The 230,948-nt window shown below is 39.0% G+C and overlaps 2 protein-coding genes across 13 annotated transcripts; one reads left to right on the forward strand and one right to left on the reverse strand.

Moving 5' to 3' along the window:
- The first annotated feature begins 29,778 nt into the window (after nt 1-29,778).
- Nucleotides 29,779-158,139, forward strand: BANK1 (B cell scaffold protein with ankyrin repeats 1). 5 transcript variants are annotated; one of them, XM_082052092.1, is made up of 17 exons: nt 29,779-29,863; nt 44,620-45,018; nt 50,786-50,851; nt 62,130-62,278; nt 62,708-62,846; nt 64,806-64,948; nt 71,619-71,739; nt 81,050-81,246; nt 133,114-133,210; nt 134,295-134,597; nt 137,293-137,574; nt 146,812-146,880; nt 148,533-148,723; nt 149,997-150,060; nt 152,075-152,145; nt 155,016-155,065; nt 157,579-158,139. In XM_082052092.1, exons 2-16 carry the CDS (start codon nt 44,625-44,627, stop codon nt 155,058-155,060), a joined length of 2,331 nt encoding a protein of 776 aa, XP_081908218.1. In that variant the 5' UTR covers nt 29,779-29,863; nt 44,620-44,624; the 3' UTR covers nt 155,061-155,065; nt 157,579-158,139. The 5 variants fall into 5 exon arrangements, with proteins under 5 accessions (XP_081908218.1, XP_081908217.1, XP_081908221.1 ...); XM_082052091.1 differs by lacking the exon at nt 29,779-29,863 and adding an exon at nt 29,909-30,021; XM_082052094.1 differs by lacking the exon at nt 29,779-29,863 and adding an exon at nt 29,935-30,008.
- SLC39A8 (solute carrier family 39 member 8) lies at nt 151,790-217,818 on the reverse strand. 8 transcript variants are annotated; one of them, XR_014184006.1, is made up of 13 exons: nt 217,409-217,818; nt 210,329-210,497; nt 205,839-206,008; nt 205,186-205,308; nt 203,851-204,018; nt 197,464-197,671; nt 196,773-196,957; nt 159,480-159,625; nt 155,648-155,726; nt 154,166-154,258; nt 153,899-153,987; nt 153,593-153,804; nt 151,790-152,344 (listed from the first exon to the last, which is right to left on the reverse strand). XR_014184006.1 is itself a non-coding variant. In XM_082052100.1 (8 exons), exons 1-8 carry the CDS (start codon nt 217,592-217,594, stop codon nt 193,968-193,970), a joined length of 1,356 nt encoding a protein of 451 aa, XP_081908226.1. In that variant the 5' UTR covers nt 217,595-217,805; the 3' UTR covers nt 192,678-193,967. The 8 variants fall into 8 exon arrangements, 1 of the variants encoding a protein (XP_081908226.1); XR_014184002.1 differs by lacking the exon at nt 155,648-155,726 and having other exon boundaries at nt 153,593-153,741; XR_014184003.1 differs by lacking the exon at nt 155,648-155,726.
- Between the last annotated feature and the right edge of the window lie 13,130 nt (nt 217,819-230,948).

Below are 230,948 nucleotides of genomic sequence, written 5' to 3' on the forward strand. Positions count from 1 at the left end.
ATGGAATTACAAAGCTTAGTCTAGGAAAGAACTCAGGAGGTTAGTAAGTCCATCTATCTGCCCTGAGGCAGGATCAGCTGCATCTCTGCCAAGGTTTGTTTAACTGCTCTTAAAAAACATTCAGTGACCAGGGCTCTAAAACCTCTAGGCAGTCTATTTCTGTGACTAATTGATCCTTATCTTTAGGAAGATTATTTTTTTCTCCCGATGTCTAGCTTAAACCTTCTTTACTATAATTTAAACCTGTTACTTTTGTCTTATCCACCATCAGAATTATTTTCCTTCTTTTGCAGCAAGTTACTAAGCATTTGAAGAATGTCGGTGAATCTCCACTCTTCTCCCTTCAAGTCTAAGCAATATGTTAACAGTTTAGGTGTGCAAAACCATGCTTCAGAAATTACTTAGCTTGCGTGGTATGTCGCACAAATCCCTTGACAAAGGGAGTGCTCAGACCTACAAAGCCATTGTTAATATCAGACATTGTACTTCTAGGAACAGGACTGTTGCAGTTGCCAACTTCCACCAACAGTCTTTTCAGTAGTCGTTTCATTAACAGCTTCAGCTAGAACACAATGTTTTTGTATTTAAAAGTCAGCCAGCTCAGCTGTTTACCACTGATACGCAACAGGGACAAATGGCCAAGTGCCAAAAGGACTATTTAAATGTGAGATTATGGTCATAAGATCTACTTAAGCAACAAAGTTTTACAAAAAACATCGAGAGACTCCTAACCACCACTTTGTGGAAGCCCTTCAAGAAATCTGCATATTGAAGAATTTTAAGAAACATGAAGAGCTTGTGGGGGTAGCAAGTTCAGAACCAGGCTTCCCTGTATTCAGAAGGGCTGGAGAATAAGAAAACTGAAACGCATTAAATACTTTCTACATAATGACAAAAGAGATTTATTCTCATGGATTTTCCAATGAACAATCTTGAAGTTCTTACCCAGAATTTACATTCAGCCTGTCTCAAAATTTCAATGAGATCTCTACAGAAAGAATAATTTTCATGTACAACTTCTGCTTGCATGCGTGAAACGTACCTCATGTCAGAAGGACACAAACTTTTAAGAGGAAAGTATGGTCCAATGTGAAACAGTAACTAGAGGCAGTGATAACCAGAAGGCTGCCTGCTAACTCAGCAGAGTTGTGCTCCTCTGTGGTTTCTATGAGTAAGGATCCATGCCCTCTTGACCTCCAGGGACAACTGTTCTTTCAAGAAGAGAATTCTGAATAATAAGAAATGTATCCAAGTAGAAGTGAAGGGAGGGTTGCAAGAGTGAAATGATTCATTACCATGACTGAAGAAGAAGAATAAGCCATTCATATGCAAGGTCATCTGTTGTTCTATGCCATCGTGCTAATGAATCACCGTTTGTTTATACACTGGGAGTAGTACCTTACCAGTACAGGGACGGACAGAGACTATTTGCAGCAGGAATTATGCCAGTAATTTTAGTGAAAACTTTTAATTCCAAAACACATGGCTGAAGAAAGGGCTGTATTCATACCCAAACCTGCAGAGACTTCCCAACTTCTTCGGGCTGTGTGAGATTTAAACGTATTTGTCTTAGTGCCAGACCTGTGGCCATCTGATCTGAAGCAGAATCTGACAGTGCAGACACTGATGTGTTATGAACTGCCAAAAGTACAAACTAGGGAGCACAATGTTTGTGCTGCTTCTACAGCTAGAGTGTTCATTAGTGGTTTTGAGCAGAAGAGAAACAGAAAGGCTGTGACAGGGAATAACTTTACTGGCAATATGACTAATTTATACTTTAATTTTCCACCTAAAGGCCTTAAGAAATAAGTTACCTCAACTATGAGCCATTTATTCCAATAACTCTTTATTTGGATATTTAGGAATTTTTCAGTAGGTTCAAATGTTGCCAAAGAATCTGAACAGAGAGGATTTCTTTGCTTAAATTCCCAAGAGGTGATAACTTGATTTGACTAGACCAGTTTTTTCTCTGAAGAGGATCATTTTCTGAGTTGCTTTGTGGATAAGAAAACCTAAAGGTCATATGAAATCCTGTTATTTGACTAAATAAGGGTTGAATTCCAGATTTAAAGCCCAAGTGATAAAACTCAATAAAGTTTAGGAATAGTTTTCTGATAAAACCTATTTTTCTTCCCTTGAGAATTCCTCAGGGCCAAATTCCAAGGTCTGAATGTGGTTCTTTGAGCTGAGCCATTCCTGAGAATCACTGTGGTTATCGAGATGCAACCTGCCTTGGCTGAGCTGTTTGCAATGTTCAATCATAATCATCACAGCCCAGATTTTGTCAGGCTTCCTCTACTGAGAACCCTTGCATTAAATGCCCGGTTGCATTGGAACTACATAATTAAATGTTACGGAAGTTCTTCCCTAACAGTAAAGGTGGCAGAATCCCAACCTTTGCTTTTTGAATCCATTTTCAATCATGGTCAGTGTATCTGGGAACTGCTTGCCTAAAAGGATCCAACGGCATCCTTTTGAGGCTTCCTGAGATTCTCAGGTTCTTGCAGCATTTAAAGACCAAAAAAATGTATGATTTAAATACATTTTTTAAGGTTTAGCAGGAAAAGTCTTCTTTACTACCCTGATATACAAAGTACAAAGTAATCCCAATCCCAGACATAAATTGTAGAAAGTGTAAATGTTGGAAAGACTAATAATTACAAATTTACAGGAGAATTTTAATTAATGGCATTGCAAAATGCTATTTTTTTTCCCCAATCTGTCACAGGAGCCCACTACATGGATGCTTATCCTACCATTATCTGAAAGACTATAAAAGAGAACCAGCAGGAGACTGGACTCATTAATGGACTTTCATGTACTTTTCCTTATTTACTGTGTAAGTACCATGTGAGAACAGGAGCTGAGGGGAGACCTGATCGCTGTCTGAACTGCCTGAAAGGAGGTTGGAGCGTGGAGGGGTTGGTCTCTTCTCCCAAGTAGCAAGTGATGGGACAAGAGGAAATGGCCTCAAGTTGTGCCAGGGGAGATTTAGATTGGATATTAGGAAAAAATTCTTCATGGGAACAGTTTTCAGGCATTGGAACAGGCTGCCCAGGGCAGTGGTGGAGTCACCATCCCTGGAGGGGTTTAAAAGGCGTTTAGACGAGGTTCTTAGGGACATGGGTTAGTGCTGGAGTTTGGTTGGGTTATGGTTGGACTTGATGATCCTGAGGGTCTCTTTTCTATGATTCTATGGATAAGGAGTATATGCAGAGTACAGCTTGTATTTTTAACAAGTGTTCTGAAACCTGCAGGGGGTCACTTATATGCTTCATGCAGCACAACCATGGGCCTCCCACTGTGTTTTGCTTCCTGACATGCAGAAGTAACGCAAGATTCAATGATACATTCCTTCAGACCTCTACTGATTCTCAGAGAGAAAAAAAATACACCAGGAAACCACTTCTGTACACATTCTTATAACTCGGTGACTGAATTTTCATACCCTGAAGACTGAACAACACAGACAGTACTGCAATACTTCAACTTTCAATGCCAGATCTATGAAAGACCTATAGAAAATATTGTACCCAGCTAAAGGCACAAAAGAGCCAACAAACAACAACCAAAAATGGCACACAGGACTGAACACCCAGCGAAAGTTTCAGATGTACCAAGACATCCATAAAAATACAGTTCTCGTTATCAAGACAAAAAAAAAGAAAGAGTGTGGTTTAGGAAAGTGTAGGAATAGAGACTATGAGGGAGTTAAAACAGATGAAAAATGTTTTAATATTACCTTCAGGAGATAAACTGAACAGAATTTTTAATAGTTTCACAGTAGGCAAATGGTTAAATTATTACTATTAGACCTTTTCTCTACTTGTAAATTTATTCAAGGACAACAACAACATTTTCATTCATTTTTTCCCCTAAAACTGTAGGGGAAGTTATTTGGTATGCACTTCACATATAAATAGAAGACAAGTAATTGTGCTTGTTGCTTAAGGTTTTAATGCTTAAATACATTAACCACTTAATGTTTTTATAAACCTACTCATGCTAAACTTTAAACATTCACCGAAGTTTAAACACCTGCTTTACTTTATTATAGCTGTGAACTAATATCTTTTATAAATAGCTCAAGGAAGGTTTGCTTTCCTCTTCCTTTGTTTGTTTGTTGCCCTGTTAGACAGCCTATCCTGTAAGATGACTGCAAAAATCAATTCAGAAACCCACTGTAATATCTTCATCTTCTGATTCATGGAAAGTTGGGGAAGAAAACAGAAAAGACAGAATAACACAAATTACTTTATCTGGATAAAAACTATCTGAGTTGTTGATAAAGATTTGGAACAACCTGGCTAAACTCTATGGGCTTAAATATGTCAGCTCTGCATAACACTGTTAGAAAATCTAGGAGGAAGAACAAGTTCTACTCAAACATTAATACTCTACAGGCAGAAGGAATCTTCCCCTCTTGGCAGAAATTCCAAGGGACTATTCAAAACCTCAAATATTTAGTCTTCTGCTGCTTTCCAGGATCTACTTAATCATAAATATAGTTTATTTATGATTTAGTAGATCTATCTAAGTTCTATCATCAGCATGGCTTGGGCTAGCCACAAAAAATATGCCCTAATTGATGTCTTGAATACTAGAAGATACCTCTAACTCTTGTAACTGTGGTTGAACTTTATCTTTTCACATGAGCTACTCACCATACTGCATATTTTACACACAGTAAAGCAGTTCAGTAAATAAGTCAATCAAATGAGGTAATAAAAAAAGTAAAGAATGAGAAAAATATGGGGACTGTCTTCTCCCGAATCTCTGAATATAAGCTGGTGGAAGAGGCCGGATTTCTTTTGGGGTAGAACACTTCCAATGAGAAAGTTATAAAATTAAGTCTATACTAATAAATTAAGCAGTGCCAAAGTATGTTTTCAAGCTTGGCACTCACTCATCTCTATGGATGAATGACTAAAACTGTCCCTGGCATGGATTTGTCCTGTACCAGCCTGTGCTTTTCTAAGCATTTCCAGGGATGTTTAAGGTGTTAACATATCCCCAAGGCCACTTCCAGAAGCAATTCAGGCCAAATGCCAAATATAGACATGGCCTATACAAAGGCACACACACCAGGGTACTTAATGGCTCTCTTCAGATGACAGGCACAAGCAGTAAAGCATGTAGAAAGATTAGGGCATCAGCACAAACACAAAATGGCCATCCCATCATATATTGGGGCATAGGCAGCTATTAGGACATGTATGCAAGTTTTATGAAGGCCTGTGCCAGTATCCACTAACAAAACTCTGCCATTAAGTGCCTTAGAGTAACGCACGTCTGAAAGTCACTGAACTGCAAGATAATAATGCTTAGTAGGCCAGTGAAGCATAAATACATGCGTTGTCAAAATAGTTTATTTTAAATGGGACAAATAAATTCGCAGTTCTTACAAAGAACTCACCTACTGATTTGGAGAAAAAGATCTATTCAAATGTAACTTCATTTAAAAGGTTTATCTTGAATGTCAGTGTATTACAGAGTAGTTCTATTAAAGAGCTACATTTGTCATTTTTCCCCCTACTAGGCATGTTGATCAGTTTCTTGATGTGATATTAGTTGCATTTAACCTGAAAGGAGATGGATTCAGCCATACATACATGACTAACTCTGTTGAAACATCAACAACAGAACAGAAAATCTACCATCGAGATTTTAACTGGACTACACAACAAACAAAGGCCATGCTTTGAGTTTCAGAACCCAAAAATGTTAATAATCACATTAAGTCAATAACAAATAACAAACAGGAAGTCAAAGGATGACACTATGAATGTGTGCTTAATAAAAAGAGAAAAAATAATATCCACAATACCCTCTATTACAATGTAGCCCGTACTGTAAAGGTTTTCAGAGACACAGCTGTCTATTCCAAGTAAATCAAGTGGCATTTAAGCAACCTGAACTTCATATAATCAGAGCCCTGAACAATCCACAAATTAACAGATGTTAATTTTACTCCTTGGTACAGACCTACACTTGGGAATTAGACCTTGGTCTTGACAAAGCCTTCGATTTGCTCTAACACAACGGCGACTATGAGCTGGAGTTAACTGGACTCTGATACCTTAAAGATTGAAAGGACATCTCTGACTTCACTGACTGACAGAATACAATTCAAAGCGGTTTTCTATGGTGGCAAACTGAATTTGTTCCAATTCAGATCAAATTAGGTGCACTCTTCCCCTTTTCAGTGATGAACTAGAACATTTTCCCTAGGAATTCCTTTTCCTCTCTCTTTATTGCAGCTCATTGTTACAAGAAGGTTGTTACAGAGGCCAAACAATTGTCCTGAAGGCAGTACAGAAGGCTGTCATATCTTCTGCAGAAAATGCCCTGATCCACACATCCCTGCATCACTCTGTCATGTCCTTCATGTCATGGCTAGAGGCAGCTTGGGACACCCTGCACACAGAGTCAGGTTTTGGTTTGGTTGGTTTGTTTTGAAAAGATCAATAGTAAGATTTTAGATTTCTCTGTCTTCAGGTATACTGGAAACTGGAACCCCAAGCCTACATGCCAGGCCATCTACTCAATGATAAATAATCTATCTTCTGGATGTGGCATGAGCTACTGAGGTTCCTTAGTTTAACTGCTATGATAGTATAATCATATAACTAGAAATTAACACGGCAGCCTAGGAATTAAAAATATATTGATTGGAACTAAGTTTAAAAGAACTAGCTTAACATATTGAGGATAGTTTTATTTGCTATTACTAATAGGTCCATACCAACTCTGTGTATCCAAAGTCAGAACCTTTGAAAACACATGCCCCCATCTGCATTGGTGAGGCCACACCTGGAGTATTGTGTTCAGTTCTGGGCCCCTCAGTTCAGGAAAGACATTGAAGTGCTGGAGCAGGTCCAGAGAAGAGCAACATGACTGGGGAAGGGACTTGAACATAAGACCTATGGGAAGAGGCTGAGGGAGCTGGGCTTGTTTAGTCTGGAGAAGAGGAGGCTTAGAGCTGAGCTCAGCACTCTCTAGAACTACCTGAAGGGCAGTTCTAGCCAGGTGGGGATTGGTCTCTTCTCCCAGGCAGTCAGCAATAGGACAAGGGGCCATGGGCTTCAACTCTGCCAGGGGAAATTGAGGCTGGAGATTAGAAAGCAATTCTTTGCAGAGAGAGTGGTCAGGATTGGAATGGCTGCCCAGGGAGGTGCTGGACTCACCGGCCCTGGGGGTTTTTAAACTGAGATTGGACATGGCACTTAGTGCCATGATCTAGTCAATGGACTGGAGTTGGACCAAGGGTTGGACTCGATGATCTCTGAGGTCTTTTCCAACCCAGTCGATTCTGTGATTCTGTGATTCTGTGACTAGTAAAGCAGCGTAACAGACCTGTGATCTGTTTGCAAGAGCCCTCAGTCAGTTTACAATTACAGTGTGTAGTTTGTTTCATTCTAGTTTAACACTTTAATCAAGAAATACTCCAAAACTTTAAAGTCAGAGATGAAAGGAAATGGAAAATGGGTCCTCCCAGATCACACACTCTGGCTCAAGCAGTCAGCTCACGTCAGCCTGAGCTCAGCTGCAATCACCGCTTCCAACAGGACAGTTGGGTTTGCCTCCTGAACTCACACAGCTGCTAACGCGAACAGGACCCACACTGCAGATCACTAGTCTAGCTATCTGCTTCCTACCAGTGATATCATTTGGTTACATGCTGTAAAACACACAAACAAGAGAACAACCCAAAAGCTTTTTCTGGAGGCACAGTTGCTGGGGAAACCATCTTCTCTCTTTATTCAGCACTTCAAAAACCCTTTAGCTCCAATAAAACAAACAAACAAACCATGGTCAATTTGCCTAGAAGTGTGCATAGCATCAATGCTATTTTTTGTCTTGCACCTCCAAGGAAACTGCCTTTATTTAAAGGTTGTACTGGTTGTTACACCTATTTTCTATCTGTCATTGCATCCCCACACTTACGTTTGTTTTAGCCATTACAACAGAAAAGCCTGTGTACCTGTAAAAGCAGGTGGAGTGAGTGAGGAAGTAGAAACAGCAGAAGGAACTCAACAGATGAAAATGGAAACAGCCTCCCTAAGAAACCTCTTACAGCCTGATCACCCCTGTCCTAGGGGGCTGCTTTTTCCTATTGGTCTCAGTGATTCTGGAGATATTTTCATTTAAGAAACACTAACCTTTCCCGTAGCATCAGCCAGTCTCAGTTGCTTTAAATTGCAGAGAACAAAATAGGTCAGGTTCAAGCCTGCAAGAAACCGTCAAACCTTTGAAAATTTTTCAGAAGTCGGCATCTGTAAGGCTATTTGGCCCAACTGAACCCTCTGCAAGATCACAGCTCTGCTTTGCGTCTCCTTACTTCGTGAGCTTAACTGTGTCTTCATACGAATCTAAATTTTATTCACATATTACAAAAGAATTGGATATTTATTTGAAATTATTTCTGAGTCTTTAGCACTGCAGGAGCACTACTGTGTTTATTTACAATGGCTATTGTTACAAGGTTCTTGAAAGACACAGAAAAAAAATGTTCCTCATAGTGCAGATTTTTAGAAACCTCTGTCAGTGAACATCACAACCTCAGAACAGGATGTATTTATAATCTTATAGTAGTAAATGAAGCCTTTTATAAACATGCTTAAGAATTCTTGTCCTGATTTTGCATACTGCAATTATTACTCAGCTTAAATGCACGTGAATTTCTCCATTAATTTTAACATCAATACTTCTTTGTAATTGTAAGCAGCTGGGTAATTATTTCATGCCCTCCCCTAAACTTATCTTTTGGAAAAAAAAATCACACCAAAATGTCATCCCAAATACAGGCATGAAGAACAAGAGGAGCAGAAGCTGAAATAATAACAGACTGGAGCTACCCACTACTTGTTTTAACTACAAATCATTATACAGAACAACCATCAGTTACACAATTTGAGATGAAGTCAGTTTTTCCTGATATATAAAATAGACATAAATGACCAAAATGTATGATGAGTTTCTTAATTAAAACAGTGGCAGAATTCCAGGAGGACTACTTTATGAAGTTTATTATAATACAAGTTGTTTTGCAGCCTAATAATGAATGGTGAATTACCATATGATTTTACCAGTTTGCAGAAAGGATGCCTTTTAATTTTTCCCTTTTAACAACAGAATATGAAAAAGTTCTTCCTAGTTCAATTTAGTCTTACTTCACTTCTTTCCTCTCTTTTTGTGAAACATAACCAAGATTTAAAGTTATATACAAGGAACTATTCCTTTCTCGTCCTGGAAGGATGATATTATGTGTTGCATGCTAGTCTCTCTAACATTATGCAAGAGTTTGTCTGTAGGATTACTGCCGTGCATGGAAAGAACACAGCAACAAGACCTAATGGGCTGCCTGTTACCCAGTTGTCTCTACATTTTGCATGTGCTGCAGTGAGGCCTCAGGGCCTTCAGCCATTCAGGAGCTGCCCAGCTGTGCAAAAAACAAAGCACATTTAGCATGTCTGGAGCAAATTAATATTGCAAATCTCATTGTGACAAACAGAACAAGAAGACAAGGGAGCCAAGGCGTAGCCAGGCTGCAATTTAAATTACCTTCACAAACCTGGAAATGCAACTACTAATTCTGACCAAAGAATTATCCTGAATGACTAACTAATGAACACGATTATTCTTCTATGATCTGGATGCTCCACAGTGCTTCTGCCTATCTCAGAGGCTGGTCTTTGTATAAGTGCTTTGGAAAAGGTAGGAACAGCTTCATGTCAGCCATAAGGAGTGCAGACTCCAATTCCATGTCTCCCTGAGGCAAGGGGAGGTCCTCTTCCATACTTCATCTAGCAGGGAAATGGCAACTCTCCATAACCTTTTGTACAATGCACCTTCCAGTTTGAATCATCACCTCCTCAACACAGCTTGACACAAAACCCTTTGCCAAGGCCTGGGTTACTGAGAGAAAAACCACTTAAGCCTTCCAAAAACTTGAGCTAATGAAAACATCTCACTCCTTACTCTAAAATGTTTCCATTGTGAGCCCAAGAGAAGATCCCATAGTCAATCCCACCGCAGCCAAACAGGAGATAAGAGGCTGCCATTGCAAAACAACACAGCTATTCAGGCTTACAAACCCCTTTCTACATGTTGAGGCCACAGCATTACTAGCTGGCAATATTCCCCCTTACTGCTTCCAGATTGATGAGGGGGTTGAGCATACTCAGGAAGGCATCCCTTTTACACTAAGGCTTCTTTTTCTTGCTAGCTGATGCTGCTGGCTCTTGCATAAGCTGTGAGTAGCCTTACAAATTTATACATTAACCTGAATTGTTGTCAGATATTTGGTTTTATTTCTTCATTAGAAAACTGGTTTATACCATTTCAGAAACTCTGTTTTGTCCTTACCTTCTTTTTTCCTCTGGAGCATAGTAGCTGCTCCCTGTGTGATTATTCCCTTTATGCAATTTATTTGGCTTGCAAGGTGAGCTCAGTCCACAGACTACCCCTTGCAGGCTAACATACCTTTAGTATTTTGTCTAAAAGCTACACAACACCACCATTTTACCTTGTTTTGTTTTTCTCTCCCAAGCTAAGGTTCCTCTAAGTGTTTTCTTAATCCTTTTAAGTCCTCTTGCTCAATCACTTGTGCCAATCAAGTGATCTAATTGCTGACAGAACGAAGTGGCCTCCAGGATAGCTTACCAAATGCTGATCTTGTACATATACTACAACTTCTAACTGGGAGCCAAGATATCTGCTGACAGGTGGTAACTCCTCCAGGATCTGCTCTTCTGTGACCTGCTGAGTTGTTTTCCTGGCTTATTCATTTATTTCCTAAAGAAGAAATAGGATCCTTCATAACTTTTGCTTGTTAAGCATGGCTCATGTGCTCTCTGTGGCTTTGGCCAGGAACCATGTGGTTGGAGCATTTATATAAAGTAAAAAGGTTGTGATTCTAGTGAGAAATCCACGACCCATCAACTGTGATTTATTGGTCCCTACAATGACCTAAAAATATGCTGAACGGTTATATTATTTCACTCAGTGGTTAGCATTTGAAAACAACAATTTTTCAAGTGATGCAAGAATGCCTTCTCATCAGTGCAGTAGGGAAAAAGACTTTCAATAATGATTATTAACTCCTGTAAGATGTGCACTGTCAGGCTATTATGATGAGTCCTGACAAAGTAGTATTGTCTGCCTGATTCTTCTGCTCAGATTTTTAGGCTTTTATTGACATTGCTGCAAATCCATTGCTTAAAACAATACACTCTTAGGCTACATCATTCATAAAATCAAGCTGCCTACTGTGGGCATGGGGCTGTCATAATCAGCAAGCTTGTATATTATATTCCTTTGCAATTACCTGTCCCTGCTGCCATGTTAAAGTGTTTTCCAGCAGTATGCAATGCCTCTTTCAGGATGGAATGAGAGGGTAAACATCACAGAAAGATGAAGGACAAAAAGGGTTATGTACCAAATTAATGAGATACAGTGATGTCAGTGCCAAACACTCTCTTCTATTAATTTGCCAAAGCCCGTCCTCACCGCATGGTACATACTTCTTCAGCCTTCTCTCCCACCTTTGTCTCATCGTGTGTTGGAAATTAGTGGTTGTCTCCTACATTCTTGAACATACCTACGATGCTTGTCAGATGTCCTTCTGACCTAAGAGTGCCCTGACCACGGTGCCATCGACAGCTCCTGGCACTTGTGCAGTCAACTGCTTTCTGCATGGTGCCAAATCTTCTCAATACAGAGAGAGGAGATCCTGCAGCAGTAACAGGCCCAGTCCCTGCTCAGAGGACCAAATCTGCAGTTTTCTATTAAACATTCATTAAACAATACATAATTCTGGGTAGAGGGACTAGAGTCCAGGTCTACCCCTCCTTTCCCTATAGTAAACAGTGCTCTACCTATTAGGCAGCACCTTTTCCTTCCTGTCATGCAATGTTAATTCAGGGAAGGATGAAGTCCTGCATATAGTAGAGGGTGGAGCAAGCAAGCAGTAAAACCTTTCTCATCCCTCTTCTTATATCCCAACCCCTCAGGTTATATATCCCCAGGAAAATAACCTTTCACAATGTAGCATAAAACACAAAATGTGATGGTCTAATAAAAACATATTAACTTTCACTTTTTTGTGCTCTTCTGTTAATAAAGTCCATACAAAAAATGTGCTCATCTATTTCAGCTCCAGTACAGCTGTGAAATTCAGGCAGTAATGGGAGTGCTCGGTCTTCTGGCTCTCCATGGCATAACATGGACTTTTCAAAAGATCAAAGCAATTAAAGAAGAAATGAGTGTATGAAATGATCTTCAAACTGTCTCAGTTCTCCTGCTGTTCCTGATGTGTTTGATGTGACTTCCCCTGCTTTATTCTTTCTACATCTCTGTTCACATAGTGAAGAGCTATGGCCACACACAGGGTTTCCTTAAGAAAGGTTCCTACATAATATAGATGAGTTTTCCTTCTGTATAAACTGTATACGGGTTTTGTAATCTCCACTGAGAATTACTTTTATATTAGATTATCAAAGAAGGCATGCTCACTCTACCTGGTCTCTGTTTTGAATTCGATTTGAGTTGCATGAGTAAAGTGAGTTACTGCACCTGGCTGAGATGGAGCTGACAGCATTCACTCTCATAAACCGTACAAATTAGATACAATCCTTCACAGAGGTCTCTTTCTTTCTATGAGCATCCGCAAGAGACACTGAAATTTACTGGAAATGTTCACTTCTTAATTGATTAGGATCTGTGGACCATATTCAGATTCCTATAATTTGGCTCTGGCAAACTAGCTCATTTTTCTATGAAATGAGATTTTGTGGACCTAGGAGCTACAAACAGAACTCCAGGTGGTCCCTAGCTGAATAGTTTTCTGGAGTTCACAGCCGGTTTCTTTGAAGCTTTTGAATAGTGCAGTAAATATATTAGACTTTACTTTTCCCAACAGACTTTCAAATGCCAAGAGATCTGTTATTGTGGAAATATAAATCTCACTGAGGGACCTTGGGATCTATCCAGAAGCTTCTGAAATTGCTGGAAGCCACCTGAATGACTTTGACAAGCAGATCAGACTGTATGCAGGTACATGACCATGTTGATGAATGTCACAGAGTTGTTGAATTGCCACACAGAGTTGTTGCCTCCTTTGTTTTAAGCAAAAAAGATCAAAGGTTTTTCCTTAATTTTTGACACAGCTGGACACACTGGAGCCTTATTAGCTTCACAGAGTTATCTTTTTCAAAGTAATCAGAGAACCAACGTGCTTGGAAACAAAAATTCCTCAGCCAAAACATTACAGAAACACTACAGTATTTACAGACTCAAAGAAAATGTTATATATATTCTGACAGGGGTTTTTTTTTTTTCTTAGAATTTCTTTTAAAGGATGTTTCAGAAAATCTCATGATTGCTCAGTCTGATTTACAGTCAGTTCTTAACTCAGTTTGATTAACCATAATCAGAATTTTGGCATCATTTCGCCAGTGAACTCCCTGAAGTTTTATCAGTGTACACCAAAGCAAAATGTGCTTTCAGATCACTCATGTGATAGAAGGTAACAAAGTAAGAGTTGTATGGCCTATACTAGATAATTGTGAAAAGAGGCAATTGGTGCCTTTTTTTTTTTTTGCCTTTTGCTTTTCTAGATGAAAAGAGAGAAGAAGGAAAGACGATTATAACTGCAAAAAATAGCCAAATCATCCTCACACTTACAAAAGTGTCGGGAAGCAGCATGCAGGGCAGTGTTAACTTGTAGGCTCAGGGCTGCTGATCCTGCGTGGCAGGTAACCAGTGGGGTGAATTCCATCTACAACTAGAAAATATCTTTCACTAGGTTAAATCACTATCCTTGGACCTTGGACTCCTGGCATTATTTTGGAATAACATATACTTCTTGCTGTTAAGACTGAATTTCTTTCTATTACAATTGCCAATACAGCAGTTATAGTTAATAAGACAGTATCCATTGATACAATCCAATATGCTACAGGGTCTGAAAAATTGTTGACTTTTATCCTTCTACATACAAAGAGTGAAAACAAATTACAGTAAGAAAAAATAACCTATTTTATAATTCTAAAAACATGAAGGGAGGTGATCTTTCATCTTTTGTGTTCTGAATATCAGTTACGGAAGAGCATGGCTACCACTCATGTCAGGAGACACTGGATCAGCCTAAAAAAATAGCCAAAGCGGCTCATAGTTCACATTCAGCCTTTGAACTCTGCTTCTAAATCTGACATAACGCAAGAGACAAATAACAAAATATTAGAAGATGCCTTGTAGAAATGAAAGTATTACAGATGCCCTGAAATTTTTATCCTGGTAAATGGTCAATACTGCCATGCTCTGCTTTACAGAGAACATCTCATCTGTACAGCAAACTGTGAACAAGTGAGGGGACATCCTGGTTCCCAGTGATAGCCCAACGCACGCAGGAAAGAAGATGAAGGTTTGCATGTGGTCCACACAGCTGCTGTGCAGAGGAAAGGACAAAAGCCCAAATCTGCTCAGATGAAGTCTAAATCACAGAATCACAGAGTGGTTGGGGTTGGAAGGGACCTCTGGAGATCATCCAGTCCAACCCACCTGCTAGAGCAGGTTCACCAGAGCAGGTCACACAGGAAGGTGTCCAGGTGGGTTTGAATGTCTCCAGAGGAGACTCCACAACCTCTCTGGGCAGCCTGGTCCAGGGCTCTGGCACCTCAAAGTAAAGAAGTTTCTCCTCATATTCAGACAGAACCTCCCGTGCTTCAGCCTGTGCCTGTTGCCCCTCACCACTGAAAAGAGTCTGGTCCAGCCTCTTGATACCCACCCTGGAGATATTTATAGACATTGATGAGATCCCCTCTCAGCTTCTCTTCTCTGGGCTGAATGTCTAAGCTCACCAAACTTCCCAGGAAATGTAAAACCAGTGAAAACAGCATCTGGAAAGATGGAAATGTGAAACAGTGGCAAGATGGTTGTTCCTTTTCAGCCCTGCTATCAGGGCCTGATGATAAAGTCTGCCAAAATGAACTTTCCTGATCTTGCAGTCTTTGCAAGGAAAAATCCATGCTTGGTTTGCTGGTTAACAACTAAGATATCAAAATATTTTTAAATTAAATAGGACTCTTCTCTTGGAAGACTGTTAAAATTTCACTTTAAATTTATATTTTCATATTTATGTATGTTTATATTTAACACTTTAATTAACTATATTTCTCTTTTTATAAAAGTTTAGATTTTTAATGATTACCCACATAAATAAAAAGTCAAATAGAAGAACTAACCTCTCTATCAAATCTCTACATCCTTTCTCCCTATTACTAAAGATACTTCTATAATAAACTGGCCACTGGTAATTGGCCACCAGAGGGAGCCTGCACAACTTCAAAAACTGCAAAAGCTTGACAAAAGGAAAAATGGCTGTTATTTATAGAGAGGCCGAGCAGGGTAAGTGGAGTCTTTACCAGCTTCCACAGAAACGTTTCAAACAGAACCTGGGCTTCATGGGACATTTCTTGCTGCTTCGACGTGGAAAAGATAGGAAGCTACTCAAAAGGAATGAAGGCATTGAAAAAAATCAGACTAATCACACAAGGAAGAAGACAATAAACGGATAATTGTTCAGCTTCATATAAGATGAGTAAAATAAGAATAAAGTATAACATTAATTCCATCATATTCCTGTTTCTGTTCTGTCTGTGTGAGGCCTAATCTGCCTACACTGGAAGTCATTTCAGAAAAGGAATTCTCTCATTTTGTATTGGCACAACTATGGACAATATGGGTATAGTGAATAAGAAACAAAGCAACAGATTCTCTGTACTTGTACCCCTCCAAATATTTGATACTGCTTCACCAAATTTCTTTATGAGTGAGAAAAACTACTTCTGATTATTCTAAAAATAAGAATACTGATCACGTCTTGAGAATAAATTCACAACTTTCACCATCCACTGGTCATATTTCCTTCTCTGAAGATTGCTGTCCTTTTGGATACTTGATATTTATAGTCATAGCATTCTAAATGCATTCAGTGATTTCTTCTCAAGCAACCCTGTGAAATGCCAAGTTGACTTCTATGAAAGTGGTAAGATTTATGGAACACTCTTTTAGAACAAATTAGAAATTTCCTGTGATGACTTCATTGGAAAAAGATGAAAGAAACATATCTCTAATAATATTGATGCTGTTCTGATGGTAACTGTGTATTTTCCTGAAGGAAGTGGGAATGAAGAAACATCAAAAGGGAAATGGGGAAAGGCAACAAGAAGTGAAGGATGGAAGGGGAACAAAGGCAAATGGCAGCGGTTTCACCCTAGATCATCAAACTGACCAGAAACTACATGTAGTGGTAAAAGAGAAAATAAAATGGACAATGTGTATGTGAGATGTCTGAGTCTTGAATTCAACCTCTTACACAACATCCACCAGTAAAACCATCAGTGGCTTGTGACACATCACCGGAGAGGCCTGCTGGCTTCTTGGATTACAACTTCAGTGCCAATAGGACTATTGTTGCTGACTGCAACTGATGCAATATGAATAGATGGCCACATCCTCCCTGCTTGTGACAGAGGACAATTAAGCTCCTTAGAGGTCTACATCCAGGCTATGATTTCTGCTCAATCCTGTACCTGTTGGATGTGTGGCAGAAGTCAAAAGACGTATCTCTTGGACCTGACAACTAGTGGGAATGAAAGTATTGGGGTATCCTACAGCCAGGGGTCTTCACTCACACCCTTGTCTCCAGCTACTAGTAAGCTACCATAAAATTGTGCATACTTACACTATTTTTAAAGTCCTCAAGCCATTTATATATCTTTCCTTATACACTATGCACTATAAATGTCTCGGGTAATTGGAAAAATTGCCACAGGTCATAAAAAACTGAAAGGTTTGGTTTCCCATTTCTACACTTTCTTCAGAAATAACTGCTATGATTGGGCCACTTTGCCAGTTCTGAGTTTCAATCTCTTGGGTAACTATGATTTAAAGTATATTTCTTCCATTTCTTAACACCTATAACAGCACAGATTGGCATAAGGAGCAGTACAGGGAGCTAAGAAGCTTCTATTTAAAAAAAGGCCCTATATTACTTCATGCTAACTACAGGACATCCCTTGTGCAGTGACCAGACCAGCCTCAGTTTAATTGCTTCTGCAACTTTGCCAATTTGCTGTGTTACTGGAAAAACTCATAGTATGATATTTGATATTTTTCTTTTACAGGTCAAGTACCGCAGTTGGTGGACTCCATGAGAATTTCAGTTTTCATATCTAAAGAAAGTGAAGCTTGTGCACAGCGCAGTTCTGGCTTACCTCTAAGAGCATCCGGGGTTAGAAAGTAATTAGAAAGAATCAAACAGCTCTTGTACATTTTACGCTTCATGTAATTCTTTGGGGCCAGACACCTGCAGTGGGTTTCCCCTCTGCCTGTTTGATTTTCTGATGATTTTCAGTTTCAGTTATTGGAGGTTGGTGATGCAGGACTGATACGGCACTGACAGCCACACGGACCACGGTTTGTCCAAAGCAATCCAGGGTTTGAAGCCTCAGAGGGCTGACAAACACCACACAGAGGAATGCTCAGACTTTTGCCTTTTGACTCTTCTGATGGACATTTCAAGTGGGTAAGTTACAAATGGAGGAAAAGCACTCAAAAACTTTCTGGAAAAAAAAAATAATACAGGCATAGGCTTTGCACTGAGCATTTTAGTTGTTGCATTGGAAGACCTTGTACTGTTCAGATCAAACGAAAGATCTGACTCAAGAGAAGTCAGTGGTATCTTCAGATCTTCCTTTCCTAATCCAAGTAACAAAAGTACTCAGAAGGCAGTAAAGGAGGTATTTTAAGGGCCCTAAATCACCTGAGTACAAGACTGTGCACTTGGCATCTGATATCATGGTGACTTTACAATGGTGCTCACCTCTCTTCACACAGGTGCTTCTTTGCACATTTAGTATGTTTTACAGGGTTCTTCTGCTCTCTCCCCTGCACTAAGAGACTGCAACATGGTGTTACAATGTCTCACATAACATACAGCAAAAGTTACGTTCTGTATTCACCTGCCTTGCTACAGCCATGTAACCCACTTAAATTAAAAGCAGCATTTTTCAAATTTAAAAAAAAACAGCGAGAAGTTAATTTTAAAACTTAGTAACTTGGAGCTTCAATTTAATATTCTTTGTTACCTGCAGTGTTGAAATAAACCAATTGTCTCCCGAGGCCTGCTGTAGTTTCTCATTACAAATTGTACCAGTAGCTCGGGACTCAGGTTGGAGTTTAACTCTAAGTTAGAGAGATCAGCTCTTAAAATCTAAACCTCTCAGACCACTTGTGACCTAAGCATTTCAATGTGCTGCTATGTTTTGACATCAAATTGTGTTTGCATGTATTTTTACTATTTATCAAGAATATCCAACCAAGATGCAATGTTTCACTGATAGGAACATCTGCTGGGTTCCATTACAACCTACTGATAATGTGAACATGCTTGTTGTATTTTAAAAATATAGGAGTTTTCCCCTACAGTTTAATTGGAAAGTGGAGAGAATACAGTCTGCAATGAATAAGGAGGTAACTCAGCAAAGGAGATGTATGTGTGTGCTTCATAAAGATATCACTTCTCTTTCCAATTATAAGGTGGCAGCTTTGGATGTGGGAAGGAGTGCTATGTGTATTCATTTAAAAATATGGCCAATATTTATAGCATTCATGTATTCTCATTTTTAGATCTCTACTTAAACATAATCATCTACCATATTCGTAATTCTAAATGCTTAACCCAAAATTGTTTTCCTCTCCAAATTTTAGACACAAACAGGAGACACATAAAATCAGTACATGTAACCAAAAATCCTGTGTGTGTACGTACACCACATCTATGAAGTATCCACAAGTATACATAAATCAAAGCTAGAGCCAGGTGTTTATGACCAAAATTAGAATGATGGTGCACACTGTCATTGTCATAAACACCTGGCTCTAGCTTTGAGGATTTCAAATATACAACATTGCATACAGTTGCTGCGCATCATGTCTCATCTTCCCTATTCTGCAAAAACATGATGAGCAAAAGGGCTCAGAGGAACAATTGTTTGTTTTCTACACCATAAAAGTCAGCAACTGTCTGCCTTCACTTTGTAGCTTTCACGGCATTACTTGCTTGGTGTCCAATAATCCCTGTGAGCTATGATGCTGGAGTTTCACATCTCTGAGCCACTTTCACACAGCCCACACACCATTCGGCATCCTGCTGCCACAATAGTTATTTCCAAAAAACCTGTTTTGAAACAGTATATTTAAAAGGCAAGCCCCACAGAACTGCACTGTACTAACAGAGAGCACAGCACAATTTATTCTGAAGCATGGGAACATGATGGGAAAGTCAGCATTGTCTGTATCTTTTGATTTTGCATCAGCACATGCATCATAAAACTCTGCGCAAGAGACTGTAAATTGCATAAACTGTTCACTTACAGGATACTGAACTATGTGGGTGACAGATATGGCTCCACTACAAGACTCTTACTTGCAAAAATACACATATACATTCCTGCATACATAAACTGATGAAACAAGGTATGATGTATTATTGGTAAGGGAGAAAAGCTAACTTCTATCCTCCCTGGAGCTCGGAGAAGCACGAAAAAAAGGTACTGTAATTCTGTATTTGACTTCTTGTACATCCAGTTCAGAACATTGCCCCTGCTGGTAGTCAGCATTAGAATTTTGAAATAAAGCTGATACCTTCCATCATCTATATCTGTTGACCTAAACACAATATCCCAGATTCAATCTCACTTCCAAAGCTTTTATTTGTATGTATTGTAACTTTGGATGTGTTTCCATCAGTCTTCAGGTCTGCACAGCTTTTGACCTTGATACAACCCTGCTTATGTACAAACTGCAAGAGAAGTATTTAATGCAAGTCACTTTTGGTGAGTGACTCAGTGGTGTACTTCTGAATCATGGTGCCTGTCAGGGTTACTTGCAGGTTATGAGGAGAACGGCCTCTGGCAAAGTGGGCTTCCCAGAGCCTGAAATAGAAAAAGGTCAGTGGTTTCCTGTCCTGTACAATACCACATCCTTTTTCACTTTGGCATAGCACATACCATGCCCCTCTGCCCCGAGCTGTTCAAAGGCTGCAATGCACCACAACACTCGGGGTAAGCCAACACTGGTTGGCCATGATCTACCAGTTCTTATAAAAGGCGTGGGAAGGAGTGAGCAGCAAAGAAGGCAACACAGAGGGGAGGGGAGTAGTGAGGAATGGAGATAACTATTGTGCTTGGTCTGTGGAGGCCTTGGAAATCATGCTTTTTTTGCATAATTAGGGCACTCCTGTTGTCAACCACTGCAAAGCAGCCAAACACGTGGGTACATTGCGAGTCAAAGTTAAAAGTCAATTGAAGTAGCATTACAGGGTGATTACATTGCTCTGACTGTGCTGATTGCATGGGCAGTCCTCCATTTGAAAAACCACAACTGCAACTGCTGAATCAGCTCCTTTTCTAAGGAAAATGAAGCCAAGCAACCTATAAATCCTAGCAGCTACCCCACTACAATCCAATAGATTCATCCCCCCCCCTCCAAACCCTCCCTTCCATTTTCATTTAGTCTGCAATGAAAAGCAGGGAGATTATTCATCAGAAAATAACTCATTCAAATATTCACTTGAGGGCTGTTTGGTGGCTGGACTCCAATTCATACACAAGATGCCTGCCTCTAATGAGGAGCTCTGTGAGGCAGCTACCTCCGAGCACAAGAGTGCTACATGATGAGAGAAAAATTGTTTGGACTATCAGCAGATAACATCCATTTTACCTTCTCATCACTAAAAGAAAATCAATGGTTGTTACTCTTACTGCCTGAGATGAGTTTCCCGGTGTGAAATCCTTAAAGACATCAATTTTTATTTTAATTTATGACGTATGCATTTTGGAGAGTTGAGTCTTACTGTGCTAATTCCCCCAGAGTCTTTGGGAACTTTGCTTAAGGAAGCTGTGACAAGATCCAGTTTGTGAGACAATACACACCTCCGACCTGTTTAGGTTTTGAAGGAGGTCCACTCCTCAAAGAATGATTCCTCTTTTTCCAGTGCAGGAGCTATAGGATGTGTGAAGCTCTCAATCTAGCCTGTTCTTTGCAGCTTGCATTTTCTTTCGTTTCTGTTGTCTGCCTTTCCCATGAGATTTATAGCTCTTGTGTGTAAAGGTCGCAGCATGAACAATTCTGCCAGCAAAACCAAAAAACTACAAAAACATGTATTACCGTAGAAGTTACAACTGATTCATAGGATGTAAACAAACATGCAACCACCTGTAGGTCTCCATGTAAAACCAGTAAAAAAAAAAAAAAAAAAGTTAAATGCAGAATCAGGCAGACATACTCTGATTCTGATTCCTGTTAAATTTGTGATTGTAGACATGTGCCAGATATTAGTTTTTATTGCATTTTGCCTTACACAACAAATTCAGGGCTATTTGTCATTTAGAGCACATGTTCCTTAGATTACAAGAAATAAGTAATGGACATTCCCTGAGTACATTCTTCAATATGAATCTACAGTCACTAACCAACATCTCAGCCGTCTATGACTGGCTGTTTCCACTATAACACAGAAGGAATTGCTGCTGACTCTGGCTTGGTCAGGTTGTATCTCTTTGATTTGACTCGAAGGCAAGTGCAAGGCTGACGTGGTGCCCAGGTGAAAATGAGTTTGACACCCCTGCTTTAGAAGCTCAGCTATTAAGAATAGCAGGTAATTCTGATAGATTCATCATTTGCCCTCTGAATCTGCAGGTGAGAAAATCTAATCACCCATCAAACAATATTAAAATCTGTTGTAAAGAGAGGGGTTGGGAAGAGGAAGCAAGGGACAGAAAGAGAAATCTCCTAGAGCATGCTGTGCCATGTGGGAAATTATATAATCCAGGCAAAGCATGATACAAGTATTTATTCATTTGTGTGTGTGTGAGAGAAGGAAAATATAACATCAGCTTCATTCTTGTTCACGCCTCCTCTTCATAAAGCAAAAAATCTGCTGTCCACTGTAATAGGAGAAGTTTCTAGGCATTTTGTGTACTGAAATGCTACCCATAAACAACAAAAAGGCAGCATTTTATTGCATTCTGCCTGGGTTATATAGTCTCCAACACTATAATATGTTCTCCAGTGACCTAGATATCAGGGTGTAACTTGGATATAGATGAAAAACTTCAGTTTTTAATTAATAATACATAGTGCAGAATCTGAAAGGCTATCTATAATTTATGTATCAGTGTCTCAAAAGCAATCATCCATACATTATATATTCAGACAGAAAATTATCTTGCTTTTATTTTCCAATAAAAACTATATTAAGATGTTACTATGTACCCTCCAAAATGGTTCAGTGCTATCCAGAGCATCATAACTCTCAGAAATGTCAGGTTCCACCAGGTTCTGTTTGTTACAAGAGGCTGAATGTGCAACAGCATTACTGACCGAGCATCTCTCCCTCTCTCCTGATGGGCTTTTAAAAATGATCAGGCCACTTCTTGGATATGGGCTAATTTACCCATAGAGGAACAGATACTGTGAGAAAAAGAAATTTATAAAAAGGGAAGGAAATGATTTAACAATAAGGGGTTTCCAAACTGGACGTAAAAAAACCTGATTGTGGTAATATGCCACAAGAGTCCTATAAAATAGAGGAAGAAAAAAGTAATTTTTGAAATATAAGTTAATGAAAAGCTATTGCTTTTGTAGCATGTTTAATATTAGCAGTCCTTCTCATAACGCTGTCCTGTTTTCCAAGCACCCACCTACTTATGAGCACTTTAAAAAGTAAAAATCAAAAAACGCATACTGTGTATGCTGAACATGCAACTCTTAACAGTTGCTTTCAATGCTATATTTGCCCTCATGTCTATCAGGCCGCAAAGCCTAAAAAATCTGTATTTTCTTCACTTCTCTATCAAGCTGCAAGACCTAAAATAGTGATACCAGGCTACATAGTGAAAAAAAAAAAATTTAAAAAGTCAGTGCCTCTTACACCTCAGTCTCTTTTATGCCACTTTCATGCATAAAACAAAGTAGACAAGATGCCAGGAAGATCAGTCAAGCCCTCCCTCCTGCCTCAGGTGCCGGGGAGGTAATTTCCACATTCTCCACTCCTAAAAAACTGTTCGCCTCTTTTTTCCTGAAGTACTGAAATAATCCAGCTTCAACAGAGATTTAGTGCACAGAGATAATAAATATTTTCCAATCACATGAGGGCAAGGAGATAATAAAACTAATTAATCCTTGTGATGCATCTGGATGTATGGTGGCTTGTATGTGGTGAGATAGTGAGGTAGAAGATCAGAATTCACAAGACAGCTTTCTCTGTCTCTACCTAGTAAACACAAAACCAGTTCGTGTAGTACGTACAACTAAAGTTATCTCTCAGAATTGAATCTAGGGATGGAAGGGCTTTTGAGAGACATTATTATGAGTAGACTGAGGTGTTATCAAATAGAACATTAAACTTGGCTAGTCTAAAATCATAGCATATTTTTCCTTCACAATTTGTAGCTCAATAACTAGGATTACCAACTAGCTCTTGGCAGATATTTTGAAGATTACAGTAATTACACTTCAATGAATTTCTTTATAATCATCTGTTTCTTGTATAATACAATTTTAGAATATTACAGTGTATGAATTAGCAGATAGTTACCACAGAACTCTGAAATACAGCAATCCAAACCCACCTCTATTTGAATTTTGAAATATTATTTCTTAATCTTGCAAACTGTCCACTGTAGTGGTGAACTGTTTCTATTTTTTTTAAATCTCTGCTGCTAATCTTTTGTTTCTGTTCTATAAATTTTCATCACTAAGTATTTTAAATAACCTCATATGTTTTTCTTCATAGGACTCTAATGACAGTTTTTGCATGATGACTTAGGCTACGAAGTTTTTTTTCTCTGATATTAAATTAGTAAGAGGAAAAAAGACACTGAGAAAAAAAAACCAAACACATCTATTTCAACCATTCCAAAAAAAGCTTTAAAAAAGCTCTGTGAAACCTAAAGCTGAGGCAAAGAGGAAAAGGAGCTGTATCTTTATAAGTCAGTAACTGCAGGCAAATAGCAATGTAATGTATGCTGAAATTGCTTCTGCAACAGGAACTGTTAGATTTTCTCATTAGCTGAAAAGTAAAATATTGGCAAATTAGACAGTAATTTTAGCAAAAAAACCTCTTAGGTCACATGGTCTATTTCTTCTGTTCTGACAGGACTATGCTGTTCATTTTGAAGTGTTTTGTACAACCTGGTTTTGAGTAACTCCAATTAAGAAGTGAATAAGATCATTCCAGTGAAAGGTTCTTTATAATTCACTTGCCACCTGACAAGTTGCCTTTGAAAACTACCACAAAGTACTTAAACTTCATGCTATTAGAAAATGTTCCTTAATAGACATGCTGTTGGTTTCTTCATACTGCTTGTGTCATATTTGTTACTTGAAGAATAATTATTTCAATCTGGATTAAATTAATTCTATGGTCAGTGGTCAAATGGATAAGCCTTACTAAATTAAGAGGGGGAGGCTGTAAATCAACTATTAACAAACCATTACAGTATAATAATTACATTCTGCAAAATTACAAATAGTTCTCAACAAATCAGATATCAGGGCTGCATAATGCTACATGGCTACTGAGAAGAAAATTATGTCACAATAGTCTCTCAGGCACATATGATCAATAAGAAGCGAGTGCAGACTATTGGCTGAGAAATGCACATTACCTTTGCTCTTGTTTCGTTATTGGAAATATCTCTTTGCAATCCTAAATCATGAAGTCAAAAGCCTCATTGGCTTTAAATATCCTCATGTTGCTACAATCCTGTTAAATTGTCTTCAACTAGTCCTTCCCTGCTTGCAACACATGCATTTGCTATTTTTCAAAAATGCAATTAAAGTGTCCCCTATCTCTACTTTCCAGACCATTCTCAACAAGGAATTTTAAAGAGGAGCCAAGCATTACTGCTGTGTGGTTCAGGCAGTCGCTGCTTTGCTAGACACACTGGCAGATATTTCACTAATTTGAAAAGAATATATAATATGATACAAAGGAAGAATGAAGCATAGAAAAGTGTGTCCATGGACTATGAGGAGAGTGGAGAGGGAAAAAGTTTAACTTGCATCAGCCAAGAATACAACCCAAAGACAATGAGTAATCTAGGACTGAAAAAATCAGTATGTTGGCATCCAGTGATGTTTTCAGTGGAACTGAAGAAACACAGTATTCTGCTATTGGGGGTTTGAACTGACTTGAACAACCAGTTATTGTCTTTCTGGTCATTCCTTTCTTTGTGGGTTGCATATGGCAAGACAAACCAGCAGTTCATTTATAACCAAACTCTACTTATAATCCATGAGTTACTCTATTGTCTATTCAATGGGATTTGAGTCCAAATCAATCCAGTCTAAGTTTTTCTAAGAACATCCTTTTGGGTGCTGCATCAAGTGATTTACTAGTGGTGTGGTTCTTCAACACAAATTTTCAAATAAATGTATAAAACAACCGTGATGGTAGGCATTAAGCATCATATTTATCAACAATTACTGTAAGACATAGACAAGACACATGAGGTATCACCTTTCTAAGTATGTAAGAGTAGCCTGCTATATAGCATTATATTGTGACATTGGCTTTCTGATGCTGTAAACAGTATTTGAACTGGTTTCTAATCACAATATGATTAATTCATTTTGTTACCACTGAAGGCTTAAATGTCACCCAATTCGTTATGCAAAATCTTGAGAATTAATGTGACCTTAAAGCACAGTAACAGGCAATTCTACATGAAATTATATTCCATAGATGGGAGGGGGGAAATTCATTCCTGCTCTCTGGTTTACCTGTAAAGAGACCTTATTTTTAAATCCATACAGATGTATAATGTATCTGAAGTTTCTTCAAAACTATATAAAACTCTGTTGTGACCACAAAGAATGCTATGGGAGGAAATAGTTGTGGGCTTTTTTTTAATGTAAGAATGAAATTAAAGAATGACACAAATAATTTTTATGACATGCTGGCAATACTTTTATGTTCCAGGCCACCTTTTTTATATTCTCTTTTATTTCATCTCTGTCATTAACCAATTGAAACATAATGGTACTAGAGAAAGAAGCTATTAGATTTGTCTCACTGGACCCATTTTTTCCTTCACTGGCAGTGTTACTGTGTACAGTAACATTTTCTGTTGGACTCATGTTCCCTTCTAGATCTGCTTTATTACTATTTTAGTGGGTGTGAATTTAAGTAACAAAAGGAAGGCCAGAAGCACTACTTTCTTGCTTCCCTGAAAGCTAACATACAAACTGAGTAACACTTTTAATTCTTTGATATCTCTCCATAAGGCTTAACCAATTTTTGGAAATATATCTTGTACTTAGTTTCTCCTTTTTTCCCACTAGGCAAGAGGAGGGGACACTCAGCTAAATCCATGTTAATCCCTATAGGAACATGCAATAATGAAACAAAGTACTGGTTCACATGGGCAGATAAACTAACATGACCACAGCATGAATCTAAAAAAAACCCCACGTATATGCAAACCCCTGCTAAAACACAAAAACAAACAGCATCATCTGAAATGCAATACTCCCAACTGCTTGTACTAGTGATTATTGCAATATTAGCTCTTTTGTAGAATAACCTAGCAATATTATCAGTGGATTTAACAATGAAAGCTGCAAGTAAAATTAAGAGTTAATAATTAACTGTGAATAAATATTTCAAGACCACTTCAAGCTCTTTAACAGACAAAAAGTTGTTCAAACCTTAGCAGACCTGTAGGAAACAATCAGCTTGAACACAACACTGACATCATTCCCAAAACACATTTTTCATGTTTTAACATGGATTTTTTGTTTGTTTTTCCTCTAGTATAGCACAGCTTCATGACAAGCACTGAGGCTGCTTAATAATTTAACTAGTTTTTCCTTGCCTAGAAATGGTGAGTGTTCTTACACCTCCAGCATGAATTACAAATTCCTTGATTTTATTATATATATAAAGTGCCATCATTGAGAGGTGGAAGAATGGAGGAAACATAATTTTTCTGCTGAGTCTGTAGAGAAGACCTTGACATGAAAAACTTCACAGCAAACTTAAGTTTGTCAGCAAGAGTCTTTGTTGGAAATGGCATTGGCAGTGACATGTAGTCATATGCAGACATTGCACCTCACCAGTGAAAACCTTCATGACTGGGCTGGTAGAGGAAGAAGTATAAATTGATGGCAATAATCCTGCAGTTAGAAAAATCAGTTGTTTTTTTCTTAGAAATAAGGCTGCTGGCTGTAGGCCTTGCTATGTCTAATCCTGTCTGGAGTTGCAAATAGTAAGAAACCAGTGCCATGCTCACCGTTACCCCCAGTGTTCTCATCATCCTGGACAAACCAGTATCACTGTCTGTTGTTTGGCTTAAAATACAAGTAGAACAAATCTTATTCTTCCTTTTAGGACACATTTCCACAGTGCTGGCTCACTTTCCTCTCAAAATGTAAATAACTGGCCTATCACATTCCCATTTTGTCCCTCATCCTAGCACCCAGGAAAAACTCCTAATATTGTTTTGTTTTTACTGGAATGACAGAGTTCCAAGTTCCATTTTAGTTATTTTTATATTTAAATACATTTATACTTCATGATCTTTTTTTCTTTTTATGAATTCTTATTTCTAAAGTGAAGATCATCACAGTTCTAACTGCTACATCATCCCAACCTCATCCAACCTCATTATCTAACCCATCTTTTAGAAGCAGCAGTCATTATTGCCTGGGCAAAATAGTTAGATACAATATTTCCAAATGTTTTATCTCTGACATATTGCTTCCTCTATTATAATAATCCCCTTCCTGTTCATCTTGCTCATGACTCAGTACTACTGACACTCTAATGCTGCGATCCCCGTGTCCAAAAGTACAGTATTAGAATGAGGTAATGCCCAGATACCTGTCATTCAATGAACGAAATCTGAAGGGTAAAACGAGCAGAAAAGAACAAGGGGAGTTATTCCAGGCTCTTCCCGATGCACATGTAGACTGACATGCTTGGATCTAGCCTGGATTTTCCCTGTGTATATGTATCAAAAGCACAAAAAAACATCCAAAACACATACCAAATGAAAACCAAGTATCTACCTGTGTACTGACAGAAACAGGAACAGCTCACGATGGTTCCATTTTTCATGTACTTCAGTTGGACACAGTCCCTGCAGCGTGCAAGGGCTTTACAGAAGCAGTTCTTTGACTGAAGTCCAGCCTCCCGCAGATTTGTGGTTTGTGGTTGATTGCAAACTGTGAAGGTTTTGTCATGCTGTCTATAAAGACTGCCTCTGTGTGGCTTTTCCTTTAATACCGCTTGAATTCACTTTGCAACCTTTCCTTCGGTTCAGGCAGAGCTGAGCATTTGTCTCCTCCAGTTTGGACACCCACACTCCTGAAATTGATACTTAGCAACTTCACCTTTGAGATTCTTAAAACCTTTGACGAATTTCACTAGAATCAGCTGCAAAGCATTGAAGTTCTGGAAGGGAAGAGGAACACAGAAGTTCAAATGAGTGAGAAGCATACAACCACACGTGAAGTGCAGTCAGAGAAGCTTTACTCCCTTTCGAAACCAACTTAACGCTTTTTTTTCTTCCAGAAGGTACATCCAGTTTTCCTGTAATCCTATTTTAAGGGGTAACTCCAGCTTCTTGTGGGTCTGGCCTTTATTCTGAACTTGCAAGATGTTACCGTGACCAATGCCTCCTGATGAGCCAGTAGTTTAATGTGGTTAGGAGGATACATAAAATGAGGGATAAGGTGAGTATGAATGTGATTATGTTAATTGCTCTTCTCTGGGGTTACACCAGATTTTAAGGATTGTAAGTTGATTGTAATTAATATGCTAGAAGAGCAGGATCCTCATCAATAGATAGTTACATAGAGGAATAATCAGACGACGTCTACAAAACGTTGGTATTAGGCTGCTGCTTCGAATCCAAAATGGTGGTTTGATGTAAAGTGGAATGTAATTAGTCGCAGGAGACAGGCTGATACGAAGGAGGATCCAATGATTACATGGAAGCCACGGAATCCTGTAGCGACGAAAAAGGTTGAGCCATATACGCCATCTGCGATGGAAAATGGTGTTTCATAGTATTACACAGAAGCACAGAATGTCAGGGATTGGAAGGGACCTGGAAAGCTCATCCAGTGCAATCCCTCCATGGAGCAGGAACACCCAGATGAGGTTACACAGGAAGGTGTCCAGGCGGGTTGGAATGTCTGCACAGAAGGAGACTCCACAACCTCCCTGGGCAGCCTGGGCCAGGCTCTGCCACCCTCACCCCAAACAAGTTTCTTCTCAAATTTAAGTGGAACCTCTTGTGTTTCAGTTTGAACCCATTACCCCTTGTCCTACCGTTGGTTGTCACAGAGAAGAGCCTGGCTCCATCCTCCTGACACTCACCCTTTATATATTTGTAAACAAGCTCAAGTGCCCCAGCTCCCTCAGCCTTTCCTCACACGGGAGATGCTCCACTCCCTTCATCATCTTCGTTGCTATTCTATAGCTTGAAGCACTGTGTAGTAGAACCCTAATAAAACAGTCAAAGTGCGTGGATTGCTTGTTTTTGGTTACCTTCTGTAACGCTGTGGTGTGCTCATGTGATGGTAACACCTGAGGCGAGCAGGATGGGGGTATACGGCACCGCGGGAACGGGCGGCGAAACCCCACGGCCGGAAGGAACCGGGAGCGGCCCCACGCTTCCGGACCGGCGGCGGCGACTTCACCAGACGGGACAGCGCCGTCTGTCCCCAGGGAGAGAGCGAGCGAGCGGACGCGGCGGCGGCGGCGCCATCGTGCGCCCGGCAGGTCTGTGAGGGGCGGCGCGGGTGTGAGGGCGGGCGCGCGCGGCGGCCGTTGGAAGTGGCCGTTGGTGCGAAGAGCCGCGGCCGCCATGTTGCAGCCGGAGGGCAAGCGGAGTCCTTTCCCTTGACGGGGGTAACGCCGTACGCGGGTAGGCGTCGTGGGTGAGGAGAGTTGTTTTTTTTTTTAGGGCTTTGCTGCCGGAACGGTTTTTGTGGCGGTTTTTCTGAAGGGCTGCCCGCGGGTACCCGAGGGGCTGTTGGATGGAGGCGCTGCTGTGTGTGGGGGTTCCTGTGGAGAAATGGGATGCGCTGCTTTTGCCTTTGTCTCCCTAGGTAGTCCTCCAAGTGTTATGAAGAGTGGAGAAACCTATATGAGGTATTCTCTGCTTATTGGGTGCATGCCCTGTTAGCATTGCTAGTCCAAAAAACTTTTTTTTTTCCTTTTGATATTTCAACTCATGTTACAGTTTTGCACTTTTCATGACAAATCATGCCAGAGCTTTTATTGAGGTGACTGCTCGTAGCACCTCAGGACAGCTTTAGATAACTTCTCGTCAGTTGCAAGTAGGTTCGATTCATCTGTTATTGTCTTGAAGTGCATAATGCAATTTTTCTGAAGAGAGGGAAGTCTGGCACCAAAAGGTTAAGAAATGAAGGAATAAAAGTTTCATGAGTAATGTTAATTTGGCCTACATGTATACCCACTCTGGGATAGTCTTAATTGGCTAATTATACCTGTGTTATTAATTAAAAAGTGATCATCCTTTTTCAGTCTCAGTGTTCAGTATGGCATCTAGTCTTATTTTACACTGTACAGAAAAACACTGCTAGACTTTACACAGAAATATTCATTTCCTGATTTATGTTTTCATTGGTGTTTGTCACATTATCTGTGTGCCTCAAAACTGTTAGTGTATATTTTGTTACTCCACTGGTAGTAATGTAGTGTATTTTCATGCCCTATATTGTTGGAGAAAATTGATGAGAAGGTAAGATGACTTACAAAGGTCTCATGTAAGTGAGACGCAGTCCTGAATCTGGACCAGAAACGCTTCACTCCTGGTCCCTGTGTTCATTCTTCCCAGTTATGTTTCCTTATTCACTGAAATACTGTGTATTTACTGCTCCCAGTTTCTTCATGTACATTTGCAAAGCTGAGGAACACTTAAGTCAAACCAGTGACTACAAAGCTGATCGCTCAATAAAGGAGAATTGGAAGATGTGCAGCCAGATGCCAGAGGTTTGACTTGCTTGCAGCAGGGTGCTCAACTTTATCTTTGCAAGTCTTCTATTAGTCAGGACAGTTACTTATTTCCTCATTTTATGAATGAGGAATTGAGAAGGAGATAACTGAAGGCCTGACTCTGCAAAGGTGGCTCAATACTTTAGTTTACTGTTCTGGCTCACCATTTTAAATGACTACTTAAGATGTCAAGACAGGTTGGGTTTTTTTTTTCAGAATACCTAAAGTTTAATATCACTTTATAACATCAAAGTAACCATATCATATATTAATTATAAAATGCAGCATTCTAATGGCATTAGCATTGTAAGCCACCTCTACCTACTACTGTCATTATACAGATGGAAACACTAGAGAAGAAAGGCAAAGTGACTCTCCTAGATGTTGTGTAATAAGTTAGTTGTAGATAAAATATCAAAACTCAAGACTGCTTTGCTTTCAACCCAAGGCTTGTTGCAGAATGGATATAGTTATTTTACTAGTATCTAGCCTTTGACAGACAGGATTTTCTATCTGGACTGGACTTGCATTATTGCAAGCTTCTTTAAAGAAAAAAGTAGTGTGCATGGCATGTTTAATAGCATTACAAAATGTGCATGTACTGTCTCAGTTACTGTGCAAGCAGATATTCCTAGGCGTGAACAGTCAGTTGTATTCTGATAATTAGATGTTTGCTTACTGATCATTGTATCTAAACAACAGTATACAATTGTGCATGACCTGGGGACATCTTTAAAGTTTGGCTTTGGTGAATAAAGGCAGTCAAATCTTGAGTGCCCATGTGAATTGCTAGAGTAATTGCTGAGCAAATACCTAAGAGCACCAAAGAGGGATGGCCAGTTTCCCAGTTGCTTTCAGCTAGTTCCACATATGTGGTATTGAGAATTGGCAGGGAAACAAGTAAGTGTAGGTTCAGCAAGCAGTAATTATGCTGACCTTCTACTCTGTCATCATTTATCGCTGTTATTGTTTCATATATTTCTCTGCACAAGCCTCATCCACCTGGAACATCCATGAATAGACCCGTCTATTGCAGTTTTACCACAGCACCAAACCTTTATTTCCACAGTGAAAATAGGTCTGTTTTCTCCTGATGGGACACTTACGAGGTATTGAAGTTGCTTTGGGTGGATTGCCCAAGGCCTAGTCTAGCTCTAATCTGAAAACTGGGATACTTGATGGGAGGGACAGCGTTGTTACTTGTCAGTACTCTGAAGGAAAACCTGGCCTAGACGAACTTCTTTATGCAAATTCCACTAGACATGCTGCACCTTGTAGAGAAAAAACATCTGTAATGCATGATCCTTGATGACATCTGTCCTCACTTGAAATGGGAGGCACTGACGGATAACTTGTTAATGGCTGTGCTGCGTTTGAGTTATCACACCTCTCTGCAGTCATGAACATAAATACCATCACTGAGATCTTCCACTGTGTGCTCTTTATTTACATGATGGACCTTTCTGTGCCTCCAAATGTTCCTGGGACAGTTTACATGACAGATGTTCTGTGAGGGAATCTAGACAGTGAATATACACAAATAATACTTGATTTTTGTTTTTTCTCAAGAATTAGGGATCACTTGAACTCACTTTTAGGGACAAAATAGGTCTCATACCATGATTTCTTTCAAAATCTAAGGGGTCTAGTGGTGGAGTTTTGAAGTAGGTTCAGCAATAACATAATATGAATAATATTACCACTAATAATATATTAGTAATTTGAGTATCAAAGAAGCCCATACTGCAGAAGCTGCTGTCATCTTACAATCTAATTATTCTGAAAATAAGTTCCTATTTTTTATTATTAATGCAACATTTTTATATTTCTGCAGCGGGAAACAAAAGTATAATACTCAGATATCTTAAAGCTGAAATCTATCTCCTTAATGGAGATCTTCACCATGGATAAAGAAGTTATTCTGATGTGTACTCCAGATGCAACATTTCCATGCAAGTCTGCTGACTAGAAACTAGAATTTTATATTTTTAAAAAAACATTCTATGAGGAAAAAGAAAAATTGAATCCATTAAGCTTTGAAACTCAGGTACCTTATAATTAACATAAAACTCTAATTTGTCTTCAGAAGTGTTGGGTTGTTGATTCAGATTCAAAAGTTGATCCTGAGACAATGCTTTCCTTATGCTAATCCTCTCTGGTCTCCCTTCTCTTGCAAGCAGTGATTACCGAGGTTTGCATATAAGCAACTGACCACCCACATTTGGAAAATTGAATCACTGATTGCATGGTAAAGGTGAAAGAAAGCATAATGATCTCAGTTTCTGAAAAGAATAATGTTTGTGTCCAGGCACTTGAGAACTGCGGTGTCACTGTTTTCTTGATTGTATATCTCTCGAAGCTGGTCTTTGATCATTTGGTTAGCTTATATACTCCTTTATAAGGTAGATAATAAAGAATGTTTTGACTCCTCTAATAAGCATAAGTGCCAGAATGTGAACAGCAGCAGTAGCTTGTGGTATAGTTCTATCCTTCTGGGAGGTCCAGTCATTTCTGGCTATCATTGAAAAAGTAAAGTTGCACTGACTTTTTGTATAAATTGAGACTATTACAACATGAGCCGTGATAAACAGCTAGGTTTTATTAAATGTAAACAAAAGTAGTAATAGGTTCAGAAGAGTATTTTATATATCTAGGAAATTTGAAACTGTTGTGAAGATAAGAAGAGAACCATGAATACCAAGATTTAAAGTTTAAACTGGGATCTATTTTATGTGATAATATTCATTATTTAGTGTTCATTGGCTCCCTGCATAGTAAGAAAGCAAGACTTTGTATTAAGCCACAGAATTTAATTTATGCTATCATGGGCCTGACAGTTAAAGCATACTGGTCTCAAGCAGTCCCATCATTACTTTGTTTTTCAATCTTTCTATGAATCTTTGTGCAATTAAGTAAGTTAAGGCTTACACATTTGACACTGATACGGTTCAAGCAGAGGTGTAGCGGAGTTTGGAAAGCAACCTTTTACTTTCCGATCACATGCTTAACAACGGTAAGTGACTTGAAACTTTATACAGGTACTTATAAATAGCTACAGTTTGTGGCTGTGGTTCACTGCTTGTAAGCTTAGGGGCGAGAAGCAGTCATTTTTAGTGTAGGACCATTTGTCAACTCAAGACTCTTAATTATTGCAAAATATTAAACACTATTAAAGACAAACTTAGTACAATTCAATTTAGCAGTATCTGGAAATTACTTTTATGATAAATGAGAATTAACATATCTATAGGAAATACAGTTACTGTCTGAGTATAGCCTACTTGGAATATCAGCATTCAGTGATCCTCAGTTACTACTTTTATCAGAGAACAGTGCTTTACTAGTATACCGCCTAAGCACTGATTCGGAGCATTCAAACCTTGAGGTACACAGTAATGTATGCTGCGATTAGAAAAGGAAAGCAAACTTCCTTCTTCCTTTTTGATCTTGAAGATAATGTACTTCAAAAATGTAAGTAAATGACAGATGTTAAAAAAGATGCCAAGACTTTTCAAAAGCATGTAGTGCCAAGTAGTTCCCGTTATTTTTAGGAAATGAGCTTTTGTGGAAATTTGGGACAGACAGTTCACGGATAGATGTTTGGAAATGTCCACATGTTTTTTAAGAGCCTGTTTGTTTACCTTCCTTGAAATACTTGGAATTTCTTTTCAAAATGCTTTGGAATTGCTGTAAAAATATAAGGCCAATTCCCCAGCTAGTGTGTGTCAGAATAGCTCTACTTAGCCAAGGATGCCTTGTTGCTGAGCACAATCAGAAGGAATTTTGCCAGTGTTTCAAACTTTTTGAGGTTTTCATACTTGTATTCTGCTTTTGTAACACCATAATCTTATCATCAAAACTTCCACATCTGTTTCTCCCCTTATCAATTCTCTTCACTGTTCAAGATTCACCATTTTAGAGGAAGCCAAATATAATTTGGCCTTGAATGCATGAAACAGAGTCTGTAATGATTGAATTGGAGAAAAGATACTTTCTGTGAAAGTTTAAGGCAGATCCTAGGTTTATAAGTTTGGAAACAGAAGATTTTTCTCCTTACAGGGTACATACAGGACAGTTTCATTTTAATTTTTCTTGACAGTTTTCTACAAGAGTTTTAGAACAGCTCTGTTTCATTGGCAAACTTGCAGCCTGTATTTCAACACTGAAATTTATAGAATTCATTAGTATGGCAATCCATATTCCTGTATTTTAGCTTGCAAGTAGGTAGTGTATACCATAAATTTTGTACTCCCACATGCTGTTAAGTATATGCTGTTTATTATAGATAACATAGAGTAATCATTATTATTCATTTTGTATACAACCTCTTATTTAAAACATGCCTTTAATTATATCATAAAAAGACAACCATCTTTTGAAGCTGTGACAGCTCATCCATTGGATTTAGTGTGTTTTGGAGACTTGTTTGAAAAGCTAGTCCTTTTTATCAGAAATCAAGGGTTGAACGTTGACCATATTCAAATATTATAAAAGTCAGTTATACTATTTTGTTTATTGCACCACAATTGCATCACAGATGAACGCTGTGAAATTTAAATTGCCAAACTGTACATAACTCTCCAGAAAACAGTTTGTTTTGTTTAGTACACTGAAAAGAGCAAAGGTTTCACACTTACTTAGGAAAAAAAAAAAGCTTGCCTGAGACAATCCAGTACTTGATAAATGGTAGTTAAGGATTTAAGTCCTTATTGAAGCAGTAGGAGTCTTGAGAGGAGTGTTTCCAAACTTGAATTCCTTTCTTTTTATGGGTTTATGTTTCTTACTGGAAGATCAGATTAATGAGAAGTTTCACAAGAGATTTAAGCAACTGTCATTTTTTGAAAATGACTCTTGATTATACTGTTTTCTTCCTAGGTTTTTCCATTCTTAGTATATTGTTAAAGTCTTTTCACTGAATTTTAATGTCATAATAAGCACTTAGTTTAGTAAGTGTTTCATTTTGTCCTAACTAGCCAATGCAGGTACCTATGAGTACATTAAGTACCACAGGACCATGTGGCCCTGCAGTCTGTACCAGCTATGAATTCAGCGGAAGTGGCTATGCTCAAAAGCGTTGCTTGAGGAGCCTGCTTTAGTACAAGTGTACAAGACCAAGTTGGAGCTTAGCTGCATGATCACGGTACTATGGTTTAGTGTTGAGTGGCTGTGGTCAAGTCAGTGAGTGCTCTCAGGACTTAGTTTCCCAAATGCTGTAAGGCTGCTTCCACACTGGGAAATAGCGCTCCCTGCAGAAGGGGATTTGTAGAGGCCAGCAGTAGGTGCTAACGACCTGATAGCCATGCAGGGTACATTGAAGGGAGCTTTTTTTGAACTTACTCTAGTCTATCCTATGGCATTAGCAGGTGGCACACAATAGGTGTGATTCTGAAACCTTTCTATGAGGGCTGTCCACTAGAGGAGGTCCCCAAATTGATACCTAGGTAACTCTCCAATTTAGTCCTGGTAATAATTTGAGAATTTTGCAGGGGGGGAAAGATAAGTGCATGTGTTTAAGTTATACTGAAGAGATAGGCTTGCTGGAAGAATGTCTTTTGGATCTCATGTAAGCTTTAACAGTCTTTGGACATTGCAGTTGATTTTGCAGTCCTGTGGGTGAGTTATGCAAGGGCAGACTTGCACTTGTGACTAACTTGATTTCTTTCTGTCTGATGGGCAGAAGTAAAAGTAGGTTGTTATATAGCTAGTGTCTAGAATCTTTGTCTTAAGGCAGTAGAGAGGAAGCTGAGGTGGGTTTAGTATAGAGAAGTCAGCTGTCTACTAAGGTTGTTGCTGAATGTTTTACTTAGCTTGGTTTCTAACTCACTGTTAGCTCTGTCATTGCTCGTTTTATGAAACTACACATTTATGTAATGATTTTTCTACTTCATTTACTTCCTTCTGCCTGCATCATTAACATGAATGCTGTTGAAAAGGTTAACACAAAAATATAAAGCGTCCAACAATTATTAGAGGTTTGTCTTGGGTTTTTGTTGTTGTTGTTATTGTTTGGGGCTTTTTGTGACTGTAACTTATTTGTCAGAAAGGGACAAAATAAATGAGCTGAAACCAGAGAATACTTTATTCTAGAGCCTTGTAGCTTAGACATGTTACATATCAAATAGAAGCTGCTTCTTATACTTCCTTTAATGTCTGGATGAATGCTCAGGTAAATGAGATACATAAAAATTTATTTTAAAACAGTCTGTAAAAGCAGAAGGTAAAACCATTTGATTTATGGGCTATCAGGAGTCCTCCCTGGATACTCTGCTGACTTGTGGCAAAGGAAACATAGTTGTTTTAGAAACCTAAAGAAGTATGGGTAAGACACTGGAGCAGGTTGCCCAGAGAAGCTGGGGTTCCCCGTTGTTGGAAGTGCTCTAAGTCAGGTTGGATAAGACTTTGAGCAGCCTGCTCTAGTGAAAGATGTCCCTGCCCATGGCAGAGGGTTGGACTAGGTCCTTTAAAGGTCCTTTCCAGCACAAACTGTTCTGTGATTCTATGACTGCTCTAGGACAGTTTTACCTGACAGATTTCATGTGTCAGTGATAATCTGTAGTTTAGGAACTGTTGGGATGTTGTCCATGGTTAATTTGATGTATTTGACCATGTTGCAAATGCAGGAAACACAGAAATCTCTCTGAGCAGAAATTGCAGTAAGTGGTGATAGTTACTGAAAAACATTGTCGTATAATGATGATTGTCTGATGATGTGTCTGCTAAGTCCCTGGTGTATAAATTACACTACCTAACGTGTAAGATATTTTCCTTGTGTTTGATAGAGCAGTGCTGCTGTGTGACCTTCCTGGATCACAGCAGTTAGAACCACAGCAACTTGCCCAAAAAGTTATTGTTTGCAAGATCAGTGCTTTCTGTTTGGTTGTATACACACAATTTTCTGAGGTATATTCTTTTGTGATAGAAGCAAATGTGCTGGATTTCATGAGACTGTTTCCCCTAGCGCTAATAAATATCTGCAGAGCATGTTTTCTATGTTTCTTATTTCAAAGGAATTAGAGATGAGAATTCATGAGAAACTGATGTAAAAATGAATGAAAGGTGGCAGAGAAAATAGCAAGAGAAAGTGGAAGAAAAAGCAAACAAGTTGAATATAAACAAGCAGTTTGAATGTGAACATAAATCAAAAAATCCGTGGGATAAATCAGGATGGGCATATCTAGAGAGATCCTGATAAGAGAAACACTGGCAGTGAAAAACAAAAAAAAGCAACAAAACCCCCACTTTGGTCTACCATAAGAGTGAAATTTTGAAACTGGAATTTTTAAAAGTCTTTCATGTTTATAGAACTGTAGTTATAGTGATAGTATAAGGAAAGCTTCAGGTGGTTGTTGCTTCTAGTAGAAATAGCATCAATTAATACAAACTTGATACAGCTTTTCAGGTTTTTGTGTGACCTTAAAGACTTGTTCCACAGCAGTCATAAAAAAGTAATGTATTACTTCAGCTCTTTATGCTGTCAGTATGGTATATTTTTCTCTTCATGATTTATTCTTGTCTAAAGCATTTCTGAATTACCTGACTATATTCTGCTAAAATTTACCAAAGGTGCGATTTGCTCTCAAGGAAGTGAGTGTAATGACACAAAATTTTGCCTCATTGCGGTGATTGTAATGCAGGAGGTGTACCTTGAAGTAGAGAATTGAGTTCTGACCTTTATACCCCATGTTTGTGTTTAGTCATGCTCATTAGAAGTGAGAGCACCTGTCCATCAGTAGGTATTCAGCTGTGGATGGATGAGGCCTCCACAGGGGAAGATACTGTGATAATCATTACACTTCTGTATGTATTCACAGGACAGATCAGAGAGGCCTAAACCAGGGAATAAGGCCACATCACTCTTCAGAAGAAACAGCTTTTTGGGCATAATGTTGGCTTTGTCAGGTTTGATAGTCAGGTATCTTTCTAGTCTACCTGGGTCAGGTCCATGCTGTGGAAAGGTACCCCACAAACTCATTTGGCTCTCTGTTCCTGTTGGCATTGTAGAGAAGGTCAATGGGATTTCTTCACAGAGAAAGCCTAGAAGATTAAGCCTAAACTCATCCCATTTGGAGGAAAATCATTCCCCTCCATAGAACTTAATTTTGCCCCCTCCAGACCTCACTGAGCTTAGTGGGAATAATGATGAGGACAGTAGGCTTGATTTTATACAGATAGAGCAAGTACTTGTTTTCACACACAATGTAGCAATTAGTAACAGAAGGTACATAAACAATGAAAATGTTCTTATTACGTGCTAGTTAAATAGGCATTTGAGAACAGTAGTGCAGCAGCTCTGGTGGCTGATATAGTGATGGCAGGAATGTCCCATGCTTTAGGATAATTGCTTTAATTGAAACAGGTGTGCCACAGTGCTGCAGCAATTTAGCTACTTTGTGATCTCACTCTGAAGTTTACAAGCAGGCTTTTATAATTTTCATTCCATTAGTGGAACATCTCTGAGAAGCAACATAACTGACTTGAAAACATTTTCCGTTATCTGCAAGTAGTTCTAAAGTGCTTTTTGCTGTCCTTCCCATTTTGCTTGCTTCAGGGGATTTGCCTTGCAGAATTCCAGCAACCAAGATCTAGAGATGCATTTTGAGATACATTTACTGGATGTATAACAGGTACACTGACTGGGAAAATCGATGCCTTGTGGATGCGTGGGGGGCAGTTTATTATGCTAAGGCCACTGACTAGTGTTGAATTAAATGTTCTCATTCTGTTTTCAAATGTTAAATTGCAGGGTTTTTTTGAAGTGCTGGTGAAACTTTTTTCGTAGTTCCTTATTATATAATTTTAAGTGATCAGGGCAAGCAATATGAAGAGGTGAATGGCTGAATCTTTGTGAAAAGGTTACAAAGGGGCCAAGAGATTAAAGGTCTTTTGTTTCTGAAATCTCATTTGAACTAGTATGTGTGCTTGCCATTCTCATCCTACATACAGCCCAAATGGAAATGATTCTTCTTGATATTAGAAGGAAGGTTTTGCAAATCTCCAAGCAAAGATGGGAGTCTAGGTCTTTCACATTGCCTTATGTTTCTCATTCTCCATTTTTAATCATTGCATTATGACCCTTAACTATCCTGATAGTTTTATCCTACAAGGTAAGAAGAATATGGGGGAAAGGGAAAGTAGAGATGTCTCAGAAGGAAAACAGACATTTTTCAAACCGTAGTGGTTTTGAAAACCATGGACTTAAGACTCTTTAGATCAGGGGTGTCAAGCTCATTCTCACCAGGGGCCACATCAGCCTCGCAGTTGTCTTTAAAGCGCTGAATGTAATTTTAGGTCTGTATAAATGTTTAGTTCTCATACGATTCAGCAGGACTTTTCAGAGAACGCTTCCGATGGCGTGTTTCCTGAGATGTTCTTTTTTGCGCAACTACATGCCAGTAACTAGATAATAGTTCTACTTGTCAGAAGAACCCTTTCAGGTTATGGATGACTGCATAAATTCTCTCACTGTCTCTCATTGCTGAACTAATAATACATTTTATTTCTAACTTTGAGTCAGTTTCCAAGTAGGAGTAGTTGAAGCATGGCTTAATTTTGTCAGGATATGATAGTTTCTATTACATTAACTTTCAAGGGAACAAAATTCATCTCAATGTGGATTATATTCCAAGTGCAGTAACTTCAAATAAATATTCAGTGGGAGATGAAAATAATGAAGGGGAAAAAACTCTAGTTGGTAAGTTAAGCATTGTTACTGTGTATTCAATACTAGGTAGTGTTGCATTAAACTTCAGATTTTGTTGTTTGAAGTTAAAGGGATTCTGTTTTGAAAGCAGATATTTGGGTGAGCTTTAAGTAGTCTGCACGCAAGCATCTGCATCTTAGTAAAATTTCTGAAGACAAAAGCATTGTGTAACAGGAAAAATGCTAAGGCACATGGAGTAGATTTAGAAAGGGGACTTCATGACTATTCCTGGGGTAAACTGTGACTCTACATTTAAAGTCAGGTTAGCATTTAAAAATAGTGATATTTCACCTTTTAATACGATGTTGGGCAAGTAATATGTAGATGTTGTATTCCTGCTTAATATCAAAGTTAACTCTCAGTCTGAAAGACAGATAAATCAATGGCAGAATAAAAAATCAAGCATATAATTCAAAAAAAACCCACATTTGGTTTCCCACAGGTAGCTTGATAGCACTAGCTGCTTTCTTCAAACCAATAAACAAACATTGCACCAAACTGCAGCATGAAATACCTTGCTCTGACAAGTCTCTCCTCAACAGCATGACTCTTCCCTCTGAATATAGATAGAAAAGAGAAATTAAATATGGCAGCCATATTAAATTAAAGTTTTATGAGATGTATGTTGCAGAGCCTTTCTTCCATCAACTGTGGTGTTAGATGTATTTCACTCCCTTATACAAATAAAGCTTTCTTTCTCATATATAAAAATAAATATAGTTAAAAAGAAATGCAGTCAAGCCTTCAGGAAACATCTTCGAACTCCTTTTGCATTCATGCTTATCTAAGGCCAAAGCTGCAAACTTAGGTGCAGATAAACGGCAAAGAAATAGAATTACTTCATCTTCTTCTATCATTTAGATGCAGCTTCCTCACTTCTATCTTTAGAATTTCTTGAGTAATCAAGCCTTGTACTGTCCATTTGCACAGGGCTGAACTTTATACCTTATGCATATTTTTATTATCATTATTATGTAACGTCAGTTCTGTAAGAATATTTCTGCTGAAGAGCTTACTCCTCCTTGCCCAGCACACAGAGAGCTCTTCAACTGTACCTGAACGGTTGGGTCCAGCAGACCTTTCCTGCTCTGGGATACAGGAACACCTTTGGGGAGCTTCCAGCCTGCACAGGAATGAGGTGCAGTTGTGCACCATTCATCACCAGTGCTCTCCTTCTACTTGGAGAGAAAGCTTAGACTCTTGGTCAAGTGGGTGCTGTGGAAGACACCAGCAGATCAGTCTTCTGCACATTTAGGACACCAATATTCTGTGAAGCTGAGGCCTGGGGTGGGGGTGAATTACCTTTTCAATTTAAACATGCTTTTTTTTTATCCGTCCCTGCAATTCCACTTGGCTATGTCCTTACCCAAATCCATCATAGTAGAAGGAAATGCAGCTGAGCATGAATTTAAAATGAGACCTTTTAAGGTAAAGACTGAATGTGAACTTTCTGTGCATATCTGAGGTAATCTCGAATGAGATTATTTTATTCTTCCCACACACTGTATCAATGGAGAGTTCACAAAAGTGCAGAAAGAATGGTAGTAGTTCTACAGAACCTCTCTGATAGTGGGGAGAGTAAAAATCCCAGTTTACAAACTGTAATGAAGGCAAGGCTAAGAGTTGCTTCATGAGAGTCTGAAGACGTTAGGGGGACAGACTGAGGGCAGATACTTCTTTGAGTTTGCAGAAGTAGATAAAACTATATTCTGTGACTGGAAGTTGAAACTAAGCAAATTCAAAGTGTAAAGAGTGAATTCTTAAATCTTCTTCATAGACTAAGCATCCTCTTCAAATCCATATTTTTAAGGACCACTACAGTGCTTTTAGCAAATAGGGACTGAAAAGAAAAGGTGCTTGGTGATTCTGTTTCTTGTGATAGGAAATGGTGTGGCCAGTCTGAAAAAGCTTCTGGCCTTACAGCTCTGTTAATGTAATATCTTCTTTTGAAACTGTGCAGCAAGTGCTTTTTTTCTACTACTTTTTATTTACACAAGTTATGGAAAATCCTATGAGATTGTGAAAACAAAAAACATTGCAGCATTGCATCAAGTAGGTTTCTTGTCTTAGTGTCATATATATAACTTTGCTCTGAGTTAAACTGGAAATATGCTACTGTTTATTTTTACAATTAAACCAGCATTTCAGCAGAAACTGGCATTTTTCAGAATGCTTTTACCATGGAAAATGTAGCAGTCACCTTTCCAAATACCTTTTGAAAAATTTTACCCTGCTCTAATGTATTAGTCGGGGTCAGTCATCTTGAAGTATCATCACCCACTACCATATTGAACTTGGTCCTGTGTGATTTCATATGACAGAAAACTTTTTGAAAGTATGAGTATTCACATTTATTTGAAAGATGGTAGCTATCCCCCAAGCAGCTATAGACATATAATGAACTCAAGAGACAAAGCTATTGTGTCCCTAGTCTACAAGTTTCAGCCAGCCTTCAGCAGGATAAATATTTCCTGAGTAAAGAATGAATGAACAAAATTTAGAAATAATTTCTTCTAAAAAGAAGGAGACTCCAGTAATTAAAGCACTAATGCTGGACATCTAGGTTCAGTTTCTTCTTTTGTACAAGAATTTATGTGGGATCCTTGATAAGTTTGTTCTCTTCAGCTACATCTGTACTGTGCTTTCAATGGTGCATCCCACTTTCCAGAGCCGTTGTGTGCCCAATAAACATTTTAACTCTGTGTATGCCCACCATTTCCACATCTCTTGATATTCACAAAGAAGCGACTTACTGACCTGCACTGCAGACAGGTGCCAGGCAGGTTACCTGACCCACTGGGAACATGGGAGACACACTGAAGTTCAATGGAGGTGAAGTTCAGCAGCTGTTTCTGTTCTTGAGTCTGTTACTGGTGCTTCACTGCACTGTGATTGTGAACTATTGCAGGGGTATTAAGCTACCCTGTTATTTTAGTGTATATTGTATCAGTCAGCAAATCAGGTTTTTTCTGGCTACACAGAATGATTGAGGTTGGAAGGGGCATCTGGAGGCCGCCTCGTACAACTGCCCTGCTCAAGCTGGGCCACCCAAGAGCCGGTGCCTGTCCTAGCACCTTTTGAGTAGCTCCAAAGAGGGAGATTCCACAGCCTTCCTGGGCAACCTGTGCCAGTGCTCACAGTAAAAAATATGTTTCCTGATGCTCAGAGGGTGCCTCCTGTGTTTCAGCTTGTGCCTGTTGCCTCTATTTCATACTGTTGTCCTAGTAACACTATCAATGACTATTAGTCTTACTAGCATCACATTTTATGTCTTAAATAGAAAGCAGAACTAAAAAAAAAAAAAAAAGTAGTTTTAGATTTGTCAGGTTCGTAAGTAATTCTGTTAGAGTAAGGACAGTAAGAAATGATCAGTAATGACTGTCCTAATACCATGCTGCCAAAATATCTTAAAGGTACCAGTCCTGTTTCTAATGAAGTCAGATCATGTCTGGTGTTCAAATATATGGTTTTTATTTCTGCCTTGAAAAGTTAACTGTAGCATTTTTAATAGTATCACCTATTTGTCAAGTATCTAGGAGTGAGCAGAATGTGTGGATGCACTCTGGTGTCTACACTGCCATTTCAGTATTCACTCTGAAATACTAGTTGAAGCTATTCTAAACATATAATATTCTGAGCTATTTTAACAGCATTTCTGTGGATGATCTTTCTGCCTTGGTTATTTCAAGGTGATGACCTGTCTTGTTTCTTCAGAAGCTCAAGTTTTTAAACGGGGAGAAACTATCTGTTTTCTTATATTTATAATGGATTAAAAATGTATTTGAAATTATTTGTTTGTTTGTTTTCTTCTCTCTAGAAAATATGAAGGATATTCTTGTGATATATGAACAAGATGCAGAAGAGTGGGCTCTGTATTTAAAATCTCTTTTTGGACACATTGTGAATGAAGGAGGAATCTTGCTCTACAATCTAGAGACTTCATCTTTCAAGCACCAGGAGCTATTGTCTTTACCCTGTTATAAATGTAAACTCCTGATACTATCATGTGGACTTCTTAACTGCCTGAATCGAAAAAGAAGTTATTTTCTAGAGAAAGTTCTAAAACCTCCAGATGATGTGGTGATTCTACTTTGTGGGGTGGAGAACTCAGATATCCTTTATGAGATACTGACCTTAGATGGAGGCAGCAAGGAGATTTCTACTGAGCAGGAACCGGAAGAATATCTCTCTGTTGTTACTGGAATTATTCAACCAGGTAATCTAAAACTGAAAACTTTGTATGATTACTAAATAGTTCTCTTAGCTGTATTGATGTAATTTGGAAGATTTTTTTTTTTTTTAAGTCATAGTTCAGATTTTCTGGATAAATTCTCTCTTCAGCTTTGTCTAACAGTTTTTGTTGGGTAGTGCATTTTTCATTGAAGTGTGATGAAACTGTTGTACTCTTAATCCAGCTTCATTTTCACAAGGAAGCAGCTTTGTAAAGTCTAAAAGCTGCCTGTGGCACCTGTGAACCTACCATCACCATTTCACAGTAAGATTGAAGAGCTGACAACACTTTTTTCTCTTTCTCAAACTCTACAAGGCTATGGGTTTATGCTTCATCTCTTTCAAAATGCCTTAATGTGGCAGTGTATAGGGTGTAGATAAATCTGACAGAGAGAAAAATAATTACTGAGAAAGACCCAGTTTCATGGATGGTGTCGCTTTCCGTGTGACATGCGAAAGCTCTAAGAGAAGAAGTTCCCTTCCCCTTTTACCAACCCATGTAATGAAGCTGTACTGGAAGGACTAAAGCTATGTGGTTTGTATGTGTTTGCACGTCCATGAAAACTCCAAATAAGCATTAATGTAAAAATTAGCACTTCTGGAATGCAAGAAAAGCCTGTGTCCTGAGGGTGAGAGGTGCTGAAATGGCAAAGTTTGTGCACAGGGTTTAGTTTAACACAAAGTTTAACCTCTCCAGGCTGCACAAATGAAAGTGAGAAATAGCTTTAGAAAGACAGATGAGTGGACCACTTTGGCAAGATGATGTAATTGTGCACAGGTTTCTGGTAGATGGCTGTGTGTTTTCCTTTGAGATTATGTTTACTACTGCTTCTTTGTAGTATCTAGGTCTTTTACGTCCTCTCAGCTCTTCCTATTTTGTTATGATTTTGTCTTTTAAGCAGAACATTGTGCTTCTGTCTCTGTTACCTGCAAAGTGCCTAATAACAGCACAGGAGGTTGTGGTTGAGAGAGACATCCTCCAGTTCAGGAGTTTTACTTGGAGATTAACTGGTTTTAGATGCAGATGAACAACCAGGAATATGCTTTTGAACACAGGGATAGAGAGGTGCCAGCTGAGTCAGAGTGACCTAGCTGGTGCATGTCCTTGCCTCCTTGGGCCTGAGGAGATCAGCAGAAGCATAGTATAAGGCTTTCAAACCTGCCTAGAACGTGTCTACACACAATTTGGCTGTATCACATCAGTGCTTTCAAAACAAAATTTAGACAGTTCCTTCCAAAACATCTCCTGTTCTAACATTTCTTGCAGATGGGCATTTATTAACCTTTTACTCAGTATATTTACTTTTTTTTTAGCATCTCTCAGACTTTAAGTTTTGGGCCTAATTACAGTTGCCTGGTTTGCTTTTAGGAGATAATGTTTGCAATTTCTGACTATGTCTGATATTTAGCTTCAGATTGAAGTTCCTTGGCAGCTTTTTAGTGGAAGGAAAACAGTGGGTCTATACTATGCATGTCTGTGTGAGTATATATGTATAAATGTATATATGTAGGAAGGAACTGAGCCCAGAGACAGTCAGTTGACACATGCACAGGAAATTGCAATGTTTTTTCAAAGATAAACAGTTTCCTAGAAGACAGATGAAGATTCTTTGCTTAGGTCTATGCATTCATAAAAATATTTATTATATGTACCTTTGGGATTTTACTTACATAGTAATGTCAAGTGACTTAATAGCTCAAATGATCTTTTCTTTGGCAGAGGTCAATATCAGCAACTTCAGAGACAAGTGCAAAGCTGAATTAATGAATAGTTTTTGAAGGCCTCAGTCTCAGTGCGTACATCTTTACCAGGGCTGCATAGACTGTGGCTGGGATCAAACAAGTTGAATTGACTGAACTAGATCCAGGACTGCGATTAGTGTTGCTGCCTGGTGCTTCACAGTGTAAACCCCCTCCGTACACACAGCTGAGAACTGCTCTGGCTCTGTTTTTTTCTGTACTGGTGCACCCTGGCCGTCAGCTGGGCCAGCTCACATCAGTGCTTCCTAGGAGAACTCTGCATTGCTTTCTGTTGCACACTGCAAGTATTCCAAGTGGGAGATTTTTCTGTCACCTGGGTGTTGATTTAAGCTCTGAGGAATGAAGATGTGTGTATCTTATCATTATTTACCTTTGCTTAAAGATAATGGTCACTGCTTGCAGTGTCTGTATTTATGATACTCATTTGTAGAATCCTATTAAGCTCTTCGCATTTGTGGTATCTGTGGCAGGGATTTTGACAGATTACTCATCTGGGAGAAAGATTTTTTAAAAATTATTATTTTTAAATTTATTTATTTTTTAACCCTAGTATTTAAAATGGCTTGCTAAGAGGTTATTGAGTATACTTGGATTATTTTTCCTTTGCAGCAATTTTTTTATGCCTTTCTTCAGGACTATGTATTCAGAAGATTTCCCATCTCTTTGTGTGGATAATCACCTGTCTCTTTTAATTGTTTTCAGTGCCTGTCTCTTGTCCATTAGTCTTCTGGTTTTGGAGGTAGAGATGAAAACACTTCTGTGTGTTTTCCTAATGCTTTTCCATTCCTTTTTTTCCCTGAGCTGTTCATTGCTGTTAACTTGTTCCTCCATGCATTTGTACCTTCTTGTCTCTGAACTAGGCTAGTACTAACGAGAGCTGTATCCTACAGTATGGACCTCATTTCCATTTTGCCCTGCCAATGAGTCTTTGAACAGCTCTGCAGGGACTGCTGCTAAGATTAGCAGATTGATAAATGTTACAGAGGTGTTCTGTTTCTCCATCTCCGCACAGAGTGATTGCTGGGTTGCCAGTGCAATGATGAGGATTTGTAACAGGGATGACTGTCAACAAAAAGCTGTGGTTAGTGTCATTAACTCATTTCATGTGGTACATGATCCTATTTCAAACCAGAAGAGAAACTGAAGTGGCAGCCTGGACGTGGCAACCATAGACATGATGTTGAGACTGCCATCCCCTGCTGCTTAAACTGTTTAAGTTCATTGTTATTTCTTCTCTTATTTTTGCAAAATCCAGAGGAGCCTTTATTCATTATAAATCAGATTTCTTAGCAGCTCATGTTTTGATCTGTCTAGCCAGTCACGGTGACCTGTACCCTTGGATTCTGAAGTATGCAGCATGTATGTGATTTTTTTAATCTTATTTTTGACACTAATTGGATGAAAACTGCTTACACCTTGAAAAGTGAATGCACTGACATCTTAAAATGAATGGTTTTTAGCAGCATTTAGGACAAGCTCATAAAAAGTTTTATTAATAATAGAAGTCAAATGATTAGAACATAAGTACTACTGCAACAGCATGTACTAATTTAAATTAATGTACTGCGATTTTACTGTTGTTTATTTAGGTTATAATTTTTTATTTTGAAAATGAATTAATGGATTTATATTATCATCATTAGTCTGCTGTTTCAAGGTTGCAAGTGGACACCATCCAAATCTATGTCTTGTTTATGGCACAACAGTCATCAGTCAGTATTTAGTTGCAGTTGTGAGGCTATTTCTATAGCTTACAAATAAGCTTAAGATTTCCAGCAAGTATTTTGCAGCTAGAGCTGTACGTCTTCAGGAAATGCATTCTTTGAATATTTTTTGGCACACAAGTGTTGTTATAACAAAATTGCTATTTGCAATTTCACCATGATGTATTTCTGTGAAGTTAGTGTCAGCTTCTTGGAAAGAGATAAAAGAAGGGTCTTGTTTTCCAGATTAAAAAATTGTAACACCTATCCCTGAAAAAATTAATTGTAGCATTTACTTAAGTTCATACTGAAAAACAAACAAACAAACCCCCAAAACTAACCAATATTAGGATAGAAAAGAACAACTTTTTTAATAGAATCAGATTTTGCTCTGGGTAGGGTTTCTCTGTAGTTATTTAAATGGCTATGAGGACAGAACTTGGTCCAGAGAATGTTATTATAGTTATGAAGTTAGGTGTTCAAAAGCCAAGAAGTTACAGGTACAAAGTAGCCTCTTAAACTTTAGTTAGAACCCTTGTTCATGGCATTGATTGCCTTTCATTATATAAGTGCATTCTTCCCTCTCTCCACCTCCCCTGGCAAGAAGCTGCCCTCATTAGTACACAGGATAAATAGTACTCAGTTAATTAGCACTTATATGATACTTTGTTTTGTGTTTGAGTTTGCGGTTGCATTAGTTATGTATCGAATGTCATTCAGATCCTGTTGAGAAAACAGAATTTCCTAACAAGCCAGATTAGGGTCAAGCATTTCTTCCACTTCTGATACCACTTTAAGATATTACTTTTCATAACACTTACCAGTATACAGTATTTTTCATGTCCATATTCAAATTCCCTTTAATTTCAGATGTGTTTGTGTCTGCTTGGAGGTCTGCAGGTCAGCTGTAAGGTCTTTCATGGAAAGTGCTGTACAAAACTAATGAGCACTTCTGAAAAGCATGTTTGAAAAGCCTTCTAGGCTTTTGCCTCAAAACTTCAGTATGGGAACCTGAAATTACTTAAATTCTCTAGAGCAGCAATCAGCTAATATCTCTCACTGGAATCCTCTCCTCATTAACTGGGCTCTAGTAAGAGGAATAACTGAATCAGAATACGGTCAACAACACCTTAAGTACAAAACCACAAGCCAGTGCCAGCGTAGGTCTAACCACTGTCCGCAGTACAGATCATTTTAAAAGAAATAAGTCAACAATATACCACAACAAAGGAGAGAGACTACTTTTGAGTGTTTGGTTTACGCAACCTTAATAAAGTCATTGTAAAGCAGTCACTTTCCCAGGCTCCTCATCCTAGCCTTGGTGTCTTTACCCAGTGACTCTTCAGTCTTGATCCCTTGTAATAATACTGGTTGTTACCTTCTGGAGCACCCAGTGATATGTGTAGATGCTATACAACAGCGTTTGTGTTGAGTTAGCTGTATCTCTCTTATGTCAATGTTACCTCAGATGTGGAAAAACAAGTGTTAACTTGATCCAGCATAAAGCAAGCATGGCATAGACAGATACTGCATAATATGGCAGAAAGTCTCCTGGTAGTTATTAAGCCATCGAAATCATTTCAGTGAAGTGGAACTGTCAGAGTTTTTTAATATTTGACCAGTACTTTACAGAATGTGACCATTGTTTGTTTCATTTGTTTTTTACCCAGTACTGGGAACTCTGTAATCAGATTTATTGTATTCTCAAACACAGCCCCTCACAGTTGTCTCCTATGTCTGTGTCCATTTTCCGTTTCTCACTTTCCTGCACATGATTCTGTTATCTTTCCTTTTACCCAACTCCTGTCCCATTTTTTGCTATATTGACTTTCAGGGAAACTTCTCTTCTTCCTTAAGCCCGCATTTCCTACCTGCTATAGCAAATTGAAAAGATCAGTCAAAGGGATGTTTACTTTAAGGGGATAACTACAATTCCATTTAAAGATCTCTCTAGACTTGTTCCACTCCACTCCCCGTTGGATTTCTTTTTCTCTCTGCAAAACTGTAGCTTTTAAATAGCTTTATCTTACATCTAAAATAACATACAGAATTTAGTCTAAAAAAGAGGAAGTGAAAATCAGTGCCATGGTATCATTTTTTTTGTTTGTTTGTTTGTGCCTTTTTTTTTTTTTAGCTTGATTTTTTTGGTGCTAATATCTTCCTTGGAGCAAACTAAGCATTCTGTGAAACAATCAACTAGGATAGCAATGATCACTGTCATCAGAAATGATGACCATTTTAAAGATATTTCCAAGTAGATACCATTAAAGAATTATTCTTTTTTCCTAGATAAGCAACAGAGTGAAAATCCTGGAGACTCTTTGTCTTACATCTATGAAGCAGTTCTTGCAGATGGTGAGTTGCATTTACTCAAATAAAGCCAGTGCTCTTCAGAAAATTAGATTTGTTTTCTTACATCTTGTCAGACATGGAATGCAATAAACTAACCGTACCATAGCATGCAGTTGTGTAGAGGAACGTGCCTTATTCTCAAACCTCTATTCACACCTCTCTACCCACACATTCTGGTGACGAGTATGAAAAGGGAAGGGATTCAATAGGGACATTCTTTTTCCTTTCATTTCAGAGCAGAGAAAAAAAGAAGACATGGAGAGCTTTCCTTTTCTGTTCCCAGGATGAGGAGTTTTGCTTGTAGTAAAGAGCGAGCTGATTTGAAATTTCAGATAGATCAGTCCTACTTGCACTATGTTTGTGGCATCATTCATTGGCAGCCAGTGATTGGGAGAAGCCCTGCATCCTGACTTCAGTGCGTGTTGACACTGGCCATTCTGGTTTATTTATTTTTGTGAAAGCCCCTAATATTAATAGGGAAAACAGACTGACAAAATCTCCACTTGCATTTACTAAAGAGCTACATAACGTGTTTCCTGTCCCCAGTTCTTCCTTAAACACCTTTATTTCTGGGTTGACACATTTGTGAAGTGTTTGGCTTAACAGCACCAGCATGCTGACTGAGGGAAAAGGATGAGTAAGTTATTCTGGAATTCCTGGCACAGACGTTTTCTGCTGCTGGACTCTGAGGTTACTGGCTCGGTGGGTCTATTTTGCTGGCAAGGTGTAAGGGCAGAATGATGCTGCAAGCTCACTGGCTCTTCCTTACTAGCACAAATTCAATATACATGTCAGTGATGTATGGAGTTTAGCGTTTTAGCTTCTTCAGTTAATTTCAAGACACGAGCATCAGCCAGTGTGTTTTTAAACACTCCAGTCATTCCCATTTTCCATGTGTTGGTTCACAGAGCTGAACAATCTTGGCGCATGTGGATTTCATTCCTTTCAGATAAGTGCACTCAGAGAGCTCACTAGGTGCAATTCGGACACTAAAAGGTGTGCATTCTACAGGTCCAGACCAGAGTTAGTTGGAAATATGCCCCTTTGAAATATGTATAGTGTAGAAGGGAGTATTTAGTGCCAACCATTTCTCTCTATTAAATCTTCTCCTATTAGTCCCTCTTCCTTTCCAATAGAGACTGTTTGTGACTCTTGACATCTTGGATGTACTGCTGTGATCTCAAGCAGAAAGCTGCTGCAAAGCTGCCCTACAGACCTATTGCCAAGGTTCCTAGGGATGTCTCTTTTGGTCCTGTGTTGAATGTGCTGTGGATCAGTGCATTGAAGAAGTTTATTGGTATAAAGAAGGCTTTTTTGTAGTTACTTGTTCATCATCCAGGTGTTCAATAAGCTGGTATCACTGTTACTCTAATTCATTATCATGATGTCCAAAAAATGAGATAGCAAATAGAAAACAGGGAAAATGGAGAATCTCAAGAAAACAAAAGACTGAGATGTTCTGCCAAGCTACTCCCAAGAAATAAAGAATTTTTACTAGAACCCTATAAATTCACAAAACAACAGCATTTTATAAAGTCTTAAGCAGAGACTGGCATGCCAAAAGCTGAAGTTTGTTTTGAGTATACAGATACCGTACAAAAAAAAGGATAGGCTGAGAGAAGATGGAATTCAGACTTGAACTGGAATGAGAGTTGAACAGATCAGAAGTATAAAGCTTAATGAGAAATCTAAAGCAACAAGACTGGAAAGAGAGTGACTGGATGACAGGACATATTAAAAACAAACCGAAACAAACTATATCCAATAAAGCAAAGATAGATGGGGAATGAGCAAGAGCCAACAATCAATAAGAAGTGATTGACTAAAGTGAATTGTGCAAGGCCTTGAGGGTAAAGGTCAGATAGTACATTGGAAAATGGAAAAACAATATGATCACTGAAATCCTTTGGGGAAATATGAGATACAAACAGATGTGAAAGCAATTGATTAGCTAGTGAGTGATGGAAAAGATCCAGTTGTGGAATGCTAATCACCATGATACGAATGTATGAGGACTCATTCCTGTAGGTGATAACTGAACAAATCAGCTCTTTGGCCACTTACAAATGTTATGTGTTTATTTCTGGTTTCTATATAAGAAAATTAGACTGTTTGGGTTTTTTTAATTATTACTAGAAAACTCTATTTTGAGAAATTCCCTGTGGTTCTTAAGGAAATTTTTCTGCTCTCAAAGAATCATTATTTATAGTTTGTACTACAGTTGGAAAAGTGAAGCAATATTACTAGGAACTGAGTATAGAACCTTGTAACCACATAGATAAAATGTGAATGCCTTATTGTGGAACTGGTGTTCATTATTTTACCTGCAAAATAGAGCAAACCTCAGATTTAGATACCAATTAGGTAATTTTCAGCTTTAGAAAAGGCCATTCTCCTTCTGTGGAACAGCTTTGTCTTTTTTAACATTTTCTATTAAGGCTTGTATCCTAGCATTCATTTACTGAACCAATTAGGGATGGACAAGCGGAGCACAAGAAGGTGATTTTAAAGTGAAAGAGCTGTCTGCCTATTCAAACAGCAGACATCTGTTGGTACTGCCCAAGAGTCTCATCAACTAACATATATGTGCATACTGTGTTTCCAGTATCCTTTACCTAATGAAATTCGAGAAAGGCCAGCACTTTAAAAAAAATAGTAGGTGGCATCCCTTCTTCAGATAAAGAGCTATTGGGGCACCTCTGCTATTCTTTCCTATAATGCTATCTGAAATCCTGTTTTAGTAAAGTATGCCTATTCAGGGGGCTAGGGTTTAGATTCAATGACAGTGCCTTAAAAGGTAAAGACTTAAGATGACTTTCAAATCCATAACCCTAACAGAAGAAAAATAACCAGAAGTTAGAAAACAAGCATGTTTTTCAGATGTCCCTAAAAATATCACTCCTGATGGTGTTCCTGAGAGAGCCGTATACCCTTTTAGCTCACTTTAAGGGTCAATAGATTTTAGCTATTTCAAACCAAAGGTGGGAGTAAATTGCAAAGCAGCCTGTCCCCCAGTGAGTCAGTCTTGCTGACAACTCACTTTTTTTCCCCTTCTTTAATAACAAATGTGCCTGGTATGAGTCTTTCTGCTGACAGTAGCTGTGGCAGCGTGGCACGGGGAGACATGTGGTCTCTTAGATAGACAAGTTCCATGTAATTTGGAGCTGTGCAGATCAAGAACAGCATCATAAATTTTGTCCAGGCATTGATAAGAGCGCCGTGCAGGTATTGGAGCTCTGCTGTCATACTCAGACTGATACGCTATTTGGCAAATGAGCTGCTGCAGTGCAAGCTAGCTTCTGTTACCAGATTGATTTAAGAGATGCTATAACATGGAGTATAGTGTCTTATGTCAGTAAACATTTGGATACTATTAATGATATGTATCCTGTACTTGCAGTGGCGTGAAGGCTGAGAATGCCACCTGTCAGTATCTGTCCCCCCAGCCTCTCCCAGTGCAGTTAAGGTCTTTTCAGTTACATTAAACTTCATTTCATGACCTTCCAACCGTGTCATTTTTTGAACTTTGCAAAGAATATTCTTCCTCAAGAGAATAGCTTCAAACATAGTCAAGAGGGAAAAGTTTGGCTACTTACTAGTAGTTCCTTGAGGGTCATATCTGTAAAAACATAAACTCTATTCAGCCTGAAATTTGAGCTTTTGGCCTGCCTGCCAGTTGTGCTTCTCCAAGGTACAACTTGATTCTAAAATACTCCCCTCTAGCTGTGTCACTTCTTTGTCCAAGCAGAGCATACAATTTGTACCAGGCCAGTTATAAGAGACTTGAATTGTAGTTTGGAGACAGTAGAGACACCAGGCAGCTGCAGCTAGCCCCTCTGGAATAATAAGGAAGTTCCAGGACCGTTTGATCAGGCAAACAAGTTTTGGAGGTCTGCTCACAACCCTGGATGCCCCTGCTGTCAGTCTTTTTGTCTTCAGCAGTAATTTGAGTCAGCAGCAGGAGGATAACCTGTCTCTGTAATAGCGCATCTCAGATTTTATGCAGTGTTTGGTGCTGTATAATCCTTCACTGAAAGAGAAGTGAGATATGTGTTTGCTAATACCACAGAGAAATGGAACAAAAATGCCAAAGTGTTCTTGCTGTAGTAGAACTGCTGTAACTCTGAAGTGAATAGATGGACTCTAATCAAACATTGGGCTTTAATAACTGAGAACTGTTGCTGCATACAAAGGGCCAGACTTCAGTTTGCTTCTCCCTGGAGAAGAGGCAGGATGAAAGTTTGCAGAATGTAGAAACTGGAAATACCAGCCTTGGACTCCATCAGCAGTCTGCTCAGCACCTAAATGACCTCAGGCAAGTAGTTATTATTTCCAAACTAATTGGTGTGCCTAATAGTTTAGAAACTCTTTGGGACAGTCCTACTATGTGTTTAAGGCTCAGCAGAGTGCTCATGATATTAGTGCTGCTACTGCAGCTGAAAATTATATAGTAAAAGATAAATTTATTCCCAAAAAGCTTCTAATCTAAATGCGTGCATCCTAACCGAAGCACTGATTGCTGAGGTTAAGTCAAATCATGCTTTCCAGCCACAGACCAGGTAGGAACTAGTTGTCATAGCCATACATCCTCTGAATATACAATTAAAATCAGAAGAAGGTAATATATGTATATGTGTAAAGAAATGCCTACAGTCTCATGCAAATTATTTCTTAAATATTATTGATGGTAAATTGTGGGGGTTTTGCAGTTCTGGGGTTATTTGAAGGCAGGATTTTTTATTTTTACTGTGAGATCCAATATGGCTATACATAATAAGACTTCTGCATTGTGTTTAGATGCTTTTATGGTGACTCCATTAGGCTACAGTTATATCAGATTGGTAAATTGTTGTGTATAAAAACATACCTGATAATATGAGAACAAGTGAGAATGCACCTTTCTAGTCAGATCAGTCTTTGCCTACACATATGTAGTAATGCATAAAACAATAGATGTGGGGGTGTTGCAGGGATTCCTCTGTTACAGGAGAGAAATAGATGTGAATGAACCTTGCAATACCATCTGTTGCTAAAACGACAGAATCACCAACTCCATATATTCAGAAAAGAAAAAAACTGTTCTTTATAGACTTAAAAGAACTGTCAATTTGATGCTTATTTGCAAGAAAAATTGCTCACCATAAATGAAGTAATGGAAACATTTTGGAGACATGGGCAAAATAGGCCAACTCACAGAAAGCTACTGGTTTTGACAGAACAACTCAGCCATGCAGGAGAAACTGGGACTCTGAATGTTTTGGAGAAAAACAAAGATAACTGTCAATGTAGTGGCAAAAGATAGATGATTCAGCATAGAGAGAGATTATTTATAGCTTCTTCAATAAGGAATATGTTTCTCTTGGTCTGGAATTTATGCATGATCGAAAAAAAGAAAGGGAAAAAAAGTCAGATGTTTATATGTATGTATGTATTTAATTTTCTGTGATTTTTTTTTTTTTTTTTTTTTTTTTTTAGAAACCTTTCCATCCTAAGCCCTGTCTCACCATCATTAAACAAACAAACAAACCTTTTCAGCAGAGCAGAGAAGGGAATTTGCTTTGAAATCCGATCTTAGAAAGGGTTTATGGTAAAAATGAATAAATGCCGTGTTGGTGCTGAGTAAAACAGGCTCATTGACTGAAGCCCAGTGTGGTGGACGTTTTCTGCCTCCATGTTTCTCACAACCTTTCTCAGGTCATTTATAGAGCAACTTGTGCAGTTAGAGGCTGCCTTTCAATCTCACTCTGCTGCACTTCTCTGCTGAGTTCATACAGCATGTACAAGTACCTATACTTTAAGGGGAATAAGTCATAAATATCTATGTTAAACTTGTGGTGGAAGGGAAGAAGAATATGATGTGCCTGAGTGTTTTTTCCTCATTTTTCCACAGTGCAGAAGGTTACTTTGTGGGTGCTTATTGGTTGTTTTGTGGTTTTTGATTGTTGTTGGTTTGTTTGTTTTCCTGTATGGCTCTACTTTCATCCACATTTCTGCAGAGTACTCACACATGTGTTTGAGTTTAAGCTTTTGAATTGCAAGGAAGTTGCTTATACACAAGCACCTTTTTAATTTTACCTTGTAGAAGCCAGTAGGACCAGCTCTGCCTTTACCGCATGTTGTGCTGAAGAGTGGTCCTGATGTTTTACATGGGATGACTCCTGCTCTTAAATGATATGCTGAATTTAACCTAAGTGCTCTTCCCTTTAAGCCTCTTTATTTTAATCTTTGACACTAGAACACCTTGTCTTTTCTTTCATAGTAAGTTGGCCACATGTACTTAATAACTTTTCCTTTCTTTGTCATCTGCCTAACCCGATTTGCCCATATTTATCATGCTCTTACATGTTGTGTGATCTAGGGGTAAATGAGGACCTTTATTGTAATATAGTTCCAGTTTTCCAGCTAGCATTGCTTTAGCAAGACTCGAGGGAGAACTGAAATTTGTAAAGCTAGCAGGCATTTTGTTTTGTTAAAACCAACTAAATTTTGGCTGTGAAATTCATTCCATGGGTGGCCTTAGAAAACACAAAAATCTTTCATGAGTTTATGTTTTCTGCTATTTTTAATACCCCAAATCTGTCACATACATTGTTGACTCAAAATATGTAGCAAGTACCAAGTAATCAAAGTCAGGCAATTTATAATCCTCATGTAGACCGCAATAGGGATAGCTAAAGAGTTTATTTGAAAAGTTGGAATTTGGGGGGAGTGGGGTTGAATGTGGCATGAAAATTGTTCAGAAGCCATGGTGAGGAATTAATTGTTGAATCCACAAGAGACTAGAGAGGCTTAATTAAAATTTCTCAGTTTATGTGAAGGAATGCAATTTTGAAGTCATTTCATGAATTCAGTTTAAAATGTTAAATCAAAAGCAATAATGCATTCCAAAAGATTTTTGTGTAAAATATACCAAATTGATGTATTGAAGTTATATGAATTAATAGAGAACATTAAAGTAAAATTGAAAACATCAGCACTGTGCCCAATTAAGAGAATAACTCTTACAGTAAACGTGTATAATATTTTATTATTTAAATATGAACTTAAATTTAAGATCAGTCCTTTCAATGTGACCATCAGTAATAGATATTTGACAGAAGTAAGCCAACAAAAGTAACCTGATGGAAATGGAGCATTAGCCTCTACAATAGACAATAATTCCCGGTAGGACTGGCCTGAATACTCAAGGGAAGATTATAATAGATTTTCTTTTCTTTTTTGCTTCTAGCTCATACTGCTGTCTAAGCATCATTAGATATACTTAATAATGTCTTATACTTCGATCCTACAAGAAAGGGTCTGGTTCTATTCATCCATTATTTTAATTGTTACTGCTACATTTTAAGAACCTCATGGATGGGGCACCGTTATATAAAATATTTGAAGAACACATTCACCAAGAAACAAATACCCTTTAATAAATCGCCTCTCTTAGATATTCCAGCATTATAATGATGTTCCTTTCATTTATTTAATTTTATTTTAAGCTAATCTTCACTTACAGTTGAAAAGTCTTGTTAAATGATTATTTTTCTGAAAGCCTGAGCAATTGGTGGAGCTCCCTAGCCATTGCTTTCAGGTTAAAAGCAAGACTATAAAGAGGATTCACAGTGAAGATGTCCAAAATGTAAGTGTTCAAAAGACCTGTACGTCAGGGAACACCTTCTGCCTACATTTAATTAATATTGTCTAGACATTGCTCCATTTGTGTTACTAGAATATTACTGCTGTAGTATTAACCCCTTGTAAGTTACATTGGTTTAGTTAATGCCACCAAACCAAGGCTTGCTTAATCTCTGGTATATTGCTTGTTCAGCATTTACAAGTAATACTTCATGTGGTGGTTTCCTATTCCACATTTTAGGACAAGACAGTGTGCAACTGCCCTTGGAATCTGAGTGCTGGAGATGGTAGCTCTGGAGTTTGGTTATTAACTATACAGTAGTGATAATATAGATCCCTGTTATTTTTGGACTACTGTATATGGCTTTCATTGATTGTCAGGTAGACCTGACATTTAGTGAAAGACGTCTTGCTTGATGATTTTTAGCTAATAAATTGCTAACCACTTTCATAGTCAGCAGGGGAATCCCTCACTTTCTTACATCAAAGATGTGGATACTGAAGAGCCACATTTCTTAATAATTTATCTAAAGTCTGGGGCTGTGCAATCCCAATACTGACAGGGTTGGAGTCCTGATACTGTAGTTATATGTCGCTAGGCATAATAAAAACATTAAACTAAAATAAATGTGGCAGGAAAACATTATCCTAGTTTAAATCAACTTGTTAGCACTAGCATTGACCTTCTCAGTAGATGAATTATTTTATGGACATTAAGAGGTGGAAGTGACTACTGTCATCTTCAATAAGTAGAATGAATGCAGACTATAGAAGTAAAGCTGTCATGAACTTTACGTAGATCAGAATGTATCCACACGATTCTTGAAGAATGATCACTGATGGAAAGCTGACATCTGAGAACACAATGCCTGCCAGATTTGTTATTCACTCCTTAGATTTTGTCCATCGTATAGTGGAATGTTTCTTGTCTTTGCAGGATTCTTTTGCCTAAAGTGACAGAAAAAAAAAATCAGAAGCATGCACCTCATATGAGTTGTCTTCTGGAGCAAATTCTGTGTGTTTAAGATTTATGAGTGACTTAAAATATGAACACATTCCCAAAGTACATGCTGTGGGCATACAGTATCTTGTTCTCCTCAGCAAGGGCTCAGGCCTTCCTATTTCTGAAGGGTGGTGCTAAGTAAAGTCTAGTCTTCACTGTGATAATCAGAGAGATTTATGTCCTTTTTGAGCTGGATTAGTTAAACTACATGAAACTGGGGGTGGATTCTCATTCAGAATCAAAATAGCCTTGGTTCAGTGTAGTCTGTTTAACTTTCAAAATAAATTAAAGCAAATGGAATTAAAACTACTTCAGTAAAGTATGTCTACACATAAGTTTAGTGTATTTTACCAATCTACACTTAAATTCAGAGTTAGTTTGCCTTAAAGGCATGAGAATATAAGCAGGAAGAGGCTGGGGAAATTTAAAAGCTGGTGATGACCACTGAACTCGCCCACCTTAGAAGTTCAAGAACCTTTAGGTTCCTCAACAAAACATGGACAAATGAGACTTTTTTTTTTTCTTTCTTCTTGAGATCTCTCTAACAATCAAAGCGCATCTCCAGGGGAAAATAAAGATAAAACCTATATTAGACATAGCATACCCCAGTTTTTCTACTACATTCCCAGGCGTAACTCCACTTACGGGCACATTTATTACAGAAGTAGTTTACTAAAATCTGTGCCTTCTTGAGCAAGGCAAATTTGGTAAGGAAAGGGAACATTCTGTATCAGACAAACTGGTACGTATGGGGGAAATAAAGGCAAGCCAGAAGTGGGAAACTAGTTGTAAATTACTAATACTGATGCTGAATGCAAAGAATTCTGTGCCTCTTAGGAGCATTATGTGGTTTGTGTACCTCGTCACTTGGGTGTTTTTGGAAAAAACCCAAAATGGCTGTGTTACTAGTTTGGGCAAAGCCAAATTGCTTCTGTTCTGTCTTCTGCCCATCACTAATTTATACTAATATTCTACATCCACTTAAGAGGAAAAGATGTGCCTGAAAAGTTATTTGTGTCCTTGAATGTAATTGACTGTGAGTGTTCCATAATTTACAGTAACACAAGATGCTGTTGATGTCTCTCTGGATATTTTCTCACCAGCCAGTCAAGATTTTTTTAACTCTGAGCTGCTTGGAATGATATCATTAATCTAACTAGGTGACTGCAGTATGCTGGGTAATCTTGAATGATGAAGAGCTGCTGCAGTCCTTTGAGATGGGTAGCAACAGCATTTTGTACAGGGTAACAGAGTGTCTGGAAAGGAGTAGAAATGATACAGCTGAGAAGTAGCAGGTGTGAAGAATAGCTTCTCTAAAACACAGGCTTAGTCAGAGCTCTGCAGGTGTACTTGTCAGTTCTTTTAGATTTCCTCATTAAAATTCTGTGATTTGGTAAGGATTCACTATGGCTCTTGGGCCTTTACTGGTACAGCAAAGAAGAAAAGAAACTGGTTGTAAGCTATCTGTATGAATGGTGTAGCATTTCTAAATCTGGAATATCTTACACAAATGTCATGGTTTAAACCCAGCTGGCAACTAAGCACCACACTGCCACTCATTCACTCCCCACAGTGGGATGGGGAAGAGACTTAAAACAGTAGAAGTGAGAAAACTTCTGAGTTGAGATAAAGACAGTTTAATAAGTAAAGCAAAAGCTGTGCACGCAAAGCAAAAACAAGGGCTTTATTCACTACATCCTATTGGCAGGAATGTGTTCAGCCATCTCCAGGAAAGCCAGGCTCCATCACATGTAACAGTTACTTGGGAAGACAAACGCCATCACTCCAAATGTCCCCATCTTCCTCCTCCTTTCCTCAGCTTTATATACTGAGCATCACATCCTGTGGTGTGGAATATCCCTTTGGTCCATTGGGATCAGCTGTCCTGGCTGTGCCACCTCTCAGCTTCTTGTGCACCACTTGCTGGTGTGTGGTGTGAGAAGCATAAATGGCCTTGACTCTGTGTAAACCCTGCTCAGCAATAGCAAAAACATCCCTGTGTTAGCAGCACTGTTTTCAGCACAAATCTGAAACACAGCCCCATACTATATACTACAAACAAAACAAACTTTATCCCAGCCGAAACCAGCACAACAAAAAATGTACGCCTTCAGTCTATCATTTTGTCCATGAAAGAAAGCAAAGTCTACGGAGTCTCTGAGGAACATCTCTATCTACTCTCATAGTTACCTGGTCACAGGTGTCACTGCCTTTACAGAAATCCTTCCTGTAGACAGGTGGGCTGATGTTGTAAACTTGTAGCATTTCCTTGTTTACATATAGGGAAAGCAAGAGTGGTAAAAATTCCACTTTAACCCAGTGTATGAGAGTTTGTTCTTCTGAGAACTGGCTGATCCCTGATCCCTCATTGGTCATGAGGACTTTGGTCTAAAGGCCTTCTGCCTTTGGATTTTAGTATGAGCAGAGCCTGTTCATATAAATAAAGGCTGTGGGATCAGAACTTCAGAGGCAATCTCTTGCCGAAAAGGGGAACCTCACCACTTTTACATGAAAAGGAATTTTGCCAGGCTTTCGTGCAGTGACCTTAATATGACTCTAAATGCCATATGAGTCTCTAATATGTTAGACTTCATTGTGATGTTTTATTGATCCAGGATTATTAGTAATGTCCTCATTCCACATTATTTGTTTCAGATCACCAGAGTAGCTCCAACGTTACCTTGTCAGATGTTGGGGGAGCATCAGAAGAAATAGATCTCAGTGTTAAAACAGAGATACTTTCTGAAGCATTAGAAACTAATGAACAGTCGATATTGGTGCTTCCAGGAAGAATACCATGTGAGGTAAGGTTTTTGAATGCTAAAATCTTTGGGATAACAGTCAATGTTCTTCTCCTCTTCCTGCTGCAATCTTATTAATACTATAACAGTTTGGAAGTATTGTAGTGTTTTCTTATTAGGGTGAATGTCATTCTTTTAGACTACAAAGTAGAATGGTCTTAGAAAATGTAACAATTCACCTACACATGCATTTAAAATACTGTTTTAAAATATTGTTAGGTAACTGAACTTAAAATTCTACATTAATTTTTCGTCGATGTCAGTAGAATACTAAAGGGTAACACTGAGGTAGCATCATGTTTTGGTGTTGTTATTTTTTTGTATGAAGCTGTTGGTAAATGAACTTTCCTTCCAACTCATGTTTTCATTTACATTTTACACTTTCAGTATAATTTTCTGAAGGACTAATGGGAACATATTTTAATTTTATAGAACCCTGGTGAAATATTCATTTTGTTGAAAGATGAAATAGATGATGAAACTTTAGAAATTGAATTTATAGCAGATAATCAACGAATTAGGACACAGCCAGCCTCTTGGAATAAGAAGGTCAAGTACATGAAAGCTTTAGGTAAGACAAATATTCTTAAAGTAAACAGAACATTTTGGACTCCCTTCACTTTTTCTGATAAGTAGTTTCACTTCCCACTGTTTTGTAGGCATTTCCTGTACATGGGTTTTGCACATAGAACATTTATTAATAATGCAGGGAAGCAAGGCCTCGTGATTTATGGGAAACTAAGTACTATTAGTTTGGTTTTGTGTGGTTAAATGGCAGGTGGCAGTCTTAAAATGTCATTGATTAGTCATAGATTAACATTCTTCAAAATCACACCCATAAAATGCAAAGCTAATATTGTCTTCATTTAACACTGTTACTAAAATGTTTCATTTTATATTTAATGCAGTAAAATTGGTTTTAGTCCTCTGTATCATTCTTACTGACACAGGAAATAATTTCTTTACTTTGCTCATGTCCATGTCATTTTTCTATATCACTCAGCTATGCTGGTTTCTAATGATTTTTTCAGCTGCTCCATCCATAACTAGTTGCCAACAGTTTCTCTTAGTTTCTGTGTGGATTTAAGGGCCACACCAATCCCCACTCACTTAAACTTTTTAATTCTTAACTCACATTTTCACCTAAGTATTCAGAGTGTAGCTTGCTACTCCACTGCATACTGTGAATTCAAAGGAACTTACATATGTTATTCTAAAACCATTGCAATACAACTTCAGGGAGGAAGAAGAAAAAAAATATAGGCTACAGTTTTCAGCAGTGGCTTCTTGGAGCTATGTTTAGGTAATTTTGTGGCCTGATTTTCATCCTGAACACATATGGCTTGAGAGTTCTTTATTACTGTGATGGTGCAGGGAGTTTGTCTTTAGAGACCCCGTGATCAATAGGAAACTCAACTGGATTTCTGAGAAGGAAAGCTGAAATCCTCATTTACAGATCTTTAAAGATTCTTCCAGAATTATTCTTTGAAAACATTGTTGATTGCAGGAAGGTTTCTGTAGCGGATGAAGAAGTAAAATATGAACAGTAGATGAAATATGAAAAATTTGGCAGAGACCTGCAGCCCAAGTTTAATTTTGTTTCTTATATCATTTGCATTCAATGCATCTCTCTGTTTCAGTTCTCTCTGTTTCAAAATCTAGAAAAGCTGGAAGTTTGGGAGTACTCCTTTTTAATAAGGATCCAGCTTATCTGATGTTATAAGGAAAATGTTTATTTGTTTTTCTTTTTTTAAAAAAGGCATTTGGGCAGTTTCCATTCAAGTGATTTAAGGTCATGTTCTATTCACTTCGTTTCTTTGGCCCTATTACTCTTCTCCATTTTCAGGGTTGCCCATTTTTATTGCTCTTTTGTGTGCCAAGTTGGAATGTTAAGCAAACCGTGCTACTGCTGGTGTGGTACAGCAGGATGCCTGGCACAGTGAATCGTAATGAATTATAAAATGTGCTCATAAAGAAGGCTCATGCTGCATACGCAGAGCAAGTCATACTTATGTAACAGACTGTACAAATGCCTCTTTCCTTTGCTTTTACTAGGTAAACAACTGAAATGGAAGTAATTATACTGCAATTTCTGCAGCATAGTTCAAATCTGATTTGAAGAACCTTGCCTGCAATTAAGAAATATGTTACAAAAGATGAATAGCAATTCCACTATTTGTAATAAATGAACTTTTCCTTAATTCGTAGGCATAAGGGAGCTGATTATAGGTCATCAGTCTATCAAAGGGAAATTGGAAATTTGAAGCATACTGTTTTCATCTCCTTTCTAACGTGAAGTAATAGAATAGCTTTGTTTTATTCAGATTTACAGATATGAATTTTCTTTTGTCAGCTTTTTAATGTTAGACTGAAAGACCTCACTACACTGAATCATCTGTGAAATGCAAATCCAGTTCATCGACTCTATGCATTTTCTGTGATATTTTCCCATTCTTTTACCTATTCCCTGAGACCTCTGTCTGGGATTGTAAAATATTTTCAGCTACTGTTCTGATTTGTGTTTTGTAAGATTTTCCTGCTGGCCCTGTGTATGTAAATGTCTACTGTGGAGGAGTCATTAACAGCACAGCGCAGATTGAGTACTATACTGCACTAGAGGAGATTGAGCACATTTTTAAGAAAGTGGCTGACCCAATAGCTTTCACTTGTCAGGTAAGTTGACTTCTCCATTTTTAATAAAAAAGATGGAATATAAGTGCCAATATGAGCTAAAAGATAATACACTGTGTTGTAAAGGTTTCTTTTGATTATACAGTAGTGAGTAATGGCTCAATAATAGGCTCAGGATTCCAAAGGCCTGTCTTTGAGGTGTCTAGCTGTAAGCAAGTCAGACAAGTGAAAACAAGTTTTCTCTCTTTTTTTGTTTTGGTTAGAGAGTGATATGAGCATCCTTTGTGCTACATACTCCAAACAAACAACACCCTGCATTACAGAGGATGAAAATAATAACAAACACTAGCGATGTTCCTCTTCATTGAAAGTGTTCTTTTTAGTGTGTACTAAAGCCAATACAAGCAAGTAATCTTAAATGACATTGTATTTGGAGGATTATTATTCATTCATCAGCAAACTGGATTTTTCTGGCATGGCTTGTATGGAAGATATTTCTCGTATGTTGCTATTCATATAAGGTCCATTTACAGTTACTGAATTATCATTCATGTGGTTTGCTGATGGCCATGCAGCTTCTTTCCGTGTATTTAGAAGAATTCAGGTTTTGAGCTGGATTTTAAATCAGCACAGCGGGCTGTAGTGCTCTGCAGCATATCCTTTGCCAAAGGCACATAAAAAATGGTAGCCCAAGTAGACTTGTCATGATGTCTATATTGTAATTGCAAAGCCAGAACAAAAATAATAGTCTGTGTTTCCAGTGCAGACAGTCTCAATTTCCTGTGACAAATCTACCATATCTACCAGCTAAGGCATTACACTCATAACGAAAGGATTAATAAAAAATGATATATTGCATTATTAGTGTTCTATTAAGCATGGGGGTAGATTCCTTCCAAGTAGAAGTCACTTCTGTTCTAGGAAAACAGGCTGTTGCACAAGAAAAATAGTGCAACTCTTAAGCATGAGTGCGTTCTTAAAATCTCCATAGTATCCGTGATTCTTTAACCTGTATTCTGAAGGACATGGAAGTAAGCTTCTAACAGGTTTCATGTTAAAATTTGATGCATAAGAAGTGTGTCATAATGATTAAAAAAATTCTAATTAACATAGTAACGTAGTTACCAACAACACACCTGGTATTTCCTCTGGAGAATTATGTGTGTTATTCAGGAATTTGACCCTTCATTTAAGCAGCATGGCTAATATTTTGGTTATGACTATCAGGTATGTTTAAGAATTTGCTCACTTTTAATCATCTGAATAATAAGCAAGAGTTTAAATGAGGAGACACTGTTGCTTGCTCTTAATTTTATTATGGCAAGTGAAAAATTAATGCTGAGAAAATTGTTATAATTGGATAAGTTTTACAATGCACACAATATCATGGCTGCTCTGTGGGGAAGTAGACTAATGGTAATTCTTTTGCAAGTGTACATACACACTGGAAGATTTATCATCATATTTAATGGTACCTGCTGAGCCACAGTGAGGTGCATTAACTCCATAGGTAGCTAAGCTGTTTCCACAAACTTTTTTAATACTTTAAGCTCTCATGCAAACCTGATTTAATGGCAATAAGATACATTGTAAAGATGCAATTTACAGAACATGATTTAACTTACCTTTAAAAATATGTTCACACAAGGAAAAACAAAACCGACTTGATACTATTAGAATTCCCATCAAGTAGCAGGAGGAGTAGTAACTTTTATTTAACCAGGATAATTAAAACCTTTGAGACCAGCAGCTTATTTGTAAAAGTATCCTGGGGCAACAGTGGTTTATCTATGCAAAGTAACAATCAAACACAATGGAAAACAAAATTAAAATAAAATAGAAAAGCTTACAGCAGTTATTGATCAAAGCAATATCATTCTGTGGTTCAAAGAAAAGTTCCAGATTTTGACAAGTGCTAGCAAGCTGAGAAGTATCTCCTTATTAAAATCCTGTGATGAAAGCATATTGCTGCAGTAATGCACACCAAAGACACAATGCTTTGGTAAATGCTCTCATTGTATTGTATATTGTGTTGTCAACCTTTCCAGCCATACTAATGATGGTATCATCATTGAGGTTATTGTCCCCTTCTCCATTTTCTGCCCCAGTAAAGCCAAACAGATAAACACAACCCAACAAATAGGCTTACAGCTATCCATTCCTTTTACCAATGGTCAGCTTATCTAAGTGGGAGACCAACAAAGTATAGTACTGCTGCACTTCTGAATTCCTGTTTTGAGAGAGGAATTAAAGATTATTGTAGATGAAAGATTTTTACAAATCATGCCACATCTGATAGATTGTCATTTTCTATGTTCCAGATTTGTCTGAATGTAAAAAATATTTACCAACTTTAGCAAGACATTTTAAACAACCAAATAAATATTTTAAAAGTAAGGAAATAAATAGATTTTAAAAATGTAAGATGTTTTCTTGCATAGATTTCAAGAGAAAAAAGAAAATTTGCAGCAAAGTAGGAAGGGGTAGCCTCAAAAATGAATCATAATGCTGAACGAACTGCATTGCAGTAGCTCTTAGGGAATTTGTGTTCTTACAGTAAGCCACTGTACAGACTGATTTTAAGTTCTTAAAAGTTCTTAAAATTCCTAATTGAACATTCATATTTTGTCTTTTACTTTTCATGAACTTCTCATTTCAACATTCTGTGGGATTACACGCTGTATTGAGTTTTCTCTCAGACTTTCTACTGAATGTGGCTGTTGATTTAATTATTTAGTGCTGGGGTTTCCTGGTACAGACTTCTTAGGAATTAAAAAAAAAAGATGAAACTAAGGTCATATCCTTCTTACAGAAATTGATAGGTTCATGTTAGTTTGAGTGACTTAGAATATCTCGAAAGATTCAGGAAATCTTCAGGATGAACTTTGGTTAAATAATACTCTTATGATTCTGAGAAACTTGGTATCTTAAAGGATGGTTTTATCATAGTCACCAAACAGGATTCCAGTTACAGTACGTATTGAAAAAGAAAAAGGCAAATAAACTTCGGCAGCTGTTATTTTTAAATGTTTCTTTCTTTTCCTCTAAGGATGAAATCTCTCCATATTCTGTCACTCACTAACATTGTCAGAAATGCCTAAGTGATTTTTAAGCCTAGCCCATTCTCTTTGGCAGAAGTAATCTAGATATTGAAGTGCATATAAAGTAGTGTCTGATACATAAGAGCTACCAAAGAAATTCATGTTTATGTAAATGTAACCTTGTTAGTACTGCTAAGGCCAGTGAGAAACATGTTAATTTACTGGCTGTGTATCTTGCATTTTATTGGCACACATTTGGGGGGCTTTTTTAGCCGTTATTAAATGGTCATCACATTCACAAAAGTAGCAAAATATGCACTTGGTCTTTTCCATTTTCGAGGATGTTTTTGGAAGCCAGGGTGTGATGGTTGGGGCTTGGGCCTTCGCTGTTGTTCACAGCTGTGTCCTGTTGCTCTGAAAAGTGGGTGGGGGCATGGAGATATTGCTTACACCCAGGCAGGTGGTGCTGAGTGAGGATAACCTGCTGCTGCTGAGCTCTAGGGCAGCTATGAGCACTTGCAGAAGGACCAACATTGAAGGGTGGAGCAGAGAGCAGCTGGCTGTGCTTTGGAGAGCATGGCAAGAACTGCTGACAAACTCACTGGCTTAATTCTAAGTGGCTTCTAGAAAGAACAACTTACCTGCAAGGACAGAGGGAGAAAGGAGTGCTTTTACTTCATTTCTGTTGTGCTTTAAATCTTTATTCAGATGCAGTGTGGGCTTTCTCAAGCTGACTGCTCCAGTGTTCCTTTGCAGTGTCTTTAAATACAGTTCTACTTCTCTTGGCTTTGGTGAAGACTCAGCATGAACTTTAGGTGCGTAGCGTTGATGGGATTTCTTGGGAAGACTTCACGGGCCTGTAGAAGTTTATGTAGGGTAAATCAAAACATGTAAATGAAGCATACTTGGCGTCTGGGAATGCTCTGGAGCACGAATGGGCAGTAAAGGAAAAGTCTCTAAACTTAATTCCTTCTTGGGGGAGGTGACGTTTATGTTGGTATGGAGCTGCAGAGTGGTCCTATTGCTATTTCTGTTTCACTGTTATTTCTGCTATCTCCTGTATGTGAGATAAAAGACAGTAGCATAGACTTTTTTAAAATAACTAAGTTTTCCTACTGTGTCTTTGTAAAGTAGCAGAATAAAACTACTTGTTATGGTTTAGTTAATGAGTAATGTTAGTTTAGTAATGTTAAATCATTGCTTGAGACTTAAGATTTTAGATCCGTGGAATAAGAGGAAAAAAAAAAAAATGAGGTGGAAACCTTGAACCAAATTGCACCAATAACTCTGTATAACAAGTATATTGTGCCTGGCTTGGAAATTATAGAAATGGATAGGCTTGTTGTCAGAAGGCAGGCCTGATAAAGCATAAGAAATTTAGCTTTAATTTAATCTGTTCCCATTGGGAGATCAGACAGTCTAACTTCTGTCTCAGAAGCTTGTAAAAATTAGCTAGCTTGATGTGGTTAAGCTGAGCAATTGTTTATGGCCTTGAAAATTTTGCTGCAAGTTGTTGAAGTTGTGTGCTCTTCTCATTTCAATACCTTGCTCCATCTCAGACTGTTAAACATTGTTTTCTCCCATTTAAGTTTGGTTGTCTGAGTGTAAAGTAAGAGCTCTATGTTCTTTAAGGTACTTCTCCCCCAGATTTCTGCCTGAGTAAAAGGGAGAAGAAAGGGTTCCTCCCTCGGCCCACATTAAAAACCAGAGGAGCTTTATAGGCAAGATTACCTTGAGTGCTTGCTGAAAAGAGGCTGCGGGGTTTTATTTGGCTTTGATATCCAAGGCAGTCTGAAATGAATTCTCTCTACAATCACTCTTCAGGCATTTCAGGGCAGGTGGTGTTAGGGTGGTTTTTGTGTTTTTTTTTTGTTTGTGTTTGTCTTGTTTTCATGTTATTTTTAACAGAGAAGGCTAGATAGGTAGCAGGATGCGTAGGGGGTATCCCTGCCATTTTAAATGGAAATTTAAAATGTTACTTCAGATTTAATTTGTGTAGAAGCCCACCTATATGTTTATTTTCTATACAGTAGAATTTCTGCTACACAGTTGCTTTAGTGAATACCAGAGGTTTTGAGCTTCTTTCTTCATGGCACAATTTCCACATATATGCTCATCCGAGCTAGTTCCCATGTTGTTATTTTTGTCCTGCGCTAGATTGGACTCTGTTAATGTAGTACCAGTGATGATACCATATCTAAGAAGACTTCAAGAAAGAGAGAATAGTGTGGTTTCCTAACTGAAATTTAATATTATTTCTCTAATTATTTTTAAATCTGATGTGGTTGTTCACGTTAATAGAGGTTTCTTTAATAGATATTTGGGAGGTTTTGCGTATCCTTTCTCAATTCAAACTGTAAGTCTGGTATTTAGAACAAGCCTTAAAGATTCCTTTTTTCTAGAAATATTTTTTTCAATGCTTGTTGTTTTGGTTATTGTGGACTAAATTAAGTAGTCAATTATTGAGTAACAAATAGAATGTGACAGGTACAGAAAGGGTGAATCATGGAAATAAATAGGTTACAAGTTACTAAATATTACGGTTTTAATGTATCATAATAAATACTGTTAACTATGGGAAAAATAAAAAATCTCATTTTATAATTGGTAGTTCCTTAAGTGCACTAATTTGTCTTCAAATTCTGGGTCATTCCTGTAAGACTCAGGTGAAAATTGTATCCTGCCTTGTGTATTTAACATCTTCTGATCACGTCACACTTATTTTGTTATTCATTTCCAACAGCCTGGGGAATTAAACTTCATGTTACATCAGCAGACCCCCCCTCTGTCCCTTTCTCCTCACTGTGGCAGTCACAGAGTTCCGTTTTAATTGTATGTGCTTTATGTGTCTGCAGATGTTCCCTGTTAGTGATCCCACAATTGTCTTAGCTAGAAACAGTTCAGCTGTGGGAAGGCAAAATGAACACAGGGCTGCTGCCCTCTGAGCAGAGCAGCTTGGTGTAAAATATCCTTACTCTTCAAGTCTCTGTGCTCGAGCTTCTCTTGTCTCACCAAGCAAAGAAACAATTAATTATGGCTACCTTGACAGTCATTAGCGATAGATCTTGGCCTTCCATGCAGAAAGAGGTAAACAAAAAAAACCCATTTCGTGGCAGTCAATAAGGATTTCCCTTGTCTAAAAACTGTGTATTTAAAATAGTAATCTGATTGCTATCAGTTTCTTGGCCTGTCATCAATATTAGGCTTTGGCTGATGGAACTGAAGCCGTTTCCTACCTAGCAAAGTACGCAATCTTACTGTGAAGGGTTTGGGTAACAGAAAGCTACTGTAAACTCATCCTGAATTACTGCCATAGTAAGACGTGGATTTATTGGCACCTCACATCTGTCAGAACAGTTCTTGCTTATTACACTGCATTGTTATAGTTAAATTGAGAGCAAATAAATACAAATACTTTGTTCTTACCCTTCGTCTAGAAGTTTTTTCATGCCTGAACTTCATAATACCTGTTTCTCTTCAATTCCATCGTGTTATAATGATCCTTCTGCATTAGAATATCACTTCTGTAGCTTTCAGAAGCTATGCTGCTCTTATCAAGAGTGAGTTTGTAATAATACTGTTTTAAATAATTTGATTCACCAGCACTCTGAGGATAAAGTTAAAAAATACATATGTAACAAATGCACTATTTTCTTTTTTCTTTTCAACAGGCTTTTAAATTTTCTTCTGTAGAGAAGCTGGACAATGTTCTGACTTTGCTATTGAAAAGCAAAATATCTACTTACCAATTCAGTCCATTCCAAAGTGAAGAAGAGCACCATCAACAAGCTAGTGAGTCACTTCTTGTATGCATTGATTTTTATTACTGATGCTATGGTTATTACTTATAAGTGTTAACAAGACAATCTTTAAATATTTAAAGCCACTAGTGAAATGCAGGAATCCACAATAAACAAAACATAAACAGGAAAAATGGGGGAAATAATTCTGTAAATCATTGCTTCGTGACTCGGTACTATGTATTTATACTTGTCTGGATGTTTGATCAGCTTTGGATCAACTGCAAATTGACAGCTTTACAGCCGAGCAAATTTATGCTTATGGTGAAAATGAGCAATAAAAGGCATGAGGAGATGCTGGTACATGATATATTTTTTACTAGTTGTTCTTCTGCAATACAACTTCGACTTCATTTTCTCAAAATTTGGTGACATAAAAAGAAAATCAGAAAGGTTTCTCTATATGGAGAGAATGGATGGCTTTTGAACTTAGAACAGCATGAAACTTCTCCATTCATTTTAGCACATATGCACTTATACAGTTTCCATTACTCCTGGCCAAAAGTGGTTTTTGTTTTGTTTTTAAAGACATCCTATTGAGTTAAAGTAGGATTTATCTCTGAAATAGGCACAGTATATGCACAACTCAATAATTTATCAACAGATGCTACTGTTACTACCAAATGGAGGGTCCTGGTTGAGTTCATTAACCACTGATTAAGGATTCAGGTTGGTCTGCAGTAAACCAAGAGTATGATTATTTAGTTTGTGTTTTGAAAGCATCATTACAGTGTTATTCTACATGTGTGTTAGACCTCAGCTTTTCTAAGAAACTTTTGTGGAAAAATAAAAGCCAAGAAAATGTGTTTCCCTTCTGAAATACTTAAGAAAGAAGTATTTGAGTTGTTGGCTGACTCCTGTTTTGTGTACCTGGGCTACAGTTTAGAGACAAAATAAGCTCACTACATTCAGATACAACATGACACTTCTCATAGGAGGTTGCTCTAACTGTGGTCATAATTGTCATAATTGTACTTCCTTTCCTTTTCATAAGGTTTCTTTGATTATTAAGTTTGCCCCTCTGTACTAGATAAACATTATTCCAATTGTTATCTGAAAATGAGTTTAAATATGAGTCTAGGTTAGTGGAAGCAAACAAGTAGGCTGTTAAGTGACCCACCCGCCCTTGATATTTTCCTGTACTGCAAAATGGGGGTGTATAGAACACATTAGACACTCATTCCTAATGTGAATTGTTAGTTCTGATGAACGAAAGCTTTTCTGTTTCTCTAATAACCAGTTAGAACGGGGCACATTTTTAGATATTGAGAATAATGCTTACCAACCTGCAGTCCCTCCCCAAAAGACATTTGTAGTTCAAAAGCAAGTTGACTTGTTGTGAGCTTGAGCCAAGTAGGGACCTTATTAAAATGAACTGGTTTGATACATGGTGCAACAAGAAAGTATGAAGTTAGATGCCTAGATTCTTCAAGAAAGAAAGATATGATGGCAGAGCTTGAAGCACTCAGAATGTAGGAGGCCTAGGACCCCCGCTTCTGCCAGAAAGGTATGTAAACCTGTGTCTGTGATGCTTTCCAATCAGGCATTAGACATGTCAGGTCTAATAGAGGTTTAACATCTCCTCGTTGAGCCATTTTTATAGCATTTTATTCCAAGCACCATTTTTTTTCTTCCAAAGAGAAAATTTCAAAGAACTAAAACTAATTAAACACGCTTTGGAAGGATATGAAGCTATTGGATGAAAAGCTCTATAGCACCGAGATTAAGTATTCTTGTATCTCTGAACAGGCAGATGATTCAGCCCTAATTTCATAATTCTGTATGTGATGCCTTTCCTCAGTGGTCAAAATAGGCTAACTTATGGCAGAAAGCCAGGGCGAACACATACACTTTACGTTGAGACATACTTGGTTGAAATAGAGGCATGTCAATAACTCAAATACAAATACTTGTGTCTTCTAAGTGACTACCTGTATATGATTCTATAGGATTCATGCCCACTAAACCTTTGCTTCAAAAGGCTTCAAAGCCTATTGAACTCAAGAGAGCCTCTGATTAGACTTGGGATCAAATGCTTAGTTCATAAAGCTTTGAATCTGTAATTTTCCTCCAAAAGCTAGTGAGGATTTTTGTGCATCCAGCATCTAATGGACTGTAATTAATCTTCTGGCTTTCCAGTCTGGGTGTAACAGCTCTAGCTTAATAATAATGCTTCTACCCAAAGGTAGGTGTGCTCCTTGGAGTTGATTCCTGTCCAAAAGGTGGCAATTTACTTGAGGAAAGCCTGTTTCATTTTCCTCTATGAAAAAAAAAAATACTGCTTTTAGTCACCTAAAACTCTTAGTAATATAACAAGCCCTATCCTGATTTCTCAAATTCTTTCTTTCAAGCTGAAACGTCTATAATAAGAGAAGAAATAAGTCTGGGTTTTCAACTGCTAGGAAACAAATGGAAGAAAAGGTAGACTGGGAGAGAAGAAATGGATAGGGCTTTAAGTATTTCTTTGGTTTAATCAGTACTAACACTGTAGAAGTCTTTTTAAGTGTCTGTTTAAATTTCTGGGAAAAAAAGTTATGTCCTGTATCAATAATTTGGGAAATAAAAAAGGATGTCTTACAAGATTTGCAGAAAGATTACTGTAGGCTGTTCTGTTTGCTTACTGCAATTTTATGAAAAGTTCTTGCAAGCTAAGACAGTGCTACAATACCATAATATTAGATTTTTATGCTCTATTTTATAGCTGAAGTGTTCCAGAACGCTCTGCAGAGAAGGTATTATGACAGGACAGAACACACAAAACAGCACTTCCCTCTTAACTTTGTGTATGTCTACTAAAACTTTAATTAAAAGCAAGCACTGGCCTTAAAGTTAGTTAAAAGTTGAAGAAGTTACCTTTGTGTACTTAAAACCTGCCACTTGGGCACTTTAACCTTTCCTTCCTGCATGTGACCACCAGCTAACTAGTTCTTAGTGTAGTTGCTATAGGTGGCAGCTGTTCTCTGTTAACATTTTCATTAAATGACTGCTACTGAGTAAAAGGAAAAGGTAACTTCTATTATAGCTACTCTAATAACCACTACTTCTGTTCAGTTCTGTATATTTAGCTGAAATGTATCAGTTATTCCAGTTTCACAGCTGATAAAAGCTCCAGCATTTTTTCCCAATTCAGTGTGACGAACTTGTAAGTTCAAGAATGGTATTTTCTGCCTGAAGCATGTGTGCTTTCAAATAATTACAGCATCTTCCTACTGTGTATAATACAAAACTCCTGTTAAACACAGTATGGTGGAAATTTCTTTACAGTAGAACATCTAATTTGTCTTAAGCACTTACTGAATTTTGTGAATTGGCAATTAAGCGAACAATTATAATTTTAAAAACACACATGCAAATGGATCTTGCAGTGGGTTATTCTTACGTGGTTATTTTGACAATGGTACTCTTAGTTATCATTGACTTTTGCTGTAGAATCTGTTGGAAAGAGAGAACTTCACCTTTGTCAGGTGATTTGGGAGGGATTTAGCCCGTGGTGTGCCTCTTCTCAGAATGAAGGCAAAAAGAAAGACTAGTAGGCTTCAGTTGTCTCTTTTGAGGTCTTTAATCTTACTATATTTTTACATTAAATATTCAGAGGAGGAATTTCTGAGAGGTCAAGTCCAACAACATCTTTTTCCCCCCTCACTGCATGGTTGGCAAAGTTGTTAGCTTAGACAGGGCAAAGAATGACTCCTGGTACCACAGCCACATGCAGAATAGGCTTGGAAGTGTTACTGAGGCTGCTGAAGGAGTAGCAGCTATTTTAACTGCTACTATAGCATTTACCAAGAAAGCAAATATACCAGGGTGCCCTCAAGCAGTTCAGTAGTTCAGAGTTTTCTATCAGCAAGACTTGAAAAGTTTGACACATGAAGGCTACATCCTACTTTCTGTAAGTACAGTTGTGTTGCCTGGAAAGGCTTTGCAAATGAGTGTTAAAACCTGCCTTGAATTGGTGGAGCTCAGTATTGTTGTCTGATGGTCCTCACAATAGCTTTTTGCCTTGTGCTGCAACTTGATGGCACCAAGCTTCTGTTTCACGGGCAGAACAAATTATATCTGTTTGATCCACTCAAAGCCTTTGCATGTGGCTGCTCTAATGGGTAACTGATCCTGCACAGCACTGAAACAAGATGTGGGAGTCCTCTTTTTCTGAATAAGGGTGGTGATGCCATAGCAATTGAAGGTGGCAAGAAATTAGTGCCTGTGGATTATTATTCCTTATTTTCTGTATTTTGTCAATATAGCACAATATATTGATACCTGGAAAAGCTGTAGTTATGAAGCATTTAGTGGGTGGAGGCACAAGGTGATGAGTCGGTGGCCTCCTAATCGCAGCTGGTGGACTACATAACTAAAGAAAAATGGTGCACATCTGTTTTACTTGAACCTGAAGACACTCTTATGGTCCAAAAGTATTGTGATAGTTAAATGAACTGGAATCTCAAAGCCTAGGACCAATAAGCAAAGCCGTGTACCTGCTTTCCCCACAAGTTTCTAGTGTTTGTGTGACTCCCCCCACACTGCGTGATATATATATGAACCATCCGTGAGACTAGCTGGTACAATTTGATGTCTGAAACTGTTCATGGCTGACTGGAATGCATGAAAAGCAGTTGTGGCTTTAAGCCGTATCCTCCTACACTGTTTGTTGCTGAATCTTTAACTCTGCAGCAACAACTGGATCAGTCTCATGCCTACTGTTAATTCCTCAAGGGGAAAGGGAAAAACAAAGTCTGCTTCTAATCCCACCCTTGTTAGTACCCAGTCTAGGCTGGAAATGAAATATTATCATGCCCAAAAGAAAGCAACTGAAGTCCAGAGTAAGGTGCTGGGGATAGTATGATGTGGTTCAACGATGTCTGAATTCCTTAAACAGTCTCCCCAAGGGGACTCACGAGTTAGAAGCCTGTGTTTCTTGTCAGAGTTTTGGGTTATCCATTTAGGAGTAGGGACATTAGCTGAGGAGAGCATGAGGGTAAGTTTTGTTTTCTGTGATCACCAGGTGGTAGGACTTGTGTGACTGGAGTCTGCTATTTTCAGACAGCTCTTTGCTCTTAATGCATCCCTACAATGGGAAGCCCGAGAAGCCATGTGTGTGCTCATCTGATGTGCATTTTTTCTAGAAAGTGTCCAAGTAACCACTCTACTGTGTGAGGCCTGTGTAGTTCAGATTTCTTTGCATGACAAAATAAGTCTTTGGATTCTGCTCATTTTGAGCTGAGTAGAAGCACCAAGAAGTTCAGTAATGTCTGAAGGGAAGGGCTTGCAACTTTTGAATCGGGCTGTATATTGTGTTTTATGATCACATCCACAAGCTAACAGTGACACTGTGTGTTATGTTGCATGGCCTGGCAAAAATCCAGTGTTTTGTTAATACTATATTTTGCTAAATCTTTGCTGGGAAGAAGAGTGTGTTCATAGTTACGTTATTGAAGAGGAACTGTGTTTAATTTCATGGAAGGCTCGTGGCTAAATATCTGGTCATAGAAAGTGCAAACTACATAATTAGCAATACAGAATATTTCAAGCAGCCAATTTTACTCTGTATGACTTGTAATACAAGAGTACCTATAATGGTATAAGTTAATGTACTTGTAACAGTTGACCAATAATGGTATGTGATGTTTTTTCGTTTTCCCAGAGCTTTCAATTCCTGTTAAAATTGCCATTATGCCATCATTTTTTTACTACTAAAAGACTTTCATTGCAAGGGTCAGTTATTTGTTTATTTATAGCTAATAAAGCCATGTTTATTATAGAAATGGATTTCACTGTAGTATTTAAATTTCTCTGTAACAATAGATGTTGCAGAGGGATCTCTTGAATGAAATTGAAAGGTCACAATAATTTTGTAATCCTGATGCAACCTATGTTGTTTGTCCTTATGGAATTTGGGGTCTTTTGGTGACACTCTTGTCTGTCGTGCCTGTTTTAAGCAGGGGTAGAAATTCATACTGTGAAAAGTCATTTGAATTTCTCTGTGAACAGAACTTTCCCTTTTGAAGTGGATGCCATAAAACGATAGAAAAGATGAAATAACATATAATGATTGTCAGTAGGCTTATGTCTTAAGCAAGATTTGAATCCTGGATTTAAGACTTCAATAATTAAGTTCAGTCTTTAAATTTAATACACTCCCAATAAAATAATGTAGTCCTTGTACCTTTTCTGTTCAGAGATGTAATAATGAAACTAGCGTTGGTGCATGTTTAAGATTAACCTTTTTGGAAATTGCCTTTCAATCTATGATCTCATTGGATCTCGTACAAAAAGAAAATCCCTCTGCTATTGAATAAAACCGGTGCTGATTGTATCTGCATATATATATGGGCTTTTGTTGCACTAATTTGCTGACCGACAGGTTGGTATGTAGCAATAGCACCATCCTCAATGGCTTCTTCAGCTATAGCTGTAACTTGAACCAGTATTTTGAGGCTGTGTGCTTTTATAGCAAAGCTCATGTAGCCCAAATGGTTATGAAAGCATACAGGTCAGATTTATCTGAAGACTCATTCTGCAAATAAGAAACAAATGAAACTATTTCTGTCTCCCGTTCTTGGTGAAGGTGCTTTAATATCCTTTATTTGGTGTTAAAAACATTTGTTCACTTGTGTCTTTTAAAAAGATCTCACTACCAGTGCTGCTGTTCAAGTTTTTGTACCTGAAGACAGCCCTTTTTTCTGCTTACTGCAAGGAATAGTATTTTGTTTAAAGTTTGTCTTGGGAAACTGCCTTATTGATTTTTACCATCCTCCATGGCTCCTGAGGTAGTTAATTTGTTAATGATGTACTCTCCTGTAATGTTCAAAGTAACTAAGTGTCGCAGTCCGTTTGAATATCAAACTTAGTTTAGGAGAGGTTGGGTCGTGACCTGAAAAAACAGTGAAGGAGCTGAAGGGATTTTGGAGTTGGTTCCAGGATACCTCTGTTTTGTGTAAGTTTGAAAACTCAGATATAAGCTTAGAACAGCCTTCCGAATACCACTGACTCTTTATATTGATGAAGAAATCATAGCATCCAGACCACTGCTAATATAGAGTAGATTTTCCTTTTGGATTGTAACCAGTTGTTTCAGGTTTTGTTAGCATGGAGCGGAAATTCTTTTAGAGCAAGTTATTAATAGTTTATCAAGGCTCTTTTTACTGACTATATTTGACCTTTTAGAGTCTGCTAACAGGATGCAGACTATTGATTAGATTTTTTTATAATTTACTATTTTTTTAAATTACCGCTCAATGCCTATTTAATTGCTGGACATCTCAAAAAATAGCAAAAGACAAAAGCTTAAGAAATGCAATTTGATGATTTGTAGATTTTTTTTTAAATATTAGCTCGAGCTGGGAGAAACTGTGGAGATTCCCAGGCTGTGGTCCTAGTTGGGAGACACGTGCAAAGACACCATCCAGAGTTGAAGGAATCATAATGTTATAGCAAAAATGGGCGGGTTGAGCACAAAGAAATTACCAGGACTAACTAGTATTCATTAAGAACTCTGAAGAAATTAGTAAGTAAAATAGCTGGATTTCTAACAGTAGTGTGCAATTCTTCAGTTGTGTGGTACTGGAAGGTGTAACTGTGATGCCAGAACCCAGTTTCTCTGGGGACCTTAAGAACTAGAAGTGGGTTAATGTGTTGTCTCTACCGGACAAATTAATAAAAATTGTAAAATAAATTTTCTATATTGTGAAGTCTGGCTTTATAGATTTCTTGTAGGTTTTTTTGTAAGAGTCAGCAAACCTGGTCAGGTTGGTAATTGACTGGGCATGGATGAATAACTGGCTAAAACCAGGACGCAGATAACTGGAAAAAACTTACGCTGGTGATACAAAGCATTCAGGGTAATGAGGAGGAGGGCTAATTGGGAAAAAATGAGAGAAAGGCCTTATGAGATTTAGTAATTATGCAGTAAAATGTCAGCTGATATTCCTTGTAGGTAAAAACAAAGTGATGCAAGTGGAAAAAGTAGTCCCGTGTTGTCATAAAAAATAAGAGGTTTTGAGCAGGCTGTTAGCACTGAGGAATAAGATCACCCAGTTCCATGATAACATCAACTTGTTGCTAGGCAGCAGATCAAAAAGCAAATGAAATACTAGAAACTATTAGAAAAGGAATAGAGAACAAAACAGGACATAATTATGACAGCGCATAAATTACATGGCTCACCCACAAAATGAGTATCATGTGCAGCTCTTCTCCTGTCATCTCAAAATAGTTACATTAAAGCTGGAAGAGGTTCAGAAAAGAGCGGTGGGGGTGATGGAGTTGATTCTCTGTAAGGTACAATTGAGTAGACTGGAACCCTTCAAGAGAGTAAGTCTGGGAGTGACTAAATCACTACAAGTGCAGAGAGAGCAGACAGGGATGGTGAATAAGATGAATTAGGGACTATCAATTGAACCTCGCAGGAGCCAGGTTCAAAACAAACTGGAGAAAGCACTTCTGCAGTGGGTAGTAAAGACAGCCCCAAAAGAACCTGAGGGTGCAAGAATTTGATGGTGCCCGGGGAAAAGAGAGACACTGCATGCTGATATATATATATATATAGACAACTTGCTACGCAACAAGCCACAGGTGATTAGAAGGTAGGGTATGAAGACAGAGGGAAGTATTATCTAGGCTTGATCTCTTGTTTTTGTTGGTATCTGTAACATATGGACTTAGAATACAGAACTATGCTGAAATAATAAACTGACTTCAGATTAGCTTTCTCCCAGTCCTCTAAGGTGAAAAGTAAAGTCTGTGGTAGAAATTAATATAATGCAATTTCAGATAAATCCTAAAAAACATTATCTGATACATTCATCTTTAAATTATCTGATTTTTTCATTGCAGGGATAAGCAAATTTTTGCATGTCTGGTAATCGTGTGAATTTTCAGAAAAGTCTCTTAATAAGAAAACATGGCACCCAAATCCTATAAAAATGTCCCATTCCAATGTCTCAAATTAAAAATATTCCTGGAGCATTAGATAATATACACCTAAAGAAAAGCATGTTTGGGCTGTAGAATCTTCTTTTCCTTGCAAGAAAACTTATTCTTCAATAGAACTAAAGTGCTTTAAAATCCCTTTGTCAGAGAAAATGAGATTTCTCAGTTACACTTAAGTCTCCTTTATGGAAATGTGTATGTGAATTGTGAAACAGTTAGTTGGAGGAATTGTTCTTTGTATGCTAGTTCTGTATTCGAGGCTTGATAATTGTGATTCCATAGCACTAATATTCAAAGTACTTTTGTAAAAGAAGTTGGAAGGTGTTCTATAAAAGCAAACCTGTTCTTTATGAAATCTTTGTTTCCATATACAGATAGTCATTTGGAAGAATTTCCTACTCTCCTTCACTGTGCAGCCAGATTTGGATTAAAGAACCTTGCAGCATTTCTGCTCAGTTGTCCTGAGGCCACATGGGCTTGCAAAATAACGAACAAATATGGAGATGATCCAGCAAGTATCGCTGAGAAGCACGGACACAGGGAACTAAGAAAATTAATCGCAGAATTGTCAGTAAGTCCACATGCTTTTTCAGATGTCATCTATAACCAGGGGATTATGATGTTGTACTATTGAGATTTCATAGTATCTCCTCTTGTAAAGCCTAGTATGTTGGAGTCTTTCTGTCTGAAAATATTATCATACTCCCACTGTCTCAGAAAGAGGGGTCAAAATGGGGTACATCCACTTTTTGCGCACTGTCATAATAGACATTGGAGTTTTTCAGCACCCAAGCAATTGTTATATTGCAGGTAGTCTAGGTCAACCATCTAGAGTAGGAGATAAAGACTTCTTTAAAACTCAATTTAAAAGTGACTCAGAACTCTCATCATTGCCACACTTCAGCGTTCAACAAAGATTTTACGCTAGTGTTATAGAAACTCACCCCCCTGCACTTCAGACGTGTCTTTGCTGTGCACTGCACGTGGGACTGGGGGCTTCAGAAAATGAGTAATTTTATTTTTATCCTTAGAAATGCATTCATACTCAACCTCGTGTTATAGTTTGGGGCCTCTCTAAGAGGCAGCTTAAGTACGCATGGTACAGGCAGGCTACGGCTCAGATGTGTTGAGAGAGCGCATTGCGCTTCTGTAGTCTTTTTTATGTTTTGGTAGACTTCATCAGTGACGGAACGCGGCATTTGTGAGGGTGATATGTTTGTGAATACTCAGACCGGCACTCAAATAAAAACAACTCTGCTACCATGGTTAGACGTGCAGTTGTACTGTGTATTTTCAGTTGATTCGAATGGTGTGGCTTCTAATGCAACACAAGTAAGAACTGGAGCATGCTTCAGGTCTGCCAAATGTGTAATATGGTATTTTAGAAATTTTAGCTCCAACCACTGGAAGAAAAATGGCTTATTTGTGTCCCCTGTAATAGTGCACTTAAGAACAAAAACACTTACTGTACTTCTGTAATTGATGGGAATGTGGAAAAGAAATATTTGCATGGCTCTGAGCCAAGCAGAATTTAGTTTAGCGACATTCCAGGAACTTCCCATTACAGCTGGATTATTGAAATTGCTTATTATTACAACAGAAGTACTTCTGTACTTGGCATACCTCTCACTGTTTTAAAATCGTTGCATGTGTTTTGCCATTTACTTAAGGAATAGCCCCAAAATATACACAGTAATTCATCACTTCTATCTTTGAAGAGCAATAGGGTTCCAGGAAAATGAGTGTATTAACGGATGTGTTCAAGTCTTCTGCAATCCTGGAAAGCATCTGCCATTTGCCTTTGTGTCGGACAGTCCTTAGGGGAGTAAGAATTCCCTGTGGGGTTACAGAGAAAGAGAGAGAAAGAGCAGCAAAAGAAGTAGCAACACCACAGCTGTATGAGTGGCAGAGGGGGAAGAGATTTTCTCCTTTCTGTACCAGTGTTCTGTGCAGGGTCACTAAATGCTAAAACATCACACCCTTTAAGAACTTGTATAAATGTGTGCTCACACACATTCTGCCTTCTCTGTCAGAAATTCTGCATTTCAAACACTCCTTCAAAGTGCCTCCTTTATGCAAGACTTGATCCATTTGTATTAAAGGTACTAAAATGATGAAGCTGTCCCTGAAGGAGTCTTTAATGGGGTTTATGATAAAGCTCAGTTTCAAATGTACTGGCAGTTTATTAAGCAAGTTGTATTTTTCTTGCATTTTAGCACAAAGCCACCTAAATGGACATTCATTTCTAGTTTCTACATGTTTCATTATAGTTTAGATGAAGTAGTTCCCTCTTCTATAGCGTAACAGGGGGATATCACTCAACATTCTGTGATAACATCCAGAATTGTAACTTTGTCTTGTTGCTTTTATTTCTCCATAGAACCAAGTACTTGAATATTTTCCAGAATTGCTTTTAGGCTGAATTGCTTAAATCAGGTGTGTGAATTTAAAACTAGTAAGAGACATTCAGTAGCAATCCTGGTGGGAATCATTAGATCCGAACAGGGAAAACAATGAGTTTAGTTGACCCAGCTGATGGCTCAAACACTGGTAAGAAAGGCTGAAGTACTTTAGCTTTCCATTAACCACGGGCTTGAAACGTCAGTTCTTACCATACCTGTGATAGGTAGGACCTTGTTAAGCATCAGTACTTTGCTCAGATATTAGGGCCCTATTTCAGATGTTCATCTTTTGCGTATTTTCTGTCTCTGAAAGCTGCTTTGACACCAGCTTGTTGTTCTTGTTGCTAGCTGTGGTCTTCTAAGCCTATGGAAAAGTTCTGCCCCCGGAAAACAAAGAAATCACTAAAATGAGGTTCTTACATAGCACACAAAGGAAGACTTTAAAAAATAGATGAGAGAAAATTTCTAAGCATTAAGTGACTAATGAGAGAGTATGTTCAATTTGACCCAACCATTTAAAATTGGAGGTCACACTGGCAGTGATTTTAGGCATTTATGCTTGGGTATGGGCGGAATTCTTTGTTCCAGCGCTTCGGGTTGCTAATTTCTCCCCTTCTTTACTAAGAACTGTGCTGCTGAATGTGTTGTAGTCAGGAAGATTGCTGTGTACTGCTTATTGTATACATCACGGTTTTGAAGAAAAATACAATCCAGAAAGTGTTTTATTGGTTGTTTAATGCAAATAATTTCTGATCATTGGCTTTGGCCTTTAAAGCAGATTCCTAGGGGTGATATAAATGTTATTTAAATATAAAACTTGAAACAGTCATTTCATGTTGCCACCACGCAGTCAAGACAGCACAAATTCATTTTTGTCTTTAAAATACCTTCTAATGTTACAGAATTGGTTGCCTGAAATCTAAGGCAGAAAAAGCATGTTAATTGAACTTTTTTAACCTGTGCAAAATCTGTGGCCAGGCCTGTGACAATCCATGGCACAGCAGTGGTCTGATGGAAGAATCTTCTTCCTCTGCCCCCAGCAAAACTCTGTCTGCATTTCTTGGTTAATATAATTTTCTGCCTGCTTAAGCAGCTATTGAAAAGACAATAGGTATTCTGTACATATTGGTGAGGTCCTTTAGAATGGCACAGGTTACGACAATGCGCTGCATAGGCCTTTCACAAGAAGTTAGTTGGTTTGTTGGGTTTTGTTTTGTTTTTTCCAGAAGGGAGAGTTACATCAGTTCCTTTCTAGCTCTGTTGAGCTCCATCCTGCAAAGTCTAGATCCATAGTTACTGCATTCACTACTGTTATTAATGGCAGTTCTCTCAGTAGCAGAGAGAAACAGCCATACAGGTGGTCATAATTTTCCCTCGGTGCCTGTTTTATGGAAGAGATATGTTTCAGATAAGTTGCAGGTGGGGGGAGAAATTTTTATTTCTGAATGCCAAACTATATTTTTAAGAAACTGAAAGGGTGATCAGGGATGGAGGCTGGCAAGTAAATCAGCATAGTGCACCTCTCTTCACTGTCTGATTTTGAAATGAATGCTGGAACCAGAATACAGAATTTCTTCAAGTGTCTTCAACTTGGTGAAATATAAAGAAAATCTACAAAAACAGTGTATTGTGGAATTGAGGGTACTTTTTCCTTAGTTGTTTTATGCAAAAAGAATCTTACCTGGCTTTGTAGCTACTATTGCCAAATGGCAATACATCTTTAGGCAGCAGGAATCCCTTTAACAAGGATATTCATGGTTTGTTAGAGAGTTCTAGAAGCTCATCAGGAATCAGCTTTTTTGAACACGGAAGTATTATTGTTAGATTTAGATTTAGCTTTGTGTTTCTATAAAAGCCTATATGATATGGCAGAGCTCTGTAGCATGAAACTATGATATTTTTAAATCTGGTTGCAATATCTGCCTGAGCTATTTATTTCTGCTGGGGAAGGACACTTATGGAAAGATAAAGTGGATATATATAAAAGAATATTAAATTAAATTAATCTGATCGCGATCAATATTTGTTTAATTACTTCAAATGCTACTGTCGTATTGCACTGGCCCATAGCTCATTACTTTCAAATTGCTGGAAGAGTATATGAAAAAGAAGAGGATTAGTCTCATTTCTGAAATTTGTGTTAATCCACTAGTGATTCCACAATGAAACCTGCTGAGATTTTATTCTTGACACAATATTTTAATGTTCAGAAATGTTGGGTACATGCATCCTTTAGGAGACTGGAACTTATTTAACTGAAATGAATAAGTAAATGTATTCTTCGATACTTTTTTTTAGTGACTGGATATTCACAAACCAAATCTTTAATCTTCTTGAGGAGTTGAAGTCCTGGGAGCTTCTGATGTGCTGATGTTATCCTATGATTTCAATCAGATGTTTGTTCACTGGGTTGTCTTTCTTTTCCAAAATTGCTTGTGGAGAGGCTTCTTATTATAAGTGCTTGGTGTCTTATATTTGAGATTTGGTTTGGGGAGTTTATTATTTTTACTTTTACTATCTGACAAAGTTTCTCTCTCTTCTTTTTTGCATGTTCTCTTAGGGACATGGTCCCTTATAATAATAACTTGCTGGCATATACTGCCTTTTGAGGTCAGACAATGTTTTAGTGAAGAGATAAGGCACAAGGCTGAGCATGGATAAGCTCAACTTTAAGGAGAAAAGGCTAGATTTACTATTTTTTTTAAATCAGTCATTACACTAAACACATTTTTAAAGTTTCCGTATTGAGGTTTTTTCATGCTAGAACCTTGCACCTTAACTGTGATTGAATCTTTTGCCATAACTATGCAATTGTGAGTACAAACTTCTTGCAAAAAGAATGATAAATGGAACTGCAGATTTGGAAACCTTACTTCTGTATGAGATGTATATTGACATTTGTGTGTAATTTAAAATGAACTAGGATGGTTTTTCCAAAGAGTTGTCTGGTATTTTGTCTTACCTTTTAATGTTCTGTAGGTGTAGCAGTGACACAGTGGAAGTCTGTAATTTGCAATTCACCTTTTTAAAATGCCTTAACAATTTTTAAGGGAAACTTGAATACTAATGGAATTTCAGGCAAAATCCTGTGAGTTAGAAGCAGGGAAAATGAAAAAGAGTTCTGTGATGATAGTTTTGTTCTTTAAATGTATTTAGGATTGTAAAACCAAGGGATTTCCAGAGGTGATCCTGATTGTTTCGTGATAGGGCAACATCACCAAAGTTGGCTAAGGGACTTTTTGGAAAGGTGGGATGGGGAGTGGCCAGTTTTTCACAGGTGGTATTTAGGGTGCAAAGAAGCATCCATATCGATCATCTGCATTATTAGGCTCCAAATTTGTTTGAACGTATGAGAAACATTGGGCTGTTTATGTGCAAACACAAAAGCAAATACAAAACTTCACAGAAGTGAGAGAAAATAAAAGTGACTGTTACATTTTAGAAATCAATGACATACCTATGTCATATCTGCCCTCTGCATCTTTCTTTAAGGTGTGGAAATAAATATGTTCAGGTAGATGAAGACTCTACACTAGCTGTTAGAAGGTACATGGTAAAGATATGTAGAATAATGACTGTTTTCGAAGTAAATGAGCTGCTTCTGCTTAATGTCTTTCATGGTAAGTGAAAAAACAAATTTGACATGAAACACTGTTCTGCAGAAGATGTAATTTCTCTGTTCAGTTAGTTAAGATACCACTGAAGCTCGAAGAATAGAAAGGATTAAACAGGCTAGAGATTTTTGTGGATGTTGAGAACTGTTAGACACTATATAGTGTGTTGTTTCCATCATGAGGGTATGAATCCTCTACCCAAATTACAAACCAGTTGCATATGCTTAAGGATGAAATTTACCCAGGGAGAAGCTACCCTGTTGTTGTCCATTAAAACAATTGTTCCTTGCAGTCATTCCAATAACCCTGTTATTAGGTGAGAAGGCTGCCTTTTTATTTCTTCTTCCTCAAATACAGACATCTCAGAAGCCCTTACAATGCAAAGGAAAAGGTGAAATGATCTAAAATCACCTGCTAGCTCCAGGTTTATTACAGAGGGAAAGATTGCTGGGGCATTCCAGTGCAAAGTCTAGAAGCAAGTTCTGGGTCTTGCCTCTGTCATTTGAAGCAATTTCAAGGTATATGTATAACTGTCAAAAAGTAGGTTTACCTTGATATAGTATATGCTCCGAGTGAGACTATCTGGAATATGCCTTTTGGCTGCATGGAATCAAGCGTCTATCAACAATTTGTTGAACACGAAGAAAGATGGCATATCAAGAGTGCCTTTCTCCAGCCCCTCAGAAGGGAGATGACAGAAAAAACCAAAAAGACCCAAGAACCCCACGAACAAAAACCACACAAACAAAAAACCCACAGAGCAAAACTGTAATAAGGCTTTCAGCTTCCTGGGGGAAAATGAAGGAAAATTAGGAGGGGAAAGGAGCTGTTAAAGTTATTGTGATAAATGTCATCTGTGAGCCAAAACCACCTACCTTTTGACTGACATTGTTAGAGCTTATTGCTCTCAAAGCCCTAAGAAAAACTAGGTGGAGGAGCAAGAATTAATGAGTAAAGTTAGGTAAGAGGCTTGCTGTGTCCTTAGCAATCTGAATGTTCAGAGCTCTGCACAGATCTAATAGTGACTTACCTGACTTTCCTACAGCTGTAATTTATTGCTTAATTAGAAAAATTGTCTTTAGGCTCTACATCAATAGAATGACCATTAGGGAAAGGCATTACTCAAAGCTACCAAGCCCATTACATGGAAACTGCTTAAGAAAATCTATTTCTGACCTGCATAGTGTTAGTTCTGTTTAACAGCCATGCACAGTCTTAATTTGTAGCTCTGTCTGAGGACCCTGCACAGAAGGCTCACTCTTTATTTTGCCTTCTACTCTTCACACCCCCACATATTGTTTTACAATAAATGATTCAGTATTTCATTGCTAGCACTACAGGCTGTCTAGCGATAATAACTTTTCTTAGTGTTTGTTGCAAACTTAGAAATGGTGTCTGAGTTCCCACACTCTACCAAACTCAGAACAACATGCAGCAATTGACATCCATACACTCACTTTAATGAAGAAAGCCAGTATGTTAATAGATAGCTTTATAAGACATTTAATAACCATCACAATCACTATAATTGAAATTGTATCGTGCATCTGTAACAGAAATGGGCAGCCTTAGTGAACCCTGTGAGCTCCATGCCAGAATCTTCATGTGGCTGGCAGCAATAGCGTGCCTGTGTCAGAGCTTTGGGAATTGTTCTCACTGGGAAGTTCTAACGGTTCTGAGTGTGAGGCATATAACTGGACCTTGGCACTCTGTGATCATGCCAATGTTATGAGCCACGTTGGCTTGATTCTACTTGCTCCTGAGACTTCAGGCTATTTTGCTGCTCCTGTATGGCCTTTGGGTGACCTGGGAGCCATCCTTGAAATATTAGAGAACTGCTTAAAACCAGACACCTGTGGCCGTTTGAATTCCAACTGAGTTCATCTGTTAATAAATGGCACGTTCTGAGAGCCACAAGAATGAAAGTAGGCAGGAAAGTCTCCTGCCATATGGAAGACACCAGCAAGTTCCCTTCAGGCTACCTAGGAAAACACAGAAATCGGTGTCAATACCAGGCACGGAAGTAAGTGTGATTCCTAATTGGATGACTTCATCAAACCTTCAAAGATTGTTCTTAATGAGATATATTTTTAAAATATGCTTCCAGTTGAGCATGTACTGTGTTACATAAATGGGTCAAAGGATTGAACAAAAGTTTCCATGGAGACTTTATGACTCCAAGGTGCTTTCCAAATTAATTAAAGTCCTGCGTTGCAAGGAAAAGAGGTTAAAGGTGACAAAAATATAGATCTGCAGTCAATTCTGACCAGCTTGTTCTAGGGATACCTGTCACTATGGAAAACATAATCATTGAAGTTGTAGCTGTAAAAGCTAGTGATTTTTGTAGATTTCTTTGTCCCTTTCTTCAGAAAAGTTAAACAAGACAGACTTGGACGCAGGCCTGAGCTAATCATGCAGATACAGGATAAGAAAAGCCTACCTCTGGAAAATCCAAAATAGATCATTTCAGAATTTTGAAGGCATTTGTGATCAAGCCAACGAGTCAGAACTGTTCACCCCCTTTTTTTCCAGATTATTAATTAAATAATAGTGGTTTTTTTCTTTTGTGCATACTAAATTCAACCATGTAATGCAGAGAGAAAGATATTTCTTACTAGTTTTTTAGTAAATAAAATGTCAAAGAAGCAAGTGTGCATATACAGTACATTGGGACTGTGTTGTGGTGCAGATCATGAAATGTGTTTAGTTAGAGCTTGGGCACTCAGTGCAAAGGCGTCTGTCAGCCCCTTGACTGTGAGTCATTACTGAGGAACAAGTAATGCACAGTGCCAGGAGCAAAATGCAGCACATTGTTCAGGCAGCACTTAACTAGGAGGGGTAGTTAAAAGACTTATTGGAGTTGAAAATCTCCAGAAAGGTGGTAAACAACTGGGTAGGGTTTTAACAGTGACTCACTCTGTATCTGCAAGCAGTAGATGCCGACAAAAAGAGGAGATGGTAGAAGTGCATGGGCAGCAGCTTTTTTAAGCAGCCTTGAAAAAATGCAGAGTTGGTGGGCTGCTGCTGAACAACAACATCCATTCCACAGAGCAGAAATAACATACTTAGAGTATAAATGAAGAAAACCATACCTTCATAAGAGCTGAAGTGTTAACTCTCTACCACAGTAGAGGTGAAAAAAGTGAAGAGATTTGGAAAAGAAGATGGTACAGGGATTTGCACTTCCTTGGAATTGAGAATTTGTTCTTGGGGAGTTATTTCCAATCTGCAGCTGAAGATCACTGGGGGTGAAAATATACATTGGACAAGGTGTGCTGGTTGAAGTAGAGAAGCTAAAAATCATCACTGAAGTGTCTGGAGTTCTGAGATGCTGTGACACTGAGCATCAAACTAAATTATAAAGTGTGGCACCATGTTCTCATAAGCATGTGGTCAAAATTTGGTACTTGTGGCTTCTGTAACATGCCCGCTAGCAAAAATAAATGCCGTTATACCAAGCAAATGAGAAGGATTTAGCAGCATTCCAAGAATTTTGAAAGATTAATTTCCTTTTGAAAAGCTTGTGTTAAATGAAATGAATCATAAACGACGTTATTGTCATTGCCCAAGAAGTCCATGAGGACTCTGGGAAGGCAAGCTGTGGATTTGTGGACTGAACACCATACGTCGCAGGCTGGTTATAAATGAAAAATTAAAAATTAAGTATTGGATTTGGAGAAAGTGAACTTTGTAATCTGCTGCAAAAAGGGCTATGGAGGGTTTGTGGATGGTAATGATGGCAATAGTACAAAGCAATGAAGTTTGCATATTGCCAATTATTACTGCAATAAGAACTTCTGCTATATAGGCAGGATTTGTTCTGGGAACTTTTTATACTGATTTGAGTCAATGCATCGTAAGGGATACAAAAGAATACAAATGCATTTAAGAACAGAAAAAACTATTGCAAGGGTGGCAGAGATATTTTATACTTGCATTGAATGAACAATATGATTGGAGACACAATTAGGAATTTTCATAGGTGTCAAAACTACAGGCCAGGTCAAGTGAAAGAATTAATTGCTTATAGTTTATGAAGAACTGGCTCCCTAGAGAAAAGTAGACACAGCTTTGTTTTGATTGCCAGGGATGGGGGAATTGTGCATTCTATACTTCTGTTTTCCTGAAGAGAGCTTCAAAAGATGTTTCTATACTTTAACACCAAATGTAGATAAACTAGTGCCTGAATATATCAAATCTTGGGTTTGCTGGATAACACTATACTTCACTTAAAAATATATTAAAATTGATCGTATTTGAAATTAGATACAGGTTTAAAAACTTGAGTGCTGCTGTTCATTGTTTACATTCTCAAAAAGCTAGTGAAAACTGGTATTAAAAAGTAGCAATATGGTAACACATTGCAATATTTCAATCTACATTAAATCCTGTAAATTGGTAGGATAGTGCAAATGGATCATGGATTGTCATCTGTAACCAAACAGGTTGTGCTCCTGGGAGCAGAGGACAGTTGCTGTAAATGTGAAGGGCAACAGAGAACAGGCAGAACCCAACATGAATTTGTGGTCTAGCAGCTCTCTATACAAGACTATTTTGAGTGGTCTCAGTGATTGCGGATTTCAGTGTTTTCACAAGAAATAGTGGACTGTTTTGCAGACTAACAGGAGATTACCATGAAAAGTTGAGGCATCAGAACTGCAGGATATAACCCATCCAGAAGAAAGAAATGGGTTTTTGCTGCCTGACAGCAGTGCTGTTGACATATTTTACAAGAATTGAAAATCTATCCGCATTTACAAGGAATCACGTGGAATATATGAATGCTACTAGTTTGTTTAGTTAAATGGATTGTAAGAAGTTTAATTGCAAAGAACACTGGCTTCACGATGCTCATTTCAAATATTTTCGCTGATATTTTGTGAGATTTGAATTCATCATAGCCTCAAGAAGTTTGTGAGTCATTTTTGATATTCAGAATTGTAATTTGACCTTTCTTTTGGATTTCTCCAGTTACAGATATTTCCATTTCTAATACTTAATAGCTGGGAAATTTTATTGTGTTCATTATAATTTGCTTAGCAGTGAAAGGTTAATTGAATACTGCTAGTTTGTTTAGGTAATAGCTCTAGATTAATTTGCAGGTTTTTCTGATTGGAGGAAGTTTTGTGTTAGATTGGTACACGAATTATTATAATGGTCTTACAAGTGTTACTGATTCTATTGGTACTACACCAAGCTCATAACATGCTGGTGTGTAAGGTAGGAATGTGGTGAAGAATGGTTCCTGAGTGATTTGGGGAGAAAATGCTTCCATGCTTACTGAATTCTTCAGTTTGTGGTCTCAGCATTGAGAGGAAAGGTATATAAACATCTCTCTATGTAAATCAGTGGCAGTAGTGCAATTTAACAAAATTAGACTAGTCTTTGGCTCATAACACTTGCAGTTCTATGTTTTTAGTGAAACCTTTTGTTATTTTAAAGATCTTGATTATGTCCTTCAAGTGTTGCTTTAAATGCGTAAAAGGACATGGTGATTTTTTTTCTAGAGCTCAGACACAAGAAAAACCATGCATTCAAATTTGATATTATGAATAACAACTAAAATCATCTCATGTTACAAAAATCTGCCAGTAGTTGTCATCCTATATATCAGTGGTTAATTACCAAACTGTATACTAAATTTTTGGCCCAGGTTGCACATGTTTTAAGCATTACATGCTCAGGGTATGCTAACTTTTTTCAAGAGTTAAAATGTGAAGTTTGGTAAACATTCATATTACACAGATTAGACAGCCTCTGTCCCCATCACCTTGAATGATGTGCAAAAATGACTAGAGATCTAAGTTCAGAAGTTCTGACAAAATAATTTTATCCTCACCCATTAAGCTCATATTCTACATCTGGATACAGAAGAGAGATGGAGACAAATTATTTGAATCACGGCCTTTACATGTGTTACTCCATATTTTAGCTATGTAACGACCAAGTGGAATGAATGCCAGAGCAGTGCCTATGAAGCTATATATATATATATATATATATATATATATATATATATATATATATATATATATGTAGGAAATGGACCTACAGAATATCAGCCTTCCTGATATTTGCAAGCTTCTGAGTCCAGATGTGACTTCCTGTTACTCCCATCACAGCTGATCTCTGAAACAGGCCAGAGCCATGTGGACGTAACATGCCTGACCCAACAAAAACTCGGATTTCTTTTGTGATTTTGATTTATTTCTAATTATAATAATATTTTTGATGTGGTGCTGCTTAGGGATGAGGTCCAATTTCATTACAGGTTTTTCCCCATAACACTAGGAGTGTATTTTAACATCATAAGTAAGGAACCTATTATACCTAAAAAACAATACCAGCAGTGCTCAAAATCATAATAGTGATGTGCAACCTTTGAGTAGTGTTTGCAGAAACACAAAATTATATGTCTTTTGTCATGGGGAATCCTCTTTCCCTTGACCAGGCTGTACATGATGCTTAGGCATTAATGCTAAGTAAAGTTGGTTGGTCTGAGATGGAAAAGGCCTGCTTTTTATTCTTAGGGAAGCTTTAAGTTCTTTAAGAGGCCTCTAATAAATAAAATCCTTTAAACCAGGCTCTGTCTGGGCTTAGTCTTGCACTGTGCTTTGTACTCCAGCTCTTGTAGACTTATTCAGGCTTTGAGAATACTCAGAACATAAAGTATTAGGCCCGTGAAGCAACATAGGTTCAGTGGATGCTGCTAGGCCTTCGGAAAGGAGAAAATGTCCCTCAGAATAGTTCTTCAGACTTTCTTCAGGAAAAGCTTCTTTTCCTAGCCTTTTTATACAAAAGGGCTGAAATAAGTGAAAGAATGAAGTGGAAGCAAAGCAACATTTAGGTGAGACTCCTTACATTATTTGCAAAGCATTGGACAGTGTTGAGCAGAAAGCAGAATGTAGAGATGACTCTAATCTATGGCCTAAGCAGAGATTAACACCAGGAGAAGTCATCAGTGCAGAAATTTAACACTTTAATTTATGATTTCTAAGATAACAACCAGTTCTGCTTCACAGAAGTTATGTATGATATATATATATAAAATTTAGATTGGTAATCTGATAATTTTATTTATTCTGTCTACCTCACACCAGGATTTCTGATACTTTATCGTGAAGTTGCTAATACAGTAGAGATAGATTTGTGGTCATCTACCCAATTCTTTACAGTTTTGGCAAGCAACAGTGCTACAACTTGCCCATTACATGAGCTTATGTCCTTTGGGCTGGGCAGTTGATCCTGTCCCAGGAAACTCGGTAGATAAGGAGTTGAACCGCCAGTTGAATGTAAAGCTATGAGAGTTAACTCTGATGATTTTTGTTAGACCTGGTTGCTATTCTCATTGCAAACCATTTTTTAATATCTATTCAGTTTATCAATTTATTCACAACTACTGCACTTTTTAATGACTTTGTTCCGTAGTTCCAAGCCCTTTATAAACACGTCATAGTTTAGGTGCTTTCACTGTCATTTTTTTCTTTGTCAGTTCTTACCTCAGTCAAAATTATGTTCTGTTTTCTATTGATCACAGAAGTGCAACACTACTTAAGAAAACGATGAATGCCATTGGGGCTGTCAAGTTTTATTTTCTACACAGAAATAACAGGGAGGGTGTTCTCTAGGATTAGAGAAAGATAAAGGAAGTAGAAGTCCGGAAATGTTGTATGTACATGTAGGGTTTTCATGTGTGTGAGCTTTTTGTTTACTGCTACCTAAATTATGTATGCTAATAAAATTATGGTGGCTTTGTATATGCTTAATTATGTATGACATGTGGATATTTAAGAAGGTATGAAGCTATTTTAGTCTAGTATTAATTTTCTCTGGCCTAGTACAGCGGTGACTGATGGACTTGGAACATGATAGAACTGTCGTTCAGCCTTATGTGTTCTTATTTCGCGTAGAGAAAAGTTTCATACCTTTCCATCAGAAAAGTCTCTTATTCTGAGGTGTGCGTCTCTGACCTCTCTCTCTCTCTTCACCATTGTAACTCCACTTATTGCTCCCAGTGGGATTCACAGTACATGCAAGTGATGATACCCTTGGACAGTACCCCTGAAATGCTTCTAGGTCTGGAAAAAAGGCAGCAAGTCTTGAAATTATGTTTGAAATTACACGTTATCCTGTGCAATACTGCTTGGGTTGCTGATCAGCATACAATAAGAAGTAGAAATAAGTGGAGCAGAGGTTTGAGCATAGCTTGCCCTGATCTTTTCAGTGATAGCAAGCCACAGTGATCTGCTACAAAACCAGCTATATTTTTGTCTGTTTTCCACACTTCGAGGGGTATAAGGCAGCCAGGCTTTTGATGTTCAGATCACGAACAGGGACTTGATAGTTTTTTGAACACAGGCAACTTGACCTAGGCAGTTATCTACTTGGAGGGCAGTGCAGGTTAGAGCGTTATTTCTGAAGAGGAGAAGGAACTTGTCTGTATGACCCCTGCTATGTCTGTCTTTCTGTGGAGAGAAAAGCAGATAATGCCCTGAGAAAATAATGCAGTTAGCCTAGAAAAGAAGAAGTAGGGGTTCCCAGGTTAATAGTGGTGGACGCAGAAAGAGCATTTTGTAGCGGTTTTATATGCCAGTGTGGGCAACTGGATCCATTCTGCAAGTGAATGAATGTGTTCTATGTTAAAATGACTAGAAAGATTAACCAATTTCATAAAAAAATGGAAACATGACTGCTGAATTTGAAATTTAAATTCAAGTATGGCTTGTTTTCCTGTTAATTGATGCAAAAAGTAGACTTTTTTCCAGAGATTTTTTGTTCCTTGTTGAATACAGACTTACACTTCTTTCACCATTCTAGTCTTCTGAGTGAGATAGGTTATTGTCTAGGTCATCAGTAGCAGTTTCACATACAGGCTTTGCCATAAAACTTCTGTATCTCCAAATCCTGACTTAGCTGAATAAATATGATGCCCTCATCAAGTGATCTCAGCCACATTGTAGCTGGCAGTGCAGGGTGTTCCTGGGTGTGTACCCTGCGTGTGTCCTTTAAAAAAACTTGAGCACTTATGTGACAAAATAGAAAATTAATTCTAAGTTCTATAGATAAATCTGCAATTTCAAAAACTGGCAGACAAGACATTATTTGACAATCAGTATCTTTTTAAGTGCTTCCAAATATTAGTCCTGCTGAAAGCCTAGTAGTATGCTGGAGATGAATACAGCTACAAATACTTATGTAAACGTCTGTTTGCAGATCAAATGTATTATAAAAAAATACATGTGAAGGTGGGCTTGGAGAGGTGGAAAGCTTCAAACTTCTATGTGGGAAAGACTGAAGAAGTAAAAGCTATTTCTACAGAAGTACAATTTATTTTGAAACTTAGGAAAAAGCTAGATAAACTTTTGTGTAGTGTGTTTTGCCTGGTGTGATTTCTCTTTGCTCTTTTCCCTGCCACAAAGTCTGGGAACACTTAAGTGGATTAAGGACCTATAGAATGAGATGCTACTGTGTATTACTGTGGTAGTTTGACAACATTTTATAGATTGATTGTGTTGTTGAAGTGTACAGGCACAATATTCACAACCATATTAAGGGAGCAGACTAACTCCAGTGACAGCAGATACATTATCCATTCGTTCATATTTAGATGATTGATCATATATTCTGTAGTTTGCCAGGTTTTTATCTAACAGCAAAGAACAGATTCAGGTGATGAAACCAGCAGCAATCTATTTTTTTAATAAAAATAAATAAATAAAGATGAGCAGGACAAAATATCAGAAGGAAACTCTTCAGAAAAAAAACAGTCTCTGTTTGACATCCAGTGGAAACAGCATGACAAGGCTTCTGCTTGGGTTTTGTGCTGCCATGACCAATAAAATGGAGACAATAAAGAAGGTAGTGAAAGGTTTGCACTATTTTTGGCATGTCCGAAGTTGGTTTGTGCATGTTATCTCACCTCTTGTTTTCATAAGGAGCTGCAGGCTGTACTTCAAAAAACCAAGGGAAGTGGCCAGTGTGTTATGCCATGTATGCAGCGAAATGGCAAAGATTTTTGCAAAGTCAGACTGTATGTAAGCTGAGGTTCTGTATCTGCTATCACTCTCCAATGTCCATGCTACGGGAGAGCTAGATAAGAGGGAAAAATGAAGGTAAAGGAAAACAGCTGCTTTCCCTGCCACTTTAGCTGTCTTGCCCCTTCTTTCATCCTTTTCTGGCTGATGTTGAAGGATCCAGAGAGCAGCAGATTGTGCTAGTCTAGAGATAGCCTAGTTCTGTGTTTGCAGTTCCCAAAACTTGCAGAATTACCAAGATGTTTTGATCAGGGCTTTCTAAATGGTGTTTACTGTAGCTGATGATTCATTCACAGCTGTTTCAGTAACTGTTACTGTATCATTTATGCATTTCATACAAAACAGACAAATTAAGTTTGGCAGGGACTCATGCAGCAGGAGCTCAAGATTTGTAAGTGATGCAGGAGCCCTGCCTCTTTTGTGAAACCATCAGATAAGGGAGGCCTTTTGACTTTAAGGAATGTTTTTAGTTTTAATTTCTGATACTGTGGATCTGCCATGTCTTCTACGAATGGAGCAGTGAAAGGAAAAGTCTCCCTGACCTTTTCCTGCTTGAGTGTGGAGGGAGGAATGGTTTGCATTGGATTTATGCACACCCAGGACACCCAGGGTCCTTTCTGTTATAGCGCACTTGGAACCTACTTCTTGTTTTGGGATCATGGGAAAAGGCCAGCGTGTAAACATTGAGGGAAATTTAAGGGTGCTTGCAGGCAGGCCAGTGGGATTTTTACCACCCTCTTTTGACATTCATAAATTGCACAAATCAAATTGTGATTTTTACACTGCAACAGTTTGGAAAAATTCAGATTGATACAGGCTGTTAAGGGTGTTTACTGAGGGCTTCAGAATAAGAGCATGGAATTTGTTAGTGTCAGAATTGCTGGGGCTTAGCTAGAAGGCTCATTCTGGCTCTGTTTTTTTGCACGCTGGTATATGTATTTCAAATCCAATTTAGAGACCAGTTCCTGTCTGCATTTGCTAATCTGATGTCTGCTAATCTGTATTTGGGGTTTAGGATTCCCCATTCTGTTCTGGGTTCCCCATTCCAGAGAGATGAGTCATATTCTTCTCGTGAGTCTATTTAGAGTCTCTTGGAACTGGAGGTGGAATGAAATCACACAGCAGGCCCTGCGGAGTTGTGTGGTAAGAAGAGTGCACGCTAGTTGCCTCTAATTCAGTTGCTTGGGAAAAAGCTGCAGCACTTAATGGTTTTCAGAAGGCTGAAAGAAAAGGAAGCCTTGACAAACGTGATTTTTAAATGCAAAGTATTATTTTTTAGCCTAATGACTGGAATTACTGGGTCTTAGTTCTTAACCTCCAATAATTTTAACTAATATAGCACCATATGATGCCCAATTCTTGGTAATATGCTCTTAACATTAGTGAGGGTGATAATGTATTATCCTTCTGTTTTATTATTCATCAAATTAATCCCTTGGATATTTATTTTAATTTCATTTGCCGTACTTCTGGAGTTACCCTGTCTTTAGCTCATTGTATGCAGCTCAGCACACCTGTCAGCAATTTTTTCCATATTTCTCAGTAACAATGAATTATTTTTTCTTTTTCCAGTAAGGCCTATGTATCAGTAGAGAAGATCCTCTTTAGAAGGTACTTTTTAAGGGAGCTGAAATGTTAGACATGCAAACCTGCTACAGATATATTTTTTGAAACATAAAAACCAAAGATCGTTTGACCATGGCTCTTTACAAAGTGGTTTGTGTTTTCCACAGGTGTTCTAGAAAATACTTAAACACTAGAGGTATCTAGAACTTGATGCAAGCAGAGTAAGACTTTCACAGAGTGAAATATCCCATCATGGAATCATCAGCGTTCTTTGTTATGTCCCCTTCATGAGATATTTTAGTAGTGACTCTTATACCGATATAAGAGATTATAACATTTTTAATTTTCCTTTTTGAAATACTCTTAATGATTAGAGCATAGTTTGAGATTTGCAGTTCTGTGCGTGCTTATACATGCTGTAGTAGTTGTGATTTTGAAGATGGCTTCAGCTAAAAAACATTTGATGCTGACTGTCAAAATATTGCTGAGGAGCAGAGTCTGATTCCACAGGACTTGATAATGTTTTCTAAGCAGATATTTCCGGTTTTTATAATACTATTGATCTTAGTTCTACCAACACAGTCTGAACTGGTGCAGATATGTTCACATGGCATATGTATATGTGAAGTAGTTTTGTCAGAATATCTCAAGCATTGGTTGTTCCAGAGATGTATATGACAGCAGGTCACTATTTCTCCATCAGTATTCATGGCTGAAGTATATTTTGGAGCATAGATTTAATTTGACTTGACACATGGCAGAACACATCTGTCATCTGTTGTTTTTATCACATCCCCCTACTTATATATTTTTAGAATAATAGAAAAATAGGAGAAAATGTATATTAAAATTTTACTGACAAGAAAATCTTGCCATTTTACCTTTCAGCCTTAGTGCTGGTTTCACAGAACTTTAATTTTAAACCCTTTTTAATTTTGATATTGTTTTTATAACTTATGGAAAATGGTCTCCTTTTTGCAGCTCAAGCATTGATTAATTTGATCCTAATTTGTGGAACTAATGCCAATAATGCAGTTATTTTAATTGCACCAGACAGGCTAAAAGATTACCATTTTCTGCACTGGTTTTTATTGTTCTAGTAAAGTAGTGCCATTATTACATTTCTCCTGTTTTTAAAAGAATTGCATAGAAACTTTCAACACTAGCTGAAGGTTTTTTTCACTTGACAATGAGGAAGTTCCTGACCTGGGTAAGTCGTTATCTGAATAAGATGTTTTCCTCTATCCTCTGCAGAAGTTGCAGTGTGGTGGCGGTTGGGGAAGGGGATGGGAACAAAAGCAAAAGCAAACCCCACACCTTTCATAATTCTAATACACATATAACATGTTTCATCTCATTAGCTGCGTCCTGATCATATACATTTACCTGTAGATTGATGATAAATGTTGTGTATGCATAGCTGAGGAGGTAGTCTTGTGTCACGTTCGCTCTGTTATGTTACAGTACTTCTGTATATAGCAATGCATACACTTGGAGAGAGCCAAGTTGTACACCACTTTACATCCTCTTTCTGCCTCGAGACTGGTGAAAGATAAGACTAGAGACTCTGTTTCTTGGAAAAAGAGTTCGTTTTGGTGGCATTAGTCCCCAGAGTAGGAGCTTTTTACAGACTATAAGGGAAGAGAGGTTAGATATCCTCCGATGTTTGGAATCGGATCCTGTGTAGGTTCAGAGCCGTGCATCCATTGGGCTACCATGCAGTTCTCTTGGGCCCCATGGAAATGCTAAGACAGAGGGTTACATGTGCCCTCGGACCATAGACTTGTGGTCTGCTCAGTCTGGTTCATGCACTGAAGGTCTTTCTTCATCCGTTTTACAGATGGCAGTACTTTGTGGCTAACATTGAGGCAAACATCAGGGAACGGTATGCAATGTACTGCAGGGGAAAAAAGGAGACCTTTTTCTTCCCCCCCCCACTACAATAGATATGAGAGCAAGACAACATCCAGTTAAGGCAATAACTTCATGGTTTAAGTTGTAGAGGGTTTTATTGATATGACTGTACAGCCTGAGCTCCCATTTGAAGGTCAGAAGAGCCTGTGTTGTTTACACATCTTGCATTAGTGTTGCTGTGCTGACCTTTCAGCTCTGGAACTGATATGGCCCTAGAGATGAAGGCAATATACTTTCTCCAGATTCACTTGTCTCTTACAAAAATATTTACACAAAGACAGTGCTTCCCATAGAGCCTATGGGTAAAGGGGAATATCAAGGTTTTATGAAACTATGTATTTATTCCCCTTCTCCTTTCCTGAGTCCCATGGAGGATGGAGTAGGTTCCAGCTGTGGCAGAAAGGAAATGCTCTAAAATCAAAAGATACAGAACACAAAGGGTGGTTATTTTCATATTTCATTCCTCTGAAGTCTGCAAATGGATGCTGGCAGGACATTTTTCTTTCTCCTTCACTTTTGAGTTTGTAGGAGGAGAAGGAATAGATGATGGACAGCAACAGCTCAAATTTCTGTGCTAGCTAAGCCATACAACACAGTGCTGGGCAAACATCATCAGTGTTGACAGCAGCAGAGATGGGGGTGGACAAATGATTACTAGAATAGCATGTATATCACCAGGAGGGTGTAGTCCACCGAATGTGGGAGCTATTCCTGCTTTTTGAGAAGCTAACTCACTTCTTCCTTTTAATAGAATTTGTCTGTGCATTACCCAAGGGGTTAAGCTGTTCTGTGTTTAAGTCATCCTTGTATGCTGTTGTAGGAGAGTAGTATCTGCATTGCAAGGTATTTAATTTCCTTGCATAATTAAACTAGAAGGAAAATGAGTGCTGTTGTACAAACAGTAAATTCCTTAGTGATTTACTTCACATTAAGTAGATTTGTGTAGAAATTCTTCATGTGAAAACTAAATGGTTCCTATCTGCAGTGCCATCTGTCTAGATTAGCTGTTCCGATCTAGCCCGTGTCAGCACAGACTGAAAGGTGGCAGTGAAAATTTCATTTAGCTCTTGTCATTCACTTTTCCAACATCCTATGACCACTGCAGTTACTCGATGTCTTTGTTGAATGTCTTGGTGGAAAGGCCACGGCACGTTCTCTTGGATGATGGACTTCTGAGCCAAAGTTTACAGGCAGAGCGGGGTGGGAAGTCTGTCTGGTTTTTCTCTCTTAGCTGAGCAAACAAACAAATCAGCCTTCAACTGACACTTTACCATCTTTATCTGAAATGCACTGGGTGTTATTTAAATGTAAAAAGAATAAAGTCTACTTTTCTGGAAGCCATCAGAATACTTGAACAGACTATAGGCAAAGCTACATTGGGATGCTGTAATTAATGCTTATTAGTAAAAGAATGTATAGAGCAGATATTCAGAGTATGATTTTCCTACTAACCTGACTGAAAGAGAAAATGCAGTCATATTGCAGAATTATAGGGAAAGCTGAGAGGCAGCACTGGACTGAAGAAATAACCATGTATGGACTCCTGGATTCAAGAGCAGATAAATGTTTTTCATCTGTGACAGCATGTAGGGCACTAGAGTATTGACCATGATGAGGGCTTTGCAGTGATACTTGTTAACAGGCTGGGGTAATTTTTTACTCATTTTATTGAGATTCTTACTGTTCAGTCCCTGATGTGTGGCAGAAAGAGGCTTTTCTCCTGAATTTTCTTGACAGGAAATTTCTGTTCTGGTTTGGGGCCTTTATTTTTATAAAGGTGGCCCACAGTTGCACACTCACTTTGGCTTATAAATGTTTTTGGGATATATTAAAGATGAAATAATAAATACTAATGCACAGAACTTAGACTCACATCGGTTTATGTTTACTAAATAAAAAGAGAAAGCAAAATTTCAATGTAGTTCATGGGTGGGGCAAGCAAGAGGGAAGGAGTTTTCATACCTACGTTGTTTTAAACATACGCCAGAAGAGGGAGACAGTGATGCATCCAAAGAGCATTATTGCTAATTAGCCAATCATGGAAAAGGAGAAATCAATGGTGTCAAAATGTGGACTGACTGCTGTGCTCGGAGGAGTTTGCTGTCCTTGAAGACCACAATTAGATAACTCCAATACAGAGTATGATGCTGTTTGGGCAGATGGTCCCCATGAATTATTCCAATGAAGACTCAGTACAAAACTTCATTAGAAGGGTTGATCCCTGAAGAACCACATGGGTGCCAAGTGGAGCGACTGCACCTGAAAGGCACTTGTGTGCTTGTCTGTTCCTGTTCATCTCAGATGGAGAAGATTAGATTAACTACTTCCAGTCAAAACTGATGTAGCTATTCGGAGTTTACTCATTGTAAGCAAATGAAGGGATTTGCATTGCCTCCATCTACTATTATAGGTTAAGAAAAAAGAACATTGAACTGCAGTCTGTCAAAGACTGGCAGACTTAGAAGAATTTAAAGCATCAATTGACAAATGGGGTAAGGGAACAAAATTTGAAACCACGGTTTGTTTAAAAACCATTGCTTTTGGCCACGGGGGTGAATGCAGCTTGCAGAGTTACCGTTTCTCTTCCAGAATCCATCAAAACTACTGCTGCTTGACAAAATTACAATGATATGATGATTCCAGTATTTTATTGTGTCTGGCAAACTTTGTATTAGTTATGCTAGTATGCTCTAACGTATTGAAAGTAATGTTCTTCAAATCAGAAGGGCATGAGTCAGATTTCAGGCTGATACATTTCACTTAGATAGCATTGGGATTTAAATGTCAGGCTTGTCTTTAATTTTCTCTTCTGTATATTTGGAAGGGTTTTGGGCATTGATTTTTATGCACAAGCACTAAACAATAAGTTGTCTGCTAGAATCTGACTACTCCTTTTGTTCTTGTTCATTGACCACCAAACTCTCAGTATGTCGTAGTTCTGTGTATGGGTTAGAGTTTGATTACATTGATATAATTTTTCCAGTTTTCCATTCTGTCTTTAGCCTGTATTGTTTCCATCAGCTGAACTGGCAAACTGCTAACAGTATAAGTGTGAAGCTGGCTGTGTAAACAGAACTCTCCAGCAGTCTCAGTGGATCCCAATACTGGTATTTTTCTGTGATCTCAAAGGTAACCTGGGAAAAGAAGAAAAAGTAAAAGTTCTGATTATTGGTAAACAAAAATAATACATTCATGACAACAGAGTTTAGTGTGCAGAAGAGTATTGATCTGGCTTTGGAGCTTGGACCTTTGCTCCTCTGCATCCTGTTTCTTTGTCTGGGATGATAATTCCCTGTATGGTAGGTGAAAGCAAGTATGTATTGTAGAAAGAAAGAAAAAAATGCATGAATATGCATGAGTTCACCATTTGTCTGCTCCATTTTTAAAATTCTTTTTAGATTTCTTCTGTGATCTATGTTCTGAAATACGAAATGAAGCACTCCCAGTCGCAATTCAACAAATTAACCATAACTTCAGAATTTAAGCATTCACAGAACACATAAAATCTTTCCTCATAATTTGTGTCAGGGGCTCATTCAAGAACATCCTAGAAACCACACATCCATTTGGCTGGACTACCTAATGGTTATAGTGAGTTCCTTTGGCTACAGTAGGTAGCAGTAAGGGAACCATGAATGGAAGGAGAATGCTTCCTCCTAGATTTGTATTTTAAAACCATGTTGTGCTTTTTATTTTTGTTGGTATTCTGAAAGCTGCATTTGCTGAGTGCTGATGTATGTGGTAGATGAGCACATTTGACAAGCAGTCAGGCTCTCCTACACCTCTCTAGTAGGACAAGAAGTGATAATTTTAAGATGTTTGTTCACTGATAAACTGCATTCTTCAGGTTTTTGCCTTTGTGTGATGTCGAGGAGTGACAGATCCTTAAGTTGAAAGTCTGTTGGATTTAGTTGAAGTCTGCGTGGAAAACAACCTGATGTGAAACCCACATATATATCAACACAATCCTCCTTTTGTTCTGCTTAGTGTGAACTAGTACTGTCTCTACTAGTGCTAGTTTCATTGCATTGTTATAAGTCCTTGTGCTACCATGACATTTTAGGTGAGACTTACTTGGAAGATGTAAACATGATGTACGCATTCAACATCTTTCTTCCACATAAGCATCAAATACTTGCTTAACTTTCAGTGGAGCTGGTTTCCTGTGTCACATGCTTATAGATGGCAGCTGCATGGCTTATTTGGCATCTGAAATACAAAAGAATAAAGTTTTGAGACGTTCAAACAAGTGTTTTTAACAACATGTTCCACAGAAGTATGTATTGTACAAAAATAGCAAGCTTGCAGATCACAGGGAAAATAGTTTCTGGAGATGGATTTTCTCAGAACTGTTTCTTGTGATTATTATGTAGGAAGACAAATGCTTCTCTGATGTTACATAATCAAAAAAATAGACTTTTAAAGAAAATTATGTCTTACATGTTTTAAATTTATTTGGCAAGCAGTTCCATTGCCCAGTACTTAGGAGAAAAGCAAGTCCATCTTGGCTTGACACCACAAGAACAAGTTAGAAATTATAGACTGTCTTTAGGACTTGAGTAGTGAAGCTGTACATTAGAGAAACAAAGCTGCCCAATCCAAAAAGCTCAAAATGCATCTTCCTTTTTCATATACCTGAAGTGTCAGCATTGTGAAATAATTTCTTCCACAGTGCACAGAGTGGTAGTTTTCCATGTCAAAGTAAATCCTAAAAGCCAGGCCTGAAGGAGGAGTTGCTTTTGACATGTCTCTGTGCCTAGCTGCTTGCAAAAGTGCTGCAGGACACCTAACCAGTTGTGGCACAGGAAAGCGAACATGACATGCAGTATTTGCTTCATAGTGTGAAAAGTGTTTTCTCCTTTTGTAAAATACAAAGCTGCAGAAAAAATGGCAGATGACCTGACACTGAAACCACTTTTACATGCAGAGAAGACTTGCATCTCACTTTGTTATTGCCTAATGCCACCACGTTTAACACATCAATTTAGAGTAAGTAATTCAAACAGCTGAGCTATACAATAGCTCAGGTATTTGCAAAGGTAGCATAGCAAGAACATAGTGTAAGATGTTAGTTTCAGTCACAATATTGTAATGTAGTAGCAGAGAACACATTTCAGGAATCTTGCAGCTTTCAGCTGGAAATACATAATGGATTGAAGCCACTTTTATTATTGTTGTAATATGTATGTTTCTTAAGAGTCCTCAGGATGTTGAGTACAAAGTCTTTCTGATCATTTTCAATAGTTCACACAGAAGTTCTGGTAATCCCCTGCAAATGCATAAGCATAATATTTTCCACATGAGTTTTGCCATAACTGTAAAAGCAAATCTGGGCTTTGGTTTGCTGGTCCATTTCCAGTTCACTATGATGAAAGGATCAGTATTTGGTGGAAAGAAATTTAGTTACTGTTACCTTTTAAAGGTGTTTGCTTTCTGCAGATTTTGTAAGAAGGGATGACAGGTGTGATTGTGCTCTGGGCGGGAAAGTGGCCCGTGGGAGCTCATGCCCCGATACTCAGCACTCTCACAAGTTGTTACACGCTACTGATGAGAAAACTTCACTTGGAGTTTGAGACCATACTGGAAAACAGAAAGTTTACTTCTTTTCCCAGCTTTCTCTGTCTCCTGTGTTGTGAGCCCATTTCTGGAGGAGCTCATGTTGCAGACTTAGTATTTGTTTGGTAAACAGTACCTGTAGGAACAGAGACCACAACTGAATCCATTTCCATTTGCATGGTACAGGTAGTCATATACGATAGACTGATCGCATGCATTAGCTGAGACCCACGCGTGTGCACATACACACACACACACACCCACCAGTGATTCCTGTTTCTCTCACTCCCTAGTAAATACTATCTGCAGTTAATGTTGGCTAAAATCAAATGTATTTACTGTAATATGTAATGAAGGAAACAGAATATAAAATATATTAAAAAGGAACTATACTGAAATATGACATTTTGCTACGATGACATCTTTCTCCTTTATGACGTGGGAGAAAGCATGTTCTAGTTTATACTCATGTATTACTATCTTGCTACAGTTACCTCCTTAGAAGTAGTAAGATTCTGTTGGGGTTTTTTTAATTTGTATTTGGTTCATTATCGAAGTTTGTTTCAAGTAGAGTACTTTGGTCTTTAGACATTTCATAAAATCTAAAAAAGCCTGTACGCTGTCTCCATAGGATAACCCCAGCAGTATGTACTTTCAAAGTTTTCAGTGGAGCAAAATTTAGATACGAAAATAAGAAAAAACAGGTGTTGGGCTTGTGCAGTGGTGATTTAAATAGTAGTTTGAGCTCTTAATTAGGTCTGAGTTGGTCAAAACCAAATGCAATAAAAGGGTGGTGTCGCTAGAACTGATTTTGCGTTTATTGTGTGTGTATCTTAGCTCAAGCACTGAGGTGAGCAGTGTTACCCGTGGATGGGTGACGTGGACGTGGAATTTGGTCCCAAATACAGAGGGTCCAAAAATGTCCAGGTACAGCTCGTCTCCTCTCTGCCTCCTTGCCCTCTGAATGTTAAGTTGGCTCAAGACTACTCATCTCACACCTATTCTCCACTCAGTTGCTATTCTCAATTATAGCAATACTGAACTTAGCCCAGTTCTTTTCACAAAAGTTTCTTTCACTGAACCCCATGCTTTTAGCATAGTGTGCTTCAAGTTAGGTGCAGCTTCAAATCTAAGTAGTGAAATTACCACGATTAAAAAGTAAGTTGATGTCAGGACAAGTTTGCAGTTGTATTGCTTCAGAAGTGACCTCCTGTGTGACCCGGGTGACTAAAAAATAGAGAAGAGTCAAATATTGACATTTCCAGGCCAAAGATTAACTCAGATGACTAAATCTGTCAGGTGTTGTGATCATGGTGACTGCGTATGTTGTCAGCCTGAAATGGTATTTATACCCTTAGACTGTTAAGTCTATCAGAAAATTGTGAAACAACTGGAAAGTTTTGAATAATCCACTCCCAATTCTTTACGCAGTTACTTTATGGATTCAGTATCCTGGGAAACCCTCGTAGACCATAATGCATAATAATTTGGAATTAACATTCAGAATCATCACCGCTTTTATGACATAGAATTGAGAGCTTTTTTCGTTACACTCTTCTCCTGAAAATACACATCAGTCTAATCAGTGGAAAGCCAAACACTTATTCTTTTAGTTGCAAGAACAAAGGTGATTGTCAAAGATTGAAACTGATGATGTTTCCCTTTTAAATGGGGAAAATTTACTCTTCCCACATCTCTCAATACTTGTCCTCGCTTACGTTGCTTTCTGTGCTCACTGTATATCACAGTGGCAAAGACTTGGGCTTCTGATTTTCTGCATTCAGGGAGCCACGAAATCCATTTGCTGATTGTTCTGCCCTCCTGGGCTAAAATGGAGTAAATGTATTGTCGATGGGTGTGATTTCACAACAAAACGCTAAATTAATGCAGCGCTCCATTCTAGTGGAATGATACTTAGTATTGTTTTCCATACTTCAGGAGCAAAATGAATTGGGAACATGCTAGCACCAAAACACAGCTGCATTGCCCGCAGTTTTTTAATAACAGAGCTCGCTGGCATTGTCTAAGGGTCACAGGAGGCCTCACTGTGGCAGATATTTGATGAGGCTGATACCAGAAAGTGTGGACGCTGTGTGAAAGAATGAAAACGTGACTGCCAGCTTTCACTGAGCTCGTTTGCAACCTTTGGACTGTCAGGCACGTTTTAATTTCTTGCTCTCAAAACCTTGATTTGATGCAGGAAGCAGTTGGACACCTCGATTTTTCATAGCTTTCTATGAAATTTAGAACAAGATAAATCGTGTCTATTTAAATGAAGTTACAGCACCTTGCTTACTGGCAGCTCTAAAACTATTTGTTCCTTCCAGATGATGAGCCCTGATTCAGCAAAGGGTCTCAGTCCTGAGTTCACCAGCACTGCAGCACTGCTGCATTTGAACACAAAGCATGCAAAATTCATAAACCCATGTCTAGCTGAATGCAGCAGATTTGCAAAAACATCTCTGATTCTAAAAATAAGCTATTTTGATGGGTATCTAAGGTCTTTGGATGGTGGTTTTTAGAAGCTTTCCGTGATTTTGTTGCTATAGCTCATCTGTAACCTTTGTATTGTTTTTAATTGGTAGACTGCTGATAAAAGCGAAATTAGAATTCATTGGGTGTTTTGCCGTAAAAGCAACTCCTGAATTTTCAGAGTGGAGTTTACAGAAGCCCATTGATTCTTACATGCAGACAGTTATTGTGGTAGTGACATTCCTGATTTATTTCACCCTAATTAATGGGGAAAATCAGGTCTAGAGGGTTTGCTACATTTTCTGGACTTTCAAAGGTGAAGCAGCAGAAACTGATACAGCATGACAGCTCAATGATGTGAATCGTTAGGGACTGGTGTTGATTTCATTACAACTCCTGTGCTGCAGTGGAATCATTCCTGACCTATACTACGTGTAAATGAACTGAGAATTAGCCTGAAAGATCACAGACAAGGTAAAGCCACAACTGTTGTTTGGTAATATACACAAGTGCAGCTTGATACCATAGTTGTAGAGAAATGTCAAAATGATGACTTGAGCCCTGTGAGTAATGCCAGGAGCTTTACAAAGGCTTTTCTTGTTTGAAACCCCAATTTCACTACTGCCGTGGATATACTAAGATATAGGTTCCAAGCAGGGGCAAAGCAAACAAAATAATTCTGTATTTGGTTTTTATTTCCCTACATCTAGATATTCAAATAAGAAGTAGAGTTTTCGAAGGACTGTGTGGCATAACGTGGTAGATTTAAAGCTGCATGTAATGATAAAATTTTCAGTTAGGTGAATTTTAGTGACCAAATACTATCATATTGACAAAAGCTATTCCATGATTTTATGACTGTTAGAAAAAGTTCCTTTATAATTCAAATTCCAGGAAAATATTTTATTAAATCTCTTGAACATAAATTCATAATGCAGATAGAACTGAAGAATGTTGTTTGCATTTTTATATTTTATAATTCAGAAACAGCCGGAAGGATTTTTATGACACTTTTTTCAAGTTCAGAAGAATAAAATACAGTTCTGTCAAGAACCTGACAATTCTGTCAAGAAGAGGCTTTAGCAGCAGTAGTATTTTTACAGATCTTTCATTTGCTTGGTGCAGTTTACTTAGAAAAGGAGCCACTCTCAGGGCAGGATATTTGTTTCGGTTAAAGAGCGGATAATTTGTTTTGGAAAAGGAGATACTGTTACATGAGCAACGAGCCAGATCTTTTGAATGATTTTTAATCCCAGCAAAAAGAGTGAGTATAGGTAAACTTAGGATTCCTTTACAGTCTTGGGCCAAGACTGATGCAATTCTGTTAGAATACGTGCGTGTTGAAGAGTTTGCTTTACTGAAGTCGTGTTCTTCAGCGAGGCATCAGTAGGTGGGGAATGCAGCCACTTGAGGAATAACAGTGGCCAGGACCAAGCCTGCCAAACGCCGTGCAAGCAAAACCAAACATTGAGGGAAGTGGTGAAAGGCGACAGGGTCACCTCCAGCAAAAAACAGCTTCCGCAAAGCAAAATAGACTGAAAAAAAATGTTCCCTTCCTAAAGGGAACAGCAGGCTAAATATGCAGCCTTGACCTGCTGAGGAAAATGGTGCTTTGCTGCAAAGCTAAAGGCAGGTAAAAAACCCTTGCTTTAAATCCTCAAGCCATTCAGGATTTAGCGCTAGGCTTAGGTCGTGCTTGGGTCTCTTCCAACCAAAATCATTCTGTGTTCTATCAGCATCTCTTCTGATGCAAGACATTGTTTTTCACAGATTAGGCAATGCCACAGGCTGCTGTGAATGCTCAGAGGTCAAAAGTGTGTCCCTTAGGTCAAGAGGAGATTGGGATAGTGTTTGGAAGAGAAAATCATGGTGGGTTATTAAGTAGAAGGAAACCATGTTTGGCTCAGGAATTCTCTTAAGCTGAAAGTAGTTGTTATGGAAAGCATCAAAGGTGTTTTGCCTGATGCCTACTGTTGGAACTGGCTTGGCCCAGTATGTTTTTATTTTCTAGTTGAATTAAATGTTGTAAAGCAGTTCATTTGCCCTGGGATTCCAGATGAGTTGGTGGCTAATGTAGTAACACTTTCTGACAGAGCCATGCATGGGGGCCACATCAGACTGCAACTGGACGTGCAATTGCAGCAGATATCAAACCCCTCCTGACATTGGCCCTTGACTGACTTGGTTGATGGATAAGGAAAGTGGGTTCAAATTCACTGATATTCTATGTTTCACATATTTTAACAGCAGAATTTGCCTGTCTGGCTTTAGCTTCATAAAGGTGGTCACTCGATCCCCAAACTAAAAAGAAGCAAGGACACTTAACAGCATTTATATCTCGCAGAGCAGAATTATGCCTCCTTTTCATAGAATCATTTCAGTTGGAAGAGACCCTCAGGATCATCAAGTCCAACCATAACTTAACCCAACTCCAGGACTAAACCCTGATTCTAAGAACCTCATCTAAATGCCTTTTAAACCCCTCCAGGGATGGTGACTCCCTGGGCAGCCTGTTCCAATGCCTGACAACACTTTTGGGGAAGAATTTTTTCCTAATATCCAATCTAAACCTCTCCTGGTGCAACTTGGGGCCATTTCTTCTTGTCCCATCACTTGCTACTTGGGAGCAGAGCCCAACCCCTCCACGCTCCAACCTCCTTTCAGGCAGTTCAGACAGCGATCAGGTCTCCCCTCAGCTCCTGTTCTCAGGCTGAACAGCCCCAGCTCCCTCAGCCGCTCCCATCACACTTGTGCTCCAGCCCCTCACCAGCTCCGTTCCCTCCTCTGCACTCTCTCCAGCACCTCAATGTCCTTCATGTGATGAGGGGCCCAAAACTGACCCCAGGATTCAAGGTGCAGCCTCACCAGTGCTGCGTACAGGGGCACAATCACTTCTCCAGTCCTGCCGGCCACACTGTTCCTAATACAAGCCAGGATGCTGGTGGCCCTCTTGGCCACCTGGGCACACGCTGGCTCATGTTCAGCCGCTGTCGATCACCACCCCCAGATCCCTCTGCCAGGCACTTTCCAGCCGCTCTTCACTGAGCCTGTAGCGCTGCTTGGGGTTGTTGTGACCCAAGTGCAGGACCCAGCATTGACCTTGTTAAACCTCAACCCAACAATCCAGTTTGTCCAGGTCCCTCTGCATGGCCTTCCTACCCTCCAGCAGATCAACACTCCTACCCAACTGGGTGTCATCTGCAAACTTACTATTTTGTGAGATATTATTTGAGTATTTACAGCAGTATTCTTGGATAGTAATGCAGAAATGAGTGCTAGTTGTGGATTTTCATGAACTACTATGTTTATTGTCTCCCATGGTTAAGGTTTTTTCCTGTTTTATTCAGATGGCTATGGAAATTCTGTAACTGGGCCAATTTGCTGCATATTTTAAGATCGGTGCCTTTTCTCCTTTGCATACGTACCAAGAGAAGAAGCAAAGATAACTTCATAGGCAGTCAATTTTTTGCTTGAGAAATTTTGGTGCAAAGTTTCACGCACAGCATTATCTTTCAGAAGACATGGTTCATTATGTATTTCCATTATTATGATTATAACTTTGCTATTATTTATTTTTGTCTGCTGTTTTTTATGGAACTGTCAGACCTCCAGATTAGAAAAGCCTATTTTGGCTAGAACCTTCCTGTTAATCTTCTTTTGCTGCTTGTTGTATTGTTTCTGTTAATTTATCATGGAATTTATTGATTGGGATCAGAAAACTTAATTTAAGCTAGCATCTTTTACTATATGTCTGTCTTGTTAAGTTTATATTAAAAATGGTTCCCTCCTTAAGGAAAAGTGTGCATAAAATTATGAACATGAAAGTAATTAAAATCATTGTGAAGTTGTCATTATCAGTAGATGACACAAGCTCTGTGGTTTTGCATTATTTGTACAGAATTCCATTTTGGGTCTCATTGTGTCAAGGCAGAGATTTGCATTTTAATGGAGAAAGCATGAAACACAGGTCCTGTAACTGTTGGATTGTTATTTAACAAAGGGGCATTGTTCACAGTGTAGAGCCGGTTGTTTTAAAGAGCTGGTGGTAATGTAGTGCAAGGCAGGTCTATGTTTTCTGTCACTGCAAAATAGGGTATTTGGGTATATGTGTGCTTGACCTCTTAGGCTTTGCTGTTTTCTTCAACTGTTTGCTTTAGCAAAGCTGAGTTGGACTGTGGTGTGGTGAATAGAAATTGCTTCAGTCCGTGAGAGAAGTGGAAAACGCAGCTCCCTTTGCACATCAGTGTGGGCATACAGGCAGCTACAATTTCATCCCTCAAAATGGGACAATGGCTTTTAATTCTCACTTCTTTTAGCATTCCCCAAATTCTTCTTGGTAGATTTCAGTCTTCAGTGTCTCTCTACCCTCTTGTGGATTTTAGTCTTTTTGAGACTGTAGTGTTTTTAGGGAAATGAAGCAAACTTCATCCTACATTTGCATGGCTTTGGGAATGCTGTGTTAGTATACTTCTGGTCATCAGCTAGCCAGGGGAAGCAGTTTGCTGGGTGCTTCGGACTGTGGTGCATATAAACCTTCAGTGAGCTGATGTGGATGTTTCTGTACAGGAGTGATATTCTTGTGCATTATCTGTGGTTGCTTCATATCTGTGATTACTTCACCTCGATTTTGAAGTTCTAAGCGGCCTTAATTGCAAAGCAAGAGCATAGTTGTATCTGCTTTATATGATGTGGGAGATAATATTTGCAGTTTCTTTGAATATTGAGACAAAAATATATTATTGCTACTCTCTTGCTTTAATTAGGATGCCACTTTATCTCCCAATACACTGAATTAATATTTTGGTAAAATGGGACTCTTATGTGATATAGCTTAATACATAGGCTGAATGAAAAGAAAATCCGAGATCAGAAAAGGCTGTGTACAGAGCTTTGAAGTGACTTTAATCGGTCAAAACATGTAAAAACTGAACACAAGGCGTGTGCTTGCCTGTGGCTCTGAGATTAGCTGCCCCCAAGAAGATACACGTACCAGTTTTCATGGATATACTGTATTTGTTTCTCCTTGTTTTCAGGATAAAAGTGCTTTTTTCACTGGGAACAGAGAATCTTAATGGCAATGTGAACATCACTCCCCCGTGTCAGAATTAGCAGTGAGTGTGTATCAGGAGAACTGATGTAACCAATCAAGAAAATAATAAGGCCTTGGGACAGTGGGTTATGCAGCTGCTTGTAGAAGGCACATGATGCATCTCAGTATAAAAACAGTTAAAATAGCACACTCCCATTATCAGTAGTCATGAATATAGTCCATTAAATCCCTTCAATAATAATTGGACCTCTAGTCAAGAGGTAAGGAAGTAAATAAGTGCATCTGTATTCTCAGTTTAATAGAAGCTTCAGACTCTCTTAAGGCAGCTCCTCAGCTGCCATAAGTTGATTTCATGACTCCAAATCACTGAGGATCTGCCCCACAGAATATAATGCAGTCAAGGGTTGTGTGCTCAGTCACAAATATTCAACATCTTTAAACTATAAGTGTTGCTTAGAGAGAGCTTTCTATTTTAGGTTTATATATTATCACTCCTTACTGCATTATCTTCCAGCTTTCAGCAGAAGAATTGATAGCAATAGTAAGGTCCCTTGTGGAACCTTTATCTTTTTTCAATGAAAACCTTATTTTTTTTTCCTAATGTTTTATTGCAATTTCATTATTGCATCACAGTGCTAAGTGAGGTAGAATTTCAAGGGGTTGGAAGCACAGGTATGACAGAGACATGATGCAAATATTTTGAATGTCACAACATAGATACAAAAAGGAATTTGTCTGATTGGTTTTGGAAGGAGAGCAAACTTTGTACTTAGCATAAGCTGAGCTTCATACTTTGGTTGTGCCCTGCTACGCTTTTCAGTGTCATCACCTTGTTGGTAATCTCTGAGAACGTGAACAGCACAATCCCCGCCCTGTTCTGAATTCCCCCCTGGCACACAGGTCCTGCTGATGGCAGTGGTGACCGTAAACGCATTAGTGGCAAATAAATGGCCTCCAGAATAAGAGTATTTTATGAGACAGCATCTGAAAAATACATGAAGGCTGTATTCCATTACAGAGCAGGGTCTCTGGAAGGCCCCTTGGTGCGAAATGCGGACACAAATGTGGGAAGGGAACAATTGTGCTTTCCCGTAGGTCCCCTCTGTGGCCATTGACAGCAGTCTAGACTGCAGCAAAATACAGCTGCCACAGTTAGCTCTGTCTAAAAAAAATAGCCACATATTTTGAGCATTCTCTTCAGGTTTGTCATGCACTATTAAAATGTGGAAGTATTTTTTTTCAGTTCTTGTGCAGCATGGGACTTCAATGCTGGGAACAGTCTGTGTCAAGCTGCGAACCCCACTTTGAACAAGGAGTTTGGTTTCTTTCTTGACAGCCTCTGTTCCTTTATTGTTACAAAATCTACCAGGGAGAAGATGGAAAGTATCTGCAGTGCCAGAAAGCAAAAGTAACAGGTCATTTTAACTACAATGAACATGTATTTAAATAGAGAGATATTTTACAAAAAGTTGGCTATTGCCCCAGACAGATCATTTTTGAGTCTGAAACACAGAGGAATAGTAACTAAGCAACAGATCGGCTGGTGGGACTTGGATCACCTAAGGAAGCTGATGGAAGAGTCCCCAGGTGAAGAGGATGCGGATTATAAAACCAGTGCTTTCAACAGGGAGGTTCAGGGAGAAGAAAAGGAAATAAGTTGCTTTAAAAAGGTGAAATTGGTTCCCTTTTCTTGAGAAAAGCTGAACCTCTGACCTAACCCCAAGGAGTGCTGAAATGTGACAAGGGATTTTAAGTGTTTTGAAGGGCATGTGAGAATCTGTTGTTTCACAGATACCTGTATTTTTGATGCTACTGCTTTAGGTAAAGCATCTGGACTCCTTGAAAAATGTAGATACTGTGTTAGCTTTAACTTGTCCCCTTATGTACAAGGTTGGGGCTTTGACAGATTAATGGCTAAGGAATTACAGTGTCTCAGGAGCCAACTGAGAATGAGAGGAGTAGAAAAAGACATTTTATGTCTGTATTTGCCAGAACCTTTTTTTACAGGTTCTGCTATGATAAAAACAAAGCAAGACGTTCTCAATCCTGTGAGTCTGAGCAGAAGCTGACAGGCTTTTCTTCACCACTATAGAAATTGTCCAGCGCTACTTGTTGGGTTTTGAAGAGGAAGTTTAATTGGTGGTGGTTGTGGTTGAGACCTACAAAAGAAACAAATTTGTCTTGAGATGGGTCTGCTAAGTGTAAAAGACAGGAGATGGCTGTGCAGTTCTGCTGGTGTTTAAGGAGTTAATACATTTGCGAAGTACTGCTTGTAGTGACTATTTCATTACAAATTTCAGCTACAGATGTTATGACTGTTTTCATAAATATCATGTATATGTGTACATACAAAAACCTCTTTTCATATGAAGAACATTAACTCATTTGCTAAATTTCAGTTATGGGAGTTACCTCTTCTTCTGCCTGAACAGGAGGCATAATATTCCGACTATTCTGTCAAAAAGCACTGTAGCTTAATTTATTGTTATTTTTTCCTTCTTTATTACTTTCTCTTTCTTTCTCACTCTCCTCTGTCTCTTTCATTTTGTCTCTTTTTGGTGGCTATATATAAATTTGTGGTACGTTCTTTGGAGATTCGGGGAGGGTTGGTTGGTTGGTTTTGTTTTGGGGTTTGGTTTGGGGGCTTTTGTTTGGTTTTTTTTGGAAAATACCTTTTTCAATATTGAATTCTGCGCTTAAACATTGCAACAGTTGCTAACAATGACACCCATACTACTGTAAATAGAAGAAAATTAGGCTGCTTGATTAATTTCTGCCTTGTAATTCAGTGAAAGCCTGTTTACATGTGTACCCTACAGAGTCTTGGTTGTGGCTCAGGTCTTCTACAAGATGTGCTGATGTAGATGAACTTCTGTAATTACATTGCATTAATACACTGGATGTGTTATTCTGGGGTTTGTCTGAAGATGCACAGTATTTTAGGCTGTGATATCTGTATTCATGTGGATTAATTTGACAGAAAACTACAATGAAAAGCATAATGTATTTCAGAGATTGGCACCCTTGGTAAGCGCTTTTTGAAGGAAGAAGTTTACACGAAGAATTTCTCTAGGCAGTTTTTCTTTTCTGGCTATAATAGGACATTGTCTGAAAATCTACTGGGCTGGTAAACAACTTTCTAGTATGTTAATTAGATAAGAGACCTTCAAGGTATTAAATGTGGGAGATACCTCACTCCTCAAAATTTCTCTCTGTTGGTATAAATAAGTTTCTCTTAGTTATTTAGTTGCCATGAGTGTGCAACTGGACATGGGTTTGGGATACACAATCCTGCACTGAGAACTGTGAGGACAAATTAAGCTTCCCAAGCTCTTTGCAGGTACAGGAGCCTCTCCCCAAGCCCTTTCTGTGCCAATACTTGGGGGCTCTGCAGAGCTTTACTTTTCACGGGTTTCTATTTGTTTTTCTTGTATTAACAAAAACAAATTGGATGTTGCACTTTTTTTCTAAACCTGGCATTTACATCTTAAACATTGACAGGGTTTCATAAGGTAATCAGAAAGTTGAACTGGCAAAAAAGGGAAATCTAAATGTCTTGGCTGGTTAAACAGCAAAACATGTAGAGCAAAACACAGTAAAATATAAAAATGTAAGTGAAAGGATCCCTAAAGCTTGTAAATTGCTTATTTCACTAAATTAGAATGAGAAGTTGTAGTCACTATTTCAGTATGTGGAGATGGGCTATGACAAAGAACACCATGGTATGTCCTTGAAATAGTCTCTTCAGGTAACAGAGGTTTTTTTCCCCTCTGAAAATGTGAGTCTTTTTTGTTAACTTTGGTAATTCCTTTGGTCTGCTACAATGTTAAAGTACTATTACTTTAAGTACTAAAATGTTCTCTCCCTAGAAACATCCATGCCTTGTCATAGAAACAAGGTTGTCATTTATCTATTAAGATTTTAATTGTGTCAATAAATAACCATCCTGAGTCTCTACACTGGAGGACTGCTGAAGTGTAAAACCATAATCCAGTCTCTTGTGTTTAATCATTTGTTATTAGACAGTGAGTTTGGTAGTGTGTTCCCTGTTCTTTCATCCTTCTCTTAAACTTTTTATTGCCACTTCTCTGCTCGCTGACTTCAAAGACAAATCTAGGGCACGGAGGGCCCCATGGTTTCCAAAATTGTGCATCTTGAACTGCACAGGAGAGAGGTATGGTTTTACTATTCTTTTCCTATTTGTCTTCTCTTATGGGAAGAGAAGATAATATAGCATAATACGAGGTGTGTGTCTGTTGGGCTGTGGAGTCCAGTTCCTTGATTGGCTTTCTGGCAGCACATCAAGAGGTTGTGAGTCTTGTACAGACCTTGGGAAGAAGATTCAAAGCAAGAGAATCTGCTTGAATTTCAGCTCTTTTTTCCCTCCCTTCCAGATGTGCCAAACCACCATAATCGTTACTGAAATGGTTTTTAGTGAAGTGTCAAAATTTAACTTTTTGCTGGAAAATGTGGATAGTGTTTGTATTCTTTTGGTGTTTCCATTGCATCAGTCGTACAAAGCACTTACATGACTGCAGAATCTGCTGTGCTGAAGGGAAGGCATCCTCTCTGAATTGATGGTAAAGGAGGAGTGAAATCATCTCATAAGCTGGTTTTCATGTATTAAACCTGAGCTTATCTAAAATATAATAAACATGATAGCGATAGTCTGCAAATACCCTAAGGTATGAAGCATTAGAAGTCACCCATGGAACACTGAACTGCAGGCATGATGAAGTGTCGAAGCCATGTGTCTTCTGTATTGATGATACCTGTTCCTGTGTGGTTTTTGCTGCTTGCTATTTCACCATGGGGTAGCGAGGGCTTGGTGCTACACAGTGGAGTAAGTCAGTGAATTAGTGACTCTGGCCCCAAGGTCCTTGTTCATCTGTCAGTCTCTGGCTCTCTGTTCTGCCAGACTACCCTGTCTACCTAGCGGCTCAAGTACAGACAGTCTGGAAATGGAGGAAAATGGCAAGTTTCATAGTAATCTATCATGTGACTGCCTATTTTTCAGGAATGCTTGGGTATTTTTAACCATTTTTTTTTAAGTGAGGTATTTGGTCTTGTATATCCCTCCAGCCCTGTAGGTGTGGTGCTAATTTTCTTGCTTATTCTTGGGTTCCTCAGCACTCAACAATACAACAGTTTATCCAGCACTCATGGAGAAACAAACTTTTCAAGCATTTTAGGCTGGAATGGAAGCATCAATATGAAATATTGTGCTGGTTTTCATATTCTTTAAACTGCAATAGTGTTGTCTTTTCTTTATGGTGTCTGCTGAATTTTTTGAATTTAAAAGTATATTGAATTTTAAGGCTTCCTATTCACCCATTCCTCCTCAAACAGCAAACTTACATCTCACAATGTTTCACAATTGCCTGCTGTGACAATAAATAACTTCTCTTCAGTATTAGAGATTATTTTAAAATAGTTTCCACCCTCCACAATAAATCTAATTTCTAAACTTCTTCAATATCATAGATTGCTATGTGAAGTTACACATACTATGAGTTTGTTCAGTGAAACGTGAATATCAAAGATTTGCCCATCACAGGAACTGCATGTCAGAGTCTTACGCATTATTAGATTTCCACAAAAGGGAATTCACACTGTAACAGTTAGAGAAACAAAAAGACAAGGCAGGACACTCAGCAGTCCATTGAAAAGCAGTACCAGAGTGCTATGGGCAACAGGGTGCCATCCCTATCTTCCTTTTCTTATTCCTGCCTGCCAGGGTAACCACATTTGATAGGAGGTCAGTTGTGACGAGTGACCTTGAAGTTATAGTTGGTATCAGTAGTCCATTTGTCTGGAACTCTTCTTCCTCCACAGACCCGTTTTTACAGGTGCATTTTATAGACCTTTAGATTCAGACGTTCTTCCTACACTGCTGCTACACAGGTTTTGACAAAAACTAGTCCTCAAAGTGTCATGTAAAGTATTATAGTCCCTTTGAGGCTGACGTACATTTTACTACACATGAAGATCTGCCCCAAGAGTGTTATCTTGCATGCACATGCTGCAGCAGAGTGTGTGCAGGATGGCTAGCAGAGGCCCCAGGGGAAAGAATGAAACGGGACTCCTTTTCTAACTGCCCACTGCTGTTCTTCCAACTCCTGAGCTCTTGTGAAGTTACTCAGTCTTTACACTTAATATCTACTTTCTCTGTGGTACTGAGGGGAGAGGAGAAGAAGGGGAATGAGTTAGTTAAAAATCACTATATGTCCTATTAGGGAAAAACTCTCTTAAAAAAACTGAAAGTGAAAAGGTAGAATCCAGTTGCTTCTTACCTCCAATATCTCTGCTTGCTTGTATTGCTTTTCTATTATATAGTGTTGTATTATTTATAGTAGTGGCTACAAGGTGTCTGAGAGAGGGATGAGAGCAGGAAAAAACAATCCACTAATGTATTACATCCCAAGTTCATTAGCATCTTGTTTTACTCTAATGCAGCAGGTATGTCTGCCAAATGCAAAACTTGGCCCACTGCTCTAAATTATAAAGCTGAGCAAATAAGCTTCTGGATCCTGACTGTGAATTAGAAAAACATAAGCAACAGCAAATGTAATTGCAGTAGACTAACACTACAGGTATTAAATAAGAACGTGATGCTGTAGGAAGCCACACGCTAAGTGTTAGTTGCTTTATAGTTGCTTCCCACCTCAGCTTTTATTTTGTTCTTTGTTCCTTCTTTCTGGTCTTCAGAATTGAAAGCGCTCACTGAAGGGGTAATATTTGAGATCCATGTTCATATCAAGTGCTAATCTAGTATCAGCTGCCTTTAAAATGGCTGTCAAATACATTTTAGTGAGCTGTGCTTGCTAAGCGTTTTCTAATACTGATGTCATTAGCATAAAAGAAGGCTGATTATCCAAGTTTGATTAGTTCCCCCCCTTAAATTGAGAAGAAAAAAATATTACAGACATTTTCTAACAGAAATTACTTAGACCAATGTCTTAAGGTTCTAATTTGTCTTTACGTCTCCCTTGCCCTCCTGAAGCAGTAGGCTTCAACACATCATGCAATCAAAAGAAATGTTTATGACTTTTAGCAGGTACACAGTTGCTTTCTGAAAGCAGTAACTAATTGTATTTCACTTGTCAGTCAAGGAATGTATTTCTGTCAGATTTATGAGAAACACTCATCTTTGCTTAACCTTTCCTCAGCTGGGACAGATTTTATGGTATATAGCATACAATTCAGTGCATTATGCTGCTCAACCTTATTCATTCATACAAGATTCCGAGGGCATACAGTGCCACAGGTAACATATATTTAGATGCTTATTAGGTTTCTATGGAAAGCAGTTAAAGTCAATGGCAGGCTGTGGTAAAGGTGGAACAATGCAACACCGTGGATCAAGAAGGATGCTCTTGTCCAGAGGCAGAGACCACACACCATGGCAGGTTCACAACAGGTCACCGAGAGTCGCGTTACCTATAGCCCGTGGCACAAACCACGTAGATCTGCTCTTGGAAAGAGTGGCAAAGCACAGGTGACTGCTCACTGCTGCTTTGTTACTGTTCATAAACAAAGCTAAGGGGACTGGGTATTTCCCTTAAGATATGACAGAGAGAAATAAGTTACAAAATTAGGACAAATAAACTTTTATTTCTTTCAGTAGCATCTCCTGTGAACTCATATTCTCTGGTGTCTAATTTTTTGCTCAAACATCAGGAGTTTCTCTCCATGGAAATATTCAAGTGAAATATAATGTTACTTTATGTTACATAACAGATCATTGAAAATAATTTTATTTTGCTGAGTTGCAAGTACTTTGGTTTGACGTTTGAAAAAGTAGCTTGGTATTCTTTTTCCTCTGTTGCCACTTTCTCTCCTCTGTGTGTCTGGATTGTCAGAGGGCTTGTGGAAGCCATGAAGGTGAACTTCATCTTGTTTGCATGCTCTATGCAAAATGGACCTAAATTAGACTGGATTTTTTGCCTCTTTTAGCTGTTTTCTGTACATGTGGGATTTATTTCTGAGATGACAGAGCACAGTTTGACGGTAGTAAGTATATAGCCATCAAATAAAACCAATTGTTGATGAAATATGTGAAAGCAACAAAGCACCTTAAAGGGAAATTATTTGTCTGAAGACAGTAGTGTAGAGGTCACTGATCAAATGCATAGATTTTCTTTTTGAGAGAAGAGCTTTCACTTAAATTGATGTCCAAAGGTGTTGAAGTATTTTGCAGCCTCTTGCCAAGTTATGAAACTTGCTTACAAAATGAAAACATCAGCATCTTCATTTTACAAAAAGAGAAGCAGATGCAAAGCCTGTCTTCTGATTTACTTCCTATTGTTTTCACTTCAGTGTCACCATCCTTCAGTTTATACATGAGTATGTACTTGAACCAAAACAATAAAGCAGAATGGCCAGGGTACCAGCAACAATTTTGTAATAGCTGAATCTGGAAGTCAATACATGAGCCAACTTTGGATCTGTTCGGAGTTAAGCAAAAGTAAGAGAAGGACCTTGGCCTTTGAAAACTAAATTCTACAGAGGCTAATTATTAATCTGATTCACATGGGTTGTAATTTACATGATACGTGTTTCAAAGGGGAAATTGTGTTTTCCCTTTTTTTGTGCTTTTGTTTCTTATAAAGTGCCTACTTTTACCACATACTGTACCAATGTTTTCCCTGCAGAAGAAATGTTTCACTAGATAATTTGTGCTGGTGTGTATATGCACAGCCTGAGAACAGTAGCTTTTTAATTGACACACTTGAGTGCAGTACAGATAATATCTGCTTTTCTCATTCTTTAGCGTAGCTGTTATTGAGGAATGTAAAGATGATTTTCAAGGGCATGAATATAAAAACCTGTATCTGAAAACTCTGATTATTGATGGCATATGTATGTGGAACATATTCGAGAAATACCATGGCATTTCACAGATTTAGGCCCTTTATCCCACTCCTCTTTAATTCAATATTAAAAAGAAAATGTTGTCTAGACAGAACAAAACTCCTGCTGGCTTCTGTGAAAGAAGAACAATTCCTGGGCGTGCAGCAGCATCAGGAAGAAAGAGCTGAATCTCAGAGGTCACCAGACAGCTTAGAAATTTCTGTTACTTGAGTGCAGATGACAGACGATACCGTGACTATCAGCATCTAAAATGTAGTTCATCTGGTGCAAAATACAGCATCTGCTTAACACGTTAGAGTCGCGCTGTGCAGCACCTGCATAGAATACAGGGCAGAAAATGAGGAATAATTTCTAGATAGTGGACAGCTGGAGCCCAACGATAAATCAGAAATGTCCTACCAGCAGCGTATACGCAACTGTCTTGGACTCCAGTGCATGACGTGCTTTCCAGTGATCTGGAGATCTGGATCTGGAGATCCAGTGATCTGACAGACCGCATGTTCTGCTCAGCCACTGGAAATGCCTTGAAAGGCTCGTGAGCTGTAGGCGCATTTAATGCATTTACTTTATGCCTTCTTTTCCCTCCATGTAGAGTCACTGATTATTTCAGTGGCCCAAAACATTGCTAAATACCAGTTATTTACTCTTCCTTTTTAAGCATAAGCTGTCTGATTGTGCTAATCTTGTTTTCCACAAGTGTTACTCCTCCACTAGCTGGCTACCCTTTCAGGTGCATTTCTGTCTACCTGTTACTTAGCTGCTGCAATATTTGAAACATTTCACATCCCAGCTGAGATTATGGTCATCTAAAACATAATTACACTCTACAAAGGCAAGGTTCTTATCTTTTCATATTCTTGCTGTCTAAAAGAATCGAAGAGCTCTTCAGAGCTAATGAGCTTTTTCTTGCTTTGGATTAAAAAAAAAATGTTTTAATATGTGCCATCTAGGAGAAAAAAAAAAGGGCAGAAATAAATAGATATGAGATGTAAAATTCTGTCTTATTGCCTGTCAGTCAAGCACTGCACATGCTGTCTTTTTCTTAAGCTGAGGAACCTCTATAGCAGGTACAGCATTTTTCTGTTCTAGGGTGAGGGCTGGAGGTGTGAGAGGCCTGGATGGAGCTGTGCTGGAGCAGTTCCCAGCTGGCCAGCAGCTTCTCAACAACTGTCATGAGCTGATGGGAGGACGCATTCACTGCATAGCGGCTGATGCTGAAGTTGGTGTAGCCTGAAAAGCTTTAGAAGTTGCTGTTATGCCACAGGATTATACTTGTCTAATGTGGTGAGTTGACCACAGCCAGCAGCCGAGCACCCACACAGCTGCTCACTCGCCCCCTCTGCCCCACCCCCAGTGGGATGACAGGGAGAATAGGAAGAGCAAAAGCAAGAAAACTTGTGGGTCGAGATAAATACAGTTTAGTGTGTGAAGGAAAGAGGGGGAAAAACAAGTGAAGCAAAGGAAATCGTTCACCACCTCCCACAGGCAGACTGATACACAGCCAGTCTCCAAACAGCAGCCACCTTGGGAGCCAAAAACCCACCCTCTTCTTCCTCGACTCATTTTTATTGCTGAGCATGACATTATATGGTATGAAATATCCACTGGGCTGTGTCTCCTCCAAACGTCTTGGAAGGGGGACAGAGGAGGAAAAGATATGATCTTGAGGCTGTGTAACCAAAACATGGGTGTGTTACCAACATTTTCCTGACAAATCCACAACACAGCACCATAGAGGCTGTTCCGAAGAAGGTTAACTCCATCCCAGCCACACTCAATACATCTGTATTTATAAATCCTGTTCAGATTCTCAACTTATGGAAAGGGTTCTTTGTCTCACAGCATACACAAATGCTAGATATTACTTAATAAATCTTCCACCTCCTCTCTCTGCTACCAGTTGGTCTGCTAAGGGAGCGGTAATTTAGTAACTACACTGAAAGTTCAAACAGTGTAATTGTCATCAAGTGAAAAAGAAGTTCTCTGGAGAATGGTTATTATTTTGCCCAGAAAAAAAAAAATTAAGAAAAGCAAGAAAGAAATCTTATCCTGCTAGACTAAAAATATTAAGCTGTTGGCAGGATGGGAGTGTTTTTGTGGAGTTTGCAGTGATTACACTGTCAAACAGCAGTAGAGATTTTGTTGAGCAGAATCAGTACTCTACAAGATTTGAAAGTCTTTCAAAAAGGCGTGTGGGTGTGTGAAAAGTGAAGTAACAAGGATTGTCATTAAGGAGAAATGAGCTAAAATGAGGCTGAGGAGGAATTTTATTTTTGAATGCTCAGAAGAAAAATCCCTTGATACTCAGTAGTTAGATTAGAGAACAGCACAAATGCTTTGGAGAGAGAGCGAGCACAAGTTCTGCAAATGGAGACTGCAGTGATTCGATTTGAAAAAGGTATATACCAATAAACGAAATTCTGCGATTAGAAGTCCCTTTTTCTTTCTCCTGTGGTGGTTTTTCTCTCAAATCCATAGTCATGAAGGCTGTGTAATAATAAAAAGACATTTAACACACAGAGATATATGATTACAGATCAACACAGCAAGCTTTTTGTTTTTTGTTGATGGCTTGTTTGTCAGTGTGGGTGAATTTGTACAAAGGGAGGGCTTTTTTGTTCAGAAATTCAGTTAAAAGCAGGAGTTTAAAGTTGCAGAAAGTTTACTATGATTTGATAGACAGGTGTACAAAGTAAGTGTGGAGTTACAAAGAATAATGGTGCAAATAGGGATCAGTTTAGGGATGCTTGTGGGCCAATACACGATGTGGTAAATCTGCTTGTAACTAAACTTAGTTTCTAACTAAAGGCAGACATGCAAATGAAATGGTTTAATAAGAGAGCCCAAAAGGAAATTACTGAAGATTACAATAGATTATTTCAAACAAAGCAATTCTTTTTGCTCTTATTAAAATATCTTAGCCCAACATTGGGTATTCATTGATGTTTTAATTTGTTTACTTTCTCAATACACTGCAAATCATCTGTTTCAGTCATACATTTACTCCAAACCGATACCAAAATCATTAGATTTTGGCAGCAGAGTTCTTCATGTCTTACTGTAATTGTCTGTCTTTGGTAGTTGTGTGTGTTTATATACTTTCAGCACGTTGACATGAGAAATTCTAACACTTCCTTATTGTTTAGTATTGTAGAAAATATGGTAGCTGTTGGGACTTTTGGCAAACTGTATGCAGAAGGAATTTTACAAATTATTGTGGATGTCACAATATTATTTTTACTGGCATTGTTTCCTTACTCAGTTTTCTGCCTAATTTAGTATGTGCTTGTTTTGTTCTAATTTGTTTGCATTAATTTAATGAGAAAATAAGTATGCTTGTCCACTAGATCCTGAGACACTCCTGATTTGAACTAATATGAACAAAGCAGAAACTGGCCAATTAAACAGAAATCCATGCAGATAAGTAAGGCAATTATACACACCTATGACCCAAAAAGAGAAATCTGTGCTCTGGGAAAGATGATGCTGCAGTTTTATGCAATGAGAATGTGCCTTTGAAAGCAAATTGTGTGTATGCTGGGCTAGAATCAGAGAACGGTTTGGGTCGGAGGGGAATTTTAAAGGCCATCAAATCCAGGGGTGTCAAACTCATTTCATTGGGGGCCACATCAGCCTTGCAGTTGCCTTCAAAGGGCCGAATGTAATTTTAGAAGTGTATAAATGTAACTACTCCTACATTTATACATATATACATGTATACATATATAAATGTAACTACTCCTACATTTATACATATATACATGTATACTTATATAAATGTAACTACTCCTACGTTTATACATATATACATGTATACATATATAAATGTAGCTACTCCTACATTTACACAGGCTTAAGATTACATTTGGCCCCCAGTGAAACGAGTTTGACACCCTGATGTAATCCACCCCCTGCCATGGGCAAAGACATCTGCCACTAGGCCAGGTGGCTCAAAGCCCCATCCAACCTGACCTTGAAAACTTCCAAGTATTAGGAGTTAAAAGCATAACAGATTTATGTTAAAGGTATAATGGGGGTAGGGGTCATATATTTAAGAAGCAACAATGCTGCATTTATGTCCAGACACATGATAAAAAGCCACATGATGTAAGCAGCCATATGAGAAACTAGAAAGGCATGAGCAGGTCTGCAATAAGTTATAATTGCTTGTTACTTTGAGAAGTCATTTTGAGTAATGGAGCACTCATTGCCTTTAGTCCACAGAATGAGCAGCTTTATGGAAAAAAAATACAGTTTCTGATCTTAAATACTCGTTCTTTTTGCTGTCTGACTTCTGTGGCTCTAACAAGTTTGGGTCAGTTGCTTCTTACTCGGGTGGCTAATGGATGTTAACAGCACTGTGAATGCTGTCATCTCGCATTGATATCAGAAGACCTTAATAAGGCAGGGAAGACTGAAAAGAAAACATAGCATTGAATAGCATCAGTGAGAGAAATCCCAGGAACTTTGTATGGCCTTGCACTTTTCCTGTAAATTAGTAGAGCAGAGAAGGGTCTTCTGACTCATTTCTGGGCATTGGATGTGCTGATCTGTCTGGCTCAGTGATGCTGCATGTGCAGCTCCTGGGCATGGTCTGAGATGTGGTGTGGAGCTGAGACACTGGCAGGATAGTATATGCTCTTCTCTTTTTTGGTCAGAAGGCCAAGTTCAAGTGTTTGAAGTGTTTGTATCCAGCCCCTGGGCTACTCAGCCCACACTGCTTCAAAACTGCTCTTTGTTTGAGCCTTTTGTGGCAGAACATGTGCAGCAAAACACCTCTCCCACCCTCTCTTCCCGCCTGCCCAGCTTTGAAACCAGCTTAGATTGTCAAGTGGTTTTTGTCTTTGATTATAACACTGTATTGAATATTTCACTGTACTCATCCTGTAGAAAAATCTGTGGTTTCTCATCTGTTTTATTTTTTTTGCAAGCATGAGTTACCAAGCCAGGTAATAGGGTACTAAAAGTGCTTAACATTAATAAAACTAATGAACAGCAGTGTTGGATTTGTCCTCATGCATGCAATCAATTTTATGAAGCTGTCTTCTTCAGTCATTTCTCCAGGTGCTCATACAGGGCTCTGGGAAAAATGAGTAATAAATACTTAAACACTTTCAATACTTTGATGAATATTTTACATTGTAGAATGTGTGAATATTACTAACATTAATGCAGACTTGAGAGTTAGAAAAACTTTTATAACCAGAATGGCTGGTCACTAGGCTGTAACTCAGGGAATACAGGTGGAACTGAGTGAAAAAAGTGTTCGCCAAATTGTCTGCATGCATTTTGTAAAGCACTGAGAGTACAAATGGAAAATGTTTCCTAGAGCGTATCTAGTTCTCAGGCAGGCCCAGTGACAAAGGGTGTAGTGTAGGCCAGACCATAGCAAGGGTGAGACAAAAGGAACGATAAATAAATAACCTGTCCTTTCTAAATGAGCGTTTTTAAATGCATTGGTAAGGTTTTGATGTTTAAGGTGAAGGAAATAGTCAGAGGAGTCTTTTCTTTGTAACCAAAGGAGAGAAAGTCACGGAGGATGTCCAGACAGGGTAATGTGGTGAGAGCCATCTCAGAAATGCTATCATATACCATTCCTACGATGGGAATGAGATACAACAACGTAATAGTGGTAGATTTCAAAAAAAGCATGTCTAAGTGCAAGCTTACCTCACTGTGGAGGAAAGATTGGAAGTGCAGTAAGAGAACAAACCCAAATGGGAGAATAGGAGGTGGAAACTGTATCTGGTTCCTAAGGTCAAAGACAGAAGTGTGGCACAGGCACTTAAAGACATTATGGGAAAGACCCAGGCACAAAATGAAATGCAGCTAACAAGAGAAATCAGAAGTAATAAGAAATTTTTAATAGGGCTAGTTGTCAGCGATTCATTGTCAAATGGAAAAGCTTATTGATTAGAATCATCCTGGTTCCTGTACTATTCAGTGCCCTGTTAGCAATTTAGATAATAGAATGTTTTTTTCAAATTCCTGCCAACTCCACAATCCAGTGTAGTGACTTATGGGCAGACATACTCTGATCCAGTTACGTGAAGTTTCGAAATGTTCCCAGTTCACATTAACTGCCAGGTTCTCAAAGCCGTTGATTTTACTTTTAAGAAAGGTCTGTATTCAGTATTGAGGTTGCACTGAAGAGAAAAAAGACAGACACTGAAAATACAAGTGAAAATGAGTGCATGTCCGCTCGGTTTTCATTTACAATGATATTTAGAGAAAATATTGGTTGTTTCTTTGGGATGCCCTGAACTCAAAGACATAGGCATACATGGACCTGCATAGTTAGAATGAAATCAATTTAAAAACACACCACCACAGGTTCAGTTCTAGGTGACCGGCAATGTTATCTTGTTTACTAGTCAGAAGATCATCTCTAAAGCCATACCAAGGTTGTCCTCTGATCTGAAATGCTGAGGCACAGAGTGGTGGGAGATAGATGAGTGAGCAACACACCTCTTGGCCGAGCTGCAGGCTTTGAATGTTGGGAGTGGGATAAGATGAAATGTTGTGGTGACATGTTATAAACAAATCGAGCAACCAGATCTGTCTGAGCTCTGAAAGAATGGGCTTTAGTATGACTAGATAAGATTTTTGAGATGTCTGATAGCAAGCCTGAATTCTATCCACCAGACAGCTGGAAATGCCCTAGAGTCCACAAGAAGATTAGATAGTCTTTCTCCTAAACAAATTTAAGGCAGCACTTTCAGTTTAATCTAGTGTCTGAAGTCTTGCTTCTACCAGAAAAAGGCTTAATGAAGAAAACCGCTGGGCAGATGGACTGACTGAAGTGTGAAAATTGAATTAGAATTAAGATTAGAATTAAAATTTAGATGTGGCCTGAGGTAATCTTATAAATTATGGGCTTTGCAAGACTGGCTGCAGAGAGCTGCCTTTTTTGTGGTCTCGTATTTGGCGTACTGGCTACAAGAAACATAATTAGTAGTGAAAAGGAGAAGGGGATTGCCTGGCTCAGCCAGTATTGCACTGACTTTCAGGAAAGAAAATCTTGACCAAGAATCACACGATGTTCTTCAGGCATCTTTTACACACAATGCAAAACTATAGTTTTGTACTGTGGCAGAGAATACCTGGGAGAATGCTACCAAGTATATCCTTGCAGAGTCTGACTTACCTGTAGGAAAGAAAATAGTCTAAGTCCCAGTGTTTAATGGAAAGATTCACTGCAGAGCCTCACAGAATGTACGTTTCATTTAGCTTTGTAAGTGGTTCTGCAGTAATGTGCCTTGTTCAAGTTTAAGAGTTTGCCAAGGCAGCACGGGAACTATCAGGTACAGTGACTCTGAACAGCACAGACTGTGACTTGAGAAGGCAAAGGCTTTCAAAAAGATGGAATAGAGATATGAGTCTGACTTTAGACTCACAAGGGATGTAATTATTCAGTGTAAAAATTATATATATATATTTTTTATATATATATATAATATATATATTTATATATATATAGTTGAATTTCAACTTATTAAGGGCCAATTTTCTGGAAGAAAAGGGCAATTAATAAGTAGACAATTCGGAACCAATGGAATCAAGCACATAAGAATCACATGAATTAATGAATTATTAGCATTGAGTGATTATGATTAATGAATGACTAGCATTGTCCCAGACCCAACTGAAGCATGAAGATCTGATTTTGAAAGCTGTTGAACAATATACCATAAGGAGTTCTGTGTTACTTTGTTTCTAGGAATATAAGATATGCATATATTTGTATGTATGTATACCCATTTATATCTTATACAGGCTACCATGTGCTGTGATTGATGTGATTACCTGTGAGTTACTGTCTATAAATGAAGTGCTGATGTCCAGGTGCTTGTCACTATTGCCATAACTTGATACATCATCACTGTTGGGTTAGATTCGTCTGAATTCTTTCATTCCTCACTGTACAAGAAAGTACAAAGCACCACATTTCAATGGGATGGGCCTTTGCCAGCTGGTGGGAGAGCACTGTTTTTGAACAGTAAGAAAATCCTTTCCATAAGGAGGAAATCTTTAGAAAACATGCCTTTAAAAGGGTGGCTATTCAGAAGAGTTTTTAAAATGCTGACAAAATGGTTATAATGATTTTGCTGATGGCGTTCCTGAGTAAATAACTGAGGTCAATCAATTCAGGCTTTGTATAAGAGGGACAGCTTTGAAGCTATTAAAAAACTTGGCCTTTCTGTGTCTCCCAGGTCCGGGAGACTGTTAGGAAGTGTGGTCTGGGGCTAAACTTCTGAAGTGCATCCTGAATTCTCTGAGATCCAGCATTATCAGAGGACCACCATAAGCTAGCAGGGCAGGCTGACCTTCAATCTTCTGAAACATTCAGCTTTCAAAGATGTATATTAATCGTTTCTATTGTATTGCTGTGAGTCACCAGGTTTCCTTCAGCTGAGAAACACTTCTGCTGAAGGACAAAATCAGCAAGTGCCACTTGCTTCCTCCATTTACCTTCTGACCTCATTTTACCAACTGTATATCCATGTGTACTTCATGTTTGCAAAGATAAAAGTGAACACCTTGAAATAATTTCTCTGGTGTGGCACTCCACTGTAGTAGCAGGATATGATAGCTCAATACATCTAGAGCTCTTCTTGCTTGATTTCCTGTGCACACATCTTCTGTTCACAGAAGTACAGAATTGGTCAGAAGGCCTTTTTTTTTTTCCCCAGCTGTACAGTTACATTTAGCACATGCAGGCCTAAATCTTTTGAAAAGAAATATTCTGAAAAGCTCTAATTTAAGGGCTTTTAAGAGGTATCCTGTTTCTGTGAAGAACAGGGGAACCAGGTAAGCAATGGGGAAGCTCAAACAAAACAGAGAATTCTCTCACTAATGTGCTCATATTATGGGTATAGAAGATAGAGATTAATACTTTATTGTTGTAGGCAGGTGTAGCCTTGTGGAGATCCAGGTGTATTCTTAAAGCAGCACAGCAAAGCAGGATGGGGAGGCGCCTGATGCACGGGGCAATGGCTGCGCTGTGCACCAGAGCAGCAGGGAAGGAGGCATTCTCAGTTCCCCAGAAAAACCCACCATTTCTCCTTTTATTTTCACCTTTCACACAGTGACGTTAATTTAAGGCCTGAGAACTCTGCCCCTGACACAGTGACTGTGGGCGCCAAGAGGCAGCAGGATACCGGGATCCTGCTTCTTGTGACTAGCACGAGCTCATGGGATTCAGTTTCTGTACCATGCAGAGGGGTGTAACTGCTCATCAGTTCTTCCTCATTACTTCAGTGTCCACTAATCTGCTTGTAAATAATCTTGCAGACTGGATGATATATGGACCATGCCTCGGGGCTGGTGTATTCAAACCCCCAGAGTTAACGTTTTGTGATTCAGAATTCCTAAATAATTATTGAGGGCTTTGTTTTGCCTATGCAAGGTAGTTTCATATATGTTTACATGGGAATCAAGGTCCTGCTGGGTTCCTTGAAAAATCTGTCACCTTTTGAAATTTCAGTTGTTTCTGAAAATCGACAATTAACATATGTGTGCTGTATATCTCAAGACAACGGAGCTGTCTGTATTTGTTTTACAAGTTTGCTGTTAGCGGCTATGGGTGAGCAGAAGTTTATACCTCTTGAAGAAATACACCTGCTTGAAGAAATACATTGGTAGTATTTTAAAGAAACAATTGTTCTGACCCTCCTGAGGCTAATTTTGAATAGTGCTGTGTGAACGCAACAGCCTTCTAGAGGAACAAGAAACAACGCTTTGCCACGTTTGGGCACTAAGGTAGAATTGCTAACATACTTTGTAGTCCCGTTTCTAGTTTTGCAGCGCACATGTAGCTCTTGGTACCAACAACTAGGATACAGGAACTGTTTGTAATGAGCTCTCCAGTGATTTCTTGTATTCTATGCACCCTTGAGATATTCAGTAATGTCCTATAGACTTTCTGTTCTTTTGTTACTGATCTTTCTCATTACCTATGAGTGCCTCATAGTTGGGAGCAGAATTGGGAACTGTCAGGACAGCCCAGTGCAGTGCTAAGGAAAGATCAATCCGCTTCAGTCCTTGCTATGCAAACTTGGATACTGCTTTGTGACAGAACTTTTGTCCTTTATATGTACCCAGATATATGCATTGCTTATGCTTGTAGTATATTGTGCTGGTTTTGGCTGGGATAGAGTTAATTTTCTTTCTAGTAGCTAGTATGGGGCTGTGTTTCAGATTTGTGCTGAAAACAGTGCTGCTAACACAGGGACGTTTTTGTTATTGCTGAGCAGGATTTACACAGAGTCAAGGCCATTTCTGCTTCTCACACCACCCACCAGCGAGTGGGCTGGGGGTGCACAAGAAGCCAGGGGGGACACAGCTGAGACAGCTGATCCCAATGGACCAAAGGGATATTCCACATCATAGAAAGCATAGAAAGCTGAAGGAAAAAGGATGGAGGGAACGTTCAGAGTGATGGCACTTGTCTTCCCAAGTAACTGTTACACATGATGGAGCCCGGCTTTCCTGGAGATGGCTGAACACCTGCCTACCAATGGGACATAGTTAATGAATTCCATGTTTTGCTTTGCTTGTGAGCAGCTTTTGCTTCACCTATTCAACTGTGTTTATCTCACCCCATTAGTTTTTTCACTTTTACTCTTCCGATTCTCTCCCACATCGCACCGGGAGGGTAGTGGCTGTGTGGTGCTTAGTTGCCAGCTGGGGTACGTACATAAACCACTACGTGCTTGTAAATGTGTGATATTTCTGTCTCCGTTTTCCCCTTGGTAGAATGTTGAATATTGTATTGATATCAGCGTGTGAATATAGGAGAGAAATCTCTGCCAATACACTTAAGTTTTGGATAGTATCAAAAGAAGAAAATGTTGCTGTTTGTCCTCAGGCTAATGGTTTCCTTGCTGATCCTACACAGCTTTTCTTGGGCCTGATGTCACCAAAGCAAATGTTCTCCATTATTTTTCTTTCTAGATTAATACAGCAGATAATTTCACCAATTGCAAGGAGGAAACAGAAGATGATGACACTTACGTGCTTATGTTAGGCTCAGAAACACAACCAGCCATGAGTAAGTCATGCTGTTAGACAGCTTTATTGGTAACAAAGCATGCGTTGTATCAAGTGAGTGAGATTATGGACAAACGGAGGCAGATTATTGTAATACTTTCAATTTCCATATGTTACTGGAACTTCAGGGAGGGTGTATGTTTTGGGAGAAGGGGGAAAGCAGGTGAGGGATTCAGTCAGGATAACAAAGTCATCGCTCAGTAAGACAGACCTCAGTGCAACCTGGTACATTCTGGAAGTTTGTGATCTCTGCTCTGAATCTAGAAAACAGCTGAATCCTCAGTTCTCAGAGAACATCCTTTATATAAGGGGAGACACTGCCCATAGGTGACAGCAGCTCCTGTGTGGAGGCACAGATAGTAAACATGTTGCAGCTTGATGTTCATACATCTAAGCATAGATATTCATAATCCGTGTTGTCATATGCATTCCCCTTGAAAGCAAAGTTGCTTGTTTGCGTTTACTGATGGTATATATTTAGCATGTGTTTTACAGTTTTACTTCTGTAGTTTACCCTGTCATGTTACTGAGGTTGAGTACCCAACTCTTGGTGCCATATGTGGTGATTAAAATGTGCACTTTCACATCCCTCCACTATATTCTTGGTCTGTGGGCCACTAAAGACAGAAGAGCTCGATTTCCACAGGAGTGCAGCCATGTCTCCCCAGGGCAGTGTTTATTTCATTTTAGAGAGATTTAAATAAGCACCCAAACCCCACCGCATAAAAACAAGCTGTTTGAGCTATGGCTTTATTTTACTAAGTGTTGCACTGTGCTGCACTGAAAGTCAAGTAACACAAATTACTGAGGCAAGTGTGCAATTTCATTCTGACAGCAACTCTAGAAAAGTTTAACGTTGCAGGCAGAAAGATGGTGTGTATCAGAGTAGCAAGATATTATAAAAACTTCCACTGTTGATTTGGTAAATATTTAAAAAGCTGTTCACTGACAGTATGTACTTGACAGCTTTCCTACTGTATTAGTTCATGAAAGTTTTATTAGCCCTTGTGTTGCTTCTGTGGGAATCCTTGAAACGAGAAATGTTTCCAGATGGCAAATTTTAAATGAAATAATGCATTCTTTAGCATTAAAAGCCAAGCGGAACCCAGGAGATCAGTATGAAATTGAATCAAGATGCCAACAAGAAGCTGAGGTGGATGAGGAAAAGAAAGATGATGTAGAAGACAGCAGAAAGGAGACAGAACATGAAGATCAAGAAGAGCAAGATTTATACAGCTTTCACAACAGTCCTGACGGTTTGTATGCCAGCATACCTGATGATCTCCAAGAGAACAGAAGCAGCTTTTTCGGTAAAAGGCCACCCCCACCTCCTCCTCGAAATCTGCCCGGCATCCTAAACCAGGACGATCTCCACAATTTATCACAAGGTATGATCTTGGGAGGAAAGTAACGCCAGATGCAAACATGTGCAAGTGCAGACGAGGTGCTGCTGTAGAGATTTTGTATGATCTCTCTGGCAGCAGTAGCCGGGTGTATGGCCCAAATTCTGCAAAGCAAGCACGTGCACGTGAACTTTGCTGCGTCAAGATCCTCGTGAGCAGGTCTGTCAGCTGATGCTGTGGTATGGCCTGCTGGCCTTGGCTTGCAGCCTTTCCTCACTCTGCCCATCTCAGAGAACTGTCAAATAATACGTGGTGCATTGGATTTACAAGAGAGGCTTGAAACAAAAGATCGAGCTTGTGTTTTTGTCAAGTTGACTTAAATATTTACCATTTTAAAATATTAAATAATTGTCTTGATTTAATACAGCTTGGGATTTTGCAGGTAGAATTAATACAAAGTGACTGTGCAGAGATAAGTAACAGTATTTTATTAAATTTTAGCCAGTGTTATGGATAGAAATCATAGAATCATTTCAGTTGGAAGAGACCTTAGCACTAAACCATGTCCCTAAGAACCTCCTCTAAATGCCTTTGAAACACCTCCAGGGATGGTGACTCCACCACTGCCCTGGGCAGCCTGTATAAAAAGTTATACTGTGTTGCAGATTGAAAAGAAACAGGGAGGTTTTGGCCTTTAATGAAATGCTTTGCCTTTTTTTTTTTAATTCTTCCACCCCAGAGAAGTAGTTTTATTCAAGTGATGAGAAGCCAAAGATACTGTTTGTATCTATTTCAGAAGGGATGATTATCATTTTTTCTCATTGGAAAAAACAAGTATGCAAAAGAATTCAAGCTTAAATACCAGGCTTAAATAACCACATAGGGAAAAAAAAAAAACAACACCTTCTTATTTGTCGTGGACGCTACTGATAAGCGTGCCCACAAATTGCATCTCAGTTTCTCCACTGCTTATTACTGTTAATTCTGTTTTTAAATGTGGTGTAAACTATTGGAGTCTTAAATTACCATCACCAAGCACTTTGAAGTTCACATAACTAGACAGAAATAGCTATTTAGCCTTATAGCCTGCTATAGGTAGGTTTTCATCCTGTTTTTTGCTGTAAAAGACAAAGCTGGCTATATGCAGGAAGTCGCAGGTGGATTCTAAGAGAAAGAGGGGCAAAATCAAGTCAGTGTTAAAGATGCGTTTAGCTTCTGCGAAATCCTCAGGTGCAGCTCTATGTGTGCAGAAATGAGGGGCCAGGTTCAGCATAGAGGGTTTGTTAGTGTAGGTTTGATATAAATGCCTGTCTTGCAATAGCTCTGATGTGGCTCTACCATCAAGTAGCAATGAGACCCTCTCTGCCAAATGCCCCTTGTCTGCTGTGGGCACCAGCAGAGAAAGTTTCTTGGCTACACAGTGTCCTGTGCTGGTGAGGCAGCTCTAATGAGTCATTACTATGTATTTTTAGGTGTTGCTGTGGAATACCTAAAAGGCAAGTCCCCTCTTCTTGGCATCCTTCTTTTGGCAGTGGCAAGAGAGTGCCCCCTGTGCGAGTTAAATGAAAGAATATCCTACAGAGAGAGAAACAAAATTTTTATGGTGACATGGAAACAAAATATTTTTCATATTAAATATGGCGGGGTATTAATCCCACTTGTTTTAAAACATTTTTATATGTTAGCCAAAATACGTGTTGATAGTACATATCAATAATACATCCCATTTATAAATGACACATCCCACTTATTAATGTATCACGCAAAGATTGTTGAGCTCCTCTGAACATATAAACATATAAAACAATTCTTTGAATAGCAGCCAAAGAACTGAAAACACCAGGAGCGAGCACAGCCTAGCTTAGCAGATTCACAGGTAGATGACAACACAAGGGAAAAATGACTCAGTACAAGAATTGCAGTCAGGTCTCCTGGTTTTGCAGGAAAGATGGGGAATCATCACCAGGAAGTTATAACCATTTCTGGGAACACCAGCCTCAGTAACAGCTTCTAACCCTTAGCAGTTTGTGGGTTTTCTAAAGACAAATCAAACCCAGGTATCAGGGAAACTCATTGATTCCTTTTAATGCTGTACAATGTAAAAGCTGAAGGAAAGCAAATTTTGAGTAATTGTGTGTATATGCAATACAGGCCATACAGAGAGTCAGGAAAATGACGGGGCGCTGTGGGTGTTTGGGTAGTCTTAACACAGATTATAAGGGGTCATAATTTTCATCTGTGCTATAAAGTACATCTTGGGAGAGCCCTCAAAATGAGTGGGACATTGAAGATGTAGGAAAGACAAAATCCAACATTTTCCAAAATAAATTTCAATTGTTAAGTCATTGTTGCAGTAGCTAACAAGTAGCTCCAAAATGCCAAGGGCCACAGGTACCACTTACTTGGCTTCACCATTAAAGAACATGTTTGTGTGACTTGTGGGAGCATCTGGGGCACTCGGTATTTCTTTTAAGTAACCCCTGTGTTTTGAGGCTAATAGCTAAGCATCTATTTTTGATAATCTGATATGAAATCATGAGGAGGCCCTGAAGTTGGAATTACTCCTTTGGGCCATCGTTTCTACTAACTTAGACCATCAGAAGCCTCTGAAAATCAGAGCACTTCAGTTTAGGAGTGAAATTAGCTCTCTGAGTTGCTTTAGGAAACTCTAAAGCTTTAATTAAAGTCTAAATCTCCTTTCTTTACCCTATGTATGGAACACAATTCCTTGCTTTTTCAGAGAAGAATTTTGTGGAGGGCAGAAATGAAAGAGAACATGGTGATGGACTCGTAAGAGCGTGCTGCAGAGAAGACCAAGATACATACAAGGGAGACAGCAAAGAGGAACACCCGTACACTTTTGCAAATTTGGATGAATCTGTGTACGATTTCATCCTGGCTGAGGAGAACGAAGAGAAAAGGAAAGAACGCGGGTCTTTCATCCTGAACAGGCCGCCAGCCCCTGCCCCTCGTCCCATATGTTCACCGGTCAGAGAGGAGAACACTCCCTATATAGTACAAGGTTAGTGCTGCGGCTTTGTAAATATTTGCTGGTAAAATATATACATGTCTCTTCTATTTGATGAATAACATTTTTAAAAGACTTGTTCCATTACTTTCAAACTAACAAATTGATTGATTCAGTCAACCTGTTCTCACCTTTCTCTGACTAACGTTAATTTTCAACTTGCATCTCAAACAGCATCATTTTTTGGTTTACTTTTACAAAAATTATGATAATATAATGGAAAATTAAGAATTGCTGGGCTAGCTGGGAGTGTGTGTTTTAACAGTGCAAACAGAACGTGCTATCTGGATCGCTTTGCCTTGCAGTTTTACTTCATTCTGAGAGAGATTTTAGCCATATTTTCTTTTTTCTGATGAGAGCAGTATGGAGAAACGCCTGTGTGAGAGCTCCTCTTTCAAATATCCTTTCTTAATGCAAGATGCTAGAAATGGCCCGCTGAGGAAGGATTATGTCCTTTTAGCTTTTCTGTGAAAACTAGGGGATCTTTTTGAGCTTATCCATGGAAACATAAGGCTGGAAGAGATTTCAGGTACCTTGTAGTCCAATTCAGACTGAAGCCACATTTCAAAATAACAAAAGGAACTTCTGTGAACCTACTGCAGAGATCTCTGTATAAGCACCTAAATCCATCCTGTCTGCATTTCCAGAGTCCTCTAGAAAAATTTGCCAATGTACAAGAATATGCGTAAGAATAAATGGTAGAAAACCAGGCTGAGAAAGGGCATCAGTAGATTGCTTACTCTATCTAGTGCATGGTTTGTACTTAAACGGGATTAACACTACCCAAATCATCCTTTTTCGTGCACCTCCCTTTTCATGCCTATTTCAGTCAATTATCTATTTTATTCTTCCTAGCTAGCCTTCCTCCTCCAGGCTGTATAACTCCAGGTGAGCGCCAGAATGTGTGGAGTAATGCCTTCACCATTTAGTTGCTCTTTCTTCAGCGTGTTCAGGAGGTATAAGGATGAATCATTACAGTAGTTAAAGTGTAATCCAAGAACAGATGTATATATAGGGAGCCTGTTACAACTTCAGAAGTCCTGAAATGGCTCCTTTTATTGAGATTGCTGGAGCAGTGTCTTGAATCTCGATGCTCCATCATCACAGACAGGCCAAGTGACTTGAAAACCCTTACTGTGAAGATGCATCATTTGGGAGATTGCTTTCACTGTCTTTTATTGCACTCGAGTTCCTGCTTTGTCTACCCTAAGTGTTCACTAAGGAGGACACTGTCGGAGTGTCTTTGATGCACTGCAGTGTTTTTACACCATATATATATATATATACACACAAACACATACTCCCAAGGTTTTTAGCTTTGTTTTTATAAAGGTGTAGTTATAGACAAATTAGGTTCCTGTTGTTCTGTGAATTCAGCCTCTGGCTCAAGTTCATTAACTTATAGAATAAATGAGAAAAGTGGAAATGCTTAAGAAAGCCCCAGCTGAGCCCTCCAGCCTCTGTTCTGCTGCTCGTTGCACATCTGGGCTTTCTCACGCTGTTTTCTCTCCTGTTTTGTGCAGAGATTTCTGAGACAGTGCAATTTTAGGCAGAACTGATATACCTTCAACTGAAAGTTTTTTCTTGCTACTTGGATTGGCAATTTTTGTCCCTCTCCACAGTGATTAAAAAATTGTTACCCAGTCCAGCAATATACCGGTTTCCAGTTTATTATATTAAAACTGCTTATAATTACGGGGTAGGGTGGGAGGGGAAATATTGTTTTGGCTGTAAGAACCAGAAAATTTCATTCCAGTCCATCATTACAATCTGCATGTGTTTGCAGCCCTTGCTTTATAATTTAATCTAAGCAGTGTAAAATAAAATTACCCTGGCTAGTGTGTATACACATTTTTCATCCCTCAAATAAATTGATGATAGTTTCAGTTTTGTTTTCATATACTATGTTAAAAAGAACATTGCGGAAGGTGCAAAGTCAAATAATCACAAAGATGGAACTGAGGTCGTTTTTCTGGTTTACTGCTTTCTCCCTGACACAAACATGAGAATACGGTTCTGAAGGATATAGCTCTGTGCTGCTATTTATCACATGTATTTTGTTTCATCTAGTGATTAAATCGGGGGAGCACAAGATGCAAAACTCTTCAGTGTTTCTCATTCTCCTTTTTGTTTAAAATACAATTTGTGCCCGCCCTAGGTCCAGTGCATTGGTTCAGACCCTACTGTGAGAAATGCTGTGATTTGTTCTCTATCCATGGAGTGTTTGGATGCCCAGTATGAAGTAACTAAGCTACCATTTTGATATGAGCAGCATTATACAATACTTCCCTTGTTCAAAGCAGAGATCCCTTTGATTTCAGTGGCAACTATGAGTGCTCAGAACTTCAAATTCATGTGTCTATTCAGCACCTAATGTCGGGGATTCACAAGCCCAATTGCTGGCTTAAATGACTTGTCTTGGGTTATGTGGAGGATTTGTTAGAGAGAAAAGTCCTGTTGCATGGGGCAACTTTTTTACCTACTCACCTGAGGTACCCTTCCCTCCTCTGTATTCTCTCTCCATTCACTAAATAGCTTTTAACTTCCAAAACAAATAACATTCTTGTAAGAAACAGTTTGTCTTCACTGGACAGTTCTGGTTGATCTTCATAACCATTCCCTTCTGGTGTTCAGTAAGGAGCCATGAGATTAGAGAATGGAGCATGATGCAGAGAAGGGGGCTGTATTACAGCTACACAGCCTCCACAAGTGCATCCCCATGTACCCTGCGAGTTAATGGAAAGAACGAGCTTCATGCTGCAAGGTCTGCAGGGGCTGTTGCGATAGTGCCATGCAGAGATGCAAGAGGAAGATTTCTTTCTGCCCTTTGCCTACCCACAGATTTGTCCGTGAGGACAAATTGAGTGGCTGAAGTCCCATGAGAGCTTTCAACACACACTGAAATCCATGAAGGTCCTTGAAGCAAAAGTGGTGGTGTTTCCAGAATAGCAACAAAGCAAGCAAGCAAACAGCCTTCTTTGTAATAAGTAGCTTTCAGACACACGCAAGCACACATTTACACCCGGCAGAAAGCCTGCTCGGTATGGATTGACACAGGGTGCTCTGTAGAACAGGATAGTGGAACTGTTGATCTACAGAAAACAAGCTGATTTTTAGACTCACTTTCAGAGCAGGATCCCTTCCAACCCAAACTATTCTTTGATTCTATGATCTACACTTAGAAACCTAGGCAGCAGACACTCAGTGATGCACGTTGTCTTAACTGAACTGCAATCTATAGTTTAGATTATTTCAGTGTTTTTTCAATAGTCTGCTGCCAAAACAACTGTTAAATAAATGGATGAAGGTGTCGTATTTTCAGTTTACAATGCAATTTTAATGCTTCCTATTGATACCAGATTTGATTAAGCTGGAAACCAAAGTCCCCAGGATATTCTCAGGAGAGGTGCCTGAGTTTCTGTAATGCCTCCCTACCATTTCTGAAGTCTGACCTACCAGCACTGCCTCAGGGCTTAAGGATTACATTAATGTCCTGGTTTGATCATTTACCTCTTATCAGACACCAGCATAAATAAAACTTGGTATGTTATAGCCTTAGTTGCTTTGCAAACCTCTCACAAATCCCAGAAGGAATGCATTTCCCCTCTGTGCACTGGAAATGTTTTACTATTTAAAGATAGCTGTCTGTGCCACTTCACACTAGTGTTAAAAGAAGCGGAAAAATATGTTTCCCAGTTACAATCCCAGAAGAGAATACTAGCGTTCTCCTTGCTCATCGGAGTCACAGGGTATGCAGGAAAAGTAGCAGCCAGGATGATTTAGGGAGGAGAATATCTTACATTCAGAATAGACAACATAAACCCCAATGAAATGAAAAAAACAAAGTCCAGAACAGAGCTGTTAGTGTCTTGGCAGCTTTTCAGGTTGGTTACTGGGAACTATAGTGATCGCATCCTGAGTTACCAATTCATGTTATGCAGATAGTTTAAATGGTCTAAAGCAAGGATTTCCAAAGTGAAGCTTTAGAGCCCATGCACACTGCAAATTATTTGTGTCCCACAGAGGGATTTTTTAGTACTTTTGTACAGTGAGTACGAAGTACTGCACTGCAGATGAATTTCATTATGTATCTCTAACTTCATGGGGTTTTTTCATTAATAAAATACCAGGAACTATTCAGCTGTCTTAGGGCACTTAGACTATTTTAACAGAGCTGGTTGGGAAGTGCTGTACTGGCTTCATCTGCTGTGTTCATTCAATCAGATTTTTTGCTGTCTTAACTGTAGTAGATTGAAGCATGTACTGAATAAAGTGCACAGAGAGGAAATATTTATAGGATGCTGCCTGGTTGAAAAGCAAACTGTTCTAAATAGCATATTTCTAGTAAAACCAGGTAAAGAGTCTTCCCCTTTTTGCTTTTCTCTACTGAAGAAAAAAGGGACTGCAGAAGTATATTCAGGTTTGACATGCCGGAGCAGATATTCTTGAGTATATTGCTAGAATCCTTCCAACTCCCATCATCCACTCAGTTAAATTTCTGACGAGAGCAGCAGTGGGAGAGTTCTCTTTGTTGCGTATGGTACAGCAATGACATTGACGCTGCCCTCTGCACAGCATCTTCCACTGACCACCGGTGCCTGTTCTCCCTCACTCTGCCCTTGCTGTAAGAAGGAATTCTGGTATTATTTTTATTATCTTGGCTCAGCGTAGGGGAGTCATCTCTGTGCAGTCCCCTGAGGTCCCTCCCTGAGCTTCTAATGGGTTTGAGCTCCTATCTGACAGAGTCAGAATCTCACTGCAAATTGGGAAGAGAATTGCTAGTGAGCATGTGTTTATTTTTGGTTTAATGTTTTCACGTTGTCATTACACTGTGATTCTTTTTAAAGTCAATTTACTTTTGATATGAGAAAACTAGGGGTTTTTTTCAGTCTCAACTGACTAATTATTTGGCTGTGGAATGCAGAGGCTGACAACAGCCTGGCCCGGTTGTGGTGAGTGGATGTGCTGCTGTCGCTGAAACCCGCTGCAAATCACAGAGCGGCACGACACTTTGGTATGGCTGCAACTTTGACATCACCCGGCCTTTACTCTGATGAAATGACTGTTGTGCGTTCTCATAAATGTCTTGAGTGCCAGGCAGCACATTTAGAACAGCTCACAACTCCTGTACCAGTTCAGATGTGGTCACGGGTTTTCTTACCAATTGCATCTTGAATTTCCCTAAGCAAAGTGAACTCAAATTAGTGATATTTATTGATTATTTTTTTTTCCACTGGGTGTCTTCTCCTTTGTGTTTGCTCTGCTGAAAGTGTGGAGTAAGTAGCATTAGATGTGAGTAGCCCACATATTCTTCCAGAAGGGAGGCTCATTGCACAGTTGAAAGTGGCCAGTGCTTTCCCATTGCCCCAGTGATACGAGCACATTCCCACACCGACGCTCCCAGGACAGAAGAGTTTCTGGGACTTGAGCCTTGGTTACCCTGCCCAGCCCAGCCAGCCCTTCTCCACAATGCTGGACCTACCTAGACCAGAGCCAGGAGCTGTTGAGCTTTTGTTCTGTGCTCAACTCTGCTCAGAAAAATACAAAAGGCTGTACTGTTGACAGTGTCCCATTTCCTTAGTTGATTTTGTGTCATGAATCACTAGAGTTTTTTGTTTTCATCTTAAGGATGTGAAATATTTTTAATAGATTTTAGGAGTGGTCCTTAATCATCTCTGTCTCATCCTCACTGATGCTCAGTGTGTCAGCAAACAAAACAGACAAAACCAAAACGAAATCTAAAAAGATATGAACAAACATCTGCAGAGTTCTTACCTCCTGAATCATAAACATCATTCTACTATATTCCTTCCTTAGTATTCTCTGTGTATTTGTCATCCCTTGCTGTGCTACATCTAATTTACAATCTAATCCCTACCAGAAAAAGAACTTGCAAGTTTTATTTGCCCAAGTACTATACACACAGAGTTTAAATGTTGAAATAATGGTGAAAAAGTTGAGTGGGCAAAGATAGAAGTCTCACCCTGCAACAAGTTCCAACTAGCAATTCAGCCCTCCTTCTCCATTCTGCCCTTAATCACGAGTTAATTGTGTGACGATTCTAAAATGAATGAAGCAAAAACCTACTTAGATCAAGGAGGGAGCTTACAAACTCACTGTAATTTGCAACTGAGTTGAAATGTGTTAATAAGTACAACCCTAGTGTATTAATTAATTTGCATTATCACTTAGCCTCGTGTTTCTATAAAGATTTTGTTCCCCTGGATTTTAATTTTGAATGTTTCCTAAATAAAACAGTCATCGCCATAGATAATTTAGTTTGGAACATCAGCTCAATGAAGCTGATGAATAAATGCATCTTGAATTTCCCTAAGCAAAGTGAATTCCAATTAGTTTTCCCACTTTGTGTTTGCTCTGCTGGAAGTGTGGAGTAAGTAGCATTCGGTGTGAGTAGCCCACATATGCTTCCAGGAGGGATGTTCATTGCCCTGGCTTCACGTGAATCGCTGGTGTATAGTGCCAGACAGTGGCTTGATTTTCAGAGGTAATGTTGCTAATACAACAAAGTAGGCAACAGCCCTCATAGTTTAGATGGGTAAAGTAAAATGGCAATTAGAAACCATACCTTGGTTGATTGTTGCTTTTTAACTGACAGGAATTGTGCTCTCTCTTGATGTAACTCTTTCCACATTTTGATTGCCTGTGTTTCTAATTCCAATCACTTGTTCCTGGTCTGTCACTAAGCAATTTTTGAAATGTCATAGCGCATCTCTGATTCTGTAGCATTACAGCTTTGTGTTAGAACCTCAATTAATTCTGAAAATCAAATTCCTGTCCTTTTTGTCAACCTGCAGCTATTGTAAAAAGTGCCGTTCTCTCTTTCCAGACCATGAAAACTCATCACAGTTTCTTGCACAGCTGTGTGACTATAAAATGCTTTTTTGGGGGGCAGAATTATACCCAAGAGACTTAGATTTCCAGTGTTTCTTGCCCTTTCATTTGTGGTGATACCATGAAAATATTAACCACATTTCAAGCCTTATAATATGACTTACCTGCATGTGCAGACAGCCTGAAACCACATCTGTAGCTTGGGAGACTGAGATTAAAAAGGCAATTCAGAGCTCCTTGGATCTCCCTCCCGTTTCAAGCCTCTGTTAAGGATTTTCCCAGAGTTCTGTGTATGTGCCATGAAATGTGTTGTGTCACGCTTTTTAAATGTTGTTTTCTGGTTTCATATCCTACTAGAAAATACTGTAGTAGTTTTTTACTCTCTGAGTTTGCTTTCCTGGAGAAATACTGAGGTTACGTGACATTCCTAAAAAGCGATCTTACTACCTAAGACATAAAAATGTATTTAGGGCATGCAAAGAACTTCATCCGTGTCCTGTAGCAACTGAAGACAGGAGGGGGAATAAAGTGGAATTATTCTCTCAGCCTCCTTTAATTCTGAGAAACAGAGAGGAGATACATTGGGGACAAAAATGATATAGCATGTATGGAGCTGGGAGGTTTAATTTGTAGATTGTTGACCTACAAGCACCTATGGGTACTTTAGCCACTCACAACGTGATTAAAAATTGAACAGGACTCTCTGTTCGTACAGATATTACTGAAGGGTGCACATTAAGTAAGAAAGCATTACACAAGTACTGCATCTTTTTAATCAGGCAGAGAGGCTCTGAAAATATAAAAATATATATCTCCTTCCTCCATTGAAGGACTATGGCATTCTTCCATAAGAAATAATAGAATATATACCGCTGCAAGATTACCTATTTCTTTCATTCCTTTGATACCCCTTTCTTTCATTCCTCTCCACTGTTCATAAGTAACTCGAATGTGGGAATGAAGGAGTAAATAGCTGGAGTCTTCGCTAACCCCGTGGCAGTCGTGTGTGTCCACACGTCTTTCCAGGCATTCCAGAAACAGGGATTTGTTTTCATTTCCCTCACCCACACGGAATACTTGCTGCCAACTAAAACCATTTCAGCATGATGCAGCAGAGTGCTTTTAACAATTTTACTTTGAACTGAAAGAGTAATTCCATTTGTGATTACTCCAACACTGCTGAACTCAGCAGAAATTTCAAAGCCTATCAATTAAAGTGCTTTGCAATCAGGGCCATTGGTGAGTACATCCCTTCTCCTTATGCAGTAAAATTCAGGCTGCCTGCATTACCTTGGTGTTCTGGTTACTTTAATTTCCTCTTTCAAAAGGGAATACTATTTCAAGTATAGAAGAAAACTCCACAACCATAGTGAGCGGAATTCTTTGAGAATTATAGAGTATTAGAAAAGTTAAAATCCATCAGTGTTACGCTGGAGCTAGGGATGTTAATATCAGCAGGTTGTGCTGCCTGTGATGTTGTTTTATGCTCTCCATGTAGCCTGAGAATATTTGAAGGAACATCAAGTCCCCAGGTGTTCTCATTCATCATCACCTTCCGTAGGAGCCTACTCAGGAGTCAGCGGAAAGACTTAGTTCTGCAGGGCAGAACACACCCCCTTCGGAATTGCTCCTTCCTCAGCTCTGCGTGTAGCAGAGTGTAGGTGTCCCAGGCGTGTGGATCATCCATTTTACCAGTTTCCCTGCGAGAAGCGGCTGCAGCTGGAGCAGACGGGGCAAACCAAGGGCCAGCAGGTTTCCCTGGTCCGGTGCAAAGCGTGTCTGCTCTGCTGCGGGAGCGCAGCGCCCTGCACCGGGCCCTGCACCCTCTGCTGAACCCGCACGTTTGCTGCATTGCAGGAATGGGAAAGAATTCTTCTAGATCCCCCAGGAACGGGGAGGATGGGCTAAGTGAACGTGCTTTGCTGCTCCTGGTGCTTGAATACAGTAGGCAAAAAACCACACATACTGTTTCCTAAGCAGCGTCGTTATTGTCACCTAGAACTATTGTTTTTTTCTGCATTAGCTTTCCCCATAAAATAAGAAACAGGCTGCAGTAGGTGTCTGTACCATGTGAAGAACTCCCAGATCTAGCTGTTTTTTCTAAACAAGTAATATGTTAATGTGCTAAGTCTATTTTATTTTCTTCAAAGCTTCTTGTCAGTATATCTGTAATATCGGTAATCCTGCCATTCTGTGCAACAGAACAATTTTTCAAGTAATTAACGTTAGACTGACAAGTGTGTTGAGAAGTACTCCTAGGCTAGAACAAGACATTTATTCCAGCCTGCTTTCATGAGCCTCTTTCATTTGTTCAGAATGTGTGATGGGTTTTTATTGCCATTTTTTACCAACCTCCTTGTATTCTTAATTTTGTTGCAGTGTTTCAGCAGAAGGCCACTCGAGTGCCCGGCGATGACAACAGGACCTATTGTGATGCCAGGAAGCCCGGTACAGAATTTAATTGAGCTCTTTAACTGCCTTGTTGCTTTTCAGTAGAACTAGAGATTTGCTGTGACTGGATTTGGACTGATTTAGCATCTATTTTCCCACACAGGATTTATATCCTTAATGGTATTGCAGCATTAAGCCATCAGATTAAAGAAAGAAAAATAAAAGTTACAGTGTGTGGGCAAGATTTGTAGAATCAGAGTTACTTTAGTCTCTTCTGTCTCCTTTCTCCATTGTGATTAAAACCTGAGTACCCCAAGATCCATGTAAAATGAATTACTGGTGGCAGTCCAGTTGTTGGTTGAGCTGTAGCGCATCAAAATGTTGCTACCATAAATTCCATTAATGGCACCCTAAAATAATTAAGAAGGTTATGTACAAAATGAATGAACACTGAGTTAAGATTTTTCCTCCCTCTTCTGTTAACAAGTAGGATTAAGGCACATAGAGCAGCACATAATCACCTATTTATTTCTGCAGCGGGGAGCCGCAGTCTCCAGTGCTACTGACATTACTTTTCATGAATGCTTAACCACTTTAGGAAAAGAATACAGGACCTTCTAGATGTTATTATGTTGGCGTATTGGTAGCATACCTCTGCAAAAATTATATATGTGTCTATAAACAGAGTAGTTTTTAAGGGTCTGAGGAAAGACACCCCACCCCCTTTTGCTGATATGAAAAATGCAGTTTTACCTAAACTGGTCTGATCTTCCAGATAATCTCACCAGATGCCAGGCTTTAGGGACATTACTCTGTCACAATACAAACAATTAGCTGAGATGCAAGAGAGTAGAGATTCATGGCTAATATGTGCTAATGTTGTGTACGATCAAAAGGAGGGAGTGAGCTAAGCCACAGTAGCTGCTTTTTCACCTCCTTAGTGTGTTTCCCTTTGCACAGCCCCTTCCTCACTTCAAATAAAGACACTGGTGCATAACAAAGCAGATAAATCTGACCTAATTCATCATTATGGTTTAAACTTTTCCCCTGTGCAGGGAAACAGGCGCTTTATGGCACCTTTGCAACAGCTTCATACGGGGCTTGGAGAGCCCCGTTTAGCGGCTGCGCTTGTGTTCTGTCAGCAATTTCAGCATCGGTATCCTGGAGAAACATGATGCTTCACCTCCCTGGACCGAGCTGGGAGTCTGTGATACACCTCTCCCCGTCATTTCCCATCGGTTGTGCAGCTGCATCATAATCTTTAGGAGGAGCATGTTGTGATGTTTTATTGTCACTGCAATGTATTCAATAATGTGGGGGAAGGAAATAGTGTGACATTTCAAAATGCTTTTTGACCAGATTTCAGTCCCAGCTTTTGAAAAATGTCACATGTGAAGTTGGAGAAGGAAAAAAAATCAAAGCAGCACTGTGGATATTTTTTGTGTTCATGTAGAAACAAATTCCTTTTAAAAGTCCATACTATAGTACTGTAGCTTTAGTGCTAGAAGGAAATTCTTGTATGAAGTGAAACCAGTGGAGAATCCATGGATCAGGGCAATAGGAATTAATGAAATGTTTAAGATGCTACCCTGCTGAAAAAGAGTTATGGTAGAATCCTCATTCATTTATTGCATTCCTCTCATTAAAAGAAGAAAAAAAATAATAAAATATAAAATATATAATAATATTTTCTACCTTTATCTTTCTAGGTTCTGTAGCAGCACACAGAGGCCACGCTGACACAGTAACTGATAGCACTGCGAAACACAGCATCCCCGCGCAACAGGAGCTCATCCGCTTGCAGGAACAGGTGAAAAAGGGGGCGGTTTCTGTGGATGAAGCTCTTGACAGATTCAAACAGTGGCAGCATGAAAAACAGAGACTACAGTCCGCTCAACAGGTAGGAGTCTGAAATGTATGTTTCTTGATAAGAAATTCCAAAAACAAACGCTTATATTTTGGCTTCTACATGTGAGGTCAAAAATAAGAGTCACGATTTATGTGCCCATCAGCTCCCAAGGAACTTGCTGCTTATGGTTCAGAATCTTCTAGATACCTGTTTCCACTGTTGGTTGATTACTTGAGAGGCTTCCTGAATTTATTTTGCCTGACTTGAGGTGCTGTTGCATTTGGTTAAAACCCGGAGTTAAATACTTCAGTCTTCTGAGACTCGTGTTTTAAACTGCTAGGTGATGCTTGGATCTTTGCATCTTTTATGAAACCACAGACCAATGCGCTACTGAACAGCGTCAGCTAACAGAAACTTCTCAAGTTTGCGTTGTTAATATATAATGTCTTACCTCGGGCTTTATGCCTGTCTGAAAATGCTGAATCTACTTAGTGAAGTTCACAATTGTCAGCAGTGCCCTTCAGCTCTTTTATATTCAATATACAGAGCAAACTGAGGTGCACAAAAACAGGATTTACAAAAACCCACGCATTGAGTCACTGAAAGAACTGCATCAAAGCTAGAAGCTACGGAGAAAGGCATGGGGGGGAGGTTTGTTAATTACCTTTAACAAGACAGCTGGAGGAAGAGGTTATGCCCTCATTTTATATGACGTCCTGCATTAACAAAAATATTTTCTTGTTGTCCTTTCAGTGCATTTAGTAGACAGAGGCAAAGCAAAGCTGGGCTGCTGTTCTACAGAGTAGGAGAGCTATCAGATGCTGCCAACAGGGAGAGATTAAATGCTCTCTGTGTTTGCATTTACCAAAGAAATAGCATGAGCTTTGTCATCACAGTGGAACACTGAGCAGCACAAGTGCAGGGGCTTCCAAGAGCTTGGGAGCCCGCTTCCCGGGGTGGGCACCGGTATGAACATGATGAATTTACCGTATGCTATCACTGCACTTGTCCGGTTCTCACTGGGAATTTTGAGGAAATATCACCTGTCCAAAGCAAAAAAATAACCCCCCAAGGCTCCAGAACCAATGTAACTTCCTGATCGGGAAAAACTCCACGAGGCGCTTAGGTATAAATTCTGAAATTAGCATCTACTTGTAGCACATCATGGATGTTTTTCAGTTTTTTTAGAATTATTTTCCTGCAGAAAGAAGCTCGATGTTCAGAATGCTGAAGAATCCAGCTTTTTATAGTTAGTCATTGTTTCTACCGTAAGCTTCCATTACTGATTTCTGCTGCTGATTTTATGCTTGTTATTCACTTAAAGGAAAAAGTGCAGCACCTTCGAGACAGCACTGCTGGAAACAGACTGGAAAAGGAAAACATGAGTGGTAAGTAAGTTGCACTTTTCTCTGCCTTTTGGAACACTGAAACCCTGAACTGTAAGTGAACTGCAAAGGTCCGATCCAAAGCATACGCAGACTTTTGGATCAGGCATTGAGTCTGTAATGAGCATTCTGTGTCAGCTGTTTTAGTGCAGTCAGGCCTTCGGCAGGGTCAGGATTTCATCCCAAAGATGAGCTCACTGAGATTTAATGGGGCAGAAAATTGATGAAGTCTTTGTGGCTCAGCTTTTCTAGAGCGCATTTCCTACTGCTTCATCGCAATGAGGGTAGATGATTTCTTTAGAACAATTTACTTGATGACTTCAATATTTTATGAATAAGCTATCAATTTGCACTTGCAAATTCTTGATGAACTTTCCACTGCTACAACAGTTTAGTAGTGCAAGTCATTAAAAAAAGCTGCACCATTGGTCATTTAAGATGGTTTTTTTCCCTTTGTGATGGAATGTCATCTGCAACAGTATAAATCACCTGCATTTCCTGCAAATTGTTTTCCTCTTGTTGTTATGAAAAGATTGTATTAGAGAGTATTGGCTTTAGGCCTGTAATTTCTGTAAACTTCAGTACATACACGTTCTTGGAAGGGAAATCTCGTATTTCTTTTTTGCATTGGACTTCGTGTATTTGTGTATTACTATTTAAAATTATCACCTAAATACGATATTTCATCACTGCAAGAGAAAAAAATAATCCACAGTACTGTATTCATTATTCTGTTGGAGGGTGTTGTATTTACGTCAACTTGTGAGTTACTCTCATTAAGAATGACCATGAGCCAGCACTGGGCCCTTGTGGCCAGGAAGCCAATGGTACCTGGGGTGGGTTAGAAGGGGACGGTCAGTACGTCAGAGAGGTTCTCCTGCCCCTCTACTCTGCCCTGGGGAGACCACACCTGGAATATTGTGTCCAGTTCTGGGCCCCTCAGTTCCAGCAGGACAGGGAACTGCTGGAGAGAGTCCAGCGCAGGGCAACAAAGATGCTGAAGGGAGTGGAGCATCATCTGTGTGAGGAAAGGCTGAGGGAGATGGGGCTCTGGAGCTTGGAGGAGACTGAGGGGTGACGTCATAAATGGTTATAAATATGTAAAGGGTGAGTGTCAGGATGATGGAGCCAGGCTCTTCTTGGTGACAACCAATGATAGGACAAGGGGTAATGGGTTCAAACTGGAGCACAGGAGGTTCCACTTAAATATGAGAGGAAACTTCTCAGTGAGGGTGGCAGAGCCTGGCCCAGGCTGCCCAGGGGGGTTGTGGAGTCTCCTTCTCTGCAGACATTCCAACCCGCCTGGACACCTTCCTGTGTAACCTCATCTGGGTGTTCCTGCTCCATGGGGGGATTGCACTGGATGAGCTTTTGAGGTCCCTTCCAATCCCTGACATTCTGTGATTCTGTGAAACTCTTGCTCGCCCAAGTTGCGGAGTTGCAGTCCAGACTATTTCTATTTCAGCTTTAACACCCTCTGTGGGTGGTAGGGGTGCAGCATCCTGAGCACATGACCAGGCTCAGTCCATCATTGAAACATTGAAACATACCAGCACAAAGATAGTATCAACACCAAAATTGTAAATTTTGTGAAACAGGAAGGCTTGTATTAGCCAGTTACTCAGGTAATGATCCCTATGTTCCCTTCTGCTACTACCCTCTCTGCCCTCTGTTGCACTTATATCCTGTGATGCACAGAAATCAGTGGGGAGAATCATTCTGGAGGCCCCTGTCTTGTCCAGCAGTGCACTTTATTACTAAAGATTTACATTCTCAAAAATAAGAACTTCTAAAAGACAGAACTCCCTCTACAGCTGGAGGCATATGGATGGCAAGAATAAAGAAGGGTGTTGGAACACTAGGACCTAAGTCTGACATATTATAATAATATATAAAAATATACATTATTATATGCATAATAATAATATGTAATGATATATATTTTATAATAATATAATATGTAATTAATGAATTGCCTGAAACAAAAATTACAATCATTTTCTTTTCTCTTTCGTAGTTCCTAAGGAAATAAGACGAGAGAGCATTCATTTTAGAGACTTCTTGTTCCACATGCCATTTAATAAAGCGGTACGTATGAAGTTAGCAGTTCTCAGATTTGTTTAATTAATTCTAGTTTTCACGTCTCTATGTGGACTCTCCAGCTCTACCTTTAAAAACATGGGCCTCCCTCTCCAGATTCCATGTTTGAAATCAGGATTTGGATTGTCTTTTTCATAGACAGTTTCTGAAGACTTGATTGAGGATTCAAAGAGATCACATCAGAAGCCTGTTAGAAAAGGAATTTGATTTTATTTTAATGAGAAAATACAATATCTGCTATAAATTAATATAGGACATCATTTTTAGTTTCTTGATAAGTGTGATCTTGCTTCCACTGTAATGAAAGTTATTAATGGGAGTGGCACTCAGCATCAAATGTTCTAATGGAAGACTGAACTATCTTGAAGTTCATGTCTCATTTTGCAACATTTAATATAGAACTGAATAACACCCTCAGAAAAAGCAACTGCAAAGCAAAAAGTTCTGTCACTCTTGGAGTGAAATATCTGCAAAAGCCTATTTTAAGAACAGCTAAATAAGGATTAAGCATGTAGAATGTTCATTTGCAGAAAGTACAGGCATAATTATTTATCTTGTAATTATCTACATACTACACATAGGGTCTTGCCCATAGACATTGATAATATCTTTTGTCCAAGAAGGGAAGATGTTAGCCAACACAATGACTGAAAAAGGCACAAGGCACCAGCATCCAAATGTAGTTAAACCTCACCTTACTCTGTGGTAACTGCTTCCTTGCCTATACCCTTAAGCATCAGATAAGGCTTAAGAGTATTGGGTTTGTGCTCATCCACTAACAGATTGAATGGCAGCAGCTTAGACAAAATTTCTGTAAGAATGACTAGACAAGTTTCCTTTGAAGTCTAAAAGACAATACAGCTTTCACACAGATTCCCTGTCCATACTTTCTAGCACATAAGAATTTTTAAAAACCCTATATGATGCCTGTCTACATCTTTGGACATTTGAATTACCTATGTGAATCTCATTTAGCTGTCTCTCAAAATGAGATTTCAAAATCTGCCTTCTATTGCAGTTACATTATGGCACCTTATGTGCCACATCCCACAGATTTAGTCATGCAGCATCTAAAAATAAATGCAAGATTGCAGAAACTACGTAAGATGATTGGAATTGCTTGTAGTTAGTTATCCCCTCAGAGCTAATTTCTCTAGAGCCTTGAACCTGGTCTTTAGGGATAGAGCTAGCATAGCGTAAGATTCCTCATCAAATCCAGGAATGACTGATGTTCTGTCTGCTCTCTTAGCATAGCAGCAAGAACTGAGTAGCAGGTGTCACCGCTTCTTTGCTAGGTAATGACCAAGATAGAGGCCGCAGAAGACAAACCAGAACTCAGATGGACTTCAGAAGACCAATAATGCATTAAGGAAATGTTAAGCTTGACTTCTTGGGGTGTTTTTTAGTTATTATTATTTCAATGCAAGCAACTCACAGAATAGTTTTCAATGAATGTCAGTCTTGAGAAACATCAGATGCTTAGTAGTCCTCCAGTGACAAACATATCCATGGGCAAATGAATAATTCAGTGTCTGCATCTGCTCCAGTCTTGGGATCCTTGGCAGGCCTGGCAGGGCAGCGGGCCTGCTGTGGAAAGGTCAGAAGCTTTTTCCACAGGGAGCTCAACTGAAGCCATTTAGTTCTGAGCTGTTAAAATCAGTAGGTACTTACCCTGGAAGTGGCCTTCATAGCCAAGGAGGACAACTTTACTGTGTGTTGCTATAGGGTGTTTAATACTGACCCACTCCTGTAAGGCGCTGTATACAACCAGGTCATCCACTGTGGTAAAGGCATCCTCCACAGAATTTCTTCTTCCAGATTTGTAGATGCCTATGACAGTAAAGCAGGTCTGGTTTAATTAAGTTTGCTAAAGCAGCTGCCAAACACCAAATCTCTTCCTCAGCTTCATCCAAAAAACACTCCAAAGAGCACTATGCACCTTTTGCAAACTGGCAGGTTATTGATTAGGTTTGCTACCCTAAATGTCTGGCTTTATTCCCCAACCTACCTTGTTTTTAGTCCAAGTTGCTAGCAGATTGCTTATTCATCAGCTGATGTCACTCCAACGTGCAGGTAGTGTCTAAGTAGAGTTCCCTGAAAACTGAAACAGTAGCACTTAATTTTGCGCAAGTTCCATTGTCTCTGACAGATCAATAGGAAGATGAACAGAGACAGACCCTAATTTTGACATTTGAATCCATGGGAACTCAACCCAGTTAGCAAAGCTGAAATAACTCAGGATCCTGAAGCACAGAGAAGGTTTTGTATGTGTGGGGAGTATGGAAGTCATAGAGAAGACTTTCTTTTCTTTGTGACTTCAACCACATACATTTCACAGGACTTCTAGTCTTTAAAATACTATTTGTTGGTGCCCATTGAACTTGTGAAGCTACATCTTTAGCCTGGCTTATTTCCAGTTTCTTAACTATTTTGTAGCTTCACACTATGCTCAAATTTAAAAGCAAGAAAATAACAAAAGATCAGTATCCTGCCTATTTGTCACTAAATCTTCCTGAGGCAAGCCCACGGATGCACTGTTGACTGCGGAGGTCACCAAGACAACTGGATATCCTTGTACCTCAGCCCCTCCTAACTGCCACCAATACAGACCAGCCATGCTGTTAGATTTGTACAAGATCCGACTCATGTCACTCTCCCACACACCACCTGCCTTTTTTATGGACATCTCTTGCTCCACTGCTCCCAGGGACATGTGTAGTATGTGAAGTAAAACACAAAAAATGACTCATCCTAGGTATGTATTTTGTGAATTATTCAGCTTTGAAATCCATTCTGCACCGGTCTGATTTATCACTGATATACATGACTATTTATTAATTGCATCTGTTTCTTTTCAGTCTCCAACTAGGAACCCAGCAGACAAGGAACAGATGCCTAATTAGCTGAGGTAAGAGCATGTAGATGAACACACGCACAGACATTATTTGTCATGGAAACTAACGCCTGTGGAAGTACTTTCCATCAGAGTACGTTTGTGTAACAGTAGAATGAAGTGCATCTCAGAGGTTTGATATCATAAACATAATCGTCTTACGTTACGGTTTGCAAAAAGAACTTACCTTTGTCAGGCGTCCACCTGTTCTGCTTGGGCAGATTGGGAAGCAGTTACACACTGACCTGGCTTGTGGATGCAGCTGAAGAGTGTCCCCTTTAGTTTTTGCAACTAATTCAGCTTATGCAACTAAAAGCTGTATTAAGAGTGTAGTCTGACATACTGATCACATGTGCAGTATCAAACATATAGAATACCAAAATAGAGTTGAAAAGTATAGATGCAAGGATGTGTTCAGAAATGCTGATTAACCAAGAGACCAACAGCCATTTAAGTGCTGCAAAGCTTATGGGTGATGAGACTGTCCCCACAAACAGCAGACTTGGCTGAGGGTTGTGTTAGTGATTGGGAGTTTCTTGGGTTTGGGGCAACTAATGAGATCTTTAGCAGTTGGGGCTTTTAATTACTCTTTGCTACCTGTGTGCATCCACATGTATCTCACAGCAGTTTGAAATCTGTATGTCTGCTTTTCAATGAAACTTGATCATGAGGCTTCCTGCTAGGAGACAAAAGTAAATAAATCTGTTTTACAGCATTCAAGGGGGTTATTTGGGGTTTGATGGTTGGTTTTTTGTGGGTTTTTTTTAATCAGTTCTGTTTTTAACATCTGTGCTGAGATACAGCTTACCAGGAACTGAACTTGGATCACCAGTTGAGGTTTTAGACCTCATGACTTATCTTGCATTCATTGTGAGAATAGGGTACAGTGAAATAATCACCTGGAAAGTTTCTTATTTTGCTAATCCCTCTGAAAATGAAGAAGTCATGCGACTTTTCTTATGCATGGAAGGATCATTGCTGTTAAAAGTTTGAGGCCAAGAACAAGGATTTCTGTTAATGCATGTGCATATCTTCTCCTTGAGATCTTCAACAAATTTCCGATCCTACGCTTTTCTTAGGCACTGAATTTCTTCCGTCCATTGATCTGTGCAAGAACACTGTGCTGAACAGCTCCAAAAGTCAAGAGTTAAATTTTCTTCTTCAGTTTCTTTTCCTTCAGATAAGTTTAGGACCTTAAAGTTTAAAATTTAAAGTTTGCCATGTTTTAGATAGGAGTAGTATTTGTAATTTTAAAAGGGATTAAACAATATTTGTTCACATTGACAAAACGATAGAATTCATTCCTCAAGACAAATGTAATTGTAAAGGCTTTGTTAGCTAAGCTACTTTGACTCAATTTGCATCTCCCCCTTTTCCAAGCTGGGGGGATGACACACTGTATACTGATGTAACGCTATTTTTGTGGTGCTGAAGATGGAGAATCTTCAGCAAAGTCTTTTCAACCACCCGTCTCCTGTGTAAAGGAGAACTGTCTCATTTCTGGAGCCAGCTGCGCTCCTGCTCACTGCAGCGTGGTGCCCACACCACAAAATGACAGCTACCTGCTCTGCTCCTGCTCATCCTCCAAGGCCCTTGCTCAGTGTCCCCCCCTCCAAAGTTCTCCTAACACTCAATGGGTCAGTCTTACAGCATGACCTGAAAAATCACCGCTCCTTCAAGAGGCAGCTCAGCTCACTCCTACACGGGCTTTCCTCCCAGAGCTGTTCCCTTCACTGCAGCTGAAGTCACCTACACTAAATGGGTAAAAAAGCTTTGAATGTTCAAAGCTCTGAAGCTAGAGAAAAGTTATTACAAAAAACTTGGTAATGGCAGAGGTGCTTATAAATTGCAGATTGCGAAAGTGAGATGATTCATTCAAAGAGGGAGGGAGAATGATCCTGGGATCAGAATAGGTGATCTCTGTCACTTTTACGAAAATGTTACGCAGGAGAGAAGGTGAGTGAGATGTGGGAGAACTTGCAAAATACAGTTTATCGAGTGTGTTCAATCAATTCTGTTTGTGAATTATCCACAAATGTTCATTTACCCACGTGCACCAGAAAACACACACTTAAAGTGAAATTGTAAAATCCACTGAGCTAGTAACTCCATGTCTGAAACGCATGCTTTCACTACAAAACCAACACAATGTAGTCGTTTGGGGGTTTGTTGGGTTTGGTTTGGCTTGGGTTTGGTGGTTTTGAGTGTTTAGTACTAAAAAACCTGCAGATAAAGCATTCAAAACCGACACTTCTCTTGCTAATATTCTGGCTCTCCAAACAGTTGAGCCTCCAAGCCCAGTGCAAAGTTGTGCGCTGTGTTGCTTGTGCCTGTCTGAGGATCATCCCACTACCTGTATGCAAGGGGAGAGGAGAGTAACAGTGTTGAGGTCCAGCTGGTGGCTCTGATGGAGAAGCCTGTGCTTTTGATTCTCTTATACTCATTTCTACAAATACAGCATTTGATCTTATTCTAAACAAATACAACCAGTCTACTGAATATTAAGCATTTTTCATTCTTTCTTACAGTGCGATTCTCAGCCAGCTCTGCACCAGTTTCTTCGCTTGGCATCCCGCGCGCCTCGGGGCTGTGACACGGCTGCGTCAGCATCGCTGCGCTTTGGGGAGCTTGGAATCCCTCACCTGGGCCAACCCAGGAACACGGCCAGTATCGCTGAAGCAAGTTAGTAAGAGTTCTTGTCAAGTCAGCACTGACTTGTACATTTTTTCTTTGCCAGTTTTTGTGTTTTTTTTTTTTTAAGATGACAGCTGAGGATTTATATAAAGATATATTGATGCTTTGGGTAATCACTTTTAAACTAATTTCAATTTTTCCAGAATGCTTAGTAGTTGTTTAAAAGTAGATGTTATTCACAAAAGAGAAAGATTGTGAAAAGTTATGAAGATTATGAAGTTATAATACGTAAAGTTCAGTTTTTACTTTTTGTTCAGACATTTTTGTATAGACTTTGTATATAAATTTGTCTTTCCTAGGAATAATAATTGTACTCAAAGTAAAGCTAATTCTTAAAGTCAAACTATGTAAATCAATACTAATTATCTACTAATGCATTAAAGTGATTACAAGAATTGGGTTTACAAGGAAATTGTGTTTTGCTTAGTAAGTTGCCTAAGGTAAGCGCTACACAGAACTAAACCAGAAGAATCTCTACTGCATTTCCACAGCAAAAGTAAAGGAATGGATACGGTTAATGGGTATATAATCTGCATTCCCACAGCAATCTACTCCAGGGTTTAAATGAGCATGTGACAATACAGAAGAATGCAAGAACACCTGCCCTATCTCATATGCAAAGAAAGGAAAAAAACATCTCCTCTGCAACCTGCAGAGAGTACAAGAGAATATTTTAACTTTCAGATAAGTAGGAGCTTAAATAGACTTCCCCCAACCTATCCGAGCTTCACACAAGCCTTCTTAAAAAGCAGGTGAACGTGCTGTTAGAGCCAAAACTGCCTCCACAGAGATCTTAATCTTCACTAACCTGGTAGCTGCACGTCGTTCCCAAACAGCTTTAGGGACCCCAATTGTTCAGAGCAAGCCTCCCTTCAAGATCTCAGTGCTCTTCAGCTCTGCTTTGCACTTAAACTTCAGTTAGGAAACACTGAAAACTACTTATAATCAGAACACTTAAGCTTAAATAAATGGTGCTCCTAAACTACATATTGATGTGTCACCCAACTTTGGCAGAGGGGAGGGATTCAGTGTTCAGACTTAGGAGCCTCGAGGTTCATGTTATTTTTTCCATTTTCAACAAATTATTGTGTCAAGAACTGCTACAAATGAAGATAAGCCAAAAATACAATGTTGAGATTTTAAAATAATGACGCAATCTTTCAAGTTTGTATCACACAAATAGCTTTAGGCTAATTAAAATTCTATTTTAAATGAGTCAATTAAACATTTTGAGGAAATTCTCTGTTCTCTGGGGAAACCCCCTATTTCTGTTAGAAACACTCCTACAAACACTGCAGCTGTATTGCTGTGAAGTCATAAATATTCAGTGACTGCTGTGTTAGTGTGGCAACATAGCTTTGCATTCCATACAAAGGCTTCTCTGAGCTATCTGAACCGCAGCAAAAGCCTGGAAACGTACAAGGTCTCCCAGATCGGGAAATACAGTCAGTGCCTATGAAGTGAGGGACATGAGATAGCCAGGCTTTATAGGAGAAGGAGCTGTGATGTTTTAGACTTACCTGGCCATGTGGAAATGGAGTGAGGAGAATTACTTAAAATCTAAATGTGTACAAGTTGTTATTTTCCCTTAAGAGGTTCTCCTCCCTCCAAAAAATACACTTATTTTCTTATAAACCTCGCTGGTCAGTGTATGCCCTGGCAACCACTCCTGAGCAGCTGACACACAACCTGAGAAAAAGAACAGAAATTATGGAAAGTTTCTTCATGTCAGTACCTGGTGTCTTTTCTGCTTGTTCCTGTAGCAGAAGAGATGAAGGGACGCTTCCCCGCAGGTCGGTTGGCACAGAGCTCCAGGCGCTCTTTGTGCTGCCAAGTGAGCAGCACCAGCCCAGTGGCCCCTTCGCCCCAGTGAGAGGGCACCTGGGAAATGGAAATATTTGAGGTCAATGGTCAGAAACTGACAAAACAGGAAATGGACAGAAATAAAGTGCAGAAAGTTACATCAGGGAAACACTTTGGGTTTCCTGGGGAAAAGAGAGAGTACAACAATACAGCAAGAGTGCCAAACGCACACCTAGAAGCCAGAGCATAGTTCCCCCTCAGGAAATAAAATAATACAATTTTAAAATAAAATAATAATAATTTTAAAAATATTAGTAGCACCAGGTTAGAGGTTTCAGCAGAGTCCAAGCAAGGCACCAGTTCCAGTTGGGAGCACAAGCAGGGAATTGCCATTTGCTAAAAATTGAAGCACAGAAGAAACTCTTGCCTTGCTCCAGGGTAACAGCAGCAAAGAAGATTTTAGAATTCTAAAGGCCAAACTGCAGCCCTGGCAGCATTAGCAAGATGTAAAAGGCAAAAAGCTTCAGTAATACTTAAAGGGTATGAGAGGACAGGCAGAGGCACCTCATTGTTTTTCTTCAGTGAAGCATGTGCTTAGTAAGCAAGTTTTTAGCCACTGAAGACACTTAAATTTCAGCACTCTCGGGCAACATGTTCTCTTTTTTTATCCTTTTTAAATCTCCCCCCAATTTTCTAAGGCTGTGTCATTCTTTCAGGCAGCAAGTGCACCTAGTGTTTGACGGACACCATGTCTCACTGTTGCACAATAAAAGTATAATTACAGTAACTTTTTTAACTAGCTAAAGCTGTCACTGAAACGACTTTAATCTTGATGTACAAAAAGCAATAGTGTTTTCAGTTCCTGCAGCTGGGACAGCTACTTTTGCCACTGTCACAGAAGTACAACTGTCCTACAGAGTACGGAGCAGTCTCAACAGGATGTAAGAGATCAATGGAGAAGACAGACAGTGTCACTTTAATGAAGTAATCATGTTGCTGCACCACAGATTTACTTGCTTGTATCACTCTGATCTTCAGGGTGGATTTGACACAAAGAGTTTAGTATCTCCTCTGACTCCTGGCATTTTATTGTAAAACAAGAACAAAAACCAGCCACACCACCACTAAAACCATTTGAGTGACTTACGTGTCCTGTATCTCAGATCAGTTATTGTTGGTGTACAAAATCTGACAAATCATATATAATCCATGACAAAGTATTTTCTACAATATTATATTCCACAACGGCCAAGCAGCAATTTGAGAACAGGGCTTTTGTTCATCTGGGTTTTGTCTACATGCATGGAGAGACTTTCCCTTCTCCCCCCCACAATGACCCCCAAGGCCACAGAGCAGAACTGAAGCAATGGATGCTTCTTCCTTCTCCCTCCTCCAAAGGGAATTTCTGAATCTCAGTATAGTTAGTTATGTGTAAGCTACAAGTAAAATCATTATACTTCTACAAAAATAAAAGCGTCTGTTCCCCACCCTGCTCCTGTTCAGTATTCACACTCTTGTTTTCTGCTGCAGGATTTCCATATTTCCCCAAGGTGTGTCATGTTTCTAGCCAGACATTCTGACAAAGGAAGTGCTGAAGTTTTGCTAAGCAAAGGTGCATCACTAACAGGAAACATCAGCAAGTGTCTGTTTAGCAGTGCCAGAAGGATTAAGTAAAGCACAAGAGCCTGAGAGCCCAGCTGACACAAGATCCCTTTCGTAGGTGTTCTAAAATATTATCTTCATTGCAAGCTAATTGACTGATCAGTAGAATAACACCACTCTACCCCTCCAGCTGCCACTGCGTATTCCATTACACTTTAACCAATAACCCATTTAAAAATATTTTAAACATTGTGACATCCAAGAAGAAGAATAGAATATGAAGAGACTGACAGTGACTGTAATCAGCAAGCCAGAACTCATCCCAGGGTCGTGTGGATGGCCTGGCTGGCTGCAGGAAGGGCCTCCTTACAGGAGAGGTTTCACTGGGTCATCAGCACTCAAAGATCACCCACATTTGGCTGAGGTAACTCACCGTTCAGACGTAGCCTGTCACCCATCAGGGTGTGGTATGGCCTTCCTGGACATTCACCCTATGAAAAAATACTTGCAGCATTTCAACAACAGCATAATATATAGCACAATAAGAACAGATCTGAAGTCCTGCCTTCATTTTGTTAAAGAAGCTATAATTCTCCCAGGGCCTAAGTCGTGCTGAAGACACGTTTCAGTCTTGGTGGGAAACCTCTACTGTGATAAGAGCAGGAGCAAAATGACAAGTGTTGTCCTGACTGTCCAAGGGGGTGTTAGTAACAAAGAGGAGGCAGGACCATGTGCAGTCACCACGCATCCCCTTCGTTTACTGGAACCAACACTCGTCCTGACAAACTTCGGCATTGCTGAAACGTGACTCTCAAGTGAATCGTTCCAGAAACAGGCCCCAAGACAAGCCATCAACCAGCGGGATGGGGGGAAGGACTCAGCCTCATCCCCCTCGAGACACACTGGGCTGCAGTAACTGAAATTTAAAAACTGCATCCAGAGAGCAGGGAAGAGTTTAATGGAGATAGAAAACGGTCCGGAGGAAGGTACAGTCAACTTATGCCAGATGCCTCGTACAAGAACTCAGAAGGCCAATACCAACATCATTGTCAGCTCTCAACACTTATTCCAAAAGCTTGGATGAGCCTCTTCTGACAGAAGAGGAAATCCCACAAATAAAGTCTCCAGGTCTCAGCTCAGCTGTGCAAAGCCCCTGTTCATGCAGACAGCAGGGACAGAACATCGGTGAAGAATCCACTGAACCGGCCCGACATGGATGCTCCCTGGGTGGTGTGGTACGCAGCGCAAAGCAGAATTAAAAAGCAAAAAATACCTGTATTAGCTGCAATTGTCTGTAGATGAAAGTGACCTAAGATACCTGCTCGTATGGGCTAAGCCTCCAAAAAAAATAAAACCACACATGGAAAATTTTTTTCAGCGGTAAAAGTTTACCATTGCCATCTATACAGATAATACACTTAACATGGTGAAAAACAAAACAATAAAAAGCTCACAACATGTGCAGAAAGTGGTATTTTGATCAACCAGTATTCAAATTCATCAGATATAATGCTAGGATGACTGACTCATTATGAACGTGTGGCTTCACTCCTGGCTGAAGACAGGCCAGGACATTTCACCCCAGGGCACTGACCTAGGAAGCTTGGTTGGGTTACAGCAGCTCTTCAGAAAGCAGCCTTGGACCCCATGCACTTCAAGGCTAGACAGGAGGAACAACTACCTGAAGGACTCGTTCCTAGCAGAGATTTGTCTAATTCCACCCCCTTTCTCTGTCTTTTGCAATATCTTGCTCTTCTAGATTAAGTGCTATTATCAGAAGTCTTTTCATATAAAGATGTTTCTAGATAAAGGAAGGAAAAAAAACCTTTGAAAACACCCTTTCCCTTCTTAACCTGAGATCACAAAGCAGGCCTGATAAACTTTGTTGTTTTTGACGTTCCAGCACACAGCTGTACCTGCAGGCCGAGGCTGGCACACATCACTGCTGCTTACACATGTTACAGGAAACCCCACATCCACAGCCTGGAGATGAGGATCCACCGACACAACACACAGGGCTCTGCTCTGCAGCTCAGAGTCAGGGACCATGGGGTTGCAGTAAGAAACCCAACAAACAGCATTACTGCAAGTGACTGCACCTCTTGTCACAGGTTGTCCTGCTGGTAGGTTTTTAAACCCTCCTTCACCCAAATGCGATGGCTGTTCAGCTCCACTCCTTGACACCCAAGGAATGCAGGCGCACAAACAATCTTCAAATGCCACTGTTGGAAGTGGATAGAAGGCAGTTTGGCACACAGGATGCAGCAGTTTTGCCCCTTCCGGGCATCATTTGTACTCCCCTCCACCACAAAACCATTGTAAGTATCAGTGGTCATGCCCTGAACACAAGCTGCAGCTTGGCCTAACAATTCCTCACGTGCTGTTAACCAGACCAGCCAATACCAGCAGCTGCCCTGCTGCAAAACAGAGCCCACATGGGCTGTCACCCCCAACATGGGCTGTCACCCCCACGTCACCGTCCGGGGCTCACAGCACACAGAGACACACACTGCACTGGTGATGGAGATGGAGAACGGGAAGGGACCAGGCAAGGGGTAAATTGCACCACCAGCCAACAGCTTACATTAGTGTGCTATTTTAGGGTGGATTCAGTCGATCTATAACCACAGGATGCAATAATGAAGTTCCTGATGCTGTCTCTACTGATCAATTAAATCCCTTTGGAGTCAAACAAGCTTCTTCACTAATATCAACACCATTAAAACCAAACTTTTTCCAGCCAGAACACACTGAAAATGTTTGGAGTGATATTAACACAGAGATGGCACACAGGTACTGCAGGGAAATCCACAAACGGCAGCGCAGACTTGATCTTGCACAACTTTCACAGCCTTCTTCAATCATTTCAATTTCAATTAAAGTCTCAGGCCCAAGAGTAGCGTGAATGCTCTGGTAAGCAAGATGACAGAAAAGTGATGAGATCAAAACAGGTGAGAAACTTCCACTCCATCTCTACAGAGGATCCTTCTCTCCTCAATCCATCTAATGAGTTTAAGTTGCCTTTACCCCATACCTGACTTGCCTTTGTTTATTAAGAGGAGCCTGAAAATCACATTAACACAAACCATCTCCTATGGGAAAAATGACTAAAGTATTTTTATTTTTCAGCATTAGACACCTGGGGTAACAGCAAAATGAAAGGAATGAAAGAGGCAGCAACATTCCTCTGGTCTGATAATTTCATTGCCGTTTGAGCATTGTCACATAATCTCTTATTTTTTTCCTGCCCATCTCAAGTAGAAGTTTACAAGATGTGAACGAACTGTAAAAGGAGTCATAGAGAAGTGATACATTATAAAATTTCTCAGGCAGGACTATTTCTTTTCTGGATACTTTTTGTTAGTATTTCCTGCTAAGTGAGCTTGAGCGCCAAATTCGCTTACCATCACATAATCCGCATTACCTCCATTTTTATGATTTTGGTGTTTGTTTTTTATGTCATTAACAACGTCTCGTGTTCTATTTCTGACTGTTGATCTGAAGGCAGTTCCCGTTTCTCATGCCAGTTTCACATGCCAGATGTCAGATTTGTGTCTAATCAGATGCCTTGCAAACATACGCACGATAAACAAAACTGCGCACTGGAGGCATTTTAGATTAAAAGCACATACTTCTTGCAAAATTAAGCTGAGATCAGGATTCTAACCAAATGAGCTCTCTAGATCATGGGTCAGCTTCCCAGAACAGTCTTAGAGAAAGCTACACTTCTGCTCCTGCCATCCCCACCCCACCAAGCATCAGCTATTTTGAAACAGTAAGTCACATTTCCTACAGCAACTACTTTTCCCTTGCGAGGACAGAGGGTGTAGTACTATTTTATAAAACACGGTAAGTAAATAATTTTGTGGATCCAAAGCCAGCTCCCTTCCTCCTCCCAGATGAGACAAGATGGCTTAGCCCCAGCACGGGTGTCGGTGTTTCAGTATCCCTTGTATTGGGATGTTCCCCAAGTCTTCCCTTTCCAGCTCATCCAGAGCAGTAACTGAGCTGCCATTAGTCCCCACTTAGGACCAGGGTTAATCGGATGAAGGCTGAAATAAAGTGACAAATTGCTACTATTTAAATGGTAAGAAAAACATGACTTCCCATTTGCAGCACAGATCAGTTAATACTTCAGAGGCGAGATTCGACTGTTCCAAACATCACATCCACCGTCAGTCAGTCATCCAGGCCTGACAGTCATTACCACCCCGAGATTCTCCATGTCACAGGGTGACTACTCCCTCATTCACCTTTAAATGCAACATGTCCAGCTTGCACCAAATAACCCAGATTAAATTATGAGCTTTTACAATCTTAACTATTTAAGTGCTTATGGCACTACTGAAGAAAAAGCAGAAATTCAACCTGCATAGCTTATCTCATCACTGTCCAACTGAAGTTAAAGCAAAGCCTGACCAAATTTTGTACAGCTAGAGCAAGCTCCACTTCTCCAAGCTAATTTAAGCAGCCACCTTAACTTTCAGCAAAATACTGGAAGAAAATGCGGTGGTGTTCCTGATGAGGCACGTGAATCGAATTACATGCATAAGAACGTGTGCATGTTCCTGTGCTACTGACAACAGGGTAAAATGAAACTGCTTTGCCATCGGAGGAGACTATATTAGTTCACTAACCAGGTTAATAACTGTGAGGCTACAGGGCAAACCACAATCGAGTACAAGATACCTTTGTTTTTTGGTATTATTTTACAGGCAGCTGACAGAAGGTGTTTGAAATACTGTACCGTTTCCCCCTAGATACAGAATTAGCATAAACAAAAGTCAAGGCTAATGAGGTGAGAACAGGCTGGAGCAAGTCCCCTGGCTCAAAGGACACCGCGCAACAGTGTCTGTTTCTCTCCCATTCTTCCTTGCTTACGGGCTCGCTGCAACCATACGAGCAGCTCCGCCTGGTGCCCTCTCCCATCCCAGCTTGGTATGTGCCTTAAGGAAGAAAAGCCAATATCCCACCCACATACTTCTTATCCTTTTACAGACACACTGAGTTCTTTTTTATTCTCCCTTAAATATCTGCAAGGCAGCTACAGCCAAACCACAACACAGCCCGGAGAGAAACCAGTTCAATGGTGGCAAACTTCTTTTTTTTCCCCATTAACGGGCCACAGATATCATCAAATTGAACAGGCTAATGAAACATCGGCAGGTCTGTTGTGCTTCACTAACCTAATCTGTTTGCTAAACACTTTGGGGTTTAGGATATCAGAAAATCCCCCAGTCAGTTGCTTGTTCAGTCTCACACCGCCAAGCTCTCCTTATCTAGCAGCTTTCTATGCAGCATTAAGTTAAGCAAGGTTCCCTGCACTCACCACAGGAGCTGCACCTTATTTATTCAGGAAATTCAAAGCACACTTTTAAGAACACTGGCAGACAGGGCATTTTCCTCATTCCTAAACAGCACAGAAACAAAAATACGCCCAAGACAAAATCACATCAAATTCAAGGGGTTGGGGGAGTAAAGGCCCCTCCACCCTCTTCTCACTTGCGTACACCATTGTAAAGAACATATTAAAGTAGTGGGTGAGCCAATTTCAAGCCTACTCTTTCCACCCACAGCTTTTGTTGCATTTACCTCTGTTCAATCATTCATTCATGCTCCCTCAGCCACTCGCCCACATACATTCCTTGCTGACACCCCAGCTGCACATATGCATTCAGAATTACAGTCCTGGCTTTTGTGATTCTGGTATTGAGAGAATACGAGAAGCAGCAGGGAGAGAAGGCTCTGAAAGGCTGTACAAGATGGACTGTCACAGGTTCACATCACACACACATGTAACGTGCCAGTGTTCAAGCTAACTGATGCAAAGCCACTGAAACAGCCCCCAGAAGCTGTTTGCAACAGCAAGAGCAAGTAGCTGCTAATTTTAAATCTGGAGGCAGCATTGGTAACCATCGAACATGGACAGTGGGGTTTTCAATCACCTTCAGACACCATTAGAACCACGACACCTGGGCACATCTGGGCTGCTGTTCTTTTCTTCAAGTTCTTCTAGCAGCATTTTTTCCTCTTCCCTCAGGGTTCAAGACAAGCTTCAAGACTGTGCAGGTGTGCCTCGCATTGCGAAGAATCTAATTTGACCCAGCAGTGACCTGTACAGACAGCCCTGCAAGCAGGTTTTCATGCTCTCTGAAGTCCACTTCATGAACTTGTGCATTACCAGCATAACATGATATATGCAGTAGCAAAGGGGAGAAACAATGGGGCACAGATGTGGAACATAACAGCAGGAATGTTCACCGTCTCTTCAGGATGAAACCCACCGTCTCTTATCAGCTGATGTGCTCAGCTGATTGCAGTGGCACGAACTGCAGGAAATTCTCCAGCAACCAGACTGTAACAACCACCAGTGCTGCTACACACCAAACCTGCCATTTCAAATCTATTTGGTTTTCTCGGCAGATATGGGTTTCGTATGAATCATTGTGTCTCAGTGGAGCAGAGGGGCTGGATTACAACTCAGCTAGATAACCAGCATGGAACACGAAAGACTGTGCAGCAACATGCAAAGCATGGAAAAATAATGATCAAGGGGAAGGCTTTCAACCCTGAATGCGTGAAACCAAGCTTCTAAATTATACAGGCCATTGAATAAGTAGGCCAGCTTCACACGTGGTGACTACCTGCTAGGATAACATGGCAAAACTTACTCTCATTTTTAAAGAAATGTGGAGGAAAGAGGAGGATGCTCTTGCCAAGTAGCAGCAGTTGGGGCCCATGGAGCCCTGGGCACACTGTAGTAAGGACCTAACTCCCGTTTGTGAGGAATTAGGAATGTAGCACTTAGGAGTTCAGTGCTGAACAGCTGCTGTTATAAGGCCTATGATCATTTGGAAATCCAGCCATCTCAGGCCTTATTTAGCAATTAGCAGTTTTCACGTAACTTCTAAAAAGCATAAAGCTGCTAAAATAGAAAGCATGTGTTCACAAGGCTAAGACTTACAAGCATTACATCATATGTCAGATGTCTTGTCCAAGACAAAGAATACCGGAGAGCTTGAGCTAAAGGGGTTAAAAGCTCCATTTTTGGCTATTCTACCTCCCATTGTTTACTTGTTGCTGAAACGTGTGGTACTTTGTCAGCTCTACAGCTGGCTGCACTGCAAGGATGGGTGAATTCATGTTATCCATAACCACTGCAGCCTCCTGCAGTCTTTTTACTGTGAAAGGCATCTAGCAGATATAAGGTATTTCTTAGTAGCAGCAGGAGAAGTAAATAATGGGGAGAGCACTCTTCTGGTGCTTTAAGATATTTAAATAAATGAGGCCTAAAAGCCATTTATTCTGAAAACACTGTTTCCAGTGATTAACATGTTCTAACAACTCAGCCTTGTGTCAATCTCTTTGGGCAAAGAAACATTACATTAACCTACACTGTTCATAATTTTTAAACCAAAATTTCATAAGTTACTCTGGGAAGCAGTAGTCTCTAGAGGTCCAACGTATATGGATTTTTTATTTCAAATATCCACAACATAAGGAGAGCAGGCTTCAAATTAGTACCTTGCATTAGATGAAATGGCTTCTCATTCTGCTCACTGCAAAATGTGAAGTAACACAGAAACATCAGTAGCTGTGCTAGCGAATTATTTTGTAATTAACCATATTGTCCAAGATACCCTTTGCTTTCTCTCCCTTACATTTGCAAAACTGCATTTTAGTAGAAGCGGCAGAGGCCTGCCTATTCAGAGAAGCCTGTGCTGGGGAAGGCCATTCTAATGATTAATCAGGAGAATTTAGGCATGGAGGACTCAAGCAGGGATTGGGGGGCCAGGAGCAAAGCTTGAGGGTTTTCTTTAAAGCACTAATAGATTAGGGAGTGCAGTACTCCAGCTGTGGGAGTAAAAACCAAGGTGGATGATGCAAGAACTCCTCCCTGTCTTAAAGTCTGTAAACTAAAGCGCAGAAAATACTTAAATTATGAAGAAATTGAGAAGGCTCAGCTCAGCAGATATAACTACACTTGTCAGTCCTGATGCTGGATGCGAAAGCATAATTTCTGATTAACTTTTTAGCTGATAAATTCTTTGTTAGCCTTAGTATTCGTCCAGATAATTCATCTGCTCAACATTTTTTTTTAATTTGGGTAAATTGTTTCTGCTCAATAGCATTCTTGCTAATAGCCAGCTTGCTAACTGGCATCACTGGCATCTAGGTGCCCACCTAGAATGCAAAATACAGCTACAGCATCAACAAAAGTTTTACACTGAAGTAAGAAAATGATGGAGGATAAAGCTGAAAACACATTACTATTTATTAAAACAAACGAACAAAAACCCCACAGTTGTTTCCTCTTTGGACAGGATAGAACGCTTTAAACCACCATCACATATGCAATCTTCAAATCTGTTGTTCTCTTCAGTGTCTTTCATATGCAAATGATTTGCATACGCTATGGCTAATTGTGAAAGACTGGGGAGGGTTTGCTGTTCTTAAAACCAGAAAGTCAAGTAAGAAAGGGTAACACCGGATTATGTGTGAAGATTACAGATAGAATGAACTTGACATGTGTCTATTAACTATACCTTCAAAATACGAAAGAGTGAGCCCAAAAGGCAAGCTTAATGGATAGAAAATACGTATCAATTAGTCACTGTGTTGCTAAAAATATAGTTGATGCCAGGAATTCACCCGTTTAAAAGAATATTTGACGTGCATAGGTAATAAGATTTACACGTTCATAAAACATACCTCAGGACATACCTCAGCCACTGGATAACGCATGTTTTATACCTATTTGGATCACAATTATTATGTTTCCACCTATTCTTCAGAGCAACCATGAGATTAGCGCAGGGTTATCATGCTACCTCACAGCATGCTAACTCCCAGCTCATGGTAGGAAAAGCGACTTATCTTGTTAACAGAGATTGATGTACCCTGCTCCCATTTTATTCTGGAATCAGATGTATACACGAAAACAATTCAATGTAAGGAATTCCAAATCTTGATTAAATTCAACCACAGGATTATTTGTGATGTGCATAAGATTTCAGCCCAGCTTCTTAAAGATAAGGGAAACAGCATTTATAGAAAACAGAAAGAACACTAGAAGCCCTGGTAACAAATGCAAGTCTTCAGATGCTCTTTTGAAATCCATTGGAGTTAAGAAGTAACACATGGTTTAGTTACCAGGCATTAGTGCTGGGACAGCTGTTTTGAAACCAGCAGGAGTTTAAGGCCACAGATGATCTCCTGTCCCTACTAACCTAGCCAGAGAAAACAAGCTGTGTGGTGGCGCTGCAGCACAGACTGCTCCACAATACCCTCCTCTGCACTCCACAAGTAACGCACTGCCTGCTAAACCTCCCAACAATAATCAAGGCAGCTTATAGGAAGCTAAAGAAAAGGCTTAGCAGGACAGCAGAAGCAGATCCCATTCAAAGCAAATGCAGATTTGCAAGGCTACTTGCTCATTACACTGGATGTTTTATTGGTCAGAAGATTTCTATGTTGGAATTTCTTTGCCATCTAATTTTCTGGGTTGTGCCTCAGAACAAAATTGAGCAATTATTGCAGTGAAGCAAATGAAGAGGTACAATGAGTACCTGTTAAATATTAAGACTTCTGTTTCTTCTGAATTAACTTTATGCACTTGTTAAGTGATGCATTCCTGTTCATCCCTATCTGCCTGTATGACCTCAGGAAGCTGTACTCATGCCAAATCTCCCCCAGAATTAATCAAGTTTGAAAAGGAATATTTTCTGTGGGTAAAAATGTAACTGTGGTTGGCAGATGTTCTATTTGCTTTGACATGCTTCATCTAGATCCCTCTCCCTCCACTAAAACAAAAGGAAATATTGTACTGTTTTCACTTCAAGAATGGAAGACAGCTCCAAATATCTCTTCTTCATGCTAAAACTGCCATTTTCTTCCCTTTCAACTGCTATTAGAGCTTTATGAAGGTTTTGGGTATTTTGTGGTCATGGTTGAAGATATACGCATACACAGGAAGTTGACTAATCTTCTAACTAATCCATTATACATAAGATAGCCACCAGATTAGTGCAATTTGTTGTAGCAGGGAGGCATTGAATAAATTCCCTGCTTCACTCTACATCCCTAAATCATATCTGCTATGCCAAGAGGCCAACAAATTCCTCAAAGGGAAGTTAGGATTAGTAAATCTTACCCTCTTTATAATACAGTAGCTGGTTACTCATGTACAAAAAATGCTATACTACTTGTGTAAAAGTGCTTTCAGTAAGAGCTGACATAATTCATACTCATTTTACCATCCTTTGACAAAGAGTTTTTAAATTACACAATATACATATAAAAGTGCAGTTCTGTTCATATGATTTTTGTCACCAAAATATTTAACTATCCCGTCTCCCAGTTTTTCAGTTTTTGTTCCTCCCATCAAGGTTTTGCAACTACATCACTCCAAGTGTATCTGCAATCTCTGCTTTTTCATTTACCCTGATGTTACATCTATTACTTGTATCTTACAACAACACAATATTAGTCTCAGAAGACACACTGCCAGGATGTTTTCCTTATAAAGAGGCGGTCGAGCACTAGCTAATACAGACATGAATGTAGTTAAGGCCCCATTTAGGGCCTTAACACTGATTCTCCCCATCTCACACTTTGGATACTCATTTGTAGTCATGCAGTCTGGCATAAAAATGTCACTGCTGGTCTTTAATTTTACTGCTGTATAGAACAGCGAGGCAGGGATTTGCTGGTGTGGAGTTTGGTTGGTTTGTTGTTGTTTTGGTTTGTTTTTTTCGTTGGTTCGTGGGGGTTTTTTTAATGAAGATAACAAGTTGGGGGAATTTGCCTAATTTCAGTGGCAGTTATGGATTCCAGCACACAGACAAGCCTTGTAAAGACACAGCCCTACAACATTTGACTTTGATAACATGAAAACTCAGAAAAGCTTCAAGGACTGCCAGGAAGTATTGGTGGGGAACCAGGTCTCACCATGTAGAGAGAAACCGTGATATCCTGTCCCTGTTTCTTCGATTCCCCCTTCCCAGCCCTCCTCTCCAATACTGAAATCCAAGAACCACTTTTTCTCATCACCTTCCCAATTCACTGCCTTGTTGTATACACACTTTTCAAACCTTTTGATAGGGAAATGGGGGGCTGGGAGGGGAAACACCCCACTATTTAACACTACTTGAATGAAAGAATATTTGGAGAAGACTCATCCACTCACAATGCACAGGCAGATTCTGTTACTCCACCTCAGGCTTTCTTTGGAAATAGAACTAGTTTCACTGAAAGTAATTGGGCTGCTGCTATTGTTACTACCTACCTACCACTGCAATGTTACTACCTACCTACCACTGCAATAATTGCTCTCTATAGAGAGCAGTGATTTAACTTACCCAGAGAACAGGGAATAACATGATAGGATGGAATACAGGACATGTTTACTGTAATTTAGAGCCATATGAAGATGGGGAAAAAATTAAGCTCAGTTATACACGTTACTCTGGTGGTAGAAGGGGGTGGTTGATTCATTGCCATTGGTGTTCCTGTCCTTCCTACCCCTTGAGGCCTTTCTGCAGGTGACAAATAGAAAACATTTTATTTCCTTACTTTCTCTTCCCTCTCTTCTCCTCACATGCCCCAAGTCAGCTCAGTGAATTGCCTTTTCAAGTCAAGAGAGTTAATTTCTAAAGATTATGGTAAGGCAGTTATGCCAGTCACAAGAAAAGCTACAGTGTGTATTTCACAAACAGCTAGGATGTGTTTCTAAAGGAGGACCGTGCCTGCTGCAGATTTGCATAAGCCATCTTACACTGGAAATATCCAACAAGGGCAAAGCCACCACTACTGGAATGGTCCAGACCTCAAGTCTATCTTTACAGTTCAAAAACCATTCTGCTACTTGTCTGTATTAACTGTGTTAGTAAAAGACTTGGAGGATTCTTCTGAAATAACCTGCCAAAGACAGAGATTTCTTTTCAAACCCCCTTTAGAGGTTGGGTTTTTTTACCTAATCAAGTGACTGAAGTGTCAGCGTCATTCTACAAGTGACATATTTGATATGAAAATAGTTATTTGTACTACAGAGGTGTTACAACTGTGATCAGACTCCATGGAACAAAGAATTGCACTTCTAGATCAGGATTGTCTGTGCCTAAAGCAGTTGACAAGGGAGAATGGAAGTGCTATCTTGGTATTCACATCAGCTACCTTCAGGAAAGGGGTAAGCAACACGAGACCAAGAACACAGCATTTATTTACATAATATAAATAATAATCAAAACACAGACTATTTCTGGAAATGTAGATGGGAGCTCTCACAAAATGTTCCATGTTTCATTGGTTGGAGGCATAAATCCATTTTCAATATGTATTTAATTTTGCAACTAGTTGTCTTATTTTCTTTCACAATTAATTTTTCCTCACAGTAAGAGGTAAGATCACAGCAGGTTTAAAATGAAGCACACCTAATGTCCCATTAGCAGAAATGTCAAGTTCTTCCACATGGGAAGTGTAACTGATGGCAAATTTTATTCAGTATAAAAATCTCTGTCTGGAAAAAACAGGAAAATGCCTGTTTTGGATGAATATGCCTCACTTGTTTGAGATTATAGCATGCAGCCCAGAGTGCAAGCCATCTCTCGTTTAGATTCACAACCCTTCAGCCAAAGCCATGGTACGTGCTGTGTGCCAGCTCTTACCCAGCAGTAACTGAGGAACAAGCGATCTTTCATTTGCCAAGCAGTAAAACCCACACAGAATAATTACCCAGCAACAGCCAGCGTGCTGTAAATCTAAAGTTGTTGCACAGCCATCCTCTCAGAGGCAGAATTGCTGGCTGCTTCAGAGATTTGGACTGGCCTGGATCTGGAGGAAGCCACGTCACGATACAAGCATAGGTCTCAAAGAAAGGGCTTTCTCCTTGCTTGCTGGGCACCCCTGGGTGAAAGGGAAGTTGGAATGAATGGTCTTAAATCATATTAAATCCCACTGCTCCCAGTAGCTCCCACGCATTTAAGAACAATGTTGAGTTCTTAAGCAAATTTTCCCTTCTCACCTTATGCTTTTCCAAGCCTGTCTGCACTAGTGACGATAGAAGCCACTGAAAAAGGTAGGCAAGGGCTGGGAGGAATCCTGGAGGGCACAATGGGAAAGAGACGCCAGAAGGAAGGGCAGTTCCCGGACTAGTTCTCTTTCCCAGGATCTTCACTTCCACATGAACTCACTGCACTAAGACCACTGAAAACAGACCTGTCCCCCTGAATTGCAGCCTAAGACTCTGTTACCCACACAGCTCTGCCCAGAGACAAAGCATCCAACTCTGGGGAGATTATCAAGGAATAATCCCTATTCCACAATCTGCTCCAAGCAACATGAGCCAAGGCATTTAGAGTCCTTTCAAAAAGTATGGTCAAACAGGAGAAGACAGTGCTTTGAGAAACTGTCTGAACTCATGTGGATGATGAATGATGACCCAAATACTGTAAGCAAACAGCTGATTCCCCAACAGCACATCACTTGAAATACATTCAGCAGGTTTGCTCATTGCTGTCCACATCCAGCCCAGGAAAGAGCACGGGCCTGTCTGGGGTCCCAGCCCTCCTCACACAGCCAAGTAAGAGTTTGGAATGCACCAAGTTACAACTGGCTTTTAACAAGGACTTTGCTGAAGACAGAGTCCCCATGCCAAACTTTCTTAACAAGAAAGGTGATATACTTGATAAATTATTTTGTTCAGAACAGTTAGAAAGTGGAGAGGTGGATTTCATCTACTTCACAGTGATGACTTAATGTGATCCTCATCACCACAGGGTCTGACTCATGCCAGGCAGGTATAGGAAGGCGGCTATTGAAGCTATCGGTATTTTGGTCTGAATATCTCTGATACAAATCACACAGGCCACAGCTGCCATAAAAAGCCAAATTAGTTCATTCAACAGCACGTTGTTGCCTTAAGTAAAGCTATAAAGGATGGAAAACTATTGCTTACGAGAAGTCTCCCATCACCTCTTCCAGAACTTACTCTGGTCTGCAGAAAATAACTTCTCAGTCTTAATAGCTGTAAATGAAATAAAACCATAACTGGCATTAAACTTAATTCTACAACAACTTCACCATATTTTTACTTTGGTGTTCAAAAATTACTTGTGACTGAAAAAGCCAACGTTTCCAGAGAAACTATTAGTTTTCAGAGCCAAATTAACCTTTAGTCTAATGAAACTGAATCCACTGACACTGCTCTTCGGTGAGCCAAATTATTCAAAAATTCTGTTTGTCTGTAACAAGCACTGACTAACACTCTGTGACTACAAAATACAAGCTAACTTGCGGCAGATGCCACTTTCAGATTTCTTCTGAGGCCAACTCTAACTAGAAAACTCAGATCAGCATGTACAGGCTCAGATCACCGGTGTGCTCGGCCCTTCCTACAGTTCCAGCTCGGTATGACGTGTGTGCACACAAACACACAACTCACTCTGGAGTTTTTATCCACTGAAAATATAAAGAGCATTACTCCTTGCACTTATTACTTGATTGGCCACACTTACATAAGCATATAAAAAAAGCTCTTAAGATGCTCCAGATTTAAGTAAAATGAATCAAAAGGGGTTTTGTTTGTTTTTAACGAGGACATACAACTTTTTGTGCAGTCAGTAATGCTCTCATATTTTAGAATAATAAATGACAAAGTTCCTTCCCTGCCTTTGCAAACCAATTTCCTATTTTACCTCTTGATTTTTATTCTCTCTCCCACATGTTTCTCCCTTAATTAAAACTTCAGACCTTAGAGGAAAAAAAAACCTGTCACAATGAATCAGACTTGTTAGTCCATAAGGTGCAATATCCTATTTAATACTGATGTCAGACTGGCAGATCACTTGGAAAAAACACTGTGTGTTGCAAGTCAGCTGAAAATAAATTCATGTAAGCTTTTCGAACAGTCAGTTCCTTTAGTTGATTCCATAGTGGATTTAACTGATACAAACCAAAGGAAAGACTAAGAGACTGCCTACAACAGTTGCCACGGATGGGTTTCAGGAAAGTGCCATTTCTCTCTGGTGGCAGCACAAGTACAAAAAAAGGCACAGCAATTGGGTCTGCAGAACATCCTTATACACAAAAGTCAACTTTCTACCAAGGCAGGATACTTCCCCTACAGCTTAACTATTCTGTATGTTCAGGAAGAGACTAGAAAAATATATTAAATTTATGCATTTGTCCTGACAGAAAGGGATGATCCCTTGAGACTCACACTGGCACTTCCTTTTCAACTATCCGCTTTTCAAGCAACAAATTCTCCCAACATTGCAGTGCAGTGAGAAGGTAAACAACTGAGTTAAATTAACCTAAAGGTCAGCCAGGTCTGCCTGAAGTCACAAGTAATGCCGGGTTTGGTTTACTCTCAGGCTGAAAAGGTTTCCCAACCTCAAGTTTACAAGTTTTGAGCCTTTCAGTAACTCTGGCCAGAAACTTCGGTTTGAAACTATTTTGGTGTTATCCAGTGCAAACAGCTTCCCCAAAAGAATCACACAGCTAGAGTTTTAATTTCAGATCAGTCCAAGATGTGTTTCATGAAGGAGTAAGTATAAGGGCACTGTAGAACTCGAGTCTCTATAACAAGCTCTGTGGTAACTCTCCCTTTGGTTTACATCAAGTTAGAAACTGGGTATTCCACAAGTTTTCTAAATGCAAATGCACATGTGAGAAACCTGAAGTGATTAAAACATAAGAGAACAAAGACACGGATCAAGATGCACTTAAGACAGATACCGAGTCTTACAGTTTTCTAAACATCCCGTTGTATATTCAGTGTGGTCTCTCAAAAAAGGTTTTAGGTAAACTAGGCCTTAGTGTAGCAGCAAGTACCTGCAATCAGTACAAAGCTTTCACTCACCTCCACAGGAGCAAAATGAATTTTGAATAAGCCTTCTTGTTTATCATACAGATACACACTGTTTACTTATTTAGAAGCCTGTTCCCTCTCTTCCTGCCTAGGTGGGTACTCAGCAATTGCTACACTCCTTTAATACAGTGGAATATTTGAAGCATGAACTAGGAGATAATATTGCACATACTGTTTTGTTAGTTATGTTATGATAGATTATACTCATTAAACCTGTGATTACTGTTTGTATTTATTGTGTTCCAAGGAAGGATTACAAAACAATTACCAGTCCTACAGACCTGCTAGAAGGCTTAATTGCAGATTTGCTGTATCTGCACCACAAATTAAAAAGCAGTAAGTTACATTCTTCAGGCAAAATTAAAGTTTGCCCACACATACATACAGAAGGTTTTTTTTCTAGTTGCTGGATTTCACCATACTTTATTATACACTCCTGATACATAAAAGGCTCCATTTCTATACTTCACATGATGCTTCAGGAATTAGAAAAGGAGGAATAAACGCAGCTGCACAAAAGCTTAGAATTATTCACAGTAGTAATAGTCATTAGTAGCGATACCTCTACCTAGTTATCTTTTTTTCACTTATTGATAGACTTGACATCAAAGTCCATCTAGGTGTTTCTGCTAAGTTTTCTAAGGGTTGCACAGAATTATTTGGCTCCATGGCATCCAATTAAGCAAAGATGTAAAAATGCTTGTTGTCATATGAAAAACTTACAGGTCGTGGCAGGATGGAGTTTGAAGAAAAGGATGAGGGCAGAAATATATTATAAAAAAAAAAACTACCCCCCTTTTCTCCATTAGCTAACAATGTGTCTTCTACACATCAGTAAGACTGAGGCATTGTCAGTTTTCAGCCTTCTGAAGGCTGGTGCTCTTTATTCAGCCCTTCAAAGGGATTTGGCTTCATTTCAGTCTCAAACTGTGATCTCCTCTCATGTAATTGGAAGAAAACTGCTTCAGATCTGCAAGAGATTTCAAGCTTTTTCTCCCTAGTACATAGATCTTTCTGAAACAGCTATATCATGTGAAAAGTATGGAAATGGCCAAGCTAGAAGGATAGGAATCCATACAAACAATCTGAAGGGAGCTCTTCAGTAAAGCCCTTGTAAAACTGTCATTTTTCCTGTATCGGCCAATCCAGCTCTAAACCACACTCCAAGTGAATGACAATCTCATTTCTAGTGAACAAACATGAGCAACACTGAAACCAGTTCTTCATGACAAACTGTACAAAGTAGATACGTGCCAGAAGGGCATTCTGACAGTTTAGCATTGTAGCCACAACATTATAAGAGCAAGCAGCATATGCAGCAAGGCCATGGGGAATCAGGTTTGAAGCAGCACTGGGTGGAGGCCACTCAATAACACAGATACAACTAGTGCCATCAGTGGAGATCAAGATACAGCTCTCCCCATCTGCAAGAACTTACCGCTTAGTCTGATGGGACAGCTTGAATAGTCAAGTGCTTACATGGAGAGGAAGTGGATACACATCTATGAGTCCTGGGTGCAATCTAGCACTAAGGAATTAAAAATAAATTTTATATCCAAACAGGGCACAGATGTCATTATTGATTTGGGTGAAGACTTTGAGGTATCAAGTGCCTGCATAAGCCAGAGATAACCACGGCAATGTGGGCTTTTCACACCCTAAAACGTCCTCAGAATTTTCCCACCATGGTTCAATGCAGTTAGCTAATTTCTGTGCCTCCAAGATCTGCTCTGCACTGTGGGATATTTTTTTCCATTTAAGAAAGCAGTTGGCCACTAGCTATTGGTTTGCTAAGTCACAATTTAAAGTCAAATATGCAATTATAGCAGCTATAAATAAGCACAGTTTTTGTGCAGCAGGAACCTTATTACAGCAGCGTAACCATGTTGATACAGGAAGTGATGTGATTAACAACTGATAAGTACCTGACAACTCAATAACTTGGTTTTGCCTTAGAATAACCTACAGCACTTTCCAAGTTCTGTAGTTAATGTCTATCTATTGTTGTTAATTTTCTTATAGAGGGGAAAATAGTTTCCAAACAAGAGAAACAGCCAGTATGTATGCACCAAACATCTGCAGTCTACCAAATGAAAACCTAATTTCCCTGACGTATCTAGCCACTGTTTTAATTGCTGGCAAATTCCATGCTCAAAATTCCATAAGGTGGCGCAAATTATGACAACAAACCCATTTCCAGTTATTTTCACAGGGTATTTTCCACAGAGCTCTAACAGGAACTCATCATACATGTGAAGATACTGAATTTCTTTTTCTGTATGTGATTGCTTTTTGAAGGGAGGGAGACAGTCACAATAGATGGAATCTGCCAAGGGAATAATGAAAGCAGCCTTTATTTTATAGCCCCACGGAAACAGCAGTTCAACAAGAGGGACAAAGATCACTGGTCAAATCTCACAAAATCTCTCATCTTCAGCTTATGAAACACACATTTATGATAAAGAATTGGAGTGATGTAGTTGAGACAAAAGCGTTACTTGTCTCCAATACAGGCAGTATTTACAGGAGGGATCATAGAATCATTTCAGTTAGAAGAGACCCTCAGGATCATTGAGTCCAGTCATAACCTATCTGAACTCCAGCACTAAACCATGTCCCTAAGATGCTGTACAAAACCTCAGAGCAGCTTTGAGACCAAGGCAAATTTAGGTCAAGTGAGCTCTCTCCTCCCAGCCCATATATTATACATATATTATTAACACTGCATAATCAGTGTTGCTTTTCTGTAAAATATCTCACAGGGAAATCCAAAATGAACAGACATTACAGGCATGAACCAGGTATTTCAGTGGCAATTCTCCCATGAAATCATCAGCTCAGTTGCCAGCAGCACTAAAGGCAATGAAAACACCACAGAAATTATAAAAGAAGCACCTGATCTGTGACACAGACAAGCATTACTCTTTGTTAGTAGCAAAGATGAGAAAATTGCAAAGAAAAAAGAGTTCAAGGCCAGGAAACTAATTACTCCAGCTGCAGTATCAGCCAGCAAGATCAGAAAGGCTTCAACCACAGTTGATAACAGCTTCTTTCCTCTTGCCCTTCCTTGGAAGCCACAACTGAACGGCCAGCTGTGGGAAACAAAAAAGTCCCCTATATTGTACTTTATTTCCTATATTATTGTGCTAGAGAGTGGTTCATGAACAAGGAATTTTTACCTTAATAAAATCAGTCCAGGTTTTTCAAGGGAGTACTGAGAATTATATTTCTTAGTCTTCCATCATAAGGAAAACTTGTTTCCTTTATTTCCTTCTTGTTAAAGGGAACACTACCACAGGCCCGGTCTTTCAAAAACACACCTTGATTTTTGAGAAGAATGTGTGGATGATCCTATCCAGGAAGGGCTTTGGGAAACACATCATGAAAGGAAGAAATTCCTAAGGTGCTCCAGTAGTTTCTCTCAATTAAGTTCAAGTCTTGGACTTCTACAGATTCCATTTTTTGATTGTTCATACCAAACAAGAACTTCAAGAGCTTCAGCTGGCACCAAGAAGTTACAGCACATGGTACTATTGCTTGACACAAATATCTCAATGTTGGATGCAGTATTTTTACCTCCAAGCAAAAAAATACACGATGCAATTTTAAGAAGAAACAGAGCAGGTAAGGCACTGTTGACTTCATCAGAACTTTTTACACCAACAATGAGATCAAAGAGTTCCCACAGAGTGAACAAAACAGTGAATAGCCAAGAAAAAAACTGATTCGATTTACCAAAGAGGAAAGTCACATTAGCAGCTCAAGGATACCTGAATGTAAAGTTACAGTACATACATTTTTAGTGAGAGATTGTCCATTCCAGTTTTCTCTGCTCCTGTTTATTTCACAAAGGTTCAGTACAGCTTTGGGAGCTTTTTAAATAGGGAACAGAAAGGGAGGTTGCAATTTACTTTTTTCAGACTTAAGAACAAAATTGATGTAATATGGCTGAGCTTGAACACATCCTCGGTGTGTTCTGTAGGAAAGCACAGTTGCACCCAGTTGCTAAGGCAAGACAGAGGCTGTCATTTCTTACCCATAAAACAGCCTAAGCAACTACCAGCAAACTAGCAGTAAAATCTCTCTCTGCTTTAAGCCTTCAGTGTATGCCAAACTCCAAACTGTTTCTCTAAAGTCATCTGCTGCAGACTTTAAGTTTGAGCGCTGGGAGCGCTGTGGTCTAACGTTGCCTGCTCTATTGCAGTCCAGGCTGCCTTTTCACGTCCTTTATCACAAATATTCTAGCGCACAGATCTTTGCTGCGATCTGAGCTTTTTGGTTTATTCCATAGCTTAAATCATGTTCACCCCTTCCTCCTCTATCCACTCAGCAATCACTTCCCCGACACCTGCATTTTCTCTTGCATTTAGTATCTTGGATCAGTATTCAGAAGCTGCTCTGACCTGCAGTCCACACATGCAGGTTCCATTGCCAACGGCCTGGCGAGCCCCGTCATCCCAGTTTACAGACGAACACTGGATCTCCAGCTTTACTGGAAAGGGCACCACTGAGGTCTGGTCTGTCCTACAAACAGGAGCTGTACAAGGAAGCCAACAGAAATTGCTGTAGAAGATATACCATATATATCCTTACAAGTCCTACAGGAATTACATTAATCCAGCCTCCAACTTAAGTGTTTGTATTTTTGATGAAAGGACATTTTAAACTTGACTGGATTCAACTATGAAATATATGGCCTTGTTAAAAAGGGACATCAGCTCATTGACGATGATATGAACCAAATCATCAGTCTGGGCATGGATTTATATAGAGCAGACATCCTTCCAATTTTGCAATGCCAGTTAGGACTCCTGCATTTGTCTACTTATGTTGAGAAAGTTTCTATGTTCTTTTAATCTTAGAACTAATCGAGAGCTTAAAAATTCAGCCTAAGCTAAGCATTTTAGTTACATGACTAGATAGTTGCCACCTTGTCATCTTGGATCTTAGCATTCGGAACTAGAAAAGACACTGCTAGTTAATTTGCCAGACAAATTAATGTTAATAGCAGTAGTCAGCCATACAAAATACTACTCCCGTGGGAAGAGCCAGGATTTAGCTGGGACTGCTCACTGGGTTCTGACTTGCAGAACTGCGCCACATCTGTGGAGGGGAATTTCCTGTCCGGGGTAGCTAGGGAGAGCTGTAAGAAGTCAGATTCATAACCTTCAACAGACCATTTTTGATGCTCATTAGTAGAAATACAGAAGGGCAGCACTATACTATATACTATATACTATATATATACTATACTATACTATATACAGTACTCAGCATCCTTTATAGGAGCTTCTTACAACCACACACACACTTCTCTGTGTTGGCTTCCAACATGTTGCACGTTGTTTTGCCATTCTCAAGTCTATTCACAAAGTGCTCAACTTTTCTCTTTTTAATACTAACAAACTTCCCTGCAGCTTGCCTGCTAAGAAGTATTACAGAAGCAAGGCAGTATTTTGCCTCCAAGCTTTGAAACATTTTTGCCTTGATTTTTGCATTGTTTGATAAACAGACAGCAAGCAGCTCTGTTCCCACTGTATGAGTCACAAACTAAGGCCCAGGCACGGGCCTCAGTGTTGTCAGGCCTGGGGTCAGAAGTGGATCTGAGGCAAGTTGACACTGACGTTCTTTTATTTCTGTGGCAAGAACAGTGGAAATCAGATCTCACCCAAGATGGCTGTTCGTTTTCCGAGTGTTTTACAAACATTAAACACTTGCAATTAGCAATGCTCTAAACTGATAGACAAGATGGACCATTGTTGCCATTTCAGGGAGGCAGCAGAAACGAAGGGAGAAGGGAGATTTAAGTAATCTACACAAAATCACAGCAGCAGCTATACTCAGACCCAACTTGAAAACCTCATTTTGCCTTCGTTTAACAGTCAACAAATATGCTATCATATGGACTCTCCAGTGTGATTTAGCCTTATTATAGACACATGTTGTTGCAGACCCAGGGAACTTGGGCACCTCTGTACTGTGTCCCCCATCCTTCCATTCAGGAATCACCACAAGCCAAGCTGAATACTTCTTTATGTCCAGTGCCAGCAAGTCACAGGGTCTTACTCCTCTTGACCTCTTATTCGCCAGAGGAGAAAACAGAAAGTGTTTGAAACCATTACATTTAAAAGATACACACAATTTTCTGCATATCGGTCACTAAAACATGCACATACTTGTGAATTTTGCTTATACCACTCCTGGCAGGTAGGAAATTTCCAGCTTACAGACCAAAAACACAAGCAGAGAGCTCTCAACCGTACTTGCTGCTTCCATATTAAGCACAGTATCCTCCTTACTATTAATTCTCTTTGTTAATTAGTTTTCAGTGATTTGCTGCTCCCCCTCCATCCAACAGTGAGCAGAGAACAAGTGATAAAAGTTGTTTCCTTAACCTCTCTCTCTCCAAGAAGGTACATTCACATCCATTAAAATTAAGCAAATACACTAACATTAAAAATGACCCAAGTGCTTAAGCTGGCAGGCACCCTTGAATGCCCACAGCCTCCAGTGGCTTAATTCCCCACAGAAAATACTCAGCATCTCAAAGGTTACTGCCCTCATTGCAACACCATTAAAAACCAAAATAATAATTTAAAAAAATACCCAACAGTCTGGACACCTGACAGAATCATTTAAAGGAGAAAGAATGACATCTTCATAAAACTTTGTACATTCAGATGAAAGCAACCAAAAGAACTCATTAACAATCCACAGAAATCACAGTTCGCACACTCTTAAAAATAACAAGCCTCAAGAGCAAAATAAAGATAGGAATTTATAAGCTATAAACAAATCGCTTTTAATTAGCCCAGGCAGAGCAGCACATCAGCCCCACTATTTCACTGACCCCATTCCTGAGACAGCTTGAGGGGCAAGCACATTGTGTTCCATGAACACGGCCCATGTTCTGCTGAGCAGCTCTCCCTGGTACCCAGCACAGCTCTAGCAAGCAAGACAATAGACTTGGACTCAGGTACCCACCACCATCCTGTATCCAGCTATACATCAATATACAGCTGAACACACGGATCTGTACAAATACAAGCGACCTGCAGCTACTTCTCCCTCCATCATTTTTATGGCAACCCACAACAGTTATATAACTTTGAGCTCTTTATGCAATAATTCAGAACAACAGTGCAGGTTCAGAAAAGCAGAAAAACATAACACAGCTCCATACCACCCACAGCAGTAGAGGCTCCTCAACTTTCCTAGCTCACCCTCCCAGCAACACCACCCTGCTTACCTTCTCCTCAGCTCAAATCTACACAGAAGTCCAAAGCAGCTCCCCAGTCCAGGGTTCCCCAGTATGATGCAGGCTCCCGTCACTCCCTTTTCAAAGCCAGGCATTTCGTTTCCTCATAAGCCTTCAGGTAGCAAAGTCTCTCTTTGAATCATGTTTAATCCCAACAGAAGTATGAGTGGCAGTAAGATATCAGTGAGGCCCAGGAGAAACCATCTGTTCTGTTATGAACACCCTTAAGAGTGCTTTTTTAATCCATTTATGGCCCATCTTCATCAAGTTTTTAAAGCAGGTTGTTTCCTGGCCCTGCAAAAGCCCCACTCAGCCCTGTTAGCCACCTGAACCCAGCTGAGAGAAATTAATTATTACAGCTAATGGTTCATACACACCACCTGGCCTGGGGCACTGCCTTGGCATCTGCTTGCAGTCCACCCTCATGGGAACCTCTTTTGTCTCTGTCTAGTTCACATTTGCAACAAATACTACAACATATATCTATTTAATTCCCTCACTGATGTACTCCAACCTGGCAAGTCTCTCATGTGACCCAGCCCATCTTTCCCACACTACAGGGCATCTTTCATGCTACTTTCCATTCTTTATAGCACATGCTCCAAATCCATGCAGGGTTACCAGAAATAACAGAGCAGGCATGACAGACTGTACTCACCCACCTATTCTACTTGACCTTTTCCAGTCTAGGTAAAACTTCAGCAGTTTTCCCATTTTTATTCTCCCACGACATCACGCACCTCCATTACCCAACCCTGCTTTCTCAGTATATCTGTCCCCAAGCCCTCCAGCTGACTCTTCCTTAAGAAGTACTTCCATCCTCTCAGCACCACCATTGCCAGCTTCAAACCTCTGCTTCTCTTCTTTATTTAGTTCCTCACCAGTTGTTCCAAGATCCACCCTCTGGTGGCCTCCAGTTTTCAGTGAAGAATTGCAACTCCTCCTTAATTTCCTCCAAAATAGAAACAGCAGGTACTATGCATTCCAATCCTACACTGACATTTCATCATCTTCCCATCCTCATACCCACTGCTGGGGACTTCACCTTTCAGACTCTGGCCTGAGCCTGTTATTGCCAGGTGCTACATTATGTGAAGACGCCTGTTGGACTTCAGATGATGAGTCGACCAGACCTCTCTCTCCTTTGCTCTTAGTGAATACTGAACAGTGCCCAGAGGCGCTATGGCCTTCCATATGCTCCCAATCCTTGGCTGAGTTTCCTAAAGAAATCATTATTATTTAAAGTATAAAACTATGACATTTCTTAGCCTCAAAAAGGAAGTCAGTGTTTACCATGCAAGGGGAAAGCTGTTTGAATAATCTTTCACTTTACAAGCCACAAATCACAATGTGTCCATAACATTAATTACAGCATTTAGTACAGAACTATATTTATGTAAATAAAACTAATTATAATAATTATTGCTACTGTGGTGCAATTATATTACTAATTGTGCCCTCTCAAATCATGATCGTCCTGACTTGTATTTCTGGTATCAGCTATGTCTTTATATACTTCCCTCCACCCATCCCTCAGAGGCAAAAAGAATAAGCAAGTTCCTCCCTCACACACAGCATCTCATCACCTACCAGCAACCTGACCAAACTATCCTGTTCTGACCTGCTAGTACAGATTTACTGATCTTGTTAGGTTTAGTTGTTCAGCAGAAAAACAGAGTAGATACAGCTGATGGAAAATTAGGATTTGTGGCTCATGGAGTATCTTCTATTATGTAGTTATATACAAAATTTTCTGCCAATACCAGTATTTTCAAGTTTCTCATAAACTGCAAACTGGGATGCGGTTTCACTTTAAAGACCCAACAGGGTAATGTTTCAGAAACAGCGCATATTCCCTGAATCCTCTAGGCTGGGAACTTTGCAGGTATTTCACATCCACACAGGTCAAGTAATTACTAGTCAAACATGATTACAGCTCCAATTATTGCTCTACAGTGATGTTGGTACCTACGTTTGGGTGTACATAACAAGGCAACTATTCTCTGGAGAGTAAACCACAGCCCCAGGTACACCAGTTGCCTAAAGCAAACAGTTACAGATCCACCCTTGCTGGCAAGCCACTTTCCTTCCAGTGGAAATCAGAGTAGACATGGAGGAAGGAGGCTACTTACTCGTGTCTTGTCCCAATACAGCCTCAAGATGTATCTGGACACCCATCCAGTTATCAGCTAAGAAGTACTCTTAAGTTGCACTGGTGAGATCTGCCTTCTAAATAGATTGACACCTCTCTGTTGTGCTTTACTCTATGAGCCTTCTCCTCAGCCTGGCTAAGTAAATTAGGAAATAGGACTTTAGCTAAGAAGTGAGGCTGCATGCCAGAAAGTGAAAAAAAAAAAATCATCAAGAACTGATGAATTATAAGACGTTGCAGAGAGTATGTTGAACCAGTATAACATTATGGTGCTAGAAGTACCAAAGGTCATAATTTTTCAGGCAAGATGCAAAACGCAGGTTCTGCTTGCTGTGACCACTGTTAGCCTTTCAAAAGTTAGGAGCTTTACTCTCAGTGAACAAGCAAAAGTTCCTCACGTCATCCTTTTTCAGTGTTTTGTAGAACTGTTTCATACTATACTGGAGCTGCATTCTACACATTCTACTCTGAAAAGAAAAAAAAAAAAAGAGATGAGTATGCTAAACTGAACTAAAGAGTGAGGAGTGAGGATATTGCTCTATAGGCAGCTTTTAGCCCAAATGTGTTAGAATACAGTTATGACAGACCAAGTTTGTAGCACAGTAAGCTCCAGTACTATATACATTTAAGACAGAAAATCCTGTGCCTGATACTTAGCATGCAAATATATACTGCTATCACTTCTTGGAGATATAGTATCCCTACATCACAAGGAGATACTATCATTTCATGACAGTACACCTTTCTTATTAGGGCTGACTGCCTTATCAATATGGCTGTCCTTCTTCCTGCATACATTATTTATGAACACATACTCCTCTGTTTATCTGAGATGGCATAGATCTCTCCCAACACAGCTCTTCATTGTGCAGCACAGACATACCCATTCAACATGTCAAGCAAGAAGTTACATGCAGGGCAAGTCCAACAGTGCCCCATTGGTTTCTCAATTCACAAAACTGTCTTGCAGAAGACAACTTCAAAGACATATATTTTCAAGTATGAATTATAGTAAGTATGGTCACATTTAGAAATCAGCTGTATGCCTCTACACCCAAGGCTCTCCCTGAAGAAGAAATTTGTTACAAGCATGTCAGTGAACAAGGCCCTTTGTTGACATCAATGAAAGTCATTCATTTGATCTGCTAAGTGATTTTTCATTATGGTAAGACAAGCAACGCTAGATTTAGCTATGACTGGAAAAGCAATCAAAATGCAAAAAGGAGAAGTAATTTTTATGGACTGACTTTTAAAAAACAAAAAAGGGTCAGGGAACATTATATGCCTCATCTAATTATTTACCAATTCAGAAGAATCTGTAGCTTTGATTTCACTAATATACCAATGAGGTGAAAAATTACGAAGTCTTTACTGAATGGAGGACAATTTCTCTGTCGGCACAGAGAACCATGCTTTGTAATAGAAGAACATTAATCATAATAGAATCAGGTATTTTTTTCACTTCTGTCTGCTGTTTGTAAAAGGAAATTTCAAACAAATCACACCATAACGTACTTCTAATGAACAGTTACCCATTGCAAATCACTACCAACATTTTTATAACCAAAAGGGGATCTCTATTATCGTACTAATAGCTTATTAAAATGGTCAAGAGTTTCCTGCAGACTATAAGTATATACAATTAGAGAGGAAGAGAGACACTAAAAGTTCAGTGATAAACTTTACAAGATGTAATTAATTTCAGTATGTGAAAACCTGAGAAATTATTTCACAACCTTCTCAGCATTCTAAACATTCTAAAGAGATTTTTCATTACAATTAAGTCAGCTTAGTGCAATTCATTGCAACAACAAAAAAATATGCACATCAGAAATGTAGCAATAATTTTTTTTGTCTTATAAAAACATAAAAACAATTTGGAGATTATTTACCTTTCTCTAGACATAAATTTGTACTGTGAGACAAAACCTTCATTAGCTTTCACCCACAAATTGGAAAAGTGGATTTTAGTGCAGATTTTTTATGCTTTAGGCCAATGACATCAAAGCCATTTGGAATTCTCTAACTAAATATGCTTGACTCATATAATCTCATTTCATGTTTCTTATAATTAGGCTGGTTTTCTCACTCTTTAGCAGTAAGGGAATGCCACTGTGCATGTTTCTTCTCAAGAACAAGCCTATCCAGATACGACTCCTGCTGTCTCTCCAATTGGCCAAGGCAAGCTGCTGGAAATAAATAAATTTTCTTCTTGTCTTTGTTTGACTATAACACCACTGTTCTACACAATAAAATCACTGGTATAATAAATGCTTTTTTTATGGTTTGGTTTTTTTTTAATTAACTTAACCATTGCTAAGACCAACACCACAGAACACCATGTGGTCGTAGCTCCAATTATATTTTCTTAGCAAACCAAATCATGATATGCTCCTCCTCAGATGGTAGAGTAATTCAGGATGGGATATATGTAGTTGACATCAGGAGATATTGGTTGTGAACTACGAGGTAAAACAGAGGTAGCAGAATTGAGCTGATCAGATTTTGGAGTTTCTGAGAAGCAGTATGTTTTTGATCTCCAGCAAGAGCCATTCATAAATGTTATATTTTCGCCATGTATGCAAGGTCTGGATTTTATTGCTGGAGAACAGCATCCTTTTCTTCTTTAAACTAAACCACATTTATGCATGTGTTGCTCCCAGTGTCATTAATAACTGTACATACACAAATGCTACAGTAAACAACAGATAGATTGTAACCAATGTTTTTTAAAAGACTGCAATAAAGAATCAGGGAGAGTTTCTGATGATACTACCTTTTGCAATGTCATCAATCTTCCCAAATGGTCTAAAGGATAGCTAACAAATATAGTCAAAAGGCTCATATTCTACTCCTAACTCTATGTCTTGCCTTCTTCTAGATAGCTATTTCATGTTGTTGAGTTACTTTCCTTATCTGTAAGCTATTCTGTTTACAGAGACTCCCTTTTATGGGACAATCTGGCATCTAGATCTGAAATGAGTACATGAGAACTAAAACCCCCCTCAAAATATGCTGACCCACCAGTCTCCTTAATTTTCCAGAGAAAAGGGAAAGAGTAGGTGAAATATCGAGCACCATGGAGCCCACCATGTTACTATTACAGATGCTATTACTCACCTGCATCAAGGATTCTCCCAAAGTTTTTTGCCACATACAAACAAGACTGCAAATGACACGGTTACAAGACAGAACAGCTTTATGAGTGCGGCACAGACATCCAGGTCCCTCTTTGGATACTGCAGTTGCCTATATTCTGCTTTTTGATTCAATCTTATCGCTTGAAGAATGCAGCAATTCTTGTTTGTTCTTAGACTCAGGACTGCTTTTTCTCTAAAGGAAATCAAGTTTGGTTCTTATGAATCTTCCACATAATGTTTTCACCCAGAGCAGCAGGTAATAGTTAAATTATGGAGAATTACATTATCTCCTAAATTCACATGCTACCCATAAATTCAAACTACGTCTTCCTGTAGTTCACCTCCTATGCCATTCAATATCTCTTATTTTTACCCCAAACCTTAAATGCTGTAGTACTTCAGTTTAAAATGGAAGAAGATGTATGAATTGTGGAGAGATTTTAAAAGTAGAATAAAGCGTCGTGATCATAAGACAACTACAAAACATGTAAATACATTATCTTCTTCAAAAGTACTGTAGTAAGTTAAAAAAAAAAAAGAAAAGCAAACACACAAAGCAAAAATCCACTCCCGATATATCAGCTAAAAAAAAGGATATGTATTGGGGATTAAGCCTTAAAAATACAATGTAATCTTATATTTGACAGGTGCATTATATCTACTGCTAGCAGACTTAGGGCTGTCTGTTTTTCATATTAGCACCTTTGTCAGCTTGTCACACCTGTACATTTTGAATTGAACTGCAAGACAGGGAGAGGAGTTTCTATTCAGTTCTTAGAGAGAGAGAACTTGTGCATCAAATATTTTAAGAGCTGATAAAGCAGCTGCAGCATTCCTAGAAACTTTGGGATATTATAGCAAAATAAAAGTCGAGAGCTACAATATGCATATGGTGCATATGCCCACATGAAAAGGTTTGCTGGCACCTACCAATCTATACAGAATAATCAACTGCAGAAGGATAATCCAAGTTGGTGTTCTTTTCCATATGTAGTTCTGAAATAAAACACGCATTTCTAGAGAAATTTTTTCTTTATCTTCTTTTCCTTTACTCAAACCTTCATTGAGGAATGCTGAACAATTTTGATCCTTTTGGAAAGGGCTCACAGCACCTGTGCTTTCTTGCACCCATCACATAGGCTGGAAGCTCAAACACCTCAAACTGTTGGAACATACTCAAGGGATCAACTCCAGCTGACCAGCTCCCATACTTATAGAGAGGAGATGGTACAGTACAAGACAAAACAACGTGCAGATACATAAATCTGTTCACCTATGTACAGGTAAAACCAGCGGTTTCTTAAAAAAAGATAAAAAGATTGCAGTCCAGAAATTAGCACGCACAAGTGATTCTCTATGTGCATTAAATAGATGTTTCCACTGCTATCCTTAGCGTAACCAAATGTAATTCATGAATGTTAAAAATCATATTTAAACCATGTAGATCAGGTTTTGTAACTCTTTTAACTAAAGCAATGCAAAGCTTCAGGCAAGCTGTAAAACTTGATGGAGCAGCAGGGCCAACACTTCAACATATAGATGACCACAATGGGAATGGGGCTGATATTTAATTTAGCCAGTTATAGTTGAGACCAGATTTTTAGTCTGATGCTTTTCATTCTTATTCAGTAAAGAACTCATCAAAATGTCAAAAGTAATAACCATAAACTTTAAGTGCCAATTTAATTCTTCAATTCTTTTTTCTTGAAATCACAGAGAGAAATTACGTATCACATTTTTGACAGGTTTTCCCCATAGACCATTTCACTTTTCTACGTATCCCTTCTTCAAGGGATCAGAAGAACTCTAGAATTCATCCTTTGTCCATGTTGTTGTTCTTTATATGTTTTTGGCTCCAAAATCAATTGTTCTTCCCTCTTTATTGTCTTTTATAGGTGGGGGGGTTTTGTGGGGGTAGTTTTTTTCCCCACCTCTCTTGAAAGTGTGTCTTGGGTTCTGAACCATATAATGAAAAAAGAGGAAACTTTCTGACAGTGTACTATCTGTGACAGCATTGCCAACACAGAATATCTTCCCAATGTATGTTGGGTAATGTCTAACATTAGGTAATTTGCCCTAGGGCAATAACAGATGGAAAAGCATATAAGAGCCCTCTGAAATTACACTGTATACAGAATTTGCACAATTGTTGAAAAAAAGGCTGAAGAAATGACAGAATATAAGATGAAGAGTGTTACAGGTGACATTAACATGAAAAAGAAAGTGAAAATCTTCCCCTCATCTAATTTCCAAACTTCTAGGGAGTAACTTACTGCAGTCTTATTTGTCACAAAAAAACAATTTTTTGCATGTTTTGCTACGCTTCTTCCTCCCTGGATGTATCAGCAAAATCCAGGAAATCACTGGCAGTCCTAGAATTGGAATAGATTTATATGTACTGGACAAACATAGTAGCAAAGATTATACCAACAAACCAGCTCAAAGAGAAATCAAAAAGCTTTCTTACCTACTGAATATTCCACCTGTAGAAAAGGCAATTTAGCTTGTGACTTAAGTACTACCTTGAAAATCAGACTTTGTTCCATCCCTAGTCTGCTCTGTGATCTAAAAGTAGGTTATTTCCATGATCCATTTGTTTCACTTTTTCCTCCTTTGGAAGATAACAAAAATCAAGTCTCCCTAACAAATGTTTAGATTTAAAGGTGAAAAGTATTATGCAGGCAAATTATTATCTCATGAACTAGGAATGGTCAAATGATTTTTAAAAGTCAATGAATATTCATAGTTTCTATGATACATCCTTGTCATACAAAAGAGTAGCATTTAAAAACAGCTTATATCAAAGGAATCAACAGAAGAATTAAAGAACATGGAGTGAGTGAATTCATTTTCACAGAAACTCAGAGAGCATAAAGTGACTAATAAATGCGTTTTCCATACAGCAAATACCGTAGACTACTAGAATTACATTTTAACATTTATAACATATTTTAAAATAAGTGTCATTTAAAACTCCTGTGCAGTCTGCCTGAAACTTTCTATCAACCAGACACCTAGAGAAGTTATTTTTTCTAATGTAATTACAGATGACATTCAAATAAAGTATTAAAATAAAGCCTTTACCTGACAGAAGAAATATTTTAATAGTGAATTAAAAATATTTGTCCCTTCCTACTGCCAGGAAATACGTCAAGAAACAGTATTTTCTTTCATGTTGTAAAACTTGCCTAAAAAGCAATGAAAAAAGTAACTTACTTGAGAATAATAACACTGCCTTCAAAGATTAGTGGTGGCTGAAATGGAATACATTTTTTTATTGATTTCCTTGCACACATCTTACAACACCAGAGTAGCTGAACTGTTTATTTCAGAAGAACTCATATATCTAAGCATGACTGTAGAAAGTTCACATGCAACAGATAGTGATAAGGGTTTGTTTATTTTAGCATCACTTACTTTCACCCCATGGCACACAAGAAAACAATGCAAATTACAAAAAAGCTTCCTGGAATGTTGATTTGAGTAAGTTTTTTCTAAATTCCACTTTGTAAAACTAACAGTAAATCTTTCAAAATTTTAACCTAAAATACTGATTTTTAAAAGGGATATTTGTGGAACTTAAATATAAAACATTATTATTTTCTTAAAATACAAAATGCTTGAACATGTTAATAATACTCAATGTTTCTAAAATATTATGGAGTTGATAAATTGCCATAAATTTAACACAGGTTCCCTCTAATTCAAAAAAGTGGTTCTCGAAATAAATCAACAATTCCCTAGTGCACTTATATGGAGAAAAGATCAAAAGCAGTAACTGGTATCTTTCCTTCCAGTGTTAATTAGTAATTAAAAATCTTAGCTTCATTAATACCTACTCTGAACTAGCTTGGGTTTTGTTGTTGGTTTGGGAGTGGGGAGATAGGGGGGAGTGAGCAGGTTGGAGGAGGAAGCGGATGTTACACAGACAAATCCTGCAATAAAAGGCATGAAAATGAACCAGCTTTGAAACTGCTTGCCTTCAGCAGTTACAAAAGGATAGGAGACTCCATTATTTTCTCTTAAATAAGCACCTTCCTTCGAGACCTCAGCCTTCATTTGGTCTTGAGTTGCACGTAGCTGCTTGTATTGCATAACTCTACTGGCCAAGTAACATCCTTTATGACAGTTCAGATATGTCTGATAATTTTAAGTAGAAATAAAAAAAATATTAGAATTGGTTCTTTGGCATAGTACAGAAGTTGACAGCTCCTGCTATTTGGATTGACGGCAAGTCCTAAAGAAGAATTTCCTGTATTTGGAGCAAGGGTGACAGGATGGGACTTGTCACCGTTTCAAAACCAAGTATATTAAATGAATGTCCCTTTATGGATTTCAAGTGTCTTCCATTTGTAATTTACTTCATGTCTTCAGTACCGATTCCATTTTCACTTCCATTATCACAGCTGAATATTTCCTGCATACAAGGTAATCATCAGTATCGCAGTAAACCCTGTTAGTAAACCAGCATTCTGGATAAGGAAGAATGTGAGATCCATCTTTCTTCCTGTCACTTTCTCTCGCAGCATATCATTCATCTCTGGGAACTGAAAAAAGGAATATTTTTAGGTAAGTATTGCCATCTCGTGGTAGTGTGCATAACTGAAGGCATTAAGAACTGAACCACATTGCTACTTTGGACTGAATATTAGAATTAAAAGAGGGTGAAGGCAATCCCAGGAACAAGTCACCCTAGTTAACCTGAAAAACCACTTCACCAAGGACTGTAAAATGAAATGGTGCTTTTGTTCCTCTCTGCTCTGACTTCACCCAGTTTTCTCTCATGCAAATTTCCTCTTTCTGATTCCAGCAGTCTCCTAGGGTCCAACTGTTGGTCCATATGTTGCTAGAGGCAAGTATCTTGCTAAATGTTGTTTCTTCCTTCACTAGTATAGACAGAGAAATCCTTTTTCAGGTAATGCAGGATTAGGATTCTTCTGCTTTATAAGCAAATTAGGTGAAGCTGAAAACATAGACAACCCCTCAGAAATAAGTGTTACAAATAGAAGGTCTGGTGGGCTGATGAGGTAGTGGCAAAGCAAGGAAGAAAGAAGAAGAACGTTGTGAAACTGGTGGTAACACATGCAATGTATTACATTACAGTGCAATGAAGGGAATCTTCATTCCATAACTCGCATCTTAATGGCAACATATTATAATAGCAAAGGATGACTGATCTGCTGTTAACTGCAGAAACAAAGACACCTCCTCCTGGAGGTGATGGAGGTGATGGCAGATGAGCACTGGTGATAAAGTCCTCCATATGGGTGATTCCAGGGTGTGTGTTTGCTGCAGATAAAGTCAGCTGCAGTTGATTTTGATGGACATGGTCAAATAACCTTTAAACTCCTCTCCTGTTGCACTGAGAGTAGTACAGCCAGAATGCAGTGAACTGTAAATGTCAGTGTTAGTTTAGTGAGTCAGAAGCTGTATCTTTGATCTCACAAGGCTAAAACAACCATTGAAGGTAATGCAATTCTTGAAGAACAGACTAAGATTAGAGGGAAGTGGCCAGACCTTCCCAGAAATCACTCCAGAGCTTGGTAATCCTCTTGCACAAGAGGCAAAACCAAACCAGATCAGCTTCATGCCATACAGCAAGGCTCACTTGTGCACACACCTCAGTGTACACATTCTCACATGCCCACAGCCTCACCTCACTGGGATCTTACTGGCAGAGGTTGGACTACGCCAATATTGGAGGAAACAAGAACAGCAAAAAGAAAAGAAGGAAGGAATCACATTCTAGTTAATCCTACCTGCTTCTGGACAAGGAAACCAGAAGTGTGTGAAAACCGTAACAGAAAGTGGAAAGCCAGATCTCTGTACAGAGCACTCGAATACCCTATTTCAGACTTTTCAGGGGGAAGAAAAATTCAGATAGGTAACGGATACAATCCAAAAACCTATAAAAAGAGAGAGATGAAGGGGAGGTGATGGGGGGGAAGACAGAAACAGAGACAGAGAAATAGAGAGAACAGAACAACAGATACAAAGAAAAGAATGTTACCTAATTCGATGGATTTAATAACAAGTTTAAGCTGAGCCACTCTAAATTTATGCCATGAGTATTTACACATGATTATTGAGTACACTAGTATTCATTATATGACTGAAAATAAACAAAAAGCATTAGCAATTAAGGTACTGCAAAATTGTAAAATAAACTATTTATATTATTCATTTAACTCTAACATTATTACCTTTTCAATCCTATGTTATTACCTAAAGTATAACAGTATTTAATGACACAGTCACTGTAACTATGTGACAGTTCTTAAACACATCCAGGAACAAAGTGGGGTCTCAAATCTTTTCAAATTCAGGCCACCTTCTCCCAGTTCTACATTAAAATGGATTTATCATGTGGCAGGTGCAAACATCTTTGCAGATACATCTGTTCTTACAGCACTGAATTACACATAATAAAACTCAAAATCCTTGAAAGATCTCTTTAACTTAGAGACACAACATCATCATAAGAGTAACTTATGCAATATTGATGACTGTGTGTGAAGCCAGACTTCACTTCCCAACGTTTGAATCTTATCTGGATCTTACCATAATTTCTTTAGCTTATATCTTCTAGCACTTTTAAAAAAAATACGTGATAGACTGTTTTTAATTGATTTCAGCTGATTTTGGGGTCTAAACAAGGAAACTGGGGCTGGCACTGTTTAATTTAAACCAGAACAGAATTTAAGTCAGGCTTTTCACCTAAACAGCCCCCGAATTGTCACTGAGATTACAAAACACCTTTCATTCAACTCAAAACAAAATATTTAGTTTCATTTTGTTTACCTCCTTATTTTTCTTTTCTTTTGAAATATAGTTTAGAGACAAATTAATCTTTTAAAAATAATAAGGTGAAACACTTTGCCCCTTTAAAATGCTGAAACAAAATATTTATACTCTTTGATGAAACCAGTCCAAATTAATGAAAAGCTTGTCTCTCTCTCTAAAACTTCTTTTCAGCAATAATCTGATCAGCCCTATTTGTGAAGCAAAATGCTTTCACGTTTCATGAATAAGCGTAACTATTTCCGCATCTCCATCAAGACTATAATTGGTGATTTAACATCTAGTAAAAACACGTAGATGACACTGGCATGAGAGGTACAAAATACCACATTCTACTGGGAAGATTTAGTGCAATCTTTGTTTTCTTGCAGAATAATAAATAAATGAAAATGACATTATCTCACCATATCTGCCAGAGAGATGTACAGGAACATTCCACCGGCCACGGCAAAGATGATGTTTGGAGCAAAGTTGTTTCCTACTAATATACCAAAAGCCAGCCCAATGTAACAGGAACACGCAGACAGAAAGTTGAAAAACAGAGCCTGCCGAGTACTCATTCCTGCATTGAGTAAGATGACAAAATCCCCTAAAAGAAAGAAGAAAAAAAAACACTTCAGAAAATGACACTGTGATTATTTTCTGATTTCAACAGAAGTCTGAAGAAAATACGTGATTTGTATACCAATTATAACCCACTGCTGTTTTTCCTCATTCAAGTATGTGATGAGCATTTCCCTTCAACACAAAGGCAATTGAATTATTCTGAAGCAAATAGGTGATGCGCAATTGAGCTAACAGCATAGGAACACAGAACTATTAATACTTAAAATTATTTTTAAAAAACAATTAAAACAACAGCATATATGAACAGGGTAATTAATACCTCTCTAATATACTTCCCCAGCTTCCATCCACCTGCACTTGGGAATTTCCTATGCTAGATGTGTGGTTTGGTGCTTTGGAAGTTTTTGTTGAAAATATTTTCCATTAATTTGCCTAAACTTTCTTCCAAGCTCTGCCAACCTTCAGCCACCACAACCTTCTACAACAGTGATTTTCACAGTAAACAACACGTTGAATGGAGTTCTTTACCTAGTTCATGAGGAAACTCTTCACACAAGATGGCTATGGAGGTACTAAGCCCTTGAAACAGAGATAAAGTGAAAGAAGCGCCGATAGCCAAACCATCAATGAAATTATGTACGGCATCACTCAGTGTCACCATCCAAGCAATGGTCCCAATCTTTGACAGAGGACGACCCTTAAGACACTTGCATAAGCTGCCTTGGGTGACTTCCTCCTGGAAAAAATAACACGATAAAGCAATTACATAAAACATTGAATAAATGAATCACACTTCTGTCTTTAAAGGAATGCCAAATATAAAATAAAGCACTTGCTGCATATGGAGACCAAAATGCTTGGTCCAATAAGCAAAAGGCACAGGTAGCAGCAGCAAATGTTTTCTGTTTCAATAAGCTAACACCCCAGGCTCAATCACCCTTCTGGCTACAAAGCTTTAACTGAATGCCCTTCAGCTGAGAGAAAGTAGTTCAGACCATAGTGGTGTGAATGCCTCTCCAGAGTCTCTGCCAGATCTAGAGTGCCAAGGCTCCTCACAGCCTCCTCAGCCACTTCCATTAAGCATGTACAGTAAGAATTCAGGTCATAGTGACCGACAGCATTTGTATTTCCTATCTAAAACACATCTGCACCAATTACATACTGCAGTACATTTTGCTCTCAGAGACACGCAGCCGCTACATTAATGGCCAGGTACATGTGAATACAGGCACATATCTGGATACCTATAAACTTTATTTCTGCTTTTGGGCAATGACAGTTAAGTCCAGCCATTCAAATCAATTTCTACAAATTGCATGTTTAATAGAAACAGTAGTGGGCAATTCCGACTGTGAGAGTTGAAGGCTCAAAGGATGAAAACAGGCTCATGCAAAACTGCATTGCACATACACACCAGGGATCTCAATAATTCCTCCCAGAAGTGGAAGTAATTTATACACGTGGTGCCAATGAAATAATGAAAACCTTGAAGCAGATAAAAGGAACTGCCATTTTAGCTGGGAGCACAAACTAATCTCCCCTAAAAAAATTATTAATGATCCATTCTGATAAATTTCTGTACACATATCGCAAATTGCTTTAGTTTTGCCATATAAAATGCAAACGCTACCAGACAACTAAGTTTTGAATTTAATGGAAATATCACAATTAATAAATTCTTACATAATCTTTAATGACAGCGCAGTAAGGCCTGTCTCATTATTTGCTCACTAGACTCTTATCTGACATACTACACCCTTGTATGTAGGAGCTGCCTTGGGACAGGACACAAATTTCAGGTCAGGGATTTCAGCGTCGGATGACTAATGCACTACTTGGAACTCCTGGCTAATAAAGCCTTGGTTGATTATTGCCACAGCTGCCATAAAGCATGCTTGCAGCTCCTGTTCAGTGCTTAGGAAATCCTGAAATTATACTTTTGATTTGAAAATAAGCAATGCTATCCAAAAACTGGGAATTTCCCTGCTGACTCAAACACTTGTACAACATGCTTGCGTTCACTTTTTGGAGGTTTTCCTCTCAGCATACAAGCAATACCAATCATATTTTTGAGATTATTAACTTGTACCTGTACTAATTCTGTTTGACACAGGACCACTTAGGAGTAATGTACCTCTTTCTTAATCCACAAAGGCAAACTTCACTTTAAGAAAGAAATAATACAAAGCAAACCACATAAAATACATATATTAGGTAACTGGAAGTAAAAAGAAACATTAGCATGAGAAAATCCAAGTACAATAAGTGAAGCTCTTCCACCTATTCATCTGGCTCCATGAGCTGAAGTTCTGTTCCTCTATGTTTTTATCCGTTCCCTGGTGACCATCCTTCAAGCTGCCCAAGAAATTATGGAGGCATTGTTTTGTGGAATGTCTTGATTTCTGTCAAAAGTGTCTTGGGCATGTTTCTAGCTTCACTGATGAAAGGGAGCTTGAGACAATGCACAGATTTTCATCTTGAATAATTCATGTATTTTTCTACTAAAAAAGAACATTGTTCTTTTTGGAAACAACACACACAAAAACCACAACAACAACAACGCCAAGTACTTTCTGACAGAGCAACATTAATCTCAGCAGACTGTATTTTGGAAAGTTATATTAGCAACTTCTATTACACAAGGGAAAGGTGATGGTGGTTTTTGTTCTGTAAAAACTTTCTATTACCAAAAAATTCTCACTGTGCTAGTTTGACTGAAGTTAATTTTCTTCATGCAGTTAGAAACCTTTCTTTTTTTGCAGCTAGTCATTATTTGGACTCAGTTTGAGAACAAGAAGATGACACCCTGGGGACAGAGTTAATGTTTTTAATTGCCCTGGTCTGAGAGCCAAGGACACTCTGAGCTCTGCCCACAGGTAGGGGGGCATGAATGGGGCAGAGCTTGACTGACATCTAGACTGATCAATATGAGTATTCCATCCCATTAGTGTCATGCTTCATATTAAAGGAGAATCTAGTTCTTCTGGTGCCTCTCTCTCACCTTCTTCGCTCTTTTTGTTGGAGCCAGACCAGTTCACAGGAGTTCTGTTCAGGATTTTGACTAGTTTGGCCTTTGACCATCCTGCGCTTTTGCAGAGGCCTCTGGGCCTTTGTGCCTTTTTTCCCTCTCTGGGATCAGCTGTTGGGACCAGGTGCTGTTTCCTGGGACTGGCTGCTTGGTGTGGATAGAGTTCATGAGGAATTGCACTGAGTAACTTTTACTTTATATTCCATTTCTATTTTATATATATATTTACTAGTAGTGTATTGGCATTTTGTTATTTTATTAAACTGTGGTTATCTCAATCTAAGTTTCTCCCTTCCCTTTCGATTCTCTCCCCTATTTGGGGGGTGGGGAGTGAGCGAACAGCTGGGGTTAAACCACAACACTCACATCGAATGCCAAGCATCTCCGTAAAATAAATAGTTTTATGAGAAGAGTTTATTAGGATGAAAATTCCTAAAAGAGCAATGAAAAGAGTGAGCAAATAATACAAATGTACAAAAATGTCACTTGTACATGCTCGTTTATGTTTGGTCCCATGAAAGCACATTTTTATGTGGGAACCATGTATGTGCCCACAGTTTCCTGGGGGCTGTAGGGTCATAACTGGCTTAGCCACAGAACTAAGTAAAGGACCCATTTCTCGGTACCAGCAGCACAGTTCGTAATTCCAATGCAGTCCAAAGCATTGCAGACATACAACAGACAAAAACCTGATCTCACAGGCGTTTTTGCTGAAATAAATAATTTACAAACATACATGCTGAATTTTCTATGCCTGTATGAAGAAAATGAACACGGAGTAAGAAGATGCTATTAAGATTAGCTGCTGAACTCATCAAGAACGGAACTGACCAGAGAATCACTGAGGTTTGAGCTGGTTAATCTTTAAGTCATTGCAATTAATTTAGGAAAACAGTACTGGTTTACTTCTAGAAATTAGTTTCTTGATCTAATCTTTCGAAATGCAGAAACAATTACAGTTTAAAAACTAGGAATCAACTTCTGAGAGGCTTCTGTAGTATATAAATGGCTATCTGCTGTTTACTGTGTAGCTTTGAAGTACAATAATCATTGCCTGCAAACTATTTCAGATAATGTCTTGACATCTTTTGTAAATTATATGAAGTACAAGGAGGTTGCTTGTCTGGGTTTACATTCTGAACTTTACTATACTGTGTATCTGATAGAAGCAGATGAAGAACTAATACATATTTTTAATGTTTAAGGTAAGGCAGACTACTGACACATTTACCCCACAAATATATAGGATTTCAAAGAAAAAAACAATGTCTGTGCTGTATTATTCCCACTTTGTCATGGTAGTTTAGCAGACATTACAGAAGAGATGCCAGCTAAGGAACTCTGTAATACCCAGCTGGAATATCAGGTCTGACTTTTTTAACTATTAGTGCAGTTCTGTATTATGTGTATCTCCACAGTTTACAGTAAACCCAAGACATCCTTGGTATTTTTGTTCTTCTGAACCCAATTTTTTTCTTTAAAATTAATGGCCCCTCTTTTGTTCTCAAACTTAAAAATTATACCAAGACTCTCTTATTTTATCCTATGATATCTCATCAGATTACTATTGCTATTTCTAATGCATATCTGACTCCCTCAGACATGAACCAGACATGCCATTTTGTGTCCTGTGGAAGTGCCCACAGGATCAGGAATGCATCCTGACACTGCCTCCATAGCATAAATAAAGGCCACAAAAAAGTTTTGTTATACAATTCTAATATTGTGCGCTCGAGGATACAGACATTTCAGCAATTTGTCTCTGAAACAGCTTTTCTTCAGAGCTCCTACTGTCAAGCCATATAATTCTAATACAAAGCAGATACAAATTTGAGGCAAGCACAAAAGAGGTTTCCAAGGTTGTGATTACTGCTGCAAGTGAAATCTGGAAGTATGTGACTAATTAAACATTTAAATTTACTCTGGCAGCCAGTCTGTTCTGGCATTAAAAGAGAAAAATCGCTGGTTCCCCATGGCTGAAAACAGCTACTACACTTTGGCACAACTGGACTTCAAATTCCCCCAAAGCCTACAAGATGATTTCTGGCTAAAGTTTGCCCTCTCTAATAAGCTTAGATTACAAGGACACATTAAAATTCTATTAGGTATGTGTTGGCTCATGTCAAATGGTACCCTCATAAAGACCTGTAAAGCCTGTAAAGTTGAACCTGCTGTCAAGGCACTACCCCAGCTGCCACAAAACCCTCAAGGGCTACCTGGCTCCTTTGAACCTGCCTCGAGGAGGACAAGAGTAATGATGGTTTTTTGGTTGCCAACCCCATTGTCAGCCACACACTCTCTGCCACTGGGATTTCCTTTTAGCCAGCCTTAGCTTCCGAGTGAATTTTATCCTGTTACTTTCAGGAGGTTTTAATACAACATAATATCTTCCTAGCTTTGGAGAAACTGAGAGGAAGAAAGAATGGAAAGCATGAATTTTCGTAAGAACAATAAGTAGAGAAGAAGCTTTGTGAAATTTCAAGTTCTTAAGTCAACATGGCATGTAAAAGGAGATGTATGAGTATTCCACAAAGGATCTTGGGGTGATCTACAGTATTTTATGATCAAAAGCACTGCATCTAAACTAGTTGCTAGAAATAAACACTATATAGTTACATTTTATTATTATTATAAATGGTATGATTTGTTATGTTTCTGTTATACATAAGCAGATGGCTAGCCAAAACATAATAATGGAGTGAGTCCAGATAAAACTTCTGGCAAACAGGGCAAAAAATAACACCCATGCCAGTGGAGATGACTGTCTCCACAGAGAGTTGAGGGCTCTTTGTTTGTTTTATAAATCTACAAAATGCAGTTTAGGGACACTCATAATACTAATTCCCTCTTGGTGTCCATGCAGTTTTAATTATTACGCATGTTTCTCCTAATACTTCAAATGCCCAGTACCCACCACACTTCGTGACATTTCTACAGAAAGGACAAGTACAATTTTGCTGCTTTAAACTCTGCACATCACATGTCCTGTGAGCCTGCAGGGTCAATGCAGAACTCTCGGATTCTCTCCCAGCTCTTAGGGCCTGTCTGTGGCTTCCTCTCCTCCTCCTTTTCACTGCTCCCCACAATCAACTGCTCCCCACAACCAACTTGCTGGCTGAAGAACATGGGTGGTAAACCAGAAATCTCTACTATGAAAAAATCTGCCTCTGTCATCAGAGAATTGTTTCTAGGTGTTTTTTTAAAATACTGCTCCTCACTGTACAAGGAAGAGAGTAAAGAAGCACACCAACTTACAGCTTCCTTCGATCTGAGAAAAAAATTAAAACAGGAAGAGAATTTGTAGCGTGAAAACAAACAGAGAAACATAGAGAACAAATCTGAAAGAGAGTAATACTTAAACCAGGAGGAATGGCTTCTGTCTCAACATGTTACCTCCATAATTCTAACAGTATCCAAATATACTGGACTAGCACAAGCAGTGCTCACAATATACTGGACAAAAGTTACTGTATTAGTTTTCCTCTTTAATCATTGATTCAGAGGAACCAGGTTCTCACACACACCAACCATTCTCACATAACTTTATGTAGTTCAGAAGACAATATGGATCATGTAACATTAAAACACACTATCACTCTTTAAGCAAAACAATAACACTAAAATTAACTTATTAAAATCAAAATATCTGATTATATACATATCTCTGTCCTACCCATCCTGACACTGCTATCAACTAGCTCCTTTTGCTGGCTACAAATTCAGTGCTTCATTCAGCTTTTGTAAGCTTGCCCCAAAAATCTACATTTTTTTCATAAGGCTCACGCAAGCTATAAGTTTACAAAAACTTGACCAAAAAAAAAAAAATCATATTAACTCTCCCCTATATAATTGGTGGGATAAAATAAACAAACATAAAATGTTCATACCTGTGCTGAGACCACACTGATGCTGTCAAAACCAAGATTTCCATTGCTCTCTATGACCGCTGAATTTGCATAACACGTCCCCCCATTGCTGGATGATAGTGGTTTGGGTGGATTAGTCTTATCCTGAGAATGATTCTGTTCAGCATTTTTGGAGTCATTATGGCCAGTCTAGATGACAAATAAATAAACAGGTAGCTAATTAAAGCAAAAGCAGAATAACAAACATAAGAAAATAGAGACCAAAAAAGAAAAGATGGGCTATCATGCTCATGCTGCCTTGCTTTCAACACCAAGTAAATGTTTAAATGTGCAGCAGTAAACATTTAGATGTTTAAATGAACTCCAAACTTAGATAAGTTCCTAGTTTATCTCTTACTTCAAGCTAATCAGAATATATGTGAGGATTTTTCATTTTTACACCTTTATCTAGAACTTCCCAAGCCAAGTATCTGACCATACGTGATCAACATCCGCTAGTTATTCATGGCTGCCTGTCAAACAGAGCCTATTCACCTTTGTCAGCTGTTTCCAAAAACAAAGGGCAACAAATACATTTGCTTTATTTTTTTTTTTTGGTGCAGCTATTACAAACAAGGGACAGTTCACCTTCGTAACCTTCAATAGCAGCAACAGCTGGGGAAGGGGAACCTTAAGTGAGGTAACAATAGGAAGACAGGACAGTTTCCTTGGCAAGATGTGAGCAGAGAGGACCAAAAAGTTTGACAGGCCCTGAGATAAATTAAGCCTCACTCACGTGAATACACAGAAACACGTACGCTGGCATACAGGTAGAAAGCAGAGCCCTGTGCAATATGGATAACTTCAGCTTCACTAAAGCAGGTCTGTGTACCAGAGCATGTGCAAATGCAGAGCTGAAGATAGGGAGGGTGAAATTCAGGCACTGTCAGCACAGTGACACTTTACGTGTGACTGAGAAGGTAAATATGTCACACTGATTTCTCCTGCCCAAAGGGTTGCTCCAGGAGCAGACTCATGCTCTCCAGCTCTTAAATAGTTCCGCTATTTTTCTGATGCGTTTAGCTAGCATGGCAACAACTTAGCTGTTGAGAGCAAATAGTGCATACACTAGTAACAGCAGACCTCATCTTGATCTGCATTCAATTCCCAGCACTGCTTGAAACTCCCTCAAAAAAGTGAGATTGCGTAACCTATCCATATGGATTTTAAACAGATATAGCAGAACACACAGTAAGGCTGAGTTCCTCAGGTAAAATGAAAAAAAAACCCCACATTTTATTAAACTATCAAGCGTGTCATAAAATAGAACAGGTACTTGAAAGGAAGACTCATTCAGTTAGTGATACATTTCCTTACCTGGTCATAGATCTTCAATGTCACTTTAAGAATCCTTTCCACAAAGAAGAGGATATAGAATCCACCAAACACAGCAACTGCTTTCTCAGTATAGTTATCTACTTTGGGGTCAAAGCCAAATGCCTAACAGCGAAAAAAAAGCAGCAATGCAAATTAGTCCATAATCTTAGCACATTTCCAGAAAAACAAACATCCCCTACACATATACTCCTCTAAAATATAGACTCTCTAGAATCCATGAGTTTCCATGAGGCTGAAATTATGAAAGATCCTGCTATTTTTACATTTTTCTAACATGGATTAAATGATAACCATGTTTTAATTTACTAGAACTTTACATGCAGAATGTAGAAGTGCAAGACAAGGAGGGTCTAACCTGTAGCCCATTAAAGTTCACTAGAATTTTATGCAATGGATTTCTCTTTCTGTCTAGAGGCAGAATAGCCCTTGGTCTTTCCCATGGCACAACTAGACATAGATCTTGATGGCTCTGCTCACCCAGCCAGAAAGAGATAGTAGCTATTGGCACTGAAGCACACCCACAACTTTTTGGAGATTGCAACCCACAAACAGAATCCCACTGCAGCATACTTCTAAAATTAATATACTTTAGGAACTAGTATGCTAAACAAACAATGATTCCCCTTGCTTACCTCTGGAATGAGCTGGAAAATTGCATTAGAAAAGAGAGTACCAATGGCCAAGCCCACAAAGTAGGTTAAAACCTTGGGAAAATATGACTTCTTCAAGAGGGGAGTTAAAATCAATCCCAGAAGTGATGCCAAGTTAATGATAGACACAGCCAGGAACCCAAATCCCCAAACTGTGGACAGACAAACAGAAATATAAAATATTTTAGTGTAACACTCACTTCAGGCTGCTTGTGATTTCTCTAACAGCTAAACTGGCATGGAATTGGGAAAAAGAGCAGTTGAAATTACACATCACAAATCCAAAAATTTTAGAATGTATAGATACTTAGGATGAATACCTGCAGGAAGGAAATATCTGGAAACACTGTCCAGGACTACCTTATTAAAAATGGAAACTGCACTAGTACAAGATCTGGGATAGCATATCTGCTGCTAGTATAAATCAGGTCTCTCTACAGTCAGCAAAGAGGAAAAATTAAGGCTTAGTCCAACAGTCAAAGCAGCTATTGCACAGCCATAAGACAAAACTACTTATTAGTCCCAGGGTGAGATTCAGTTGTCATTTACTCCTAAAGAACTCTGCTGTCTAGGCTGTACTAGATCCCAAAATCCTTCCTGATAAAGGATGACTCCTTCATATCATCCTGAGGTGGTAACTTTCTGTTCCTAACACTCCTCCTCCTCTTCTAATTCAAAGTAGTTATGCTGGCTGAAAACACTGCACGTCACTGCTTAGCAAACAGGTGAGGTGGCAGATAGCTGCTAGTAGAGGCAATTATAATAGAGAAATGAAAGCACATTAAAAAAAAAGGGGGGTTCTAGATTCAAAAAGATGGACACGTGATTTAGGTACACAAGGGGGACAACCTTTCCTAAGAACTGGCAAATGCAGCAGGGTTCACCATAACTTAGCTTCCTTCAGTATAAGCATAGTCTCGGATATTTAGAGTTCAGACACCAGGACTTGTAGGAAGTCAGGCCATAATTATTCTGGAGTCTGAATTAAAAGACAAGGCGTGGGGGGTGAGGAAGGTGGGGAATGGGCAGAAGAGCGGTTGTTGTTGCTGCTCGTAAGTTCATCCCAAAGCTGTGCCTCATTCATGACTACTGGTTATCCCAGTGACATCTCAGGTCCCTGTGAGTACAGAGGAAAGTTTTAAAGGTTGCACTGAAGATGTCTACAACACTGCCTCAAATGATGCCACAGAACTACAGAGTTTTCCACATAGACAGTGGGGTTGTCTATAAAAATTAACCAGAGATAATAATCAAAGCCAACACAATGTTGGCTGTATGAGAACACTTTGGTATAATCAAGGCAGTTGCATAATTGTAAGCTTTACAATATGTACGTCAAGAAGTTATAAATTTCCTTCTGCACAACAGAAACTAACAGGTCAGATAACTATCTGCAGCCCAACTTTCCTGCGACACAATCAGCAAACACGCTAAGCCGGATTCCTCCCTGCAACAGGGATGGCTCTACTTTGTTTGCAGAGTGTCTCAATTTTTACATGTAATGAATTTCATAGTATGTCAAGAACAGAAAGCATTAGAAACATTCAAAGCATTTGCAGGTGAATTAATGCCAATTAGAAGATTCATTTGCCATTTTTGAGAGAGAGACAGAGGGAAAAAACACAACTAGATATCGATAGATTCACTAAGCTACACAGGAGATTAATTTCCATTAAAATAAATTACAATTAAGCTTGTAAATATCTTTTGGAAATGAAGTTTATAATAAACAAATGGGTTTCCAATGCCATCATGAGTCACAACCACTGTTTACAGTTTAGAATTACTACAGAAGCATGAAACTCCTCCAGTTTAGTGTACGGACAACTCTACACATTATTCTGTGCAAAATGTATGTTTTAAACTGAGTTAACAAAATAAAAACCCCATTTATCAAATATGAAGCATTTAGTGTAGTTGCCCAAATTACTTCATCCCAAGGAAATCAGAGTAAGTTTCAAAAATTACAATACAAATGTCAGTCCTAATTACTTTTTACAACAAAAAAGAGGATGTATTTACAAATTTTGTGTGTAAATCAGTGGATGACACAAATGATAGGCGACCAGAGCTTAAAACCAAGCACGGAAAAACAGGCTATTGCCAAATTGTGAGAGAAGTTCTCACGATACTACATGCTTCACTAACAATCGACCTAACTTTCATGCTGGTACTCTTTGTTCAGAAGAGTAGAACGTACTGGGACATTTAACTTGAAGTACATGTTATAAATTACACAACTGTCACCATTCTGTATGCTTAATGCCATGGGAGATGTCTCATAATGTACTAAAAGACTTGTGCTCATAAGTAGGGATGTGTTCTAATCCACTGGTACGAAGTACCTAGCCGTTTTCTGTCACCAAAAAAAAAAAAAGCTTGACAGTTTGACCTAAGGTATCTGCACAGAGCGTTCTGCTCAGGACACACAGTGTCTTCCCCTGACATTGGTGGCACAGTCAGCCTTTGCCAGCTACCATTATTCTTTCTGTCTCTACAACTGTAATGCCAACCAAGAGACAGAGCCACAGTAAATGTAAAAAAAAAAATAACACAGCAGGAGTACAAGTAAGATCCCTGCCTTAGAACACCATTGCTCAGCATTATTCCTTACAAGAAGTGAGGACAACTGCTCTGGGCCTTCCTGAGGCAGGCTCAAGCTCTTCATGAATCCTGTCCTGGGATGAAGAGGAAATAAGGGTATGAAAAGCTTTCTGAAAAAGCCAAGCAGAGAGCACAGAACCTGTGCACCTTGTACAGAAGCAATGCCACTGGGCATTTCTAGCTATTTCATGCCGTTCTGTACACCTCACTATTACCCTTCAGGGAAGCAAGAAAGGGAAGGACTTGAGTGTGCCCCTAAAGTCAGCTGGATTCCGTACAAGTTATACAAATCCCAAGGAAAGAGACACGCTATATGCTGCCTTTTAACTTTTATTCTGCTTTGGCAGCACTTATTTTCTGTTATTGCAAGTAGCTGTCCTGTAAAGCTTATTGTATTAATTTCTTCAGTATGTCTTGTCTGTTGGTATTTTGGAAGACAGAATATTGTTAAGTGTGTGGGAGTCCCTGAGCAGAAAATTCACATAAGCACAGCTGGAAACACGCAGAGAGGATTTTGGTTCATGGGCAGTAACTGCTTATGGTTTTAAAATACTCTAACCATGGGCCTTACAGATTTCTTGCACTGCAGCTGAGGGATGGGCAGGGAGAAGGCTGCCTTGCTTATCTGGCTAGTGGACATTGCTTCTGAGCTCACAGGATAAAAGAAAAACAAGGGGGATGGTCTAAATAGCTTAGGAAGTTAACTACAGGTCAAGCTCTCCACATACAACCTACCTAAAGAGCCTCCATCCCCCCCCAAAAAAAAGGCAGATCCTACCCTCCAGTACGGATATTAAGGACTTTTTGACAGTATATGCCCTCTTATGGTATAAGCAATTTAAGAACCACCATGGCAAATTGGCACCATGGTTTCAGTGGCTGATCAAATATAATTCCAGTTATTCACTGATACAGCTAAGTTTTAGGAATTATCTATAATTCTTAATAAACATCATCACTTATATTAATCAGAATGTTATTAATGCTAATATTTCAAAGTTATGAAAAACACTGCTGTATCTCTGCTTATAAATACTGCCACTAAGCACCTGCTCATCCAACGTTCTAACTTTTAACTTTAATTCAACTGACTCCCTTGGAACAACAAATTTATTTGGAATACTGAATCAAATAAATAGGCCATTACATATTTGATCCTTGTCAGTGCAAAAAGCAACTTCAATAACCAGCTGAATTCTCCCTGTCCTACATGTTTCACTGCACTGTACAGTTCTGTAGACAAGAAATACAGAAATAATAGTGAGAAAAATAGCAGGAAGCAAGATTAAGGCTACGCAGCCATGTGATGATGTTCCATGTGGAGGAGGCAGCACAGAAGATGACATGAAAGCAGAAGCTGGAGTTTGGAAATAGCACGAGTATTTCTGCTCAGTAAAACAGTCTCTGGCTCCCCTGACGTCATGACTCCCACCTGCCAACAAGTGCACTCAAATGCAGTCCCCTAATAATTTTACCTTGAGTCGCCTTGATGCACATACATCCCACTAACTCTGATTTTCCACTGCAAATCAACTGCACAAACCTCCCTTCTGTACTCCCGTCTTCTCTCCTATTAACCAGCTAACCAGTTAGCGAGAGTACTTATGGTTCAAGGCACAATCCATTATCCAAACAGATCAGACTCTTCCTTTAATGGGCAAATTGTTCCATAATTACCCACTCTGTTCTTTTACCTTTCTCTAAAACATTTTGAATAGATCATTGTTATGACAGGATATTGTTTAGATAGTCCACTACCAATTGTATCTTGCTAAACAAGACATTCCTGTCATGTATAGATAAATTCTTACTATTCTCTTAAGAACTCCACTCTAGCAGCAGTATTAATAAAATTAATATTAACTAACCTTGCAAAGAATGTGGTTTAGACGTATCAACAAGGTTTTCCTGATGATCACACGGGTGAATAATCAGCTGTTGCAGAACAGCAGGACATATTGTAGAGAAGCTTGAATTTGATACATGACTGTTGTTTGGTATCCCATGCAAAGAAAAAATTTCCTCACCGGTCAAGCACTGGAACAAAAAGGGATTTTGCCAATTTAATACATTAATAAGAAACTAAAAAATAAGTCATATACTGAGAAACTCAAAAATTACATCATCAAAATACTGTAACACATTTTCAAGGAAGTGTACAGTGTTTGTACACTGCGCATCAGAACACTGTGATTGCTTCATGTGAAGCAGAAGTGATTTGAAGAAGTAAGATAAATCGCAAATCAATGAAATGTTTTAAATAGACATTATACCCTATGAACAAGGACAGTTAAACCTTACATTTGGAAAAATAGCTTCGCAGCAATTAAAATCTCACGTAATTACAAAATAATTACATTTAAGAGCAGACCAGATACAGTTATAGTCTCAGTGACAGAGTATGTTCAGAAAATTATCAGTAATTCAGTGACTGTTTATTCATGTAAGTGACCACTTCTACTTTACAACAATGCTTCTTACTTATCTCCCCAAATTAGCTGTTTAAAAATTGTCCAAATGTCTGCAGCACTCATTTTTCATTCATTTTATAGCGATAATAGTGAGCAGCAAACATTGGTTTGTAAAACCATTGTGTACTCCAATGAGACAAACTCTCCATTTGGATCTTCACTTTGTCTTCAGCTCAGGACATAACAGTATCTAACAGGTCAAGGATAAATGTATTTAGCAACACTAAACCAGGCCAGGGGCAGGGCTGGTTGCTACGTTTGTTATTTTCAACCAAAAACATAGAAGACAAACCATGAAATAGCTTAAAATGTAGATCTACAGAAAAATTGAGTATTTTTAGATGAAATGTTCTACACTGCTGAAGTCTTTTATCCAACACTTTCCATTTATTTGCATTCATGATTTCCTACAACAATTAGCAAGGAAAGAGTGCTCTTTTTTGGGGTATAAACAAAAGTGATTTGGCTTATTGCGGTACAACAAACACATACAAAGTTTGAGTCTTAAGACAAAAAAAAACAAAAGTCAAATGTTTTCTTCCATATGAGACAACAAGTTAGAGCCTAACTCTCCCTGCAGCAAATATCAGTGTGGTTGCAAAAGCAGAGCACTGGAAGCCTTAGCGAAATAAAATGAATGGTCACTCCCTGCTCTTTTCAGTTTTGATAGCCTTCAGGTTCCACAGCACTTCTCCAATAATTCAAGATTACTATTTATAAAGCAAATTCCTTCTACAGACAAGCCAAAGCAACTGCAAGTCATTTACTTCAACAGAGCTGCTTCCACTTCAGTTAATAAGTATTTTTCTAACACTGTCCCAAAAGGTGAAAGGCATGCACACGCACTGTGAATGTGACTATTTCTGATCTAGCTTGAAGGAAGAGAACATGCAGGCAATTCAAGTAACTTCAGCTCAATTACATCCAGGATGTTTCTGCCCTTCTTCTTTAATGACCCAGTCTAGTAGAGCATTCAAGAACATCCTTGAACTTACAAGTCTAAATTTTGTTAAGGCCATGAGACACTGAAGACTCAAATATATACAAGCAATGTGCACATACTTTCACCTTTCAATGTCCATGCTAATGTCCAAGTATCACATATAAAATAAACATAGTTAGATAACAGAAAACGTGTTCTGTTTTAAAGCATGTTGCTCTGTTTAACACCAGCAGAAATAGTGCATAGAGACATCGTCACTGAAGATAGTGCCTCTAACAACTCAAAACATGAACCTCTGCAACTTTCTAAACTGGTTGTATGACTAATCATTTTGCCATTAACTCTGCATTATGGAAAAATACATGGCTAAATACATGGCTAAAATATTCAATGTGAAACAAAGAAAGGATATTTGTAGTCTATAGAAATAGTTTCTATACGGTGCTTCTTGTATTAGTGGCTGATAAAGCCATTTCCGGAAGTTTGCAGTGAAAAGTCCTTAGCAAAACAAGCTAGTAGGAGCTGAGAATTCCTAACCTAACTATCTCTAAGAGAAATTATTCTGAATTATCTCGTTCCCAGAGATACAGAATGGATTGCTAGTATTTTAATATGCTAATATGTAAGTATTAATATTAGCTCAGAAAAATCCAAACCATGTTGTATGTAGAAAAAGAGATTATGGAGAAAAAATAAACCAGACACAGCATGAATTTGTAAACTTGAGACTTGTAACTTTGGCTACACACAAACAACTAAGCAAGAAATACCAGCGGACAAGAGCTCTTTTATGTGAGGGTGAGAATCAGCATTTTATTTAATTCCTATTATTATTTTGATTAGGGACAAACCCAGAAGATAATGATTCGTATAAATGATTCATTGTTACAAGTCACTTCATCCTCTCAGTAAACTCCTACATACATCCAAGAACTAAAAAGCAAAGTAGCATGAGTTCACTGGCAGAATTAATGGATTAATTAAAAGATTAAATCTATTAGAACCCTTGGACTGGAGCAACTCATGTTTGGACACTGCAAAACTCTGCATTTATCTTTGGAGGATAAATACATTAAGACAGCCACACTGCTGTAAAAACATAAGCTATTTATTTTGTAAGACTGACAGATGATCTCAGAAGAAAACAAATTCAGCCTCATGAACAGGGGCCTAAGAATGATGTCCTGGCTCAGCAAGTCTCCTGCCAAGTCTGTCCCCTGCTATCCAGTAAGCCTTGTCAGAACACCGAGGTGAGGGAACTGGTTGTAATGGGACTGTCACCCAGTACTTAACAAACAATCACAAAGAAGATACAACATAACTGATTGTATTAAAAAATAATTTAATAAATGCTTTCATCAGAATTAGGGAGGCCTTAAATCCCTAGAATTTACACAACTATAAAGCATTCAGACTTAAAAAATTAAACCATCGACTGTGTCATTCAAACAGATGTTCACTTTTCTCCTAGTAAGGCTCTCCCAAAAATGACTGGCCAGTCTGGGATTTTTTTTTTTTTTTATGGGAAATGAAATAAAGTGATGCCAAACTATCTAGAATCTCTTTATACCAGTATCTTTATAAATGAAAAGTGGATGCCAGCTCACCACATCTTTTGAAGGAAAGGACTGGATAATTGCTCAGACAAAAATAATGTACAGACCTCTACCTGGAAAATTAAAAAAATATACTACAGTACCAACCATCTTGTAAACGCTTCAGTCACTTTTCTTATCTCCTGCCATGTTCTTATCTTTGCTCTGCCTTTGTTTTATCCGTAGCATTCCACATGTGAAGTACTAAGATACCCCACAGCAACCTGGACTGCGGTTTCTAGATGTTGCCAGATTAAATACTGGCCTGGCCCCCACCAGAGCTGCGCTGTGGGTCACACAGCCCAGAAAGAATGCCTTGAATATCCATCTGATCAGCATGTTTTTCTGAGCCTTAGCCTGGATAAGGCGAAATAGAGACATATGACTATGTCTTCCTCAACATACTTGTAACAAATTGAAGCATCCAATGCTGATGTGGTGACACCTTTTTGTCACTCAGCACTGGTAAGACCTGGATGCTAGGAGACGGCCAGGCCTTCAATAAGCAACGCTCCATGGGAGTCAAACCTGATGAAGCTGCTCGAATGCACTTGACACACTGACATGCTCAAGGCAGCTTGTTCATGCTGAGAGCTGAAAACTGCCCATGAATGCTGAAACTCGCTGACAATATTGTAGAAATAAGAAATTGAAAGGGTAGAACAAATAAGCCTCTTTCAGGCCATTGCCCCTTCTTTCAAAAGGCGTAAGATGTAATTAGTGAAACACTACCATACCAAAACCAAAATCAAAGCAGATACTAACCTGGTTCTAGTCTATCCAAAGCACCAAAGTAATTGTTTTTATGACTCATCTTGATGTGAAAACTACTTATATCTGATCATGAATATAAAAAAAAAAATAACTTCATGTTGTCCACAGGTCTTGTTTAAAAATGAAAATGCATTACATTACGACACAGTATTCTGGCATAACATACGGATTGGCATAAATATAGATTTAGAAGAGTCCAAGAAGAAAACTGAGGCATGATTTTAGCACCTACTGATTACAGCAAAGCACAAACAAAAAGTGATGTTAACAAGCTTTCTTTCCAAAGCCCATTTTTCTTCTATGTATTTTTGACCAAAACTTTTGAGCATGTAATTTAATCCTCCAGCACACAGGTTATCGCTATCATACTATGATGAACTCAATGGCAGAAGCTCCAGTCTGGTTTCACATTTTTTTATCTTGCTAATAATGTAAGATACAGAGTAAACATGCATTCACCTACTGAAATTGCTAATTTCATCCCAATTAGTAGGATTAAAATATGGTGGAATTCAACAGTAAAAAGAAAAAAATGCAGTGACCAGTTTTTGAGTTTGCTCAGTTACTACTTATTTCTCTGACAGGAAGTCTTAGCTTATATATTAAGGAAAGGTGATAACAGAAAAAATGAAGAGCAAAGAAAATATAAACACAAAATTATGAGAATTATAAAAGTGCATGGTGAAAGAAGAGACCAAAAGCTTAATGAAATGGAGACAGTTCAATCAAAAATTCTTTAACAGTACTCAAAAAAAAAATGTTTTCTTTTGTGTGTTTTACAGGAAAAAAAAATCAGCATCTTCATGCACAGCATAGGAAATAAGTTACCATAAATGCTTACATAAGTATGCATTCAAACATCATCATCAACGAACTAAATCTTTTTTTCTTCTCCCTTATCTTTTCAAGTCAGCCTGGTATCAATGAAAAACAGAAATCAAGCAACTGTCTTCTCCTGGTTTACACACCCAAACTCTTTCAATCTTTAAGAAAATGGATCAGCTTCTGCTGGATCTTCCTTGTGAGATTAAGAAGCTTACTAAAATTGTTATGAATGAAACACTAACACTAAACACTGATACTGGGGTAAAACTAAGAGAGACTGTTCCTTCCTGCCAGTTCTTGCAGTGCTGTATCACCTGTCCCTTACAGATCAGCTCTCCACAAAAAACTACTTCAGGCTTGGATGAGGGACTCTGATAGAGCAGGGCTGCGTAATCTTGCCTGGAAGAAAGCCTTGGGGGTCATCCCACTAGCTCTGGACACTGAAGTTAAGAACTGAAAGTCTAAGATAAACCTTTTTTCCTCCTACAGTCAGATATTTGGGCAGCCTGAATGGATTCAGCCTACCTGAGAAAGGCACAAATCACCTTCCAGAGTTATTTACTTTCATCCATAGAGAACAGGTAGAGCTAAGGCCTCGGGTGCATTCCAACATATAAAGTCAGATTAGGCCACTTTATGTCTGCTGTCATGTCCAGTAGACACTCTAAATTACCAACTTGTAAGCACGAAGAGTCACAGTATTTGAAAATGATCACATATGTTTTACTCGGTATGAGTATGCATTTGTATGCACTACCTGCCCACAGTCATTCATATACCTAACATCTATGATGGACCAAAAGCCAGGAGGTAAAATGCATTTCTTAAATGGTACTAACAGATGGAGCAACCTTAAGGCCAATTTTGAGAAAGAACACAAGTAACTCAGAAAAAAAGTATGTGCATTTCAGTATGGTATCCTAGATATTATTCAAAACAGACAAAACTAGAACAAGCCTGTAACAAAATTTCAGTTAAACTTCAAATGAATTATAAGGAACATGCATTTAAAGAAAGCGTATTACTTTTTTTTATTTCCTCTGTAGCCTATGCCAAAGTCTGTGTACGAGTGCTACGTGCTTTTGCAGAGGGAAAACCTGAAGGACTAAAGAAGCTACTCATTTCTATTCCCTTTTAAAGAAAGCTCCTTTTCATAGCCATATTCAACACTGCAAACTTGTATTTAGCGTGTGTGACTGGCAATGTTTATGTTTTTAACACACTGTGTTGAAACAGTGTTCAATTTGTGAGATTCGAAAGCAGTAAGTCTGGCAAATATTGCCATGCTTATACTGAATAGTATATTGATTTCAGTGGTATTAATTCCCAACTAAACCTCTGCTAAGGGTAAAGACACCAGAATTGCACTCTTTCTAAAGTGTACGGAACTTATCCAAATCTCCTCCACAGAACAAGAGCTACCACTCCCAATGTAAAAAAGAAGTTTCTCAAGGTCTCCAGAACTATGCCCCTTCTGTTTCTCAGGGAGCTGAACCAAACCAGAGCTTTCCTTTCATTCTCATGACTGACTTGGTGTCCCTGATTCCTGAGCATAAGGAAATCTCCACCAGCCTCAAGATTCCCCTTCAAAGAAACAAACTCAGCCTAGGACACTACAGAGGTGTGAAATTATATAGACTTTAAAAGTAGCAATGAGGTCTGAGTTTAGTATAGAGACATTAAACAGAGTAAAATATTTCCATGACAAGTGCTATTTCAATTATAGTAAATTAAACGTAATTTTAAACAACTTTTAGTATATGAATTGATGGGTGCGCACTTTGCACTCAGTTTAGATGAAAGATGTGAAAATTTCTGAAGACGTTTCTTTACACAAGCAGACTTGTCTATAATCAAGATTGTGCTATCACCTAACAATTTTCTTTTAACAAGTCCTGAAGATTTGCATATATAGCTCTTGGACAGAAACATTAGCCGATTCTCATACACTTCTCACTGTTGTCCAGATGCTATTTACACAGTAAACGCGCCAGTTTAAGAGCTGAGCAATGAGGAGGCAGAGCTGACCCCTCGGGCAGCCCCGCACCGCAGCAGTTCCCTGACGGATGGCATTTCTCCCCTGCCGCAAGCTGGTCTCCCCGGTGGGCCGGTACCTTTGCCCGAAATCCGGGCCCAGGGCCTCAGGAGACCTTTGCTCCCACACTCCCTCCCTTCCTCTCTCCCCGCTTCAACGTGGGGAAACACGACAGCGACGAAATTTAAGAAACTACGGAGCTGCCCACCCAGCTCGGTGCCCTTGTTCCTGGACGTGCGTTTCTATAGCCCAGCCCTCGCCGCGCAGCCTAAGCGGCACCCGGACAAACCCGGCTCCCGCGGTACCTGGTTGTGGTGCAGGTGGGTCAGCGGCAGCACCGCGCCCAGGGCCGGCGCAGCGCCCAGCCGTTGCAGCAGCGCGGACAGCTGCCCGGCTGACAGGCTGTGGTTGGCCCCGAAGACGCGCAGCACGTCGTCGGCGAAGGTCGCCGCGGCCGGGGCGCCCCGCAACGCCGCCCCGCGTGGGAGCATCTCCAGCCCCGCGGGACGCAGCGAGTGTCAGCAGGCACGCAGCACCACGCACCTCTCCGCACCGCTACCGCCTCTGCCCGCGCACCCGGTGCTCCGCGGGGCGGGAGCGGCTCCCGCCCGGCTCGGCCCCTCCCCGGGGGGCGTAGTGGGGAGACGGGGCGGGCAGCAGCGCGGCGGTGCCCCAGGGCTGCGGACAGGGCGGGCGCCGCTCCCCCGCCGCTGATCCCCCTTGCCCTGCGGGAGTCCCCGGCAGGGGGCCGTGCCGCTTTTTGGTCCCCGCCGCCGTGTTAGGCTGGTTACCGAGCGTCAGCCGAGCCCCGCCGGCCCGGGACTAAGGGCAGCCGCAGGGCCTCCCCGTCAGCCGGTGTCACAACAGAAGGGTCACAGGGGGCTGCTCAGAGATAGCCCTACACCCAGGCAGAGGCGAAGTCTGCAAAACCCCTAGCTGCTGCCAGCTCTGGCCCAGGGGAGAAGGGTCACAAAACCAGACACATCCATGGAGGTGCAGAGTCATTTCTGAACTGCCCCAAGTGCACGCTTTGCCCTTGCTAGCTGTCTGCCTGATCGCCTTCCCCCGTCTGCCACACAGCCCCTTCCCCCAGTGCCTGCACCCCAAAAGCAGGCCCCATATCGACCTGCCATGACCCACAAAATGGCAGATGAGATAGTCAAGGTCAAGGTCCAGACCTAGGCCAGGTATACGAACAGGTATGGCCCGCCACACACACCTCACCAGCAGTACCCCTGCAGTCAAGGCACCTGGACCTTGGAATGAGCCACTTGGCTGGCAGCCAGTTAGGTAACTCGCTTCTCTCAGGCCCAAGTCAAGACATGGATTTGTGTCTAGCCTAACATTTTAAGAAGGTTTAATGCACACACAAAAAAAGCATGTTCTTTCATGCATCCTTTTTAACAAACAGAAAGTTGTGACTGTTCATGGGTATATTCCTAGGGGCTGTCAGTTGGTTTAGATAAAAATCCTCAGGTTTCAGGACAGCAGCCATGTAGCAGCAGCTCCAGCTCAGGAGAAATTTCTACTATTGACAAGTTATTTTGTAACTGCCTGTTACAAAATTCTTACCTATCTCTGTAGTGGGAAGAGACAGCATATTTTTAAAGACGAATATTTTTATAAACAGATTCTCATTCAGACCTCTGTGGAACTGTGCTGAATTACATGAGCTGAGATACTGTCCCTGATTCCAAGTTTTCTGAAATGAGAATTTTGTACTGTGTGTGCCAGAAAGCCTGGGTAACAGCACTGGGAAGGAGTCATGGCTGAACATACTTCACAAACAGAGAAACTCATTTGGATAAATTCTTCATAAACAATTTCTCAATGCACAAAGTATAGCAGGAAAAAAGAAAAAATGCCAGCAGCATAACCTACTACCAGGAAAACAAAATAAATCTAGAGAGAGCTACAATCATATAAATTCTACTATTGGAAAACCTAAATGCTGCTCTTCTGAATTAGACCCTGAATAGCCAAGATATTTTCATGTTTCCCTCATAGTTGGCTGGTGGAAGCCAAAGCCAGCCCACACACAATTTAGTTGCAGGTTGTTCCAAATGACAGTCCCCATCTGCACTGGTTATACCACCAGCCATGGCTGAAGATTCTCCACCTTACCCACCTGTCCATTTATTTGTGCATTTTGGGTCTTTTCCAGAGAAAACAACACAAATTTCCTTTGCTGCTAGTAGAACCACAACATTCTTTAGGCAGTAGCGCTGTCAGTAGCAGAACTGGCACCACCTGTATTTTCTTCTACAGTGTCTCTATTTCTGAACACAGCTTTAGTAAACAGTCAATTATTGACGGCATTCTGAAATTCAAAGAAGTCTATACTTGAAAAGTGCCTTAGGACCACTAGATAAATGGGAAACAACTGCAAACTGGTTAAAACAGGTAAATCAAAACAGGTTGCTGGTTCCATCAGAAAGATTTGTCAGTGCTTTGTTGTGCAATGCCAAAGGGTTAATCTCAAAATATATTGAGACTTCCTTTTTATCAGTAGCAGAAATGTAAAGGATTATTTAAATTAGTGTAATTAAATAAATTCATATTTGCTTTAGTTCTTAGGCCCATATTTGCATAATGCTGAAAAGTTTAAGGAATTCCTGGATGATTCCATTAAGAATTATTCTCTCTTGACAAACCTCTGTAGAATGAAAATCCTGCTCTATTTGAGAGCCAATTTTTTTTCCTCAAGGAGTGACACATTCATATTACTCTAGTTTAAAAGAAAAATGTAGTTTCTAAACTGAGTGTTACCAAAAAAGATCCCAAGAGCTAGAAGTACTTGCTAACAATAAGAGCAGAGGTCACACACCTTTCAAACTGTACAAGTAGCACTTGAAGGACTACTCCAGATTTTGCATATATTCTTGTGATGTACAGACCCAATCAGAAAGTCTGATCTTTGTTCATATCAAGCCTGATACAGCTTTGTCAGGTACTAACAGAGCCAAATTCGCTTTCTCAAACTGAAAGAACAATCTGTTTGTACACTGTAAAATAAGTATTTCCCAACAGTACTTCATGGTCCTGACTCACTATTGTTTTGTTTCTTGCTTTTATTACACCTGTGTAATGTTACTGTCACATTTAAACCAGCACAAGATGCCAATGCACCAGATGGTGACTGGCAGTGGGCAAGACACATAATCAGCTTCTCCAATCTTCTAAAGGGCCAAATCCTCTCTGAAGTGGGTTTTCTCTTTAGAAATGCAGTGAAGCTGTAACTAATTACATCAAAGCTAGCATGAGTTGTAATCGTATGTGTTATTTACTTATGCCCAAGTCAGAAGAACCCTCTCTGTTTATTGTCATTCAAACCAATGGAAATAAACTTATTTGAAAATAGCAAACATATTATAATTCTGACATTTGGCAGGTAAAACACATCGATCCCTTGTATCAACTCTGGCACCCTTTTGCTCTCAACTCTGAGTTGGATTATCTATTTAAACAGGATTTTAAAATTATATCCTGTAACTAAACACCCTTGAATCAAACGACATAAAGCAATAGATATTTCTAGGGGACATATCTAGGTAGAGATGCGTAAAATTATTGGACTGACACCTTTTCCAACTATTTTCCATAAGTAATTCTCTTCACTGTGGTAAGCAAATTCCAAACAGTTCTATTTGTTCATTTTTAACTTGGCCAGGCAGACTTAAAGACTCACAGCCATGAGATTTTAACTTCCAGGGCCTCACAGTCCAATAAATTACAGGTTAATAGTGTGCTAAGGTAGATACTCAGTTTTCAATATAGCCACCTCAGGAATCTTGCAGTTCTAAGTTCTGTGCTCTTGCAAATACTGAAAAGGAATTCAGAGATTAGAGCTCTAGAACACAGGTAAAGGGTACTGTGAAGACTCAAAACCACAGAAGCCAGATAAAAACCATACTGTTTGGCCTAAAAAATCTTAAGATAATAAAGCCTGAATGTCATCACTGTGCAAATCTTGATTCATTTTTGAAAGGTAGGGTTCACAGAATGGCAGTAGAAATATGTCCTGATATATCATAGTAGAAAAGATTCTGAAATTACAGAATTAAAAGTAATCTTTGCCTCAAGGCGCGTTGGCCAAAATACCTCATATTGGTACAGTAAAGCATTCAAAAGGAAAAGTGGGATCTCAAGTTTTACAGAAGAGTTTGACTCTGTAATTTTAATAGTTTAATGTTGAATTACAAGTGCTAGGGGTACAGACCTCAAAATATGACAGGTATAATGGCATTGCTATGCTAAATCAATCATTACTTGCTTATTTTCTTAGGCTGCACTATCCATACCATTTGTGTATTGTTTACTATCCTGGGAAGCTTGGCTCACGCAAAAGGTTAATATTATGCAATAGATTTCACCCTGCAGGAGGTATTAGTCATTCTCCAACCCTCCAATAGCCAGTTCATTAGCTCTCCCTCTCTGAAGCTGTAAAACACCAAGTTTCTGATAAGAAATGTGATCCATTTGCTCCTTAAGACTAAATATTGTTTCAGTATTTTTAAAAACAAAATCTTTACAATAAAATAATAGTATTAAAGCCTTTACTGCTCACATTTTCAAGGACTAATATATAGAGATATTTAAGGATCTTCAACCACAATAAGAATGAGAGTTTTCATTAATGGAGAAACGCAGATGAAGTTATGCTCAGTTCATATCTGCTCGTTAGAAAACTAAGATTAATAAAATTCCACTGACACTTTAGAAATATTTGTCCCCACCTTGTTAGTGTAGGCTCAAGACAGGATCATATTTGTCGTGTCAAAGCTTCAAGTTGTTTTGAATCTGAAGTTTTGGCCTAGGACCATCTCAAGTTTTCAGCTGGTAAACAGGCTTCTAACTTAAAAAATGCAGTAGCTGTGGGCTACAGCTTCTGACGGTATGAAGTGAGCCAGTGCCTGGAGAGCTGAGCCAGCCTAGAGCAGCTGTGGGTCAGGGCTCAGAGTACCCAGGGATACGTGTGCAGGGAGACAGAAACTAATAAACTTCCTTGAAAGAGAACACTATTCACCATGAAGATTAATGTTGCTCATATGGCTTCACACTGCTCAGATAATCTTTGTCAGAAGAGTCATCTTCTGGAAAAAAAATGTATTTTTGCACCTTTGAAAAAAAAAAATAGCTCTTCTTTTTTCTGTGTTAAAAAAAAAAAAACACAAAACAAAACAAAAAACAAACATCCACACAAAAAAGGAAAAACACTACACATTCTTATGAGCTAAACTACATTTTTTAAGAAAAGGGAAGTTGAGAAGTTAAGCGCTCTTTTTCAAGGTAGCCTTACTTTGTACTGTAGCATTATAAAAAAGAATTTTTACATTTACAAATTAAAAGTGAAACATTTCAGGCTATTGTCCCCAAGTCTTGCAAACATACTTTGAAATTTAAATTTTCTATTGTTCTGAAGTTAGATCAAAACCAACCTTAAAGTCTCAAAATCATTGATGAAACAATTAATGTTTTGTAGGAACATGCCTAGTAGTGACCTCTTACCTCGTGATGACCTTTAAATCCACCAGAAGATCCCAGAGGAGGGTCAGTACACGACTGAAAGCTAGAAGCCCAGATTATATTGACATATCTGCACTGAATTGCATGTCGCTAAAGAACAAGGGTTACCACAGAATAAAGGAGAAGCAGTCATATGTCAATATTAGTGTGATTAGATAAGCAGAGTAGTGTCAGCAGGATGTCCGAGACATAACATGCTGGCGTTGTGTTTTACAGGCTGGATTCTGCAGGGATCAAGATGAACCCCGTGAGGGAGCAATGCTAAACCAGCTGCAGTTCTTTGGGTTTTTTCCTCATAATCCACTATGGTGCAAAAGTCAATGGAGTTTCTAGGGAGGGACCAGAACAGCCTTACCAGCTCCCATTACAGAAAACAATTGTTCCAGACACTTGTAGATCAGTGGCCTTCAATACATCAGTCCCTTTGTTTATTGGAAATACAGCTGCTAAACATGCTTGAATAAGCAAATCATTTCTGAAAACACAAAAACTCAACTCTGAGTTTGCAAATCGTGTCAGTATGCTTAGCACATCTCCAAAATAGGTGCAGTACAGGCCCCTCAGATTGGTAAATGTGCTTAATTTTTTCAACAACTACTAATATCAGAGAGGGAAGAAAAGGCACTGTAACATAGAAGGCATCTAACTTCAGTAGAGAAATACAGATGCAGGTAACACCTTCCTGTTTTGGGATGCAGTGGGTTATCACACAGAATCAGGCCCTTCAGTCATTTCTCTTGTACCTGCCTGCTTAACACTGAAATTTTTAAAGTTCCAATTAACAAACAGAACTCCAAACCTGCATGCATTCTTCAGTAAGTACTGTTGCCATGCCAAGTTTAAATTCAGGATATACTTAAAACTGTGGTGCTTCAATCTATTAAAATAATATTCTTCAAATGACAAAGTTTTTAAATTTGGGCCATGGGTCTCAGTCAAATATCAGTTCAGTTATTTAAGTGAGAATACTTGAACACAAAAAGCATCTCAGTTTTAGCTCTTTCCTGGATGTATTTTGGCATCTAACTGCAGTTATCTGCAAGTAACAGTGTGTTAACAATTTCAAAAATAGTTTGTATTATTCTGTTGCAAGACTAGCAGCATTATCACAGTGCAGTAGCAGAGTTACATGCAGTTTGTGACAGCTTTTGAACTCTTTGTGCTTTCACAAACTTGTTAGAAGTATTGGTAGCCTAGATTAACATTCAAGCTCTGTCTGGCATGAGAACTGCTTTTGTTTTGTTGAAAAGTATTGGAAAATATGTTTTCTAAAGCTCTCGCAACTCATAATTATGCTGTAGAATACAGCCACAAGATGCCTTTGAAGTTAGATTAAACTAAACAGGATTGAATAGTTATTGATAATCAAAATATTCAGGTACATCAGACAGGACTTTCTAAAATTAAAGAGAAAAGGGTATGAACGCTTACATATAGGTATAACATTAGGTATGAGATTGCCAGCTGGCAACCTAACCAAGTTTGGATTTAATACATGCTGAGATGAAGCTTCTAATACCATACATAGAAGTAGCACATTAGATCAAAGGCAATTCCAATTTCATCTTGAGCTTATTTAAATCTGAATCATTACAGGTATGAATTATTATTGACTTAGTTCATGCAACAGCGGAATCCATTTCCATGCTTAGTTCACTAAATCTGAGTGCGTTTAAACACAAACAGGAGAGGTATTTGGGATATTCTACCACTAAATAATTTATAGAAAAATCTTCACATATATGGCATGTAGAATAAGGATATCCATAGGCTATGCACAGCACTTGAAACCTAGTGTCCAAAGTATACAGTCAAGAAAGAAAAAAATAAGATTCTATTCAGTGTTATTGTAAAAAGAATTTGCTTTTTTTAAAAAAAAAGTTATCTTAAGATTCTGAAAGCTATTAGTAACTTATACTTCAAGAATTTTTACAATGCTCGGCCCTTGAAGGAAAATATATACAATTCAGTGAAACTGAGAGCTCTTACTTTTTCCAATGTTCTGTACATTTTTTACAAAAGACATGGCTACATCCGACTTCAGGGATATAACTGAGCTGATGCTCGTGTGATAAAAACAAGTGGAGTGGAATAAAACGTGCCAAAGGGTAACGATGACACTAGAACTTCCTTCAGCAATTAGAGCAGAAGCACCGAACAAATACCTGTTTCAGTTACATGTGTAAATCAATAAATTGATCTAGAGATCACTCAAATTTATGGGATAAAAAGCCCCTCTGTGAGAGTTCCTCATATGCAGAAGGAAATGATACTTCTGCTAGCAAGTACCTGTTCATTAATGTTCATTCACTGCTTTCTCCTTCATTTCCCAACAAGTTTTCTAGTTAAGCAAAATATTTCAGTGTTCACCCTTCTCAAAGTGCCCTGTTTCCCAAGATATGTCATTCTATTGAACAAAGTATGAGCAGATATACAAAATTCATATATTACCTTGGAATCATCACTTAGCACTAGAGGAAAGCTGCATTTATGCATAGCTGCGTTTTAGTATTACGTGACTGATTTGTCTGCAACAGCCTTTGGCAATATGAAGTGTAAGTTTGAACCTTCTCTTGCTGGTACTCTAAGTGCCAAAATGTTAATGTAACAGTTATTTCTGACATGCAAGTTATTTAATGTATATCTATCTAGATGGTGGTGGTGATTTTCAGGTCTAAATGCTTGCTGTTTATGTAAGAATTTCTAATGCCATTTGTAACCTCACCATGGATGTTATACTATGTGTCTATGTGTTTGGAGTTGGTTGTTTGTGTTTTTTGTTGGTTTTGTTTGTTTGCTTTTGTAGGGGAAGGGGAGGAAAACCATGTGTAAGTGACAGCAGATTCTTTTCATATTCAACTATTTTTGCTTTAAAATATTGCACTCTCTGTAAGGCTTAATGCTATTAAGCCTAGCTTACTGAGGCAGGAGTACTGCCAGCTCTGCTGAGTAGTCTTTATACACAATGTGTACAGAAGGCAGAGCCTGAAGTCATGAATGTACCAGAGCATTGATTTTAAAGGAGTCAGGAATTTACAGCACCAGAAAAGGTTCAAAAAAAGTTTCTGGAAGCCGTATATGAACTTACCATCAGGTCAGAATACTAAAAAAAACCTCCATGGAGGTATTGCCTTTGTTTACCACAACTCAGATATGGAAATCACAGAATCACAGAATGGTTGGGGTTGGAAGGGAGATCATTTAGTGCAACCCACCTGCTAAAACAGAGCCAGAGCAGATTGCATAGGAATGTGGCCAGGCAGGTTTTGAATGTCTCCAGAGAAGAAGACTCCACAGTGAGTGACTCAAAAACAAACAAACAAAACAAAACCAAAAACCAGGACAACCTTCCAAAGTATTTACTATCAGTTGTGGAATAGAAAGTGTTAAAATGGCTAAAGGATAACACAGTACAAACATTTGGCAGAGAATGCTTCCTAAACAAGTTACAGATTAAAAAAAAAAAAAAAGGCTCAGGCATTTGCATCTGTGGGCCTCATAAAAAATGCACAAAAGAAATCAGACAACTAGTTCAACACCATTAACTTAAGGAAGCTGGCTGCAGATAATTTTACAGCTCAATTCACACATTGGTTTCTTATCATCCTACCTCAAAATGCTGTACAGGATTTATAGTCCATTAACACTTTTAAAGGTCTTTGAAGAATAAATATATTAAGTTAAGCCCTTTGAATCTACTTGTGTTCTTCTGGTATAAATCAGAGTAGAATCTCTTTGGCCAAGCAAAACAAAGAATGAGTTAGAATCAGAATTTGCAAGGCAAAAATTAAGAGAGTCTAGCAGTCTCTATTTGCTTGGCCTACAAAAGGTGTTCTCTCAAGCAAGCACAGCAGGGAGAAAAGAAACGTAAGAGTTCATTCAGTTCAGCTTGTTCCCTGTTTTTGTGAGCTTGTGAGGCAAAGGTGTGGACACAGCATGTTTCCAAGGTCTAGGCTGCAGAAGCAGACAATAAATTGCTATAGATGAGGAAATGGCCTCCTGGACAAATATCCACCTGTATAGATTTCGAACTATACCAACATGAACAGATTATTAAATTGTTCAAAAATAATTCTTATTTTTAGCACACAAATACAGGAATAACTGAGAAACTTCGTAAGCAAATGTTAATAACTGTGAGAGAAGCGTTAAAATGTAATAATAAATAAAACAAAACACAAACACACCACACAAACGGCCTTAAGCAACTACCCTAGAAATGGTTCATTTTGGGGGTGGGTATAGGCCACCACATGATAGAAGAGCACAGCACAACCAGTGAGAAAGTTTCATAGGTAAACAATTATCAGTCTACTGCTCCACACCAGAGAGGTGTTGAGATTCCTAACATAGTTGCTGGCAGTTAATTATGATTCTTTATGAAAGAAAGATTCACCATGTAATCCCTGTAAGTAAGCACAGTTTCACTCCTCGCTGAAGGGCAACCAAAGCAATAGTTGAATAGCAACAGGAACCTTAAGTGTAACCTTCATCTGAAAAATCTCCTGTACATTGAGCTTAGTGAGCAAAAATCTCATGAACATTTTGTTTAATGAGCTCATCTTCCCAAAACCTGGAGGTGAAGGAAATACTACATTACTTTTTACAGACTAGGAAACTTACAAATAGTGAAGTTCAACGATTTAAATGCAAACAAATTCATGGAATCCACTTTTTAACTCCTAATGCACACCATCCACTCTTGCTCTGTAGAGCAGGTCTTGTACAAAAACTATTCAACAAGGGCAAGGATCTGTATAGGATTACGTTCCTAAACAGGAGAAGCAGACGGGGTAAGCTCAAAATTTGAGAAGCATGTTAAGCACTTTACCAATACTTTCTTAATTTTTTGCTAAAATAAATTCATGTCAGGACACAGAAAACACATTATTTAAGGACATGATATAATTTTATTGCTTGGGAGCAAGGATGCAAAGATGAACACTGGTTCACAATAATGTGGGAGAAGCACTAGTATCTCCTATTTCTAGCAACACATTACTTAACTGTGGTAGGAGATGACCTTCCCAAATTGTTCCAAACGTTCAGCTGATGTCTTTTGTAGGGAAAGCATTTACCATTAGCATCTGTGAGATAAACAACAGACAAAGCATTTTGTGTGGCAGAGCTGCCACATCACTGAAATATCTGTCATCAGGTCAAGTGGCCATTGCTCAGAGGCCAGACAAGTGCTCTTCCAAAGACCAACTGAAGCAGAGCATTAAAACATGATCTTTGGATTTCACAGCATAGAAGGAATAGGAAGGGAAGGATTTGGAAAGCATCAAATAACTATTTAGGGGGCAAGGAAGGGGGTGTTGAGGAATCCAGTATTAAACAATAGATCTCAAATGTGGTCCTGCATTTTAATTTTTTCATGCTTTTGTCATTTCCAACAATTTCCAACATACTACAGTAAGAAACAATGATACCAAGTCCTGACTTAACCGCTCAGATGGTGTTTGAGAAACCTGAAACTATCTCACACAGACTGGTAACACCAGCAGCTGTCAGAAACAGAACTGTTTGAGAGAGCAAAACCAGCTGACTTATTCCCACAGTGCCCATTAGAGATATCAGCTCAGGACTACTAAGCTCAACATTATGTACTACCTTATTCTGCTCAGATGTATAGAGAACGTCATTAAGAACAGATTCATTTCTTTGTATTGGTATATATTCTAGCACTTTCATGTTCTAAATTTCTAGGGAATTTGAACACTGCTGCTAAACTATCCCACATTATATTATTAAACACACAACAACACACAAGAGCTTTGCACTGCAAAATTACCAATTCTGTGACGTTTCAGGAATTTCCAAGGCCTAAACAGTTAGTGTCATGCAACCTCATATATGTCTCACTCCGTAAGACTATTATATTGGCATTTTAGCATCCTACTTTTTTTTTTTCACTAAGAGGTGTTCAGAATTTTTGTTGTGATGAAATTGAATTATAGATAAGCAATTAAACATACAACAGAAATTCAAAATGGATTTGTTTATACCTATCTAGGTGACTGAAAGTAACATAAATAAAATTAAGATAATTTAGTGATGAGTATACATACCTTTGTTTACGGAGAAAAGATCCTGTCACACTGTCAGCTAGTAAAAATTATGACTATATTTTTAAATACTTGCGTCTCAATGCTTCCATCTGCTCAGACACACTAATTTCCTTACTGTTTATAAAGCAAACCTTTCCCCTCTCTGTCCTTCACTTGACTTGGTAGTAAGTAATATGAGAGTGTTTGAAATTTGAACAAAACCTCCTTGTCCTGTAAGTACAAGGGGCGGAGGAAGATGCAGCTAGAGCAATAGGTTGTTCTTAGCACCTTACACCACCCCTCTGACGAAAGCCAAAGGACAGGACACTAAAGAGGCCATTCAAGGGCAGCTATTCCTGGGTCACTTGTCTCCAGCTCCTTCTCCATACTTTCTTATGGAGTTTTCTGGCAAGTGGACTGAAAGTTCAAAGTTATTTCATTGCTTGTATTTTTTTTTTTTTTTTAAAGAAAGATTAAACTTCTTTGAGCCATTTCAATCACTATTAAGAATACAGGAAAGAGATGTTGGCTTCATGGTGGAAAAAATGCAATGACTAACACCTATACTACTACTACTCACACACAATGGTGACTTTAATATTGCCAGGCAGAAATTGTACAAATACATGGCTTTCTTCTTGGTATTTTTATGAAATAATAGGATTTGACTCCTTCACTATGAAATATCTGGCAAAGATGTGATCCTCATACACAAATTGGAAGCAAATAGGGGTTGATCATAACACTAAACTGAAGGAGGAGAAAAATCTTCATCTCATGCTATAAAATTCAGGGAATAAGTAACAACTGTGAGGTTATTCCCATATTCTAGAATGTGAAAACAACTGTCAACACTCAAGATAGATTGTGTTAAATAACTGAAACACTTCCAAATGATTTATCCAAAATAAACTTCCATCAGAAAACTACCATGAACACCCACTCATCTTAGCTCTTAAAAATGAGCAGTTGCTCTGGTTTTAAGGCCATTTCACATTCTTGAATTGAAACTTCAGATTTTCAATTATTTTAATTTAATATCACTAACTACTACTGTGTTTAACACTGAACAGACTAAGGATTTGCCTCACTAAAACCAAAGAAAAACTCCTCCCATATTAAGACAGAATTTTGTAGCATACCTTGTAGGGAAAGGCCTGGATAAGGATAGAGTGATTTCTCTATCTCTCCTCTTTAATTTGTAAGGAGAAATAAAATTGTTTAGAAAATAACAGAGTTGCAGTGTAAGGCCTAAATCAGTTTCATAATTTCTAGGGGATGCACAGAGACAGCAGACAGCCATGGATATGGACAACAGAGCAGTCATAGATATTTATTAGAAGACAAAGGGACCAAGGGGAAGTCAGGGATGTACAGCAGCAAAAGATCTGATAAGTGCGCTGCTGAGCAGGGAACTGGAATCACCCCAAGACAGTCAATGCGATGTTACCTTAAGCAGCATTCTCACTTGCTCCCTAGCAAGCTGAACAAAATCTTTCATGCAGTAATGGCTCATGACTATATTGCATTTTTCTTTCAATCTATATGACACTTATTTGCTTTTTTAGGACATTACCTTTTAGTCCTGTTACAGCAAATCCACAGTATCAGAGAACACGTGGCAGAGCTCCTGCCAAGAGGAGGAGATTCACAGCTGTCCTCTTGGCCTGCCCCCACCCTTGAATCCCAGCACCCTGCTGATCAACAGCGAGGGTTGTGCCCGTGCAGTTTGTTCTGCTCTGACAGGTGCTGGCATTTGGCAGCATTCCCAGCAAGCACACAGTTGCACAGATATGAAGACTTGGCTGCAAGTCAGAAAGCCAAGCTCATGGAAAGCATGGAAGGATCCGGAGGATGCAAAGGTGTTAAACCCCTTCTGTGTTTTCACAACCCTGGAACAGCCAAAGACTGCTCTAAACTATGCTGGCTGCCAGCAGTTGCAGGCACTTTTTACAAAAGCTAGGACGCCAACAAGAAAAAAATAATTTGAAATTAAGCATAGTCAAATATTTACCAGAAAACCTACAGGGTGCCCCTTAGCAATTCATCATCTTATGGCACACTAAATTATTTGAGCTGGTCAAATCACGCTGTCTGGATTAGTGGCAGCTCCAGATATGGCTTGAAGCAATAAATCTACAATCTTTCCTCCAAATTGAAGTCTAGCCTCTCCACCCTTCCAACATCAGACACCAGCCCTTCACTTTCTTCTGCAATTGCAAGGTCTGCCTTGCTTCCATTTTTTAATAACTGTGAACATACACCTTTA

Source organism: Streptopelia decaocto, assembly GCF_964273445.1.
Source record: "Streptopelia decaocto genome assembly, chromosome: 4".
Classification (NCBI taxonomy): Eukaryota; Metazoa; Chordata; class Aves; order Columbiformes; family Columbidae; genus Streptopelia; species Streptopelia decaocto.

What these genes read in the sequence shown, in the direction of transcription:
- BANK1 (XM_082052092.1), top strand. Translation starts at nt 44,625, where the DNA reads ATGAAGGATATTCTTGTGATATATGAACAAGATGCAGAAGAGTGGGCT. An exon ending in TACTGGAATTATTCAACCAG is followed by an intron (nt 45,019 to 50,785) that starts GTAATCTAAAAC and finishes CTTTTTTCCTAG; the next exon opens with ATAAGCAACAGAGTGAAAAT. An exon ending in CAAGTACATGAAAGCTTTAG is followed by an intron (nt 62,847 to 64,805) that starts GTAAGACAAATA and finishes GTGTTTTGTAAG; the next exon opens with ATTTTCCTGCTGGCCCTGTG.
- SLC39A8 (XM_082052100.1), bottom strand. Translation starts at nt 217,594, where the DNA reads ATGCTCCCACGCGGGGCGGCGTTGCGGGGCGCCCCGGCCGCGGCGACC. An exon ending in TCAGTGTGGTCTCAGCACAG is followed by an intron (nt 197,672 to 203,850) that starts GTATGAACATTT and finishes TATTTTTTCCAG; the next exon opens with GAGGAAGTCACCCAAGGCAG. An exon ending in AGAGTTTCCTCATGAACTAG is followed by an intron (nt 196,958 to 197,463) that starts GTAAAGAACTCC and finishes TCTTTCTTTTAG; the next exon opens with GGGATTTTGTCATCTTACTC.